This window comes from Schistocerca nitens, chromosome 2 (assembly GCF_023898315.1).
Source record: "Schistocerca nitens isolate TAMUIC-IGC-003100 chromosome 2, iqSchNite1.1, whole genome shotgun sequence".
Taxonomy (NCBI): Eukaryota; Metazoa; Arthropoda; class Insecta; order Orthoptera; family Acrididae; genus Schistocerca; species Schistocerca nitens.
This window is the reverse complement of record NC_064615.1, coordinates 486,172,134-486,460,491: the sequence shown is the minus strand read 5'-3', so window position 1 is coordinate 486,460,491 and position 288,358 is coordinate 486,172,134. Positions and strand designations below refer to the sequence as shown.

The 288,358-nt window shown below is 39.9% G+C and overlaps 2 protein-coding genes and 1 pseudogene across 4 annotated transcripts; 1 reads left to right on the top strand and 2 right to left on the bottom strand.

Annotated features, from left to right (window-relative positions):
* The first annotated feature begins 58,270 nt into the window (after positions 1-58,270).
* LOC126234458 (leucine-rich repeat protein soc-2 homolog) lies at positions 58,271-190,371 on the top strand. 3 transcript variants are annotated; one of them, XM_049943152.1, is made up of 12 exons: positions 58,287-58,401; positions 60,331-60,433; positions 101,427-101,660; positions 118,180-119,045; positions 128,381-128,681; positions 140,154-140,318; positions 140,498-140,606; positions 146,225-146,264; positions 164,842-164,894; positions 167,377-167,428; positions 168,320-168,393; positions 189,757-190,371. In XM_049943152.1, the coding sequence occupies exons 3-12, from the start codon at positions 101,463-101,465 to the stop codon at positions 189,927-189,929; spliced, it is 2,031 nt and encodes a 676-aa protein (XP_049799109.1). In that variant the 5' UTR covers positions 58,287-58,401; positions 60,331-60,433; positions 101,427-101,462; the 3' UTR covers positions 189,930-190,371. The 3 variants fall into 3 exon arrangements, with proteins under 3 accessions (XP_049799110.1, XP_049799109.1, XP_049799111.1); XM_049943153.1 differs by lacking the exon at positions 60,331-60,433 and having other exon boundaries at positions 58,271-58,401; XM_049943154.1 differs by lacking the exons at positions 164,842-164,894; positions 167,377-167,428; positions 168,320-168,393; positions 189,757-190,371 and adding an exon at positions 152,962-153,296.
* A 27,150-nt stretch (positions 190,372-217,521) lies between these two features.
* Positions 217,522-217,639, bottom strand: LOC126237959 (5S ribosomal RNA; annotated as a pseudogene).
* A 57,076-nt stretch (positions 217,640-274,715) lies between these two features.
* LOC126235116 (uncharacterized) lies at positions 274,716-277,723 on the bottom strand. The gene is made up of 4 exons (XM_049943850.1): positions 277,479-277,723; positions 277,246-277,393; positions 275,622-275,697; positions 274,716-275,455 (listed from the first exon to the last, which is right to left on the bottom strand). Exons 1-4 carry the CDS (start codon positions 277,625-277,627, stop codon positions 274,716-274,718), a joined length of 1,113 nt encoding a protein of 370 aa, XP_049799807.1. The 5' UTR covers positions 277,628-277,723.
* Positions 277,724-288,358: the final 10,635 nt, after the last annotated feature.

Sequence of the window (288,358 nt, the reverse complement as noted above, 5' to 3'; positions counted from 1 at the left end):
AATCATCGATGCAGTAACCGCTTTATGATCGCTGATTCCCTGTTCTACGTTAACTGTTTCAAATAGCTCGGGTCTGTTCGTTACCAGAAGGTCTAATATGTTATCGCTACGAGTGGCTTCTTATGTATATTCAGACAGCCAAGTCGGGGTTTGTGTCTGTGCACTCCAAGCGTAGCTATGTAGACCTACCTATTACCACCAAGAGCAAATAAATTTCCCCTTACTAAGAAGTCATTGCCAGTGCAATATATACTAGAGTGCGTCCATTCGGAGTTAATTTTCAGGTCCAAGCAAAAGGTTGGAGATACCGCAAACCTGTTCTGTATCGAGTCTAAGCATATTTGAAGTTCCTGTTGCTAAGCACAGTACCTGTTTAACACTTTGGAGCAGGACGAAGATCACCGCGAGACTGGTCTGTTGTTGCAGCTGGCAAAATTCAGTTTGTTACGAAAAAACAAAAGAGCCTGTTAGAGCTTCATACAAAGATTTCGTTTGTTGCGTATGCGAGTAACAGCGAGTTTATGATACACACCTGTTTAGGTCATATAACACGTGTGTGCGGGAGCTGAATTTTCAAAAAGAAATACGACGTTATGTATAAGCCTCCTGTAGGCTTGACGGCAAAGAATGCTCAATTCCAAGCGTACATGGAATTCTGGTCGTCCTTTTCAGTGCACCAGCTGTACGTAACTGAATAATTACTATGAATTCATCGTTATTTAGCTTCAAGTGTGTGCACGATATCTGTGAATAAGGTAATGCCATAACTCTAATAGTTAATTTGAGGGGTGGCAATGAGTGTATTGTGTCATTTGAGACATGCACATCCTTTACATGTACAGTGCAATAGGGGATAGGTTTTCTGCACATAAAAACAACAAAGATGTGTGGTAACGATTTTCATTTATTCAGCTGACTCAGTTACAACTCAGTTCTTGTAATCATAATTCAGTTCTTGAGATACAATATAATTCTTGAGGTGCTGTTTGACTCTGCTATTCTAATTGAAAGATATTTTTAACTTACAAGCTACAACTGTAACAATGACAGAGTTTTTTTTACAATTTTTTTTCCAGTATCACTGGATAAGAATGTTTACAACTTTTCCAGATATATAAATCTACGCTAAAAACTAACATGAAGATACTTTTTTTTACTACTACAACTAAATACCACAGTCCCAATAGCATAGCTTTCACAATAATTGTAATGGACGTTTTACACTTAGAAACTAATTTCCACAGCCCCAATAGCAAAGTGACAAAATAAAACACCTACAGCCGTCCTTATGATTTGATTTTATTTTGTTGCAACCAGTTTCAACGCTTCAGTGCGTCATCTTCAGGCTGTTGTTGATGTGGTACAGGTTGATTGATGGTTGGAGTGCTGACACATTATCTGCGTATCCAGTAATGCTGACAACTGATGTGATATCTATAGGAATCATATTAGCCTCTACCGCATCAACAACAGCCTGAAGATGACGCACTGAAGCGTTGAAACTGGTAGCAAAAAATAAAATAAAACCATAAGGACGGCTGTAGGTGTTTTATTTTGTCATAATAGTAAACGGCCGTCGTCCCAGAAACCTCGTGCCAAGAGGATGGAGATACAAAAACCAATAGCAAAGATTTTTACAATAATTCTGATGGACTGTGTGCATTTAAAATAATCTGACCTGGAGGGCTAGTGGCATGTGAAAAACTTAAAAACTATTCTACTTACAAGACACATGGGGCACAGATATATATATTTACACGGTACACATACATTGTGTATGAATAAATAAATATACAAAAAATTTTCGTTTTAATTTTTTAAAACCTGTTTTACACTATATATATATATATATATATTCTTGTTTTTATCTTTTTTTCACACATGACTTGTGAATATCCAAATGTACATAGCACACATACATAAATAAATATTTACACCACACACACAAACACACGCACACACACACACACACACACACACACACACACACACACACACAAACACACAAACACACACGAAATTACATACACTATGATTAAGGGGTCATAGTACTAATCGGCAGACATTCTCTCTCTATATCGCTCATTCTCTCCCTCTCATTCTAACTGACAGCCCCACCCCTTCTCTCACTAAAAGTGAGTAGTGTGATGTGAGTACAGGAGAGTTTCAATCCCCTCATCACCGATGACCCTTTGCCCAACTGGCCGATTTCAGACTGCAGCACAGTGTACACCTCGTGTCCTCTCTATCGAATATTTGTTTGCCATACCATACACATGCCACATACAGGCAACGCTAATAGTCATCGATAGAGAGGGTACTCGACGCTATACGACACACACCCTTAGCCCGACTCTGTGTAGTACCTTCCAACGTGCCATAAGGATACATTTTTGATCACAAACCTACAAACTCCACAATCGACAATTCATTCGCATCGTCTTTCATAAGGCCGATAAAAATTCCACAATCGACAATCGATTCGCCTCGTCTTCAGAAAGACCGATAACCTTCTTGTTCTGTGGAACAATACCACACGGATTATAGGCTGTGTGTGAGGACGTGTTGAATTCATAACTGTAGTATTTTATTAGTTCATATGAATCACAGTTGTTCACTCAATAGAGGAAGTTCTCCATATCCATATACAGTAATTTAGGAACTGCGATATTAGAAACAAAGTTCTTACTGAATATTGTGGCCCACTTGAAATTTGGCCTGGCGATGCATTTTCTTGCGCCTCAACGCCCATCCCATTCGATTCTAATCAAAATTTCACGTCATTCCCTCAAACTCTCCATTGTTTTGCCAAAGACTGAATTACTCATTAATTTATAAAAGTCTAAAAGAACTAATAGGATATGTGAGTTCTGCCTCCACCACATACCCTGCATCAGAATCAGTCACCATACCCCAGTGATTTTTCCAGCTAATCCCCTACATTCGTCTTCGGGCACCCATCAAAAATCATCAGTTGGCAGTGACTGTTACATGGCATGCCCGTATAAGTTATTTACATCCAAGTACATTATGTAACTCTAGTCAAGGGATGCATTGAACCTCTCACCCACCTGTGGGTCATTTGCCATGGCATGCCTAATGACACATCAGCAAAGTCCCCCACAGACCCTCTCTCAAAGAAAAGAAGCATCTCAGTGTCGGTCAATAATTCGATGCTGCATTTCGTTTTCTTGACCATTGCGTCCCAGGTACATTCCGTGTAACAAAAGGCGGGATCCACATAATAAGTGGTCATGCAGAGACTCCAGAATTTCTTGAAAACGTCCGCAAGCAAGCGCACATCTGTGACTATGTAAAATCGTGCACACTCTCCTTAAGTAGTGATGTTGAATTTCCGCCAGACATTCATAGCATGCTCATACTCTACATCCATTATGGTGTAGTCTGTTAGGTTGCTGGAGAATGCAGTTATTTCGGGTGGTCTGGTTTCGTTGAGTTTTGCCATACTATCCACATACTCGTATTGGAAAGCTCTTTCCTAGTCATAAGTTGAAACTTTTCCACGTCGGGAAATGCAGCTTCAGTGGTATACATATCCTCCTGAGGTAGAGTTTCAATGAGCTTCTGGAGTGGCGCCTGCATAAAACGTAGCATGTCAAGGAAGTGGAGAGTGATTCTCGGCGTCATCCATTTGGAGAAGGAAATGTGTTTCTTGGCTCTTTCAGGTAGGACACTGACCAGATTTTTCTCCCAACGGAAATCAGCCAAGTGCTCAACAAGTAAGTGAGCATCATACCCACTTAACTTACGCAAGAAAAGTGGTATGTGCCTTGGTACCTGGTACTTCATATTGCACATATTGTGAGCTGGGCCACAGAACTTTCCCGTAAGATGACAGTGGTTCCTACGAGGAGCTTTTTCTAAAAATCTGCATTATCCTTCGATTTGGTCATGGGAACGGTCTCACTGTAAAGCTTATCAACCTCCCATGAAAGTTTTTCGAGCTCAGTGAGCAGACAAAGTGCAGGATTATACAACATAAGATTTGTAGAGGTTAAGACTCGAATCATAGGACGATACAATTTGGTACACTGCTGCACATGGTAGATGTTTTTCTGTAATGGTGGTATGTGAAGCAGTAGGTTCACCTTTACAGTGGGTCACAGGAGCAATGAGGAATTCGAAGTCAGTGTACACTACAAACAGCCATCGCTCCTGATTCTCCACATTTTTAAACTTAATGAATATGTTTCCCTTGTAAGGTGTCAGGCAAATCCAACACCTTCCATGAAAACCCTGACATGACAAGCAAATCCAGTAGTATATCACATAGCTCCGAATAAATCGTGACATTAAATTAACCAAAGTAATACGAGTAACAAGTGAGCAAATGGAATACCACAGACTAACACAAGAATGCCTAAATGCATGTCATACCTTCCCACCGTGAGACAGACGCAGTTCCGAGGGGAGAAACGAGAACAGAAGCCGAGAGCAGAACCGTGTTAAGCTGGAAGGCCCTACATAAGGGACGGACACCCACGTCTCCAGCTAACCGCTAGGACCACCCGCCAGCCCATGTTAAAAGCTAGAGCCCTCCAGAAGAACAGTATAGATCTTACGATAACACAAAAAGGGCCACCCCAGCTGCAAGTTTTAGCGTGAGACTTTTTCGCGTCTCTGTTACGTCAGGACCACCCCCCAGCCCATGTTAAAAGATAGAACCCTCCAGAAGAACAGTATAGATCTTACGATAACACTAAAAGGACCACACCAGCTGCAAGTTTTAGCGTGAGACTTTTTCGCATCTCTGTTACGTTGCAAACTTTGCCCCACCACGAAAAGTATAACGTTTCTCATTGGATCGACAGAATTTTTGTAGGCGGAGCTTAAGGTTAACATTGAGACCCTCATTGGTCAGATGAAAACACAGCCAGATAGTTTTTTTTTAAAACCAACTTCGGTAAATTGTAGTAAGGAGAAGTTAGGAGAGAGTTGCTTCCGAGACGGCGAGGTGAGCGAAGCTGTGCTGTCCGCCGCCCCCTGACGAACACCGACAAGGTAATGAACGCACGCGATGCCGCAAAACAGCGCATAAAGCTTCACTCAGAACTGCAGAAGTCTCATCTGTTACACCCCATTTTTGCGTAATACTAGTGTCGATCGTCAATTAAAGCTCATGGTGTTCACATTTGCCACTTGAAGTAAAAATCTGAAACGCGATGATTTTTCTGTTATACAGTTATTGAGAAGCCACATCAGCCACTGTAATTTACGACAAGTTAGACAAGTAATTAAAGATAATTGAGGGTCACTGTAGACCATTTTGATAGTTTTCTCTTTTGTGAAACTTAATTTAAACCTAGATTATAGATGTGATATGGCATAGGTCATCCTTTGATCCATTGTAGAACTTGGAAACCCATTCAGGGAATATTCGTTCACATTTTTGTTGAACGCAGTTGGTTTTTACCATCCTGTATTAAAACATTTCCTTTTATCAATAGTGCAATTTATAAACAATGTTTTGTGAGTAGAATAAAATTTCCAATGGTAAACTTAACTGCTTTTTCGACGTTATTTTACCAGCTAACTAAAAATAGGAAAGCCTTGAACCCCTTCCACTAAATTTAGTTAGTGTTGAGATTCTTTTACAGGGAGTGCAGTGGAGATGACGCTGAAATCATTAAGTATTTGGTTATCACTGTTAGCATTCAACCGCGATTCTTATACATATATTTTAACAACGCGTTTCAAGAGACAATGCTCTCACCATCAGGTTGTAAAGTCTATGTCATGAAATTATACGGACTAAAAAGACAAAATACCATCACAAATAGTTGAGAAATCCATAGAGTAAAACAATTAAAAGTATATTGGACTGTGGGTCCTCGTCTTACATTGAAGTTGTTGACACAAGTCGATGGCCATCCCATAGCTACCAAATATGCTGTCGCACTGTGCCGGCTTGGGAGCTGTTGTGGACTGACGTGCCTAGGTGTTGAACAACTTCAATGTAAGACGAGGACCCACAGTCCAATATACTTTTAATTCTGTTTTACTCTATGGATTTCCCAACTATTTGTGATGGTATTTTGTCTTTTTAGTCCATATAATTTCATGACATAGACTTTACAACCTGATGATGAGAGCATTGTCTCTTGAAACGCGTTGTTGAAATATATGTATAAGAATCGCGGTTGAACGCTAACAGTGATAAGCAGTATAACGACAACTGCTACCTCGACTCCATAATGGATTATATTAAATTAAGTATTTGGTTATATCATCGCTAGTCTCACTGAGCTCTTCTGAACTCTACATGTCATGTGTGGTCTGACGTCTCCTTACCAGCAACAGGTCCCAGGTTCAAACTAGTCAATTCCCTAAAAAACACACTCAGAGCGTCGTTGCGCGCAAGTGGTAGGGAGACACGATATAGAAAAAACAGACACCACGCAGAATGTTAGATCCTCAGTTGGCATTATATCACGTACAGGGTCCTTGGAAGAGCCATCTACTAGATGCATTGCTAATAACTTGTCTGAGGAAAAGGCATTGAGGCACCTCAAGTAAATATGCTTTTACACTTGTGGTTACTCAATTGAGAGAACAGAAGTCGGGACATGTCTTTGATCCAAACATAATCATAATTTCCTTTCTCCTTATTTTTCTCATCAGAGAAAAAGAGCATGTTTACATGCATATTATGCTCACCATAAAATTTTGAGAAATGGAGGGGGCCGACGACTATATGCTTGTCCTGCTCATCTGGCTTGCTTTCTTTCTCCAGGCCATAAAAGTGAACTGATATTCAGGTATTCTGCGCCTCAAATTTAGATATGTTCTGGATCTTGACGGGGAACCAGATACCGTCAGTTATACCCTCTGGGGATAGTATGTTGAGATACATTGTATTTACCTGTACGCTGCGGATATTTCTCGTAATTTCTCTCACAGGCCAGATTGACCATGCAAAACAAGCCTGATTGTTTCTATTTTCGACATTAATGGGTGCCCTCTTATTAGCTTCATCCTTAAGAAGCTCTGTATAGCTAGACCCTCCATTTACTGGATCATAGACAAGCGCATAGCAGAAGAAGGGCACCAGCACTGCTGGTGCAAATTGTTAGTTTGGGTTGCCTACATCAGGGACACATATGCACTCAGGGGCAAACCTATTATTCTCCTTTTATTGACAGGTATTGTTCTGCTAAAAGGATCCTTCCTTTTGATTGACAGGTCCATAACCTATTGTTCCCCTGCCCCCTTCCCCCACCCCTCAGGAAACCTCCGACCCACCCCATCCCCCTCACTGCTACAGGTACACGTTCTGTTCTGAGTTATTGGAATAGCCCCTCTCTTATAAATTTGATGGACTACTTAATTAAATTGATCAATTAATTAACTCCTCCCCCTCTGTTAAACCATGCCCCTCCCAGAAATTGGCGGGAAAAACACTCAGTTGATCGGTCATTTGGAGGGAATTCTACACTCCTGGAATGGAAAAAATAACACATTGACACCGGTGTGTCAGACCCACCATACTTGCTCCGGACACTGCGAGAGGGCTGTACAAGCAATGATCACACGCACGGCACAGCGGACACACCAGGAACCGCGGTGTTGGCCGTCGAATGGCGCTAGCTGCGCAGCATTTGTGCACCGCCGCCGTCAGTGTCAGCCAGTTTGCCGTGGCATACGGAGCTCCATCGCAGTCTTTAACACTGGTAGCATGCCGCGACAGCGTGGACGTGAACCGTATGTGCAGTTGACGGACTTTGAGCGAGGGCGTATAGTGGGCATGCGGGAGGCCGGGTGGACGTACCGCCGAATTGCTCAACACGTGGGGCGTGAGGTCTCCACAGTACATCGATGTTGTCGCCAGTGGTCGGCGGAAGGTGCACGTGCCCGTCGACCTGGGACCGGACCGCAGCGACGCACGGATGCACGCCAAGACCGTAGGATCCTACGCAGTGCCGTAGGGGACCGCACCGCCACTTCCCAGCAAATTAGGGACACTGTTGCTCCTGGGGTATCGGCGAGGACCATTCGCAACCGTCTCCATGAAGCTGGGCTACGGTCCCGCACACCGTTAGGCCGTCTTCCGCTCACGCCCCAACATCGTGCAGCCCGCCTCCAGTGGTGTCGTGACAGGCGTGAATGGAGGGACGAATGGTGACGTGTCGTCTTCAGCGATGAGAGTCGCTTCTGCCTTGGTGCCAATGATGGTCGTATGCGTGTTTGGCGCCGTGCAGGTGAGCGCCACAATCAGGACTGCATACGACCGAGGCACACAGGGCCAACACCCGGCATCATGGTGTGGGGAGCGATCTCCTACACTGGCCGTACACCACTGGTGATCGTCGAGGGGACACTGAATAGTGCACGGTACATCCAAACCGTCATCGAACCCATCGTTCTACCATTCCTAGACCGGCAAGAGAACTTGCTGTTCCAACAGGACAATGCACGTCCGCATGTATCCCGTGTCACCCAACGTGCTCTAGAAGGTGTACGTCAACTACCCTGGCCAGCAAGATCTCCGGATCTGTCCCCCATTGAGCATGTTTGGGACTGGATGAAGCGTCGTCTCACGCGGTCTGCACGTCCAGCACGAACGCTGGTCCAACTGAGGCGCCAGGTGGAAATGGCATGGCAAGCCGTTCCACAGGACTACATCCAGCATCTCTACGATCGTCTCCATGGGAGAATAGCAGCCTGCATTGTTGCGAAAGGTGGATATACACTGTACTAGTGCCGACATTGTGCATGCTCTGTTGCCTGTGTCTATGTGCCTGTGGTTCTGTCAGTGTGATCATGTGATGTATCTGACCCCAGGAATGTGTCAATAAAGTTTCCCCTTCCTGGGACAATGAATTCACGGTGTTCTTATTTCAATTTCCAGGAGTGTATTACAATGTATGGAGTACTGTTTAAACAATTTAGACAATGTATGGAATATTGTTTAATTATTTGTGGTAGTGTGTGGAATATAGTTTATTTATTTGGTCAAGGAATTTGCCAGGAAATCGATTGTAGTGCATGTAATGTTGTTTTAACAATTTAGACAATGTTTGTAATATTGTTTATTTAAATGATGTAGGGCATTCAAGGCAGTGTAAGGAATATAGTTTATTTATTTTGTTAATGAATTTTTCATGAAATCGATCACCACCACCGCCCCCATCTCCCCTATCCCTCCCCCACCCCTTCTCTGCCTAGTATTTGGCAGCTTTGCGGTGGAGAGAAAGATCTCACGAAGGATAATTCAAGAATATATTGTTTATTTATAAATAATTGAATTTACTGGGGTTGGATTGCTCTTCCTCATCATTCTCTGCTGTTTGTAAAGATGCAGGTCTTGTAAAAAGTAATTAAATCGATCGCACTTCTTTTTATTCTGATCGCACAAGGAATGCCATCATAAAACACACATCACAGTTAATTTCACAGTTAAAAAAATTTCCAACACGAGGCACACACCACCCGCCATCGCCTGTCTACTGGACCGCACAGAACGCCACTGCACACACTGCCAGGAGTCGGTTTGTACGGGCGGCCCCCGTGAAGTGAAGACGCGGCCGTCGGCTGCCAAGCCACGCGCAGGTGTCCGTTTGGGTCCCGGAAGCATGAGACACCAGCATCCTTTTCATATTTGAGACCTGAGAAATTCTTGCCAAGACACGTGTTCACCTAGGCACAGTTGCTGGTGCGATGACACATAGCCTTTGTACCTGCGGTCCAGCAAGATGTTCACTTAGTGGCTCACCTTCAGCTGGGTGTTTGCATAGCGGCTTAATCTCACAGGCAAAGCTAAAAAGTTGTCAGTGTTATACTGACATCATATGTCTATGTAAATAACAGCCAAGTCTTCCTCAGGATGTGTGATAGAAATCTTTTTCAATGGTCCCGAGAATAACACGGGATGCATTCTTCCTAACGACCCTAATGGGGCAGCCCATCCATTACACATCAGTCCCTTCCCGGAAATCGCAAAATGTCGCAGACATAGTTAACGGTCGATTTTGTTGTTGTAGGAGCTTTCGTGATGTCTCAGCTTCTCTGCAAGGAAATTCTTGTCTTAACAGGACATGTTTGCGAAAATAGCCCAGAATAAAACCGAATGCATTCTTCCTGATTGTCCTAACGAGGCATCCTGCGCTACCCTTTCTGAAAATCGTAACGTCCTGCTTTCAACACACATCTCAGAAACAGTAAATGTTATCACCGACAAAAGCCTTCATCATGTATGTGCACACTAGTTAAAACACCGTTAATCATAAAAGTATTCCTGTTGTTTGGAAAGAGAGTACTGTCTAAGCACAGATGGGAAAAATCAGAACAATTAGGCAAACAGAATTCGAAGCACAGTCCTGCAGAAGCGAAAAATGGCTGGAATTTTTGGTGCCACAATGGCTGATGAGGGACAGCATACCGCCAGAGATGGATGGGCTGCTCAACTTGTCTTTGAGTACTTGAACATCACGCTACTCTCAGAACTTTCCATAGATACATTGCCCACATTTTGTTCAAACCAGTCCATAGAGGCTCCTATGTGCCAGCACAGAGGATATCTTGTGAATGAATGGGGCAGTCTGATTGGCTCTTACTGAATTTACCCACCAAATTACTGATGCTGCCGGTGTGGGAACCTTGTCTGCCTTTTTTTCTGCAGACGAGACTTTCTGCAGCAAAACTATTTTGTACTGGTCGTCATATTGCACTGACAGTTTAACCTAGCAAAAGTGGTCTACAGATCATGAAATATGGGAAGACACTTCCTCAATTACACTGCTCTGCCACCGACGACGGAAGCTTGAATATTCCAGAGTGAAACCCATATCCAACCCGGCTATATAACACCACATAGCGTATCAATGTAGTAAACACGTAATTCGTATCCTACACCAAACAAAATCATCACTTCTCCATCCTGCATAGAGCTGGCGACACTCGTACATATACCGCGAAGACAAATAAGATAAACACACCCACTGTATATTGTCCTCGCAGCATTAGATATTTGCCACGAAGTCAGTAGGTGATCCACAGCAACCGACGGTCACACATTGGCCCGACGCATGACCAGACCAACCTCAGTGAACCGAGGTCACACTCACAACTGTTGTACAAAGGCTGGGTCGATTTCCCTCGACACAAAGTTGTTGTTGTTTCTGGTCCCGACCTGCTTGCTTGCTTGCTTTCGGCACCCATCTCCAGACTCTGGGGTTACAAGAACACATGTATATTCAAAGTGTCTGCCTGAATATCATACCATATACGCGATACTTCTCGATATCAAGCAATTAGCAGTATGCTACCGATCGCTTGCACACTTTAATTCCGAATATACAGACTGGAAATTATTTTTCTAGAAACCTGAACCTTTAGCGAGATGCAGAGTGCTGTAAACCACTGACAATGGAACCTCCCCATCGCACCCCCCTCAGATTTAGTTATAAGTTGGCAGAATGGATAGGCCTTGAAAAACTGAACACAGATCAATCGAGAAAACAGGAAGAAGTTATGTGGAAGTATGAAAAAAATAAGCAAAATATACGAACTGAGTAGTCCACGAGCAATATATATAACTACAAGGGGTTATGCAGTCAGGAGCGCCGTGGTCCTGTGGTTACCGTGAGCAACTCTGCAGTGAGAGGTCCCTGTTTCAAGTCTTACCTTGCCCGAAAATTTTAATTTCTTGTTTTCAGACAATTATTATCTGTCCGTCTGTCCGTCCGATGCGATCACTTTTTTGGGAGTGATAATCAAATCCACAAGAAAACCTAAATCGGGCAAGGTAGAAGAATCTTTTTACCCATTCTCCAAGTGTACAAGTTAGGTGGGTCGACAACATATTACTGTCATGTGACGCACATGCCATCACCGGTGTCGTATAGAATATATCAGACGTGTTTTCCTGTGGAGGGATCGGTTGACCTATGACCTTGCGATCAAATGTTTTCAGTTCCCATTGGAGAGGCACGCCCTTTCGTCTACTCATTGCACGGTTTTACGGTGCGGTCGCAAAACACAGACACTAAACTTATTACAGTGAACTGAGACGTCAATGAACGAACGGACAGATCATAACTTTGCGAAAATAAAGAAAGTAAAAATTTTCTCTCGAGCGAAGGCTTGAACTAAGGTCCTTTCGCTTCGCAATTGCTCACGCTAACCACGGGACCACGGCGCTACTGAACCCAGCATATCCTTGATGTTGCATATGTTCCGCATGGACTACTCAGTTTGTATATTTTGCTTATTTTTTCATAGTTCCACACAACTTCTTCCTATTTTTTCGATTGATCTGTGTTAAGTTTTTCAAGGCCTATCTACTGTTCCAACTTATAGCTAAATCTGAGGGGGGTGCGATGGGGAGGTTCCCTTGTGAGTAAAAACTTATCCCGTCTGTGAAGATCTTTACGCGAAAATTCGAAGAAAATAGAGGAAACTGATATTTCCACCCGTGAATACCGATGTCGGTGATTTGACAGATTCCAAATTATCCCATAATTTACAAAGTCAACTAAGGTGCTTCTCATGTCTAGAGAACCAGCAAACGTGTCTTCCACTCATCTTTCACTTGCTATATGCACACACCACAATCGATGTTCTCTCAATCAAATAAAAATGGGAAATGTGCAGAAGCAGACAACTGGACAATCTTCTCACATTTCCATGAGCAACACAAGCGATCACGAAGACTGTCCGACACATACTGAGTAGTAGTTCGCTATTTAGCTGTCTAGACGACGACGCGGTTAGGTCAGGTACATTTCTGTACACCAACAGACCTTTCCATTCAGACGTCACCCGCCGTTAGCTGGAAATTTGAATCATTCCCGCCACAGGCCAATGCCGCCGCGCGCCACGCACCCCCGGACAGAATCATCCTAGGAAACCGACCACATATATTTTATCATTGTACTTACAATTAAATATTATGATCGGGGTCTCACTGGGAGGACATTCAACAATAAGCTAAGTGTCAGAAATACCCAATGCTGATGGCAGTGGATCTGAAAATAGAAATAACTGTATCATTCTTATGACTTGACATACGAAGTGAAAATAAAATCTTTCATTCCCTTTGCGGCTATCGCAGTATTCCAAGTCAAATCCATACCTGCTTTATGACTGAACATAGACATTTTCTTTGCACATGTCAGAACACACACACACATACTTTATAAGCCTGATGTCAAGGCGAACCTATCATGCATCCACTACTACTAAGTATAATACTTCGTCAATAGCTGATTGCTGGCGACAAAAAACAATATTGACAAGGGGAGGCCGCCAATTGTAAAATTCAGATTCGATTCATACTGCGCTTAATAAAAGCTCATGGCCAGAGGTGTAATGTGGCAAAGCACCAAGATGCACTTCTCAGCCGTTGTCGAGAAAATCGACAGTTAATAGAAACCGTTGCGGTGAAATACTCACTACGATGTAGAACTTCCTATAGCGTCGTGGCGCAGCGGTAAGTGCTTGGGTTCGTCAGTCAAAAGTCGCCGGATCGAATCCCGCGCCATGCAATTTTTTTTTTTTTAGTTTTTGTTTTTCGTAATTCATATATATATATATATATATATATATATATATATATATATATATATATATCATGGGGTCTCTAATTCGAGCGTATGACTTACAGTATACTTATTCGTTTCGGAATATCGTTTCTACGTCTTCCGTTAACTACACGTGTAAACATTATGAAGACAATTAATAACATTTGTGAAATACAACTTTGTTTGCAGAAAACATAATCATGTTCGAAGTCGCCAGTTTTTCCACGTCAAACGGCTTTCAACAACTTATTATATGCATAATTGTTGCAACTGATTGCCGTGAATTTTATATATATATATATATATATATATATATATATATATATATATATATATATATATAAAGTTGCATGGTACGAGATTCGATCCAGCGACCTTCGGATTGCGAACCCGGGCGCTTACCGCTGCGCCACGACGCTGTAGAAAGTTACAAATCGTAGAGAATATTTCACCTCAACGGCTTCTTTTAACTGTCGATTTTCTCGACAACGGCTGAGAAGTGCATCTTGGTGCTTTGCCACATTACACCTCTGGCTATGAGCTTTTATTATGCGCAATATGAATCGAATCTGAATTTCACAATTGGCGGCCTCCCCTTGTGAGCAAAAATCAGCGTTAGGTAGACTTGTTTCAATAAGTTTTTCTTGCAAGTGGTACCACAGTGTCTTAGAAGCCACAAGATGATAAATACACGATCGCAACGACCATGTTACTGTCACTAGCGATCTTCGTTCTACAGGTGCTCGCAAGTATCACTGACGATATCCATGTTAAAAGATATACAAGCCTTATAAATAGAGATGTGGCATTACTTCAGAAAGAAGTGGTTTTTCCTTACTAATACCACGACACTGAATATAGGCAGTGATCGCTGGAGTGTACATTAACACACCGAAAGTGCTGTTACACGTCACCGACGTGTAAGCTCGTAATAAAATCATCGAATTTAGAAAGTGATTCAGCTAAGGAACTTGGTATATGAAGCCGGTATTTGCAACTCTCTCATACCACCGCCAGATACTTCTCCCGCATTTGTAATGTATTCATTCTTGATGCCATTTCAGAGGTTCTGTGATACATCCACTGCGTTATAGGCGATGGTTGATTAAGAATGGTCACATACTGTAAATGGTGTGCTGATTGAACTCGTACACTAGCGTTTCAGATCTCTAGTGATACGCTTTCTGGTAGAAATGCTGTCGGCGATTTGGAACCAGGTCTTTCCATTCAACCACCTACCTGTGTCGGATCCTATGGACAAGTCCTTTAATGATTACATCCACTAGTGAATCATCTTTCTGGCACTCTTATATCTCGAAACGAGTTACCTTTTCCGAACCTGTATGTTACAGTAAAATTCCAAAGTGGATTGAGATAGTCCCTAGGCATCTTGCAACTGCTCTGCCATCCCTGCAGCTTTGCGCATTGATCATTCCAAATTAAGTCTGAACTGAGCAGAAGTCAGAGAGAGCTAAATCTACCACATTCTGCAACCCATGTAGAAACAGGCTGAGACAGTGCGACAGGATCGTGTTTTAACCATTCAGTGGAAATGGGAACATGCTGTCGTAGCTCCGCGTGTACGATGTGTAAGAGCAGCGCCAAAGGAAACCCGCTCCTGCAACAAAAGGTACTCCTAGTACAAAGACAGTACGAGCAGTTACAGTTTGTTTTCTTATGGGGAAAATTAGGAAGACTCAACATCGTATAGGTACTGCAGTCCGAGGCAGATCCGCGTCCCTTAGAGTCCATTCACGTCTGCCACCCCAACATTCTGTCATCGTTATTCCGTACCATCCAACAGAGAAAAATTATGAACTATAAAAGCTCTCATCTTGATGTTGAAGCTCTTTTGTCTGTGTTTTGCTTTAACAGTAACATATGTTTTTGAGTGGAGTCCGCCTTTAGCAAAACACGATTTTGTTTTTTGTCCCAGACATGTTCAACTGTAGTTGCAGCGTCATCAGTGGTTTTTTTTATTGTTATGGCTGTTAAACATAAGGAAGGTTGAAACTTCCTGGCAGATTAAAACTGTGTGCCCGACCGAGACGCGAACTCGGGACCTTTGCCTTCCGCGGGCAAGTGCTCTACCAACTGAGCTACCGAAGCACGACTCACGCCCGGTACTCACAGCTTTACTTCTGTGAGTACTGGGCGTGAGTCGTGCTTCGGTAGCTCAGTTGGTAGAGCACTTGCCCGCGAAAGGCAAAGGTCCCGAGTTCGAGTCACGGTCGGGCACACAGTTTTAATCTGCCAGGAAGTTTCATATCAGCGCACACTCCGCTGCAGAGTGAAAATCTCATTCTGGATAAGGAAGGTTCTTTACTGTTTAAATAAATACAAATATTAGTTTCTTAATCGTAATTACATTTTTTGAGGATCACATAAAATGTTGTACTCGTACCTTCTTACCACATGGTGTGGTTTTCCTGCTGTATTACGTTTATATATTGTCTGTTTTTCTTTACAGTTTTTCTTTACAGTATGTCACCTTCAACTACGGGTATATACAACTTAATGTAGGCAAAAATTACGATTTCCAAAATGTTGTGCCTATGCCTGAGATTAATAATTTATGAGAAAGGTTGTGTGTGTGTGTGTGTGTGTGTACCTATTTACATTATGTTTCACTTACGGTTTCTTTTTTCGTCGTCTTCTTCATTGTCAAGTTCAGTGTCTTGAGTTGTCACTGCCACTGTCACAGTCACTGTCTATCAGCTGTGATAACAAGCTGGCGGACAGTGGAACAATAGAAGGTGTGAAAATAAGACGACAGACAGTGGTTCAAAAATGACTCTGAGCACTATAGGACTTAACATCTGAGGTCATCAGTCCCCTAGAACTTAGAACTACTTAAACCTAACTAATCCAAAGACATCACGCACACATCCATGCCCGAGGCAGGATTCGAACCTGCGACCGTAGCGGTCACGCGGCTCCGGACTGAAGCGCCAGGAACCGCTCGGCCACACTGGCCGGAGCAGACAGTGGAACAGTTGAAGATGTCATTGGGGGTTGTTTTGAATTTCTCAGAGAGTGTGTATGTGTGTGTGTGTGTGTGTGTGTGTGTAAAGAAAGAGGGAGAGGGAGAGAGGGAGAGTGTGTCGTGTGTGTGTGTGTGTGTGTGTGTGTGTGTGTGTGTGTGTGTGTGTGTGTCAGAGAGAGAGAGAGAGAGAGAGAGAGAGAGGGAGGGAGAGAGTAGGTTGGGGGATTTATCATTGTTTTATGTGTGTGTATGGATGTACGTGCATTTGAGGGGGGGGGGGGGGGAGTTCTATAGGTTGGTATTATCTACTAATTCTTTGAGGGCAGAGAACATGAGTTCAATTGCAGAGAGCTGTGTATTCATTTATTACTTGCTTTCCTTCAAGTATGGTTTTTTTGTAATTGATAATTTTGTTCAATTATTAGTTTTTGTGGGGAGCTGTTGCTGCATTTCAGAATTTTCAAATCAGTGTTGATGTCTGTTGGGATAAGTTTATTGTCCATGAGGTGTTCAGAAAATGTGAAGTGACATCTGTTACTTTTTAATGCTCTCCTGTGTTCTGTGTCTCTGGTATTAAAGTTTCTGCTTGTCTGTCCTATATAAACTGAGTTGTAGTCCTGACACGTTAGTTGGTAAATACCAGATATGTTGTGTTTGTCTGTGCTTGTGTATGTTGTCCTTAGTTTCCTCTGTGTTGAGTTATCCGTCCTGTAGGCTATTTTTAGCCCTTGTTTTTTGAGAATGTTGCCTATTCCGTGGGCTGCTTTGTTGTTGTGGGTGTTTCTTGTTCATGTATGCTCGTTTGTGTGTTCTGTGTGTTTGTAAGTTGGTGAGAAGGCTTTTGTGTGTAGCGTGTCTTTTGTAATTTTGTTATAATTTTGTGGTTCAGTTTATCTACAGTGTTTGTGTCACATCCATTCTGTACAGCTATTTGTCTGATTGTCCGTAATTCATTCTTATAGTTGCTTTCAGTGAGTGGAGTTTTGTTCCGTCTGTGTAGCATATATTGGAAACCGGCTAGTTTGTGTGTAGTAAGATGATTGGAATGTTTGTGAATGGCTGTGCTGTGCTTTTCTGAATATGGAGAATTGCTGTTGGTTGTTGTCTCTGTATATTGTGAGGTCTAGGAATGTTTACATTTTGTTGTTTTCTGTTTCTAAGGTGAATTTTATTTTTGGATGGATTTTGTTCATATCACTATGGAGTTGTTGGATGCGACTTGGTGTTTTATCTAGAAGGTATATGACATCATCTACATAACGATACCGATATATTATCCCGTATTGTTTGGGTCCTACTATTGTTTCAAATATTTTATTTTGAATGTGATTAAGAAAAATGTTGGCTAGAAGTCCACTGACTAGTGATCCCATTGGAAGTCTGTCTTCTTGTGAGTGGAAATGATTTTCGTATGAGAAATAGTTTTGCTCTGTGATTAGTTTTAGAATGTTAGCTATTTCTTTTATGTGGGGTTTAGAAATTTCTACCTGCTCTCCTAATTGTTGTTTGTTGATGTTGATGGTTTGTGTGGTGGGGATATTGGTGTGCATGTGTGATGTCAAATAACGTGAGTGTGGCTGTTGTGGGTACATTCATGTCTTGGATTTTTTTTGTATCAGCTCTTCAGTGTTGTGTATGCTTCTGTTATTTGTGTATATGTAATGTTTCTGTAAGTATGCGTGCATTTCTCTGGCTGAGTGGTATGTGGGTGTACTTCTGAAGTTGATAACGGGGCGTATCAGAATTCCCTCCTTGTGGAGCTTTAGTAGGCTGTTCAGTGTGGGTGCTTGGGGGTACTTTTGTTTCAGCCATTTCGCTTTCCGTTTTGTGAATATGCGCGAGATATTTTTTAGAAGATTTTGTGTGTTTTTCTGGTATCTTTCTGTTGGGTCACTGGTTAGCTTTGTTGCGTTGTTGTATTCGAGAAATTTTAAGGTTTTATCTTTGTATTCATCCTGTTTTATAATTATCATGGTGCTGCCCTTGTCTGCTCTTGTAATGAGTGCCTCGTTGTTTTTAAGTTTGTTTTTATTTTCCTGCATGCTTTTTCTTCTTCGGTTTTTGTTTCTATCAATATGTTGTTCTTGTTTTCCTTTATTATGTGTCTTATTTCTTCTGCAACTAACTCTCTTGTCAGACCTACATTAAAGTTTGGGTTACTGTTTCTTTCTTGTTGTTTTATGATGTGGTCACTTACTGTGATGAGATTCTCCACTGTATTGTGCGTAATGTGTGTGTTGACATTGCATTTTGGGCCTTTTTCTAGAAAATTTATTTCTTGGTTAGATAGATGTATGTCAATAAGGTTGACCAGACATTTGTGGAATGTGTGGTTTGTTTGCTTTCTATATTTATGTGTAATGATTTCATTTTGTTTTAAGAGGGCATGTAGTTTTTGTTGTTGTTTAACAGGAAAGAAAGACTGTAAAGAAAACAGACACTATATAAATGTAATACAGCAGGAAAACTACACCATGTGGTAAGAAGGTATGAATAAACAATTTTATGTGATGTTCAAGTGTTCACAGACAAGTTGAGTAGCCTATCCATCTCTGGCAGGACGCTGGTATCGGGACTACAGGGGTATGGCCCCAAAGTACCATTATCCCAGATGGAGGCGATTACGTCATCCAAGATGGCGGCGACGATGTCATTCAATATGGCGGATTTTGGCTGGAAGTTTGAATTTTGGCGGGAAGTGCCATGCCCCCCTCCATCAGAAAAAATGGCGGACGTTCAGATTCCAAAGCGATAATGCACCACACCCCAGTTATCTCTACTAAACAAAGAAAATCGTGGGAAGATAGCTCACTTGGCCCACCTCCACTAACCTAAGTCACCGACTGCCACATCTTCCTATGAACTGGCTCCAAGTTTGAATTTTGGCGGTAAACAAAGGTCACTTGGGATTTCGCTGCTAAGGTAAGAAAATGGCGCGAAAGAAAGGACATTTGTACTAACCTCCCGACCGCCACCTCCTCTTAAGGATTTGTGGGAAAAAGGCCTTTGAGATAAATCTTTATTATTTAACCAATTTCATGCAGATGTGCTCCCCACGAGGTCCTGAGCCCAACTGCTTTACTGCACATCGCCACCAGCAGAGGGCGCTTTCATCTGTGACGTAATTCAAGATGGTGGCACCCAATGTGTTCATCATGAGGTCCAGAGCCCAATTGACTTTGTATATATCGCCCCCGCCAGAGGGCACTACCGTGGCATCAGGTGACGACACAAGTACCTTTATCCAAGATGGAGGCACACAATGTGTTCATCATGAGGCCTAGTACATATTGACACCATTAGAGTGTGCTACTGTGGGCTTGGAATGAATTTTCGCGAATACCATGCCCACCTGGACTTGGGAGGAAATACTTAAAGTCTCCACGACGGTCCTCAACCGAGCGCAACGTCCCCATATCAACCCATGTTGTTGGGATAATGTGCACTAACGTGCACTAAAGTGTACTAAATGCACAGTACATGACCTCATCCACGCGTTAAGTCTATGTTCGAAGTTTGGTCCACCAGAGGAAGGGGTTGGGTCCTGGGAGCCATCCATGAGGCGTGCATATACATAGGCATACAGAAAACAGTGCAAACACTCTCCGAATGTGGAGGTGACTGGGTACAGTCGAGTACACTGCTATATTATGCCTCCCGAACAGTGCGTTTGGGCTAGGTGTTGGTAGCTGTGCTGCATTTACAGGCAATTTTAGAACACAGAACGAGATGTTATGTCGTGATCGCATGGATAGATCTGACCTAAAATCGATAGAATTGAGAAAAATGAGAAGAGAATAGGTATAAATTGACACAATATACACAGAAATGCTGTGAAATTGAGGAAGTACTTGCTAATTTTCTGGTTCGCGCCGATCAATTTGTACATGGGAACAAGTATGCGGCAACAGGAAGAATCCAGGAAAACGTCACATCGAAACAAAGGGAATCAGGGAGGTAGTCAATTTTTTTCTGTCGAGGCATTATTATAATGTATGTCTGTTGAGGTACCAGTGATACACGCGAGTTGACTACTGTAATTGAAGCTTTTCAGGAGGACTGAGAACCATTCACCTCTAAACTTACTTGCATCTGCATTAAAGGATAACAGGGAGTGGACGGGGTGATCTATTGAGATAGAGCTCTAACGAAGTACGATTTAATGATTGACTGATTCATGCTAGAGAAGGAGAAATTGCTGCAGGTCGATTTTTTTCCAGTGTTCTGTCCGGATGCATCAGTTGTGTGACAAAGACTGTGTTCTACTCGTATACAGCCACATGTTCTGTATGCGGTTTAAAGCACTGTCTACTTGCGATCGTTAACGGTAAACTTGTCGGTCATCAGAGGACTTCCATCTCATGTGTGATGAAACTTGACACATTGCCCTAAGTGAACTTCGATTTATGTGATGTATTCCACCCCCCTAAAGCATCTTGTGTGTAAAATCGAGACTTCAGCGTCATAACTAAGTTAGCGATAGGAGCTTGTGAGGCGTTGCTATCCCCGTGTACACATTTGCTCGACAGATGTGCTGTTTACAGAGTTAGTGATGGAATGACTGGTAATTTTCACATGCCAGACGCTGCTGCTATGCGTTTATTTGTTTACTTGTAGGACGTATCCGCCGCTACTATCGATCATTTTATATAGGTCTGATGCAGGCATGGTATTATTTCTAAATGGTGTTCAGACGTGAACAGTGGACACTATACATCTCTGGAAGGCTATATTGTGCTTGTATCTTGCAGAGCAAGTGTTTTACGATTCGATAACATAGTTTTTTTGTAGAGAAACCGGGAAAGAGGATGTATGTCATGCGCTTGAAATATATTTCTCACAAAGGAATATTAAGAACGCTACAGTCCATACGTCTGATAGGTCGGAGACGCAGGTAATCTAACATTATAGACCCGTTTTAAGTGCAGAACGTTATAGCTTTAGGAGTGCGTGTGTTTATGTTCTCTCTTACCAGTACCTTCCAGGTACCGATCCTAGATTATAGAACAGCACTTTATAGTTGATAGCTTGGTTGATTTACATAAAAATGTGTCGAACTCCATCAGTCTGGAGCTCCATTGCCTATGAAAATGTTTCGTTTCTTGTTCTTCTTAACTGTCTACTATTACATCACGGCACTTTGAAATCTGTTACTATACATCGATAAGGAGTGCTAAGCACCTCGACATAGATGCATCTTGAGATGGGTGAGTACTCAGAAAGTTCCATTCATTCACGAGAGGGGAGTCTAGCGGTCTTCTGGGGTGTGGTGCATTATCCTGTTGTAATTTGAACTTCCCACCTTTTTTTTCTGGGGGAGGGAGGCGTGGCACTTTCCTGCCAAAATTCAAACTTCCCTCCTAAATCTGCCATCTTGAATGACGTCATCGCCGCCATCTTGGATGACGTCAACGCCGCCATCATGGATAATGGTACTTTGGGGCCGTTCCCCTGTTGTCCCAATACTGATGCCGTCCATCATCAGCCATTGCTGCACCGAAAATTCCTGCCATTTTTCTCTTCTGCAGGACTGTGCTTCGAATTCTGTTTGCATAATTGTTCTGATTTTCCAGTCTGTGCTTAGACAGTACTCTGTTTCCAAGCAACAAGAATGCTTTTATGATTAACGGTGTTTTCGCAAGTGTGCACATACATGATGAACGCTTTTAGCAGTGAGAGCATTTACCGTTTCTGAAACGTATGTTGAAAGCAGGACGTTACGATTTCTGGCAAGGATAGCTCGAGATGCCTCGTTATTACTATCAGGAAGAATGCATTCGGTGTTACTCTGGGCTATTTTCGCAAACAGGTCCTGTTAGTACAAGAGTTTCCTTGCAGAGAAGCTGAGGCGTCACGAAAGCTCCTACAACAACAAAAGCGTCCGTTAACTATTTCTGGAGACACTTTGCGCTTTTTCCGGGAAGGTAGGCAGCTGACGGCCGCGTCTCCACTTCGCGGGGGCCGCCGGTGCACCCCAACTTCTGGCTACGTGTGCGGTGGCGTTCTGTGCAGTCCAGTGGACAGGGGACGGCGGGCGGCGCGTGCTTCGCGATCGAAGGATTTTTAACTGTGTAATTACGTGTGATGTGTTTCATGATGATACTCCTTGTGTGTTCGGAATAAAAAGAAGGGCGACCAATTTAATTACTTCTTACAAGACCTGCATCTTTCCAAACAGCAGAGAATGATGAGCAAGAGAAATCCAACCCCCGCAAACTCAATTTTTTATAAATAAACAATATATCCTTGAATTTCCCTTCGTGAGAGCCTTCCTCTCCGCCATAGAGTCGCCAATTTCCATGTAGAGAAGAGGGAGAGGGGGCGGGAAAAGGGGGAGCGAGGGTGGTGTGATCGATTTTCTGATGAATTCTTTAACAAAATAAATAAACTATGTTCCATAAACTGCCTTGAATCCCCTAAATTGCTTAAATTAACAATATTCCACACATTATCTAAATTGTTTAAATAATATTCCGTACACTGCAATGGAATTCCCTCCAAATGCCCGAACAACTGAGTCTTTTTCCCGCCAATTTCCGGAAGAGGCGGGGTTGATCAATTTAATTAAGTAGACAGTCAAATTAATAAAAATGATAGGGCCTATTCCAAAAACTCAAATCTGAAAGTGTACCTATAGCAGCGACGGGAGCAGGTGGTTTGGAGGTTTCCTGAGGAGTGGAGGGGAGGCGGTGGGGGAACAATAGGACCTGTCAATCAAAAGGACGAATCCTTTTAGCAGAACAACAGGTTGAAGACCTCTCAATCAAAGGATAACAATAGGTTAATGACCTGTCAATCAAAGGAGAATACTAGTTTTGCCCCTGTGCACTTACCTGCCCCTGATATAGGCAACCAGCACTAACAAATACCGAGTGAGGTGGCGCAGTGGTATCACACTGGACTCTCATTCGGTAGCACGATGGTTCAAGCCCGCGTCCAGCCATTCAGATTTAGGTTTTCCGTGATTTCCCTAAATCATTTCAGACAAATGCTGGGATGGTTCCTTTCAAAGGACACATCCGATTTCCTTCTCCTTCCTTCCCTAACCTGAGCTTGTGCTCCATCTCTAATGAACTCATTGTTGACGGGACGTTAAACACTAATCTCTACCTCCTCCACCAAAAAATTGCACCAGCAGCGCTGGTGCCCTATTACTTATAACTTTCCATGTATACTAATCACCTGAGTGCTTTAGCTGACGCCCTAACTTCCATCTCGAAAAACCGGTCCATTACAGTACTCAAGGTGGATTCATGAAACCACTCAGTGATTGACGTACTCTGCGTTACCACGCCATTTTCCCCGAAATATAATAAAGGCTTGTCTGTTCAATTCAAGAATCAACTTTGGGAGGGGTGTGACCGTTTGATGCATAGCACCGCACCGCATTTAATGGCGGCCTACTGCCGATCAATGACTACCTTGAAGAGCTCTGTTTGCGTGACAGGAAGGCACACTCATAGAAACCTGACAGGGTCGCGATATTCTCAGCATTCATTTCATCCAAGAATTGTTGTCGGTGGATGTGCACCGAAACAGTAAGAAGAAATGTATTCAATACTATGAAATTCTTAGTGGAAGAGAAGAGTTACAGTTACCGATTTGAATCTGTTCTTACAATCCTGCTCTAACGGTCCCTGGCGCTTGCTGCCACTAGCACTACCCATGGTGCTTGATGCCAATGAACGCTTCATTTTTCACCTAAACTGATAACACGCACGCAAAAAAGGAGCAAACTGACGATTAGTGCACATGAGCGATAACAAGACCTCACACTACGGTCGTTGACGACAGAATGGAGGCTATTGAGAATAGGACGGCATTTATATTTCCTCTGTCCCCCCTCCACCCACTATTTTCCTCAGGGAGCCAATACGAACGCAGCATCACCACACTTGCAGGTGAGTGCTGGTCTGAGAGCACTGGACAGGTCGGTGCCGGTCTGTGAGCACTGCCTGTGGCCTGCTGGTTGTGTGTTTTTGCTATTCGACAAAACCGAACGTAAGATTAAATGTAGGTAATTCTGTCCTCATTCCGTGATAACTATAAGTTCAGCTTTCTATCTGTCTAGGGTTGCCATAGTTTCTGTCTAACAAACCGGAACATTTCTTTAAAACTGACTACAAATGGGCGTAATTTGGGAAGGAGAAATCGGGACAAAGTGGACTACTTCTCTTAAGCTTAAAAAAGTGAAACATTGGAGCAAATGCCGCTTTTAGTTGCGAGCAGCTGCACCTGTACCAAAAATAACGGAACTTTGGAAGATCGCTGTGTATTTGTTTGACAGTCTCGGGCGCTAATAATTATTTCACAATTGCTGCTGGTTTCGTTATGCCCAACGTCACATTTTTTGCGGCTTCGGAAACATTAAAAAGTTTGGAACTTAGCGTGTAAATATAGTTCAGTGATTTCAAAGACATGACGACGTTTAACGGTATGCCAGCACATTGCTAATTTCGCTCCGCTGTTACTAATTGAACCTGTTTGAATTACTTTGAAACAAAGTAACTGTCTATTTCTTTAAGAGCTTCCATAGTGCACGTTTGATTTGTTCATTATGTTATCTAAAAGATCCTTAGTATTTACTCTTCGCACGTTCGCAATAATATTATAACACTTATAAAGACACATTCTGCTTCCTAGTCACCCGTCCTTCGTTTTATGAAGAACTATTCATTTGAATATTTTTCTTGGAATGAACTCTACCTCTTCTGCATCTTGAGTTCACTTGAAACAGCCAATACCTTAACAACAAATTAGCCACGACACGGTTAAGAGAAACGGAGAATCACGTTGCTGCAAAGCTTAAACTAAAATGAAGTAAGAAACATTGATTGTGGTCATTCAATGTGGTATCGAGCATTCGAGTCATAGTGCTTAAAGCAGGGCTCATACTTTGAAATGAGTCCCCATCAAGTTTAAACACATCAAGTAGCCAATAAAATCTGTGTGGTATATATCACATAGTAATGGGACAATTTGTGTGTGGAACGTGTTTGAGTGGGTAAAATCAAGAACTGTGTGTATTTATGTGAAACTAATAAAGAGTCATCTCCACGTGAGCGAGAACTCAATACACACAGTTCTTGATTACACCCGCTCAAACACGTTTTAAGCAGTAACATTCTCTTTTACTCGCGAATCCATACTCCTCAAGGCTAACTGTTGTAACATATTGAGGAAGTAAGAGCTCTAGAATATTTTTTCTAATGTGTGGGTACGACTCTGTATGCTTAGACTCGATACAGCACAGGTCTGCGGTTTATCCACCCTTGTGTTTGCCCTCTGAAAATTAACTCCGAATGGACGCCCTCTAGTATATTTCTTAGTCAGGGACATTTGTGTGATCTTGGTGGTAGGTAGGTAGGTCTACGATAGCTATGCATGGAATGCACAGACACAAACCCCGATTTGGCTGTCCGAATATACACGAGACGCCTCTGTGTGGTGGCTGGATTTACAAGAATCAAAAATACGAAAAGGTTCCGTGAAAATTGTGAGATCGATAAAATACAAAAGACGCTATGACTTTTTAAAACTGGAATAACATCCTTTATTGCTCGACAAATATGTGATGGCAGGAGGCTCTTTTGCCACTGGGCAGTGCGAAAACGACACCCAGTTGGTGCGAGTGTGGACGAATCATAATTTTTTATACACCTATAAATGAAACAAATGTTATGCTGCTTGAACGTAAAGGTACTGTGGCTTATTTTCCGACATATCGTGGGGAGTAGACTACTATTCATGTAAAAAAATTATATATGTCTAGCAACAAGGGGTAGATACAGGGTGTTTCAAAAATGACCGGTATATTTGAAACGGCAATAAAACCTAAACGAGCAGCGATAGAAATACACCGTTTGTTGCAATATGCTTGGGACAACAGTACATTTTCAGGCGGACAAACTTTCGAAATCACAGTAGTTACAATTTTCAACAACAGATGACGCTGCAAGTGATGTGAAAGATATAGAAGACAACGCAGTCTGTGGGTGCGCCATTCTGTACGTCGTCTTTCTGCTGTAAGCGTGTGCTGTTCACAACGTGCACGTGTGCTGTAGACAACATGGTTTATTCCTTAGAACAGAGGATTTTTCTGGTGTTGGAATTCTACCGCCTAGAACACAGTGTTGTTGCAACAAGACGAAGTTTTCAACGGAGGTTTAATGTAACCAAAGTACCGAAAAGCGATACAATAAAGGATCTGTTTGCAAAATTTCAACGGACTGGGAACGTGACGGATGAACGTGCTGGAAAGGTAGGGCGACCGCGTACGGCAACCACAGAGGGCAACGCGCAGCTAGTGCAGCAGGTGATCCAACAGCGGCCTCGGGTTTCCGTTCGCCGTGTTGCAGCTGCGGCCCAAATGACGCCAACGTCCACGTATCGTCTCATGCGCCAGAGTTTACACCTCTATCGATACAAAATTCAAACGCGGCAACCCCTCAGCGCCGCTACCATTGCTGCACGAGAGACATTCGCTAACGATATAGTGCACAGGATTGATGACGGCTATATGCATGTGGGCAGCATTTGGTTTACTGACGAAGCTTATTTTTACCTGGACGGCTTCGTCAATAAACAGAACTGGCGCATATGGGGAACCGAAAAGCCCCATGTTGCAGTCCCATCGTCCCTGCATCCTCAAAAAGTACTGGTCTGGGCCGCCATTTCTTCCAAAGGAATCATTGGCCCATTTTTCAGATCCGAAACGATTACTGCATCACGCTATCTGGACATTCTTCGTGAATTTGTGGCGGTACAAACTGCCTTAGACGACACTGAGAACACCTCGTGGTTTATGCAAGATGGTGCCCGGCCACATCGCACGGCCGACGTCTTTAATTTCCTGAATGAATATTTCGATGATCGTGTGATTGCTTTGGGCTATCCGAAACATACAGGAGGCGGCGTGGATTGGCCTCCCTATTCGCCAGACATGAACCCCTGTGACTTCTTTCTGTGGGGAGACTTGAAAGACCAGGTGTACCGCCAGAATCCAGAAACAATTGAACAGCTGAAGCAGTACATCTCATCTGCATGTGAAGCCATTCCGCCAGACACGTTGTCAAAGGTTTCGGGTAATTTCATTCAGAGACTACGCCATATCATTGCTACGCATGGTGGATATGTGGAAAATATCGTACTATAGAGTTTCCCAGACAGCAGCGCCATCTGTTGTTGAAAATTGTAACTACTGTAATTTCGAAAGTTTGTCTGCCTGAAAATGTACTGTTGTCCCAAGCATATTGCAACAAACGGTGTATTTCTATCGCTGCTCGTTTAGTTTTTATTGCCGTTTCAAATATACCGGTCATTTTTGAAACACCCTGTAGATTTGACAAGGTGAAATGTGATAATGTGATTGCAACGCATTGAGGGCTATATCCGAATGAGAGAGATGATAGATTCATTTCATAAACAGCTGCACAATTTGGCATTGTGAAGGTTCAACTGGATCTGCTATAGTGTACAAACAGAACAGGAAATACGGCTGTAACAAAATGGCTACACAGAACGCCCACTCATCGGTCCCCTGAAGCAGATCCCCATGTTTTCCTTGTTGCATTATCCACTGCGATGTTGATTATAGTAGACCAACTCGTATCGATGAACTCTTTCCAACCTTTTCGTCCACGGGAGCGCTGTTGATTATAACATAGTGCCGGATGCTTGTGCTTAACAACACCTGTTTGGGAGAGTCTTGGCAGGATGCAACATATTCCGGAAACGCTGTCAAACATCTAGCAGGTGTGAGTGTGGGCATACCATAATGTTTTCCGGTGCTATACACATATAAACGATAACTGCACTGCTTGTCAGAAACGTGTATATATCCCAGAGCTATTGTCGCTTAAGTACCGGCATGTGCACTTGAAGCACAAACATATTACAGCTGAAGTTAAGAAGGTTTAAAACAATAAAAGACCTGCTGTATAGCTTAATGCTTTGCTTGGTAATAGTTCCAGTATGACGGACATATGGAAGAGAGGTAAAGCTTTTGGTCAGCTGTAAAAACCTGTGGAAACCTTTGACGATAAAATAGTGCAACCAACTGTGACAGGTAAACCTCATTCACTACTGGACAATAACACAAATAATTATTTTCTCCTCTTTCCTTTCACAGAAGAGGAAATGCAGGAAGCAGCTATTTAAATTCCTTTACATGTCGTAATATTGACAAGAGACTATTCAATGATCTAGCTCGGGAAGCCATAACTGGCTTGTAATAGCAAATACTCAATAAAAAAGTTGCCAGTATTAGCTAGTTAAAGACTGACCAAATATATTATTATTCTTATATTCAAGCTCAATCTACATTTACATATGTACTCCACAAACCACCGATGGTGCATGACGGAGGATACCTCGTCCCACTACCAACCATTTCCTTTCCTGTTCCACTCGCAATTAGAGTGAGGAAAAAGCCGGCAGCTGTGGACGAGCGGTTCTAGGCGCTTCAGTCCGGAACCACGCGACTGCTCCGGTCCCAGGTTCGAATCCTGCCTCGGGCATGGATGTGTGTGATGTCCTTAGGTTTCCACACAAGCCCTAATTTTTGTTATATAACTTTCTACTTACTCGACATGTACGTTGGCGTCAGAAGAATGGTTCTGTAGTCAGTTTCAAATGCCAGTTCTCTAAATTTTCTTAACAGTGTTTCGTGAAAAGAACGTCGTCTCCCCTCCGCGGATTTCCATTTGGGTTCATGAAGCATCTCCATAATACTTGTGTGTAAACAGGACTTACTGGTTACAAATCTAACAGCACCCCTCTGAATTCCTTCGATGTCTTTCTTTAATCTGACCTGTTGAGAATGCCAAACACTCGAGCACTACTCAGGAGTGGATAGCACTAGTGTTCTATACTAGTCCTCTATAGATGAGCTACACTTTCCTAAAATTCTCCCTATAAACCAATGTCGACCATTCGCCTTCCCTACTACTGTCATCGCAGTTTCATTCTATTTCATATCTCTCTGCAACGTTACACCTAGATATTTAATGGACATGACTGTGTAAGGCAGCTCACTTCTAATCTAGGAATATGCAGTCGGCTGTTGCCATTCATCTGTGGTCCACACGATATGTTAGAAAAAAGCAAGATGAGTTTCGCATGAGCGATACTTTCTAAATCTATGCTGATTTGTAAAGAAGAGGCTGAAGCAGTTGCCAAATCTTACAGATCAATTGCAGGGTTGTCTTTTATAGGGAATACTCTGGAAAGATTAATAAAGGGAGGCTAGTATGGCAGTTGGAGTCAAGGACTGCTCTACCAAAGTCTTAGTTTGTTTTCAGGAACGTTAAAGCAACAATGGATAATTCTATTACTAATGTACTCAAAAGATTTTAACGAAACGAAACATTACCTGCTTCATTTTTGGATATTCGTAAAGCAAATGACAAATGTCAGATGGAATGGCTCGGCATACCAAAAAAGTTCATACGAGAAATTTACAGTTTCATAGGACAAAAAAGACAAATAGTCAGATCGAAATAAATATTATTGGTCTGAAAAATGTTTCAAATGGCTCTAAGCACTATGGGACAACATCTGAGGTCATCAGTCCCCTAGACTTGGAACTAACCTAAGGACATCACACACATCCATGCCCGAGCCAGGATTCGAACGTGTGACCGTAGCAGCAGCGCGGTTCCGGACTGAAGGGCCTAGAACCGCTTGGCCACAGCGGCCGGCTATTAGTCTGAGATTGTAAAATATTGGTCTACCACAAGAACCAATTTTTAGTCCATCAATCTATACAATTTACACACTAGATCACGGAACTGTTATTCCTCCACACGCAAAAATACTACAACATACTGATGATATTTGTATATCAATACACTCTTCCACAATGAATTAAAGACATATACTGAAAAATCAACAGTAGTAATCTCTACAAGGCAGCATCTCAATGCAGTGAATGCGATCTTAGATTTGTAACATTTCCCAGTAAATTCTTATACTAAGTTTCTTGGACTATGAGCACTTTTTCATCTTCACTACTGTAACTCACATTTCTATTGCACAAGTATTCATAATTCTTAAGACTTTCTCTTTAGATCCCCTATTTACTTGATATTTTTCTTAACTTGGTCCATACTGCCTCCTCCTAAAATATGGAAAGCAGAGAGCTTGCACCAGAAGAGATTTGTTTCACAGTATCCAAGATGACGGAGTACTCATAGCTCTAAAGGTATGCATCGTAGAGTCCTTGCTTGCTAAGAACATTTTCGCTTGTAGTATTGTGTACTTTCAATGTAAGGGTTTACGATTATTATGATACATACTGTAGAACAGTGCATTCAGTGTAACTGAAAAAAGAAGCTCATAGATATGACTTGGGTGAAATAAGGCTGCAGAGTCAGTTACAATGAAAAAGTGAATGCGATAAATTTAAATATAAAACATCACCGACAGATTTTTATAACATTATCAAATTCAAAACGAATTTCATCTGGCAAGAAGACTGGAACTCATAGAAACAGTCATCACACGACAGTTCAAGAGAAGATCTTATTGACACCATGGTTCCACAAAACCATCTAAGCGGAAGTGCACCTCCATTTTAATGAGGATGAGGCTAAGCCACGCGAATTTTTCAATCCACTTATATCGCCTTGGTCTTTGTGAGGCACCCTATGATGAGTGTGGAAATGAAGCAGTTGCTGATGTGATCCACCTCCAGTTGGGATGCTCTCTGTTAAGGATTCAGCAGGAAGAACTAGTGAGAATACGATACAGAAAAAAGTACGTTTGCTTTGTCTTGTACCACTACCTTATTGTGTGAAATAGATAGAACCTATAATATAGTGATAAAATGTCCAAACAAAAGTAATTTATATATTTAGTGCATGCTCACAATAAGAGGAGTAGCTGTTCACATACGTGGAAGATAACGTAATAGATTCAGTGCGTATAGCACGCAGACACGTTGGTTGTAGGCCCCAACTGCCCTACTAGCCAACACGCGGTCATTATTGGCACTGAGGTAGAACCAGCTTTCATCAAAAAACAGAACAGACCACCACCCTGCCCTCCAATGAGCTCTCGTTTGACACCACTTAAGTTGCAAACGGCGGTTGTTTGGGATCAGTGGAATGAACGCTACAGGGCGTCTGGCTCAGAGATTTCGTTGAAGTTACCGATTTGTAACAGTTCGTTGTGTCACTGTGGTGCCAGCAGCTGCTTAAATTGCTGCTGCAGATGCAGTACGATATGTCAGAGCCATATGACAAACACGATGGTTTACCCTCTCGATAATGCCACGAGGCCACCTGGAGCCCGGTCATCTTGGGACTGTAAATTCTCGCGACCACCGCAGTCAGCAATCTGTACAATGGCCACATTCCTGCCGGGCCTTTCTGTAGTATCGCAGAAGGAACATCCAGCTTATCATAGTCCTATTACATGATCTCATTCTCAGTGAGGCGTTTATAATCGTGCTTTTGTTGCCTTAAAGCCGTTCTTGACTAATATCGTCTCACAACATCCAATCTCAAAGGTAACTAACGCTCACGACCGTTATAGCGTGTATTTAAAGCAAATCTGATTTGCATCCTAGCGCCATTCTTGTGTTACTGGTGCGATATCTGAATAGACATCATCTTTCAGACGTAGAAACATACCTGTCAACTTTCGTTTATGTGACACAACTTCTTTTTGCTGTTGCGGTTTTTTACCGTCACTGCATTTTAGACTTCGTAGTTTCAAACAGGCCTGACCTTTTCGATGGCGTCAGTAGCTGTAGATAAAGGGATTATTGATCCTGACGTCATCATAACGACGATGTTTTCTAAGGAAAATAAATCCATCAAGAAGGCTAGGAAAGTACTTTTGCTAGAAAGAGTAGATAAGCAGTTGTTATCATCACACTTAGAACGACTGGGCATAGATTAATTTCAGTGAGATGGCCGTAGAGCAATTATATGCAAAGTTTAATCAGATTGTAAATCGCGCCCTGGAGAAATATGCGCTGAATAAGTGAATTAAGGACCGAAGAGACCCACCGTGGTTTAGTAACAAAATTCGGAAATAGTCGAGGAAGCAGAGAGTGGCTGCAGGCAAAATTTAGTAGAAATTTGTGCGTCTGTAAGAAGATCTATGCAAAAAGCATACATACCAAGCTACCACCATCGTATCTTAACAAAAGGTCTTGCGGAGAACCTGAGAAAATTCATAAAATCGCAAAGCGAGTCGATCGCTTCTATCCAGTCACACATTGACAAATCTTGTGTGGGAATAGAGGACATCAAAATGAAAGGCCAAGTTTTAAATATCGTGTTTAAGATATCATTCACGAAGGAGGATCATACAAACATAACGACGTCTGACCGTTGCACAGCCTCTCGTACAGGGTGTTTCAAAAATGACCGGTATATTTGAAACGGCAATAAAAACTAAACGAGCAGCGATAGAAATACACCGTTTGTTGCAATATGCTTGGGACAACAGTACATTTTCAGGCGGACAAACTTTCGAAATTACAGTAGTTACAATTTTCAACAACAGATGGCGCTGCAAGTGATGTGAACGATATAGAAGACAACGCAGTCTGTGGGTGCGCCATTCTGTACGTCGTCTTTCTCCTGTAAGCGTGTGCTGTTCACAACGTGCAAGTGTGCTGTAGACAACATGGTTTATTCCTTAGAACAGAGGATTTTTCTGGTGTTGGAATTCCACCGCCTAGAATACAGTGTTGTTGCAACAAGACGAAGTTTTCAACGGAGGTTTAATGTAACCAAAGGACCGAAAAGCGATACAATAAAGGATCTGTTTGAAAAATTTCAACGGACTGGGAACGTGACGGATGAACGTGCTGGAAAGGTAGGGCGACCGCGTACGGCAAACACAGAGGGCAACGCGCAGCTAGTGCAGCAGGTGATCCAACAGCGGCCTCGGGTTTCCGTTCGCCGTGTTGCAGCTGCGGTCCAAATGACGCCAACGTCCACGTATCGTCTCATGCGCCAGAGTTTACACCTCTATCGATACAAAATTCAAACGCGGCAACCCCTCAGCGCCGCTACCATTGCTGCACGAGAGACATTCGCTAACGATATAGTGCACAGGATTGATGACGGCGATATGCATGTGGGCAGCATTTGGTTTACTGACGAAGCTTATTTTTACCTGGACGGCTTCGTCAATAAACAGAACTGGCGCATATGGGGAACCGAAAAGCCCCATTTTGCAGTCCCATCGTCCCTGCATCCTCAAAAAGTACTGGTCTGGGCCGCCATTTCTTCCAAAGGAATCATTGGCCCATTTTTCAGATCCGAAACGATTACTGCATCACGCTATCTGGACATTCTTCGTGAATTTGTGGCGGTACAAACTGCCTTAGACGACACTGCGAACACCTCGTGGTTTATGCAAGATGGTGCCCGGCCACATCGCACGGCCGACGTCTTTAATTTCCTCAATGAATATTTCGATGATCGTGTGATTGCTTTGGGCTATCCGAAACATACAGGAGGCGGCGTGGATTGGCCTCCCTATTCGCCAGACATGAACCCCTGTGACTTCTTTCTGTGGGGACACTTGAAAGACCAGGTGTACCGCCAGAATCCAGAAACAATTGAACAGCTGAAGCAGTACATCTCATCTGCATGTGAAGCCATTCCGCCAGACACGTTGTCAAAGGTTTCGGGTAATTTCATTCAGAGACTACGCCATATTATTGCTACGCATGGTGGATATGTGGAAAATATCGTACTATAGAGGTTCCCAGACAGCAGCGCCATCTGTTGTTGAAAATTGTAACTACTGTAATTTCGAAAGTTTGTCTGCCTGAAAATGTACTGTTGTCCCAAGCATATTGCAACAAACGGTGTATTTCTATCGCTGCTCGTTTAGTTTTTATTGCCGTTTCAAATATACCGGTCATTTTTGAAACACCCTGTATGAAGGCAATAGGCAAGTGAAAGAGTTGGAAACAAGTAAGTTATCAGGTTCGGATGGAACCCTAGTTCGGTTTTACAGAAAGTGCTCTACGACATTGGCCTCTTACTTAGCTTGCATTTATTGCCGATCTCTCGGCCAGCGCAGAGGTCCAAGTGACTGGAAAAAAGTGCAGGTGACTCTCATATATAAGAAGGATTAAAGAACAGACACACAAAATTACAGACCAAATTTCGGTTTGTTGCAGAATTCTTGAACATATTCTTAGTTCATATACAATAAATTTCCTTGAAACGGAAAACCTGCTGTTCACAAATCAGCATGGATTTAGGAACCATCACTCGTGAGAAACTTAGCTTACCATTTTCCCACGTGATATCCTAGCAACCATGGATGAAGAGCAACAGCTATATCCCATGTTATTAGATTTCTGGAAACCGTTTGACATGGTACCTCATTGCAAATTGTTATCAGAGGTCCAAGCATCGGGTTCGGTTCCTAGACATGTGGGTGGCCCAAAGACTTCTTAAGTAGCAGAACGCAGTACATTGTCATCAATTGCGGGTATTCATCGAGGTCAAGATTATCATCAGAAGTGCCCCAGGACAGTGTGATAGGGCCGCTCTAATTCTCTATATACATAAATGATCCGACGGACTGGGTAAGCAGCAATGTGCGGTTTTTTACTGATGATTCTATGGTGTACAGAAAGGTGTCGTCGTTCAGTGTCTGTAGGAGGATACAGGATGACTTAAACATAATTTCTAGATCTACATCCATATACACACTCCACAAGCCACAGTGTGGTGTGTGGCGGAGGGTACCCTGCACCACCACCTGTCATTTCATTTCCTGTTGCACTCGCGAACAGAGCGAGGGAGTAACTACTGTCTTTATGCCTTCGTATGAGCCCTAATTCTTATAATCTTATCTTCGTGGCCATTACGCGCAATGTATGTTGGCGCCAGTACAATTGTTCTGCAGTCAGTTTTAAATACCGTTCTCTAAATTTTCTCAGTAGCGTCTCTCGAAAATAACATCACCTTCCCTACAGGAAGTCCCATTTGAGTTCCTGAAGCATTTCTATAACACTTAGGTATTCGAAGCTACCGGTAGCAAACCTAGCAGCTGGCCTTTGATTCACTTTGATGTCTCCTTACAATCCGACCTGGCACGGATCCCTAACACTCGAGCAGTACTCAAGAATAGGTCGAACCAGCGTCCTATTGCAAACTGCCTACCATATTTGTTTCTGTATGAAATTTAGCTCAGATTTACTCTATAAAAGTGTACGTATTACCAAAATTGTGTACCCACAAACTGTTATCCAACTTAAACTCGTATGCTAATTTTTGACTAAACAGAACCTAATTTGAATTGAACTGTAACTGATCTGAATGCAAATTGTCTTCATATTAAATGCTTAACAGAAGTAAAACAATTACCTGGCCCTAATCAAAATTTCCACTTACCTCGCGTCTTGATAAAATTGTTACAGATTTCTCGAAATCACAACAGCAAACAGCAAGCAGGCAGTTGCTAAGCTAGATTTCTATTTCTAAATTAAATTTCCAACTGCTGCATCCTACATATGGTAATACGTAATAATAAACAATGGGGTGAGGAGAGCAGCTATTTCTATGAAATGACATTCCAAGGCAATGATTTTGGAACGAAGTATACATTCAAAAAGACAGAATAAAACTTCGCGTTATCTTCACATGTAACATAGGTCTGAACAACACTACCCTTAACAAAGTTAACAATGAGTTTTAAGAGGTTGCAATGTTAACGGAGAATTCCTATAAAAATCAAATAGCTTAATCAGTCAATATTTTAATGCATGACTCGTGGAAGTGGGGTGACCGTTCTCTCAGCTCTGAGCAAGTGAACAAAGTTAACTAGTTCCCAATAATCATTTCTAAAAATTAGGTGTGCAGTGCTACAGTCTTACCTCAAACTTCCTCTCTTCAAAAAATACTAACTTTATTCAAAATTTATATTCTCTTCGCTCTCCAGTATGTACGTCATATTCATCCTTGCTGTCCTTTACAATAAATTTTTCTTCATGTAAGTAACAGTCAAAATCACAAGTCACCACAGCACTACAGAAAACTTCCATCACCTACCACATGTTAACTAATAATGTATCAGACTGTCCAGAGACAAAGACTGCGCCACAACGAGACCAAAGACTGTTTAACAGTAACGTAACTTCCTCTCTGTCTCCCTCTCTCTCTCTCTCTTTCTCTCTCTCTCTCTCTGACATGCACATCAATAACACACAAAAATCAAAATGAAGTGAGCACATTACATATCTTTCACCTTCCCTCAGTACAATTCATTTCAGATAGGAATGGGACAAAAACAAAATTATAAACATTAAGAACAGGAACTTACAAAACATGTTATACCCACAAAGAGAAAAATAACTTGACAAGAACATGAGTTAAAGAACTACAAGTAAAACATATTTGCAAAATTCAAGAAATAAAATGAAGTACCGTAATCAATAGAATTCATTACAGCTAGGGTATCATGTTTCATTATGTTTATGAGAGAATTCTGCACAGGACTATTTTGAAATTTCATATATCACGTTTTGTATTGTAGTAGTATTGGTGATCACACTGTTTTTATGTAGCACACAGTTAGTAGGTTAGAGTTTCTGTGTCACACAAGGCCTACCTTTCTGAAGCACAGTCACATGTGGCAGTAATAATTTTCACGATGATACACGTGTGCAGAATGACCTACAGAAAATTCTAAATGTATTCAAATAAATACATACGTGTGGAGATCAGTGAAATACACAAAAGTATAGAGAGTAAGGTAAAACGAGACACACAAGGATAGTGATCACACACAATAAATACACTCATGAGACTAACGGTCATACACACAGATAAGGAGAACACAGATATATAATTAGGAAAACATGGATTAGGGAATAGCCAAGATAGCACACAGTTAGAATACCTTATTCCGTCAGTCAAATCTCAGTCTATTATTATACTTAATATGGTCAGTAATTTGCGTGCTATCTAGTTATATTTCATCCTTTAGTTTGTGCACCTTTTAATCCTTTTGCCCGTAATTTCATCAAACTTCAACAAATACCACTGTCTAATTTATCTCTTCACTTCTTCCTGTCATATGTTTCATACATTCTTAAAAGTTCATATTATTTACTTCCATTGCCCTACCTAACCATTTGCCGCGTTTGCCCTACCTAACAAATGGCTCTGAGCACTATGGGACTTAACATCTGAGGTCTTCAGTCCCTACCTAACAACCTCTCATATTTGCCCTTCCTAATCATTTCATCTCACATTCATCTTTGTAACTATTTCTTTGCACAAGTATATGTTGCACAACTTCCTTTTTCACCATCTTCTTTTTGCTTTCTCCTTACACATCATTCAAGCCTTCTTACACATCTTTCACGACTTATGAGAGCTCCCTACGGAACTACACTTCACATGATTGTTATGCTAGTGCCACCACATCGTACAGTAACAATTGATACAGTGAATATGCATTATAAAGAAATTAAATAAATGATGTAAGTGTAAGAGGCATATTCAACCTAAAAAATTCGTAAGCTAAAGCAGTGCATATTATTATGTTACACAATCTGTAAATACAAGAAGGTAATTAGTCTGCAATGACGCACATGTTAGTAGATAAATATTTATATAAAAGAATCTTACCATGTCAAAAAAATAATAAACCTGAAAAGCAAGAGAAACGTCATCATTAGTATCCCACATACCTCCTGCATATTGTCTGTCCACGTCAAACCTGGCTAGTGATGAATCTCAATATCTCTTCCAAAATTTTAAATTTCCCAAACACCTACACTGATGGACAATATTGTTATGATATCCTTTCACACATATGTAAAGTTTAGCAGTCAGGCAAAGAAAAGGCAGATTAATTCTACAGAATTCAGTACGAGTTAAATTTTGAGTGAAAGTAGCTATATACAAATCAGAAAAAAGTGTCATTCATCAGTTGTTGTTGTTGTGGTCTTCAGTCCAGAGACTGGTTTGATGCAGCTCTCCATGCCACTCTATTCTGTGCAAGATTCTTCATCTCCCAGTACCTACTGCAACCTACATCCTTCTGAATCTGTTTAGTGTATTCATCTCTTGGTCTGCCTCTACGATTTTTACCCTCCAATAATAAATTGGTGATCCCTTGATGCCCCAGAATATGTCCTACCAAACGATCCCTCCTTCTAGTCAAGTTGTGCCATAAATTACTCTTCTCCCCAATTCTATTCAATACCTCTTCATTAGTTACGTGTTCTACCCATCAAATCTTCAGCATTCTTCTGTAGCACCACATTTCGAAAGCTTCTATTCTCTTCTTGTCTAAACTATTTATTGTCCACTTTTCACTTCCATACATGGCTACATTCCATACAAATACTTTCAGACACGACTTCCTGACACTTAAATCTATACTCGATGTTAACAAATTTTTCTTCTTCAGAAACGCTTTCCTTGCCATTGCCAGTCTGCATTTTATATCCTCTCTACTTCGACCATCATCAGTTGTTTTGCTCCCCAAATAGCAAAACTCATTTACTACTTTAAGCGTCTCATCTCCTAATCTAATTCCTTCACCATCACCAGATTTAATGCGACTACATTCCATTATCCTCATTTTGCTTTTGTTGATGTTCATCTTATATCACAGAGCGAGGTGGCGCAGTGGTTAGACACTGGACTCGCATTCTGGAGGACGACGGTTCAATCCCGCGTCCGGCCATCCTGATTTGGGTTTTCCGTGATTTCCCTCAATCACTCCAGGCAAATGCCGGGATGGTTCCTCTGAAAGGGCACGGCCGACGTCCTTCCCCATCCTTCCCTAATCCGATGAGACCGATGACCACGCTGTCTGGTCTCCTTCCCCAAACGACCAACCAACCAACCAACCAACCATCTTATATCCTCCTTTCAAGACACTGTCCATTCTGTTCAGCTGCTCTTCCAGGTCCTTTGCTGTCTCTGACAGAATTACAATGTCATCGGCGAACCTCAAAGTTTTTATTTCTTTTCCATGGTTTTTACTACCTACTCCGAATTTTTCTTTTTTTTTTCCTTTACTGCTTGCTCAATATACAGATTGAATAACATCGGGGAGAGACCACAACCCTGTCTCACTCCCTTCCCAACCACTGCTTCCCTTTCATGCCCCTCCACTCTTATAACTGCCATCTGGTTTATGTACAAATTGTAAATAGCCTTTCGCTCCCTGTATTATACCCCTGCCACCCTCAGAATCTGAAAGAGAGTATTCCAATCAACATTGTCAAAAGCTTTCTCTAAGTCTACAAATACTAGAAACGTAGGGTCAGTATTGACTCACGTGTTACAACACATCTACGGAATCCAAACTGATCTTCCCCGAGGTCAGCTTTTACCAGTCTTTCCATTCGTCTGTAAAGAATTCGTGTTAGTATTTTGCAGCCATGGCTTATTAAACTGATAGTTCGGTCATTTTCACATCTGTCAACGCCTGCTTTCTTTGGGATTGGAATTATTATATTCTTCTTGAAGTCTGAGGGAATTTCGCCTGTCTCATACATCTTGCTCACCAGATGGTAGAGTTTTGTCAGGGCTGGCTCTCCCAAAGCTATCAGTAGTTCTAATGGAATGTTGTCTACTCCCGGGGCCTTGTTTCGACTTAGGTCTTTCAGTGCTCTGTCAAACTCTTCACACAGTATCATATCTCCCATTTCATTTTCATCTACATCCTCTTCCATTTCCATAATATTGTCCTCAAAAACATGGCCCTATATATACCCTCTATATACTCCTTCCATCTTTCGGCTTTCCCTTCTTTGCTTAGAACTGGGTTTCCATCTGAGCTCTTGATATTCATGGAAGTGGTTCTCTTTTCTCCAAAGGTCTCTTTAATTTTCCTGTAGGCAGTATCTATCTTACCCCGAGTGATATACGCTTCTACATCCTCACATTTGTCCTCTAGCCATCCCTGCTTAGCCATTTTGCACTTCCTGTCGATCTCATTTTTGAGACGTTTGTACTTCTTTTTGCCTGCTTCATTTACTGCATTTTTGTGTTTTCTCCTTTCATCAATTAAATTCAATATCTGTTCTGTTACCCAAGGATTTCTATTAGCCCTCGTCTTTTTACCTACTTGATCCTCTGCCGCCTTCACTATTTCGTCTCTTCAAGCTACCCATTCTTCTTCTACTGTATTTCTTTCCCCCATTCTTGTCAATCGGTCCCTAATGCTCTACATTAAACTCTCTACAACCTCTGGTTCTGGCAGTTTATCCAGACCCCATCTCCTTAAACTTCCACATTTTTGCAGTTTCTTCTGTTTTAATCTACAGTTCATAACCAATAGATTGTGGCCAGAGTCCACATCTGCCCCTGGAAATGTCTTATAATTTAAAATATGGTTCCTAAATATCTGTCTTACCATTATATAATCTATCTGAAACCATCCATTATCTCCAGGCTTGTTCCATTTATACAACCTTCTTTCCTGATTCTTGAACCAAGTGTTAGCTATGATTAAGTTATGCTCTGTGCAAAATTCTTCAAGGCGGCTTCCTCTTTCATTCCTTAGCCCCATTCCATATTCACCTACTACGTTTCCTTCTCTTCCTTTTCCTACTATCGAATTCCAGTCACCCATGACTATTAAATTTTCGTCTCCCTTCACGATCTGAATAATTTATTTTATCTCATCATACATTTCATCAATCTCTTCGTCGTCTGCGGAGGTAGTTGGCATATAAACTTGTACTACTGTGGGAGGCGTGGGCTGCGTATCTATCTTGGCCACAATAATGCGTTCATTATGCTGTTTGTAGTATCTTACCCGCATTCCTATTTTTTATTCATTATTAAACCTACTCCTGCATTACCCCTATTTGATTTTGTATTTATAACCCTGTATTCACCTGACCAGAAGTCTTGTTTCTCCTGCCACTGAACTTCACTAATTCCCACTATAACTAACTTTAATCTATCCATTTCCCTTTTTAAATTTTCTAACCTACCTGCCCGATCAAGGGATCTGACATTCCACGCTCCGATCCGTAGAACGCCAGTTTTCTTTCTCCTGATAACGACGTCCTCCTGAGTAGTCCCCGCCCTGAGATCCGAACGGGGGACTATTTTACCTCCAGAATATTTTACCCAAGAGGACGCCATCATCATTTAACCATTCAGTAAAGTTGCATGCCCTCGGGAAAAATACGGCTGTAATTTCCCCTTGCTTTCAGCCATTCGCAGTACCAGCACAGAAAGGCCTTTTTCGTTAGTGTTACAAAGCCAGATCAGTCAATCACCCTGCAACTACTGAAAAGGTTGCTACCCCTCTTCAGGAACCACACGTTGTCTGGCCTCTCAACAGATACCCCTCCGTTGTGGTTGCACCTACGGTACGGCTATCTGTATCTCTGAGGAACGCAAGACTCCCCACCAACGGCAAGGTCCATGGTTCATGGAGAGAAGGGCATTCATCAGTATAAACAAGAAAATAGACACTTCCACAAACACAAATCACAAAAAGTTCGATGAGGTACCTTATGGTAAAGGAATTTGTCACAGCTCAGATTATCCATCAACGCGGAGCCAAATACTTGTAAAACATTTTTCGTGCAGAAACGGAGACAGAAACGTACACTTCTCGAAATGCTGTAAAATTTCAAAACGGTACATGTTGCGTTGTTCCGAAAAAAAGACAGTGTACGTTTAGTAAAAAAGATAAATAACTTGCATCAGATAATCATAAACTACACATCAAAGAAATGATTGTATTGCAAGTCACGTTACCTTCATTCATATCGTCATCCAGCCACATCTTTTCAGAATTACCTTCTGCGCTTATAGACACGAAATGCATTCACATGACGTAAAAATTGACTGTAATAGGAAACTGGGCCCCTACGCCCTAATCACTTCTCACTCACTCTTTCACTGCACCAATCATCATAATCATTGTCTCATTCTATTACAGTATACATCACAAACCTCATAGTTATCATCTCTTGCACCTGACCAACATAAATCTCATTATCGAATTACAACATGAATCATATTTGCTGTCTTCGCCTCAGTATTCACTTCAAACAGCAATTCCTAGCTCTGTTTCCGTCCACTTATTTCCGCATAGCCAGAACACCTCATATCTATAACTGTAACTATTACAGTTCAGTAAACACAACTTCATTACCTCTCACAACAGATCCTGAAAAACTTCTGACATCAAAATACCTATCACTCTCCTTTCTCGATAAAGTAATTACCATCTTAACATCCTGTATATCTAATCGAAAGTGATAGAAAGTATTATATGTCTCTATATTATCATCACTGTGCACAGCAAAAATACACTCCTGGAAATGGAAAAAAGAACACATTGACACCGGTGTGTCAGACCCACCATACTTGCTCCGGACACTGCGAGAGGGCTGTACAAGCAATGATCACACGCACGGCACAGCGGACACACCAGGAACCGCGCTGTTGGCCGTCGAATGGCGCTAGCTGCGCAGCATTTGTGCACCGCCGCCGTCAGTGTCAGCCAGTTTGCCGTGGCATACGGAGCTCCATCGCAGTCTTTAACACTGGTAGCATGCCGCGACAGCGTGGACGTGAACCGTATGTGCAGTTGACGGACTTTGGGCGAGGGCGTATAGTGGGCATGCGGGAGGCCGGGTGGACGTACCGCCGAATTGCTCAACACGTGGGGCGTGAGGTCTCCACAGTACATCGATGTTGTCGCCAGTGGTCGGCGGAAGGTGTACGTGCCCGTCGACCTGGGACCGGACCGCAGCGACGCACGGATGCACGCCAAGACCGTAGGATCCTACGCAGTGCCGTAGGGGACCGCACCGCCACTTCCCAGCAAATTAGGGACACTGTTGCTCCTGGAGTATCGGCGAGGACCATTCGCAACCGTCTCCATGAAGCTGGGCTACGGTCCCGCACACCGTTAGGCCGTCTTCCGCTCACGCCCCAACATCGTGCAGCCCGCCTCCAGTGGTGTCGCGACAGGCGTGAATGGAGGGACGAATGGAGACATGTCGTCTTCAGCGATGAGAGTCGCTTCTGCCTTGGTGCCAATGATGGTCGTATGCGTGTTTGGCGCCGTGCAGGTGAGCGCCACAATCAGGACTGCATACGACCGAGGCACACAGGGCCAACACCCGGCATCATGGTGTGGGGAGCGATCTCCTACACTGGCCGTACACCACTGGTGATCGTCGAGGGGACACTGAATAGTGCACGGTACATCCAAACCGTCATCGAACCCATCGTTCTACCATTCCTAGACCGGCAAGGGAACTTGCTGTTCCAACAGGACAATGCACGTCCGCATGTATCCCGTGCCACCCAACGTGCTCTAGAAGGTGTAAGTCAACTACCCTGGCCAGCAAGATCTCCGGATCTGTCCCCCATTGAGCATGTTTGGGACTGGATGAAGCGTCGTCTCACGCGGTCTGCACGTCCAGCACGAACGCTGGTCCAACTGAGGCGCCAGGTGGAAATGGCATGGCAAGCCGTTCCACAGGACTACATCCAGCATCTCTACGATCGTCTCCATGGGAGAATAGCAGCCTGCATTGCTGCGAAAGGTGGATATACACTGTACTAGTGCCGACATTGTGCATGCTCTGTTGCCTGTGTCTATGTGCCTGTGGTTCTGTCAGTGTGATCATGTGATGTATCTGACCCCAGGAATGTGTCAATAAAGTTTCCCCTTCCTGGGACAATGAATTCACGGTGTTCTTATTTCAATTTCCAGGAGTGTATTTTTCAAGTGAACAACACATTGCCGATAACCTTCGTATCCTCTCAGAACTGGTTTTAAAAATATACTGTCGATGTTCATTTGATTATAAATGTTTTATTCTTATTCGGATTCTAGAAGAAATTGCGAAGTTCGTAGTAGTTTTTAAGAGTACGCGCCATGGCAGCAAATCGCTCGATTTGTTTCGCGATAAATGAAGTTTGCTGCGCGACAATAGTCGCCCGATTCTTGTCAAAAGCTGCCTGACCCGTGACTTGAGTCTCTCTGGCATGCGGTGCAATAGCATTGTTTATGCCTAGTTGTTGCTGTGCGCTGTAATGCAAGAAATATTTTCGAAATTGGTGGCATGTAGTTCTGTCACCTGGGTACAACTTTAGTAAATAAAATTATTCTATGTATAGTTTGATTTATGAAATATGATGAAGTGTGTCCGATCGTTTCAGTTTCGTCCCGTATAGCTTCCCCGTCGTTGATTATCTTGTAGATTCGGCGATATAACTTAATTATTTCTACCTGTCGCGCTCGGCTTGCCCTTCTAAAATTTTGCCACTGTGAATTATTACATTGATTACTGTGACTGTGTTTGTTGCTATTTGCGTAATTGTTGTTGTGCCACATATTTTGTCGATTCGATCAACCTGATATGTGCCCATCAAAATTTACATGATTACTGTTTGAGTTAGAGTATTGTCCGTGATTACATTGACTGTTACTATAATTGTGATAGCGCCTTTTTCCGACGCCATAATTCCTGATATGTCTGTTATTGTATTCGTAGTCAGAGCTCCGGAAATTATTTCTATCACAATAATCGTTATTCAAGCACGAGAATTGTGCGTCATACGCACGATGTCGGTTATCCCGTCTGTAATTGTTTCTGTGGCTGTGTTTGTTATGAGAGTTCCCATAATCTTTGTTTCCACGTGTAGAAACGTGTCTTGCGTGTCTTAGTTTCTGCTGTGATTGTTTTGTGTCTTTTCGTTAAACCGTTGTCACTGTTCAATTACAGTTCGCGAGGTAATGCATGAAATTCTTCTACATCATATTTACATATGCCGGCCAAAATTACGTGTCTCAAATGTGTAGGTAACTTTATTAAACAAATGTGAATTAGCTCTGATGGACTTTATGGATTTGATAAGTACTGATTTTGCGTATCACGTCTTTAAAATATTTTGCTGGGCTCAAGAGGTCAGGCTGTTCGAAGTTCCATAACATTGTAATGCTTTGTTTTACTCGATTTTGTGTGGCCTGTGAGCAGCAGGCTGGCAAAAACGCTCCGTAGAAATTTTTTACGCTTTGGCAGTCTCTCACTACTGAGTGCATTCTTACCGCAGGTTCATTTCCAAATAACCGCAGGGAAATTCTAATTTATGTTCAAGTGGCCAATTTGGTGGTAAAGAATATAGAAACTGACCAGTCCAAGCTAGGGGGTAAATTTCGTTACTGTAATTTCTGAAAAAACTTTGAATTTACGTGTTGTTAAAAAGGTGTTTGTGATCTAAGTTACCATTTCTGTGCGAACCAGATTATTCTCTATAGCACCACATCGGCTATACATTATCGCATCTGGATGTGTGGTACTATTGTGGAAAATCACCTAAACGCCATAGATTTGTGTGATCACGAAGTTTTCTGAATATGAATGTAAACGGTCAAATACGTCTTCTTCGTCCTCGCTATTAAGCTTTCTTTCAATACGCTCAACTTTTTCATTCACGGTGGTCCTATAACGTTTATTTTTCCCTGTTAACTTCCTCTTGGTTGTCTTTAAAATTTATTAATGACTGGTATTCTGCTGTGTCTGAAAATTGTACTGTCATTTGTGTCCCCACAAACTGTTATCAAACTTAAACTATCTGTACTAGTTGACAAATTTGCCATTTTCATTGCCATGTCATCAACTATTTCTTTAATTGTGCTTAACAGTTCTTTTTGGTCTTCAGAATTTAATGCCAAATTTTCCACCTCTTCGCTAATGCTTTTTACCGTTATGTTGAGATGTACGTTCTGTCCTTTTATCTGTGTAATTATCATCTTCGGAACTACACAGTTGATTTTAGCTAACAATTCGTCCTTCTCATTACGCTGACTTGTTTTCATGTATTCGTGTTCTGTTTCAACGTCACACAATCTGTACTCCGTTCTGCATTTCGCCATCGTTCGGCAGTGACGTGTCAAAAGCTTCGTTCATTAGTTGCAGTGAGTTTGGCAACTGAAATGTTTTGTTATTTCTCGCGACGTATCCCTTAACTTGGCTCACATCAATTTTATTGGTTTCAGATTGCAGTGTTAAGGTGACAGCTGTAAAAGTGCATCATTTGTACAGTGTGCTCGACGCCGTGAAAATTATTGCACCCCGTGTTTTTACGTCGCTTATCAGTCTGACTCGTGTGAGACCGACCACATCTGCCCTATAAAACGATGGGCATATTTAGACAAAGAGTATTTGATTTTTCATTTTTCTCCAAAAAATTTAACTGTGTATTGTTTTCTTAACTTCACAATCTTTAACCATCTTTTATAATATATCAGTAATTAAGAATGTGTATTTGCAATGAAAACCAGAGTCCTGCATGTGATATGCAGTTAGAAAATAGAAGACATGCATTTTTATTGAAAAAAATGATGGTCAATTATGAGTTAATTACCACATACTTGATAAATGTCATATTTAAATGATTTAGGTATTTAAACCGGATAAAACGAAATTGGGTTTGAATCGTCGTCGCCTACCAGCACGTTCCATTGTCAATCTACGACGCTATCGGTTACACATTTTCTCGAAAAACGTCGAGAAAGAAAGTTAAAGATACCTCACAGTCACTCCCACAATTTATTAGAATATGTGGAATTAAAAACAGGTCTAAACATGTAAAAATATTATATGTAGATTGTCTTCATGAAATCGTTCTATAGGGCAGTGTTTATACACTAATGAAACAAAACAATGAATGACGCCGGGAGGCATTGCGGTTACATGCCGTATTTAGGAAAGTATACAACTGGAGCAGAAACGAATAGGGATCCATTTCTAGCCACAATACGAGCCGAAAATACGGAAATCCACTGGCGTAAGCGACTTGAACAAGTGGCAGATTGACTGAGCAGCTACGGAATGTTGTTGACAAAAGGCAGAATTACGAAGAGGTGACAAAGTGTTGGGCGTCCTCGGCTCATCAGGGAATCTAGATTTCGGAAGCTGTTCCACTCTGTGAAACAGGATAGGCAGTAACCTGTGGCAGATATGGCAGCAGAGTACAATGCTGGGGAGGCGCTAGTGCCCTGGAGCGCACCATTCAGTACACCTTGTTAAAGATGGGACTCCACAGTAGACGACCCCTACGTGTTCCCGTGTAGACACAGCGACATCGTTAATCAGGATTGCAATGTGCAAAGCAAAACTGAGATTCGACTGTGAATCAATGGAAACGCGTCGCCTCGTCTGATGATTCACGTTTCTTGTTACACCAGGTCAATGTTCTTGTACGGATATGCCCTCATCTAAGCGAACGGCTTCTCGAAACATGCACCGCGCCATGGGTCCAGGCTGCTAGGGCAGTATTATTTTATGGATGACATTCACCTGGGCTTCCATGGGACCTGTGGCAGTAATCTAAGGTACAAAGACAGCTGCAGACGACGTGAATATTGTTGTGAATCACTGACATCCCTAAATCTTGATGGCCGGCCGTTGTGACCGAGCGGTTCTACGCGCTTCAGTCTGGAACCGCGCGACCTCTATGGTCGCAGGTTCGAATCCTTCCTCGGGCATGGATGTGTGTGATGTCCTTAGGTCAGTTAGGTTTAAGTAGTTCTAAGTTCTAGGGGACTGATGACCTCAGATGTTAAGTCCCATAGTGCTCAGAGCCATTTGAACCTAAATCTTGATGTCTTCTCCTGCAGTGAACGCATCATCCAGCAAAATAAATGTCTGTTTTCCATGGTCAGAATCGTGTTAGAGTGGTTTGAGGTGTATGATAGTGTGATGTCTTGGCCACAAAATACAACTGATCTGAAACAGATGGAATACGACAGGGACGCTATCGGGCACCAGCTCCCCGCCGATAACATACTGGCCCATAATTTATGACAATTGTATGACCTGCGCATTAACATCTGGTGCCACATATCTCCGGAATCCAACCACGGACTTGGTTGATTCATGCGAGGCAGGATCGCTGCTGTGTGGCGTTCCAAAGGTGGCCAACAAAGGTGGACCAGCACGATATTAGCTAGGTGGTCATAATGTTTTGGCTCATCAGTGACCCTTTGCTGTGTCAGGAATTATTTTGCTCAATCGTTGTTTAGATATTGTCAGGAATTCTAAGTCATTGTAATTTCTGATGTTGCCAGGAATCGCAGTGCCATTTTCTATGCAGAGTCGCGAGTGTTAGTAGCAGAACCATGGCCCAGGACAGTCTATCACGTAACGCAACGTGTTATACGTGTGGGAGAGAAGGCCATGTCCAAGCAATTTGTTTGCAACGACACGAAAACGCTAATTTTGCCCGCTCCCAGAAAAAAAACAGGCTCGTGCTCATGCAGTGAATACTGTGTTTTCAAAACCTAGAAACAGGTTCTGACAAAATTAGGATTAAGGTAGTGCATCCTTCTCCCTAGTGCTGTGGAACGACGTTCTAACAAACTATTTGTCTCATTACGAATTGCTGGCCGTCGTGTGAACTTTCAGTTAGACCAAGGTGCCTCAGTAACTTCGCTTAATCGTGCCTTTCTAAATTTAGTAAGCACCTCACTGCTTACAACGGACAGGAAATTCCAGTGCTTGGACAGTGTAGTTTACCTGCCACTTACAAATCTCACACTAGGGCAGTGTGTTGAAATCAAGAGACAGTGAGAACATATTCGACTTAGATGCCTTTGATTTGTTTGCACTTAGCATCCAAGACAAGGTACTTTCAGTGTCTGCTTTTGAACTACAAGACAGTGTAGTTAAAGTACTTCCTGAGCTATTTTCAGAAGGAATGGAAAAATCTAATGACTTTGTAGCGCATGTTACATTGAAAGACACGCATGTTACATTGAAAGATAATGCTCGGCCTAAGTTTTTCTGGGCCCGCCACGTTCCGATTGCTCTAAGAGAGAAACTAGCCAGTGAATTGAAAGAATTGCAAGATAATGGTGTTATTGGTCTCATTCCAGCTAGTCAATGGACAAGTTGTAACCTCCCCCTCACTTATCGACCTTAATGACAGTGAAAAATTAAACCGCTTTCACCTAATGGAAATTTGGGAAAAGCAATCGTCACCGAAGTTAATTTGTCGGTAAAGAGGGAGGAAAGGGTTACATCTAAATGAAAGGAAAAATGCAAATGAAATTGGTGGAAATTAATTTTGAGAAAAGGGTAAAATTAATAAAGAAAGTAAATGTACAGTCGTTACGTTAACAATTAATTGGCGTTAATTAGATATTTGAGATTTGGGGAAAATTACGGTCACCAGTCCCATGGACAACTACTATAATAACTGAAAATGAAAGATTAATGCACATGTATTTAGCACTCAAAGCGTGGCAACTGAAATTTGACATGTGTTGTGTGAAAACTGACTGTGTGTCAGAAGTAATAAATTTCCATACACTCTTATTAATTTAGCAAAAGAATTAATAAAACCGGAAAATTGAAAGTTAATTTAGTGACTGAAATTAATGGTGAACTTTGATTCTGAAGCACTACGAAATTCAATAAAATAAGGATAGTCTTGGGCTACCTCAACAATCATTTCAAAAGCTACTTGAATCTACACAATTTAGAAATAAGAGATTTAACTTTGAACTTAAATTAAGTGATTCTGAACAATTAACAATAGTAAAAGTTAGTACGTACCAAGATGAGCTGCAGTCACAGGTAAGCTAAAATATGGTAACACAACTCTCACTCTAAATTTCTGCTTGCGTAATCTAAATATTGTAGCCAGCTATGAATACTTTAACTGAACTTTGAAATTAAAGCAGTGAAATGGAATGATATTACTTTAATGCTGGCGTTTGAATTTCAACAACACTCGGGTTCATTCCAGAAAAGGAAGGGACCCTGCTTGGTAATGCAATTGGGACAATGAGGAACAAAGGTTCACACTATGTTGCTGTAATTTAAAGAGGCAAATTGAGCAGTTTGAAAAGCTGAGGTCTGTCATACAGTTCTAAAACTTTACGTGCTTTTAGTCTTCCTTGTTGGTTGATTGAAGGTTTGCAGTCGTCGATCGGGGAGGTGGCGACAGTCATTCATTGTCGGCCGTCGCTGTTGCAGAAGCTGGAGGTTGGCGCACCTTCTTCTCGACATGGTCACCAGGCGAAATGGGCTCTTGATGTGCGCCAGCTAACGCTTTCCGTCCGCGACACCGTGTCAGAAACCATCATAGCAATTAGATGCTGCCAAACCCCGAAAGCGCGGCAACTCGTGGGAGCGTCACCCCACACACACCTGCTCCACCGCCCTACTCCAACCAGACCTTGCTCTGCCCACGCTCCACGCGGCAGAGTTAACACTACCAAAGATCGTAAACACTTTTGTTCTCCACGCGACCTATCGATGTAATCGTCCGATAGCATACTTTTCCCTAGGCCAGACTCAGCGTAAAAATACAAATAATATTTACAAAACAAACCAATTATACATCGACATAAATGCATATATATATATATATATATATATATATATATATATATATATATATATATATATATATATACAAACAGTAAAACAATTACAATATACAAAGAGACAGAAACGTCATATCTTCAGGTAACAAAATAATAAAAACATTTATAGTACAATAGATGGAAATAGGAGGATATGCATTTCCAGCGTTACACGTGCCCCACATTGTCTGAGGATGTTCGTGTAACCTAAACAGACTCAGAAAAGTCCCAAAAAGAAAAAAAACAGCGGAAATGCATATGCTCAAAACATCAAGAAATTTTAGCACTAGGCTGATTAACCATAAACCAATTTTTAGACCATAATAATTGAGTGGAGACACTCCTAATATTATTCCACTCTGTCATCTTACACAAAAGAAAACAGGTTGACAACATATTAAAATTCATAGAAAAGATAGAAAATGGTTTAACTATTCTAAAATCGTCAAAATTCCTAACAGTATCAAGAAATGGAATTCTATTTGCAAATTTAACCAGAGCACATGGTCATAAAAACAGGTAGATCAAAATACACAAATTAATAATTAATTACATAGAATACATATTTTATATAACCTTTTCATAATTAATATTCTCGTCATGAGAGTCCACTTAACGCTAAACAAGAAAATAATATACAGCAGATCGACAAAAACATAAATATTGACAGCAGAATTCATTCACATCAGCTGTCCGGGAAGAAAAACAACTCCGCCTTCCGTACCCGCAAGCACAAAGAATGCCGACAGCGGCACAGGAGCTGACAGCGGCACAAGAGTCGACAGCGGCCTCTCTACATCCAGCTTCCTGCCTCCCCCACCCCCATTGTCGTTCGCATCTCCAGTACTGTCGTAAGCTGTCGCCAGCACACCGATCGGCAAAGCTGAAGCACGAAGCTCGAAAATCGATTCGTAGGCGATGGATCAAGCATGCCTGTCACGAGAGAGGCCAGAGACACGCCCACAAGCAACATGCCGCCAACGCCCTCTCGACAGCATGTATTTAGGCTACCGCCGCTGACTGGAGAGTCTCATTCAGTCATGCAGTTTGGCATCTGTCAGTTTACTTGCAGAGCGCATTTAGTTCGACACAGGCTACAACAGTACATAGAGACCAGCTTAGTGACTGTAGTGGGACTAGTTTACCTCAACCAGAATTGTAATTTACCAGCAGTAAGAAACTAAAGTTTGTAATAGCAAGATTACTGATATTGACATTACATCAGTCTGCAAGAAGACTATTACTGATGAGCTTGTACCATAAAACATGGACTCTATTCAAGTTAAGTAAATGTTTCCAGCTCATGTAAATAAAGAACCATATTCATCCATGTGTGCATTCGTATTGTAGAAAGAGGATACCAGCCGCCGACAACAACATCCTCTCCCTTGTTTCCTTGCAGTTCAAGACTCCACAGACTTATTAAGTAATTGTTCCATATGCTTTTGAAAACAGTTTAGTGTATTAATTCTTCCTCCATTTCATTTTTCCTCATTTCTTCAATTTTTTCGTAATTTGATTTAAAATTCATTTATCCGCCCTTTGCCACCTCTAAAATTCCGCCAGCTAGGTGGCCGCCTAGACATGCCTAAAAGTAGAAACGATCCCGCCTGTAAGTATCCAAATGTCTGTACATATGCATCATGTTATTTTTGCTGTTCTTAAATTGTACTACCAAGACACGTCCGATATCCTTGCAAAAGTGATCTACGGATGAAAAAACTACCACTACTGTTACTATTACTACTAATATTGACATACATGGGTAAGAATCCCTTTGTTTCTGACGCACTGCTGCAATATGTAGGCCTAACGTTATCAACTTTGCATAAAATATTGACTGCACTCTTACGTACAATAAAAACTTACTTTAGTTTAGCTACAGTGTCAGAAATGATTATGCCGTGGGACAGAACTGAGTGAAAGTATACTAGCATTCCCTTATTCTGTTCGCGTAATGAGTGAGATTAGATTAGATTAGTTTTTCGTTCCATAGATCCGTGTTGAGGAGATCATCGTGTATGTGGAACATGTCAATTAAATTTCCAAGCGCAAAGTAGGTAGAAATAAATATTTCAGTTAAGTCCACGACGATATTTTCTAACTATTACAGTTCTATGTTTGACCTAGGGTCAACTGCTCTTATTTTCTATATTAAAGAATTATGAGTATATGGCGGCAAGTGTACATGTAACTTTAAACCGCTCTGCAGTTTTTGAGGACTTAATTTCAATCAAGTGTATTGTTTGTGACGAAACAGTGCTAAATGGAGTTAGAATATGCGTGTTTAAACATAAATGGTGCCATTCACACTGTTATGCTCAAGAGGATTTACAAATACAGTGTAAATGTGACATAGAGTGTAACGGCCGCGAGATCGCGAGTGAAAAGTGCTACGCGGGAATAGAAGACAACGTGCATGACGAACTTCAAAAAGAACTTGACATTATAAAAAAATATATAAAAACAATGGAAAATTTGTTACTAACCATACGGGAACTGTCTGAATCGTCAAGGCAACAAGATCTCATTAATGCTAGCCATAAAATTCGTAGGTATGCACAACCAAATGTACAAAGTGTAAACAGTACGACTGTAACTAGAAATATGAACGAACTGATCACTCTAAAAGACACAAGTGAATTAAACGCAAGAAAAGAAAGTGTTAATAGTGCATCTATGGATAAAAATATGAACAAACTATCCACACAAAAATATACAAGTGGATTAAACGGAGAAAAACACAAGGTAAATATTCGTAAGGGAAAAAAAGTAAACAACCACGTTATGCATAAGCAAGGACACAAGCAACAGACATATATTTTTGCAGATAGTCATGGGAGAGGAGTTACGGAAATTATGAGAAGAAATCACCCAGACCTTAATGTAACAGGCATAATCAAATCAGGCGCGCCATTACGCGAAATTCTGAAAAACAGTGACAACATATTAACGACGGGTAACAACTGCATCATAATAGGAGGCGCAAATGATGTTTACTGTAATGAAACTTGGCGTGCAACGAGAATCCTAAAGGAAACAATCAAAAGGATGCCTCGAGTGCATTTCTACATTGTTAGTATCCCCAGGAGGCACGATCTGATGGAAAACTCGTGCGTAAACATCGAGATTGTTACAGCAAACAGGCTATTTGAGAAAATATGTAGAGGTTTCCAAAATACGACTTTCGTAGAGATAAACAGTGTTCAAAGAGAGCACTTCACAAGACATGGTCTCCACATGAACGTAAAAGGGAAAAAGATTATTAGTGCCGAAATACTTAAATTTATTAATGAGTCATCTGTAATGGAAGTGTCTCCAATCCCAATTCCGCCAAAACAAGAGTTGTCTGTAACAGTGGAACCATCATTATCTGCAGTAGAGCTACAACAAACACCAGTAGCAGCAGCAAAGGCTCAGATATCCTCAGCAGCAGTGTCAGAAAAACCAATAGCAGCAGAATCACCACAATCATCATCAGAGCTGTCGTCATCAGCAACAGCATCCAGAACAGCAGACCCCATAATACTACCTCAAGGCAATGAAAATGCATGTGAGGAAAACATACAAGGGTCATTAGCCGCAGCAGCTAACAAACAAGGGCAGTCACCAAGTCGGGGAGCACAGGAGCCATCAGCAACAGCAACCACACAGAAGAGGTACCTGAGGCCTGGGAGATCAACAGCAGAAGCAGCTTCCAATCAAGACAGATGCCTGAGAACTAGGAGACCTGCTACACTAAGTGAGGATTTTTTATGGTACCGAGTAAGCAGAAAGAGAACATGGAAAAAGATGTAAGTAAAACTGTCCATCTTAAATACCAGTGTGACAATAGTCAGAGGAATATAAACACCGGACAAAGATACGATCCAGGTTTAATGACACAAACTGAAAAAAATCACTGCATAGTACCAGAAGCAAAGGGAGCAAGTGAAGTGCTTAGTATATTACAGGAAGGGGAACTATTACATTTAAAGCCAACTGTTAGAATACTTCACCAAAATGTTCAATACATAAACAATAAAACAGAGGAACTAGAGGTAATATTACAGGAGCATAGGCCAAACATTCTAGTAGTTACAGAACATGGGCTAAAAGAAAATCACATAGGAATGTACAAATTGAAGAATTATGTGAAAGTAGCCAGTTTTTGCAGAACTTCCTATAAAGGTGGCGGGGTTGCCATTTTTTCTAACTATAAATCAACTAAAGCCATAAATATAACAAAATATGCTATAGAATTTAGCTTTGAAGCTGCAGCACTGGAAACTAAAATTGCTGGGAATTTATGTTGTGTATTAGGTTTGTATCGATCACCAAATGGTATAATTAAAACCTTCTTTGAACAGCTGGAAGATATAATCCAACACCTCTCAAAAACATATGCTTATTTGATCATTATAGGAGATCTGAACATAGACACGAGTAAAAATACAGACAATACTAAGACCCTACTGGACTTATTGTGCATATACAATCTAAAAATAAAAATAGATAAACCAACCAGAGTAACAAAGCATAGTGAAACTATTATTGATCATGTAATAACAAATATTCCTACATGCTATTGTGACACACAGGTAATAAACTCCACATTAGCAGACCATTTTGCAATCATGATAGACATAAATATAAAGACTAGTCATTCAGTGCAGAAGATATGGGAGATGAGAAGACAGAACTACCCACATAACATAAATCTGCTAAAAAAGATGTTAGAGGCAGAAAACTGGGAAACAATATATGCAGCTGAAGATGCAAACACCAAATGGAACCAATTTTATTCTTTATTCAATTATTATTATGATGTTACATGTCCTTTTAGTAAAAGGCTTGTCAAACAGCAACAAAAAAAGAAAAGCTGGGTGACTGGAGAAGTAATCCATGCCAGAAATAATCTGAGAGTGTATTATGACCTCTCCAAACAAAAAAATAATGAGGCCTACAACACACTGTATAAAATAAAAAAGAAAGAGTACTGTAGTTTTATCAGAGAAACTAAAGCATCATTCATCAGGATATCTGTAGATAAGGGAAAGAACTACTCAAAAGGTTTATGGTCTTTCATTAATGAAGACAGAGGAAAAGTAACAAATCGGGCAGAGGACATCTGCCCACTGATGAGTGGGAAAAGCAACGCAAACCCTCTAGAAGTAGCCAATACTTTTAACAGATATTATATTACTGTAGCAGACGAATTAATAAGTCAAAATAAAACAAATGCAGTAAGTAAATTGTTAAACCCCCCCACATACAAATCATACTATGGTTTTCATACCTACAACAGATGCAGAAGTGTCAAACCTAATAAAACAACTTAAAATTAAACATTCTTCTGGCTTGGATGGTGTCACATCACATCTCATAAAGGAATGCAGAGAATGTATATTAAAACCATTGACACACATGCTGAATGCTGCGATAGAAGAAGGTATATTTCCAGATTCACTGAAAGTAAGTAAAGTGAAGCCAATATTTAAGAAAGGGAACAGGGATGAATTAGGAAATTACAGGCCAATATCATTGATCTCAACATTTGCTAAAATCTATGAAATGATAATAAAGAATAGAATTGTAAGTTTTATAACAAAGTACAGTATACTGCATTCATCACAACATGGTTTCAGAGAAGGGAAGTCAACAAAAACAGCATCAACAGATATAATTGAGCACATTCTTAATTTACTTGACAGGCAACAAAAGACTTGTGGGATTTTTATGGACCTATCTAAGGCATTTGATTGTGTGAACCACTCAAAATTAATGATGAAATTATATCAGTATGGAATTAGAGGAAAATGCTATGACATACTTAAATCATACATTACAAATAGGAAACAATGCACAGAAATCAGACATACTAGTGGGGGAAATATAACAAACTACATATCAGAATTACAAATAGTTAAACACGGTGTGCCGCAAGGGTCTGTGCTTGGGCCAATACTATTTGTACTCTACGTAAATGACTTCCCTAGCTATATAAATCAGAAACTTATAATGTATGCTGATGACACAACAATCATTTGCACAGCTGACACAAAGGAGGAGCTTGAGAAGGAAGCACTCCTGACTATTGAAAATGCAAATAAATATTTCACACAAAACAACCTGTTTATGAATCAGTCTAAAACAATGAATGTAGTATTTCAGACCAAGCATAGTGAAAATTATAGTATAAATGTTAATATAAATCGAAAGACTATTAAAGAAGTAACCAGCACAAATTTTCTAGGAACTATAATAGACAAACATTTGGCATGGGGGGAGCACATAGATGCACTGTGTAAAAAGATAAACAAACAGATCTTCATCATGCATAAAACAGCTAAGACTGTGGATGATAAAGTCCTCAGATCAATGTATTACGGACTTGTCTTCCCACATTTGTCTTATTCAGTTCATATATGGGGAAATGCACAAGCTGGCTACCTAAAAAGAATATTCACAATTCAGAAAAGGGCAGTGAGATGCATTGCAAAAATACCACCAAGACAGACCTGTAGGCAAGCTTTTGTACACTATAATATAATGACAGTATATTCACTGTATATATACCAAAGCATAATGGTGGTAAGGTCAAGTGATAAACACCTCCTAAATAAAGATGTACACAAACACGGTACAAGAGGAAATGAAAATTACTACATGATAAACAGAAATCTAAAACTGTCTATGACTGCCCCAGAAGAAGCAGGCAAAAGGTTTTTTAATAAACTCCCCAAAATCATTAAAAAAGAAACAGATCTAAAATGTTTTAAAAATCATTTGAAACTATATCTCACAGAGAAATGTATATACAGTTTGAGTGAATACTAAGATGGTGTTTAAATATATCATTACTGAAATGTACCTGTAAAAATTATCATTTCTGTATGTTGTTTGGATTTGTGTGTACGTATAATGTGAAACATGTAAAACCTTTGTATGATTATGGACTATTTCTGTTTAATCATTTGTTTCATTTATATATATATTGAAATCAAGCTTGATGTTAATAGGCTATTGTATGACACACCCAATACTCTCAGCTGGATTTTCAGCTGGAGTCCATGGGCAAAGAATAAATAAATAAATAAATAAATAAATAAATCGTCGTATTCCTTGACCGTAACTTTCCACGGACATATTTCAATAACAGTTGTTTCAAATATGTTTAACGTGACTCATTGGTGGTGCTAGTCGGTCCACACCTTCCGATTTGTCTGTGTACATGAAAATCTATGCTCAAAAATTTGATTAATATTGCTCCAACTCCAACGCTGCAATTACTTTTGTGCATTGTAATACATGCGCAAACTTACAGTATGCGCAGACAAGCTTCTGGAGTTATTACCCATGGTGACTGCACCGTTGTGGCTACAATCTTTGACTAAGATTAAACACATATCAGATGTGTATTCATTTGTTACATTGTTTGAAAACGTTGTAAATGTGGATATTATTTTGTGTTTTATATCTGACGTGTAATTACGTTATTTGTGTTAACTTCATGTATTAGAAGTAAGTAGTTAATATAGATTATGTCGTAGTGTAAATGGTAGCTTTAGCGGCTTTTACAGTTTTCTGAATTGCATACAAACTGAAATCGAAGACCAACTTTTTTAATCGTCTGCTTATTTATAATACAACAGATCGCTCTCGTGCTCGCTTAATTAAATCATCATAAATTCCGGTGTTACAAATTTGAGTGCGGTGTTGCTGCACGCTAAGCATTTTCATATCCCATGTATGTTTTACTGGGTGAAAGAGGTCTTACCGAGAGAAATTCTAACAGTTAAAGATACTAATATCTACACATGAAGCATTTTAAATCTGGTCATTAAAACTTAACATTGATAACAAACATCTTTTATTTTTCGGTAGACGGCTTCTGAAATTACATATCACAGAAGAGTACTTTCGTCCGAACTGTAGGATGGTATATGGGCGACCATCATTATTCGAGGAAAAAATTTACCATTTTTTAAATACTCATTTGGTTGACAGCGCTATAAACATTGGGGCAGTTCACATTTGGAGGGAATTTGACATCAGTTAAGAGAGATGGAGGATTTTACATGTTTTCACACTGGAAAATCAAAAATTTTCTGTTTTCTGCATTTTTTTTCTTAAGTAAGCACAATAAAATTTTCCAGTGTGTACCACTCAACTTAGAAATGTATTGTTTATTCATATATTGTACTTTTAAGTAGTCCAGGAATTTGATGTCGTTACAATCATATTTGCATGTCATTGTAAACATCTTTAGCCTGCCTATGTCACTTTCCAAGACTATTTTCAATGCCATAGGCGCAAGTACAAGAACAGTGTAAAACTTGTTGAGGCAGTGCATACCTTTCACAGCAATAGGAGGTAATTAAAAATAAACTTTCAGTTGATAAGTAATCACAGCCAAAAAATGTGATCTGGTCTAAAATGCTAAATCATGGTTCCATCACTGTCCGCATTATTTAGTTTTGCAGTGTCACACTAATAAATCTATGGACGACTAGTTATTTTCAGTTTCTCTCAATTGTAAATGAAGACGTACATAAAACTAGGACTCAAAACTTTTATCTTCAGATGCCACGAAGTGAGGAGGATAACAAGAGGTCAGTATGTGACACAGCTGCAATAATCAAAACGGCCAAAAGTGTGTAGATGAGTGGCAAAACTTCAGCTTGGACAGTTTTCTTACATTCTAGCAAAATGCACTGTGGCCTATCAAGTAAAGAAGTTAGGAAACCTGCTTTTGAAATGGCCAAAGTAGCTTATCCCACATCCTCGGAAATAAACGCTCAAGCTGCTGAGCAGCGATACACAGACTTCATGAAGTGATATGAATCTGCTCTTAGTGTAAGCAATAAATCTGGCAAGAGCTACTATTTTTTTTTAATCTATTCTTTGGCAAATAGTGTGAAGTTATGGAGGAAAGGAAATTCCCTCCTGAGAGCTCATGTACAACATTGATGAACCATGCATTTCAATGGTTCACATTCTTGTGAAAGTGGTTGCTTGGAGAGAACCAAGCAAGTGAGGTGTGTGACATCGGTGGGGAGGGGGGCAGCTAGATATGACCATCATTTGTGGTATTCACACTGTTGGAAATTATATTCCACCCATGAAAAACTTTTGGAGGGTTCATTCTAAGCCCAACAGGTTGAAAGACTCTTCTACTCAGGATCAGTGGAAGTGGTTGATCCAAATCTGAAAAGTTTCTTTATTATTTAAGTCATTTTATTTGTCACATTCTGCCCAGCTTTGAGAAGAAAGTCTTGGTGGTGATAGCATATTGTGGTAGACTTGACCAAAAAAAAAAAAAAAAAGAGAGAGAGGGAGAGTAGTAGAAGAAGAAGCCTTGCATGCTGTTATATGAATATCTATTATTGCAGAAAACTTTGGCAAAGCTTACAGAAAGGTATTTACACCTTCTAATGTGTCTCATTTTAGAGCAACAGGCATCTGGCTGACTGGTAGAAACAGCTTCTGTGAAGAGGAGTTCTTAAGTTTGAGTGTTACTGACAGGCCATCTGGCGGCTCAGCTCACCAGAGAGTATGCATAACAAGTGGTGTAAATTTCTCAAATTTTAATATTGAATAAATTGTAAAATTATTACAGTAATTCTCAGTTTCAATTTTACTACGAGGTGCATTCAAGTTCTAAGGCCTCCGATTTTTTTTCTCTGGACTGGAAAGAGATAGAAACATGCGCATTGTTTTAAAATGAGGCCGCGTTCATTGTCAATACGTCCCGGAGATGGCAGCACCGTACGGCAGATGGAATTTTACCGCCAGCGGCGAGAATGAGAACTGTTTTAAATACTTAAAATGGCGACGTTTTCCTTAGTTGAACAGCGTGCAATCATTCGTTTTCTGAATTTGCATGGTGTGAAACCAATTGAAATTCATTGACAGTTGAAGGAGACATGTGGTGATGGAGTTATGGATGTGTCGAAAGTGCGTTCGTGGGTGCGACGGTTTAATGAAGGCAGAACATCGTGACAACAAACCGAAACAACCTTGGGCTCGCACAAGCCGGTCTGACGACATGGTCGAGAAAGTGGAGAGAATTGTTTTGGGGGATCGCCGAATGACTGTTGAACAGATCGGCTCCAGAGTTGGCAGTTGGCATTTCTGTGGGTTCTGTGCACACAATCCTGCATGACGACCTGAAAATGCGAAAAGTGTCATCTAGGTGGGTGCCACGAATGCTGACGGACGACCACATGGCTGCCCGTGTGGCATGTTGCCAAGCAATGTTGACGCGCAACGACAGCATGAATGGGGCTTTCTTTTCATCGGTTGTGACAATGGATGAGACGTGGATGCCATTTTTCAATCCAGAAACAAAGTGCCAGTCAGCTCAATGGAAGCACACAGATTCACCGCCACCAAAAAAATTTCGGGTAACCGCCAGTGCTGAAAAAATGATGGTGTCCATGTTGTGGGACAGCGAGGGCGTAATCCTTACCCATTGCGTTCCAAAGGGCACTACGGTAACAGGTGCATCCTACGAAAATGTTTTGAAGAACAAATTCCTTCCTGCACTGCAACAAAAACGTCCGGGAAGGGCTGCGCGTGTGCTGTTTCACCAAGACAACGCAAACGCACATCGAGCTAATGTTACGCAACAGTTTCTTCATGATAACAACTTTGAAGTTATTCCTCATGCTCCCTACTCACCTGACCTGTCTCCTAGTGACTTTTGGCTTTTTCCGACGATGAAAGACACTCCGTGGCCGCACATTCACCAGCCGTGCTGCTATTGCCTCAGCGATTTTCCAGTGGTCAAAACAGACTCCTAAAGAAGCCTTCACCACTGCCATGGAATCATGGCGTCAGTGTTGTGAAAAATGTGTACGTCTGCAGGGCGATTATGTCGATAAGTAACGCCAGTTACATCGATTTCGGGCGAGTAGTTAATTAGAAAAAAAATCGGAGGCCTTAGAACTTGAATGCACCTCGTACAGTATGAGGAGCATATTGTAAATTTATAGATACAAGGTACAACAAGGCACTAGTGAGATATATGAGAGTTCTTCTCCTCTTTTGCACTACAATAGTTTTAAGCTAACTTCTAGAAGCTGTAATAGAAAATTTTCTTTCAGTTGTGTGACTAGAAATCATCTTTGTTTGGAAAGTAACTTTGTTACATTTTATAAAATTCCTGGGAAGTGCAGTTTCAGTTGAGTATAAATTATTAAATTTAGTAACTGCAATGCTATTTATAAAAATGTTATGCTCTTTATTTTTATAACAGATCACAGAAAAGTGGTCATAGATACACTGGTGTCCCCCACATTGATCCCAGTAGATGTAATTATTTGGCTTCCCATTCTAATCATGCACATATTTAATCCAGTATTTATCGACCCAATGGTATAATGTGTGTGAGGAATGTCTATTTCTCAAATAACTTGGATTAGTAAATAATTAAAATTTTAGTTCTGATCGCCTTGCAATAACAAGGCGGTGGCAGCCTTCTCTCCTCCAGTGCTTCTAATATTCCATTTTACTATATCATTTTTGGTTGCCTTTGCCCTTTTTTTCTTCTGCACTTACCTTCACAAGGAATCTTTTGAAATTCATTGGTTGTATCCAAACCATTTCAGCTGTAGCTAGTTGATAGAAATTGATAACATTCTCTAGTGACTTTGCATTTTAATTGTTCCAAATAACTGTGTTTTGGATCCTGTAACCCCCTTCCCCCATTTTCTTCTGTTGTCTTGACTTTACTACAGGGTCCTGAGTTTGAGTAGAACATGATAGAACTCTCCCCCTCCACTCTCCTGTAGACTAGGTTAGAAACAGATAATTTGTTTGTGTTGGCAAAGTGCTTAGTAAAAGTTATATACTGGATCCCTCCCACCCTTGCATTATTATTATTATTATTATTTTCTGATCATGAGAGATAAGTAGGCCTTCTTGCATTACCTATACAAACCTGATCTAGTGGATTTCCTTAAACTGTAATGTTGTTCTATTCTTCCCTTTCATTTATACTGTAAATATGGTTTTGATTATTCCAACAATTTATGCTACAAATGCAAAGTACTAAAACAGCAAAGATAGAGCAAATAGAAATCTGTTGCCCATGTAAAGTTTGTGAAAGGAAAAACTGCTTTTCCTTGTTAGTGATAATTGCTCCACTGGACATCTGAGGCACTTCGCCCATTAATCTGACCAAAGGACACTTAATAATCATGTTCATGGTATTCTTCCCTTCTCAGTATATTAACAGATATATGCATACAGCTGTCATGTTGGGCACGTTACCAGTGGTATATTAAGGATAATAAAACAGTTCATTTTGTTAATATGCCCATGACAGACTAAGTGTGAACCGTATTTTCGCCACAGAACTCACTAGAACAAGTAGTAATGTATACAAATATGGTTAAATAAACTGTCTTACAGGTCTAACAAAAATGCACTGTAGGCCCTAGGTACACCCAACTGATTTAACTCCTATTTAGCAGATTACTTTTGTATAACTTAAAATGAAAGACTCTAAGGTAGAAAGCCACTCGTAATGATCATGACACATAATCAACTCTAAATTGATGGGATTGATAGATAATTGAAAACCAAGCAGATTTCTTCATCATTTGGTGTTGGCAAATGCATACTTTCCAAGATACAAGGAAAGAAGCTTTTACGATTGATGTATACATAACGTAAACTCTGTTCAATGATAATGGCACTGGCATAGTGAGCAAGGCATCTGACTGGAGAGGAGAGAACCAATGTTAGGTTCCCAAATGCGTTCTGTACTTCCTTTTTCCATACCCCAGTGTTGAAGTATCTAAAAATAAACGGATTAATAAGGTAAGAAATTCATTAACAATAATAAATTAGACAAATACATTTCTAAAATGATTTCGATTAGTAAAGAATTAAAATTTTTATCCACATTGGATTCAATTAGACTGCTACAAATTTGTCAAGAGGGACCACAGAACATACTGTGTATCAGTTGGGAAGAGTTGTTCTTCATCTGGTGTGAACTATGAGTGTACTCATAGTAAATGTTTATTGTGTATCAGCAGAATAAAATATGTTTTGTGAAACAATCCTGTGATCTTCATTCCACCTGTTTGCCAACTGTGTGATGCTTATTTTTAATCGCCAAGTTAAAAATTTTATTTCAAGACTTAAGAATTGCATTGTGCTTTCAAAACCAAATGGGAATTGCATGATCACAGGATTCAATAACAATTCATAGCATAATAGATTATAAGCTTTCAGCATTATCATATGCATGGTATGGATAAAATTTAATTCCTGAAAAAGAAAAATGTTAAATGTAAACAAAGTCTGTTTTTTACTGAATTCTTCTAAGAAATGCTACAGTTGTGTAAAGATCAGATACATTAGATGTTCTTGGTGCTGCAAATCTATTTGCTACAACTGTTTATACGGCATATTCTAGATGTCCATGTAGTTGTTTGAAGGAAAGTGAGGACATGTAGCAGATTGAGTGCAAGAGCTATTGCGAGGATTAAGATTTTAATTCTTTACAAAACTAAGTCATTTGAGAAATTGATTTGCCTATCTTGTTATTATTCCTTATTCTTTTACTTCCCTTAGTATTAACCACGATACGCCGCCCCCGGTAGCTGAGTGGTCAGCGCGACAGTCTGTCAATCCTAAGGGCCCGGGTTCGATTCCCGGCTGGGTAGGAGATTCTCTCCGCTCAGGGACTGGATGTTGTGTTGTCCTAATCATCATCATTTCATCCGCATCGACGCGCAAGTCGCCGAAGTGGCGTCAAATCGAAAGACTTGCACCAGGCGAACGGTCTACCCGACGGGAGGCCCTAGCCACACGACATTTCATTTCAAACACGATACAGAAAAAAATATAAAAAATAAAATGCAGAATGCATTTGGGAATCGAACAGAGGTTCTATACTCTCCAACCGTATGCTGTGCTCACTATGCCAATGACACTTTTGTTGAACAAGGTTTGCTGCAGGTACATAAGTGGCTGTTGTAAAAGTTTGTTTCCGCAATTTCTGGGAAAATGTACATTTGTGGGCCCCATGTATGACAATGAAAAATGCTCAGTTTTTAATTCGCTGTTGACCTCGTCAATTTTTAGTCGATTGTGCATCACAAATTTTAGGTGTGTTTTTCTCAAAAATGGGGGATATTGAGTCAAAATATTATATTCTTCCATTTTAGGTTGTACACAAGTGACATGCCAAATACAAGCTGAATCGGTTGGCCATGTATGAGGCCTTCTTCCTCTTGTTAGCAAGGTGCTGAATACAACTTAATTTTCCTGTAAAGCATAATAATTAAATTTAATTACAAAGTTTAAATTACTGTAAAAATTCCACACGACTTTTGTACATGAAACAGAAGTAACATTTCTTAAGATAAATTGCATCTATAATGTTTTAGTGGCTGTAATGACTTGGCCAATGTTACTGGCTGTAGGGACAAGTATGGAGTGATATTCTTTGATCACTATAATTTTTGTAGGCTGATATAACAAAAAAACAATGAAAGTACACAATTTAACCTAGTTTCCAGCCAGGAAAACGAAAAAAAAAAAAAATGCTCACAGTTACTCTTTTTCTTCATGTACAGGGTGAGTAAATCAGGCCTTACGTAATATAACCAGAACTAGAAAATGTATCGAGGTGCAGTTTTCACTTGATTATAGCTGACAATTTGGCAGATGTTATGACCTCTGCAAGTAATTTTTAATACCTACAGCTGTCAGATTGTGACACCAAACTACTAGTTCTCTCTCTCTCTCTCTCTCTCTCTCTCTCTCTCTCTCTCTCTCTCTGTCTCCCTCTCTCTGTCTCCCTTCCTGTGGCTTAGAGCCTTTGATGAGGACTTCAACAGAATATATGAAAGTCACTCAAGTAGCAACAGGATGGCAGCACTGTAAACCATTGTTGCATCATCATGAGACGAGGTCTTACAAACTTCTGCTTTACCCAACCAAAAGTAAACAGAAACATAACTCAGGTACAGTTTGTGTGATTAACTGTAAGTTTGAAACCCATCAGTTTGTGCTCTGCTGTTTCCACAATCAGATAACTAGCTTATGAAGTTATCCACACGTCCATAATGGATATGACAGTCGAGAAAATAGAAATGGTTTTCGTTGCTGGTGAATGTATCCAACTGTTAGGAGAGCAGTGATGCGGTAACGTGCTGAAACGTATCCTAATCATGCTAGACCCTCATGTTCTATCTCTGTAAACATTAAGAAAATTCAAGAAGCTAGAAATCTGAAAAATAAAATGTACCAATGAAAAAGAGCAGCAACTTATGTGAGAAACTTAACTAAAATTTTAACATCATTGTACCACCAGAGGGGCAGGATTTATATTGAGTAGCAGTTGAGGACGGGTCGAGGTAGTATGCTGTTGGACTACCACCCCAGGTCATGGTTGAGTAGTGGCTTGGTAAGTGGATGCTTGATTAGTAAAACAGCATTAAAGAACCAAACATTTATTGCTCAACAATACACAAATGATGCGATGCCATTCCAGCAGGACAGTAGCAGCGTACAACCCACCAGAAATGCATCAGAGCAAATCTGTGGCCTGTGTGTGTGTGTGTGTGTGTGTGTGTGTGTGTGTGTGTGTGTGTGTGTGTGTGTGTGTGTGTGTGTGTGTGGCGTTGACAACAGGGGTAGCACAAAGCTGTTGAGGTGGTGAGACAAATCATGACATCAGCTATGCTGGCAGCAGCAGCAGCCAGCTGCCCTTTGCGAAGATACTGGAGATGAGCTGAGTCATGCTGCAGCCTCTGAACAGGAGAGCGGCTAGCAGCAGTGGAGTCTGCCCACAGGAACCTGGGGTGACTGGGGAGACAGCACACCCCTGTGATGGCAGAAGAGCAGCCACACATCTGGGCCCGTAACATAGAATCTTGTAAGCAGCTGATGCGCAGATTGTAGACCAGTAGAGGTCCCTGCTCCAAGCTGGTTGGCTGCAGACTAAGTTATTTCCACTGAACAATGAACAATATTTGTAAGGGAGTTACCCAACCTTGTTATGTTACTGTGCTGGTTTTTTCAATTCAACTCATAACATCACTGCAGCCTGTACATAGAGAAATCAGGCGTTTCAAGTTGTGCGTAATTTGGCATCTTGGGCTGCCCAGCCTCACTATGGTGTGAAGAAAGGATTCAGTGGTGCGTCCATTATAATGCAATATCAGCATACTCTCCTTGATGAACTGCCACCTGGCTATTATTGCTTAATCAGCTTTTCTCTGCTTCTTGCATTGCCAGGGAAAGTGTCTGATTTTTTACTTGGCTGCACAAAGTACACTGTTTCGTGGTGCAACTGCATTTAATACACAATCTGCATGTCACTAAGAGACAGCGCGAATTTGCAAGCGGGATTAACAAAAGGAGTTATCTGTGTGTACTGCATATTTGGCACTGTCAACAATTGCATGGCAATGACTTTCAAAATTCTTACAGTTTTCTGAATGGTGTCTGCAGACTCAGCAAAGTTACATGGCATTGAGCAAATAAAGCTCCACAGTTTGCACTAATTGTCAAGTGAAAACCGCACTAGCTGAAAGAAATAAACAATTATCCTGGCCTATTAGTTTGTGGTGCAGGATTTTTGAGAATTTAAGTTTTGCTCCCTATTTTGGGGTAGAACTCTAAATAGCCAGTAATATCTGCCACTCCTAACAGATACACTGCTGCATTTATTGAAAGACTTCCCATTGGACACCCAGAAACCCATATGGTACCAATGTGCCAGCCAATTCCACACAAATAACAAGAGATCTACTTGGCATAACATTTGGAGTGCATTGACTCAAACATTTGAGAAGCACAAACTAGCTCACATGTTCACTACACATCTGGACTTTTTATTTGTATAGATATTAAAACCAGATGTTTACAAGCAAATGCTGAGTTCCAAAGACGTGGCATGCCATATTAACATGGGTCTATGCTGCAGTAAGTTCAGAAGAAATTCAGTGTGCTTTATTGACTGTCGGGAACCACGTTATAGCATTTGAAATCCTACCTTCAGGTGTAACAACTAGGTCAGTCTTTAATAGAGTAGCTTTATTCTTTTTTTCAGGTGTGAAGTAACATTTAAAGGCATCCAACACTAGCATAGTTCTCTCACTGAGCAGTACATCAATGTTTGTGTTTTCCCTTCATCTTGTACATATTGTACCTCAGATTCAATTTTCCAAGTAGTCTTTCAGCACAAAATAGTTTTAATAGGTCAATGCAAGGATAGTCATTGAATTTACCACTTTAGGATGTTCATCAGAGGATGCATTATTTCTTTAGTAATTTGAAAACCTAGCATTTTATTGTTGAATACCTTCTCATCCCATGCAGTAAGTCTCCCCTGACCTGCAGTACTGGGTGACATTCCTCGAAATGTCCCCCATTTCCTAGACCTCTCCAGTCCTTTTCCTTCACCCCTCTTCCTTCCCCTTCAACCATTCTGCCTGAAGAAGGAAGCTTGCCTAGTTACAACCTTCTTTTATGTGTGTATTCTGCCAGTGCTTGATAAGTAGATGTATGAAAAATCACAAAAAATATTTGTTAACTTACATGAACTTAGAAGAAAGATTAAGAAAAGGCAAACCTACGTTTCTAGCATTTGTAGACTTAGAGAAAGCTTTTGACAACGTTAACTGGAATACTCTCTTTCAAATTCTGAAGGTGGCAGGGGTAAAATACAGGGAGCGAAAGGCTATTTACAATTTGTACAGAAACCAGATGGCAGTTATAAGAGTCGAGGGGCATGAAAGGGAGGCAGTGGTTGGGAAAGGAGTGAGACAGGGTTGTAGCCTCTCCCCGATGTTATTCAATCTGTATATTGAGCAAGCAGTAAAGGAAACAAAAGAAAAATTCGGAGTAGGTATTAAAATTCATGGAGAAGAAGTAAAAACTTTGAGGTCCGCCGATGACATTGTAATTCTGTCAGAGACAACAAAGGACTTGGAAGAGCAGTTGAATGGAATGGACAGTGTCTTGAAAGGAGGATATAAGATGAACATCAACAAAAGCAAAACGAGGATAATGGAATGTAGTCAAATTAAATCGGGTGATGCTGAGGGGATTAGATTAGGAAATGAGACACTTAAAGTAGTAAAGGAGTTTTGCTATTTAGGGAGTAAAATAACTGATGATGGTCGAAGTAGAGAGGATATAAAATGTAGACTGACAATGGCAAGGAAATCGTTTCTGAAGAAGAGAAATTTGTTAACATCGAGTATAGATTTAAGTGTCAGGAAGTCGTTTCTGAAAGTATTTGTATGGGGTGTAGCCATGTATGGAAGTGAAACATGGACGATAACCAGTTTGGACAAGAAGAGAATAGAAGCTTTCGAAATGTGGTACTACAGAAGAATGCTGAAGATAAGGTGGGTAGATCACGTAACTAATGAGGAGGTATTGAATAGGATTGGGGAGAAGAGAAGTTTGTGGCACAACTTGACTAGAAGAAGGGATCGGTTGGTAGGACATGTTTTGAGGCATCAAGGGATCACAAATTTAGCATTGGAGGGCAGCGTGGAGGGTAAAAATCGTAGAGGGAGACCAAGAGATCAATACACTAAGCAGATTCAGAAGGATGTAGGTTGCAGTAGGTACTGGGAGATGAAGAAGCTTGCACAGGATAGAGTAGCATGGAGAGCTGCATCAAACCAGTCTCAGGACTGAAGACCACAACAACAACATGAATATATCACCAAGCGAGATGGCGCAGTGGTTAGCACACTGGACTCACATTCGCGAGCGACCGTCCAATCCCCCATCCGTCCATCCTGATTTAGGTTTTCTGTGATTTCCATAAATCAGTTCAGGAAAATGTCAGGATGGTTCCTTTGAAATGGCAGAGCCGACTTTCTTCTCTAATCCGATGGGACCGATGACTTAGCTGTTTGGTTCCCTCTCCCAAGTCAGCCAGATATGAATATATTTTTGCAGGTCAAATATAACTGCTTCACAGGTTTCCATATCAATTTTGATATTTGCGTTCGCTGATATTATACTATTAAACTTCAAGAATTCTTTGAACTGCCTGTTGCCAGGAATCTCAGTTTTACTACTAATCTCCTTTGAAAATGGCATGGCCGATTTGCTTCCCCATCCCTTTGTAATCCGAGCTTGTGCGCAGTCCCTAATAATATGCTGTCAGCAGGACATTAAACTATAATCTTCCTTTGACTATAGTTGCCTCTCTAATGTATGTTGCTTCTCTCATCATATAAAAATTAATCATTTGTTGTATGATGTGGGACTCACCCACATCCACGATTCTGATTTCTCTCAATAAGTTAACATGCATCAAATCACTAGCCATTCTCCGATCCATTTCCTCTTTTTTGTTGTTTCTTGTTAATATAATTTTGACAGATGCTTTCTGTTGGGTTTTCTTGATCTTACCCATATGTAAAATTTCATTGCCAACTGAAGTCTGACAATATTGACAGAATTATTTATGGTGCAAGAGTTATGTCAATATATTGAATGTTTGACATAGTAGTATTGTCAATAAAATATTGCTTATATACAGACACCATTAATGCTACTTGATACTGGTCTCAGAGTGATGAACAGTACTCAAGAATCAGACAGACAACTGTTTGTAAGCCACTTCTTTCGTGAATGACTTTATTTTCCTTCAAGTTTTTCCAGTGAATCTCAGCCTTGCATATCCCTTTCCTATTATTTGTTTTATTTAGACACTTCACTTCAGGTTGCTCCAGAAGGTTACTCCCAGTTATTTTATGGTTATTGTTTGCAGTGATTTTTCACCATTGTCATAATTGAACAGCAGTGGATTCCTTCACTTTGGCACGCATGTTATGTTAAGTATATTTTCATTCAGTATCAACTGTGATTCTGTGTATCAAACAGTGATCTATGGGTCATTCTACACTTCACTAGTTTTCTTATTATGCAGCCTCCCTGTAGACAACAGCATCATCTGGAAAAAGCCTCACAGACCATCCAACATTATCAGCTGGATCATTTACATATACTGTAAACAGTAAGGACCTTGTAACACTCCCTTGAGCCACTCCACAAATTACCTAGCTACATCTGTTGATTCATCCCATAAAAAAATAACAAAGTTCTGATCTTTAGGAAGTCCTAAATTCATCCATAAATCTGGTCTGACACTCAGTAAGCTGGTATTTTCTTCACTTAATGACAGTACGGAAGTGAACTTAATGCAGTATCAGTCTGGGCCAATTCGTCTACCGCACTCTGGCTTTCATGGGCAAATGTTGCTCAGCATGTCCCAAAAGATGGGTGAGTGGTCAGCATTGTTGGCCTAGTGTAGTGGGTAAAAGTCCTGCACCTACGTTTGGATTACATTCCCCTGGAAGCTTAAGAGTTTCTCTTTACATCTTTTGTCAGTCTCTGTTCTTGTGAAGAATGTCATAGAATAGAGGAGCCATTTCTGTGCATAAACCTGCGAACTGACCCATACTCCCACAGAATCCTGACTGTGGTATGGTTAATGTCTTCAAAATTTTCAATGTCTTTAAATGAATTAGTTGTTGAGAGGTATGTATCCCATCTTCCCTTTTTTTTCTTATGTGAAGGAAGGAACCCTAGCTTCAAATTAAAGAAACTTACCAGCTTTTGGCTCTCAGTAGGATTTCATTGATGAAGCTGCATTTTGTAGTTTATTCTCCAATGAGATCAAACACTGCACATCAGATTTGTCCAAGCCATGCTTTTTGTGAGTTTCTCATACAGATGTAGTATTCTTGTAATGAATATTCAAGTTTGAGTTCCAGAGTTAGTAGGTGATTTGTTTTTTAACATGATTACTCATTGATGAAAACAAAATTTTACTCTTTCGTCACGCAGAGAGAAACTACTGTACCTGCACAGTTGTGTAAAATAACAGAACTGTGAGCATAATGATAATCAGTACCTTAATGAAACATCAATATTCAAAAATGGTTCAATAACTACACCACATACAATGAAAATTTTCCAAGCTCTAGTGGTATTCTTGTTCCACTTCAGACTAAGAAATTGACACTTATAGTTTTTATGGTGCAAAAATTTTCTGGTATTTGTGGGGTTATGCAGATAAGTTGCACTCTAATTTTTCTTTCCTTATTTTGGTGAAAGAGTGCAGCATAATTCTTGGGTCAATATGCTAGTTGTTATAACTCAATGACTGGGCCTTTTTGAGGTAATTACCCATCTCGTTGTGGTCCATCTTTGTAGGATGCTCTGATGTGGAATGAGAACTTCACTTTTTTTTCAAAGAGAGTAGTGTACCACAAAGAAGAATTCCTTTGGTGTGCTGCAGTCATACTCCCAGACTATATCATTTCTCATACTTTGTATCTAGAACAGATTCCTTGCTCACAACCTAGGGTAGTTGCAAGATATTGGTTATTGCTTTCTGAATTTGTTTCTTTGTTTTACACCACCTATGTTGGTTACGTCATATTTGGTCCTCATATTTGGCTTCGACCTCCATCTTCCCAAAATTTTAGAGAAGTGTGTACCATTCCAGCATGGTAGATGGTCCACAGCAGGATGGCGATTCCTTGAAAACCAGGAATTCTCAGAGAATTAGATTTTACCTGGAAAATTGACGGAATTTCATAAAATCTCAGGGTGTTCTGTGTTTTGAATCAAGCATTGGAATTTTATTGAGCTGTATAAACCACAAATTTTAAAATACATAATATTTCCAAGTATCAATACAATGAAAGGGACAGTTGCTACTCACTGTATAGCATAGATGCTGTGCAGAAAGGCACAATAAAAAGACTATCGGAAAGTTAACTTTCATCCTACAAGGCCTTTGTCAAAAAATAGACCAAACACACACACACACACACACACACACACACACACACACACAAACACAAACAAAGAAACAACCACGAATGCAACTCACACACACATGACCACTCCCCCTGTGGGTTCGGGGGTTAGTAAAGGCCCGAGGTAGTCCTGCCTCTTGTAAGAGGTGGCTAAAAGGAGTCTCCCACTTTTTGGCCCAATAAGTTCAGGTCCTATTTTATGGTTTGACCTCCCACTTTCCAAATTCTACAGAAGTGTGGCCCATTTTGGAGAATGACACCTTACATGGTGCACCAGTTATCCACAGTGCGATTAGATTAGATCTACTGCTTTGCATCTCCACCTGCAATTCAACTACTTGGGCAAGGACACATACCTGGATACATTATCTCACCTATATTGTCTACTGTCCTCTTTCCCCACCATGGAACTATTGGATCTCTCCACACCCAATATTCAGCACGGTAGCCAGTCTGTTGTGGTGGGGCCATCATGTACCCATTTGGTGGTAGCCCCCTGACAACACAAAGATCGCATAGCTGATGCCTGAGCTGCAGACTCCCGATGTATGCCAAGGAGTAGATGCCCGTCATCTAGGGGCATCAGGACTCCTGGCAATGGCCATCATGCCAGATGGCCATTGCTGTGTCTGGGTGGCACCTGTGGGGAGAGCCCCTGATGGTGTGGTATCAGGGCAGATGACATGCAATGGAGCAGACCAAGTCATCTTTTGCTGGGGACCGAATGGCCCCAGCAGTCTCTAAGAAGGGAAAGGTTGATTACAATGCTGACAGGTATGACCCTAAATCATTTCCCTCCCTAGCAACACCATGGGAGAAACATAGGGCTACAGAATGAAGAGAGCCATATTCACCTCATTATTTAGTGTGCAGGAGCACTGATGGGAACTCCTTTCTGGAACGAAGCCTCTGTTTTTTGTTGAGCACCTGGAGGATAAGTTTGGGGAAGTGAGGGTGCTGTCCAAAATGTGCAATGGGTCGGTTTTGATTCAGGCGGCATCCCCAACCCAGTCCCAGCCATTACTCGCCTGTGACAAGGTGGGTGATATTCATGTTTCGGTGACTCCCCCATAAAAGTCTCAACATGGTCCAGGAAATTATTTTGCATGGTGACCTCCTGTCGCAGTCCGATGATGAGCTACGTGTCAATTTGGAACAACAGGGCATTCACTTTGTCCGGTGCATCTATAGGAGACCTAAAGACAATAGGGTTGCCACTAGTGTCTTCATCTTGGCGTTTGAGGGTGATTTGTTACCTGAAAAGGTCAAAGTGATTGTATAGCAATGTGACATCAAACCTATGTGATACTTTAAGTGCTGAAAATTCAGGCACATGTCTTCCCTGTGCAGTTCCAGCACCACATGTAGAGACTGTGGACGTTCACTGTGCATCTCCATCCACCTGTGTTAGCTCTGGAGAGCACCACTCCCCCTGCTCACCAGACTGCACAGTACTCCAAAAGGAGCAGAAAATTATGGAGTACAAGGCCCGGGGCAGGCTGTCTTACCACAAGTCTAAACTAAAATACGAAAGATTGAACCCTGTTCAAATGCTCTTATATATGCTGCCACTATCATGTTGTTGCCCGCCATGGCACGGTTACACTTCTCATCTAAGCTTACTCCAGTGGACCCTTAGGGCCGCCCATCTTCATCCGCCCTCCTGCTGGCTGGGAGCACGTCTTCTTCTGTTGCTCCCAAATCTTCTACTTTGGGAGTACCCCCCCTCCCCTTAAACGCTGGGGATATCGGTCCCCTCCTCCCACCCGAAGAAGCAACAGCCTTCTCCAGTTTCTCTTGCGCAGAAGGGGTCCCTTGCGACTCTACCTTCCACTGGTCCCCTTCCCCTCCCTCCCCTCCATGGTCAAGTGGAGCCACTAGCTGCTGGTTGAAGGGCTTCACGGTCTTCCTCTGCCCCTGAAGCTACTTCCAAGAAGCTCTCCCAGTATGCACCTAAGGAGCAGCTAGAGGGCAAACAAACAAACAAAGAAGAAGTCCATTAGGAAACGGGAGACTCTGGGGGCTCCCACACCACCACCACCACCACCACCACCTAACAGTTCTGCGTCTGAGGACGAGGTGGAGATTCTGGCATCCCCTGAGGACCCAGATCTCGCATATGCCTCGGATGCAATGATACTGGCTGTGAACGCTCAACCAGTGGTGGCAGGTGATCCTGAGGCGTAATCTTCTTCCTTGGTCACTTCATGCCATCCCAGGCAAGGGAGGTGTCATTCTCCAATGGAATTGCAGCAGTTTTTTCTCCCACCTGGCTGCATTACAACTCTTTAAGTGTTAGATCTGCTTTTTGCGTTGCCCTTCAGGAAACCTGGTTTCCTGCGATGCAGACCCCTGCCCTTCGTGGCTGTCAGAGGTACTACAAAAACGGTATTGACTGTGACAGAGTGTCAGGAGGCGTTTGTATCTATGTCCTTACTTCTTATCTCTAACGAACCTGTATCCCTTCAAACACCTGTAGAAGCTGTGGCTGTCAGGGTGAGGGCAACGCAGGAAATTACCATCTGTAACATCTACCTCCCTCCAGATGGTGAAGTGCCGCTCCATGTATTGGCTGCACTAGTCTCCCAACTCCCCCCACCTTTTCATTCTACTTCTGGGTGATTTTAATGCCCATAACACTTTATGGGGTGGAACCCTGATTACTGGCTGTGGTAAAGATGTCCAGAACCTGCTAACTCAACTGTACATGTACATCAATACTCTGCAAATCACATTTAAGTGTCTGGCAGAGGGTTCATCGAACCACCTTCATAATTCTCTATTATTCCAATCTCGTATAGAGTGCGGAAAGAATGAACACCTATATCTTTCCGTACAAGCTCTGATTTCCCTTATTTTATCGTGGTGATCATTACTCCTTATGCAGGTCGGTGTCAACAAAATATTTTTGCTATTCATGTGCCCCCACACTTTTCAGTGGCACATGGCACATACTCAGTCATTGATCTCTCGATCTGCAGTTCCGGCCTTCTCCCGTATATCCACTGGAGAGCTCATCACGACTTGTGTGGTAGTGACAACTTTCCACTCTTCCTGTTCCTCTCCCAGCGTCACTCATCTGAACACTTGCCCAGTCAGGCTCTTACAAAGACTGATTGGGCTGCTTTCACTGCCACCGCCACCACTGAATCTCCTTTGCATGCCAACATCGACAAAGTGATCCACAGCGTCTCTACTACCATTGTTGCCACAGCTGAATCGGCAATCCCTCATTCCTCAGGTTGCCTGCAGCGGAAGTCAGTGCCTTGGTGGTCATGAGAAATCGCTGTGGCCATTTAAGACCGTAGTGGGCCCTCCAGTGCCATAAATGCCACCAGTCTCTGGAGAACCTCATTGCCTTCAAACAGTTCCGTCCAGGTCTGCCTACTCATAAATGGAAGCAGGAGCATTGGGAATGATACATCTCTACCACTGGAACACGAACCACACCTTCCCAGGTTTGGACCAAGCTCCGACAACTTTATGGGTATCAAACCCCTACAGGTGTACCTGGAACTTCCACACATGGAGTTGTGTGTGCTGATCCAGATGCAATCGCAGAGTGTCTTGCCGAGCATTATGCTCGCACCTTTACATTTGAGAATTACTGACCTGTCTTTCGTTTCCTCAAACAGCAGGTAGAATGACAACACCCATCTTTTGCTCCTTGCCACCCTGAGGCATAAAATGCTCCCTTCAGTGAATGGGAATTTTTCAGTGCTGTTGCAGACTTCACTGATACATCCCCTGGCCCAGACCGTATCCATTCTCAAATGATTAAGCACCTGTGAGTGAATTACCTGCGCCACCTCCTTGCCGTCTTCAAATTGCATCTGGAGTGATGGCGAATTCCTGTAGCAAAGGTGGGAAAGTATCAGCGTTCCGTCCGCCACTTGTAGTGGAGTGGTCAGCGTGACAGAATGTCATACCTAATGGCCCAGGTTCGATTCCCGGCTGGGTCGGAGATTTTCTCCGCTCGGGGACTGGGTGTTGTGTTGTCCTTATCATCATCATTTCGTCCCCATCGACACACAAATCACCAAAGTGGCATCAATTTGAAAGACTTGCACCAGGTGAACGGTCTACCCGACGGGAGGCCCTAGCCACTCATGGTTCCAGTGCTAAAGCCTGGCAAGGACCCATTAGATGTGGATAGCTATCGTCCTATCAGCCTCACCAATGTTCTGTGCATGCTGCTCAGACATATGTTGAGCCGGCAGTTGTGTTGGTTTCTTGAGTTTCGCGGACTTCTGGCTCCGTCCCAGGGCAGTTTTCACCAAGGGTGCCCCACCACTGACAACTTGGTCCACCTGGAGTCTGCCATTCGATCACTGTTTTCCTAGCAACACCACCTTGTTGTCGTCCTTTTTGACCTGACAAAGGCCTACGATACCACTTGGCGACACAACATCCTGACTACTCTGCATGAGTGGCTCTCCGGGGCCCACTCCCGATTTTTATACGTAACTTCTTGTTGCTCTGCACTTTCTAAATCTGTGTCAGTGCTTCTCACAGTTTGCCCAAAAGAATGGGGTCCTGCAGGGCTCTGTCCTGAGTGCCCCCTCTTTTTAATTGCTGTTAACGATCTCACACTAGCAGAAGGGTCCTCAGTATTTCCCCTCCTATATGCTGGCCGTTTTTCTATTTCTTTCTGCTCCTCTTCTATTGGTGTGGGTGAATTCCGATTGCAGGGAGCCATATGAAAGGCACACTCACTCATAGCTTTCAGTATTCAGCCACCAAGACTTGCATCATGCACTTCTCTCATTGTCGTATTGTTCACCCCCATCCAGAACTGTACCTCAGTGACCAACTACTTGATGTAGTTGAGACTTACCACTTTTTGGAACTGGTGTGTGTTGCAGAGTGGCTGGGCTTTTTAGAACTGGTGTGTGTTACAGAGTGACCGGCTTTCACTTTTTATTCTCGTGGTTGGCCAGCCACTGTAATCTGCTTTCATGTTTTACTCTCTTCTGTTTCTAGTGTCTCTCTGGTGTTTTCTTGTCCTCCTTTGTTCCTTTTAGTGTTCGTTGCCTTCCCTTCGTTCTTGTGGCTTTTCCTTTCTTTCCTTTTTGTGTTATATGTTTCGTCCGTTTTGCTCTCACACTTGTGGCATTGTTTTATTAGGAACAAGGGACCGATGACCTTGTAGTTTGGTCCCTTCTCCCGCCTTTAAACTAACCAACCAACTGGTCTGTGATGCCTACTTAACTTGGCTTTTGCATTCTCTACATCGATGGATCAGTGACCGACAGTCTTGATGGTTTTGCTTATGCCCACATTGGATACACTGAATTGCGCTCCTTGCCTGATGGCTGCACTGTTTTCACTGCAGAGTTGGTAGCCATCTATCATGCTCTTAAGCATATCCACTCCTGAACTGGGGAGTCCTTCGTCATTTGTAGAGACTTCTTAAGCAGCCTACAAGCTCTTGACCAGTACTTCCCTTGCCCTCCTTTGGTATTGACTATCCAGGAGTCTCTTTATGCCCTCAGCGACAATGGACATTAAGTGACCTTCATTTGGACCCGAGGACATGCCGGGATCACGGGCAATGAACTTGCTGACCACCTGGCCTATCAGGCAACCAGGAAACTAACTCTGGAGATCGGCCTGCCAGAGACTGATCTTCAATCAGTCTTCTGCCACAGAGTTTTCGTGATCTGAGATACTGAGTGGTGCACCCTCATTACACCAAATAAGGTATGAGTTCTCAAGGAGACAACAAATGTGTGGCGGTCATCCATGCAAGCCACTTGCAGGGACTCCGTTGTCGTTTGCTGGCTCTGTATCAGCCATACTTGGCTAACACATGGTCACCTCTTCCATTGTGAGGACCCACATCAGTGTTGCTATGGCTCCCACATGACTGTCGTCCACATCTTGTTGGACTGTCCTGATTTAGCTGCTCTGTGACGGACTTTTAACTTTACAGGCACCTTGCCTCTGGTGTTGGGCGACAATGCTTCAATGGTTGGGGTTGTTTTACGTTTTATTCATAAGGGGCTTTCTATCACTCAATCTAAGGGTGGGAATGTGGCCTTCTCTCCCGGGCCTTCACCCTCCCTCCATTTTAAGTCTTCCTCACTCTTTCTTTGCATTTTGTTTGCCCTGGTGTTTGTCTTTTCCTTATGTATGTTCGTCTTTCCATGTCTTTTAGGCTGATGATTTTAATATGTTGCAGAGTGGCTGGCTCATCCTTTTTTATTCCTGTGCTCAGCCAGCACAAGCCTCTACTATTCCTTTTAGTTTACATTTTCGTCTTTGGTTCGCTTCTTTCATTTTCTCTTTATGTGTGGTTCTCCATTAGTTTTACGCTCTTCTACTTTCCCAACTTCTTTTTTTAAATTGTTTTACCTTGATACATGTTTGCTTTAGGAAAAAAGGGACTGATGACATTGTAGTTTAGTCCCTTTACACCCCAAACCAACCAACCAATCAACACATGACCATTGCAGTCTCTGGCAGCTGGAGCCAGCTGAGACTGTGGTCGAGTGTGTGTGTGTGTGTGTGTGTGTGTGTGTGTGTGTGTTTTTTGACAAAGGCCTTGGCCAAAAGCTAACTTTCAGAAAGCCTTTTTCTTTTGCCTTTCTGTGACTCAGCATCTCCGATATGTGGTAAGTAACAACTATCGTTTTTGTTGTATTGTTACATTCCATCCTGGATTTCCCTTTGTTTGATATTTCATAGTATGTTAATTATGTGAATAATATTCAATATAAATTGTCAGTGTTTAAAAACTGCAGTCAAACTACCTTGTCAAGAGGCAAGAAAAGTATTTATTGTGAAAGAGCCCCTCCCTACCATTAATTATCAGGAACTTCTTATAATGCCATCTTCCTCCCAAAATTTGAATTCTCAGGGATTTTTCCCCAAATTTAAGTAGTTGCCCTAATCAGGTACCCGTATTTGGCTGGAAGGCGTTCGTTTTGCCCTATACAGCATAGGTGTCTGTGGGGAGAGGTTGGGGGAACACAAGAGGGGTATTTGCCCCATTCTAGAATTATCACACAACATTCCGCCAGTGCGGACGGTATTTGCTTCGTGATACATTACCTGTGTTAAAATGGACCGTGATGTACGGCTATTATGATCAAAATGCCCAACGGGTGTGTGCTACGTATGCTGCTCGGTACCCTGGACATCATCGTCCTAGTGTCCGGACCATTCACCGTATAGTTACGTTATTTAAGGAAACAGGAAGTGTTCAGCCACGTGTGAAACGCCAACCACAACCTGCAACAAATGATGCCCAAGTAGGTGTTTCAGCTGCTGTCACGGCAGATCCGCACATCAGTAGCAGACAAATTGTGCGAGAATCGGGAATCTCAAAAACTTTGGTGTTGAGAATGCTACATCTACATCGATTGTATCCGTACCATATTTCTATGCACCAGGAATTGCATGGCGACGACTTTGAACTTCGTGTACAGTTCTGCCACTGGGCACAAGAGAAATTGCGGGATGATGACAGATGTTTTGCTCGCGTTCTATTTAGCGACGAAGTGTCATTCACCAACAGCGGTAATGTAAACTGGCATAATATGAACTATTGGACAACGGAAAATCCACGATGGCTGCGACAAGTGGAACATCAGCGACCTTGGCGGGTTAATGTATGGTGCGGCATTATGGGAGGAAGGATAATTGGCCCCCATTTTACCGATGGCAGTCTAAATGGTGCAATGTATGCTGATTTCCTACGTAATGTTCTACCAATGTTACTACAAGATGTTTCACTGCATGACAGAATGGCGATGTACTTTCAACATGATGGACGTCCGGCACATAGCTCGCGTGCGGTTGAAGTGGTATTGAAAAGCATATTTCATGACAGGTGGATTGGTCGTCGAAGCACCATACCATGGCCCGCACGTTCACCGGATCTGATGTCCCCGGATTTCTTTCTGTGGGGAAAGTTGAAGGATATTTGCTATTATGATCCACCGACAACGCCTGACGACATGCGTCAGCGCATTGTCAATGCATGTGCTAGCATTACGGAAGTCGAACTACTCACTGTTGAGAGGAATGTCGTTACACGTATTGCCCGATGCATTGAGGTTGATGGACATCATTTTGAGCATTTATTGCATTAATGTGGTATTTACAGGTAAGCACACTGTAACAGCATGCATTTTCAGAAATGATAAGTTCACAAAGGTACATGTATCGCATTGGAACAACCAAAATAAAATGTTCAAATGTACCTACGTTCTGTATTTTAATTTTAAAAACCTACCTGTTACCAACTGTTCGTCTAAAATTGTGAGCCATATGTTTGTGACTATTACAGTGTCATCTATCACAAAGCGAAAAACGTGCTCCAACTAAAACATTCACATTTCCTTACGTACTACACGAATATGTAATAAAAAATGGGGGTTCCTATTTTAAAAAATGCAGATGATATCCGCCATCTAGCGGGCCAACCATAGCACCATCTGGTTTCCCCCTTCAAGATAGACTAGTTTCGTTCTTTGTAGTTTTTCGTTTGACACTTATTTCGTGAGATATTTGCCCCGTCACGTTCATTGGACCAGTACTGCGGTGTTTCCAGCGCTGTTCTGCATCAAGATGGATGTGAAATTATTCAGAAGTCTGTTGAAATAGTGCCCTCAGTCTTTCTCTTTGTTATTTTCTCAAGGCACTTATAAAATTTCAGATTGCATGCTGGAATCACAACAGTAGTTTACAGTTTTTTGTGGACGAATAAGCCACATGACGACTTGCTGAATGCACATCAAATTTTACACAATGTACCTACTGTAGTGCTCTCTGAAGTTACTATGCTGTGCTGTAGGTGTGTACATTTATGAAACTACATACACATTCATAAGGGGAACAATCATGGGCACTATAACACCTCTCAGGACTGTAAACCACACACCACTTCAGAAACATATTCCTCCTGCAAACAACGTGCCACTTTGGAAACATACTCCTTCTGGAAATAAATATCCAAGGAGAATGGCAAAAAGCACAAGACAAAGATGCACAAGCACTTCTGAGAACAATAGACATTGAGAAAGTGGAAGCAAAATCAGTTGATATTCACCAAACTGAAATGCTAATAGACAATTTGTGTCTGGAGGAAGCAACAGAAGCGAAAGGAGAACTCCTAAGACAATCTGCCAATCCGAGGTACAAAAGATGAGCGAAAAAATGGTTTGACACAGAGTGTTACAGGCTAAGAAAAGATGCACTAGAACGCCTACACCAACTAAAAACGTGTGCAGAGAACCCTTGACATCTCATGACTTATGTCAAAAAACAATATATGTATAAGAAAAGGAGGGAGACACATGAGGCCCATATATTGCAATGCACCACAGAAAATGTGCAGAACACGTACTGAACTAGGACCAAAGACTAAAAGGCAGACCGGAGAAGAGACAGGAGACAATGCCACAAACATGAAATGGGTCCTGTTGGCCACAGGGGTCAAAATTGCCATTAATAGTACCAAGAACAAAAGGGCTACAGGTTCTGACAGACTATATAGCGAATAGTTAAAACACACTGCCAAATACTAATGCAAATTGGACAAACTCTACAATAAGTGCTTAGAAACATCCTCAATTCCAGAACAGTGGAGACAATCGATATTAAAAGTGCTATATAAAGGGAAAGTAGACCTCAAGACCCTATCAAAAACAGAGCCATGACACTAGAAAACTAACCTTTCAAAGTATTCACAAAAAGAATAAAGGAAACAATTGACTAACATCTTCCCAAAAGCCAAATGGGATTCAGGAAAGGAAGATCAGTTCTGGCCACGATAGACAGGGTGTATACGATCCGGGAGATCCAGGAAAAACCCGGGAATTTTTTCGTCCGGGAGAAAACCGGGAAAAACCCGGGAATTTTTTAGAATTCCGGTAATTTTTCATTGTTTTAGTTACCAGTTAAATTTTTGTGATTTTGACTGGTAAGAACCAATACTCTAACGAAGGATATTACTGTATCCTGCTTCTGCAGAATAATACTGCAGCAACAAAACATGAACGAGAGGGGGGGGGGGACGAAAATAAAACTTAAGTCGCAAAGGAAATGTGCCATATACAAAAACAAAACACAGTGCTCATACAAGCGTCTGCCAACCAAAGTGTGTCAAAGGCTTTAGGAAGAATATGCAGCGCTTCCTAATAACAAATTGCCTCTGATGAGCGTGACGTGACAGCTGTTTACATTAGATTCATTTGAGCCGTTGTGGGCTGGCTCTTGCGCATGTAAGTTACAGAAGTGTGGCTGGGCGCCACTACCTAAATTGCTCCGGTTCGGAAATATCGTAGATCCAGGGCTGATGCACAGAGCAGTCTGAGTTGTAGTGGGGAGGTGGATAGTCTCCATGTGACCTGTGCTTACGTTTAGAGATTTTGCTGTTTCCTCTTCGTTTATTGCTCTCACGTTAAATGATAACAAAACGGATTTTTGTGGCCGGGATCTATCAGATGAATTAAAATACGTTCGCGTTATTACGGAAGGCTAAAATATGTTATTAGTTTTATTTCCACCTTTCTGACAGTCAAACATTAATCGCCTTACAGAACAATGAAGTTATTTTGGCCGGTTTACTAAAGAGATTTGGCTTTTATTGATCTTTTCTGTTGAGGCAGTCAATTTATTTGAAACGAAGTGTTTAAATTTCACACTCTTGGCAAGTTTTACTGTTCGCTGCATTTCAAGTGCACGTTTTCCATCTTCTAGCTCGTATGGCATTATGCCATAGTAAAGAACCAAACATGAGATAATACAGTTCTGGTACTTAAGAAAAATTACATCCCACTCTGGAGATACGAATTATTACTCTGCATTTTAGTATGGTGCACGAAATTTCGATGCTCTTGAAGTATCCTCTGATGTCTTGTTTCTTTTATGACATAATGCAAGATGTTTTAATGTTTTACCTGTACGAACATGCGGGCTTCCTGCGTCATCGTAGCTGCGCAAGCGCGGTGACGGCTGTTACCTGGCGCTATCTGGTAATGCTAAAACGAACCAGTTTCTAACAGGTCACGGGAAAATATTGCGACAGGTGGTTCGAAAGGTGTTTCTTTCAAAGCAAATCTCCTTTTACTCAAGATGAACTATGTGCGAGAACGTACGATGAATTTCTTAAATCACAGAGCGTTTGATTCTCATTTAAAAATCATCTCTTTGAGGACGGTCATCCAGACGAATTTCGAGCCAAGAAGATCAGACATTTAGGTCGTTGCTAAAAACTTTACTAGCACATTTGTGTGATGTATCTTAAAGTGTTACACGCGCAAAAAGATCAGCATTATATGTGGAAAGCTATTCTCTTGCAGCTTATGGATCTTTGAGACCAATATCATTTGTAAGTCTTCGAGACCAATATTATTTGTAAAAGCTTTGTTTTTCTTGTAGCCACACTGTATATATTAGTTTAAACCATTGACTTTTCTTTTTTGTGTGTTCGCGCTACTTAAGAGTGATCTTGCTATTGGTTGAATACATCACGTGTCGTATGCTGTCATCAGCTGGCGAGATCACGTGACGTGAGCTATGACTGGGTTACAAAAGCGCGTCGCAATCTCGATTTCATTGCTTCGGAAAGTAACATGCAGTGTTTGGTGGAATTCGAATTTATACCTCCGTGACACAAAAAAATGCAACGTACATGTTGCACATCAAAGATCTTTCCAAAACGTGTTCCTCCCCCCCCCCCCCCCCTGGGTTTAGTTTTCTAAATTGCCGGCAAATTCTACGTCTGTGTAGAAAACCATAAACATTCTAAGGAGTGATAAGTTTTACGGTGCCGAGGAAAAGTATACTGTCACTTAACACGGAAAAAGTGTATTTTCAACCAGGAAATCCGGGGAATTTTTCTCCCTTGTCCATGTATACACCCTGATAGATCTCCTGCTAAAGAGTGTATGGGAAGCCCTTGAAGACAGCTCTAAGTTTTATGTAGTATTTATAGACTTCATAAAAGCCTTTGATTTTATAAACAGAAAGCTAGTGACAAAAACTAGAGGAAACCCTAAGTGAAAACAACACAGGCATTAATCGTAAGTGCGCCCCCAGGTGGCTCGCTGCTCTTTGGGGGCTTCATGCTTGGTTATCACAGGGCCTCAGCCTTTGCAGCATCTTTTCCCTTCCATACTGCATGTTCATCCTCTTTCTGTTCTTTTTACCCTCACTTGGTGAACACGTCAGGGATGTTGAAACTGTGGTCTGAATATTCAGTCACCGATATCAGAACAGTCTCTCCACTGTCTTTCTTTCCTTCTTTCTTTTTTTGTTCCCCTTCTCCTATTTTTTCTGTGCTTTGGAGTTTGAGAAGGTTTCTCTTTTGCTTCTTCCTCTTTGTGCACTCCTGAAGGCCAGCCCACGCATCTGACATGTAACAGGTGACTGGGTAACGCATAATTCCCAGCCCCAGGTTGACAGGTAGGTTTCGCGTGTATCCCCTGATAAATGCCAGGCCCAGGGAGGGGTGATTGCCTGAGCTGCTACATTCCTAAATTGCTGATTGGTCCCTCTGTTAGGTGTTTGGGAGGTATGACCTGAGGTGTGAAAAACCACCTAAGGCAGGTGTGCCCCCTTCTGAGAAGGGCCCCCAGTTGGAAAGAGCGCACCATCGGAGACACTGGCAATCATGGGGGGCTTTCTTGCATTGAGCCAATTATCTTTTTTACCATCAATGTCTACCAAAAATAAAGAGAATGAAGCTACTAATTCAAAGACCCTCCCAGCTGCACCACAGTTCCTCGTGGTTTCACATACTGAAGACAGTCATTGCTTTGCTATGGTACCTCTGTTTATTATTCAGAAAGGTGTTGATGCAATTACTGGCCCTGTGAAATCCTGTTGTCATGTCAAGGCCCATCGAATGCTGAATTCTTCCCTTGGAGTTATTTACACTGGGCTGCTTGATGGTTTGACTGAGGCAGAAATCCAAACTTACCTCTCTGATCAGGGTGTCGTTGCAGTCCATCAGGTGATGGAAAAAGTAGATGCATCCTCAGTGCCCAAAGACACTCTTTTTCTCACTTTTGATAGAAAGGTTCTTCGTCAGAGATCAAAGCAGGCTATCAAATTGTTATAGTATGACCATACATTCCAAACCAGATGCACTGCTACTAGTGTTATCACTACAACCACACTTGAGAGTCCTGTCAACACCCAGCCAAATGTGTAACTTGTGATAGGATGCTCACAAGGGCAATTAAGCACCTCCTTCTCCCCCCCTGTAGCAACAACAATGGTGACCACGCCACCTCCTCCCGGGATTGTCCCATGTATCTCAATGAGTGGACTGTCCAGGAGATCCAGGTGAAGAAAAAAGTGCCTTATCCAGTCGCTCTTAAGTTATTGATTAGTCGGAAACCCTGTATTCTACCATCTGTCACCTACAGTACTGTTCTTGCTACATCTCGCTCCACAAAGGACATGTCCACGCAGACATCGATTTCAGATTTAGCATTGCAGTTGTGAAATCGCCCACTGTCATGGTAGCATCGTCATCTCCTTGTCTAGCTGTGCAACAAGCACCAAACTTTCATCTCACAGGCGAAGTCACCTCTACACAACTGGCAGGCCAGAAAGGACAGAAAGAATACTCCAGTGAAGACTTCCTACAGCCCTTCAGCCAACAAACATCAGAGTCTATGTCTGCCAATCAGAAAGGCTCCAAGAGGGCAAGTCCTTTGCCGACTTGGAGATCCTCTTCGACGGTGTTACCACGTGATACCCTCCGTGTTGCCGGTGCGCACCACCAACTGTTTTTCTGCCCTGGACTCCACAGATCAACAGAGGGAGAATGCCAACACCTCTGTCGATCTCATAGAGCAGGATCCTCCAGCATCTGCACCATGTAGCAGTGGGTCTTTGAAGGCTGGCTTCTTGCAGCCACCGAGTTGACCAAACTTCATTTTTCCACTCCTCCCCTTTCCTTGTAATGACTCTTCTCCAAAGGAACATTTGCACCCTTTGACCCAAAAAGAGGACTTATGACTGCTCGTAGAATCGCAGCGTCCACTTGTTCTCTGCCTCCAGGAAACGAAATTGCAGCCTCGCGATGCTTTGAGCTCTCGCATTTCTTCCTGGTCCACTTTGACCTTTGTATGAAAATGAAATTTATTGGACTCGGATGGCTTGTGGCGCTAGTTTGCACGTTAGAGAACGAGGACAGAAGCATAAAACAATGCAAAAAAAGTGTCAGTCCTAAAAATGTGATTATGTGATACAGAAGGGGAATTTCACACACTGTACAAGGAACTCACAGAAGAAGACTGCATTTTATACCGTATGGAGTATAAGACGCACCTTAATTTTTAAGCAGTTTTTAAAAAAATAATGTTTTTACCCATTTTGTTATTAGACTGCAAAGCCAGACTTAAAATAAAAATAAAAATGTTGTTTATGAAACCGAATTGATCTTTAAAATCCCTGATAATCATCATCTGAACTTTCTACTCCTCCTCCTCCTCCTCCTCCTCCTCCTCCTCTTCCTCATTGTCCTCTTCATATATAAGATGGTCTTCACTGCCATTGAGAGTGTTCTTTATGTTGCACTTCTTGAAAGATTTAATAATAATATTTTCTCTCATTCCAGACCATGACTGTTTCATCCTCTGTCACACTTGTGTGATTGTTGGTCATTTTAAAGCTCCCTTCAGTCTGAATTCATGGTGGATTTCATCCATCATCCATTTGTTCCATATCTCTGTCATATACACTTGAAATGATTTATTTATCGAGACATTAAAAGATTGCAATTGTGAAGTCATTCCTCTCAGAATAACAGCAAGCTCTGTATTCCAATGCCTCAGTTTCTCTTTCACAGATTTTGTTCTAATGTCTACTAAACTGATCTAGCACAAGAAGAGAACTTTTCTTCAATAAAATATCTTTCCTTCTCTCCCACACTCTGCTGTTCCATAATTTCATGCCAGTCTCATCCACCCAACCCTCATCATGTACATGAACGACAACACATGGCAGTATTTCAGAAGGTATTGACATTCTTTTTGCACTTGAAAATCATCATTGGTTTAAGTTTAGTAATGTCAGCACAACATGAAAGGACAGTGGTGTAGTGCATTTTTTATTTCATGTCCACTTTTTTTTACAGTTGTAGCACCTTTCATGACAACAGTTCTGTTACTTGGTACATTAAATGTTGGAGGAGTTTAATCTATATTCACTATGTGGCTTAGTTCCACCTGGGTTTTCTTTCGATGTTGAATAATAAAACAGTGGAAAGATAAAATATTATCTTCATTCTCTTATGGAATTTTCTGAGATATTTTGGGTTTGGTTCGCATAATAAGGCAATGATGCTTCATAAACCTGTAGCACCAACCAACTCTACCCTTAAAGTCAATTAAGTTCCACTGTAGCATATAGCTTATGAGCATGTATTTGACTCATTTTTGTATTAATTCCAGTGCCATTTTGATGGTGTTCTTCAATACATTTCAGCACATCATCTTCTAGTTTTAGCCATTACGCATTCTGTCCTCTATTTGCACATTTTGTCTTTCTCATTTTTTTTTTCAGTTTTTCTTTACTAGCCCGCCAGTTGCAAATAGTTTTTTTCTGTTCGTGGAGGGCCGAAAGGCTCTCTGCTGCTCTGTTTCCATGCTCTTCTGCATATGCTATTACCTTCAATTCATAGCCCACATCATATGAATACCTTTTATTTTTTTCCATTACAAAACTAGCTACTAACAATAATATTGTACTGTTACTGATAACATACATCACTTTCAGTTCAAGTTCACTGGAACCGTAGACTGGAATGGTGTTCTGAGTTTGTGGATGGCGTGGTAGATGGGAGACAGTGTTAGCAAGCTTGTGAATCCTCACAACTTATGTTTGTCGCGTCAGTGCACTGCTGCTGCCAGTTAAAACTAGTGTCATCAGAAAGAGAGAGGTTTCCTAAGGCATCGAATATATGGCCATTTTAAGACTGGTAGGAATTTTAAATCAGACATAGGACATTTTTATATTAATTTTGAGTATAAGACACACCTGAATTTTGGAGGCAATTTTTCAAAGAAAAAATGTCACGTAGTCCATAAAATATGGTAGAAAATCAAAGAATCAGTTTTTGCATTTGTTACGTCAAATTGCATCCAGAATTAGTAAAAGGAACACTGTGTAATGAGCTCCCATCACATGCCATGAAAAATTGGTTTGTTTAAAGTTAAGTTTAGTGCCAGTTCAGTGCATGTTTTTATGCAATAGCCATATCTGCGTCAATACCTTTCCCTTCAAAATTTATAGGTTTTCTTTACATCTTGTATTTGACTTTTAATGGCTCAAGTGCTGTATTTGTTTTGGAGTTAATGAAACCACATAAATGTTGACCACTGACACTTGCAAAACTGTTTCACGCTCAATGAAGAGAGCTACTTAACAATAAATAAGCATGCCACAAACATATATTTAAACAAACAGCTCTAATACTTGATATATATACTTCACAAAAAAAAAAAAAAACATTGTACTTCTGTTGCATTGAAACATTACAAAGCCCTGACAGGTTACGAATAAATTCCTGTTTCTGATCAATCTGATTCTACCCACAGTAATTTTTTCACTTCAAGTTGCAGCCATATTGCAATCCATTTCATTGTAAAATATTAAATACTGTACCAGTACGTATAAAAATCCAGTTATAAATGTAGTAGATGCCAAGTAATGCAGTACGCGCATGAGTCAGACTGCTTCCTCTTTGCTTCAATTAATCTTTCATCATTTATTGTAAACTTACAAATGTTAACAAAGTGAATCAATTTAGAACAAATAACAAAAATAACAAACAACTAATATCAGCCAAAAAAACACTAAGAAATGAAATGTGGAAATGAGCACATAGCCGTGGATCAGGAGAAAATGAACTTGGTGGCCATATGATCAACAATGGTCAGACACTTGCCCACATCAACCTTCAAAATTTTCTTCGTGGGAAACTTTGGTGGAGATGCGATGGCGCTGGACAGGACAGCCAATGTGGGTGCCGCCATATGAAAATCATTGCAGAATATTTTTACGGGATGTGACGTGATGGCCAGTGTGAATTGGCCTTACTTCTGAGGGTATTGGTGGCTCACTCTTAAGGTATTAGTTTGAATGGGTTGGCTAAGGTATCCTTTGTGTCCTAACCTGTTGTTGGCAGTTCTTTTGCCTCCATGTCCAAAAATGGTAATGTATCATTGTTTTCGGCTTCTTGCATGAGTTGTTTGTAGGCTATTTAAATGCCAAAGGAAGTTTCCCGACTCTGTTTCCCATGTGGCCAGGTAACAAATGTGTCATGTACGTGCCATAGCCAACAATAGGGCATAATGGTACCGAATAATTATGACAACAACATTAAAAGAAAGGCAGCTAAGACCAAAAAGAATAAAACAAGAGAAGGAGGCGAGGAAGAGAAGCTTCCGCTACTGCACATATGTGAAGGGTGCCATTGAACAGCTAGGCCATGTCCTATGCCGACCAGGTATCAACAAATTTTCCGTAACTGCCACAGACCTTAATACTGCAGGAGAGTTTGAGCAACAATGCGAGTGTGGAGCTGCCTATATCGGGGAGACAAGGAGGCCAGTCAGCACACAAGTATCAGAACAACTCTACATATGATTAGCACAGCACAAATTTAGTGATAGCGGAACACCAACAGGGCTGTGGGCAACCCATAATGTTCCTGGAAGCCCTATACTCGCAAAAGAGTTGTGGATAAGCCAACACAAAATATGAGAGGTGACTGAAATTATTTAGTAGACTGACAACATTAAGAGAGAGGATGGCTACAAACCTCCAGCATCCTGGCTGCCAACTATCATAGGCCGACAGGCTGGGAGTGGTCGTGGGGTAGAAACTCACTGGGCACAGATGAACAGCCTAAAGAAACAGCTATATAGCAACTAACAGGTTATTTCCACACACAGCAGAAAGAAAACATGCCCATCAGAATCCAAGTGCAGATTTGCAGGCAGGTGCCTATCATCGACAAGCAAGATAGTCCACAAATGGCTTCCTCCTGCCCTCTCCCTCGTCATGACTAACCTGTTGTATTGTAAGGCCAATCAAGTTCCAGAAATTTGGTATATTAATACCGATTGTTAGCAATAAATCAGTAAAACCAGTCTTGCCCTGAAGAAAACACTTATAATGTGGCCAAAATGTCAGTTTTGTTGTAAAGTATTTTATTTTGTACAGTGATGTGGTAGAACACCCAGAAGAATTTTAATCATACTGAACATTTATGCTTAATTGAAGCAGGTAAATACATCAGCATGCATTTTACTCCCTTGAGAGGATGTGTGAAATATCTAGGCCTTCAAATAAACAGTATACTCTGATGAATCTGTCGTGAAGTCCATGTCAAAGATAAGTGTGAAAGCTATTTGAACATACTTTGTGCCAGAAAGTGAAACACATGGGATGTGGGTCAAAGATAAGTGTGAAAGCTCTCTGAACATACTTCGTGCCACAAAGTGAAACACATGGAATGTGGATCCTTACATATGTATCATGCACTGCTGCGACCTCATCTAGATTATGCCTGCATGTTTTACAGGATAGCCTCTAGAAAGCTGCTGCAGGTGCTTCATAGATACCAATACAAACCTCTATGATTACGCATAGTAGTTCCGGGATACACCCCAATGAACACACTGTTATTCAAAACAGTGGAAGCACTCTTATCACTACATAGACAATATCTCAGTTGAAAATTTATTCAGAAACAGCTACAACACTTTGGGGATGTGCTGACAAACAAAGTCTGTGACCTTATAGAGCAACACTGCACTAACTGTTACTGGATATGCAAATCAATATGACCACTTGTGGAGGCACTTTCATCACTGAGCATTACCAACACCTCGTTCAAAGAACGCGACTGCTACCAAGAGTATGAACTTATCAACCAGGTACTAGACATACACAGCAATCTAAACTACTCAGAGGACCCAATAATGAATAACAGCAATTTAGAAAGCCTTCATCATGTGTGTGTGTACTGACAGATCTAAAGGCAAGGACTGCGTCGGCTGCGCCTATGTTGATATTAAAAATAACAAGAGTGAACTACTTCGTCTACAAAAGAAGTTTCAATTTTCACAGCTGAACTCTTAGCAATTGACAGACCAATAATTTATGGCATGATCATAATGGCTGACCATTTTGTCGTACTGAAGGACAGCTGTTCTTAGAGAAAACACTTAATTTATTTGGTAAGTAGAAGGGGAAGTGTTACCTTACATACAGAAGAGCTGCTGCTGTATCAGAGCCGTTGTTGTTGTTGTGGTCTTCAGTCCTGAGACTGGTTTGATGCAGCTCTCCATGCTACTCTATCCTGTGCAAGCTTCTTCATCTCCCAGTACCTACTGCAACCTACATCCTTCTGAATCTGCTTGGTGTATTCATCTCTTGGTCTCCCTCTATGATTTTTACCCTCCACGCTGCCCTCCAATGCTAAATTGCTGATCCCTTGATGCCTCAGAACATGTCCTACCAATCGATCCCTTCTTCTAGTCAAGTTGTGCCACAAACTCCTCTTCTCCCCAATTCTATTCAATACCTCCTCATTAGTTATGTGATCTACCCATCTAATCTTCAGCATTCTTCTGTAGCACCACATTTCGAAAGCTTCTATTCTCTTCTTGTCCAAACTATTTATCGTCCATGTTTCACTTCCATACATGGCTACACTCCATACAAATACTTTCAGAAACGACTTCCTGACACTTAAATCTATACTCGATGTTAACAAATTTCTCTTCTTCAGAAACGATTTCCTTGCCATTGCCAGTCTACATTTGATATCCTCTCTACTTCGACCATCATCAGTTATCTTGCTCCCCAAATAGCAAAACTCCTTTACTACTTTAAGTGTCTCATTTCCTAATCTAATACCCTCAGCATCTCCCGACTTAATTCGACTACATTCCATTATCCTCATTTTGCTTTTGTTGATGTTCATCTTATATCCTCCTTTCAAGACACTATCCATTCCGTTCAACTGCTCTTCCAAGTCCTTTGCTGTCTCTGACAGAATTACAATGTTATCGGCGAACCTCAAGGTTTTTATTTCTTCTCCATGGATTTTAATACCTACTCCGAATTTTTCTTTTGTTTCCTTCACTGCTTGCTCAATATACAGATTGAATAACATCGGGGAGAGGCTACAACCCTGTCTCGCTCCCTTCCCAACCACTGCTTCCCTTTCATGCCCCTCAACTCTTATAATTGCCATTTGGTTTCTGTACAAATTGTAAATAGCTTTTCGTTCCCTTAATTTTACCCCTGCCACCTTCAGAATCTGAAAGAGAGTATTCCAGTCAACATTGTCAAAAGCTTTCTCTAAGTCTACAAATGCTAGAAACGTAGGTTTGCCTTTCCTTAATCTAGCTTCCAAGATAAGTTGTAGGGTCAGTATTGCCTCATGTGTTCCAATATTTCTACGGAATCCAAACTGATCTTCCCCGAGGTCGGCTTCTACTAGTTTTTCCATTCGTCTGTAAAGAATTTGTGTTAGTATTTTGCAGCCGTGACTTATTAAACTGATAGTTCTGTAATTTTCACATCTGTCAACACCTGCTTTCTTTGGGATTGGAATTATTATATTCTTCTTGAAGTCTGAGGGTATTTCACCTGTCTCATACATATTGCTCACCAGATGGTAGAGTTTTGTCAGGACTGGCTCTCCCAAGGCTGTCAGTAGTTCTAATGGAATGTTATCTACTCCCGGGGCCTTGTTTCGACTTAGGTCCTTCAGTGCTCTGTCAAACTCGTCATGCAGTATCATATCTCCCATTTCATCTTTGTCTACGTCATCTTCCATTTCCATAATATTGTCCTCAGAGCTGTATGAAACTGGTAAGAGTGTCTCATTTGTGTGGATCAGGGGCCATGATGGGATTGTGGGACATCAAAAAGCTGACCAGTTGGCTAAGGCTGCAACGACAACTGGCATACAAGAGCAATGCATCCCTGTGGAAAATCTCATGGCTGTGGTTAGAGGCTTGACCAAAAGCAACAGAAACAATGATTGGGAAACTGAAGATTACTCAAAGGCACCTGGTACATGCGAATATATCTGCATTTACCAAAGGCCCAATAGTATGCTGTGAATGGGGCTCTGAACTGCAGTTTATCTGGTATAGGAACCGTGAGATAGTTTGTGAGGATCATTGACAGGTTGAAATTCATCATAGCTACCGTCAACAACATTTTTATATTTAGGAAAAAGTACATTTGTTACATCAGCTGTACAGTTGTATGTTTTGTTCTTACCAGTTCCAGTCATTAAAACCATCTTCACAGGAGAAAAGCAGTGTGGTGATGAGGCATTGAAGTCCATGAAGTCCTTCTTGTCAGTCAAACATACCAGAATGATGTCTGTTACTGCCCAGGACAGCTTTTGACCTGAACATCGTGACCCTTCCCCTGCTTCCTTTACTTTCAATTACGATGGGGAAAGGGGCCGTTGAAAGGCCCTCTGCTTTTGGAGGCCCTTCTCAACACTCACTGCAAAATGTTGCTGGTCTCTTCTGTAATAGCTTCTGTGTTTTCATAGCTGCTATGTCTTCACTCATTTTGCTTTGGCATCTACAGGTGCTGGTTAGGGATAGTAATATGCTAGATATTGTTTGTTTCAACCTTGGGAACAGGTTTCTGCACCAAGGAAGCTAAGAATGGCAAAGACGAGTGTTTTGTTGTCTTATATTCATTTTTGGCACCTGCTTATGGGATCTGCTTGGTCACTTTGATTTCCTGCATGTTGCATTCCTCAGCAAGAACAGGACAGTCTCGGCTCCAGACTGGGTGACTGCCAGAGCATTCGAAGTGTCAGCCAGAGCATTTGATGCACATTGCTGGAAATGGGTAATTGGTCCCAGCTTCATGGGCTGCCTTTCCACACTTCAGACTTCTCAATTTCTTCATTATTCCTTCACATCCTATCCACTATCTCCTGTGATGCCCATTCTTGTTTAAGTCCTGCAATGTCAATGTCCATATCGTCACGGCATGTGACCTACTCTTGCTTGAGCTGAGGAAGTTAAGCAACTCAATAATTATGTCATAAGTCACACAATTTTTTGTGACTTCCTAAAAAGTTCTACCTGCTTTGCCCTGTTAGTCTCAACAGATAAAGGAGAATTAGTAACTGCTTAACAGATTTAATGGATGAGTGGGTGTGGGTACTCCCAGATAGTACACCTATCATGCTGGAAGTTGATAAGTTTGAATTTCATCTCAGTCCCATGAGCAGCATGGGTCATTCCACGCCAAGTGCTGTAGAGGTTCCCACATCACCATCACAGATTTTGTGTGAACATTCATATATGTTCCCAATAAATATTGATAAAGTTTCACAATTACGAGTTTAGTACTTCCAGAGATATAGTAATTTTTTTGGCCCCATGGTGCAGCTATCATCAGTGCACCCATGAGTTTTCGTCAACTTTGAGACATAATATATCTTGAAAGAAACAAAACTAGGCCATCTTGTACAACTTTTTGTGCTCTGTTAAGTGAAATAATGAAAAAAGTTTTCCTGAACAATTTTAATATGCAAACTTTGAAAGCAAAGTCTGCCAAAAAATAGGCACTCAAAAAAATGTGAAGTTTAGCTTGTTATATCTCCAGAAGTAATTATGGGATGAATTTGGATGCATGCATGTAATAACTTACCAATACAAGGTCTTAGAATATAAAATTTCATTCTCCTACTCCATTTCAGTGATTTACAAATTAAGGGCAAAGTTCACGATTTTTCTAAAAATGCCAGAAATGGTTACTTTTGGCCCACTTTTACAAACAAGTCTCCTGAAAATTTTTAAATCGTTTTTATTAAATTATGTTCTAAATCATGAAAAACTAGATTTTGTTTTGCAGTGTGAGTATCTAAGGCCCTAAAAAATGACGACAAGATGGAGGTGCATTGAAGACGGGCCAGTATTGTACTGGTACTGAAATTAAATCTGATGTCGTTCACTAGGTTCTTCAGTCATTCAGTACTTTTTGGGGAAGGCAGTATCAAAACTATTGAGGACTAGGAAGTGAGATAAAGTCTGAATAATTCGAGTAACTTGATAAGAGGAGTGTCTTTTGTCATGACTTGTTGGGATATATTTCTGCCTGTTTTTCTGCTGTAACTGGTTACAAATCTTACAGTTTAACTGTGCATTACCAAGGCAGTGGGAATCATGGTAGGAAAACTATTGCGTGAGAGCTGCAGCACACATCGTATAAATAGCCTTCAGGTTTTAGACCATTGTCACATTGTGTAAATTTGTTTGAAGTTCACAGCAGTCTGCCTGACATTTTTGGAATATTTTCATATTACAGAAAATTATTTATATGTCATTTTATTGTTTAATGCTATTGATGTACTAGTTGAATTACAGCTTAAGGTATAGCATACTGTGTGTTAGTAGTTTATGTGCAATATAAATGTACTGGTGAAAAATTTGTTTTACTTTAAGCTTAGTACTCCTTTGAAGGCCATAAGGATACTTTATTTTTGATACTGGCTGTTGACAAAAGAACAGTTGAACAGGTTTATGCTTTCTCTGTGAGAGTGTGTTCTGTTCCAAACTTCAAATCTTTGACTATAACAGATTGGAGGTGGGACGGTTCAGGAGACAGCCTCTTGCTGACCTGACTATTTCTCACCTTATTCCTACTGATATTCATTACAGTTTTGGTCTTTTCATCTTTACTATTGCAATTGTTCCAGCTAGAAGGCATTATTTATTTCACTACAATCTTAGCCCTTCATGGGGTTGAAAGAGGGACAGATGACACTGCCCCCTCTCTCTCTCTCCCTCCCCTTACCACACTGCCCTTCCCCCCCCCCCCTCCCCCTTCCAACCAATCAAAATTTATCCAGTTAGATGTGACTCATTTATCTCACAAATACAACTTCTTGGTACATGCTCTAATAATTAAATTTTATACAGTAATCCATATTAGTGCTTGAATCTTTGTGATATGCCGTCAGGTATAAGAATGTCACATCCGGAAGAAATGTGAAGAAAGCACAGGTGTGTAGCCAGCCTCCTTTCTGTGAAGAGAACATCTCTCTTTCTTATTATACCACTTCATTTTCAGCATGTTTTTGTAACACCACATCTCACTTTCCCATTTCCAGTTTCCCCATAATCTGTGATGTGAATGCATACAGTGCTATAGTGCAGATGTACATTATTAGAGATTTCTTCCTCAAATTCAGGCGTATGTTAAATGTTGTTAGATTTCTTTTGGCAATAAATTCTTTCTTTGCCTGTCGCATTCCCACTCCCTTCCGCCCCCATATTGTTGCTTAATACAGTACATTGAAAATAAAGGGAAAAAAAATGAGACTGAGTTACATGTGGCACAAGAAAAGGTGTTTTGGCTCAGTCCAGAACACTTCATGGCAACTGCCTCATTTTTCCATTACCGCTGCTACCTAGCAGTAGTTGTATCATAATTAAGTGGTGAAGCTAAATGTTGCAAGTTGTGTTGGCAACACCGATCCTGGATTATGTCAGCATTTCCTCTCCCACGTCTCCCCTCTCCACAATGGCCTAGAATACTCCATTAATTCTGCCACCACCTATGGTACAAACCATCTGTCTGTTAAGCCACTTATAACTTGTTTAGTCACATCAAGTGTCAATAGGAAGAAAACGGGACAAAGTCAAGTGAGATGTCGAGTAAGAACTTAGAATTGAGGTAAACCTTAATAGGAAGAAATATAAAATAGGGGAATTTTGAGCATTGATCTTACGGGCTTTTTCACAGGGGCTACAAATTTATGGTGCAGAATCATGAAAAATATAAAATCGGAGAATGTAAAATTGAAGTTCCACTATATATAACAAAAACTATGAACTGAAATGTAAGTTGTTGAAGTATGTTCGCACCATAAACAACAGCACCCTTTTCTTGAGTATACTGGAGAACGTTGAACACACTTGTAATGCCATATAACAATTAAAACAAAGAAAAAGAAGCAAAAATGCTTACAGGCCAGCGAATATACTTAAAACACCCCATAAAAGCATAAACACACACATCAATTCTGCCATGTCTTGTAAATCTCACAGGTACTAAATTTAATCATGAAGAAACACAGCTACTATGGAAAGGTTTAAAACAGAATTTAAACACAGAAGTAAATGAACATTGTATAGAAAATTTGATCTTACAATCTGAGAACATACAGTGTCAATAGCACAGGAAGGACACAAGCACCATGAAAGTAGATCTAGCAGCAGAATTAATAGGCAAAGAAATGAAAAACATCATAGATACCAGACATGAACACGATGTAACAACAGAGACAGCCACAGAGTGTAAGAAACTGAAAACCCTTAGAGTAAAAGCACTTAGAGAAAACATAATCACGACGAAGATGGGCTAGGAGAATACAGTAGTTCTCATGTATAAACAAGAGTACATCAAGAATTCACTACACATGGTAAAATCACAAAAGTAAAGTCAAATCTTACACAAAAATTAAAAATGCACTGAAGACTCTAATAGGCCACAACTAGAAGATATACAAGAAGCTTATATGGCACATATGTAACCAAATACTTCAAAACTCAGGCGCCAACAAAAAATCCTTAAAGTAAACAAGCCCTCTAAGCCAGTTGTACATTACAAAAAAAGCATCTACATACCCCTCACCATTGCTATGTTTAACACATTCACATGACAGTGCAGAACACAAGATGGTAATACAGTGGAAAACAGAAGAACCAATGAAAGACATTTATTCCTTATGATACACCTGTGTTGACATCCTTTGTTGTATAAAATAAGCACACCATAATTCCAGTCAAGGAAACACTCAAGTAATAGAACAAGACTTAGATCCTTAAAGTCAATTACCACAGGAACATGTCTTCGAGATAAGCACACTCCTACACCTTATTACTGCCCAAAACTTCTTTGAACCTAATAAAGCATTACTCTTATAAGAGGAATGATTGCCAAAGGCGTTCCCCATTTCTGGACAGTTAGCAAATATTTTCATAGAGCAAAACAGAGGAAAGAATATTTCAGCAAATAGTACCAGGCAAATACGTACAATCTGCTATACATGGATGTCATTGTGTGCCTACTAGATGAACCAGAAATGAAGGTTCATTCAGTATTCACAGAACATCTCAGACAATAAAGGCCCCACCCTGCCACAATATAAAAATACCAGATTCAGTACCTAAAGACATCTAACACTAAACAAAAACTTTCAAATTTGAAAGGCAGAAACACCGAGTGACCAAAGAAATATTAGCAACCAAATGCTATTTAAGCCAATAAAACATGGAAGATAAATAACAAACCCTGTAGCCAGCAGTGAAACTGTATCACATAAATCAACATACCCACTTATGATCCCTCACCACAGTACCGTAAAAGTAAAACAAGCACTCTCTCTGTCTCCCTCCCTCCGTCCCTCCCTCCCTCCCTCCCTCCCTCCCTCCCTCTCCCCCTGTAATAAAAAAGTAATTGTTTACAGTCTTGGCAAAAATAACTGTAAGAAGAGCCACAGTGTTATAGTTACCACTGAAAGTACTTTAAAATAAGGCGAAAGATGCTGCTCTAATAAGTCTTGTATTACAGTTGCAGAAGACCATATGGTGGTTGGATATGGGTGTGTGTGCGAGTGTATACCTGTCCTTTTTTCCCCCTAAGGTAAGTTTTTCCGCTCCCGGGATTGGAATGACTCCTTACCCTCTCCCTTAAAACCCACATCCTTTTGTCTTTCCCTCTCCTTCCCTCTTTCCTGATGAAGCAACCGTTTGTTGCGAAAGCTAGAATTTTGTGTGTATGATTGTGTTTGTTTTTGTGTCTATCGATCTGCCAGCGCTTTCGTATGGTAAGTCACATCATCTTTGTTTTTAGATATATTTTTCCTGCGTGCAATGTTTCCCTCTATTATATATATATATATATATATATATATATATATATATATATATATATATATATATATATATATATATAACAAAGATGATATGAATATAACAGAGGGAAACATTCCACGTGGAAAAAATATATCTAAAAAGAAAGATGATGAGACTTACCAAACAAAAGCGCTGGCAGGTCGATAGACACACAAACAAACACAAATATACACACAAAATTCAAGCTTTCGCAACAAACTGTTGCCTCATCAGGAAAGAGGGGAGGAGAGGGAAAGACGAAAGGATGTGGGTTTTAAGGGAGAGGGTAAGGAGTCATTCCAATCCCAGGAGCGGAAAGACTTACCTTAGGGGGAAAAAAGGACAGGTATACACTCGCACACACACACATATCCATCCACACATACATGTGTGGATGGATATGTGTTTGTGTGCGAGTGTATACCTGTCCTTTTTTCCCCCTAAGGTAAGTCTTACACATACATGTGTGGATGGATATGTGTGTGTGTGCGTGAGTGTATACCTGTCCTTTTTTCCCCCTAAGGTAAGTCTTTCCGCTCCCGGGATTGGAATGACTCCTTACCCTCTCCCTTAAAACCCACATCCTTTCGTCTTGCCCTCTCCTTCCCTCTTTCCTGATGAGGCAACAGTTTGTTGCGAAAGCTTGAATTTTGTGTGTATATTTGTGTTTGTTTGTGTGTCTATCGACCTGCCAGTGCTTTTGTTTGGTAAGTCTCATCATCTTTCTTTTTAGATATAAAAACAAAGATGATGTGACTTACCGAACGAAAGCGCTGGCAGGTCGATAGACACACAAACAAACACAAACACACACACACAAAATTCTATATATATATATATATATATATATATCATATTACATGTAAAACTGCAGCTGTGGAACCGAGGCCCGAAATACAATATGTTCTGACATTCTATGCTCTGGCTCATTGAATGTTACCCCTTCATTGGTTATGCAATATTTTTCTTACGGCTACCTCCTGTTTGGCAACCTCTTCCCGTAGATCATAACGGGAGACTAATATGACATCTTTATCTGTGTAATTACAAGCCACATTTCGTGTGAATACAATTTATGTGTCTGTGTTGTAGAGGTTTTTCAATGCCTTTGGTATCATGCTATTGATCATTTCCAATTCTTGCATTTGCTCCTCTGCTGTTTCGACAAGACTGTTGGTAGTGTGAATCAATAACCAAATCTAATCACTGGCTGGGATTGAATTTGGGCTCAAAGACCTTTGAATTAGTACTCCTACATAGTCATTGACATAGCACGTAAGTGGAGGGGTTTACCTGTGTGTGTTTTTTGGTGTGTACGGGGGAGGGGAAGTAGGGAGGTTTCTGCATGAGAAGTCAAAGTCCGGTTGTAACAGTGGTTCAGATACTTCCACAAGTATTTAAAGCTGGTTAGTTTGGTCATTTTTAATTATGTTTGTATAGAGATTAATTGTGTAGCATAGTGCTTAAGTGTAAGACCACAAATATTTAACCCTCAATCTTCAAATTTTTTCCCATTTTTTGCTTCTTTCACTCCTGCTAGTGATATTTATAAGTGAAAAGTCACAAGTTGCACCATGGTTTGGAGATCATACAAAAGTGTAGGTCCTCCTGGAACTACCTTGATTAGCCACTTCAAAAGTATGAGGAAGACCACACCCAGTGAAGTTCAGTGAATGGAGCTGTTAATATTAAATTCATTAGTTTCATAATATAATGTTTTTATTGCAGAACTATTTTGTCAGCAGTGCACTCCTAATTAATAATTTATCTTTGTATTATCTTCCTTCTACAGGTGATTGATGTGACAGTTTGGGATATACGAGGCGTAATGGGTCCATCAGAAGATAGTGTTCACAGGATACATGAAGATAATGAAGTTGAAAATGACACACTATCAACAGATTGTTCTGTGAACTGCGTTCTCACACTTGACCCTAAATATTCAGATATTATTTCCGATAATTTTTTTGAATCCTCATCTCTTGAGAATGCCAAAGAAGTCAGCATTATTGATACAGAACTTGAAGTAAGTTATCCTTTTGTTAACGTGGCTCTTCAATAGATTGTACTGTGTTAAGAGATGGTTGTGCTACAGGCCTTTGTACCATTTTCATATCTGGATGAAAATTAATACATAAGTATTTGTTGCTCACAGTGTAGCAACAGGTACTTACTTGTGTGTTCCATCAAGTGTTTACCGAGCGAGGTGGCGCAGTGGTTAGACACTGGACTCGCATTCGGGAGGACGACGGTTCAATCCCGCGTCCGGCCATCCTGATTTAGGTTTTCCGTGATTTCCCTAAATCGCTCCAGGCAAATGCCGGGATGGTTCCTTTCAAAGGGCACGGCCGACTTCCTTCCCCATCCTTCCCTAATCCGATGAGACCGATGACCTCGCTGTCTGGTCTCCTTCCCCAAACCAACCAACCGTCAAGTGTTCAGTACATATTCAAAACCAGTGGGTGTTTTCCTGCATGTGCCCCATTTTAAAACATATAGAAATTTAATAAAACACTAATAAATTGACGGTCGCAGGTTCAAATCCTGCCTCGGGCATGGATGTGTGTGATGTCCTTAGGTTAGTTAGGTTTAAGTAGTTCTAAGTTGTAGAGGACTGGTGACCTCCGAAGTTAAGTCCCATAGTGCTCAGAGCCATTTGAACCACTAATAAATTTGCTAATTGTATTAACATAAGCTTCACAAAAAGGAACCTTTCAGCAAGTATTTGCTAATAGATATTTTTATTTTCAAGCTTAGCTGAACTATAATATTCTGATTTCCATTTGGCTAGAAATAGATCAGATTTTTATCAGTGATGGAATTAAATGTTAGTACAACTACATCTGGTATCTGTCATTAACACGTGAAGTGAGATGTGGAGTTAAAGAAGGGGATGTCAAATCTATTGCTAAAGACATATACAGGGTGTACATAAAGTCTGGGAACACTTTCAGTTATTTATTGCACAAGAACCAAACATGTACAGATATCATACAAACATCATTTTGAAGAGAAGCCTGAAAGGTGTGTTTTGTGTGTATACTGCCACATTGTAGTTTGGTAATTGCCAATAGTCAGCGCCAGTCACAAACATGGTGAGTTCTGGTGTTGAGCGAGCTTTCTGTGTGTTGGAGTTCAACAAAAACAAGTGCGCTAAAGCTGTTCAATGGATGTTCAGAACCAAGTAGGGTAAGATGCAACCAACAAGGCAGGCCATTTACCACTGGCACAACAAATTTGTTACGACAGGTTGCTTGTGCCTGGCAAAGAGAAGCAGGCGTCCCAGTGTGAGTGAAGTGAATGTGGTGCGCGTTGGAGAGACATTCATAAGGAGCCCAGAGAAATTGGTGCGTCGGTTATTCCTTGAATTTGAAATGGCTCCAGTGACGTTGTGGAAAGGCCTGCGGCAGAAGCTGTCTATGAAACCATTCAAATTGGAGCTAGTGCAGAAGCTCAATGACGGCAACAAAGACAAGCATTTTTAGTTTTGTTCGCAGTTGCGACAATTGAATGAGGATGGAAATGGCATTGTTGATCGCTTAATTGTTAATGACGAAGCTGCTTTTCACACTAATGGGAAAGTGAACAGGCACAATTGTCGAATCTGGGGTACAAAGCATCCACACGAATGCATTGAATTTGAGCGTGATTCCCGAAAGCTAAATTTTTTTGTGCCTTGTCACATTGAAAACTGTACAGGCCATTCTTCTTTACTGAGAGCTCTTGTCACTGGATATTCCTACTTGGACATGTTGCAGCAATGGCTGATGCCTCAAATGCAATTGGCCTCTGCGCTCATCTTTCAGCAGGATGGGGCTCCACCCCATTTTCATTGTGAAGTTCATGGGCACCTGAAATCAGCGCTGCCGCATCGATGGATCGGCCGTGCTACAGAAGGGGCAGTTGTTTCATGAAATTGCCTCCCTGATCACCAGATTTCATTTCATGTGACTTTTTTTCCGTAGGGACACACTAAAGATCTGGTGTATGTACTGCCTCTACCACGTGATGTAGCAGAGCTCCGGGAGAGAATACGGGAAGTGACTGCCACAGTCGATGATTCCACGCTGGGACGGGTGTGTCTAGAATTCGATTACCATATTGACGTCTGCTGGGTCACTCATGGTTCGCACATTGAATGTTTGTAAAAAAAAAAAAACTTTCCGAGTTTCTCTTCAAAATGTAATATGTATGACATCTGTACAATGCTTAGTTCTTGTGCAATAAATAATTAAAAGTGTTCCCAGACTTTATGTACACCCTGTATAATAGGGCAGAAACCATTTACATGTTATCTTGGATAATAAACTAGGCAAAAGATGAGATTAATTCCTACCTGTTTCAAAACATAGCACATCTTCGAAGAATGCCCTGTATTCCATTACATTCTTTAAATTCTGAATATGTGGTCACTACAGCAAAGATATTTTAAGCCTGGTTAACATTTAGTGAATCAGCATCAGTGACAATACTTGAGTGACAATGCGTAACTGAAAATGGTGGTAGAGTGTAAGCGAACAGCTGTCATTTATTGCTGACGTGCATGTCTCAAAGAACAGACGCTATTGATGATCCAACGCTGGATGAAGTACTTCAAAATTAATTTGCTGACTGTAAATTTCTTGACATTAGCTGTATTAGGTATAGATCCACTACTTAGTAGCGACATATGAAAACTTCTGCTTTATGGGAACTCTTACCTGGATTTCCCATTTATGGTGAGGTGGTCGCCTTAACCACTTAAGCTATCCGTGTGTGCTACCCAGACCCAAACTTTTGCGTGTCACGCTGTCTGCATCCTTGTCTCATAGTCCACTAACTTCCGTAGTATACAGTCACTGTAAAGAAACTTCTAAAAAAACAGAGATTACTGCCTAATACATGTAAAACAAAGCATAGAGCTATAGACAGAGAGATGGTAAATGAAATTCATGTGGTTGCTTAGAGAGCAATGCATGATGCCTTCAGTGATTTACCATAGCAGAATATTGTCAAATGATATTTCACAAAACCCAAAGAAATTCTGGTCATATTTTAAGGCTGTTTGGAAGCAAATCTAGTACTAATACAGCTGATGTTGAGGAATTCGCAGTAAATGAATTTTAAAAAATTCATTTATTAGTTTCTCCGTGTTATGAGTGTGTCCTTGATTGTGCAACTGTTCATTTAATTAATGAAAACTGCTTCAGTTGCTGTTAGCTTTGTGTCCACTACAGGTTTTGGCCATTACATTGGGCCATTTTCAAGATGTTCTGCAAACTGCCATAAATACGATAAATACATAAATATTGTACTTGTATATAATAGGATAGGATAAAACAAGGCCTACGTACTTACAGCATAAGTGCATATAGAATATAGAAACTTACATTGTGCTGTACAAGAGCAATGTCAAGTGATAAAAAAAGTTACAAGCCTGGTGACTTTAAAAAGTTATATGCCCAATAACATCATAAGAAAAATTAGTGTGTCAGCATCATAAAGGAATCCATTATATTACATTGAAAGTATGGGCATACTATATTGTTAAGAGTATTTGTGTCCAGACATATTCAAAAATATCAAGTTGCAGATTTTACCAATAGAAGCTTCAAAATAATTTTAGAGTTAATAAAAATGTAAAATAATTGCAGTGGACTGGGGATACAGTAGAGTGTAAGGTTATGTCCTCTGGCACGCAAAAATTGATCCGCAGGGAAGTTTCAAGGGTGTTAATGAATGTAGCTTACCTGCATTGTGGGCTGCTTCGAAGCATGTTTAAAAACATCTGGATACAATTACAAACTTGCAGAGTAAGATTGAAGGAAGTTATCATTAATAGTGTGGTAGATGTCCAAGAAACTGGTGTTTCTAGTTGTGCATTGATCATTAATTGTTGTTTTCTTGGATTTTTTCAGGTGGGTGTGGATTTCTAATTCTACATAAATGTCCATAAGGTTCCCTTCTTCATCAGAATACTGAGATTGTTTTCAATGCTGTGCACAAGAGAGGCACATAGTGTACAGTATCAAAAACATTCTTAATTCATCAGTCCTTCCTTCATACAGTGAAGAAGAGATACTTTATAGACATATACAAAGAAATAGAAATCTATGTCTACCTGAAAAATTCCAAGGAAAAGACACATAGCAAGCAATGCACACTTAAAGGAACAGTTTCTTGGACATCTGCTGCCCCATTTTTGGTAACTTCCTATAAAGTTCCTCCACAAGTCCATAACTATCCAGATGTTTGTAAAAATGCTTTGTAAGCAGTCCAAACTATGCTAGTGCCCCTATGGTTCCCTCTGGTTTTACTTTTGTGCTTGACTTGAGTGCCCTGCAACTGCAACTGTTTTAGACTTCTATTAAATCTAAAATTATTTAATTATTTTCAGCCTTTTATTGGTAAAACAAGCAATTTGGAATTTTTGAATACCTCTGGACACAAACCCTCTTAAAATTAAAGCATGTCAATAATTTTAAAGTAATCAAATCGGGTGCTTTGTGATGCTGACACACTAATTTTTCTCACGATGTTATTGGGCACATAACTTTTTAAAGCCACCAGACAAGCATAATGACTCTAACCCAGATTTCCCACTTATTGTGAATGGTCGCCTCACCATTAGGCTATCTGTGCACGCCTCCTGGACTGACCCCAAACTCCCACGTGACACACTGTCTTGATAGCTTAATGGTAAGGTGATGGCTTGTAATAAGTGAGAAATCCATATTCGAGTCCTGGTCCGGTGCCAGTTTTCACATGTCAGCAACAGGTAGAACATCTGTACCTAATACAGCTGATGCCACGTTGTTCGCATTCAGTGAATTTATTTCAATCTAAATTAAGCAGCTGTCAATCATCATCAGTGTAAATATCTAGAATAAGTCCCACAATTAGGCTGGATGTGTCTGGTTATATAAGGTGTGGTCTCTTGCCAATGCGGATACTAGTTTTTTACTATCTTATTAACTAGTATTGGTAGAAGCCAACACAGGCTAACACAAGTTGTTAATGACATTGTGAGGGAAGGAAAGTTGTCACTCACCATATAGCAAAGATGCTGAGTTGCGATAGGCACAACAAAAAGATTGTGGTTTCAGTTGTCTGAGACTGCAGACGTGTGTGCAAGTTGTGTGCGTGCGTGTGTGTGGGGGGTGTGTATGTTGCTGACAAAGGCCTTAATGGCCGAAAGCTATAATTGAGTGAATCTTTTTGTTGTGCCTATCGCGACTCAACATCTCCACTATATTGTGAGTGGCAGCTTTCCTTCTCTAATATTGTTACATTCGATCCTGGATTTTCCATTGTTTAATGACATTGTGAATGAGAAACATGTTAAAAATCTAATGTTTTGTGGTGCTTGTTAACACTGAATTGAATGACAAACTTTAATGAACAATAGTAAACATGGTATCCCTTCTGAGATACCAGGGTTAAAAAATAACCTATTTTAGCAACAAATTTTTTTCTGACAAACTTCACCCTCATCTACTTCAAAAACTATTAACTAAAAAGCTATAAAATTTGCAGGTTTTATATACAAGCTACTAGGCAACTAGCTCAGAAAACGGAGTACTTCATAAACTAAAAACAAGAGATGTAGCTTCTTCGGCAAGGGAGAAATGCTGTTGAGACAATATGTATTTTACACTTAAAGTGTCCTTGGGGCAAAAAGAGTGAGCTAAAATAACATAAATCCTATATAACACACACACTGCAAATTCTTCAACTATTTTGCAAAGTTCTGCAACTTTATCCCAGTTCTTCGCTGAATTACTACCCTTCAAATGCTATGACATTGTGCTCCCTTCACTTAAAGACTCTACTCTTCATGAAGTATACAAATTTATATATAGGCTATAACACATGCTACAGAAAAAAAACCAACTGATCAGCCTGTTGCTCTATCAGGCAACAGCATTTACCAATAACCACTAGGTGTTGACTGCATCACATCCTTACTTGTGTCAATAACCACTAGATGCCACTCATTTTTGTTAAATGTGTAGCAGCTTTGCCCAAGCACAAACAGCCCAAAATGGCTTTTCATTGTTTGGCACCTGAAGTACAGTTGTTTCTGTGATAAGTGTCACAAGTAAATTGAGTCATCATGCTGAATGTCTGACTAAAACTATTGAAGAAGGGGATGGAAAAGTTGAACTAAATTCATGAGATTTTCTGTCAAAGATAAAGAAAAGTAACATAAATGAATCTTCAATTCAGGGGAATGAATACTTCAGTTACTAATAAGAACTAAAAAGAGCTTGAAGCACTTGTACTTGTCCAGTTCCTGTTGATCTTACAGACTGACATTGTGGCATCTGCGCGTTCTCTGAACGAACCGTATAATTTCATTTCCATGTTTTAAAGTCTGGCCAATAAAAGTGTGAACTTAAGTTAACAAGAGTGAACAAAAACATGTGAACAATTTGTTAGGGCTATCCTCAATTCATTTATATTACTTTGTGCCTGTTCCATGAGCATTTTCACCTAGCTAATGGAAGGAAACATTGAGATTATGTGTTCAATTCTATACTGTTACTATGAAACTGCTAAGCACTAAAGAGCAGATATAAGGCATTATGAGGTTCGTATCCTTGGCTGAATGTCTCCCTTGGTATTTGTCAGGATTATTGTGGGCATTGTGTCCAAGAAGTACAGAAATACACGAACTACGAGTTATTAGCCAACACCACTTTTTTTCTATGAATACATTTATAATAACGTCCTTGCTATGCCTACCCATCATAACTGTGTCTGATGTTCTGCCACGAACAAATACGGATTTGTCAATGCTCCATTGTGAGTTGAAAAAGATATAAATCTGCATCGGAACCATGGGTGTTGGAAACTGTTCTGCCTGTGCAGGCGGCTAGCAACATGATGCAACTACTTTGTGTGTGAGGCGCTGTGGGTCTGTCGTATACTGACACCGCAGGTTGTCAGCATTCCATGATAATGTCAGCTTGCACTCATACCCACATGTGACAGCTGCATCCAAGTCTGTGACCCTTACACAGACAACATTAATGTGTATAGACAGATTTGTTTCACTTACGAAACAATGCCTGAGCATGTCTGTGTTATGTAGTTTTTGGTCGAAATTCAACAATTCGGAACAAACTTTGCTGCTAAATGTATTTGTTTCACTTATGAAACAAGTACTCATGCTGAGTAAGAGGGTAAATGAATCTTGTATGTGCCCTGCTGTTGAAACATCACAGAAACGATGGGAACAAGTGAGCAACCTGTGAACCAAATGTGACTGAATGCAATTTAATTAATGAAAACTGCTCCAGTCGCTGTTGAGAAATTTGTTGTGTCCACTGTCAATTTCAGCCTTCACGTTAGGTTATTTTCAACTGGCTGAGAAAGTTGCCATAAATGTAATATATAAATCTTTGTATGAAAATGGATGTTGGTACATCTGTTTGAAATTAATAGCCTTTGACACCAGTGAAAGTGGGCACATACAAGGTGTGATCAAAAAGTAACGGGGGAGTTTTTTAATTTTTTGGGCTCTATAAATCCAATTTTCAATTTTTTTTACCTTATTGTTACACCTGTTCGTGATGGACATTTGAATTTTCAGCTGTTTTGAATATGTAGTTCATAGTTGAAAGTTGAAAAGGTTATATGTGTTTTCAGCAGTGGGTTTTTCCTTTTGAAAAAGATAAAAAATGTGCATTACATTTTGTGTGAAAAATAGAATAAAGTGTAGCCCTGCATTTGAAATGTTAACTGTGGCTTTTGGAAAATATACTATGAGCTATGAGTAAGGCAAGAGTTAACAAGTAATATAAACATTTCAAAGAGGGCCGAGAAGACACTGAAGATAACAGCTCTGGACACTCCGGCACATCAGCTACTGACGACAATGTGGAAAACATAAAGAAAATGATTTTGGAAAATGCCAGATCACTATCAGAAGGATTGCTGATGATTTTGGCATATTCTTTTGCTCATGCCAGGTTCTCCCCCCTCCCCCTCTCCCCCTCCCCTCCCCCCAGATGTTTTGGACATGAAACATGTAGCAGTGAAGTTTGTTCCGAAATTGTTGAATTTTGATCAAAATTATATCACATAGACATGCTCAGGCTTTGCTGAATGAAGTTAAAAATGATCAAGAACTTCTAAAGAAGGTTATTAACAGATGACAGACCATGAGTGTACGCGTATGACGTCAAAACCAAGGCCCAGTTATCCCAGTGCAAAACTACCTGAAGAGCCAAGACAGAAAAAAATTCAACAAATTCTTTTCACTGTTTTCTTTGATTACAATGGGATAGTGCATCACGAGTCCCTACTTTATAGCCGTACAGTCAGTAAGGAATACTACCTGGAAGTTACGTGCTGTCTTCATGAAGCAATCTGAGGAAAACAACCAGAACTGTGGCAAAACCGCTCATGGCATGTTACTTTTTGACCACACCTCATACACTTTTTTTAGACAGGTTTTATGTTATCTACTTTGCTGTAACTTGCCACTGGATGCTACTGGAGCATATCAACACCACCACACAAGCTGAATGCATGCCTGAAGAATTCGGCTCCCTGGAAGTGTGAAGAAAATAACGCTGTTGGCTAATATGAATGCGCATTTACTTGGAGATGTTTCTGCAAAAACATTTGCCAAGCAACTTATGGATACGGGCAATAACAAACTTCCAGTTCTTTGTGAAACACAGGAAATATCATTTCCACTGAACTTCTGTCAACTTCAGTCACCATCTTGAAAAGGAAGTTTTTCCAAACTCCTGGAACGACAATTGCCTATGCGAGCAACCATCTAAGCTCCAAAGAATGACACAAAGTCGAATAGACTTCCCTTGAAAAAACAAATGCTGGATGTGATTACGGCAACAGTAGTTAATGGCGAATGTAAAGCAGAAGATATCCTGGATCCGCACATTCCAATGAATCGTACCGATTTGCCCTCCACTTTCAGTTGACGACAGTTTCCTGTGTGTCTTGCTTTTACAATGACAATGTACCAAGCTCAAGGGAAGTCACTGTGCATTGCTGGATTAAATTTAGAAAATCCATGTTCATATATGATGCTTCAATGCTTCACCAAAACCATAAGTTACTACTTAACTCCAGATAGTATTTCATAGACTCTGTGTAACAACCCCCACTGGCCAGTCCAAGTTACGCATTCATTGTCATTTTCTGTGTTGTGCCCATGTTATTATTTTTCATATCTGCACATAAATTCCAACAAACTTGGTCACAGTAGATGCTCTTTACTCTGCTGCTAATTAAAGTCACGTTTTTCATACACACATCTTTTGTTGGTCTTGTAAAAGGAAACATGCACCACTACAGTACGTAGACAGTTATTTTTTCCTTGCTTAATGCATGAATGATATAAGACAGAAGATCACTGTTATTGATGCAAAGTATCCTGCCAACATGCCCTGTATAGTGGCTTGTAGTTGTAGATGTAAAAACTTCCATGTTCAGTCACATACAAAATCAACACATCCTTCCCCCAACTTTCTCCCACCTGAGATAATGTAGTATTTCTTATAATTTCTTTCAAGCAAGATTATTTCTGCTTTTCCAGGAAATTGCCTAGTTTTAAGGGTTTTTTTTTTCATTGTTTGAGGATATAATTTTTAATATGGCTATGGACAAGAAGAAACTCACATATTATCAACAGAACAAATTGAATTGGTTTGTTTGACAGAATGGATTAATTATATTGCTGTCAAAATGCTCTCTGAAGAGCAGGGAAATAGTGCCACAGCATTTAAAATCTCTAGCCTGACAGGTTTTATGCCTTCAGATACACCTTTAGCTGACTATTTCAGCTTGCATGTGTAAACTGTAGAGTAGCCATGTCTCATTGTAATCAGTACACATTTTTAAATGAATTCAGGCAGGCAGACACCACCCGAATAGGCCTTGAAGACCCAACGGTACCGACCAGCTGCTGCGTCATCCTCAACCCTTAAGTGTCACAGAAATTAAAATTTATGTTCAGTAACACAGGCTACACGTTGCAGACTATTGAGTTTCCTGTAAAACTTGGGAAACTCTATGACTGGCTGAACTACATCATCAGTGTGATCCTTACCATGATTAATACATCGATACTACTGTATAGATTTGTGGAATTAGTGCAAAAATGTTGCAGAAACCTTCACCCCTGTATAGCAGAACATGGAATAGGAAAGATATTACCCATCATGGAATGACTTACTCTCAAAATTCTAAGATTAGTCAAACATTTTGCATTCTTACATATTATGTAATAAAGATGATTGTAAAATTAGATACGTTTCATCTTATATAAAATTATGCAGAAGTTGTTCTTCCAGCAGATCATCTAAAGTGGAAGAGAGAGGAGAAATAGTGTTGATACTTCACACAACCGTCACCACAATACACACTATTTAGGAATGGAATAAAACTCAGATGTAAATTTCGGCCATAAATAACAGTTCAAGTTTTCCACCCTCCTGCCATCATCTCATTGTAAGACAGAAGGCTCATGTACCAGTGGGAACATGAGTGGTTTAATGTGCTTAACAACAAACTACTACAGGAAGTCAAATGTACCACTAAATGTCAGCCAGTCCAATGGAAGGGAGTGATGCCCACCAGGTTAAGGATGGAAAATTGTCCAGTACCATACAGTTTCCTTCAGTGGCAGGGTAACCCATGAATATAGGAAGGTGTGGACTACCACATTCAGTGCAACACATTTTAACTACATATATTTCATATAGTCAGCCATCCGTATAACAGGCTATGTGTCTTTGATACAATTTTCCAAATGACTGGAGGATTTTAATACATACGATCCACTATTTGTGACTATAACAACGAAAGCAATCGATTTTTGACAAAATAATGTAATTGGATACATAAAAAACCTACTCACCAAGCGGCGGCAGAACACACACATAAAAGAAGGTTATAATTAGGCAAGCTTTCGGAGCCAGTCACTCCTTCTTCACGCAGAAGGGTTGAAGGAAAAGGAAGAGGGGAGAAGGAAAAGAACTGGAGAGGTCTAGGAGAAGGAGTAGATTTTGGAAAAGTCACACAGAATGAGTCAGGCAAGACTTACCAAATGGGATGAGAAGGAAAGACTGATTGCTGGGAGCTGCATCATATGAGATTTGAAAACCTGAGAATTTAAAGGTTGGAAGACAGGGTAACATGCACAAGTTAATAAGAGTGAGAAGCTAAGTGTATTATACATAACTGAAGTGGGAGGGGAACAGTGAAAACTAGACAGGTAAGAAAATGAAAAGAAAACTAAAATGGAGAGAAGATAGCAGTAGTTACTGTGAAGAAATGCTGACTGGGAAGAAATTAATGTAAATTAAGGCCAGATGGGTGGGCGAGAAGCAATGACATGTTATAGCGGTAGTTCCCACCTGCATAGTTCTGAGAAACTGGTGTCGGGGGAAGAATCCAGATGGCACGTGTGGTGAAGCAGGCACTGTGGTCACGATTGTCATGTTGTAGAGCGTACTCTGCAAAAAGATACTGCGTGTTGCCAGTCATCACCTTCTGCCTATACCCATTCATCCTAACTGAAAATTTGGTGGTAGTCATGCTGGTGTAAAAGGTTGAACAGTGTTTACATAACAGCTGGTATATGACATGTCGTTTCACATGTGGCTCTCCTTTTGACAACGAAAATATATTCTAGGTGTGGTGGGCAAAATCTGAGACAGAATAGATCTCATTTTGGGGCATGATTTTAAGAAGCCATGGTTTTGACAAAGTAGCTGATTAATGTATTCCAAAGCTTGCCTAATTGTAAAATTCTTTTATGTGTGTGTTCTGCTGCTGCATGGTGAATAGATTTTTTTATCTATACAATTACATTATTTTGTCAAAAATTTATAGTTTTCGTTGTATATTAACCCATGTGGCCATTGCTCTTTCTTATGAAACCTTCTTGTCAGTCCTCATTGGTGTCTGTTTTCTACCTTATGTGCTAATCCATTTGTTTATTTACCTGTATCACCAGGATTAATCAACTCTTTGCCCCTGCATCTTTTCTAGTACCGATATCAACGTGTTGTAGGTGGGTGCATTTTTATTTACATATACCAGTTCCATTGTTGTTTATGAATTTGTATATTACAATTTACAGTTCACTTCACTGTAGGGCCTCCTCCCGATCATCTTTCGACGATTTATTCGCATATTTGACCTTTTTTCCCCCCCCTACCCTCCACTTATTTATTTTATACATAATTCTTTCATGTTTTTGTGTGTTTGTTTTTTGACAAACTGCTCTAATTGACTTCTACTGCCATTTCCCACATTAATTTAATTGCCAAGCAAAGTATTTTACGTTTTCTTGTATGACTCTTATCTTTCTGTTACCCAGTTTTTAAAATTTTATTTCTCTCCATGACTTTCCCAGTCGATCTTTTTTTTCTTCTTTCCTTCTTTTTCAGTCTTTATTTTTCCGTATCATATAGACCACTTTTCTGACAGGAAATAGTCACCAACTCATTACCTCTTGTTAACCATTGTCTGTTCGCACAATTTTCACATGAATTTTTCTAATTTTTTCCGAATTTTTTTCCTTGCTGTTCTTCTATTTTTCTATCTTGTATCCACCCTCTGCTTATCTTTTTTTGCCACTCCCACAATTTCTAATACTCCAAACTGTCCTCTCTTGCCATGAAGAATCCCACCTCATATTACATCCATTCTTTTCGAAAACATGCCTTTGTGCTTTCAAAACTAAGGTCCCACACTCTATTTCTTGAAACTTGCTTGTCCCTTGGAGTTACTCCAAAAGGCCTGACATTGAAAATCCCTGTTTCTGAATGTAATCCTGCTCTACACCAGGCTCTTTTACAGTTTCAAATATTGTAATCTCTCTCTGTTACCCGGCTAATCTGTGACCTGTATGCCTCCTCAGCGAATTTCCTCTCCACTCCTACAAAATCCTGCAGTTATGTGCCCCTCATGTTTCCTTGGATGGTATCGTCCACCAAGCCAACTTCAAACTGCAACAACATGCCAGATTTCACCTCAAAAATGCGATCTCGCTTTCTCCCAAACTACCTGAACAGTGGTGTTTCCATTCCTGTCCCACTGCAGCTCCCTAGACAGCCACACCATCAACCACCACTCCTCTCCTACAAACTGAACTTGGCCAGCCTCCTTAATATCCCACAGTCCTCACCAGTGTTTCCCAGACCAAGAATAACTCATAATCACAAGAACCAGTCAACACAGTACAGTGTCATCAACATATCATCTAAAGCACTCTTCCTTTTTAAATTATCTTTATTATGTGAGGGTCTCACTACCAGCCCTAAACCTGCATTTGATCTTGTTGCTTTGGTGAAGGCCATACTTTCCTTCACACATAACATCAACTGGAAATATCACTTTGCAACACAATCCTAAAACCTTTCCAACAGCAAATGTGACATTGAACCCTGCCTTGAACAGTTCCAATGACGATCCCAATTTGATCAACCACTACTATCACAAAATCATTCCTTACAAGCCTTCCAAGAATTCCTCACATCCATCATTGCTTCACAGCCTTTCCTCAGGTCACTACAACATGACCCTAACTTGTCCTCTGCAAAACTCCAGGCTTCACATTGTCTAAAAGCTTATGACCCCATCATTATCCTTCCAGCAGACAAAGGATCTACCACTGTGGGACTTGATCGAAAGGTGTATGTTAATGAAGGTCTACACCAGCTGTCTGACACCTCTACATACATTGTCTGCCATCAAGACCCCATTCCTGTGATTCAAATTGATCTACAGTCCCTCCTTAAAACCTCAGACCCCTTACGAGGAGTACTACCTCAATCCATAGAACTTCTCACCACACCCAAACTACGCATCCCCACCTTTTACCTTCTTCCTAAGATCCCCAAACCCAATCATCCTGGCCTTCCTTATAGTTGCTGGCTTCAAAGCACCACCAAACATATATCTACCTTAGTTGATCAGCACCTGTAACCCATAATACAAAGACTACCCTCCTATATCAAAGGTACCAACCATTTGGTCTGGAATCCATGCCTATCCCACTCACACCACACACTTTACTCGTCACATTGATGCCACCTCATTCTTTACCAACATTCCCCACGTATATGGTCTGTCTGCTGCTGAACATTTCCTCAGTCAGCACTCACCTAGTTCCAACACATCAGGGTACGGCCATGGGAGCCAGGATGGCTCATTCCTATGCCAATCATTTCATGGGTCACTTGGAGAGGGGGCTTTCCTGGGTTCCATAAGCCTTCAGCCCCTGGTTTGGTTTAGATAACATTGATGACATCTTTATCATATAGACCTTTAATATTCCTGGAATCTCTGAATACCTTCTCCCAATTAAATGTCACATCGTCCTATTCTGAATCCTATGCAGCTTTCCATGTTGTTGATCTCGTCCTCACTGATCACCAGCTACACGCTTCTGTCCACATTAAACGTTCTAGCTAACAACAGTACTTACATTTTGATAGTTGACATCCTTTCCATGTCAAACATGCCCTCCCATACAGCCTTGGCATTCAAGGCAAACATATTTGTTCAGATACAGACTCTTTACAGCAATTCACCATCATTCTGTCCGCCCCTGGTAGCTGAGTGGTCAGTGCGACAGAATGTCAATCCTACGGGTCCGGGTTTGATTCCCGGCTGGGTCGGAGATTTTCTCTGCTCAGGGACTAGGTGTTGTGTTATTCTTATCATCATCATTTCATCCCCATCGACACACAAGTCGCCGAAGTGGCGTCAAATCGAAAGCCTTGCACCCGGCGAACGGTCTACCCCACGGGAGGTCCTAGTCACACGACATTAACATTAACCATCATTATGACCTCAGCCTTTACTGGATGTAATTACCTCACCAGCCTGGTTCAAAAGCAGATTTCACAGGCCATCACATTCAATCCTGGTACTGCTGATCCCTCCAAAAAACTTCTTCAGACCACACCGCTGGTCACTCAGTATTATCCTGGTCTGGAATGTCTTAATCAGCTACTTTGACAAGGCCATGGCTTCTTAAATCATGCCCTGAAATGAGATTTATTCTTCCTGAGATTTTGCTCACCACACCTATAATAGCTTTTCATTGCTCTCCCAATCTGCAATAGTCTTGTCAGACCCTGTGCTGCTTCTGCACCCATCTCCCTGCCCTGTGGCTCCTACCCCTGCGACTGTCCCTGCTGCAAGACTTGCCGTATGCACCCTCCTAACACCACCTATACCAGTCCTGTAATTGGCAAAACATATAGTGTCAAAGAGGGAGCCACCTGTGAAATGACATGTCTTATACCAGCTGTTGTGTAAACACTGTTCAGCCTACCACCAAATTATCAGTTAGGATGAATGGGTATAGGCAGAGGGTGTATACTGGCAACAAATAATATCCTGTTGCAGAGCATTCTCTACAACATTACAATCATGACCTCGGTGCCAGTTGCACCACACGTGCCATCTGGATTCTTCCCCAGACACCAGTTTCACAGAACTTCACAGGTGGGAACTATCGTTACTACATGTCCTTGGTTCTCGCCACCCACATGGCCTTAATTTACATTAATTGCTCCTGTCTCAGAATTTCTTCACAGTAGTTACTTCTTTCTTCTCTGCATTTTAGTTTTCTACATCTTTCATTTTCTTACCTGTCTATTTTTGCTGCTCCTCTCCCACCTCTGTTACTTACAATGCACTTGCCTTTTCACTCTTATTACACTCTTATTAACTTGTGCAAAATGTTTAAGCAGTAACTCTGTCATGCATATTACCCTGTCTTCCACCTTTAAACTCTCAGGTTTTCAAATCTCATCCGGTGCAGTTCCCAACAATCAGTCTCTCCTTCTCATCTCATCTGGTAAGTCTCCCCTGACCTGCGGTTCTGTGCAACTTTCCCAAAATCTACCCCTTTTCTTAGAGCCACTGGCTCCAAAAGCTTGCCTAATTATAACCTCCTTTTATGCTTGTGTGCTGCCGCTGCTTGGTCAGTGGATTTTTTATCTGTCCAATTACATTATTTGTGTCTGCGTAGCCAAGTCTGAGAAAATGTCCAATTACATTATTTGTGTCTGCGTAGCCAAGTCTGAGAAAATCTGTTAATGTGTGTTCCTGTGGAAATGTTGCAGCAATTTTGCTTGTAAGAACAGATGTCATTCAAACCATGAGAGATGTACTTTGATATCCATTAAGAGCAGTGATGATTGTGCTGTCGAGGCCCTAATTACACCACCACCGCCACCACTACCCTTTCCTTTGTAAAAATATGAACAGGGCCATGGTTATGAATATGCAACCATTGCATTTATAGAGAATAAATAATTATCTGAGGTGAATATCAAATGATTTAAACTTGGAATGGCACAACGGAATAAAGTTATGTCTACATTTGTGTTTAGTTACAGCACTCCAAAAGGAACCGTTTCACATCAAATAATTTTTCTGTGTGTTCCTTATAAAATATGTGTGTGTATGGTCTCTTATTCATACATAATGTAAACGTAACTGTTATAAGATGTTCAAAGATTGCCTCTAATGTAGAAAGTAATATTTTGTATTGTTTACAGGAGCTGCCTGCATGTTTTACAGTACATCTTGTGAATGTGACTGCTCTCAAATTGAAGAGGAATAAATTCAAGAAATTTCCTCAGAACCTAGGCAAATTAGTCAGAGTTGAAAACTTGGATGTATCGCATAATTGCATAGAAAAGCTACCTCATGATCTGGACGTTGTCCCATCTCTCAAGTGCCTTAATGTAGCTTCAAACAGTATTAAATTTATTCCTTCTAGCGTATGCCGACTACAATATCTTCAAAGTTTAAATATATCTATGAATGGCTTGAAATCTCTTCCAGATAATATAGGGCTGCTAAAGAGTCTTATATATCTAAATGTGTCAGGGAACTGCTTGGAGACTTTACCGGAATCTCTGTGTAAACTTGTGAAGTTAGATGACCTAAATGTGTCAAGAAACAGATTAAAAACCATTCCAGATAGCCTTTCGCAAATTATAAGTTTGAGATCATTGAATGTTTCAGGCAATTACATAACAGAGTTACCCACGTGTATCACCACTGGACTACCACAACTTTCGTATTTAGATGTATCTCACAATGAACTGATCTTATTGGACCGCCCACCTCGCTGTGCACATTCACTCATTTCTTTTAATTGTAGCCACAATAATTTGCAAGAAACTCCTCGCTGGGTATTTGAAGACAGTTGCAGGAAGTTACAAAGTGTTGATCTAAGTTTTAATTATGAAATGAGAGGCATGGCAAGCCAGCCAGTCAGTGCTCTCCATGGAAGTTCTCCTATAGCATGTCTCAACTTGTCAAACTGTTGCCTAAAGCTCAACACAGTTTCCATGTTGTTTGGTTTGGGCAGTTTGGATACATTACACATGGGCAATCAGAGAGATGCATCTAAAAGGTATGTCCTGTGTGTGTTCAGTACTGTTAAATGCTAAGTTACATTGCTAGATAATTAGATGCAACTGTTACATGCAAATATTATTATTTTTCCGAATTTAAATGTTGATAGTGGTCAATGTGTTCCGTGTTGTAGTTATCGCATAAAACTGTAAATATCAACTACAGTTGTACAGTTTATTATACATATATATATTTTCAAAATAAATTTTATTTAATTCAGTACTCAGTCCCATATATCAACAGACACTTTAAATACATTATTGAAACTGTGGTGCCCCCAGGGGCTCGGCATTCAGGTGCCGGGTACAGGCTTGGCGACCCCGGGGTTCCTGAGCTGGGGACTGGTAAGCGCCGCCAGTCCTCTGTCACCGTAAGCTCTGGGCATACTTCAGTGACCACCGTGCGGTGTAATGTTGTGTGTCTCAGGGAATGGGGATTTGGCTTGACCGCCCGGATCGTGAGGATGGAATAAACCTCTATAAACAACCCCTCAATCTTAAGGTGTGCTGCGCGCTGATGAGATGCATGGCTGTTGAGGTGGAACAGTCTGGGGAACCTGCCGCACCTCAGTTGTATAAGGCTTTCCTAGGCACGCGAGGCTCTGTCTAGGTGGACTTCTAGTTCCCTAGCTGCTCGTGAGACCGAGATGGATCCTTCGAAATCCTCTTTTCTTCCTCCCAGCGGAAAGGGTGGGCCGCTGGAAGGTTCTAACACCCAATCTCTTAAGAGGGCTCGCGCAGTCATTCCCACTGACTCCAGTCTTAGGTAACAGAATGCATTCTGGTAATCAGAATGTGTTTCTCATTGTGAAACGGAAGGAGGGTAGTTTCGAGAAGGTTTTGGCCTTTTATATACGAAAGGTTTATTGATTGGCGACTCCATAGTGTCCTGTGCGCTACGACCAGATAATGGGTATACTTGGAAGGAGAGACAGCATTGGTCGTATATTTTTGTTTATTATCGCAAAATCGATTTTCGGTCACGTAGTGACCATCTTCAGTGCTGTAATATATAACTTAAATAAGCCGTAAGCTTATTGACACCAGTGCTTACTAATTTAAGTTATATATTATAGCACTGAAGATGGTCACTACGTGACCGAAAATCGATTTTGCGATAATAAACAAAAATATACGACCAATGCTGTCTCTCCTTCCAAGTATATACAAAAGGGTTTGGAGGGAATCTGTGGCTCCTTAAAATCGGTGAAGCGCTTACATAATAGGACCTTGCTAGTGGAAACTTCTACTTCCCATCAAGCCTCCCATCTGCTAAATGCCTTGGAGAATATGCCATAGACACTGAACTGCGCAGCACCTTGAACTACAGAAAAGGTGTTGCGACATGCCGGGATCTAGTTGACATTCCCAAGGAAGAACTGCAATGTGAGTGGGCTCCGGAAGGTATTGTTGATGTCCAACATATCATGAAGAGGTTGATGGCAATCTTGTCAAATCTGACTCGTTTATTCTGACTTTCAATAGCACTAAACTTCCTGAACATGTTAAAGCTGGCTTCCTTTCTTCTTAGTGCGAGACCTTATTTCCCACCCCAATGCGCTGTTTTAAATGCCAGCAACTTGGGCTTTTTAGGGTGTAAAGGCGAAGCGACTTGTGGCAACTGTGGTAAGGCTGCTCATGAAGGAGTTGGTTGCTCGTATCCGGCCAACTGTATCAATTGCTCTGGAAACCACCCTGTTTGGAGTATGGACTGCCGCATATTTTTAGAGGAACGCAAAGTCCAGGAAATAAAAACAACCAAGTGTATCCCCTATGGTGAGGCCAAGAAGATCTATAGGTCGATGCAACCTCCCACATTTGCTACATCTTTTGCATCCATGGTTCAAAAGCCTACTCCAAAAGCCGATGCCTCAACGCAGACAGAGGTGGTGAGTGTTGGCACTAATACCTGCAGCTGTCAGTGCACTTGCAACACAGCCAGTGTTTCAGAGCCGGTAGCCCCCATACTCGAACGGCAGACAAAGGTACAGTGGCGAACTTGGGCCAGCCCCTGGCACCTCCAACAGCTGAGGCTGTTCCGAAGCCCAGTACGCCCATTACCACTCCCACGTCGGCTCCCCCAAAGCCCACCAAACCACAGAAAGCTGCTGTACAGCAGCAACAGCGGGTCAAATCCCGTGGTAAACCGTCCGAAAATGCGGATGTTGTTTTACGTGAGGCTTCATCTGACTCTTCCCCAGAGTTGATGGAATACGATGTATGTTCTCTGCAATCATCTTGCCCCACGCCTGCCCCTCCACCTGCTGCGGTCTCCCCGCCCCGTCGGAGAGACAGGATGAAGGTAACCCCATCATAGATGGCTCCCATACTTCAGTGGAACTTGCAAGGGTTCAGGACGCATGTGGAGGAACTTCGTCTACTCTCTCAGGGTAGACCACTGTGTCTATGTCTCCAGGAGACTTATTTCCATCCCTCATACTCCCCTGAGCTATGAGGCTATAAACTCCACAAAAAGGACGACCTGCGTGGAGAGAGAGTTAGAGGAGGCGTAGGTATTTTCGTCAGGACGGACTACCACTCCTCGCCTCTCTCACTTATGACGACTTTACAGGTCGTCGCTGTGTCCATGCACGTGCGTCATCCATTGACTGTATGTTCGCTTTACTTGCCCCCACATGATGCACTTGATGAAGTGGCCCTCACCGACCTTCTTACCCAGCTCCCCCAGCCATTCTTTATTTGTGGTGATTTTAATGCCCACAATGTGCTTTGGGGCTCTGCAATTACCTGTCCCAGGGGTAGAGCAATTGAGAGGCTTCTCCTGTCATCCTGTGCCTACTTGCTCAATGGAGGACAGAGCACTCATTTCTGCACAGCGACTGGGTCGTTCTCTGCCATTGATCTCTCGCTTTGCTCTCCAGCTCTTGCCGCGAGTGCTCATTGGGAAGTGGTCGCTGACTTGCATGGCAGTGATCATTTCCCAATCTGATTCACCTGCCAGATGGCGTGGACCCCTAAAGGAGACCACCACGATGGGTGCTCAGTGGAGCCGACTGGACACTTTATAGCCAGTTGGCCCAGTTCGAACACTGTGCGAATGTTGAGGCGTGGGTGGATCATATTACCAAAACGGTCCACCATGCCGCTGCAGCATCCATTCCACAGTCCACAGGCCACCGGAAGAGGCCACCTGTCCCTTGGTGGAGTGCCGAATGCCGCTCTGCAATCAGGACCAGGCGTGCGGCTTTGCGTCGGTTCCAGTATAGGCCAACTGCTGAGAATCTTGCAGCCTTTCGGGTGGCGAGGGAAAGATGTCGCCGCATTATTCGTGAGAGCAAGAAGAGGTCGTGGCAAAAGTTCCTGAACACCAATAATCATTCCACCAGAAGTTCCATTGTGTGGGAGACCATCAGGAGAATTTCTGGCAGAGGAGGGAGGTGCCCCCATAGCTGCTGTAATGAATAACGGCACTCTCCACACGAATCCGCGAGACATTGCCCAGACTATGGCAGCGTATTTTGCCACAGTTACTGCAACAACCAGTCAGGATCCAGGTTTCCAGCGCCATAGAGCGGTTGCTGAGAGATGTAGTCTGGACTTCCAGTCCACCTCTCATGAAGTTTACAACTGCCCATTTTCTATTTGGGAGCTGGATTCTGCATTGTCTGCAGCTTGTGACACACCCCCTGGTCACGACATTATCCATTACAGTATGCTATGGCACCTCACAATGCGCAACAAAGAAATCCTCCTCACACTTTTTAATACCATTTGGGCGCCGGGTCACTTTCCTGACGCGTGGCGTGAGGCAGTTTAATTCCTGTTTTAAAACCTGGGAAAGACCGCATGAGCCCAAGTAGCTACCGCGGATGGTCAACCGCCGCCTTGTCTGGATGTTGGAATCCCGGCAACTCCTTAGTCGCTTTCAGTGTGGGTTCCGGAGGCTTCGTTCCACATTCGATAACCTTGCCCTCCTGGAGGCGGCTATACAACAAGCTTTCCTACGCCGTCATCACCTTCTAGGTGTATTTTTCGTCATCGAGAAGGCCTACGATACCACTTGGAGGCGTCTCATCCTGGAGCAGCTTCACGACTGGGGTTTTCGTGGTTGTCTTCCTCTTTTTATTCAGTCTTTCCTCTTGCCACGATATTTTAGATACTGAATTGGTGACGTCCTGTCTGATCGCTTTGAGCAGGAGAACGGTGTTCCTCAGGGTAGCGTTTTAAGTGTGACTCTCTTTGCCATCGCTATTAATAGCATTACGTACATAGTGAAAAGTCCTGTCCTGTGTTCCTTGTTTGTGGATGATTTCTCTTTGTTTTGCTCTTCTTCAAGCCTTGCAACGACAACGCATCAGTTGCAACTTAACTCTTAGACGTTTGGATAACTGGGTGCAGAAGAGTGGTTTTAAGTTTTCCACCGAGAAGTCTGTATGTGTTCTTCTTCACCGTTCTCCTTCGATTTCAACCTTTCTTGAGTTGAGGATGAGGGACACTATTCTTACTTTTAAAGACACGGTGAGATTTCTGGGGCTCATTTTTTACTCGAAGCTTACGTGGTTACTTCATCTTAAAGACCTGAAACGACGGTCACTTAGGCTTTAAGTATTATAAAATGTCTTAGCCACAGTACATGGGGAGCTGACAGGACTTGTCTGCTCTAGTTTTACAGGGCGTTTGTGTGATCTTGGCTCGATTATGGATGCACGGTGTATGGGTCTGCGAGGCCTTCTTACTTAAAGATGTTGGACGTTGTGCACCATGAAGGGCTTTGGTTGGCCACTGGGGCATTCCAAACTAGCCCCATACCAAGCCTCTGTGCGGAGGCTGGTGAACCGCCACTTCATCTGTGGCGACGGCTACTTACAGTGCGCCAGGCCTATAAAACTTTGTCCACGCCATGCACACCTGCATACCATACTGTTGCTCAGCCTCCTCTGTCACGGTTATTTCATCACCGTCAACGTGCGACGCAGCCCTATGGGATTTGCTCACAGGATTGCCTCGCTGCGATGTCTATGGCTGGTCTTCGTGTTTTACGTCGCGGTTGGAGCAGATTTCTACCTTGGCTCCTCCGGAGACCCAAACTTATTTTAGATTTGACTACTTTTAATAAAGATAGTACACCAGATTTTAGATTCCAATCTCTGTTTTTTAACATTTTAGATGTGCATCACGGTTTCACCGTCGTTTACACTGATGGATCCAAACAGGAGACTTTCCTTGGCTGTTCTGTGGTGTTCCCTGATCATGTTACCCGGCTTCGCCTCCCTGATGAATATACCGTTTTCGCAGCGGAGCTCCACACGATCCTGGAGGCACTGGAGCAGATGATCGTGTTCGGGGCAATCGATTTCTCCTCTGCTCCTATTTTCATAGTGCCTTACAATCACTGCAGAATCTGTACCCAACTGAGGAGATGGTCCAGCTGATATATGACCAACTGTACTTGCTCCAACGGCGGGGTAAGGAGGTATCCTTCTGCTCGGTGCCTGGTCATGTAGGCATATGGGGCAATGAACAGACCGATCGGGCTGCCAAGGAGGCCTGCAGAGAGCAGGATGTGGTCCAGTGTCCTATTCCCTTGCAGTCTGTCATCTCTGCACTCCACAGGAAGTGCATGGAGCTGTGGGAGGAAGAATGGCTGGCGGTGACGGCCAATAAACTGCGGTTGGTGAAGTCAACAACTCGGCCGTGGCGTTCCTCCTGCTTGTTGCTCAAACGGGAAGAAGTGACCCTCACACGTCTTCGGATCGGGCACTGTCCTCTCACACATGGCTTTTTATTACGGCGGGAAGATCCTCCGTTTTGTGATGCTTGTGGTGTGCACATCTCTGTGCGCACATTTTAACAGACTGCATTTTATACTGTGATGCAAGGGCAGAAGCGCAAGTTGATTGGGGATCTGCCTTGTGTTTTAGCTAACAATGAGACGTGTGTGTCTAGGGTTTTAAAGTTTTGTGATGTGTCTGGACTCTGGCCTAAACTTTTAGGCTGGAGGTTTTAGTGTATTGCAGAGTGGCTGACTCCTCCCTTTTTCCTTGCGGTCAGCCAGCCACTTCCATCTGCTTCATTGTTTTAGCTCCCTCTACCACTTTCTTCCTGTGTTGTCCATGTTTTACTGCTGACGCCCTGCTTCATCCCACGCTTCAGTGTGGGTAGGCACATATTTTTCAAAGCTTGTTACCTGTGTTTTATGTTCTGTTTTATACTACTGTTCTGAGTTTTTTTCTTGACACCCGTCTCCCTATGTTACTGAGCGGGCGCTGAAGAACTTGCTGTCGTGTGCCCAAAAAACCCCTCTACTACTACTACTACTACTACTACTACTACTACTGAAACTGTGGTCTCCACAGCAACAGTCTTCTGCCGTCCCGATCTGGCGAGTTTGAAGGCCTGCCAGAAGGTGCAGAACTCGATGACAGCAAATGGACCTGCCCTGCTGTGGGCACATGCCCACCATGCCAGGCTATCAGTATCTATGGCCTCCATGTAAAACCAGCTGAACAGCAGCTCTGTAATCAGTTGTGATTTCACTGCGCTCTTGTATTAATCAAGCTACACATCGTTGTTTGGTTCTGAATTCACTACCTCTTTGGTTTTTGACCTTGGTTTACTCATTGGATTTGTTATTCCACTGTGCCATCTCCATTGTCAGTCCTTCTCTTGTTGTTTTGTCATCTGCCTGTTTGCTCTCAGGCGGCTTGCTGTGGCGCCCTCAGGTGCTCAGACAGTTCTGCTGGTATTCGAGCCTTAAAACTTAGTGCAAATATCTATACACTGAAAGAGAATGCTTCAGCTATACGATTAGTCTGTTTTAGAAACACTGGGAGCATTTGTGTGTAATTTTTTTGCATGGATGCTCAGATTTTCTGCTTTGTGCATGTTAGTCAAACAGACAGAAATTATTTTGATAATATTATGGGAGTCAACTCCTACAGTCATCAGGATAGATCTGGGCAGGATGCAGTGATAAGGGCCTAAATGCACTCAAAAGCATTATCAATTACACATTTATTCAGCAGCAATACAGGATTGTCTTCCAATGTGCTGCACGACAGCCCAGCCGGCAGAGTTGTGGTCTCGTCATTGGAAGAAGCCCAGTATATGCTCGACTTACGGTTCCACCAGCTCTATGTATCGATCTCCAAAGTGTTCTTGTTGACATAGAAGATTTGCCCTAAGAAGTCATGGCTGAGGTCCACTTGAAGTACTTGCTGACTCACAGAGATCAGCTCTCATCCTCCTTTTTGGTGACATGCTCCAGCAGCATCGGTGTCAGACTCAGATACAGGATGCAGCAGCAGCAGCAGTGCCCACCCTCTAAAAGGTGACTGACAGACAGCGTCCTGGTCACGCAGGTCAAGTCTCCAGCAGGACTGCAGGGTGGTGGTGCCCTCCACGCCCCATCAGCATTGACTCAGAAGTTGGCAGTGTAGCTAGCAGCAGCAGTGTCCTTCTAGCCGAACTCGTGGCCCACAGATGATTGGAGACAGTCAGGTATGCCCACAGTTGACCTCCACAGCCTCCCATCTCACTGGATAGCTGCAACTGATGCAAGAGCTGAGAGTACACACGGGGCAGTCAGCAGTCTGTACTCGGCAGTCAGCAGTCCACACTTAGTAATCAGAGGGTGTTAAGGAGGGTGGGGTGTTTATGTTGCAATTCCCTTGTGCTCTGTGTGACAGGGTGGCAATGAAATCGTGTGTCCTGGTTTTCCCTTGATGTCAGTTCTCCTAGGACTTCAAACTTCTGCACTTCACCTTTCAGAGGCTCTTTTCTGCTGGTTCAGCATGTAAATAATTACTGTTGCATTGTACTGAGGCCAGTTTACGACACTCTGCTTTGTCATTAGTATGACGGTACCTCTCGACTTCTATGATGTCATTATGCTTCGCTTGCAGACTTGGGTGCTCAGTCATTTTCCCATTGTGTCTACCAATGACTAGATGGGATGAAATCAAGTACATATTTCCCATCCTTCTTTTGGATCCAGTTTTGGACTTGTGTGAGCTATGTTATTAGTACGTAATTCTGTTGACTGTTATGTGTTAACTTACAAATTGTAAGGTGAGTACTTGTCACTATGTGACCATTCTGAAAAGCAACATCCATCTATGCTCAACAACAAAACAATGATTGTATTATTTGATGGGTGGTTGAGTTATTATGTTTCTCTGTATATACTGTGGCACTGTTGTATGATCTGTTGTAGCTATAATTTTGTTTTATTTTATTATCATTTGACAGTTTAGTAATCAGTAAAAATAATAGAACTATGACCAGAACTGACCATTTCAATAAAGGTGCATTTGTATATTACTTCAATCAAAACATGTCATCAGAAAATGAAGAAAGAAAAGAAGAAAGGAATTTCAGCTTTGATTGGCTAGGTTCGCATTTCATAACTATACCTTGATAATACTGAATAGATTAAAAATTTCATTTCATTTTGTAGTGAATACACACACTTCATTGGTCTGTCCTGTGGTAGACCTCAGCCAAGTAATTGGGGAGTAACTGATTAATATTATTTTACACCATTTTGTGAAATATATTTTCTTTTCAATCAAATTGAATACTGTTACCAGGGCATAGTAATTAATTTATTCTTAATAAAAAGTTTATCATTTTTGTTCAGCATTTTAATCCCATTGTAAATATTTTTCTTAAATCCAAAAAATCAGTAGAGGTTATGGTGTTGTAAATGGTGTTTCATATTTTCCATTAAATTTGTAAACATTCTTGTTTTAACAGTGATGTACAGACAAATCCTATGGTGTTGCTTCAAAGTGACTTACCTGTGAAGTTCAAATTGCATTATCTACCCTATCCTAAGAATTGCTATTATTCTCTCCATTATGTCTGCATGTGCCAAAAAAAAAAAAAAAAAAAAACAGTCTCAGCAATGAAAATTATGCAGATTATTAAAAATCCAGTATGGAATACAACAATATTATGAAAAGGATAGTTGCTACTCACCATATAGCAGAGATGCTGAGTCGCAGATAGGCAAAACAACAAGACTGTCACAAAATAAGCTCTCGGCCAACAAGGCCTTTATCAAAAATAGATGACACACACACACACACAACTCACTCACACTTGTGATCACAGTCTCTGGCAGCTGAAGCCGCACTTGTGACAGGCTTTTTGTTGTGCCTATCCACGATGCAGCATCTCCGCTATATGGTGAGTAGCAACTGTCCTTTTCATAATATTGCAGATTATTAAAATTTTTATTTCCCGAAAATTTTCATTTCTTGGAGATACTTACTTCACTTTAGAAATAAACTTTCCAATTGTTTTAATTGTATATTACATAAATGTAGATAATCATGTAGATATTTATTTGATGCTTTTTATTCTGCAGGCACGTTCTATACAATATGTTCCTGGTGCTCCCTATCAATGTATTGAGCACATGTTCTTCACTGCGGGAGCTTCATCTTCCTGATGTTGGGTTGACTGACCTACCCAACACTATTGAACAGTTAGCAACCCATCTTGAGGTGCTGGATGTATCATACAATGAGTTACACTGGCTACCAGAGACTTTTTGCCAACTGAAGCATTTGACACGTTGTCGGCTGTCACATAATCGTTTAGCATTGCTTCCATCTGAAATAGGTCAACTGACTCAGCTGATTCATCTAGAAATCAATTCAAATATGGTATTATGCAATCTTAATCACATACTTTTTAATGTTCATATTGTCAAATTTAGTAACTGCAGGAGACCCACTATTAATATTTAGTGTAAAATTTAGCCCCATCAGTTCACGTTTTGTAATTGTTCTTGACAAATGTTTAATTGAAGCTGTGTTCTATACTGTCAGGTTTTTCAACTCATTTGACTAAATTCTTCTGTGTCTAATTTAGGTTTCATTGTAAAAATTAATTATTTGCCTACCCCCTTCGCCCCAGTGACATTCATTTACTGAATCTATAACATATTTGCAGCTTAGAACAGAAATTACATTGAAATATTTCTTTCAAGTGGTAAAATCATACCCCACAAATACAATTTAATCTTTACCATTGAATCGTATATGTACCACTTATTTTGTGTCTTCCTATTTATAATACTCTACCTCTAGAATGTAGCCAGGATTTTGTCAAGGGGTGGGGTGGGGGTCCGATTTGTTAAAGTGGACATTAAAAAGGCTCTTGCTTTTCACTTTATGCTGAAAACATATTCATTTATTTATTAATTTTACAGGCTTAATTTGCTGTCAGGACGCCTTCACACAAATAGTATTAATTTTATAAAATTATGCAAGAGAAGTTTTCTAAAATTTGAATACAGTATAATGTATTATTTCTTTCCTAACAAAATGCAGCTCAGCCTTTTTCCTATTCTTTCTTGTTACAAACTTTTCTGTAATTAGAAACTATCAGAACAGCAAACAGCGCACAAACAGGAAACAGTAGCACTTAACATTAAATTCAACTGTAAGTGAGAACTGAATTGATTTAAAAAAACAACAACTGAACTCCAATAAAGGTAACAGTGTACAATAGTAGGTCTTTGCTAAAGTGATAGCTAGGCAACAGTCAAGTGTGCTGTCGACATATTGATAGTTTAAATCTCTCGATGGCCTTGTAGCCTATCAATAGAGTGTGACTTTTTCATCATGTGATTGAAAATCAAAATATTAGAGGTGATGAAAAAGTTTCCATTTGACTGCCATGTAGTCCAGAATTGGTATATGCCAGTCAGGCAAAATTGCCATGGGCATTGAGGCAATCATCCTATCCACACACCAGGTTGAAGATATCTGTTTGCTGCGCGTCCTTGGCTGACAAGAATCATCGACATTTCAGGGGCTCTTTTAAGAGACCGAAGGTGTGATGATCGCATGGAGAGAGATCAGAACTGTAGGACAGGTGCTCAAGTGTCTCCTACTTGAGTTAACATAAGTTCTGTATTACAACATTTGCAATGTGGGGACATGTGCTATTGTGAAGCAACAGTATCCCTTGTTGTCCCATGCTTTTCGACAGACATTCCAGCCCGTATTCATTCGTCATTTTCTGATAGATACCTGTCAGTGTTTGTCCTTCGACTTTCCTTCGTCCTGTTTTGGATGCATGTGGTAATAATGTCACCATAGCTCACATTCCCACATTTACCGAAAGGACTTCGGAAGGACACAAACACCACATTAATCCCTTGTCCTCATTCTGCTGCCAATATACCAATATCGGAGCCACACTACATTTCATATGCTGCAACAATGCTCTCAAACGGATGCTTTTTGATCGCCTTTTATACCTTTCCATTTCACTACATGGCAACTGGGTTGTATGTAATTTCATTTGGGCGATAGGGGAGTCCAGATTCCTACCCCCCTTCCCCCTACATTTGGCTACATACTTGTCTACTGCACATTTCTTTTGACAGATAACAGCAGTTTGTCATCTTGCAGTGGAGTGAAAATTGCTTCCATTTTCAATGGAATGTTTTTTACCACAATTTTTTCCAACTGCTGTACTGTGGTGTGCACCAAAACCTGTCGGCGTGTTAATTTTTTGGCAAAGCATGACAGTTTTTTATTTTATTAAATCAAGAATTGCCATGGCTAAGATGCTTGACTCATATGTATGGATGAAACAGAAGAAAGGATGGTTAAGTTTCAACATTATGTTGACATCGTTAAAGATGAAGCCCAAGCTTGAATTGGGGAAAGAAATTCCCGTCGTCCTTTGCAAAGTGATCATCCTGGCATTTATTTTAAGTGCTTTTTTTATGCATAGAAAATCTAAATGTTGACAGCTGTATGGAGATTTTGCACCCCACTTCATCAGAAAACTCATTCACTGTCTGTACCATTACAGCACCTGTATTGGTTGCATCCAGAAAAAGTAGGGGGAATGTGTAGAGAGAGAGAGAGAGTGTGTGTGTGTGTGTGTGTGTGTGTGTGTGTGTGTGTGCGCGCGCACATGTTCCTTCCGGTTATAGTTATTTGAATTCTCCGTTCCTTCTGTAAATCGCTTCATGTTAAGTACCAGGATGGTTCATTCGATGAAGCCTCGGATATTTCGTTCTTCTTATCTTCCTTCGCTTATGATATCTTTCAGGGAATGGTGTCCTTTGACTTTGAACATCACACCCATAAATTTGTTACAAAGCATTCTCTACCATATCCAAATCACATTCTTGAGTACTTTGACACAGGTACTACTCTCATTTCCACAACCTTTTGAAAAGGTAAGCAAGTTCTTTGAAGTTACTCATTCTAAAACCCAGCTTTCTCAATGTTAAATTAGACTGTTACTGTACTCTAGTATCAGAATTTAAAATTACTATATTGAAAAGCAAATCATCAATTTTCATACTCCCCCCAAAAGTCTTGAAAAACTTGTCCTGTCTGAAATTGTAAAGAAATGGTACTGTTAGATTTGTTCTGGTATCTGTATAATATTTATCTTATTTGTTAAACAATGGAAAATCCAGAATGGAACAATGACAGTATTATGAAAAGGATAGATTGCTACTCACCATGTAGTGGAGATGTTGAGTCATAGACGGGGACAATGAAAAGACTGCTAAGCAAGTAATCTTTGACCAAAAGGTGTTCTTCTGAAAACATTCACGCAAACACCTCACACACATGTGACTATTGTGTGTAGTTATTGAGGCCCGACTGCAAGGAACAGCAAATGATGGGAGAAGCAGTGTGGGTGGTGGGGATAAAGAGGAGACTGGGGTGGGTGGGAGGAGGGATAGCAGGGTGGTTGTGGGGAATGATAAAGTGCTGCTTGTGGGAGCATAGGGTAGGGCACCTAGGAGCAGTCGGGAGGTTAGACGGACAAAGGGGGGAGGGAGCAGGAAAGGAGAGACGTAAAAAGACTGTGGATGTGTTGGTGGAATAGAAGGCTATGTTGTGCTGGAGTGGGAACAGGAAAAATGATATATGGTGAAGGATAGTGCCTAACAAAAGTTTGACTCAACATCTCCACTATACGGTGAATAGCAAACTGTCCTTTTCATAACTTTGTCATCTTATTTATTCTTTGTTTTGCTTTGAATAATATGCTTGTTAAGGTCAGGTACTCCCTCTTCCAAGCTTCCATTCTTTCCTCAGTGTTATATTCTTCATCTGTGAGTAAAACTGTATTGCCATAAAACTGCAGATGATGTTTTAAAAGTGCTGATGGTTCCATTTTCACATGACATATGGATGAGGAAGGAATCATCATTTTAAAATATGGTTTGTGTAGGACAGTGGTTTGTATGTGTTATAATCATTTAACTGTAGAAACTGGAAATAGAGTTTTTGATGACTGCATCCCATCTGCCCACAATTTCTGCAATCACATTTTGTAACAATCAGTTTTGTGACATAGTTTTTTTGTGGTAGACTCCTTAGTTAGAGAGATCTGTGTTGCTAAGCCACATCAGTTCAGTAATTGAACTGTAGCTTTCAGTGACTTTCATCATCATCATATGGGTAAAAAACTAAGTGCCAGGGGGCATTGATGACCTCTGTGTTGTGTGCCTATAAACCCCATGTACACGTACATGTGTACACACACACACACACACACACACACACACACACACACACACACACACACCCTGATTGCCAGGAAGTAATAGCATTGCTCATAAATATATTAGTTATTAGTAGTGCATGGGAAGCATTCTCTTAGTTTTTGCCACAAAGTTGATTTCTGCTGCTTGTTTTATAAAGGAGTTCCAGTGGGATGCTATGTGTGTAAGATATTCATTTTTGAATCTTATTTTTTTCAGGCTGTCCGACAATGGAAACTCCAGTTTGGAATATCAACAATGTAGGAAAAGATAATTGCTAATTGCTGTAAAGATGACACGTTAAAAGACATTAACACACAAGCTTTCAGCGAAAGCCTACATCAGAAAAAGAAAAAGAAACACACACCACTAATTCACCAAACAAGCACACCTCATGCACAAGACCGCCAACTCTAACAGCTCAGACCAGAATGCCATTCTGGCTTTGTGTTTCCAAATGGTTTTCTGCTTCTGTAATAAGTGTTGTTGTTGTTCCACAAATTGTTCATCTACGGACTGATATACTTTTGACACACTGACACCAAAGGTGTTTCACAAGCCATATTATTTGTTTGATCTCAGTTGGGAGCCAGAATACTAGTTTCAGTCCATGGTTTCGCAGTATGCAAGAGTTTGCTGGATCTTGTGGTACAGTAGGACAGTATTGTGGATGGTATCTCTATTTCTCTGTGTGTGTCAGGAGTTTTTCTGTGTCTTTAATGTGAAAGCAAATCCTATGTCACACATACTGCAGCTGTTTTTCCTAATGAGTTGTTAAGGTGTTCTAATTCAAACTCCTCCTAATGATCATTGTCAGAAATACTTCTTGTTTTGTAAATTAATGTACTTAAGGTCATTCTGTTCTGTGCAGGATGATGAAATTTTCTCAAATTTCAGATGGGTGTTACTCAGAAGTATGTACAAAATTAACCTTTAGTTCAAAAATACACAGTTTCCACTTGCTATGCTGTATAAAATACCTTTATGTGTCAAGTAGTTTGTTGTTATTTTCTCCTCTCCAGCACAGTCATCATTTCCACTGCATATTTAGAAACAACAATTTGTGTTTTATTCTGTGCGTATATTTTGTTCCTCTTTTTTCACATCCTCTAATCATCTTAATGATAAGCTCCTTTTTACCTGTGTCAGTCATTTCTTCGCTGTCAAAGCCAATAGGGATTCGTGACATGTATTTGGTATCACATTGTGCTCCCAGGGATGTACATAAGCTTAAAAGTCCAATTCCTGCAGCACTAACATCCAGCAAATTAGCTAGATGCCTTTATTTCCTTATAATAGGAACGTTAATGCTTGGTAATCTATCAGTACTCTGGTTCTCCTTCTTGCAAACCAATTGCATAAACCTTCTTTCTCAGTGGCCTCAGTACCTCTTTCCCACTTCAGTGTCATGCTAGAGAGAGGCTGGAGATTTCTTTTTCCTGACTGTTCCCTTTCGATTAAATAACTATGCAACTAAACCATTTGTCCGAGTTGTAAGATACATATGTATCTAATATCTCTTTTTTATGTTAGTTTATTGCAAAATGTACATACAGATGTAAACTTTCGAACAGTTTGCTACATTAGACTGAGGTGACAAGTCATGGGATAGCGACACGCACATATACAGATGGCAGCAGTATTGCATACACAAGGTACAAAGGGTGATTCAAATTAAACCTTAAAAGTGCTAATAATATTTTTAATTGTAACAGTGAATGTTTTTAATTGTAACAGTGAATGAAAAACTTACATGTCACTTTTTGACATATTCTCCCTGAAGTTGAGTGCACATATTCCACTGCTTCGGAAGTGCAAGGATACTACGATGAAAGAATCCGTTTGGTTGTGTTTGCAGCCAGTCATACATCACGGTTTTCACCTCTTCGTCACTTCTGAAATGCCTGCTTCTCATTGCTTCTTGCACCAGACAGGTGAAAGTCAATAGAAGCAAGGTCTGGTAAATAAGGAGGATGTACAGACATTCAGATTCAGTTTCCTGAATAGTCTGCGCTGTCCTACTCACTTTATGCAGTCGGGCAGTGTCATGCTGTTGCAATACTCCTGGAGTCAGAAATCGTCATCGTTTACTCCTGATTGCAGGGCAGAGTTAATTTTTCAGCATGTATGAATAAGAAATAATGGTTACTGTCATTCTCCTATCCACATAATGCTCCAGAATTACTCCATTTGCATCCCATAACAGAATGAGCAAGAATTTTCCAGCAAACAGTTGAGTGCAGAATTTTTTTTGGTTTCAGCAGTGACTGTTGATGTCATTCCTTGCTTGACCTGTTCATTTCTAGTTGGTGACAGTGGACCCAAGTCTCATCAACTGTAACAGTGTTCTGCACTGAACCAGTACTAATCTTCAAACTTGGGGCTATTTCGTTCAGAGTTAAGCGCCTGTTCTCCTTTACAAGCTCCTCCATTAATGCAGTGTTCTCGTCCGTCACTATGTGGTGAGCCTGCCCTGGTCTTCAGGCATCCTCCACAGTAGTTACACCACTTTTAAACTTCTTAAACCACTTGCTTCAATGATGAACACGAATCACCGTACTTGCGCTGTCATTCTGCAATGAATTTCGATTGGTTTGGCACCTACCCTACACAAAAAACGCATCACAGGTCACTGCTCTGTTGTGGTACCTGTTGACAATGGGTGGCCATCGTATTGCGAAAGCTGCTGTCTTGTCCTGTGTTGTAGCATCACTCTACCACCTGTTGCTCACTTTCTGAACTTCAAGAAACACTACTGCCACCTACCAACTCCATCTCACAACTTTTCGAAATTTTATTGAACTTTTAAGGTTTTCATTTGAATCTCCCTTGCATAAAAGGGCAGTGCATTGGCGGAGCTGTCATTTGCTCACAGGTGATTCATGTGAAAAGGTTTCCAATATGATTATGCGCGCACGGCAGAAATGAACGTGGAATGGTAGTTGGAGCTATATGCATAGGACCTTCCATTTCAGAAGTCATTACAGAATTCAATATTCTGAGATCTACAGTGTCAAGAGTGTGCCAAGAATACCAAATTTCAAGCATTACATCTCATTATGGACAATGTAGTGAGTGACGGTGCTCAGTTAATGACTGAAGGCAGCAGCGTTTGTGAAGAGTTATCAATGCTGACAGACAAACAACACTGCATGAAATAAAGCAGAAATCAATGTGGGACCTATGTTGAATGTATACATATGAATAGTGTAGTGAAATTCGGCATTAATGGGCTGTGAAATTCGGCATTAATGGGCTGTGGCATCAGACCACCGAGAGAGTGCCTTTGCTGATAGCATGACATTGCCTGCAGCACTTCTTCTAGGTTCATGACCATAACAGTTGGACCCTAGATGACAGGAAAACTGTCGCCTGATTAAATGAGCCCCGATTTCAGTTGGTAAGAGCTGATGGCAGAGTTATTGTGGCACAGGCCCCACGAAACCATGGAACCACGTTGTCACAAGGCACTATGCAAGCTGGTGGTGGCTCCATAATGGTGGGTGCTGTGTTTACATGGAGTGGACTAGGTCCTCTAGTCTAACTGAACTGACCATTGACTGGAAATGGTTATGTTCGGCTACTCTGAGACCATTTTCAGCCATTCATGGACATCATGTTCCCAAATTATGGAATTTTTATAGGTGACAAAACACGCTTTTACCAGGACCCAATTGTTCATGATTGGTTTGAAGAACATTCTGGGCAATTTGAGCAAATGATTTGACCACCAATGCTGCCCAACATGAATCCCATCAACATTTGTAGCACATAATCAAGAGGTCAATTCCTGCACAAAATTCTGCACAGCAACAATTTCAAAATTATGGACAGCTGTAGAGGCATGGCTTAATATTTCTTCAAGGGACTTCCAACGACTTGTTGAGTCCATGCCACATAGAGTTGCTATATGGGAAAGGAGGTCTTACAATATTTGGAGGTATCACATGACTTTCTTCACCTCAGTGTATATATTGTTGCATAAATTCAAGAGTCCATTATTATTTGTTTCTGGTCTCAGCAATGGACCTGGTTTGGCATGCAACAGCTGTTGTGGAAGGGGGAGGGGAGGGCGAGAGGGAGAGAGTGTCATTCAATCAGTCATGTAGTGGTTAAGTGAGTCTGAGTGGTTAAGTGATGATTTGTATTATTTGTAAGGCTGCCAGTTTATTAGTTGCATGTGATCTATAAAAAAGTTAATGTCTGTCACAGTAGATGTTTTGTGCAAAGGAGGTGGAACTGTCAAAATAAATGTAGTCTTTATTACATATTTGATGGCTTTTGGTTATTCTGCTACCATCACAAACTTTTCCTGAACTTAGCAGAAAAAGCTCTGAAAATCAGTTAAAGTTTTTGAACCCATACATCAGGAGGTGGTTTAGAATCATGTCCAGCGAGAGACTAAAGGGGAGGAGCTTGCAAAGAGTCAAAGCCTAAATAAAACTCCTTGTATAAGTTGTAATGTTATGCCATCTCAGTTTTGTTCAAGGTGACTTCGGTCTGTTGAAGTAAGTTTTTCATTCTTCTGTCTACTTACTTATAATATTTTTCCCCAACTGACATGTGGCACCTGATTATACCATGTTTGTTCTCTTACGGATCATAAGTAATGCTCTCAAGATCCCTGAGAATGCACATGTAGCTAATTTTGCAATTCAGCTTAATCAATATTAGCTAGTCTAGATCAGGTATGTTGTTCAGAATTGCTGCCCTTATGTACTTCTGATTAAATTGGAAGAAACACATTGATGATCTGCTGAAACGTTTGAGTTCAGCTACTTATACAATAAGGATCATTGCAAATTTTTGTGATAAACATCTTAGTAAATTAGCTTACTACGCCTATTTTCACTCATTGCTTGCATATGGCATCATATTTTGGGATAATTCATCACTGAGGAATAAATATTTATTGCACAAAAGCGTGTAATCAGAATAATAGCTGGAGTCCACCCAAGATCATCGTGCAGACATTTATTTAAGGATCTAGGGATATTCACAGTAGCTTCTCAGTATATGTACTCTCTTATGAAATTTGTTATTAACAACCAAACCCAATTCAAAAGTAATAGCGGTGTGCATAACTACAATACTAGGAGAAAGGATGATCTTCACTATTCAAGATTAAATCTAACTTTGGCACAGAAAGGGGTGAATTATACTGCCACTAAAGTCTTTGGTCACTTACCAAATAGTATCAAAAGTCTGACAGATAACCAACAAGTATTTAAGAAGAAATTAAAAGAATTTCTGAATGACAACTCCTTCTATTTCATAGAGGAATTTTTAGATATAAATTAAGAAAAAAAGTAAAAAAAAAACCAAACCAAAAAAATAATAAAAAAAATTAAAAAAAATAATAAATAAAAAAGTTGTTATATTAACGTAATTATGTTGTTAAATTAACTTAAGTATGTCATGTATTGGAAAATTTGACTCGTTCCACATCATTACAAAATATCGTATTCATGATCCATGGAACTAGTATTAATCTAATCTAATCTAATCTGATCCTTATTGTTTGTCTATAAAGATTTCTTACAAAGTGACTTCTCATTTTTCAGAATTCTTTAACAAATATTTAGGTCTTTAGCATGGTAGCCAACAGTATACCTGCAATGTGATTTACTGATTATATATTCACAGAATTGGCATAGGGGCTGTCCGGATGGCGATGCTTAATTTGTGTTTGCTTTGACATTAAATGACCTTGTGATCCTACCCCATGACATACTTAGTATTGATTGCAGTTTAAGTGCTGGTTTTTGTACAAAGATTTCATGTATTGCTGTTCTTGTGCAAGTCACTCTTAATGATTGATACACAATCCCACCCTTAAATTTATCACAGTTTCCTTTCATTATGGAAAAAGCTACATTGCTGGCTGACAATTTACAAATTCAAGATTCAAGTTTTGATACCATTCTCGTGATACTAACAGTTTTAAACATTTTACTGTCTGCTCTGTAACGCATAACAAAATGCATTACTTTGGCTGTTGATAATGTCTTCAGTAGTTGTCTTGTACTTTACCAACAGGTGAGTCTATTTCCTTGTGGAGATGAACAACTGCAGCATTTTAAGTTCTCTTCGTATTACTATTTTTCAAGTTTTAACCATTTGTATTGAAAAACTGTCATGTCCAGATTCATTTATTCATTTCTTGAATGGTTTTATATGCGCGTTCAGATATTAGTTTGGGAATGTCACTATTTTTATTATTTACTTTGTGTTTTTAATTCATCTCTTGACATATTTAACATTTAAAGCATTGTACAAATCTACATCTATACTCTGCAAACCAGTGTGAGGTACATGGCAGAGGATGTGTCCCATTGTACCAGTTATTAGGATTTCTTCCTGTTCCATTCACATATGGAGCACAGGAAGAATGATTGTTTGAATGTCTTTGTGCGTGTAGTAATTATTCTAATCTTATCTTCACAATCCCTATGTGAGCGATACATAGGGTTTGTGGTTGTAGTATACTTGTAGAGTAATCATTTAAAGCCAGTTCTTAAAACTTTGTTAATAGACTCTTTCAGGATAGTTTACTTTTGTCTTCAAGAGTCTTCCTATTCAGTTCCTTCAGTTGTCAGTTACTGTGCTATGTACCATCTCTTGTAGATGAAATGTGGCAATAACCAAACATAAGTTCCTATTTTGTTTGTGTTTTCATTTGTTTCTCTAATCAAATTTTCAAGGCACCTCCCATCCCTTCAAAGACATTTGTGAATAGTTTTGTTTAATTTTACTTTTTTTGTCTTTTTGGCATTATTTTTTGCTTGAAACTCCCACCATACCTTTAATAGTGACCTTGTTGCATTAAGTTTCTGCTTTGCTTTTGCTTTCTGTATACCTGCAATCTCTTTTACTGTTACTCAAGTATCTACGTTAAATAATTTTCTTTTCCATCCTTGTCCATTAATCTTCATTATCTAAGTAATTGAACTTGTTGCTGATTTTCCAGTATACCACCATGTTCTTGCATAAATTTTAATGATCAGTGTTTCTGTCATACTACTCATTGAGCCTTTTTCTTTTTATCTGTTTATCCAATTTTAGTCTTCATGTTATAAATCTATAATCATTTATAACTAGAAAGGGCTTTAAAATTGTCAAATCCTGTACAATGTAAATAAACAGACTGCTTGCGGTTTACTTTCATTTTGTATTGGTAGCGGTTGAAAACATGTGATCCGTTTTCAGTAAGAGGCAGCTACAACCAGTAAATCTATTACCTCTCAGGTTTTCTTGAAATGACCGATTAATGATCTGCTTCTGGATGTTCTGCTGACTTGTTGTTTGCATTTTATGTATAAAATAGAAACAACAACTTGGTAGAACACCTGGAAGCGCATCATTAGTAAATCTGTTTCTTTAACATCTTCAGTTTACTATGGAGTTGAAAAATAAGGCCAGGAGTATATGTTTATAAGTCTGTTTAGAGAAAGAAAATAAAATATATCAGAAATTGTGTGTTGTAGGTACAGGCTCAGTAGAAAGGAAACACTGTTTGACATATTATTCTTTATTATTCTTTAACAATAGATTCGCCACCTTATTTTCGTCATTTCTTGATAATAACTATATACTTTTTTAATAGTTGGAATCGTTGCCTGACAGCATGGAACAACTGGCTAGCTTAATGCTCCTGGATCTGTATGATAATCAGCTCGAGTGCTTTCCAAATTTATTGATGAAATTGCCAGCCTTAGAAGCCTTTGATGTAGATAACAACTGTTTCAGTGCTCACAGCAGTTTTGAGAAGGTAAAGGAAATCTGAGTTTCAATATTTCTTCTTGAATTTCAAGTTAATTGCTAATTTATTTCAGTAATTTGTTATTTCAGTAATTACGTATGACAGTTTTCTTTCATATCTGAGCTTCCTGTTTACATGTAATCACCTGGGTTTGTGCTTTTCTGTCTGATGAGTAAATTTGTTTTCAGGTGACTGGTGAAGCAAGTGCTAAATATGAACAAATGAAAACCAGGTTAAGGAATAAAATTCATTCCGTAGAGCGGATAGACGTTTGTAAACCTCCTCCAGATTTGTTTGGTTAGTTTACATTTACATTTTACTAGAGCTATTTAAGCATTATTTCCTACACACACAGTTTTACTTACACAATAACAGGGTTAAGTTATTGAAAGGCTTAACTGTCAAAAGAGAAAACATTCAAAATGTATGTGAAAGGCTGAATTCATTAAATTTATTTTGATAAAATGTATACATTTAATACCATGCTCAACAGAGAAATAAAGCTAAAGAAATTAAATTTAGTATCTTACTAAAGAAAAAATTGTTGCATGTGGAGGAACGTGATGAGAATGGCTGTAATCATTTATATAGATTGCCAGGATGTATGTGTGTGTGAGCTACTGCACTCTAAAAGAGAACATTGTGGAGAAAATCTGAACTAATGAGTCTGTCTTAATGACCTCTAATCAGTAGTCATTAAATGCCAATCCATGTTGTTCCAGAAATGACACTTTTTGCAGTGTCATACAATGAGCATTGAAGAGATTGATTGTCCTCAGTATCACCCTCAAACAAAAATGGTATACTTTCTTAGGTGCATCCATTTCTGCTTTACTGAATAGTGGGATAACATGTGATATACTTTATACGAAGTCTGTTCAAAAGATCCCAGAAAATTTTTAATTTCGTGTGTATGCTGTGTTGGAGTGAAACACAGTTGGCATCCTTGCACACTCCTGTGTGAGAAGCAATGCATGTGCATTAAATTTCTCATGCAAGAAAACCTTTACTGATACACACCAAATGATGTAGGAAGCCTGTGGTGATGAATGCTCGAGCCGTACTCAGTGTTACGAATGGTTCACATGATTTAAAAATGGCTGGACAAAAGTTAAAGATGTCCCTTGTTCAGGACACCCTTCAACGTCTATCGACAATGCTCAAGTCAGGAGTATCAACAAAATTGTGCTTGCCAACTGAAGGTTGACTCTCCAAGAGATTGCAGAAGAATGTAACATTTCACTTGGATAATGTCACAAAATCCTGACACAGCATCTTGGAATGCATCTTGTTGCCGCCAAGTTCGTCTCTCAACTCGTGAGTCAAGATCAGAAAGACCTTCGCCTCACAGTCTGTGAAGAGCTTTAGAATCGTACAAATGAAAAAGAGGTGTTCCTTAAGGGAATCATTACTGGTGATGAGATGTGGGTCTAGATGATATTGAGACAAAGGTATAATCTCCACAATGGTTCAGGAAAGGTTCTCCGAGACCCAAAAAAGCTGCCAGGTCAGGTCAGGTCAGGTCAGGTCAACTGTCAAAGCCATGCTGATAGTTTTCTTTGACTTTCAAGGATTGCTTCATCACGAATTCCTGCCACAGAGACAAACTGTTAATCAATGATATTATCGGGACATGTTGCAACACCTGCAAGAAAATGTGAGAAGGAAATGACCTGAAAAATGGTGAGACAATTCATTGCTCTTGCATCAAGATAGTGCACCCACACACTCATCCATATTGGTGTGTGATTATTGCACAGAAAAGGAAATCGCTATGCTTTCTCATCTTCCATACTCTCAAGGTCTGGCTCTGTTAACTCTTTTTATTTCTGAAGTGAAAAACCCCGTTGAAAGGATGAAGACTTGCAACAATAAATGATATAAAAGAAAATTCACAGACGGCACTTCACACGATCCAGCAAAATTACTAAGACTTCTTCTGGAAGTAGGAATCGTGTTGAGAGCAGTGTATCAATTGTGGAGGAGAGTATTTGGAAGGAGACCATGCACAATAAGCAAAAGGTAAGCGTAGGAAAATTTTGTGGACATAGTTCCAGAATTTTCTGAACAGACCTCATATGTTAAAAGTGTCAAGAACACCGTCAGCTGTAATTTCATCTCCAATTTATTGGCTGCCAGTTTCAGCATTACAGTTTTCCCTCATCAGGCCTTCCGTACCAGCTCACAGCTGAATTTTCTCAATGACAACAGTATGTATGCCATATATGAAATAACTGGACTTGGCACCAGTTCTCTCACACACTGCATTTGCACAGGAGAACAACTCGGACGCAACTGCTGCTCAGCAACAAGTGTTTTGAAGGTGGTGGTGTATGCAAATGCAGTGTGAACAAGAGCTGATGCGAAATCTGTTTATTTCAGATATGACGTATATACTGTTGTCACTGAGAAAATTCAGCCACTATCTGGATTAGAGGGCCTGAGATGATGTATTGTAATGTTGAAACCAGTAGCTAATAAATTGGAGATGAAATTACAGCTGACTGTGTTCTTGACATTTGTAACAGGGTATACTTTCTTCTGATGATGCTCAATGTTGAACATAGACTTTTAATGTTAATATGAGGATATGTGGTCCTTTGTGATCAATATATCTTACAGCTATTAAACATTAAGCTGCTAGTAAAGACAAATCATACAAAACCACTGTGTAAGATTGAACTATTTTCAAGAATAAGTGCTCTTCGATATCCAGATGAAATGCACACATTGAATTTTTTGTCAGTTACCTGACACTTGATAGAGAGCGAAAAGTGGAAAATTATTGATTGGCGACTCCGTGGAGTGCTGTGTGCACAACGACCATATATGTTAAATTGAAAGGAAGGTCAGCGTTGGCCGTAATACTGATGTTTTATTGATAGCAGAATCGATTTTCGATCACAGAGTGATCATCTACAGTGCTGTGGTGTACAAATTAAACTCAGACACTGGTATCTAGTTATCAATAACCAAAACTGATAAACGATCACAATAACTGACTGTTCAGTTATTATGATTGCTTCTCAGTTTTGGTTATTGATAACTTGATACCAGTGTCTGAGTTTAAATTATACACCACAGCACTGAAGATGATCACTCTGTGATCGAAAATGATCCTACTATCAATAAAACATCAGTATTACGGCCAACGCTGACCTTCCTTTTAATTTAAAAGTGAAAAAGTTACATTTTGCATGTCTTCATATCAGTAGCAAGGCATCAGTTAGTATCATGTTTAATTAAATTTGATGCAAGTTACATTGTTTCATACCTGAAGATTAAATTTGGTATTGTGAACAGGGTTGCCACAGATTCTGGAAATCAGGGAATATCAAGGAATCTCAAACATGTCGGGAAATCGAGGACATTTGAGAAAACACTAGAAAAATCTCGTTTTTGTCTTAGTAGATGAAATGGTTTTTTTACTGAGGTATCATGCATCGCCGCTGGCTGGGTGCAGCATGCACAGTTTCCCTACTCCCTCATTACTAGTGCTTCTCTCCTTCCTGCCACTCCCCTCAGCTTGCAGTCAGTGTTGCCACCACGTCTCGCTGCTAACCTAGCAGCTGTCGATGAGAGGCAGGGAGATAAGAGGGGTGGTTTGTTTGGATCTGATTCTCAGAGACTGTAGATGCAGCAGCCGGGACAGCGATCATGTGTGCATGAGTTGTGTGTGAGTGATTGTATGAATGTGTGTGTGCTCTCATTTTCTGACAAAAGCTATGGCTGAAAATTTGGTTGTGAGAGTGTGATTATCTTTCCTATGTGTCTGTCTGCTGCTCAGCAACTATCTTTACGGTGAGTTGCTACCTATCCTCATTATTATTGATTCTCAGCGTATTTGACCAATTTACCTGTTGCATGGACTGATCACTGTGGTCTCATGTCATCAACATGTTGTCTATGACTCATGAATAGCTGACCGAGTGGATTCCCGCGATGTGCCAAAACTGCAGGCCGTATCTGTAATGGATTGGGCCTGCCGATCTGAAGCCATTCGGTTCCCACTAATGTGCAGGCCCTGCCCATCGGATCTACTCTTAATGATCTACCCGCAGGCTGGGTGTGTTTGTGTGTGGTGTAATGCAGTGGTTTTGGTGGTTTATCCTTTGACTCAGGACTGCAGTGCTCCTCAGCAGGCCAAAGGCCATGAGCGATGGATTTCAGGAATTGTGACTGTCTCACCGCAAGTATGTTATACAGTGTGACATTTTATAGCCATTTTATTTGTTGTAGTACATTTTGGCACTTCAAGAGTAGTTTATATGTTAGAAAGTATTGATGATAAGAAGAAAAAAAAATTGTGTCACTGACAGTTTGTATGCTATGTATTCATATATTTATCAAAAGAATGATCACAAAGTACGTGTAAAATAATAAACATACCACAGTCGGTAATAGCTGACAGTAACGAACATAGCAGAGCCAACATTTTATTGGTGTTCACCTACAGTGTTGGTTTACACAATTCTTTCCTGCTTTATACACTCCTTTCAAGAGGCCTACTTTTTTCTGAGGGTATTTCTGAAATCAGGAAAGTTATTTTAAATCTGTCTTGCGACTCCAAGGAAATGTATATTTTTGTCACCAAATGTGTTTCGTTTTATTGAAATGAAATAACATCAGCGGTCATAATGGATCTTGCTTTTTCCATCTAAAAACAGTTCATTACAAAAGATGTTGATGTTAGTACTTAAGATTTTTTCTCACATCTGGAAATGCCATCTGGTTCCAAGATTTTTTTTTTAGATATTCCTCATTTTCACAATTGTTTATCGTGTACCGTAGCTGCAAAGAGAGATTGTCAACTTACATCTTAACTTCCCCCTGAGATCTCAGAATTTGTCAGGGAAAAATACTAAAACTTTTCATGAAATCAGGGAATTTCACATGGGGAAACTTGTGAAAACCCTGGTGAATTACATTTGGGGGATTAAAACTGAAATATTTTTCTTTATATGAGGCCAAGACACTGATCAGAAACAGTCTGAGAAGCTTTATGGGTGTTGTGGGGTAAGTTGTGCTGAGGAATAATTGTTTGAAAAAAATTCGATATGTTTTATTGTTTTCAAGGTAATTAGCATTGAAGTTAGCCAATTGGGCTGCTGCATGCGCAGATTCAAGAAGCCCACCAGATAAAATTAGTGTCAGTTGTTCTCATAGCGTAGGTGATAGCACATGAAACTGCTCAGCCTTTGGCTTAGATTTGATCCTTGCTACTGTCCCATGTCCAATTTTGTACCTCCCTCTTGTTCAGTTTTAGGAAACCAAACAAAAAGCACATCTGACGACTGTGTCCCTGGCTGGCTGCTTGTGTGTACAATGGCCTGATGGGCAAACTTCCATGGTAATTGACTCAGCAATGAGCAAAGCGTCAAAGTTTTTTTCTAAACAGTAAATTCTCAGTACAACCTACCCCTACAAGCTTTTAATACTGATTCTGACCAACATTTATGTTTTGGGACAAGAGTTGTACACTATATTATGATACAGTGGATGGTAAAGTAAACTGAATATTCCCTTTGAATGTCAAATCTCAAGACTCCAGTTCTGTGGTCTTTTTGGAAAATAGTGTAGAAGACTCAAAAGATGAACCTGACAACCTAAAAAATCAGTCCAACTTTTAAAAATACTGTTTATTAGATAAGTATAAAGCTCAAATATGGTAGATAATAGTTGGAGATTAAAGGAATGAAGACAAATTTTCAGCCATTGAGTTCTTTATTATGTAAACATTTAGCAAAGGTGAATATATTTCTGTTTTAATTTCTTAAAGATGGCACTTTGGTTTTTATGTGTCCAGTTTTTTCATTGTAATTTAGTCTCATATATTGAGGATGCTCAGAATAATAACGAACTAATATCTTTGTAAACTTTGAAATAGTCAATACTTATTTGCTTTTCTTTTTCAGATCATTGTGAAGATGAGTCATCTTGCAGTGAATTAAATACGTAAGTATCATGTTTAAATTGCTTAAAATCTTTCCTTGTAAATAAGATTGATTTGTCATAATAATTGTATATAATTTCTATTCTTATCATGTAACATTAAATTAACATAAGTTAATCAAAGAGTAACTGCATACTCTTCAGTACTAGTAAACGGAAGTAGTTTTATTGTGTTATTATTATGCCAGTAACAAAAGAACATCTGAATTAAATAATAAAAATGGAGACCATCGAATTCCTGAATGATGTGAAAGATAAATGCCAGATGTTTCCCACACATGATCCCAGTCTGTGGCTGCCGCGGCCAGACTGCAAGCAGCAGTGCGTGATTGGAGAAGCAGTCTGGGTGATGGGGGTTAAGGAGGAGGATTTAGCGGGGAGGGGGGTGGGGGGAGCTATAGCAGGGTAGTTGTGGGGGCTGGTAAAGTGCTGCTGGTAAAGTGCTGCTTGTAGGATCATACACTACGAGATGGAGAGAAGCTATGTGCAGTCTGGATGTTCGACAGATGGCAGAAGACTCTGCGTGCATTGGTGGATTAGGGGGCTATGCAGTGCTGGAATGGGAACAGGAAAGCGGATAGGTAGGTAGAGGACAAAGACTAACACGTTGAGGCAAGGAGTGTTATGGGAACGTAGGATATATTGCAACGAGAGTTCCCACCTGTGCAATTCAGAAAAGCTGGTGTTGATAGAAATGATGCAGATGGCACAGGCTGTTAAACAGTCGTTGAAATGAGAAATGTTAAGTTGGGCAGTGTGCTCACCAGCTGGGAGGTCCAGCTGTTTCTTGGCCACAGTTTGTTCGTGACCATTCATGCGGACAGGTAGCTTGTTGGTTGTCATGCCTACATAGAACGCAACACATTGGTTGCAGCTTAGGTTGTAGACCACATGACTGGTTTCACAGGTAGCCCTGCCTTTGAGCCACGCGAGGTAGCTGTGCGGACTGAGGCACTTTGCCATGGTTCCTGCAGCTCTCCCCATCAGAGGTTCGAATCCTCCTTCGGGCATGGGTGTGGCCGGCCGAAGCGGCCGTGCGGTTAAAGGCGCTGCAGTCTGGAACCGCAAGACCGCTACGGTCGCAGGTTCGAATCCTGCCTCGGGCATGGATGTTTGTGATGTCCTTAGGTTAGTTAGGTTTAACTAGTTCTAGGGGACTAATGACCTCAGCAGTTTGGTCCCATAGGAACTTATCACCACCCTGCCTTTGATGGAATTGGTGATGCTTGTGATTGGACAGGAGTAGGGCTTGTGATCGGACAGGAGTAGGTGGTGGCAGCAGGATGTATGGGACAAGTCTTGCATTTAGGTCTGTTATGGAGATATGAGACAAGGGATTGGGAGCAAGGGCTGTGTAGGGATGGAAGGAGGATATCGTATGGTTTTGGTGCCAGTGGAATTCCACTGTGGCCACTGTGGGAGGAATGGGAAGGATAGTGGGTATGACATTCCTCATTGCAAAGCACAATGAAAAGTAATCAAAACCCTGGCGGAGAATGTGATTCAGTTGCTCCAATCCTATGCGGCACTGAGTCACAAGGTGAATACTCCTCTGTGGTTGGAGGGTGTGACTTGTGGAGGTGGTGCCTTATCTCTCCAGCCATCCACCACCTCCCAAAGTCCTACTGTTCAGTCACAGAGGAGCATTCCTCTCATGACTCACTACCATCCGTGACTGGTGCAATTAAATCACATTCTCTGCCACGGTTCCAACTACGTCCTCATGAAATGAGGAATGTCTTATCCCTATCATTCCCACCTCTCCCTCAATGGTATTCCACTGCCCACCAAACCTACACAGTATCCTCTTTCGTCCCTACACAACCCCCTCTCCCAACACCTAGCCTCATGGATCATATCCTTGTAATAGACTGGGTGCGAGACCTGTTCCATACATCATCTCAACACCACCTACTCCATTCTGGTCACAAGCATCACCTATCCCCCATGAAACCAGCCATGTGAACTACAACCTAAGCTGCAACCACTATTCTGCATTCTACATGAGCATGATAACCAACAAGCTGTCCGTTCACATAATGGTCACTGACAAACTCTGACTAAGACACAGCTGGACCACCCAGTAGCTGAGCACACTGCCAAACACAAAATTCCTCATTTCAGTAATTGCTTAACAACCTGTGCCATCTGGATTCTTCCTACCAACACCAGCTTTTGCGAACCGCACATGTGAGAACCCTCCCTGCAGTATATCCGATGTTTCCGTAACCCTTCTTCTGGCCTCAAGCTTCATTAGTCATTTTCTTCACCCACCTATTTTCTTCCCTCTTCCCATTCCAGCTCTATACAGCCCCCTATTCTAGCAACATACCCACAGTCTTATCACTTCTCTCCATTCCCCTACCCCCTTCTGTCCTGCGTTCCACCTAACTTCCTGACTGCACCTAGCTACCCCACCCTCTCTCCATCTCATACATGTATGCTCCCACAAGCAGCACTTCGCAGTCTGCCAGCCTCCTCCTTACCTCGCCACCCATATTGCTTCTCCCATCGAGTGATCTTGCTCGCAGTCTGGCCTTGCAGCCGACACATTGGTCATGTGTGTGTGAGTTTCGTTTGCATGAATGAATGTGTGTACATTCTCTATTTCAGAAGAAGGCCCTTTGGCCGAAAGCTTACTTGTTTAATAGTCTTTTTGTTGTGCCTATCTGCAACTCAGCATTTCCACTATATAGTGAGTAACAATCTATTCTTTTCATAATATTGTCATTATTCCATCTAGATATTCCATTGTTTAAATCATAGCATAAATGTATGTATACAATATCTGTACATGTTTGAGAACTTGTATTGCAAACCTGTTCAATTACAACAGAAATCTGTAAGTTGATGGAATTTAAAGTTATTTCCATCCGTGTTTCACAAAATTGTTGATTTTTAAGTAGAACATTAGATTGTTGTTGTACCTAGTTCACAGTTTCTTCCTTATCCCTAGCACTAACACCGTGAGTCAAATGTCACATGATTGTTCGAGTAAGGTTGGTGCTGTATCAAGTGCTTTGGTGTATCAGAAAATCTCGAGCCTGTTCAAACAAAAGCATTGTTTGCTAAGCCCTAGTCTTTGGAATTGTTCAAAATAAATTTGTATGGACCCTAAATAGCTAAAGCTTCATCTGCAAATGTAAGACAACCGCTATATAAATACGTTAATGTAAAAATATTGACTTCAGCAGCAGTAGCTTAATCTGTGAATATAAGATGACCTCGTATTTTTTTAATGATGAATTTGGGAAAAAATCTCTTCTTATAATCAGGTCAATACTGTAATTATTGATATGGTTTGAACAACAACAACAACAACCGTGCTTTCTTCTGGACCAGCATTTCCCATGTGCACAGTTTGTTTGCTGGCTGTGGAGGACTTTCTGATCCAGCTCTTAGCTGAAAGCAAGCCTGTGATAGTCTTCATTCTTACTACATCAATGTCATACTTTCCAGTAGCTGTTACACCTTTCAGTAGATCGCATACAAGGATATGGTAACTTTGTGCCAATTGTTCTCTATGTGCTCACAAGCAACATATATTCTGAGCATCTTCTTACAGATAATCTGCTCCACCTCAGTCGTCTCAGAGGGTACGCAACCTGTGCAAGTAGTTTATTTTGGCATGATGACTACTAATTTGTTGCATACTGATCACTAAATTGTTAAGGAGGATAAAACACGGTCCCAGTGAGTCTGCAGTGGTGTCATAAAATGCACTGTCTCAAAGCGTGCTTTGCAACACTAAAGCTACCCATGACCATGGTATTTCACCACAAAGGCAAATTCTAATATTCCTCCAAACATTGGAATTCAGAACTTCAAGATGGAAACTTCCTTCATCCCAAATTCTTTTTTCCCACCACCCTAATAACTGAGACTGATTTTTATTTAACGTTTTCATTCATTATGTGATCCGAGGAATGTTGACTGTTAATTAAAGTTATAAAAATGTGTATTTGTAGGTCAGTCACAGAGTCATTATTTCATCCACTACACATTTCAGTGGTTATACCATCATCATAAAGAGAAAGACATCTTTTACATAGTTGTCTCTAGTGGCTAGCATCACATTTAGTGTTGTACCATGTGAGATTGCAATGAGGTTAGGTAATGGGTTGCAAGTGCAAGGAGAAAAGTATATGTGTTGCATTGTTATGCAGAGAGTAGCATATGCCACATTAATCACACAGTGTTTTCCTGTTTCACAAAGATGCTGGCCACTAAAAACAGCTGTGTAAATAGATGCCACCTGAAGATGCTGCAACCTTCAAAATATGTAGTGGATGAAATGAGTACTGCTGTCAACAATGCAGAATTTTATTATTTTCATTTTGGGTTTTTCTTTGATCATTTTCAACCTCTTTTCAATTTTTTCAAGCCTGCAAGATCTTTTTTGTTTGCTTTTATCTCTGGAAAATTCTCATCTTTCCCTTCCAGATTACATCTTTCCCACTGCTGTATTATCTTTTTTTGTGTTGCCCATTCTTGGTCTTTATGTGCTTCTATTTTCAGTTTGTCCTCACCATATGTAAGGTTTGTTGATTCACACCAAATTTATGGTTTATTGGTTCTTCTAACTTTTGTGGTTTCTAGTTCTTAAGTGCTGATCTAACTTATTTATTTATGTACCTATTGAGAATAAAATGGAGTATGAAAAATGTAACATTACTGCTGGGAATGTGAGTAAATATAATTATTTAATACTGCTAAATAGCAATGTTCACTTTGAAATCTTATTGAGCAGTCTCGCCAAAAAAGAATAATAAAAAAGGCACCTCCATCAGGTACAGAACATGATGCTTGTACAGAAAATTTAGACTGAAACTATTGTATTTACCTGATTATAAGATGAGGTTTTTCCCAAATTCGTCATTGGGAATTTACAGGATAGTCTTATATTCACAGATTAAGGTATTGCTGCTGAGGTCTATGTGTTTACATTGTTTAATGGATCATTATAAGGGTCATCTTACTTATAGAGATAAAGCTTTGCCCATTGAGGTTTCATATAAATTTATTGTGAAGAATTCCAAAGGGTTGGGCTTAGCAAACAATGCATGTGTTCAAATAGGTTTGAGATTTCTCAATACACTGAAGTGCTCAAAACAATATCAATCTTTCTCGAACAATCACGTGACATCTGACTCGCAGGGCTAGAGCAAGGATCGTCAAGAAACTGTTAACTAGCCACTACAACAATTTTGTGCTCTACTTAAAAATTTTTGTGAAACAGAAGTGGAAATAGCATTAAATTCTATCACTTACAAACTTTTGTTGTATTTGAACAGGGTTGCAATAGAAGTTCTCATGCATTTGTGCTCCTTTTTAAGTAAAGGTAACATTTAAAGGCGAAAATGTTGTCCCTCAAAATCCGTTACTTGATTCTGAACCAAAGACAATATTTTATTTAATCACGACAAACTGCAATGATTTACCGAGTGGGTTGCAAATGAAAAATTCTGTTGCTCTTCACATCTTACGGGCAAAAACATTACCAGCTTTAGAACAAGATGGTGACATTCAGATGAAATGAGAAAAAAAAAAAAAATGAATCCAGAATCAAATGTCTAACAACTAAAATCACACTTAACTTACAGCAACTGTAATCGCAAGAATAAATTACTGTGGGGAGACCTGTTCTGATGACAGTAAAAAAAAAAAAAAAAAAAAAAAATCATTAAATCGCAGGACGAGCAAAAGTTGGAGAATTGGACTGAATCGTGATTGTGTTCTTTTATTTACATATTAGTTGCTGTTGTTACATATGATCTGAACCCTAGAAGATATTGTCATCTGTGTTTCACTGTTGCTCAAGCACAACGCTATGGTGTGGTTTGGGGGGGGGGGGGGGAGGTGAGATGACACCAACTTGGCTGAGAAGTGAGAACTATGACAAGTGTAAGAGTGAAGGAGTTGCATAGGCATCAAATTTTGCCATACTGCCAACTGTGGGAATCTACACTGCATACTTTGGCTTTTTATGAACATCTACCATGTTTAAATTGCAGTTTGCCCGAATCCACTTGTACTCTGAGTCAAACTGACTTTAAAATTAGACAAATACTTAATAATAGCACACATTTCTGCAGGAGATGGTAAAAGTTAAGATTGAAGCTAGTGTTTTGTGCAGCAGTGTTGTCGACACTCATCATGAGATATGACAGGAATGATAGGAGGTGTGTCAGTTACTGGTTCTATACAGCCAGAGAGAGAATGGCGGTAAGGTGGTATGTTGGAAGCAAGAGACATTATAACATTCTCAAGTCGGTGTAGAAGTGGTGATGATGAAGAATGAATGAAAACCGTGATACTGCGGAGAACAGATTAACTAAACAAACAAGAGCAGTATAGATAAAAATTAATGAACAATTAATGTAAACAATTCCTTTGTGTTTATTTCTCCTTCTATTATCAAAATATAGGTAATCAATAAATGGCAAAGTTTAGTAAATGTGTAATGTAAATATTTTTGGCACTTACCTTAGGTCAACAAATGTAGTCATTTTGATTAGTCAGAATCTATTTTTCCCAAGGAACCTCTGAAAGGGGAGGTGGGGGGGGGGGGGGGGGGGGGTGGCAGGCTCGCATCTTATATTCAGGGTCGTCTCATACTCTGGTAAATACAGTAATAAGAATGAAATTATCAAGCAAGTTCTTGAGTGATGTAAATTCATCAGTAGAATTTAATGCTCAGCTTTCAGATCTTCATATCTGCTTTCCTGCTGATGTCCTGTTGTCCATAACATGTTGCTGTAAGTAATGGTAGCAGTCTTGCCACATCATGGAGACCATCAGTGAAAGTTGAGGAGTTGCAGTGAATTCTTTTATTAGTGCATGGGTGGTGTGCAACAATGAACAACTGGTGACACAAACTGATGACATCATTGCTCCCTGAAAACTGGCTACAATCTGCACGACAACAGTGTTGTTGCACATCTATTTACACTTTTAGTAACAGTCAATTGTATTGTTTAAGATATAAACTTCCAAAATTAAAACGGAAAATTAATATATAGGGAGAAACTGTGCACACCCTAATTTAGGTACATTATTTCCTGACAAGTCTGTACGTGTAGTTTGTGAAATAAACAATTTAGAAATGTGAAACAAGATAATATATGGAAATTAACAGTGCAAATTATATTTGATAATTTATAAGCAGAATATAAGTTGCGTCATTTTCCTAACATAAATTGGAGTTACAAATTAAATATGCTTTCATTTAATAGTAGCTACACAGCTCAAAATGATTGCTAGGGCTGAAATTGGTATATGTTTACATCTGTAAAAAAGACTGCACAATGTTGCAAGTATTTTACATTGCTGGCCTATTATACTGAAAACTTTGATGAAATAATGCATACAGTTCCAACAGAATATAAGGCAAGTATAAGTTCTAGTGAACATTGGTAGCCATTCAAGAAGTTAGCTAATAATTAGGGTCTTCTTTGATAACAAAAAATATTCCTTCCAATTACAGAGTCTGGGTATTAAGTATACGTGGATCTGATGGTCATGAGTTTTCTGTTTGCCTTCTAACCAGAACTTCCTTATTAACTGCAGTGTAATTCACATAGTAATTAGTATTGAATTGCAATATTTGAATGTTTGAAAATATTTTAGATGCATATCTGAGGTTCAAATGGCTCTTCGAAGGGTGTTCTGTAACAAAAACAAATTGACATTTGTGACTAATCACAAACTGTTTTATTAATAATGTGCCCTGTATTTTTAGATTTACATCTTCGCATCCGATACGTGCATTGTAGCTTTAAATATATTTTACAGCACCTAGGTTGGTGTCTGTCTTGGTAATACTGTTGTGATGTAACAGCAGAATGCAGTTTTTTCGTTGTTAGATACACCTAGACCCAAAAACGTTGAAAGTTCCACTTGCACAGTTCCTATATAGGTTATGTAAATCTTATGTAAGATGAGATATTCTTCAAAATATGTAGTACATTGTTAATAAAATAATTTGTTATTGATTCCAGCTGTCTTTTTGTATTTCATTTCACTTTTTATTTCACTTTCATTCTCTGCCACTCTTATCTCTTGACCAGGGTGTTATTTGCCTAGTGCTTGTAGGGAGACGTCAAACCTACCAGTTCCATGTGCCCTCCCCTAATGGCACATTACCTTTAGAGATTTGATTTGTTTTCTAATATCTTTCGGATTCTGCAGTCACCTATAAACTTATCTTGTATAGCTGGTCTTTCTATTCATTCCCAGCTAATAATCTTCTTTAATGTGCTCGGATCCTCTTTCCCTAAGATTTGGTAAATTAGCTGGAAAAGGAGCTCATTTCTCTCGTCAAACAATGTAAAGCATTTGTAACCAAAGTTCCATCATTTCAACCATATATTGTCAAATTAACCATTAATACAATGTACTTTACAGTGAGCACCAGGCTCGATAGAGTAAGCCAGATACATTACATTTTACGTAATGTTCATTTCTAATACAGGCTCTTAGCTTATTCCTTGGCAGACCGCCATAACACCTTCCATCAGCGGCTGCACAGAGTGACATGTCCACTACAGCAAGTAACAACACCCATTCACCACCGTGCCCATGGGACATGCAGCTCCTACATATACTCTTGGCTCTGCATAAGTGAAAGCCCAGCAACCGTGTTTTGCTCCACTCTTCCTCATTTTATATAAAATAATAGTTTTTATCTCTATATTCGCAAGAATATCGTCAATTTCTTGAAGAGCCTAAGAGTTTATCACAGGATTTGGTAACAAAATGTCATTTTAACTACAAGGGTTGCATGTTACTTTCCTTATTAATTAGTCATTGCTTAATTTTCATTTCTTATGCGATAGATCCTCCGGTTTTAAATTCTAATAGTTATGTGACATTGTGTTTATTGCATCCATCTACTGTCACTTACTCAGTAGAATAAGTTTTGCAGTCTGTAATCTGACTATAGTTTCATTGAGATTTCTTCAATAAACAAATAACTGAAAGAAGAGCTAGCCACTGCAACAAATAATAGACAACTCATATGATACCTCTCACTGAGGTCGTAGAAAAGAGTGTCTATCGTTATTTCTTAACAACTGAAGATACAGCGGATAATGTTTGTTGTAGTGCATTACAGTTTTGCCATTCAACTAATGAGTGGTATACATGAACATCTGAAGCCCAAAACTAAATTTGCTGTTCAGATGGCTATTCATTCTGTACGAAAACATGTGCTTATAAAGGTAAAATCATTTATTTACTGCGTAAGTCAGGCAATAGGAAGTTAGATAACATTGTATTTTTTGGGACTTCATCTGTTGTCTGGCTTGCAGACCAGACCCATGTACTTTCCTCTCTCAAGCAGTTCTCAGCTGTGGCATCAATACTGCTTTTGCTGCCTCGATTTACCCCTTCTATATACTATCGCAATGCAGATTTCTGGCTGGTTTCACAAACTCCATTTGGACTATCCCTTAAATGTCATAAAATAAGGTTGTTGTGAGCTTGGTTCACTACATCTCCGAAAACAGATTCTTCCAGGAATTTCACCCTAGCATACACCTTTCTCGCAGTAGTATTTACTCAGTTATTCCATTTCAAATTGCATTGGTTGGATAAACTTTGAATTTGACCTTTGTACCCAATTTCAGTGATTGCTTAACAATAGTGTAATCAAATGTACCAGATCTTCATAATGCACATTTTCTTAAATTAATTATGGCCAGTCGAATGAAGATGAGACAGATGGAAAAAAGTAAGTAAACTTGAAACATTCCTTCTCATCTGATATCTTGAAGATTCTGTACTGTCTGGTGGAGTTCCCCCACAGCCAGTGGCCACAAACTTTTAGCACCATACAGTGCGCAAGACTGATCATGGATAGTATTGTTCCATAGACTCCTTGTTGGTGAACCTGGATAATTTCCATGGCCTACACATGTTCTATCAAACTGTAAGGATCAACAGACTCACTTTGACCTATGAGACACAGTTAAATTAGTCACTGTACTAGTACTTAGGGTTGCCATAAGTTTTGGAAATCAGGGAATACCAGGGAATTTCAAACGTGTCAGGGTAATCAGGGAAATTTGAAGAAAAAAAAAAGATACTGGAGAAATCTCGTTTTTGTCTCAGTGGATGAAATGGTTTGTTTATGAGGTGTCATACATCATCGCTGGCTTCCCTACTCCCTCATTCTTACTTCTTCTCCCCTTCTTACCTCTCCCCTCAGCTTGCAATTGGTGCTGCCACCATTTCTTGCCACTAGCCTAGCAGCTGTCGATGAGAGGTGTGAGGGAGGCATGAGGAGTGGTTTGTCTGGAACTGATTCTTAGATATTGTTGACGCATTGGTCGAAGACAGCGGTCAAGTGTGCATGAGTTGTGTCTGATAGATTGTGTGAGTGTGTATGTGCTCTAATTTTGTGACAAAGGCTATGGCCAAAAATTTAGTTGTGAGAGTGTGGTTGTCTTTCCTACATATCTGTCTGTGGCTCAGTGATCATCTTTATGGTAAGGTGCTACCTACCCTCATTAGTACTGAGTATTTGCACAAGTTATCTGTTGCATGAATTGATCACTGCAGTCTCATTTCTTCAACATGGTGTCTGTGACACTTAATAGCTGGCCACATGGTTGGACTTCCATGACGGGCCAAAAATGTGGGCTATTACTGCCAATCTGAAGCCCATCATTTCCCACTAATGTACAAGCCCTGCCCATAAGATCTAGTCTCACTGATCTAGCTGCAGGCCGGATCTGGTTGTGTGTGGCATAAGGCGATGGATTTTCATGATTTATCCATGGACCTGGGACTGCAGTGCTCCTTGGTAGGCCAGAGGCCATGGGCGATGGATTCCAGGAATTGTGACTGTCTCACCAGAAGTGCATCTACAGTGTGGTATTTTATAGACACTTTAATTATTCTAGTACATTAGTAGTTTATATATTAGAAAGTATGGATGATAAGAAGAAGAAAATTGCGGCAGTCACTGTCAGTTTTTCCACTGTGCACTCATATACTTCTTGAAAGAAAAACCACACAATACCTGTAAAATAATAGACATAACGCAGTGGGTAATAATTGACAATAACGAACGTAGTAGAACCAACATTTTTCTGGTGGCCACCTATAGTGTTGGTTTAAACAACTCGTCTCCGCCTTATACACTTCTTTCAAGACACTTACATTTTTCTGAGGTTATTTCTGAAATCAGTGAAGATATTTTAAATCTGTCTTGCAACTCCAAGGAAATGTGTATTTTTGTCACCAAAAGTGTTTCATTTTATTGATAGAAAATAACAACAGTGGTCTTAATGAAATTCATATACCATTTGGCTTGCTTTGTCCATCTAAAAACAGCAGTTCATTACAAAAGATGTTGATATTAGTACTTAAGATTTTTGCTCACACAGGAGAGAAATAAAAAAGACCTTACTTTTTTTTCCAGCTTATGTCTTTACTTAGCCTTGAGATTTCAATACTTATCGGGGAAAAATGCTAAAACTTGTCTGGAAATCAGGGAAATATCAGGGAATTTCACTTGGGGAAACTTGTGGCAACCCTGGTACTCCATGCCCTGCAACAGTCTGACTACTCTCTAGACTCCCAAGTCCGACCACTGGATCAGACAACAAACACTGCAACAGTCGGTGCACCCTCACCAACTGGTTTGTATCGTCCTCTTTGTAAACTATACAGGATCACAATTGAAAGTTTAAGAACGTACACAGGAACACCACAGTTCAAATTCTCATTGAAGCAAAATGCATTTTATTATCCCTCTCCAAGTCCACTTCATCTGTTAAACTACATGTCCAGCAAGCCAATTGCTCCACACACTGTCAGGCGGCCTTTTTCTAAACAGTCCACATAGGCTAAACAGCAACACCCACCTCAAAAACAGGCAATAGATAAAGAGGTATTCACGCACATGAAAGGGAACGCACCTCCAAACAGTTTCTGAACTTTCCAAACATAGAGAACAACCTGACAGATCCCTGAGTACAAACGTCCGAAGCACGTCCACATCACCTCCATCCCAGAGGGCTCCCACTAACCTCTTGCGTCCTACGAAGGCCACTGATATGTTCCTCAATTGTGCTAGCTGCTTGCAGCTCCACAACATTCTTTCCATGTGCAGACATTTTGGTGAATCAGCCTCCAGAGTAGAAAGCAGCCACTGTAATTAATGCTTGTAGTAGTACTACTGTAAAGTGCTGCTGCCTACTAACACTTTCAGTAGTTTGTTCCCAAAGGATACTTTGAAGTGCTGGCCATTCTGTGGAAAACACTTGCCTCTGAAAACCTCCAGGTCGGGCTGGATTAAGAAAAGACTGCCAACTTCGCTCCAGGAGAGAGAGAACGTTTCCCTGTCCCTGGTGGTCAGGAAACAGACAATTTTGTACACAATAGCAGTCAGCATTCGCCAATGGTTGCAGCGCAGAAATAATCCATTAAAAACTGTTTATTATTTCAAAAGTAATTGCCATAACTGTTAATACATATATCATGCCACGTGAAAAGACTGTCAATGCCTTCATGGAAAAATTAATGACAATAGGTGAAGGTTAGTAGAAATTTGTGCATCTGTGAAAAGGTCAATGCCCAAAGCATACAACTACTACCACTGTCATATCTTAGTGAAAGATCTTGCCAAGACTCCGAGAAAATACTGGTCTTACATAAAATCGCTGAGTGGCTCAAAGGCTTCTATACAGTCACTTGTTACCAGTCTTGTGTGGCAATAGAAGATAGCTAGAGGAAAGCTAAAGTTTTAAATTTCGTCTGTAAGAAATAGTTCACACAGTAGGATGAAACAAACATACTGTCATTTGACCATTGCACAGACTCTTTAATGGACATATTAATAGGCACTATGGCGTAGATAAGCAACTGAAAGAGCTGAAAATATAAATAAGTCACTAGGTCCGGACAGAGTCCCTGTTTGGTTTTACAGAGAGTACTCTGTGTGTCATTGGCCCCCTGTGTAGCTGCATTTACTGCAAATCTCTCACACAGCACAAAGTCCCAAGCCAGTGGAAAAAAGGGCAGGTGACACTTATACACAAGATGGATAAGAGAATGGGCCCACAAAGTTACAGACCAATATCCTTAACATCAGTTTGCTGCAGAATTCTTGAATATATTCAGAGTTTGGACATAGTAAAGTTCCTTGGTTTTAGAAATCATCACTTGTGTGAAACTCAGCTTGTCCTTTTAGCACATGATATCCTACAAACTATGGATGAAGGTGGTCAGACAAATTCCATATTCCTAGATTTCTGAAAAGTGTTTGACATGGTGCCCCACTGTAGACTACTAATGAAGGTGTGAGCATACAGAATAGGTTCCCAGATGTATGAGTGGCTCAAACCCAATACATTGTTCTCAGTGGTGAGCATTCATCAGAGACAAGGATATTGTCATGAGTGCCACATGGAAGTCTGATAGGACTTCTGTTATTCTCTGTATACATAAATGATCTTATACACAACCTGAGCTGCAATTTGCGGCTGTTTGCTGCTGACGTTGTGGTGTACAGGAAGTGGCTGTAGAAGGATAAATGATTTAGGCAAAATTTCTAGGGTGTTTGATGACTGGCATCTGGCTCTAAATGTATAAAAATGTATATAAATGGAAGTGAGTCAGAAAAACAATCCCGCAGTAAGAGTGCAGCATTAGAAGTGTATTGCTTTACACAGTCACGTTGGTTGGTTAAATATCTAGACGTAATGTTGCAAAACAATATGAAATGGAATGAGCATGTAAGGACTGTGTTAGTGAAAGCAAATAGTTGACTTGGTTTATTTGCAGAATTTTAGGAAAGAGTGGGGTACCTGTAAAGGAGTGTATGTAGAACACTAGTGCGACACATTATCTTGAGTATTGTTCGAGTGTTTAGGATCCCCATCAGCTCAGATTAAAGGAAGATATCGAAGCAATTTGGAACTAGTTTGCTAGATTTGTTACAGGTAGGTTTGATTAATGCACAAGTATTATAGAGACGTTTCATGAAGTTAAATCCCTGAAGGGAAGGCTGTGTTCTTTTTGAGGAACACTATTGAGAAAATTATAAAACCAGCATTTGAAGCTGGCAGCTGAACAATTCTGCAGCCAGCAACGTACATGTTGTGTAAGAACCACAAAGTTACGATAAGAGAAATTAGGGCTCATACGGAAGTCTATAGAGAGTTGTTTTTCCTTCACTTTATTTGCAAATGGAACAGGAAAGGATATTACTAGTAGTGGTATGAGGTATCCTCTGCCATGCACCACACATTGGATTGTGAAGTGTGTGTGTGTGTGTGTGTGTGTGTGTGTTTGTAAACAAATAATTACCCTTATTTTTGCAGTTCATTCAATGCTACTTTTTCATATGTCTAACCAAACTTCTTTTTGGTAACGTGTCTTCAGCCCAATCACATACCTGGTCATATCTGTCATAAGCCTGTAGTTTGTTACTAGGTTGCTTTCTTGAATTCAAGGCACATAGTATCAGCATGAGTAATGCTCTATAGTATTGGCTAACGAATGAACAGAATGAGTTGATCATTTGCGTAACCCATGTTGATTCTCTAAAATGTTTTTATGCCTCTAAAAAGGGGTAATACACAAGCGGAATGCACTTAGCAATTCTTCACCAAACTGATAAAAGTTATGTTGACTTTTAATTCCATGAATCTGTCCTTTTGCCTTCTGGACAAAAAAAAATGAATAGCTACTGCTTTCTTCATGCAACACTAGACCTACCATTGCTTGGAGAGTTATTGCTGGACAGGGCTCCAGTTCTTTCATGTAATCAGCATTGAATTGAATTAGATTGATCTCTCTCTGTGTGTGTGTGTGGGGGGGGGGGGGGGGGGCTCTGAATGACGTTCCTCTCCCCTACCCAACCTATCCCTCTTTCTTCACTGAGGAAGAAACTAACAGTTCCAAAATCTAGCAATAGTTCACACTGCTTTTAAATGTATTAATAGTACGGGAACTTTGTTCCTTGAAGACAGGCAAGGCATTCTGCCTTTATATCAGTTTAAAATGTTTGCTAATGATTTTTTTCCTTTGATTCAATACAGAATACAGGTATTTGCTCTGTCCAGCAGTTTTTTTTCCCCCTATGATTCAACTTTATTTTCAGTTGCACAGTTATTGATCACCATTGAAAGATCTGTAGTGCAATAATTTTCAAAGAAATAACAACAGTCTAAACAAATAATTTAGAGAAGACTTCCTAAAACATTTATATTTGTTAATATGTTGCTCTTTCTCAGGCAAGCTCGTTATTGCCACACTAATTTTATATTCGTCTTTTACTCCTCCACAAACTGTGGACCGTGATGATGTGCAGTGGTTACCATGTATCAACAATACAGATAAACGTTCTGTAGAAGCAACCATAATAGATGTGTTTATGGAGAAACCAGAGTAACCTATGTTTTCTGAAGAGGTACAGAAGCAGTTTCAGTAGTTTGAGGGACAACAATCTGAATAATTGACTAGTCTGGCTTTGTAACATTAGCCAACATTACTTTAGTTCTTCAGATGGCTGAAAACAAGGAGAAACTATATCCTTTATGTTTCCTGAAGGCATGCAGCTCTTCTGTAAGGCTTAACAGTGACAGTATCATCCTAGGTAAAATGTTCTTGAGCTAATAGTCCCTCATTTGGATCTTTATGTGGGGACCATTCAGGATGATGTCATCACCAGGAAAAACAAAGCTAGCATTCTACAGATTGGAATGTGAGATGTTAGATGTTACGTCCCTTAGAGGTAGGTAGGTTAGAGAATTTAAAAACGGAAATGGATTGATTGAACTTATGTATAATGGGAGTTGTGGAGTGCAGTCTTCAGATGAGTACATGGTTCAAAATACTAAATCAAATAGTGATATTGCAGGAACAGGCAGGTTTAATAATGAATAAGAAAATAGAGATGATGGTAAACTGCTATGATCAATATGGTGAACACATTATCATATACAATGTGGACACAGAGCCAACACCCACCACAATAGTACAAGTATATATGCAATAGTTCCACAGATGATAAAGAGATGGAAAGAATGTATGATGGGATAAAAGAAATTATTCACATAGTTATAGGAAGATGAAAGTTCAGTTGTCCGCCTACAGAAATTCAATGATGGGAAAAGAAAAAGAACGAAAAACAATGAGAGAATGTGGTGTGGGGGGGAAAGGAGTGAAAGGGGGAGCCACCTGGTCAAATTTTGCACAGAGCATAACATAGCTAATAGTAGGTTTAAGAATCATGAAAAAATATTGTATACACTAAAGAGACCTGGAGTTGAGGTGTTTGATAGTGTGTATAATGTTAAGACAAAGATTTTGAAACGAAATATGAAACTGCAAACCATTTACAGGGGCAGAAAGGCAATGAACAACATATTGAATCTCAATAAATTAGAGTAGGGTAGGAAACCAGGGAGGTGGGATCTGGATAAATTAAAAAATTAGGAGTTGAGAGTTTCAAAGGGACATAAGGCAACTATCATGTGAAACAGAGGAAAGAAATACAATTGAAGACCAAAGGGTAGTTTTTGAGAGATGAAATAGTGAAAGCTGCAGAGGTTCAAATAGGCATAACACTCTGCCCAATAGAAATTCTTTACGACACAGCAGATATTGGATTTAATTGATAAAGGAGAAAATATAAAAATCCAACAAATGAAGCAGGTGCAAGAGAAAACAAGATTGATGGAAATGGAAGAATATCTAAGCAGGAATGATTTGAGTACAATTCAGTGCTTTAGAAGTAGATGTGTAAAGATATATACCTGTAGGAAAATTAGAGAGACTTTAGAGAAGTAGCTGTATAAACATCAAGAGCTCAAATGACAAGCAAATACTGAGCAAAGAAGGGGATGCTGAAAGGTGGATAAATATGTTTCAGGGATAGGTAAGAGAAATTGACTTGAAGACACTACTGTAAAGAGATCTGAAGTAGAGGAAGGTGGGATAGGAGGTATGATACAGAGTGAGAAAATTGAGAGAGCACTAAAAGACCTAACTCAAAACCAGGCCCCTGAAGTAGCTAACATTCTCTCAGAATTATTGGAAACCTTGGTAGAAACAGTAAAGATACAACCATTCTACCTGCTGTACAAAATGTATGAGACTGTCAGAATATCCTCAGAGCTCAAGTCCTAATTTCAAAGAACACACATTATGACCTGTGAATTTGCCAAATTATCAGTTTAATTAGTCATAATTTCAAAGTAGTGATGAAAATTGTGTTCAAAATAATCGAAAAACTTGTAGAAGCCAACATCAGGGAGTTTGAGTTTTGTTGAAATTAAGGAACACATGAAGCAGCACTGACATTTTGACCTTTTTTATCTTAGAAGGTAGTCTGGGAAAAGGCAAACCTGTGTCTACAACATTTGTACAGAAAGTTTTTGACCATGTCAACTGAAATACTCTTAGATATTCTGAAGGCAATGGGCATGAAATAAAGGGCATGAAAAATTGTCTACAACTTACATATAACTGACATTGTAGTTATAGGGGTCAAAGTACATGAAAGGAAAGCAGTAGTGGTCAGTGTTTGTGCTCTTCAATTAATAAAGTAAACTGAGGAGAAATTTGGAAAGGGAGCTAAGATTAAATGACAAGATATTAAGACTGTGAGGTTTGCTGATGACACTGTAATTCTGTCAGAGGAAAAGGGCATGGAATAGCAGCTGAAAGCAGTGGTTATTGTCTGGAAAAGAGGTTAGAAGATCAACATAAACAAAAGTAAAGCAATGTTAATTTAGTGTTGCCTAATTAAATGGTGAGGGAATTAGATAGGAAATGACACTAAAAGTAAAAGATTAGTTTTGCTGTTTGGGCAGCAGAGAAACTGATGATGGCTGTGATAGAGAAAATATGAAGTACAGACTGGTTAAAGCAAGAAAAGTACTTCTGAAAAAGAGAAATTTACAAACATTCAATATAAATTTAAAGTGTTAGTAAGTCTCTTCTGAAGGTATTCGTTTGGTGTCACTCTTGTACAGTAGTGAAACATGGATGGCAGAAGCTTTAAACAAAATTATATCATCAATAAGCCTTAGTGTTAATCTTATCTTCCTGAACTTGAATATTTTTTCAAATCTCTCTGTAGATTAATTTACTACTTGCTCTGCATACAAATTTAATAACTTTGAATAGGACAGTTTACACAAGTCAGAACTTGGCATCTCGTGATGATCTGCAGGAGTGTAACATGTCCTCATCTTCAGGTTCAATTCTCTGTCTGTGGATCCAATGTTCTCCCTAAATCATTCAAGATAAAAAACAATATGGTAATAATCCCCAGCCATGTTCAATCTGAGCTAGTACTCTGTCTCAAATTGCCTCATCATTGATTGGATGTTTAACCCTTCTTTCCTAGGAATTACACCTTCCTCTGTACTCAAGGTTACTTAGTTAGTGGTTCTTGTGTGATGACTGTGATATCAGTGTGAAATCAAATCCAGAAAAATAAAAAATAAAAAAATCTACTTCCTGTTTCTGGTTTTGTATTTTCACTACTTTTGTACCAGCATTCTTTCAATTTTTATGTTTGTACATATATTAATATTTTAATAAATTCTATTTTCAGGAGTATTGAGCTAGATGATGCTTGTGAATCAACTGACAAAAACAGCTTTTCAGGTAAGTGTAATACCCAAATTATTTTCTTGCTGTTTGGCAATATTAGTCAGGATTGTTTCTTCCATAATTGATTAATATTGATTTAACGAATTTCTATTTTTGCATAAGTCAACAAATTTAAATTTTTATCGACACCATCATTTTTCTATCTGAAGCCTCGTCTAGATTTGAAAGCAATTTCTTTTGTTCACAAGCTGACTCGCTAGGCCTATCACTTCCGAAGATTTGTCTGCTGAGCTTTGGAATTGTCATTCCACCACAAGGCATTGGTTCCCTCCACATTTAATCCCCAGAAAGGATGGTTGCCTCATCTTTTAACTTTGCCATACCGAAGTCTCCTCCTCTACTGCTGCCACTGCCACTACCACTACCACTACAGTCTTTGTCAATAACATTGGAATGGCTTCTGCGCTATATGCCATGAGATTGGGTTAATTTGAAACTCAAAAATAAAAGATCCCGGTACCTAACGACGTATTCATTGTGCTTTTGTGATCTTGGCAACTATCTTGATTCTTTAAAAATAGCCTTCAATAATTACGTAATACACTATGTTTCATCTTTGTACTTTGATTATGAGCAATGTTAAGTTTTTAAAAAAAGTAATTTGAAACATTTGCATTCCGTAAATTAGCCTTGAAGTGAATATCTTATGTCAGACTGAACATTTCCATGAGTTTTTTAGCCGTGAGTGGTTTATCAAAATTCATTATCTTACAATTTGTATCCTGCATGATAGATACTGTTTCAAACCTACTCTAATATTTCATGTGAAGGGGGGGGGGGGGGGGGGGAGATTACAAAGTGATGTAAATCCAAGAATGTGCCACTGTAACACTTGGGAATGGAAACTCTTCACTACTTTATCATCACAACTATTTTTTGCCCCTTTCCTTTTAAGAATATAGTGTATTGAAATCTCTCTTCACAAGGAAAGTATTTTTTCTACAATTTAATTCTTATTTGGTAAGTAGAAGATTGTGGAGTGAAAACAGTCTAGAAGTACATTTTAATAATTAATAAATAATCACATTTGGTTAAAAGGGATTCATAAATCATTGTAAACTGCATAATGGAAAGTATTGCCCACCAATATTGGCCGTTCCCTTTCGTATTTCATTTGTGTATCAAGGGAGAAATATTGCATTTCCTTCTGTGTACGTTCTAATTCTTCTGTGTCATTGTCATGGTGCTTATGCGATTAAAGCAGCATGATTATTACACAGTCTATCTCAAACACCAGTTGTCTTAATTTACTCAACAGTTTCATGAAAAATCAGCACCTTTCTCCCGTCAGTTCCCACTAATTTTCCCGGAGCAACTCTTTCATACTTTTTTGTGGCTATATTGAATCACGAGCAGTGCACCTTGGAATTTCATTGATATATATTAGGCCTACTTGACAAGGTCTCCAGTATTGGAGCCATACTCAGAGATTGATCACACTAGATTCATATGAACTGTTTTCTTAACAATTGCACCACACTTTCCCAGAATCTTCCCAATGAAAATAAGTGTTTCATTTATTTCCTTACCAGTGACTTTATGAGGTATTGAAATGACGGGTTCAAGTACACCTACTGCTTGCATAGTGCTGGAGACAGACAACATAATCTGTTAAATATTCTGTTATGAAGAATAAAGGTTATTCTCTTACTATTTTTTCACCACTTACCTGTGTTCGTTGCCTTTTATTTATTTGTTATTGGTTTTAAAACAACTGTGGCTTCATCTCCATGCACTTTAGCAATGTGATTGATGTGATATGCCATGGCAGATATATCTGGTTAGTGTAACAAAAATCCTCTGTTGTGGTAACTATAAGCAGACAAGTTCTTTATGTTCCAGTAAATTAACGAAGATACTGAAATCTGATGCTATTGCATTCTCTGTCTTGTTTATTGACATTATCGTGCATGTGTAAATTTTGTGTGTCTTAGTAGTTCATGTAAATGTCAGAAACAGAAAATGCCAAGTGCTACTTCACAAAAGTACAAAGTGTGGAACAGATATTTCATGTTATCAGTGTTTCTGTACTGTTTAAATAATTTGCAATAGCATCCTCTTCTTCTTTTCACAGCTTGGCTTATTTGACAAAAGAATTGATATGGAAGACTGGTTTTGTGTCACATGCAGTACTGCTCCAAATCAAATCACTATTCAAATGCTGCTAAACTGACACACAATGTTGCCCATTCAAATTATTGGTTTCTGGATATAAAGAAGTCATTGTTTGTATAGACTTGTCAAAACTGTACAAGAAAAGAGGATATGTTACTGAAGTTTGAATAAAGACATGAAATAAAACATCATTTACTCGATAAAAATGTAGCAGAATAATTTCTCTTAAGCAAATTGTCCTTCCGCTTGTGTGGTGCAGATAAGCTCATTCCTTTCACTTACATAGATAACATATATTTGTCTTTTCCCATTGTAAGTGGAGTTGTTCTTTTAAATGTTAAATATTTTCTTTCTCTTTCAGCAAAAGATACACCAACTAATGGCCCTAGTTTTCCATGTGCAGATTTAAACAGGTAGGAATATCTAAATATATTGTTTATGATGGGGAGGGGATAATTTTCTAGCTGCAATATATGTGTTGTAATATGCCCCAAACCCCCATACTTTCTTTCCTGTTTTAAATTGGGTATAGTGACATTTAAGTTTGGTATAGGGAAGTTCTATTTAAGAGGCTCTACTCAAATTGAGTGTACTGGTATTACATTTTTTGCACCCTCATGTGTGTGTAGGAGTACTATCTATTTTCAGTTGTCTGTGCAAATTGTACAGTGAAGTATTTTAAAAGGTACAAGATTCCTTATACATCCGACATATATTGATCATTTTATAGTTTTTATACAGAATATGAATTGACACGAAGAACATTATTGTAGCCCAGCTATCAAACTCGTGTTAGTGTTCTTCACTGCAGTGTTCTGGTTGATGTGAGTAGTCATTAATATACACATATATATTCATTTGGCTTTACTTTTAAATACTGTGTTCAACCAGTTAACTGCATATCAATAACAATTGTGAATTTAGAGTCTTCACTGTTGAGTTACATTATCTTTCTTTACGCTTCCAGTTTTATTGTTCACTGTGTTTCTTTTACATTTTGTTTGTATGACTTAGTCTCGTGCCTCAACTTTTAATAGTAAGTCCCTTTGTTTTGTGTTTAAATGTGTGTTACTGTTTTATATTGCTATCACTGTTCTCTTGCCCCTTCCATGCATACTTCCTCTCTGTTCATCTAGTGTCTGTAGTTATTTGAGGGCAGAGTGCTTGCTCTTAATTATATTTAACTAATTTTTTTCAAAGTTTTTACATATATGTATTTGAAAGTATTGTAGAAGTATATCTAAGTTATATTTTATGCTGTCATGAAACATGTACCAATTTTTTAAAATACTAAATTTTTGCAGTGACTGTTTAAAATATGAGGAGGAAGAGGAGTGGGATTCAATTGATGATCCTGATGGTTATTTTGATCCACATGGTAAGTTCATTTCAAGCCTGAAGGCGAGTCTGTGTGGTTCACATACTTCCCATTATCTCAGTCCAAACATATTAGAATACCCAAAATACATTTCTGTTGCTTGTTTTTCACCATTTTGCTGTTGTTTTGCACTGGCACCACAAATATTTTTTTAATGCTAGAATGGTCACTGTTGCATGTATAAATTTGACAGTGGGAAAAGGTGCTTGTGGAAAGAAGAAAGATTACACACAACAGAGACATTGTGAATTTTGGCTGTACTGACTATGTTTGGGAGCTATGACTGTACAGAGTAATTACAGGGTGCGGCAGAACCGACTAACTAGTTTCTATCGATTACTGCTGGGGCTGTGGTGGGGGTAGGCAGTTGCACGTGGTCTGCCTTTGTTCAGTCGTTGACCCCATTTCAGTAGCCAATAGTCTGGATCGGTGCACATCGTGGTTTTGCCGTTCGCGTTTATTATGAAAACAACAGATCTGTGATCACTACAAAACGAGCTTTTTGGCAACAGTTCAACATTCCACGCAACAATGCCATTCCTAATGCAAACACAATTCGGTCCTGGGTGCAGCAGTGGGAGGTGGTAGCACACTAAGAATAAATAACACATGGCCAATGCAGATGTGTCAGAATGCCAGAAAATGTGCAGCGGTTGAGAACAGCAGTTAACGATCGCCACAACAATTCTGCTTGACTACATGCTGTTGCATTGGGATTTCAAACCACAGTTTTGGAAGGATTAAGGAATGCAATTTGAAGTTCCATCCTTTCAAAATAATCATTGCTCAAGAATTACACCCAGCAGACTACGCCAACCGTCAAAATCTGTGTGAGCAAATGCTTGCTCACATCCCTGTGAATGCAGCTTTCTTCAGTAATGACAAAGCACGTTTTCACTTTAGTGAGTGCGTGAATAAGCAAAACTTTCACTACTGGGCTGAAAATAACCCCTGAATTATTCATGAAAGACCGCAACGTTCTCCCAAAGTGACAAGTGTGGTGTGCCATATCACTATTTGGTGTGGTAGGCCCTTACTTTTTTGAGAAGGAAGGAGTGACTGTGGCAGTGAATTCCACGTGTTATGTTTCAATGTTACAAAATTTTCTGCAACCCAGAATGGATGAGATTGTTGAAGAACATGGACTGGGAGACTTGTGGTTCCAACAGGGTGGAGCTACTGCTCACACATCTCGAATTTCGCTAGATGTTTTGAGAGAAATGTTTCACACCTTGTCTCTTCGAGGGGTGATATCGGGTGGCCTGCATGGTCACCCGATTTGAGCATTAGTGACTACTTCTGTTGGGGATATCTGAAGGAAAAGGTTTTCAAAAGCTGCCCTCACACCCTTCCAGAGTTAAAAGAGCGGATTATTGACGAAGAGAATGCCATACCCTGCAAGAGGTGCTCGAAACTTCGGGGATTGTCCACAACAATGTATTGATGCTAACGGCCGCCATCTTGAGGACATTATTTTCGAAACTAAATGGATGTAAAATGGTATATTGTACTAATTTAGAAAATAAAAACATTTTTTTCTCTATACGTCCAGATTTACTTTTTATTGCTCCTTAAAACTGCTTAGTTGGTTCTGCCGCACCCTGTATATGTTTTTTCTGCTACCAGTCACTTTTATTTGTTTTATGTTTAAATTAACATTAAGCAGAGTGTTTTGAGCCAGTTCTGTCCATCTTCAGGCATTTATGCATACAGAACATTGTTGCTTAAAAATAAATTCTCTTAAACCAGATTAACATAAAACTGTTTAGTGTTCCCTGCTGGAGTGGCTGTCAGGGTATTTTGTGTAAGGGATAGGTGGGTGGCAGGGGGGGGGGGGGGGGGGGGTTGGCCAGGAATTGATGTCCAGTGATGTAAACTGGTGGTGTGCAGCCATGTCTCGTTGTTTATTGTGATTGATACCACAGCCTTTGTGGGTGCAGATAGTTTAACATCAGTTATAATGTTGCAAAATTCGTGTGATACACTTTCTATATGATTGTTGTTCATTTACAAATTTGGCATCCTGAAGCTTCATTTTTCGCAGTTGATACACTAAAGGTAGCCGCTGATTTTGGAAAACAACAAAACTGAACAAAGAGTATTGGGCCACAAGGCTAATAAAACTACACAAAAACACACAGCTATGAGGTTCATTCAAATGAAACCTGGTCAGTGCGTCTATCTTTGCCTTACACATAAGGTGGCACCACGTAACTGTGGGTATGATGGCACCATGTATTGGTACAGAGACTGACACGTGCAAGCCATTTGATGTTGCATAGCGCCAGTGTGGTTTCACGGCGAAGAGAAGGTGGTCACACAAGCTATCGTCCACTACCGAACACGCAGGTGAGTAAGCAGGAACATCGAGGAGTGATTCGATTTTTGGAGGTGGAGGAAGTTGGAGGCTGTGAAATGTATCGACAGATGAAGGCTGTGTGCGATGATTATAGTCTGAGTCATTCAAGTGTTGTGGAATGGTGCAAACGATTCCTTGAGGGATGCGAGTCACAAAGACAATCCTCATGCTGGACAGGCTCTTTGTGTCATCACACTGGAAATGGTTGCGGAAGTGAATGCTTTAGTCTTGGACAACCGCAGAATCACCGTGGATGAGATCCATCAGTTACTGGGTATTAGCATTGGCACTGCCCACACCATAATTCGTCAACACTTGAACTTTTGAGAAATCTGTGTGCAGTGTGTTTCCCACCTGCTGGCTGCCGAACAGCGCAGTACTCAAATGGCGCTGTCTTTTAGCCAGCTGCAACATTATTATGAGGAGGAATACGACTTTCTGTTATGTATTGTCACAGGTGACAAAATGTGGTGTCACCATTTTGAACCAGAAAGCAAGCATCAGAGCGAGCAGTGGAAACATGCGACTTCACCATCTCCAAAGAAATCAAAGGCCATGCACACCAGTTCTGATAAGGTCATGATGTCCTTCTTTTTTAACCACAAGGGCCCACTGCTTGTCGAGTTTCTGGATAAAGGAACCACAGTCAATTCCCAGCATTACTAAGCCACTTTACAGAACCTTAGATAAGCCATCAAGTCGAAACGCCGAGGCATGTTGTCCAATGGCATTATCCTCCTTCATGATAATGCCCACCCACACACAGCCAATACGGTGAAGACGACACTGCAGCAGTTTCAGTGGGAAACACTGGAACATCCACCGTACAGTCCCGACCTTTCACCATGTGACTTTCATGTGGTTGTACCTCTAAAACACGCTATTTGTTGATCTCAATTTGCAATGGATGACAAAGTGTGTGTGACTGGGTCCAGGCCTGGATCCAAGAGCAGCCTACTAGCTTTTTCAAGCATGGAATCAACCGGCTAGTGTCACAATGGGATAAACATGCCAACAGTTTTGGTGACTATTTTTGAGTATTTGTACTGTGTATAACTACATTTTTGAGTTAGTAAAATTGTTACCCTTACTTTACACTTGTGACCAGGCTTCATTTGAATGCTCCTTACACAAAGGCAACAAAAACAAATAATATCAAAATAAATATATTTAAATCTAGCAATAAAAAACTGCAGAACCATAATGCCCTGGCAGTAATATCTCGTAAAGGTTCCACAAGGCTATTAGGTTTATTGATGATTATATAATGAAACACTTGACTTTGCAAACAACCATATAGTTGAAGTACAGGTTGACACGACATCAAAGTTCCAGTCTAAAATAAGAAAATGGCTCAACCACAATAAGTTCCTCTTCAGTAAAAATGAAGTACGATCCCTTATTGTAGTGAATCCCACAGCCCCTAGAGTGAGAGCACAGCCAAAAACTCGTTACACCACCACACCAGTCAGGCCTCTTGTGAATTCAGTTAATAGCCCAGCCTACAAATTAATGAGAGATCTAAATGATGCATGTGTTAAAAAGTACGCATTTGAAAAATCATATTCCATAAAGAATAATTATGAACTTATTAATGGTATGAATAACCTGACTGTACCACTTCAGTCTAAGTTTTTATTCTTAGGAGTGTGGAAAAATGACATACAGATGTATGACACAAGTGACACCCAACACCTGACCTCATTTGAAGTCCGTGAGTTCCGCAGAGTGCCCCATTCTGCTCTCTCATGATGTCTAATGACAACTGAGGTCACTGATATGGAGTATGGAGTACCTGGCAGTAGGTGGCAGCACAATGCACCTAATATGAAAAATGTATGTTTTGGGGTGTCCAGATACTTTTGATCGCATAGTGTATGTGGCTGACACCCTTATTCAGTTTGATGATACAGATTAGAGCATTGCACAGCTCTGTTAGACCAGTTAGGGCTCGCCTGCTGAAGGAGGGACAGAGCCACTCTTGCCTGGCCCCGCATGACTGCTTAATCACATACTCACTCCATGTCTGCTATCTTGACTCCGGATATGCAAATAACTGAGCATGACCAGTCATCGTGATGTTTCACTTCACTTCACCTCACCTCGCTGCACTGCATAATTCAAATACCTCAGTCTGTCTTGCTTCCTCTCTCTCTCTCTCTCTCTCTCTCTCTCTCTCTCTCTCTCTCTCTCTCTCCCCCCCCCCCCCTCTCCCCTCTCTCCCTCTCTCTAAAACACAAAAGTAACATTTCCAAAAGCTCTTAGGTGACACAGTTAATTTCATGCAGCGTGTGGAAAATAATTTGACATTCACTACAAGCACAGAAAGAGACTCATTTTCAAATGTACAAATTAAATAAATAAATGTACAAATTAAATAAATACTATCCCTCAAATCTAAGAGAGAACTTTGTCTGTAAAGAAAGTATGTGAAAAGTAGTATTCACAGCTGTACTATTCACACTTTTCACTTGAAGTAAATTTATAATTATTGTTAATCACCAGTAGGTAACCGATGCCGTCTGGGTTCAATTCGTTGTGCGAGTTTGTTAATAACATGCCAGCTTTACGAGTACTAAAGTACTGTTCACTATATCCGTTTGTTTTATTTTTTTTATTTATTGTTCTGTGGGACCAAATTAAGGAGAAGTCTCCGTGGTCATGGAACGAGTCAATACATGGAATTATAACACGATAGTAGAAACAGATAAAATGAAATATAAAAAACATATTCAGGCGATAAGCCTTAAGTTTAAATAAAGAAAATCAACAATGTAACACAGTTCTTGTGGTAGCTTATTGAAAATGGATGCAGCAAAATACTGCACTCCTTTCTGCACAAGAGTCAAGGAAGTGCATTCCACATGCAGATTTGATTTCTGCCTAGTATTAACTGAGTGAAAGCTGCTAACTCTTGGGAATAGGCTAATATTGCTAACAACAAACGACATTAAAGAAAATATATACTGTGAGGGCAATGTCAGAATTCCCAGACTATTGAATAGGGGTCGACAAGAGGTTCTCGAACTTACACCACATACAGCTCGAACAGCCCGTTTTTGAGCCAAAAATACCCTTTTTGAATCAGAAGAATTACCCCAAAAAATAATACCATACAACATAAGTGTATGAAAATATGCGAAGTAGACTACTTTTCGTGTTGAACTGTCACTTATTTCAGATACTGTTCTAATGGTAAATAAAGCAGCATTTAGTTTCTGAACAAGATCCTGGACGTGGGCTTTCCACATCAGCTTACTATCTATCCGAACCCTAGGAACTTGAACTGTTCCGTCTCACTTATAATATGCCCATTCTGTCTGATCAAAATATCGGTTCTTGTTGAATTGTGAGTTAGAAACTGTAAAAACTGAGTCTTACTGTGATTTAGCATCAAATTATGTTCCGCAAGCCACGAACTTATTTTATGAACTACGTTATTTGATACTGTTTCAGTATTACACACAAGATCCTTCACTACCAAGCTGGTGTCATCAACAAACAGAAATATTTTTGAATCACCTGTAATACTAGAAGGCATATCATTTACATAAATAAGAAACACCAGTGGCCCCAGCACCGACCCTTGGGGAACGCCCCACTTAACAGTGCCCCATTGGGACTGAACATCACTACCACTCTCAATATTGCGGAGAATTACCGTCTGCTTTCTGTTCTTAAAGTAAGAGGCAAACCAATTGTAAGCTACTCCCCTTACTCTATAATGGTCCAACTTCTGCAGTAATATTTTGTGGTCAACACAGTCAAAAGCCTTCGTTAAATCAAAGAAAACACTTAGCGTTCGCAACCTTTTATTTAATCCGTCCAAAACCTCACAGAGAAAAGAGGATATAGCATTTTCAGTTGTTAAACCATTTCTAAAACCAAACTGTACATTTGACAGCAAATTATGTGAATTTAAATGCTCCAGTAACCTTGTATATACAACCTTCTCGATAACTTTAGCAAACACCGGTGGCATAGAAATAGGTCTAAAATTGTCAACATTATCCCTGTCTCCCTTTTTATAAAGTGGCTCACTACCAAGTACTTTAATCGGTCAGGAAACCGGCCACTCCTAAAGGAAAAGTTACAGATATGGCTAAGTACTGGGCTAACATACATAGAACAATACTTCAGTATTCTGCTAGATACGCTGTCATATCCATGAGAGTTCTTGGTCTTTAGTGATTTCATTATTAACTCAATCTCCCTCTTGTCAGTATCATGGAGGAGCATTTCAGGTAACAGTCTCGGAACACTTTTTTCTAAGAGCGCTATGTGATTCCCTGTTGGGACTAGGTTTCTATTTAGTTCACCTGCTATATTTAGAAAGTGATTATTACATACTGTACATATACGCGACTTATCAGTAACACGGACATTCCCACTACGCACTGACTCTATATCTTCGACCTGTCTCTGCAGACCAGCCACTTCCTTTACGACTGACCATATGGTTTTAATTTTATCCTGAGACTTAGCTATTCTATCTGCATACCACATACTTTTTGCCTTCCTAATAACATTTTTAAGCACCTTACAATACTGTTTGTAATGGGCTGCTGCATTTAGATTTTGCCTGTTTCTAATGTTTTGATATAACTGCCACTTTGTTCTACAAGATATTCTTATCCCTCTAGTCAGCCACCCAGGCTACCTGTTTGTGCTAGTACCCTGTTTTGAACATTCTAACGGAAAGCAACTTTCAAAGAGCACGAGAAAAGTCTTGAGAAAAGCATTATATTTATCATCTACTGTATCAGCGCTATAAACATCTTGCCACTCTTGTTGCTTGATAAGGTTTACAAAGGTCTCTACAGCAACTGGATAAGCTTTCCTAAACAGTTGATAACTATATTTAACATGTGTTGCAGCACAAAAATATTTTAGAGTTAAAATTTGTGCATCATGATCTGAAAGACCGTTCACCTTTTTGCTAGTAATGAGGAATGAACAAAAATGTTGTCTATGGTTGTTCTACTGTTCCCTTGCACTCTTGTTGGAAATAATATGTTTTGCATAAGATTATATGAATTAAGGAGGTCTACCAGCATCCTTTTCCTTGCACAATCACTTATACAATTAATGTTGAAGTCACCACATATATCTAACTTTTTGTATTTCCTATAAAGTGAACCAAGAACCTCCTCTAGCTTTAGCAAAAATGTTGTGAAGTCGGAGAGTGGGGGTCTATAAATAACAACAGTTAGAAGTTTAGCTCCATTAAATTTAACCACACCTGCACAACATTCAAACACCTTTTCAGTGCAGTACTTTAAAACATCAATTGACTCAAATGGGATGCTGTTTTTCGCATACATGACTACTCCCCCACACCGCAGAGAGCTCCTAGAAAAGCTGCCAGCCAACCTGTATCCTGGTTGAGGAAGCCTCTGAATTATCTCCTTATTTAAGAAGTGTTCAGATATACCAATAATTTCAGTGTCAACATCTATAAGCAGTTCACCAACTTTATCTCTAATACCTTGTATATTTTGATGAAATATACTAATTCCCTCATTACTCGGATACCTAAGCTTTGTCAAAAGTGGTTCCTTTGTTAGAGAGACTTCCCTTAAGCAGGAATACCTATCAGCTGATTTCAATCTAAAAATCGTGCAGCTCTAACACCCACTACTGCAGGAATTTTCCCATGAGTGATCCCACCACCCCCACCTATGCTGTCACCTATAAGCTTTGCCAACCTCCCCTTGCCATACCAGTTGAGGTGCAGGCCATTTCTAGTGAAACCCGTCCTGCTGATAGACTCCACCGACACCACTGAAATGTGCCCCATGCTTTCTGTCGTCAACGCACCGCCAAGTCTCATGTTATTATGCCTGATGGCTGTATTAAGATGAGGCCGATCGTGACGCTGAAACAGTTCCATTCCTATCAATACTATTACCAGCCCCACCCACAATCACTACCTGATCCTCTTTAGTAAAATCCCTACATAACCCCCATATGTTAAAAGTCACCTGAGCCAATCCTGCACTAGGCTTCACAATGCTGGTGACCTGGTACTCACTCCCAACACTTCTTGCAACTGCTGGCCTACACCTCTTCCATGAGAACTACCTAACAGCAGAACCTTCTTCCTCTTTGACTTTGCAACTGTCCTAGCCACCGTAACTGCTGAGGTCTGCTGCATACTTCCTACATCAGCTACTAGAGATTCCTCTCCACTAGGCTCTGACAGTTGGTCATATCTATTGCAAACACCAATAGTAAAACTATTTCAAATCTTCTTCTCCTAGCAGATTTCTTGCCAACAGCCAGCTCCCATTCCCCAACCCCCTTCTCCCTCCTCATCCTATCTAGCTCCTCCTGTGCGTTCTTCAACTGCCCATGAAGGGCACAGATCTTACTCTCCTGCTCCTCTATCAACTTACTCTTGCTACATAACCTGCAGTTCCAGGAGAGGATCTCACCAGAATGTCCACTGGCTTCCCCACTGCATCCCCCCCCCCCCCCACCCCAGTGAAAATACTTTGAACAAGTCTCACACCGCAATCCACTACTCACGAACCTACGGCAAAGCCCACACTTCTCACTCATGGTAAAATTTTACACTTATTGAAACAAGAAAACTACTTATCTAAGTTCCGCTACTACAATAAGAAGATGTTAAAAACCTGACTACAATAATCACAGACTTACTCTACAAGGGAAGTAACTACTATTATTAACAGTATTAATCAACAACAAATGAGAATATAACAAAAGACTAATACAGAAAGAGAATCAAACGTCTAATGACACAGTAACGAAACTGAAAACAGTTCCCAAAAGGTTCTTCTGAAATTATTTCACCAGAAAAAACCAAGAACACCGGTTGAAGACTACTAAAGTTCCTAAATAAAACCACTATACACACACAATTAATTAGTACTTAGCTTTTGATGCGCCGCTACAGCTGCAACTGGTCAGCGTGGGATATGTAAAATAAGTTTTATAACTGCCCTGACACAGCTCCAGGGCCAGACTGCATCCACAGCCAAATGCTCAAGCACCTATTGGTGGATCGCCAGTGTCCTGTCCTTGCCATTTTGAAATGTATGTGGAGCGAGGGTGATCATCCTGGTACTGAAACTGTGTAAACGCTCCTTTCAGATGGCGCCTTTTGCCCAATTAGTCTAACTAATGTTCTTTGCAACTTATTTGAGCATATGATGAAATGGCAGCTGTGTTGGTACCTTGAGTCTCATTCTGCTGCTGTCAACTTGATATGTGTGCAGCTTGTACCTGGTCAGCTTTTACCTGGCTCCAACACTTTATCACTGTCTTCTTCAACTAGCAAAAGGCTTATGACATCACAAGGCATCATCACATTCTCTTTACCCTACAAGATTGGGGTCTCGAGCACCTGCTCCCATTTTTTGCCTGGACCTTCTTGACCCACCAGACTTCCCTGGTTTAAGTTGGTGCTTCCCACAGTACTCCCCATATTCAAGATAATAGGATCCTGCAGGGCTCTGTATTGAGTGTGCCCCCTTTTTTAATGGTTATAAATGAGCTAGCTGCAATTGTAAGGACTGCAGTGTTACCCTTCCTATATGCTGAAGACTTTTGCATTTACTGTTGCTCCTCCATCATGGGTGTTGCTGAACACTGGCTACAGGAAGCCATACGAAAGGTGCAGTCCAGGGCTCTCACCCATGGCTTCCAGTTTTCAGCAGCAAAGACATACATTACGCATTTCTTTCGCCGTCGTATTGTCCATCCACACTAGAACTCTACCTCAGTGAGCAATTGCTCAGTGTGATGGAGTCTTATCGCTTTTTAGGACTGGTCTTCAGTGTCCGATTGATGTGGCTTTCCCATCTTTGGAAACTTAAGAAAACATATTTGTCATACCTTAATACTCTGCACTGCCACAAGTTGGGGTGCAGACTGCTCTGTACTTTTGCAGCTTTACAAATCTCTGTCCTGACTCTTCTTAATTGTAGTAATGTGGGGTATGTGTCTTAGAATTGCCTTCAGCATTGTGGATGCTGGGCCTGATAAACTTTTGTGAGTTCTCACTTGCAACAGGTGCCTTTCAGGCCAGCCCTGTGAACAGCCTACTCGTGGAGGCTGGCATCCCTCAACTACAGGTTAAATGCCAACAACTGCTGCTCAACTATGCAGTATATATATGCTGCTCCCCTGAGCATCCAAACTACCGTGTTCTTTTTCCTGATATGGAGATCCACGCCCAATCCCCCTCCCCCTGCAACAAACTCCCAGGACTGAAGTCAGGCTCTGGCCTGAGGAGCTCAGCATACATTTGCTGAATATAGGCTTGGCAACCTCTTGAGAACCTGCTGCACCTCAGTTGTATAAGGCTTACTCAGGCACACAGGGCTCTGTCTGAGTGGACCCATATTTCTGTAGCTGGTCTTGGGACCAAGATGGAATCCTTGCAGTCTTCTCCTTCGCCTCTTCCTCCTCCTCCTCCTCCTCCTCCTCCTCCTCCTCCTCCTCCTCCCAGCAGGAACAGTGTACTACCTGAGAGTACTCACACCCCATCCTCCAAACGAATGAGCGAGGCTAGCCCTCCTGATAATCGAAATCAGTTTAATTATAACAACAGAGCTTCAGGAGTTGTAAATTAAATGGTGATAAAGAGAAAGGAGGAGATGTTTGAAAAAGCGTCTCCCTTCTGTACCTTTAAAGGCGTGGAAGGACTTGCTGGAAGCCTGAAGTCTATAAAGTGGCTGAGGAATGCTTCCCTACTGGTCAAGGCTAACAGGAAAAAGCAGGTGGAACTACTTAGGAAGTCTGAAAAAGTGGATGAATATGATGTAATTCTTGCATTGCATAATTCCCTTAACCCCAGCAAGGGCATGGTCACATGCCGTGACATTATGTACATCGATTTAGTTGAACGTAAACAGGAGTGGTCGTTACAGGGGATTGTGGATGAAGAGCGAAGGATGCATAGGAATAATGGAGAAATTGGGAAGACAGCCACCTTCATTGTGACCTTCAATTCTCAAACACTGCCTGACCACATCCTGGCCAAGTTTCTTCCAACTTAAGGTTAGGCCTTATTTACCTAATTCCACCATTTTGGTCACACAGTGCTGAGTTATGGGGGTGAAGCAACTTGTGTGAATTGTGGAAAGGCAGCCCATGGATCTGAGACTGACTGTCCATCTCCAGCAGCCTGCGTTAACTGCTGTGAGAGCCACTAAGTCTGGAGCCAAGGCTGCCCTGTTTTTGCAGAGAAACAAAAAAATTCAGAAACTAAAAATCACCAAGTGGATCTCCTGTGCAGAAGCCAAAAAAGAAATATAAGGCGATGAAATCGCCTGTCTTTACCACTTCTTATGCTTCTGTAGTACAGAAACCTGTTCCTAAGGTTGATGTTTCAACACAGATGACGTCCACTGTACAACCATCCACCACCAGCATCTGTACTTGCATGTGTACATGCCTAGGCAAAGCGAGTAAGGATAAAGCAATCCAAGGAGTTGCCACAGAAAAAAAGCAGCAGCAGTTCTGTAGTGAGTGTCAAGAAGGCACACGACAAACAGAGTGCCTCTAAACACCCTCTTTCCCCCATCCTCAAAGGGTCAGGTGCAGGGAAAGGTTCATGATGTTCCGTCAAAAGCTGTCCCGCGCACCGTCAGATGTCATTCTTTCACATCTGACTGTTGAGGACATCATGGAGTTAGATGCCTTGGATCCAGGCAGCCCCTCCACTCCCCCTTGCTCTACAAGTGCTTCACCTCCATGGTGAAAAGACAGGGATAAATTAATACTACATCAATGAAATGGCTGCCATACTACAGGTGGACCTTGGAGGGGTTCAGGACGCATGTGGGGGAACTCCGTCTCTTATCTCAGGGGAGACCACTGTGTTTGTGTCTCCAGGAGACTAACTTCCATCACTCGCACACCCCTGAGCTATGAGGCTATGTACTTGACAAAAAGGGCAACCTGAATAGAGAGAGAGCTAGAGGAGGTGTAGGTGTTTTCATCAGTACTGATTATCACTGCTCACCTCTCTAACTTACAATGACTTTACAAGCAGTTGCCATATCAATGCACGTGCGTCATCCGTTGACAATATGTTCCCTTTACTTGCCCACACATGATGTGCTTGATGAAGAGGCCCTAACTGACCTTATTACATAACTCCCCCCCAACCTTTCATCGTCTGTTGTGATTTTAATGCACACAATGTGCTTTGGGGCTCTGCAACTTCCTGCCCCAGGTGTAGAGCAATTGAGAGGCTTCTCATGTTGCCATGTGCGTACTTGCTAAATATGGGACAGAGCATGCATTTCTGCACAGCAGCTGTGTTCTTCTCTGCTATTGATCTCTCACTTTGCTCTCCAGCTTTTGCTCACACTGCTCAGTGGGAAGTGGTTGACAACTTGCACAGAAGTGATCACTTCCCATTCTGGATTCACCTGCCAGATGGAGTGGAACCCAAAAGGAAGTCACCGCGATGGGTGCTCGGTAGAGCAGACTGGACAATTTATAGCCAGTTGGCCCAGTTTGAACATTGTGCCAATGTCGAGGCATAGGTGAATCATATGACCAAAATGGTCCACTGCGCCACTGCAGCATCCATTCCACAGTCCACGGTATACCAGAAGAGGGAACCTGTCCTTCGGTGGAGTGACGGATGCCGCTATGCTAACAGGACTAATTGTGCGGCTCTGCATAGGTTCAAATGTCAGCAAACTGCAGAGACTCTAGCAGCCATTCGCGTGGCAAGGGCAAAGTGCCGCCGGGTTATTCGAGAGAGCAAGAAGAGATCGTGACAACAGTTCCTGAACACCATTAATTGTTCCACGAAGAGTTTCGTTGTATGGGAGACCATCAGGAGAATTTCTGAGAGAGGAGGGAGGTGCCGCATGACTGCTGTAATGGGGAACGCCACTCTCTAAACCAATCTGCAAGAGTCAGTCAGGTCCCAGATTTCCAGTGCCATAGATCAGTTGCTGAGAGGTGCAGTTTAGACTTCCGACCCACCTGTGATGAAGATTACAATTGCCTATTTTCCATGTGGGATCTGGATTCTGCATTGTCTGCAGCTGGTCACGAAAGACTCCATTATAGTATGCTGTGGTACCTCACCAGGTAAAACAAAGATATCCTCGTCACACTTTTTAGTGCCTTTTGAGCGTTGGGTCACTTTCCCGACTCATGGCATGAGGCAATCTTAATTCATCTTTTGAAACCTGGGAGAACCTGTACATGCCCAAGTAGCTGCTGTAGTGTTACCCTCACTAGCTGCATGGGAAAGACATTGGAGCAGATGGTCACCTGCCACCTTGTCTGTATCTTAGAATCCAGGCAACTCCTTAGTCACTTTCCGTGAGAGTTCAGGAGGTATTGCTCCACCTGTGATAACCTGGCCTTGCGGGAGGAAGCTATACAACAGGCTTTCCTACGAAGGCATCACCTTCTTGGTACATTTTTTGACATCAAGAAGGCCTACAATACTACCTGGAGGCATCTTATCCTCAAGCAGCTTCATGAATGAGGTCTTTGTGGAAGTCTTCCCATTTTTATCTGGTCCTTTCTCTTGCAACGGTATTGTCAATACCAAGTCAGTGACACCCTGTCTTATCACTTTGAGCAGGAGAACATTGTCCTTCAGGGTAGTGTTTTAAGTGTGACTGTCTTTGCCATAGCTATTAATAGTATTACATCAGTAGTGAAAAGTCCTCTCCAGTGTTCTTTGTGGATGACTTCACTGTGTCTTGCTGTTCTTCAGGCCTTGCAATGACAACACATCAGTTGCAACTAACTCTGCAACGTTTGGATGAATGGGCGCAGATGAGTGAGTGGTTTCAAGTTTTCAACCGAGAAATCTGTGTGTGTTCTTTTTAACCATTCTCGTTCCATTTTGAACTTTCCCAAGCTGAGGAAGAGGGATACTGTTCTCACTTTTGAAGACACAGTGAGGTTTCTGGGCCTCATATTTGACTACAATCTTACATGGTTGCCACATCTTAAGGACCGGGCGGGGGGGTCCCTTTTAAAATGCCGTAGCCACAGTACACAGGGAGCAGACAGGACCCATCTGCTGTGGTTTTACAGAGCATTTGTATGATCTCTCGGCTATATTGTGGGTGCAAGGTGTATGGGTCTGTGAGACCCTCTTATTTAAAGATGTTGGATGTGGTGCACCATGAAGGGATTCAGTTGGCCACTGGGGTATTCAGAACAAGTGCCGTATCAAGCCTCTGTGCAGAGGCTGGTGAATAGTCACTTCACATCAGGCGACGGCTATTTACAGTACACCAGGCGTATAAAACGCTGTCCACACCATACACACCCACACACCATACTGTTGCTGGGCCTCTATTGGAAAGGCTTTTTTGTAACCAGCAACAGGTAATGAGGCCCCATGGGATTCATGAACAGGATTGCCTTCTAGAGATGTGTGTGGCTGGTCCTCGTGTTTTACATCATGGTTAGAGCAGATTTCCACCTTGGTTCCTCCAGAGGCCCTGACCTATTTTAGGCTTGACCAATTTTTAGAAAGATCGTACATCAGATTTTACATTTCAATATCTGTTTTTTTAACATTTTAGATATACATCACAGTTTCACAGTAGTTTACATGATGGCTCCAAGCAAGGGAACTCCCTTGGCTGCTCTCTCATGTTGCCTGATCATGACACTAGGATTCGCCTTCCTGATGAGTATACCATTTTCTCAGTGGAGCTCCACATGATCCAGAAGGGCCTGGACCAGATGCACCATATTCAAGGCAAATTGTTCCTCATCTGCTCCAATGCCCTCAGTGCCCTACAATCTTACAGAATCTGTATCCAGCTGAGGAGTTGGCCTAGCTGATTTATGACCAACTATACTTGCTCTAACAACAGGGGAAGCAGGTGTCATTCTGCTCAGTGCCAAGGCGTGTAGGGATATGGGGAAATGAACAGGCCGGTTGGGCTGCCAAGGAGGCATGCAGAGGACAATATGTGGCAAATTGTCCTGTTCCCTTTCAAGCTGTAATTTCTGCATTACAAAGCATGCTGGTGTGAGGTGAGGAATGACTGGCAGTGACATACAGTAAGCTGCAATTGGTGAAGTCAACTATCTGGCTGTGGCGTTCCTCCTGCCAGTTGCTCAGGCAGGTTGAAGTGACTCTTACTTGTCTTCACATCAGACACTTCTCTCTTACACATGGTTTCTTACTACAAGGAAAGGAGCCCCCGTTTTGCAGTGCGTGTGGTGTGCAAAACACTGTACTCCATTTCTTAATGGAGTGCACTTTATACCATGATGCAAAGGCAGAGGCAAATATCGGTGGGGATCAGCCCTCTATTTTAGTTGATGATGAGACAAGTGAGACAGAAAGTTATCTACATCTACATTTATACTCCGCAAGCCACCCAACAGTGTGTGTCGGAGGGCACTTTATGTGCCACTGTCATTACCTCCCTTTTCTGATCCAGTCGCATATGCTTCGCGGGAACAACAGGTAATGAGTTGTGATGTGTGTGGACTCTGACCTAAACTTTTAGGCTGGAGGTTTTAGCGTGTTGCAGAGTTGCTGTCTCCTGCTTTTTTATTCTTGCAGTCAGCCAGCAACATCCATCTGATATATTGTTTTAACTCCTTGTTCCCCTTTCTTCCATTTTATTAAAGTTTTAATATCGGCATGATACTTTGTTTCATTCTTCTGTGTGGGGGACACACACTGTTTCTGACTTGTGTTCTTTTAGTTTAAGTGCTGTTTCACACTCTTGTTTTGAATCATTTTCTGACACTTGTCTCAAACTGTTTTTGGGTGGGTGCTGAAGACCTTGCTGTCTGTACCCATCTCAACATCTCCACCTCCTCCCATCTGAAGTCAGGATCACAATTCACATAGTGTCTCTGCTCTCAACTCCAACTTCCCACACCGTCACCTCTTATTAGGGAGCAATTGCATAGACCACCATGGTGTGTACCCCGTCCTTGAATCTGTTTCAGTGTATCCTTTGGACTGAAAGACTGTTGATCCAATGGTTTTTTGCCACGTGCTCCTGCCATCCTTGATGCATTTCTGGGTTCAGAAGTTGTATACATTGACAACTCTTCAGTTGATGGACAAACCAATTTTGCCTACACACATGCAAGGTGCAATAGACTATGCTCCCTACCAACCAGAAGCAATGTATTCACTGCAGAATTGGTGCTCATCACTGGAGCCCTCAGTCACGTTTGTTAGTGAACTGGTGTGACATACCTAACTGGCAGTGGCTCCCTGAGCAGTCATCAGACTATCCTCTGTACCCATTGATTTTGACTATCCAGTAACCCCACTCTGACCTCCTTCAAGCTGTATGTTCAGTCATCAGACTATCCTCTGTACCCATTGATTTTGACTATCCAGTAACCCCACTCTGACCTCCTTCAAGCTGTATGTTCAGTCATCTTTGGACCCCGGGTCACGTTGGGATCCCAGGGAACGAACTTGTCGGCTGAGTTAGGTTACAGAGTGCTGACTCTGGAGATGGAGGTACTGGAACCGGACATTCAGTCAACTCTACACTGTCAGTTGTTGAAGATGAGTAACATGGATTGGTGTGCCCTGGTTTCTCCAAACTAACTACAAGCAGTAAAGGGGACCATGTCGCAGGCTTCCTCTTGTGCTTCTTGCAGAGAATCTACCGTTCTCAGTTGGCTTTGCATTGAGCATACTTGGCTGACAGCCACATCCTATGATGTAAGGATCCAACCCACTGTCGGTGATCCACATCCTACGACACTGCTCAGTTTCGCCATCTTAGGCTGAAATCTTAAACTTTTTGACACATTGCATCTGTTCCTAGTGGAAGACACCACGGCAGGTGATCTGGTTTTAGGTTTTACCTGTGAAAGTGCTTAGTACTGCTCTTGTGAGGTAGGGCACATTGACCTCCATGGGCTGTTAAGGGATTGGAGGGGTGCCCCATCACCTGCTCTGACCCAGGTGTCGACAGCTGCCCTTGATCAGTAGTCTGGTCTGGCTCCTTTTCGGTGGCCCTTCATGCGGACAGACAGCTTGTTGCTCCAGTCCTAGGTGGTACTGAGTCACGAGGGAATGCTCCTCTGTGGCCAGATGGTGGGACTTTGGGAGATGGCAGGTGACTGGAGAGATAAGGCACAGGAGATCTGATTTGTACAAGCTTGGTAGGTTAATTATGGTATATTTTAAGAGAGACCTCTCGTCACAGTGTTGGCCAGACGGCCGGGCTGTGTGGAAGGCACTTCTTGGTGTGGAATGGGTGGCAGCAGTCAAAGTGGAGGCATTGCTGGTGGTTGGTAGGTTTGATATGGACACAGGCACTGATGTAGCCATCTTTGAGGCAGAGGTAAACATAGAGGAAGGCAGTTTGTTGAGTTAAGTAGGACCAGGTGGTGTCTATTTTTGATGAAGGCCTTGTCAGCCAAAAACTCAATTTCTGGCAGTCTTTTTGTTGTGCTTATCTGCGACTCGGCATCTCAGCTCTATGGTGAGTAGCAGCTTTCGTGGGGGGTAGTCTTCACTTGACCCATGTTTATGTTTTGTAATTTTGCTGTTTCCTCTTTGTATTCAGCTTGTACGCCAATTGGAAACAAAAGTGATTCCTGGGACTTGGACCTGTCAGGTGAATTTAAATACATTCACATAATTACTTTGTTTTTTGATTTTCTTTTATTTCCACATATTTTGGCAATCGAGCATTAATCGTACTGCAGAACACTGAAGTTATTTTTGTCGGTTTGGTAAAGAAATTTGGCTTTCATTAATGTTCTCCACAGACAGTCAATTTATTTAAAACAAAGTGTTTCATTCCTCACTGTCGGTCTGGTTCCACCGTCCACTGAATTTCAAGTGAACATTTTCATCTCCTGGCACATATGGTATTATGCTATAATAAAGCACCAACACGAGATAATACAGTACTGGTACTTCAAGAAAATTTGCATCCCAAAAACCACACCTAAAAGCTTAATACCAAGTATGGGCGTAACTTCATTGTGAAGCAGGACATATGAATGAGCATGTTGAGCCGAATTGTGAATTTCAGTATGGTTTATGAAACTCCGATGCCCTTGGAGTATTCTTTGATCTCTTATTTCTTGTTGTCATAACGTAAGATACTATATAGGTGCAACCATTTGTAAATGTTCTCTGGAAGATGACTAAGCAGGCAAATTTCACCAGTAGTATTGAAAATCTGTTTTCCATGAAACACTGTGTTTTTCGGTCACAAGACATGTTTCAGCACTTGCCTTGTACCACCTCTAGGCTTGATGTTATTTCTTAATTTCTGTTGTTTACACCTTAAATTTACAGAATGCCATTCGCCAGCAATATAGACTGGCAGCACACCACGTTTTATCATTGAAACTCCTCACAAGGCTTTATATTTACTCCTGAAGTCAAATAGAAACTGCTTCACAGATAACCTTGTTAATTTTTATACAGTTTGAAAAGGTTATCAAATACTTGTTATCCTTAGTTTTGATGTACACAAACAAGTCCCCCCCCCCCCCTCTTAAGAAATTTGTATTCCTTCTTACGAGCTTTTTGCAGTGTTGTGTGGATGTAAACCTGATAGTAAATTCTACAAGGGGTGAATGAAAAGTAATACCTCCACTTTTGTTAATTGGATTTGGATGGGAATATTTTAATAAATCAAACCCAGAAATAATCCTTTGAATGTGATCTTTAACTACCAATATTCACTTTTCCACATAATCATCAGCCAACTGGATACATTTCTGCCAACGATGAACAAGTTTTCTGAAGCCAGCACGGAAGAAATCAACACTCTGTTTCCACAATCACAGTTCTCTCAGCGTCTTCATCAGAAGCATAATGATGTCTCGCATCAACACTATCACCATAAACTGCTTTCATTCTCTGATGAATCTCCTTTGGGGTGACACCATCTGCTATCAAGAATTCAATGACTGCACTTTGCTTAAATCGCATTGACTGACCATCTGCGCAGGGTTCCATACTTTACACTGTAACAACACAACCATTCAATGCTAGGGCTTCCTGCCAACTAGAGCTGTAAAGAAGAGGCTATGGAACAATCCAGTACATGCCGCATACCAATGCTGCCAACTGTTGAAGAGTTATGAAGGTGGAGGCATTACTTTTCAGTCAACCCTCTTACATAACAGTATTGCAGTGTATGAATATAAAACAGTCTATGTTAATCGCAACATAGCAAAATATTAGAGTACTTTGAGGTGTAGAGTCTAGTTTTTAAATGAGTGGATGGCATATAGTAAAGATTGTCAACTCCATATGTTCCCTCCGCATAACACGCTGCAGTGCTGCACGTGGTCACATGATGCCCCAGAACACATGAAATTCTAAACAGAAATACAATCAAGTGCAATATGAGCAGATAATGTCATCGTTGGCTGTGCATATGCAGTAACAACTGTTTCGTGCCTCTCTCTGGCAACTCCCTCAAACGAACCTGTTTCTAACAGGCCATGGGAAAATATTGTGGATGGTGGTTTGAGAAGCTTTACTTTCAAAGTAAATATGCTTTTATGCAAGATGAATTATGTTACATGTGAGAATGTGTTACGAATTTCTTAAATCGTGGAGCATCTGACTCTCATTCAAAACTTAGCACTTTGAGAACCAGCCATTTTGAAAAACTTCAGGCCCAGAAGACCAGCCACTTTTGTCATTATTTTATATTTTGCTGGCAAATTTGTGTTTTAACATATACTAAAAGGTAAAACACACAAAAAGGCCAATATTATAGATTAGATTAATACTTGTTCCATAGATCATGAATATGACACTTCATAATGATGTGGAACGTATCAGGTTAATAAAAGATGTCTGTACAAGATATTACATTACACAAAATATTGCATGACACTAATATGTGAAAGCTTAGCTTTTCTTGTAGCTATAGTATATGTATATTACTTTAATCCATGATCTTTTCCTATTTGTTTGTTCACACAACTTAGCAGTGAAGTTGTTGGCTGACTACGTCACATGTTCTGTGATGACCTGCTGTCATTGGCTTGCAAGACCACATGATGTGAACTATGATTGGCCGACAAAAGTACATCGCAAGTGTGTAAAACCTGTACCATTCAAAGGATTGATAAGTTTTACAGGTCCGAGGAAAAGTATACTGTCACTTAACACGGAAAAGTGTATTTTCACTCAGGAAAAATTGTATTGTCACCCGGGAAAAACCCAGGAATTTTTTTTCCTTCTTCTCCGCATATACACCCCAATTAAACACAAATTGTGGATATCATGACTGCATCTGTGATCTACCATATGGCGTTAAGTTAGAGAGGATACATAATGTACCATGGTGAGTAGGAAGAAATATTGTTAGTGCCCTTCAATACAACCCTAAACTTTCTAATTTTATTGCTGTACTATTAAGCAATGTGTTTGTTTAATTTTGGTGTAAGGCTATGAATGAGAAACATTACCCCTGCACCTCATGCTATAATTTGTTGAGCACTTTGTTAAATTTTGTGACACATTTCAACCAGATTAAATGAAAACTGTGACAAAGTGCATGGGTCTTCATTGAATCTCCTCATCTCATGCATTAATCTAAGTAGGTAGTGGTTCCAAACTATCAAACAATATTCAAGAATTAGAAAGAGGATTTTCTAATATGTCAGTTCAGCATGAATTAATTTTTGTAGGAATCTTCCAGTATATTTTACCCTTCCTACTACCTTCCCACAACTAGATTTATGTAATCTGTTCATTTTGTATCACTTCTGACAGATACTTTTAGATACTTGATGATTGTGGCTAATTCCATTGACAAATCGCCAATTGTATAGGTGTACAGTATTTGACCCATTCATCTACTTATTCGCACTAGTTATATTTATGTTGAGGGTCAGTTGGCCAATTTTGCCTTGGGTATTACAGGAGACGTAATGGCTAGGAGGTAAAATTGCAATACTGCCAATAGATACAATTAAAAGTGAAAACCTAGTCCCAATTCATGCGAAAGATTACTAAAGTTTGGGTAGTATAATTTTTTGTATATCTTTTTCATTTTCAGCGATCGCTCCAAGCATACCACCACCCCCGCAGCCTGTGCTTCACATGAAAGAAGTATTTAGCAGTCAGCTTGATAATTTCTGTCCGAAAGACCTTCATCCTCCTACAATAGGGAAACGAAGACCTTTGCGTGGTGTAACTGCAGAAACAGGACAGTTTGATGATGCTGACTGATATTTGGGAAGTTCAGTTTTTCGTAAATGTGCATAACGTCTGGTTGTTTCAACCCCGATTTGAAAGGGTCATCTTAAATTTACAAAATGACTGATGTTTTTACTTCTGTCCACCCATTTTAAAGTTGTAGTAATTTATCGTGCAGTTCAATTATGGATTACTTTGTGAAGAGTGTGACATTATGTTCAGTATGTTTATTTAGAACCCATTAACTTCGTGGAATTATATCAAGAAAAATGTGGTAAAGCTGTGCTGTTACTGCAGAGAAAATGGTGTGCATGCAGTTTGTAACAGATACTGCATGTTAATTTTAACATATCACATTTTCTAGTCACTGTCTGTGTTTATTACCTACATCATTATTTAAATGTTGAGTTTGTTATTGTACAAAATATTTGTTTTTCATGAAGTGTTCTTACAAATCTCATATGAATTGCTCATTATAGTCATTTAGCATATGTGTTTCTGCATATGGTCTGTTACTTTTTAATTTGAATCATTGTCTGAAAACACATAATTTTCCTTGAGTTTCTCTGATAATGTGTAATTATATTAATGTATGTTATGTGAGTTGCTTGATTTAATTTGTAACATGTACCTGGCTTTGAGGAAACGAAATATTTTCTTTTTGAAAGCTAATTTAATTTTACTTAGATCTTCCGGACCTACCACTCACAATTGTGTGGTTGTGTTTTATTTACTCATCCGCATTGTAGCCATTATTTGTTGCTGTATGTTTTAGTATGTACAACTCTGGTAATTTTGTTTTGTTTTATATAGATACAACATAGTCATGCTTTTTCAGCTGTTAGTATTTTATTTAGAATAGCAATTTCAGCATTAAACCATTTTCAAACATCTACAAAACATGATACAACTTAGTGACAACAGTGTAAAGTGGGATTAACAGTATGTACAGCCAGTTTTGTTGTTTAACATTCATTTACTTCTAATATTTTGACGTATAGGTTTACATTAAGCAGAGATACCAAAGATGTTGAAGAACAACTAGTCAGCAATATTAGTCAATAATCCGTTTTACATTCTGCAGTTTTAAGTGGAATGTGTGTATCACATACCTAAAAGTGTGCACTTAATACATTAGAATAAATGTTGCGGACAATCGTATGTATGTTTTACTATATACAACATATCTAAAAAGAAAGATGATGAGACTTACCAAACAAAAGCGCTGGCAGGTCGATAGACACACAAACAAACACAAATATACACACAAAATTCAAGCTTTCGCAACAAACTGTTGCCTCATCAGGAAAGAGGGAAGGAGAGGGAAAGACGAAAGGATGTGGGTTTTAAGGGAGAGGGTAAGGAGTCATTCCAATCCCGGGAGCGGAAAGACTTACCTTAGGGGGAAAAAAGGACAGGTATACACTCGCACACACACACATATCCATCCACACATACAGACACAAGCAGTGTCTGTATGTGTGGATGGATATGTGTGTGTGTGCGAGTGTATACCTGTCCTTTTTTCCCCCTAAGGTAAGTCTTTCCGCTCCCGGGATTGGAATGACTCCTTACCCTCTCCCTTAAAACCCACATCCTTTCGTCTTTCCCTCTCCTTCCCTCTTTCCTGATGAGGCAACAGTTTGTTGCGAAAGCTTGAATTTTGTGTGTATATTTGTGTTTGTTTGTGTGTCTATCGACCTGCCAGCGCTTTTGTTTGGTAAGTCTCATCATCTTTCTTTTTAGATATATTTTTTCCACGTGGAATGTTTCCCTCTGTTATATTACTATATACAACTCTTTAGTAATTTTGTTCTGTTATAATATTGCTAACTAGTTGCTCTTTGAGGTCTGTTGGTTCATTCAGTATGTGGTGTGGTTGTTCTTTGAAGTCACTATAAACTGCAGTTTCTTGTAGTATTTCCATTAATCAACCTTTTTCGCCTTATGTAATTACGCCATTAAAGATTCCCAATGCTGCTGGTGTTATGACTGCAGTTTCATAGAAGTGCATTAAATGAAGGCTTGTAATTTTGGCTTATGTTTATGTGAGCTCTGAATCTGGTGAACAAACATTTATCCATTTGTCGCACTTAGAAATATTCACATTAACCCTATTTGATTTTATAAATCTTTATGGTGTAAATTGTTTGGTTTTGTGGCTAGTGTGTCTGACTATCATGTGAAACCTGATTCATACAGTATTTTTACAAAAATATGGAACAGTAATATGGTAAAGCAATGTATTTCATTTTTCCTGGTTCCACTTCTCGTGATTCTGTTATTTCCTTATCTATATTGGCACTTTTGCTATATAATTTTATAGTATACTTTTTGTCAATCATATTCACATTGTAGCCATTACTTGTTGCTGTATGTTTTAGTATATACAACTCTTTGGTAATTTTGTTCTATTATAATATTGCTAACTAGTTGCTATTTGATGTGCATGTTATGTTGTAATTTCTGCCTAATGTAAACCTATACATCAAAATCTTGTAAGTATATGAAAGTCAACAAAACATGAAAGATATATCCGACTAAGACAACACACTAAGCCAGCTGTGGCAGAACACCAGGATCAGTGCAGCAAACAGATACGATTTCGAGAAGCTTGCGTACTGGTGAAACAGCCACTTAAAAAAAAGTTGCAGCTGCAGACCCAGAAGAATTTTGTTGGCTACTTTACATTGTTGCTACTAGAGACCGGATTACATGCATTTGCATGTTGCATATGCATTCGCATTATTGGCTCCTTTTCACCAGTTATTGCATATTTTAACTAAAAACTAGTGACAATGCATATTTTTGCTCTATGTTTACAATATTTTAAAAATTTTGACAGGCGGTTTCTAGCTCAATCTAGCTTTGATGTCCCACAGATTGACCATGACCTAGAGCTGCTTGCAATCACTAACCAAGAGGCCACTGCCTAGCAAAATCACTACAGAAGAGGAACAGGAACAGGCAGACAGAGTCAGTGCTCCTGCACCCATGCCCCCAGTTAATCCCCTCCCCTGTCATACTCTAAGCGTCGGCAGCAATTAAATTAAACTATGCAAGCTTTTAGTCGCACGTCCATTGCTTCAGTTTAGCTTTCTGTTTACTTGTACACAGTTGAACATGTTTTTGACATGCAGTGTGTAACATGTTGTGCACCATGCTGCCTAAAAAACGTCGTTTCATGGATAGCTGATCATCCACGAACATTTACATATGACAGAATTGTTTTATATTGTTGAATTTGTGAGAAAAAGTTTCGTGCGAAAAAAAGTTTCAAATAGACCAGCATATCAAGACAAGTCTTCATATCACAGGAAAGCAGAAGAAAGGACCACAACGACAACTTCTGACAACAGCAAGTTGCAGCAGCAAGGATTTTTCTGAAGTTAAACAAAAAAGTCAGTTTAATATGGATCTACATGAAGCATTCATTGCAAGCAATATTCCACTTACAAACCCTATCCTCAGAGGCTTCCTGGACAAATATTGCTTAAATCAAAATATACCAGGTGAATCAACATTGTGTAAAAATTACATACCAACAATTTATGTAAACGTTCTGGAAGAAATACGCAATGAACTCAAGGACAGCATCATCTGGATTTCAGTTGACAAAACTACAGACACTTGTCACCGTTATGTTGCAAATTTAATTGTGGGTGCTTTAAAAGAAGAGCCTTCTTCTTTGTATTTCATGACCTGCAAAGAACTTGAAAAAGTAAATCATTGTACGGTTGCCAGATTTGTGAATGAGGGTATTGGAAAAATATTTCCAGAATCTTCTGCAGATGAAAGGGTGTTTGTGTTTATTTCAGATGCTGCTCCTTATATGATCAAAACAGGAAAAGCTCTCCTAGTATTTTATCCCAATTTGATTCATGTGACGTGCTTTGCTCATGGATTACACCGCCTTGCTGAAGAAGTACATTCTGCATTTGTGAATGTAAATAAACTGATTTCATTCAGAAAGAAAGTGTTTCTAAAGGCTCCTGCTCCATTAAGACCTACAAAGAAAAACTACCAAATGTGTCATTACCTCCCGAACCAGTGGTAACTCGTTGGGATACGTGGGTTGAAGCTGTGTTGCATTACAATGAATGTTTCAAGGCCATTAGAGGGGTAGTAATCGACTTCGACAGTGCAGAGGCTTTGGCAGTTTGCCAGTGCAAGGAAGCTTTTAATGATTGTGGTATTAAAAAAAGACATTGCTGTGATTAGAACTAATTTTTCCCACATACCTGCAAGTATTAAAAAGCCTGAAACTTGAAGTTTGGCGTGACTAAAGTTATTCTAGTGAACTCTTCATTGCCGGAGGCATTCCCAAGAAAACTTGAAGAAAAATTTGAAAACATTTTAAACAATAACCCAGGCTTTGAACCCTTGTGCCATATTGATAGTTTTATTAATAGGATGGGTGAACTTTTACCAGAAACAATAATTGCCAAGGTAGCATACAAATTGAAATACTGCCCAGTTACTTCAGTTGATGTAGAATGGTCCTTTTTTGCTTATAAAAATATTTTTATTGACCGAAGACAAAATCGCACTACCGACAATTGGAACAGTACTTGGCCGTTTACATTTACAATAGTAGAAAAAATGTAAAATAAATTGTAAATGATGCTTTGGTCCAATAGTATTAATTAAAAGTTAATGCTATTCAAAAAAATTCATGATTGTATGTTTTTTTTTAATAAAATATTATGGAGCTTATGAGCGTGCCCCTTTGCATGTGGTATATCTCCAAGTTGGACATGTACATATCGATTGTTTCGCTGCAACTCACTTGTGTCGCATCCGCTTGTTACAGATAACAATAACAAAGAAGAAACAATTCTTGAAATGCTGTATATGACTCTATTTTGCAAATTTTTATAAAATAATCCCAGAAAAGCCCCCGTCCTAATTTCTACCAGAAAGTGTTCAGAAAATATCAGCATTCTAAATGTATCAATTTTTCGCGTGGTTGGCACTCTTCCTCGTAACTGGTATGCACAGGTTTGACTTTGAGATATAATGCACACAGTAACTATCATGTTTTTTATTATTTGATCTTGCATACTTCAACACTTTCCTTTCATTTTTAAGCATTTTTCATACATATTTTGAGGTTTTTATTATGCATATAGTCCAGTCTCTAGTTATTATGTTGTTTTATGTATTGTAGGTGCTTGAAAATGGTTTAATGCCGAAATTGCAATTATAAAATAAAACACTGCCAGCTGAAAGCAAGATGACACCATTTTAGAAAAAAATTATAGAAGCTATGGATCCATATCACAAGAAAGTAATAGTGATATCTTGTTAGATACATGAGATATCGTGTCATAAACTTGGGAAATTTTCAAGGTTAAGATTTTTAAATTACTCATTTGACAAATTTTAAATACCGGGTGATCAAAAAATCAGTATAAATTTGAAAACTTAATAAACCACGGAATAATGTAGATACAGAGGTAAAAATTGACACACATGCTTGGAATGACATATGGTTTGATTGGGGGGGGGGGGGGAGTATTGCTGAACACGTGAAAGTTCTCATTTGGTGATGATCATGTGCTCAACCGCCACTTTCGTCATGCTTGGCCTCCCAGGTCCCCAGACCTCAGTCCGTGCAATTATTGGCTTTGGAGTACCTGAAGTCACAAGTGTATCGTGATCAACCGACATCTCTAGGGATGCTGAAAGACAACATCCGACGTCAATGCCTCACCATAACTCCAGTCATGCTTTACAGTGCTGTTCACATCATTCCTTGACTACAGCTATTGTTGAGGAATGATGGTGGACATATTGTGCATTTCCTGTATAGAACATCACCTTTGCTTTGTCTTACTTTGTTACGCTAATTATTGCTATTCTGATCAGATGAAGCGCCATCTGTCGGGCATTTTTTGAACGTTTGTATTTTTTTGGTTCTAATAAAACCCCATGTCATTCCAAGCATGTGTGTCAATTTGTACCTCTCTATCTACATTATTCCGTGATTTATTCAGTTTTCAAATTTATACTGACTTTTTGATCACCCAGTATATTCATAGCTATAATGGGTGTAACTCCATATGCACAATTGTAGATATTGGGCCTATGTCACCGGTACATGCTGTTTTTAATTGATGTCAGAGGTTAGGCTTCAGAGTAGATTATGGAAAAATCATATTGCCTTGGCTTTAAACATTATTGTTACAATATGGGAAACTAACATCGAGGAAATTTTAACATTATTAGATGAATCCAAAGTGGAAAACTTCAGTGAAGATGACAAATTGTCAAATGCTACCTGAGTGTGAGAAAGCCCTAAATCTTCATCAGAAGAGGAAAATTTCAATGTGAGCATCTGTAACAATACCAGCTGCTACAGGAATTCAGGACAACTTTCCCAGTCAACACAGTGAGAAGAATCCTACAAATACCTTTAGTAAATTGGAAATCTATTTGGAGGAAAAGGCTCTTCACTTCCTGTTCTCATGCAGATTGGTACTGTAGTACTTGTTTGAGATTTCCTTTGATGAGCAAGTGATAGCTTTCACTGGGTGCTGTACACTATCCCAGTATGCCCCCAGCAAATCATGTCCTTTGGAAATTAAGAGCTTTGTTTTGGCAACAAGCAAATCTTTAGAAGATCAGAATGAAGGAAGTGGCTGTGACAAATACCACCATACAATGTACATAAATCAGCAAATACAACATATGATAAGGGGCTAGATGGATATCTGTATTGGCCCATTGTTGGTGATTTGGATTATGCTTGTAGCTGCAGGGAGAAGAATGGCAACAAGAAGAAAAGAACAAGATGATGAAATGTAATATTTAATTGTGTTTTGTCACAAAAAATAATTGTAAGATATGATCTAAAATCATGAGGGTCCAAAATTTTTTGTAACAATTAGTACACCATTCAATGAATACAGGGTGATTCAAAAAGAATACCACAACTTTAGGAATTTAAAACTCTGCAACGACAAAAGGCAGAGCTAAGCACTATCTGTCGGCGAATTAAGGGAGCTATAAAGTTTCATTTAGTTGTACATTTGTTCGCTTGAGGCGCTGTTGACTAGGCGTCAGCGTCAGTTGATGCTAAGATGGCGACCGCTCAACAGAAAGCTTTTTGTGTTATTGAGTACGGCAGAAGTGAATCGACGACAGTTGTTCAGCGTGCATTTCGAACGAAGTATGGTGTTAAACCTCCTGATAGGTGGTGTATTAAACGTTGGTATAAACAGTTTACAGAGAATGGGTGTTTGTGCAAAGGGAAAAGTTCTGGATGGCCGAGAACGAGTGATGAAAATGTAGCACGCATCCAGCAAGCATTTGTTCGCAGCCCAGGAAAATCGACTCGCAGAGCTAGCAGAGAGCTGCAAATTCCACAATCAACTGTATGGAGAGTCCTACGAAAAAGGTTAGTTAAGAAACCTTATCGTCAACTACCCGAGGCGATGGATCGGTCGCCAGGCAGCCCGTGACAGAGCACTTCATCACTGGCCTCCAAGAAGCCCTGATCTTACCCCCTGCGATTTTTTCTTATGGGGGTATGTTAAGGATTTGGTGTTTCGGCCACCTCTCCCAGCCACCATTGATGATTTGAAACGAGAAATAACAGCAGCTATCCAAACTGTTACGCCTGATATGCTACAGAGAGTGTGGAACGAGTTGGAGTATCGGGTTGATATTGCTCGAGTGTCTGGAGGGGGCCATATTGAACATCTCTGAACTTGTTTTTGAGTGAAAAAAAAACCTTTTTAAATACTCTTTGTAATGATGTATAACAGAAGGTTATATTATGTTTCTTTCATTAAATACACATTTTTAAAGTTGTGGTATTCTTTCTGAATCACCCTGTATTTTAGCTACAAAACCACACTGATGTCCAATCCAAGTTCAAGGAGGTGATGTGGGGTGGGGGGACAAAGAAAGTGGAAAAACAAAATTTGTAGTTGCTAAATAATCTGTAGCTGTGCTATGTATCATTCTTGTAATTGAGGAGTCATGAAATGCTTCAGAAGTGGAGTGAAGGAGGAAAAAAGTGGTCATGCTTTGGAAAGAAAACAAGTGGGCTACGGTACTCAGATCTCTGAGATTAATAAAGACTAATTCATGCAAAGAAAATGAAGATATTAAAACAGAATAATGGTGATTGAGACAGTCAAGGTATGAGTATGCAATATTAAGCAGCTGATACTTGAAGAGAACATAATATCTATAGTAGTTTACATTTCCCAACTATTAATTGTCCTTACCTCTAATGCACAGTTTGAGTGATACATAGGTAACTTTAACAGAGGCTATAACTGATAAGGCTTGAGGACCTGATAATATAAACATCTAGAAGTTTTGTGCCATTTTGGGAAAAATGACAAACACTGGCTGACTTGCTTCTCCTCTATTATTTTGAAGACAAGAAACTGAAAAACACAAACATTGTGACAATCTTAAACCTAACAAATCAAAAGAGCTGCCCCAGAACTTTCAGCGTATTTCACTGCTTAGTTGCACGTATAAGCTCTCGGAGAGACTTACGTACAATAGAATTAGTGGGTGTATTTTAGAACACATTCCAATAAAACAAGCGAGTACTGACTCTTGACAACTTTCATAGAGACCATCATATAAAAGAGAATAAGGAACTACCCAGTCATCATGATGAACCTGTCTTGCAAAGGAATAGGCTTCGTTCAAGACATCTGCCATTACAGTACAGCTACAAATAACACCAAAGAGAGCTGAAATGCGAACTTCCAACGCATCAGAAATTCCCAAAATGGGAATGATTCAAAATTATAGCTGTGATACTGTGGGTGTTGAACTGGACTGGCTTCTAAAGACAAGGATGCTGGGACAGTTCACATGCCCCTGGGTCAAATGACATTAGTATTGAGGTGAGGTACCAGGAGCTTTCCCACATCCTGGATGGGAACTTTATTGCCAGATGGAAGATAACCACAGCTAAGACACTATCACGTAAAGAACTCCTATCAATTTGGGCTACAGTGCAAGAGGGGCTTGTTGTCGGGGTAGAGAATGTGAAAAAAATTTCAAAAATGTATGCCTCAGTGGCAGCAACAATTATCTTGTGATCTCAGACCATGTAGGAAAATAGAGAAAAAGCAAGTGAGTATGCAAGGCAAGACAGTATTTCTCAAAAGTTGTGTATCCAGAGAAAGGGAAATTAAAAATAAACAGTGTTTGTTCATCTAAGAACATCTTAATAGTGTAGTAGGTCGCAAAAAATTAATCAAATAAGAGAAATTGGAAACAGGTCTATTGTGAGCCACCAAAAAATAAACACCCATTTTTTTTTTCTCATCAGCATGCCAAAGAGCTCATGACAAACATCTACAAGAAAAACCTTGACAGAGAAATAGTCAAGAAGATTTTAGTAAGGACTTTGCTCATAAATTTAAGAAAGGACCCAGGGGAAAAGCCATGTTACATCATGTGGCAGACGTGTCTCCTTCCATAAGAAGGAAACTGGTAGAACAGCTATGGAGGCAGTACCTACATTGGATTCTCGGCAGTATCTGTTGAAGATTATCCAATACCAACTAAATGTCCCAAGTGCTTTGATTATGAACACATGTATAAGTTCTGTGATTCAGATAAGGTAATATTTGAGCATTGTGGGGAAAAAGTTTATGAAAGAATAAGTCCCAGGAAAATGAGTCCAGCAGTTTGTATATCCTGCAAGAAGTGAGGAAAATGCATCTCAAAAGGGAGGGATTGTTCTACTTATCAAATTCTATTGAAAGGACAGATTTTGGATAAGTGCAAAACTCACTACTTCAAACCTATAAATAACCTAGCAGATACTGAAATCACTCCTCTGAAACCTAGAAAGCACAAATCTCCTTCAAAACAATTAACAGAGGAATTGTGTGCTGTAAAATTTAAAATGACCTTTTGCTTGCTTAGCAAAAGATAAATGTTTAGTGTTGCCACTCAGACAGACAACTCGGTTGAAGCACCAACCATTTTGCTGTCTACAGAAAGCAGATGCAGGATGTTAGTACTCAATATGATGATAGTGTTCTATTCCATAAGTAGGAAACACCTGTAGACCCTCGAAAGTTGTATAACAGCTATGAGGATATGCTCAGGTTGTCTCGACTATAGTTGATTACTCTAAACACAGCCTTTGACATACAACACATGTGGAACATCCCTTGGCAAATTTAATTATGTACCCTTTTTCCGAATTAGTAGACAGAATTCAGATAAAAGCAGTGAACCTTCCAACATGTGCAAATAAGCAGCAGTGAACCTTCCGACATGTGCAAATAAGCATACTGACTTAATTAAAATAGTATGCAAAAGAAGAGAAGAAGAGTTTGATTTACAACAATTTTACAAGCAATTCGTAATGACACGTGTGTGCTGTTTGATCGTACAAAGTCATGCCCATATTGTTACTTTCATACCCATTATACATCATTCAGTCATTACGAATAGCACAGTTGAATGCAATGCGCAGTGAGATGTTGCTATATGAATTACATAAGCTGTCGGAAGAACAGAAATTCAATGTAATCTGTGTGCAGGAACCACATACTCAATACAAGGAAGACTCTCTAACACGCCTATGGAAGTGCAAGTCATAACAGAATGACGATGCCCGGTGGTGGCAGTAACTGTACTCAACAGTAGATTAAAATCACTCAACTATGTGATGAGCATGCCACATTCATTGAAGGTATTACCATGGATATCAGTTCGTTTATTGTCAGTATGTACTTCCAGTGCAGTGATGAAATATACATAAACAACAAAAATTTACTGCACATTTGTTCTACTTTATGGCAAGCTTGTTGTAATTAGTATCGACACAAACACTAAATCTGTTTTGTGGCACATTGAAGCAATACATGTAATGAATTGGAAGAAGCGATTCTGGAGTTGCAGTTTTATGTGCGTAATCTTCCTGGTCACCCTCCTACCTACCTAAACGGCGTAGGAGCAAGCTGCAATATAGATGTTACACTTATAAGAACATCAGCTTGGAGATACATTCAACACTCAAGAAATTGTGGAACAGCCAGAAAAATCAACTGGATCACATGGCAGGTGTTATATATGTGGAAGAGCACGAAATAAAACAATTTCTAGATGGTGTACCACTTGCAACAACTGGACATGTGTAGATCATCATAAAGACATATGTGTAAACTAGGAATTTGTAATTCACATATACAAGAAGTCTCTTACGGGTGATGCAATTGGCAATATATGGTACAGTACTTCATAATGCAACATACAGTTGTTACATAGAGTAGGTATTTGAATTTACAGCATGTTGTTACAAAAATAACATATATTACAGTCACCTCAGAATTGTATATCGTATATACATGATGCATTTTGGACCCTGTGAGTCCATCATCAGGTGTAATTTGTCTTAATACATGTTTTATTTCTTCTCCTGAATGAGGTGAAATGCATGTTCCACATAATGCAAGAAAATCATTTTTAACATTTTAGTGCCAGCAGTTAGGCCTAAATTTAAGAGTAGCTACATTTTAATATCAGTATTCATTCAGTGAGTACAAACATTTGAGAGTTAAGAATGATTTTAATTCCCTTTTGAATACTTTACCTCTGTGGCATCTTATAGTACTTGGCAGTTTGTTAAACCATTTCTGGCCATTAATCCAAGGACTATGATCTGTTGTCTTTAGTTTAGTTCTGTTTCTGAAGAAGCAATCTTTTTGTCTTGTGTTGTGGGTATGCACATCAGAGCACTTAGTTTCATTATTTTTATGATCCACAAAGAATGTTATTAATTTGTACAGATACAAGGAACATACTCTTAGATATTTATGTTGTACAAAGGTTTCCCTTCATGAATCTCTGTATCCTAGTCAATGCATGGTCCTGATTGCTCTTTTCTGCAGTGTTAGGATCCTGTTCATGTGTCTATTAGCAGCACATCCCCATACCTCTATTCCATGATTAATATATGCAAATATTGTCCCATAATAAAGTTTTTAATGTTTGTTAAGAGACTAATATTGATAGTTTGCTAATTAAGTGCAGTGAACTGCTGATTTTATTGCATACAAAATTGATATGTCTACCCATCTAAGATTTTCGTCTAGGTATATCCCCAAAAATTTACATTTGTCAGTGTCTACTTTTTTTATCCCACTTATATATTATGAATACAGGTTTAAATGGTAATAGCTGGGATTTGCTAATATTGATGTTTAGACCTTGATCATGGAAGTAAGTAGTTACTTGACTTAAGCCATCAGTTGCAGCCAATGTCAAGTCATTTGTTTGTTTGCAAAAGAACCGAAATGAGGTATCATGTGCATAACTTACTAATTGGGAGTACACAGGTGCCTCTATATCATTCATGTAGACCAGGAAAAGGAATGGTCCCAATACGGAGCCCTGAGGTACACCTAGTTTTACTGTTTCATAGCTGGATTGGAAATGCTTGATCTGACCATTAATTTCAAAACTCAACTTTGTACACTGCTTACGATTGGTTATATAAGTGATCAAGTAGTTGTATGGATGTGGCATTTATATTGTAAGTTTCCAGTTTGCTTAGTAGTAGCTCATGGTTCACTGAGTCAAATGCTGTAGCAAGGTCTAGAAATATCCCTGCTGGCTGGATTCCCTCATCCAGGGCATCATACATCTTGTGGAGAAGTTCAGTAATTGCCATAATGGTACTGTGATGCTTTCTGAAGCCATGCTGTGTTTCTTCTAGTAAATTATTCTTTGTGATATAATCAATAAGTTGTGTCAACAAAACAATTTCAAATATTTTACCAAAAATTGGTATTAGTGATATGTGATATGGGCCTGATGTTTGATAGCTTTTCTTTCGATCCTTTTTTATGCACAGGTTTAACTGTACTTTTCTTCAATATATTTGGAAATGTGTGCTCCCTGATACTACTGTTGATCATATGGGTAATTATTCCAACTAATTTCTTATTTCATTTTTTAATTATAATACCACTCAGTCCATCCCAGCCAGATGAGGTCTAATTCTTTAAGTTATTTATTATTTTCCCTATTTTCTCCATACTCACTTCCTTAAATTCAAAAACAAGTTTCCAGCCTAGGGTAAGGCTTTACCATCCAAGTCAGACCTGTGTTATTAACTGGATTCACAGCTGAAGATATAAAATATTCATTAAATATATTGAAGATTTTATCTGGATCATTAATAAGGTTTCCTTCATGTTGGATTCTGTCAATTTGAGCATCTAACTTATGGGTGGCCTGTGATATCTATTTATTGTATTCCATGAAGTCTTTCCTGTATTTGTTGACTGAGCTATTTCCTTGTCTATGATCTGTTTTCTTAAATTTGAGAGCCGTTCCTGAAGTTGTTTTTTAGCTTGATTGTACTTATTCTTAAATATTTGCAATTTAGTTGACTTTTTTAAGCTTGATTGTACTTATTCTTAAATATTTGCAATTTAGTTGACTTGTGTAGCACACTTAGATCTTTGATATTTTGCCTGAGTTTAATCATGTAAGCTGGAAGAGTCAGTCTGGTGTTTTTTCATTTTGGTTGTGAGTTACTACTTTCTTAATTTCTTTCACTGGGCAGCAAAAATTAAGATATTGTAAAATAATATCATAAAATTTAGCCCATTTTTATTCGGACCCTTTTTGCTGAAGAACTTGTTGCCATTCCTCAGATGCTAGTTTACTTTTAAAAGCATTAATGGTTTTCTCTTTTAGTATTCTTTTATGTTCTACAACCTGAGTCCTTTCTTGGGTGCTTGTGTGTTCATAGTCTACAAATTGACATTTGTGGTCTGAGTAGTGGAAGTCCACATTCCAGCATCTAATACTATCTTTTACGTCTTTACTTAGTGTTATGTACTCTATTCTACTAGTAGTAGACTGAGTTACTCTTGTATCTGAATTTACTGCATTCATAAGATTATAGGAGATAAGGGTATCTATTAGCCTGCTGTTATGGTTATTGCAAGATGTTGCCTCTATATTCAAGTCACCAAGTATTGTTACCTCGTTTGGGTCACAGTGTGCCACTATTCTACTAAAAATATCTATGAAATGCCCTACCTCTGATTTTGGTGGACAATAAATCCCGATAATTTTCTGTTTCACCTTCCCCTTTCTGCAACCTCTGATATGGAGTTCAATGCCCGTCCCTTCAGTCAAGCCTTCATTATTATACAGATCTAGATGGTTTAAATTATTTACTTGAGCTGCTCTTTAACTAATACTGCTACACCTCCACCTTTATGATGCTGTTTACAGTAGCTATTTCCTAGGAAATAGCCATCTAGTTTAAAGTAAATAATGTCCTCAGATTTCAGTCCATGCTCTGTTAACACAACTACATGAGGTGAATGATCATTTACAAAAGTTTGAAGAACATTGAGCTTATTTCTAAGATTCTGTATATTTAAGTGCATGAGCCTTAATGATATTTTTAGTTTGTCACTTTGAATTTCCTCCTGTTCTGGATTGTTTGTATTGGGCCAAATCCGGTTGGAGTTGACCCTTTCCACTAGTTTCCCTGCATGTTGGGATTTATGGCAGTAGCCCATCTGTTTTCACAGCTGTTTTCACGAATTATTACATCAACAGCTTTGTTTAAGTTTGATGCAAGTCTCTTTTTACCAGATAGATTTAAATGTTGACCATGCGTTGTGAAACTAGTGTTTTTGTAGCTGTTGATGTCAAGAAGTCTTATGTTTCTAAACTTGGAGCAGAAATGTAATTTTTGATTTGTTTGTCGAATTTCACTATTTACACAAGACCAGTCCGCCGGATCAAATCTCAGAGGTAAATTCGCTACTATCACATTTGTAGTCGATGTCAAAGAATGTGTTCTTTATTTCAATTTTCTTTGGACTTTGTCACTAAATTACTATTTGTATATGCTTATTAGTTAGATCATTGTTTTGAAATAAACATTTTCATGTTTCTTTGATAAGTAGTTGCACTGTTACATACACCTGTTTCAAACGTTAGAATATATTATACTGTGTACAAATACTAAATGTGTTATATATAGATTTAATAAGAAAATCATCAAATTAGTCATAAAGACAGTTCAAAGTATATAAATAGACTGATTGTATTGTGTATGACACCTGTCATCCGCGCGTGACCATGTCACGAATTTTTGCACAAGTAACGGAGGGTTAAGGGAAGACTTATCAGGGATCTATCGATTAAAATAAATCAGGAGGAGATTCAAAGGCATACCTTCAACCAGTATTTAGATGTACACTTGGACAAACACAGAACATTCAATGCCCCTGCAGGAATCGTAGCAAGGAAAGAGAATTCATAAAGAATAAAATGATGTGGGACAGAGTAGGTTCCATTTGCCCCTGAGTGTAATTAGACTTTACCATGAGTCTATATTAACTACAGTTGTGGGCTAGTTTGCCAGTGTTTGGGCACAGAGGTCATGACTGTTCAGATCTACTACAGCAGTTAGAAAAGTACAGCGAAAAATTCTGCTGTGACATTGCAGTGCCTTCAGCACCACATCTTCAGATTTCCTGTACTCTGATTAAAATTACTTTGTGATCGACATTTCAGTGAGTTGAGTGGTAGAGGTGGCTGCTGTTTCTTGGGCTCACGTGCTTGGTATGTTGCCTGTCCTGCGGGCACAGGCCTTGCTTGCTAGGTGACATGGACGTGCTGGATTTGGAAGGGGGCCAGGTGTAGCCAGCCACAAGGGAGGGGGTGAGATGGGAAGGAGTACCCAATATGCAGTGCTTTCCATATTGCACCTTTGTAAAAATATTTTTATGGAAATAGGCAAAAATATATATGCTGCTGAGGTTAGTCTGGTAAAGTTTTAATTTCTGCACAAAGATGTTGAAAAGAAAAATGTCAGATTCACAATCTTCATTACACGATCATAAATAAACTATTTGGTTAAAAGCATTAATTCTTTCACATCTTATAGCCTGACACTATAGCTTGCATTCAATGGGCATAGTTATTAAGATGTTTCAAAATTAAGAAATGTACAGCACTTAATACAGAGAGCATGCAGTGAAAAATATGGTCACTTTACATTCAGTGCCCTTTTGATCAAGTGTTACTATATACCAAATGTGTCCATCATACCAGAATTGGTTTCAAGGGTGGAAGGAGGGACATATATGTCACTTCACTGTGGAGAAAATATAATTTATATACTCGCAATATACCACTATGCACCTCAGTCGAAGTTGCCCCCATGTACCATGTCAAATTCATGTTGTTTCATGTTTCTGTTTCTTATGCACTTTGTCATATCAGTCATACCTACAATCTAAGCTGGCATTACAGTTACAGTGTACTGTGACAGGATTAAAGGAAATTAAATTTTCTCTCTGGCACATTATCATGAAAGCAAAGTATTGGAAAAAAGATCCTGTGTTCTAGTAATGCAGTGATAAAGTTAATAACTCTTAGTTTAGTTCGTCTAGTGCTTTTATTAATGTAACAAACTGTTCTGTTATTTTATTTCTATATCCACAAAAGCTGAGAATTTATACAAGGCATTATTCCTTGGTTTTAGTAGTTGATCATTGTGTTAGAACTCAATGAAAATTTGTCTTGGCTAAAGGCCTACAGAATTGGAATCACAATTTTTCTGTAGCTCTTGTTGAAATCAAAAAGACATCAAAATTTGGGCAAACCTTCAGTAATAGTTACCATTTGACTATCCCTGATTATAACTTTCAGAAAACAACAAAAGAACATTTCCATACCAGACAGCTGTAGAAAGGGTGAATAGTGGATTTCATAGACTCAGAATAAACCACTTTTACCTACATATGTCGTAGACGAACTGGAAAAAAAAAAAAAAATAACCAAAGGGTCCTCAAGCTACCATCATATTACTACTATTTCAATTCTGTTAAACTCATATGGGCCCAACTTAATATGGCAAAACACAAGAAAGAAATGTGCATTGGCAAAAGTGGGAATATTGACAAAAATATTGTACAAACTGAACATTGTCACAGACTGATATCATGTTGTCGAAGCATGAAGGAGGTAATAATGAAAGTGAACATGATTCATATTTAACTGGTCTGCATATATTAGTAGCATAGTGTGTTACCAAGAATTCAGTTGTGTTCACCTTTTACAATTTTCTCCAATTATTTGGAAATTTTTTACTTTGCTACATGTGTGTGACTGAATACTCAGCTTATTACTGTTAGCCGCCTGTAATGTGATTACAACATCTTAACACATTGCTGTACCTACAGAAGCGGCCCCCAACTCTGTCCTCCCCCTTATGTATAAATAAGAGCTGAGTTGCTGATTTGTACACAACATACCATGCACTCTGGGGATCGATAGTTGCGCATACACAAAAAAGAAGCAAGTTGTTTACTGGCCGAGCGTTGCCAAACAGTCGGTCGGTAAACAACTTGTTTCTCTTTTGTGCATACGCAACTGTCAATCCCATGAGTGTGTGGTATGTTGTGTACAAGTCAGCAGTTCTTCTCCCCACCACTACCATCTGTCAATCACAAATTACAGTCAATCAGAGTATAACTGTGTTACTGGGCATAAGACCTCTGAACCTACAGATAATAATAGAGACTGTCATCTATTAGTTGAAGAAAAAGCAATATAAAAACATACGTGGAATTCTCTGAGAACTAGCAATAAATCCAGTAGGAATAAAGAATTTAATATTTGCAGAATGGCAACAGAGATCATCAGACACAGGAAGGAGAATGTTCCAATTACTTCCTGATGCAACTGAAAGGCTTCAGATGACTCATTTTAACCCAATTAGGTGATTACTCCTTTACCTGGATGTGGACCGTATCTGCATATGTGAATAGAACTGGTAAAAGGGCAACGACCAGCAGTGACTAGTGAAATCAGCACACCTGATAAAGTCCTATGTGAATATCCCTCAGTTGAACATACAGCAAGGACTTCTAGGCAGGCTTTGTAGAGGTAAAACTATTTATGACATATTAGAGTAAAAGAAGACTTTGATACCTTAAATCTTGTAGCTGATGCTGTCTTGGAAAAAGCAATGTGTAACTGCAGCCAGCAGACACTACGGCTGAGATGAGTAAGAAATGTGTACGATTCTAGGGAATGTGAATTTAGCATGAATGCTTTCGAGTCACATGACTCTGTAATGGGATACACAAGAAGGCAGAGAGTAATCAGTGAAATACAAATTATTTGCTTTGTTCCATTACCAGCCATCTGCTGGCAGAAAAATATTGTGGACCCGACAGGGTGGCCGATTTTGTACAGAATGTAGAGAGAAATTGGATATATTTCCATAGTACTAAATTGTATATGTCTCCATCTCAGACTATGCTAAAGACAAATAGTGTTCATTTGTAATTGTAGTAAAAATATTGAATTATTAGTATTAATAACATAATTGTCATTAGTACAGTAGAACTCCAATTATCCAAACTCTGGCTATCTGAATCGTGAAATAATGATTCTGTCTACGTGTGCTATTGTCCTTCCCTCCATGAAGCTAGTGTAGGTGCAGTGTGAACATTATTGGGATGATGAGTCACCATCACCAGGTGGCCGGCGTAGCCCATTACTTTTCCTTTTGATTACAGGCACTAGTCAGTTTGTGTGTTGTGGAGCTGCTGACCATATGCGTTGTTTTGTTTGTGGGTGTGTTTCTTTGTTCACCATGGCTTCCAAAAGAAACATGTTGTGTCATCATTAGTGGATAAGCTAAAAATTATAGAGCAATCAGGTAAAGGAGTTACAGATAAATAGTTGGCAGAGATATTCAGTGTTGGACAAGAAACAATTTCAGACTTTAAGAAGAGCAAACCTACACTGTTAAACATTATGTCAGTACTTGAAAATGAAGATGGAAGTTCTTCAAGAAAAACAATGAAGGCAGCAACAAACAAAAATTTAGAAGATTCCATTCTCAAGTGGGTTTTGCAGCATTGTTCTATGGGAAACCCAGTTTCGGGTCCGATTCTGTGTTAAAAAAGCTAAGATCTTAGCTCAGAAGCTTCGTTATTCATCCTTTAAAGCAAGTAACCAGTGGCTAAGAAATTTTAAGTGTCTTGAGAAATTTTAAGTGTCTTGCATGGTGTCTGGAAATTAGATTTATGTGCCGAAAAGTTATCAGCAGACTCCGAAGCTACAGAAGTTTCTATTGAAAAATTTAAATTTGTAGCAGACTCCTACCATACTGAGTTTTTGTACAACACTGATGAAACCAGTACTGTTTGGAAAGCTCTGCCTAAAACTACTTTAGCATCTACTGGACACCATAAAATATCTCTTCTGTTGATAGGAAAGTCCAAAAGCTGAAGAGCATTTCAAATTGTGAAAAATCTTCCCCTTTTTTCTAAAAACCACCACAAGCTTTTTGCAACTACTGGGCCAATCTGTTATCGAAACTGTGAAATGCCATTACAGAAGGCAATTTAAAAGGAAACTTTTGGTAGAGAGCAAAGACAAAGAAAGTGCTTTGGGTAACCACAAAGAAATAAATTTGAAAGATTGTGCTTACATGGTGTCAGAAGCTCGGAGCCTGATTAAGGCAGTCACATTAAAATGTGCATGGAACCAGTTGGAAGCTGTATCATCTGAAAAAGAGAAGGAAATGGAAAAAGAAGCTCAAGAAAAGGAAATGGAAGAGAAAGGAGAAGATGAGGATGACTTGTCACTTTAGGAATTAAGAAATATTATTTTGAAAATTCCTGGATGTTCAGAAGTTAGTGCTGAAGATACAGCAGAAAGGATGATGTGTGATTCGTCAGACCCTCAGTTTCAAATTCTAAATGATGGTGAACTTACTTAAAGTGTGAAAGAAGAAAGTGTTGAGCAAGAAGATGACCTTAATGTCCAAACTGAAGCAGATATGGGACCATCAGCTAGTGAAGTGAAGTGTCTGGCAGTCTTGAAACTACATTGAAGTGGATGGAGAGTCAGCCCAAGTGTGACCCCATGCAACTTCTCACTGTCAAGCACATGCCTAACATGGCTGACCAAAAGTGGATGAATAGTCAGATAGCTTACTTTGACCGAGATGCTCAGCAATCAATGACTTTTAACATATGTACCATACAGTTTATTATATAACGTGTGTAAAAGCGCTGCATTTTCTTTTTCTTTAAAAATGGTTTTTTTTTTCTCCCATTTCCAATATACAGTACGTAATTACTGTAATAAATGCATAGACCCATTTTCTTTTTGAAAAAACACCCAGTTACCCGAATTTTTGATTATACAAAGGATCCAGTCTCAATTAATTCAGATAATTGGAATTCTACTGTACTAGTAGCATTTGCTCAAAAATCTAGGCAGTGGTAGTAGTACTAGTAGCTTTTTTTGTCTTTGTAATAGTTATATGTTATTGCAGAAGTAGTATATGGTGTGGTAACAATAGTACTAGCAGTAGATTTAATGATAACTGTAAATTAGTTAAGATAATTTGAAATAACAAAAACCTATGGCTCTGTTCCTGTCACAGTAAAGGAGGAGGGTGGACAGAGGTGCCATAGGGAAACAATTGGTAACCATGTAAATGTTAGAGTGACAGCAGTAGAAAAAAAATAAAGACGAGGAAAAATAGTATTATAGATAATTGATGTTCAAAACAAACAAAAAAAAGATGAGAAAATAGTAGATTATAGTGAAAATTCAAGCACATGTATTCTGTATGTAATGATCCATTGTTGTAATCAATAAAGTGAACTGTGATAAATAAATAAAAATAATTACTGTGGTGGGTGAAGAGTAATTTTTACTCAACAAGAACATTCTTCTTTATGTGATGCCTTCCATATAGTATTTCACTGATAGCAACACAAGAGCCGGTCACAGCTAGTGGGCAGCGCACAACCTAAGCCAAGACAGTGGTGGCCTGTGGTGAGCAGAGACCTTGCCGATCCAATTGTGTGTCCTCTGCTATGAAGGAAGGCTAGATCTGACCCAGTTCAAAGCTCAGTGATGGCTCGTAGATCAGCGGTTTCACCTATGTTGGCACTACTAAATGATACAAGAGTGAACTAGCCGCACACTCAACCATTGATTGAAGGAGTGCTGCTACCAGCTGAACTGTGGAGGCATTTATCCTCCATCTGGCTGAGTGCATTGGTGGGGGGTTGGCTCCCATTATGTAGCCAACTGTGGAAATGTTGTGTTGTGTAACATCACCAACAGCATTGCGGAGTGCTGCATCAGCATTGTTCCAAAGTCCAGCTGGTGGCTGGCCCACAGATTCTGTGGCTGGTTTCAAAGGCTGCCTGAAGCTTATGCCGGAACAGGATATGACTCAGGTCTAAGGCATATCCTTTCTTCCAATAACTCCAAATGTCTCTTATGAATATTTATTTACAGTTTGGACATGTGGGTAGTTGTTGTGTTGTTTATATATAAGGTATTGCAGTTAATCTGCCTTTAGTCAAGAAATAAAGTTGCTCCAGTTTCTCCTCCTTGCATTACAGAGTGATTGGTCTGGAATAATGAACTGATTCAACCCTTGTCTTTTTAAAGTGTTTGTTCCCCGTTGACCTGCAGACTTTCTAGCATCTACTTTTATGTAATGTTTCACTGTTTGTGTCATCCTTCCTGCAGTTTCTCCACCACACAGCTAACAAAATGATGAATTTCCAAGCGGTGGGAGGGGCTCAGTGGCAAAGTGCCAGACTAAGGATCCAAAGGTCTCTGGTTCGATCCTTGGTCCGTCCATAAATTTTTCTCCGAGTTATAACTTCTTTCACCTCTGACAATGTTTGTTAATGTGAAAAATGCAAAGTTGCACCATGGTCTGGAGTTTGCGTTAAACTGTAGGTCCCCCTAGATAAGTTAGTTTGAAGATTGGAAGAAGCCAATAGCATAACACCACCAATAGTACCATGTGTAATAAAGCACAGTGGTGTTCAAACCATCCTTCAAATTGGTGGCAGCTGTACTTATTGTAATGAGAAAGATTCTGCTGGGTGGTGGTGGTGGTGGTGGTGGTGGTGGTGGTGGTGGTGGTGGTCTTCAGTCGGAAGACAGGTCTGATGCAGCTCTCCGCACTAATCTATCCTGTTCTAGTCTCGTCTCTGCATAACCGTTTTAACTTTCATCCCTTTCAACCTCTATAATTTTCATCTTTTTCTTCTTTCTTGGCTCTACAGCTCATGATGAGGCTTGGCCTCTTCTAGAATTTCCTTCTATTTCTCTTGGTTCTTTGCCAATACTCTCCCATCTCCCTAAGATCTTCGATTACTCCATCTTCCCATCTGGCTCTTGGTCGACCATGTCCTCTCTGCCCTCTTGGCTTTCCTTGTGATATTCTTTTTGGTACTTCTGTATCATGCATGCAAGTCACATGTCCCGCCACCTCAGTCTGGATGATTGCACTATCCTTCTGATGGGTTGGTCTTTGTATATGGTATACAACTCATGGTTGTATCTCCTCCTCCATCTTCCTCTCTCACAGATTGGGCCGATAATTCGCCTAAGTACCTTTCTTTCAAATGCATCCAGTATTTCAATATCTTTAATTGTTAATGTCCAGACTTCAGAGGCATATGTAAGCACTGGTCGATTAAGTGATTTATACATAGTTAATTTCGTGGTATGTGTCAGGAGCCTTGAGGATAGAAGTCTTGTTAGGGCAGTATAGGCTCTATTGGCTAGTATTAATCTCTGCTTAATGTCATAGGAGGTATCATTTAGATGCGTAACTGTCGAGCCCTAAGTACTTGGAAAGTTCAAGTCTCTCAAACGTATAATTGCCCATTGTTATTGCATTTGGCATATTTTCTCTATGTGCTTTTCCAGCTGCCATATATTTTGTTTTTTGTTAATTAATAATTAACCCCATGTTCCTACTAGCCTGTTCAAGAGCTGTAAATGTCTCTTCCACTGCTTTTTGGGTTCTTGCTATTATATCTATGTCATCTGCTTAGGCCAGTATCTGCACTGATTTATAGAAGATCGTTCCCCTATTCAGAAGGTTTGCGTTACAAAGCGGGCTGTCAACCCTGCGTCCAACCCCTACCGGGGGACGCTATAATTTTCATCACTCGCACTTTTTTTGTGTTCTGTTTATTTCTGCCTGGCAGCAAATTGGATTTGTCTCCCACTGTATTTGTTCTTGAATACATCCTTAAAGTGGCTGAGCTCCCTTGGCAGGCTTTCTTCATCTGTAGCAGAGCCTCATATTGCAAAGGATTATGGCAGCTGGAGGCATTTCTTGGTGCTTCAGGGTGTATCCTATCAACTCTTCTTTTAGTCAAATTGTGCCTTAAAGATATTTTATGCCTAATTCACTTTAGTACCTCTTCATTAGATTAGAGCTTAGGCCTGTTCCAGCTGGCAGACTACAGCCTCCAAGGCAGTATGAGTAGTGATCTGTTATCGTGGGATGTTAGAACCTCTCCCCAGTTTTCCATCGAACTTTATTATTCACATACGCTGAAGATGAAGTTTTATATTTAATTTAGCATAATCAGTAATAGCTCCTTTGCATCAAACTGATTTGTTGTGCCCTTTGGTTATTGTGAAATTTAATGAAAACTACTAAATGATAACATGTCCTTTCTTAAATATTGCTTTTTATTAATTAAAACACCATTTTGTAAACCAACATTTATAAACACTGAACAGAAATGAAATACTGTGTGCCATTACGCCTATATTGTGCTGCTAATATCCAGCCTCGCTACCAAGCAACCGTCTCTAGCCTATCGCACACGCGACTCCCACTTACCCACTTGCACACTGTTGACTGCCCTGCAGTCTGCTTTAGTTTATGATTGCTGCATAGAATGTATGATCGGTACTATGTAAGGGTACAGCTATGTAAGGGTACTGTACCCTTACATATCCCCACCAAAATAACACATTAATATTATAAAATATAATGGCAATATTAGATTTGAATATTCAAGTTTAAAAATACACACATCAAAAAAAGTTTTGCATCACGTTGGTTCTGAGAGTTCCGGAACTTGTACAGAAAATTGGAATGGAGATCAACATAAACATCATTTCTGCCCTTTTTCTTGCTGATGAAAACCACACATTGCATGTTGTACCACCATACAGAGAGGCCTTCAGAGGTGGTGGTCCAGATTGCTGTACACACCGGTACCTCTAATACCTAGTAGCACATCCTCTTGCACTGATGCGTGCCTGTATTCGTCGTGGCATACTATCCATAAGTTCATCAAGGCACTGTTGGTCCAGATTGTCCTATTCCTCAATGGCGATTCAGTGTAGATCCCTCAGAGTGGATGGTGGGTAACGTCATCCATAAACAGCCCTTTTCAATCTATCCCAGGCATGTTCGATAGGGTTCATGACTGGAGAACATGCTGGCCAGTCTAGTTGAGCAATGTCGTTATCCTGAAGGAAGTCAGTCACAAGATGTGCAAGATGGGGGTGCGAATAGTTGTCCATGAAGACGAACGCCTCACCAATATGCTGCCAATATGATTTCACTATGTCACAGGATGTATGTTACAGCTGTTACGGCGCCGTCCATGACTACCAGCGGTGTACGTCGGCCCCACATAATGGCAACCCAAAACAGCAGGGAACCTCCACCTTGCTACACTCGCTGGACAGTGTGTCTGAAGCGTTCAGCCTGACCGGGTTGCCTCCAAACGCGTCTCCGACTATTGTCTGGTTGAAGGCATATGCAACAATCATCGGTGAAGAAAATGTGATGCCAATCCTGAGCAGTCCATCTGGCATGTTGGTGGGCCCATCTGTACCACGCTGCATGGTGTCGTGGTTGCAAAGATGGACCTCGCCATGGACGTCGGGAGTGAAGTTGCACAGTTTGAATCATAACATAACGTCCTGTGGCTGCATGAAAAGCATTATTCAACATGGTGGTGTTGCTGTCAGGGCTCCTCCGAGCCATAATCAGCTGGTTGCAGTCATCGACTGCAGTAGTAGCCCTTGGGCGGCCTGAGCGAGGCATGTCATCGACAGTTCCTGCCTCTCTCTATCTCCTCCATGTCCGAACAACATCGCTTTGGTTCACTCCGTGACGGCTGGACACTTCCCTTGTTGAGAACCCTTCCTGGCACAAAATAACGATGTGGATGCGACCGAACCACGGTATTGACCATCTAGGCATGGTTGAACTGCAGACAACATGAGCCATGTACCTCCTTCCTGGTGGAATGAGTGGAGCTGATCGGCTGTCGGACCCCCTCCGTCTAATAGGCGCTGCTCACGCATGGTTGTTTACGCCTTTGGGCAGGTTTAGTGACACCTGTGAACAGTCAAAGGGACTGTGTCTGTGATACAATATCCACAGTCAATGTCTATCTTCAAGGGTTCTGGGAACCGGGGTGATGCAAAACTTTTTTTGATGTGTGTTTATATAGAAAGACAAAAAGGAGAAAAAATTAAAATTTAGAAATTGCAGTAATTAGTCAAAACTATTCGCTTATTAATGCAGAACCTCAGTTCATTAAGAATAATTCTCTTTTGAATCACTATTTACAATATATGTTTATATTTGTATATGACAAATGGCATTTAAGAAATGGAAGTTAGTATGACTTAATTACACTGCATTAAAGTTGAAGCAGATCATTAGCTCATTCAGTCAATCACTAATTACCAACAAGATAAGTCAGGTTAATCACAAGTGCTTGTGCATACTGCATGATCTTATTGAAATAACATGGCAACATGAAACCCAATGCTGTAACGCCCCATTGAAATAGCAGGGCTAAATATGACACATTAATAACAATTGTCTATTAGCGTTTATTGTTCATGTAATTTGTCATAATGAATTGAATACTGTATTGAATGAATAGAAACACAGGCCTAACCAAACAAATGTGATTCAAAAATAAACAAAATGATAAACAGACAGGCATAACTACTACACAATATTGACATGAAAATGTTCTGTTACTACCCCACAGAAATCTACATTCATAATGGCAGCATGTTTTGAAAATATGATACTGTTAGATTTTGGCACATAGTTTACAGGGTTATAAATACAAGAAATTTGACAAAAAGCACAGACCTTGGAAAGTAATCCATAAACAAATCACCATTTTGGAAAACACTTTTTTTATGGGGAGCACTTCATATTCTTGTTGTTAATCATTTATCTAATACTCTGCTTTAGGTCCCTGCCTATATGTCAAGTTGTAAATCACATGCAAACACACAGGTTCATGATGCACCGGGCCATGGCATTGCCGCCGCCGGGGATACACCACCGCAATAACAACAACACTTTCACTGGTTACTCTGCTTTTTCCTGTCCTATATGATGCAATGCAAAACACATATTCATACCTATCAATGAATTATATGGCTGTGGCATTGAAGCTGTAGACTCATCTCTGTAAATTGGTGGGATTGTCATAACAGCGATTCCTGCGCCATGAAGCTAGTTGATCAGCTGGCCACTGATGTCAGCATCCCATGGTTCCACACTCCACACAACCTGACAAGCTAGCGCAGCACTGAAACAAGTGACAGCCATGCTGCGTGCTAGGTCCTTGGAGGTGTTGGCAGTTCCACTGCTGCAGCAGGGACAAGTGACAACCGCGCTGCGTGTACATCGTTTCATACCAGTGGCTCCACAACAGCTTGCCAACATACAAACACAAAAGGGAATTACGGCAGTGGAGAAATAAAACACACACAGCACACGCACATCAATCTGTAAATACAACATTCACGCCACACGTCCCTGTCATTGTTTATGTATGTGTCTCTGACTCAAGCACTTTACAATGTTTATTTAACGGCACAGAATGTTTAAAACTGATTGCGCCTAGCTCACAGTAGCTACCTACTATTGTTCACTATAACTAACTCACAATAGCTACTGACTATTGTCCAATTACTTTCAAACAGGCAAAATAATATGTTCACAAATAACACAACGTTCATTTTTTCACAGAGCATCTCATGTCTTGCAACACTTCATACAGATGACACATTTTAATGTTTTCTACATGTTGTAGGCTATGATACTGACCAGACTACACAATTTCAATTTCATCCGAATAAGGGTGAACAAGTTTTCTAAATGACCGCAGTAGTAGTGATGAAATTATTTTATATCTTCATTTACACTTGATGATTTTGTTTCAGTTCGAATGAGTACTAAATCACCGACTTTGTACATAATGGGCTTTACTATCTTGTCATGTGCTTGTTTCTTCATCATTTCCAGTGTGATTTTAAAGCGCTCCCCTTGCATAATTTCATCTTCTTGCAGAAAGGAAACATATTCATGAAAGATACTGTCAGGTTTCTTTCCAAAGAGAACTTTACATGGTGGCAGTCCTTCTGAATCATGCAACAAATTATTAATTACTGTTTCAAAATATGTAAATCATTCTATCCGTCTTCTATGTTTCTTCCCACCATGTGCATGAAATAGATGTCTGAGTTCATGCATCTGGCATTCAGTCGCGTTGGACGCGGGCCTAAAAGATGAAATTATGTATATGTGCACTCCGTCTTCAGGCCACAAGTGGCCCATCGGGACCATCCGACCGCTGTGTCATCCTCAGCTGAGGATGCGGATAGGAGGGGCATGTGGTCAGCACACCGCTCTCCCAGTCGTTATGATGGTTTTCTTTGACCAGAGCCATTACTATTCGGTCGGGTAGGTCCACAATTGGCATCATGAGGCTGAGTGTACCCCGAAAAATGGCAACAGCGCATGGCGGCCCAGATGATCACCCATCCAAGTTCCGGCCACGCCCGACAGCGCTTAACTTAGGTGATCTGACGGGAACCAGTGTACCCACTAAGGCAAGGCCGTTGCCTAAAAGATGAAATTGCAATGTGCCAAATACCTTCATCATTAACAAAATCTTCCCATAGGTGTGACCAAAATTGTGGACCAATATTCGATAAAATGCACTCTGGCTGGACAGTATTTATGAAGTATTCTTCCCTGAGTTTCTTGATTATTATCTTACTGTTGGCTTTCCTGAGTGGGTAAAGGCGTACAGATATCAGAAAGACATCCATCACAACCAAAATCTGAGTAAAATTTCCTTTTGATCTGGGTAGCGGTCCATAGAGATCAAGAGCTACCTTGGATGCTTCAGCTGTTTTCATGGCTTTTGTAATGGCATAGCGTGTCAGATAATCAGTGCAAACAATACTCCATCTACTGCCACTAGTAGACATTGGAAATCGTCTGAGAAGGTCAATTCCAAGATGCTGGAAAGCCATTTCGGCTGGTGGAATTGGTATGAGTTGGCCAGGTGGTTTCTGAGAACTGCCTTTTTCCTCTGGAACACTCTACAGTGTGACACATAGTGACAGCCAGTGACTTGGCCAGAAAAATCTCTTGCGGATTCTATCATAGGTCTCAATAAATCCTAAATGTCCTGCCTCAGGTGTGTCATGGAATGTATGTAGAACATCTAAGCGCATCTGTTTAGGAATCAGTGGTAGCCACCTCTTTCCAAATGGATCAAAGTTTTCTTGCAAAGTAAATTGTCCTTTCATGTCCTCTGACCGATTTAAGGCAAGCATAATTTGATATATCTTGGCGTCGTTCTGCTCAGCAGAGAGATCATGGAGTGCAGTGAGACAGTCACTATCTTCATCAAAGTCTTGATGGTATTGCACAGGGTTTCTTGAGCGACAGTCAGCATCTTGGTGTTTTCTATCACTTTTGTACATTAGTAGTAGTAGTAGTAGTAGTAGTAGTTTATTCATCCAGAGACAATTTACATTGCATGGATTTCGTCAAAAAATACATAGAGGGAAACATTCCACGTGGGAAAAATATATCTAAAAACAAAGATGATGTGACTTACCAAACGAAAGTGCTGGCAGGTCGATAGACACACAAACAAACAAACAAACATACACACAAAATTCAAGCTTTCGCAACAAACTGTTGCCTCATCAGGAAAGAGGGAAGGAGAGGGAAAGACGAAAGGATGTGGGTTTTAAGGGAGAGGGTAAGGAGTCATTCCAATCCCGGGAGCAGAAAGATTTACCTTAGGAGGGGAAAAGGATGGGTATACACTCGCACACACACACATATCCATCCACACATATACAGACACAAGCAGACATATTTAAAGACAAAGAGTTTGGGCAGAGATGTCAGTCAAGGCGGAAGTGCAGAGGCAAAGATGTTGTTGAATGACAGGTGAGGTATGAGTGGCGGCAACTTGAAATTAGCGGAGATTGAGGCCTGGTGGGTAACGGGAAGAGAGGATATATTGAAGAGCAAGTTCCCATCTCTGGAGTTCGGATAGGTTGGTGTTGGTGGGAAGTATCCAGATAACCCGGATGGTGTAACACTGTGCCAAGATGTGCTGGCCGTGCACCAAGGCATGTTTAGCCACAGGGTGATCCTCATTACAACAAACACTGTCTGCCTATGTCCATTCATGCGAATGGACAGTTTGTTGCTGGTCATTCCCACATAGAATGCATCACAGTGTAGGCAGGTCAGTTGGTAAATCACGTGGGTGCTTTCACACGTGGCTCTGCCTTTGATCGTGTACACCTTCCGGGTTACAGGACTGGAGTAGGTGGTGGTGTGAGGGTGCATGGTACAGGTTTTACACCGGGGGCGGTTACAAGAATAGGAGCCAGAGGGTAGGGAAGGTGGTTTGGGGATTTCATAGGGATGAACTAACAGGTTACGAAGGTTAAGTGGAAAGACACTCTTGGTGGAGTGGGGAGGATTTCATGAAGGATGGATCTCATTTCATGGCAGGATATGAGGAAGTCGTATCCCTGCTGGAGAGCCACATTCAGAGTCTGGCCCAGTCCCAGAAAGTATCCTGTCACAAGTGGGGCACTTTTGTGGGTCTTCTGTGGGAGGTTCTGGGTTTGAGGGGATGAGGAAGTGGCTCTGGTTATTTGCTTCCGTACCAGGTCGGGAGGGTAGTTACGGGATGCGAAAGCTGTTATCAGGTTGTTAGTTCATCCCTATGAAATCCCCAAACCACCTTCCCTACCCTCTGGCTCCTATCCTTGTAACCGCCCCCGGTGTAAAACCTGTCCCATGCACCCTCCCACCACCACCTACTCCAGTCCTGTAACCCGGAAGGTGTACACGATCAAAGGCAGAGCCACGTGTGAAAGCACCCACGTGATTTATCAACTGACCTGCCTACACTGTGGTGCATTCTATGTGGGAATGACCAGCAACAAACTGTCCATTCACATGAATGGACATAGGCAGACAGTGTTTGTTGGTAATGAGGATCACCCTGTGGCTAAACATGCCTTGGTGCACGGCCAGCACATCTTGGCACAGTGTTACACCATCCGGGTTATCTGGATACTTCCCACCAACACCAACCTATCCGAACTCCGGAGATGGGAACTTGCTCTTCAATATATCCTCTCTTCCCGTTACCCACCAGGCCTCAATCTCCGCTAATTTCAAGTTGCCGCCACTCATACCTCACCTGTCATTCAACAACATCTTTGCCTCTGCACTTCTGCCTTGACTGACATCTCTGCCCAAACTCTTTGTCTTTAAATATGTCTGCTTGTGTCTGTATATGTGTGGATGGATATGTGTGTGTGTGCGCGAGTGTATACCCGTCCTTTTTTCCCCCTAAGGTAAGTCTTTCCGCTCCCGGGATTGGAATGACTCCTTACCCTCTCCCTTAAAACCCACATCCTTTCGTCTTTCCCTCTCCTTCCCTCTTTCCTGATGAGGCAACAGTTTGTTGCGAAAGCTTGAATTTTGTGTGTATGTTTGTGTTTGTTTGTGTGTCTATCGACCTACCAGCGCTTTCGTTTGGTAAGTCACATCATCTTTGTTTTTAGATATAGTATATATATACACACATATAGGGTGAACAATACTATACAAAGTACAGATGTGCATAGTAGACTACATAACATCAGACCACATTGAAATAGCATGTACAACTTTGATTATTTACATTGATGTATGAGAAAGACTTTTTACATGGAATACACAGTTGATATTTAGATATAACACATACAATTCTAGCACTTTTGTACATATTATTTATTTAGATCATAGCAACAGTCAGATAAAAATTACTAATGGCACAGAGTACATAAATATAATTGTTTAGTATGAAGCTATTCCAGGTATTATTTTACACTATAATAGTAGTTGGTCATTAAAAATTTGAATACTGCTTCTTTAAATGAAGACAATTTTTTTATTTCTTTTATCTTTACCGGTAGTTTGTTATACAATCTGCTTCCTTGTATGTTTGTTTGTTTCTGCGCCAAAGCCTTGTTAACTCTTTTTATATGAATGTCATTGCACTTTCTTGTGTTGTAAGTATGTAGATCCGAGTTGGATTGGAAATTGTTAATATTTCGTTTTACATTAATTACGCTTTTCTGTATATAGAGGCATGGTAGGGGTAGAATATTCAGCTGTTTAAATAATTGCTTTGAAGGAGTTAGCCTTGAACTGTTGGTAATTATTCTAACAGCTCGTTTTTGTAGAGTGAAGATGGTTTTGAGATTTTTCTTACTATGACCCCAGAAGATGAGGCCATAGGTAATAGCAGAATGTATATAAGCAAAGTAAACAGCTCTGCTACATTCCCTACTACATACAAAGCTAATAACGTGTAAAGCAAAGCAAGCAGAGCTTAACTTATGTGAGAGATACAGGATATGGGATTTCCAGTCTAAATTTTCGTCTATATGTACACCTAAGAATTTTGTGGTAGCAACTCTCACAATTTCTTTATTTTGTATTCTGAGATCTAGATCAGAGTGTGACTTTGCTTTCCTGTAATGGATATAATTAGTTTTAGAGATATTTATGGTTAATTTGTTCACTTCAAACCAATTTTGCAAATATTCTATAACTCTGGTTGCAGATGTTGGCAATACCCGGTTTATGTCAGTTACTACAATGTTTGTGTCATCCGCAAACAGGGTTATATGAGTACCATTTACTGGAATCTTGATATCATTTATGTAAAGAAGAAATATGAGAGGTCCTAGAACACTCCCCTGCGGTACCCCAATTGGCACAGTCTGAATATCCGATCTGTAAACAATACTTTGGTTTTTACTGTTTGTTGTTGCAATTTCTACTACCTGTTTCCTATTATGGAGATATGACTGAAACCACTTTTTAGCTACTCCTCGTATACCGACATATTCTAATTTGTCTAGCAGGATATCATGTTGGACAGTATCAAATGCCTTTGAGAGGTCCAAATTTATTCCTATTGTACTGTTGTTCTTATCTAGCCCCGTTACAATATTTTCAATGAATTGGGTGATGGCTGACTCTGTGCTCATTCCTTTGCGAAAGCCATGTTGGTTTACAGACAATAGATTGAATTTCTCGAGGTAATTTGTAATTCTGTTTTTCATGACTGTCTCTATTACTTTTGAAAATACTGATAATAAAGCTATTGGTCTATAGTTTCCCACTTCATGTATATTGCCCTTTTTATACAATGGTTTTATTTTGCAATTTTTAATCGTTGTGGAAAGACACCTTCTGAAAATGATATGTTTATGATGTGTGAGAGTGGGTCTGATATGACACTAGCACATCTCATCATGACTGAGCAAGGTATCTCGTCAATCCCTGAGGACATTTTATTCTTCATTGTTTTTGTTATTCGATTAACTTCCAATTTGTTCGTGGGAGGTAGCAATAATGAATTAATACTTTGTTCTTCTGGGATTGATGTTCTACTAATCTTAGAACAATTTTTACTCAGATTGATTGGACTATTTATGAAGTAGTCATTAATGTAATTTGCTAAAGTAAGATTTCTGACTAGCACACCTTGATCATCTTTTAAAACAAAGTCATCTGGATTTCTAACATTTTTGCTTGGGCCTATTTCTTTTTTTGCTACATTCCATATCGCTTTCGATTTATTTGCTGACCCAGTAATTACACTGTCATTGCGCATTGTCTTGGCTTTTTTTATCACCTTCCTGTAAATTTTCTTGTATGTCTTAACATAATCTGTGAAGTGTTCATCTTTGTTATCTTTTTTGAGTTGACTGATATGTTTTAGTGTTTGACTAGATACTCTAATAGCAGGTGTTATCCACTGGCTTGTGTTCCTAGGTATGACATTGATCTTTGCGAGCTTTTTTGGGTACTCTTGGAGATGAAGTACCCACCTGGCGAGTCATCCTGTTGGATCCTTAAGACCTGTCAGCCAACAAAGTGAATGATGGTCTGTAACAAATGTGGATTGCCTTCCATAGAGATACTGTCGAAATTTGCACATGGACCAGATCACAGCAAGACACTCTCTTTATGTAGTTGAGTGGTTTCTCTCGGCATTTGTAAGTATCCTTGAAGCACAGGCAATAACCTTCTCTTTTCCATCTGAAATTTGCATCAGAACAGCACCGATCCCATACCCACTGGCATCTGTGTAGGTGCTCTCTCATCATACAGACCAAGTACAGGGTCAGTCATCAGAGCTTTTCGCAGCACATCGAAAGAATCTTGTTGAGCACCACCCCAGATAAATTTAGCATCAGCTTTTAATGACTCTTAGAGCAGCCTGGCTTTGATACAAAAGTCTTTGATAAAATGTCAGTAATAAGAACATAATCCGAGGAAGCTTCTCACATCTCTAATACTTTTAGGAATAGGGAATTCCGTTATAGATCTCACCTTTTCTGGGTCTGGCCGCACACCTTTGTTTGACACAATGTGTCCAAGTATTTTGATTTCTTTTGCTCCAAAGAGACACTTTCTTAGATTAAGTTTCAGTCCGCCTTGTTGGAGACACTTAAGAACAGCCCTCAGTCTTTTTATATATTCATCAAATGTCTCTGAGAACACTACAATGACACCTAAATAACAAAGACACATCGTCCACTTCAGGTGACGTAGAAGATTATCCATCATCCGTTCAAAAGTTGCTGGCGCATTACACAAACCAAACAGCATTACCTTAAACTCATACAGGCCCTCAGGGGTGATGAATGCAGTTTTCTCACGATCAGCCTCATGTACTTCAATTTGCCAGTATCCCGAGTACATGTCCATGGTTGAGAAAAACTTAGCCCTCTTCAGACAATCTAGGGTATCGTCAATTTGTGGAAGAGGGTAAACATCCTTTTTAGTTATCTCATTAAGCTTCCTGAAATCAGCTCAAAAGTGCCAACTGCCATCCTCCTTCCTGACAAGAACCACTGGTGATGACCATGGGCTCTGCAAAGTCTGAATAATGTCATTCTTCATCATTTTCTCTACCTTGTCGCGAATTATTCGACGTTCCGTTGCTGACACATGGTATTCTCTCTGGCTTATTGGTTGATGGTCTCCAATGCTAATCGAGTGCTTCACCATCGATTTGTCTAATTTGCTCTTCATCTGTGAGTTGAAGCATTCAAAGAACTCTTGAAGAATGGCAAGTAGTTTCTTCTGTTGTTCCTTAGTGATGTCCGGTGATAGTCGAGCTAGAAGATCTTGCCTCATAGTAGTAGCGCCACTTTTGCCCACAGACTCGGCACAGGAGGTTTCTATTTCACTCAGCTGTTCTTCAATTAATGGCTCAGTTTTTGCTACACACATGCATCTTGGGAGGGTCTGCAGTTCTTGGTGACAGTTAACCATCCACAATTCACCAAATCCATTCTTAAATGAAACGAGAGAGGCTGGGATGACCAAGTTATTCTCCAGTGGTATGCTTCTCTTACATTCCACTACATAATCCATGGGTGGACACATGGCATGACATGTGACAGTTACCTTTTTAGTGCTGACTGCAGGAATGACCACTTCATCCAGAACACATAGTCTCCACACAGTGAGATGTGCATCTTCCTGTCCACAGTATCTCATCACGTCTAGCATAATCTTTGAGCGACCATAATGTATAATTGCCTGAGAAGCTTTCAAGAAGTCCCATCCGAGAAGGACGTCATGTCTACACTCTTGTAAGATGATGAATTCTAAGGGCTGTGTATGGCCACTTATACCCACATGAATGACACATCTTCATGTAGGTTTTACATATTTCGCATTAGCCACTTTCAGTAGAGATGTTTTGCTGTCAACGAATATGGTTTTCTGCAACTGGTGACAGTAACTACTTCTCCGAAAGAACTGAATATGAGGTTCCAGAGTCCACAAGAGCTTTGGCTGGTCAGCCATCCATGAGGATATCGACGTAGTTTCCTATCATTTTTGTAGTGATCGACGGCGGAGGATTTTTCTCTTCAGCAGCCTCACCTCCTAGGATGGTCGCGCCCTAAGTTTTCCAGGTTGCGGTGGCTAGGTGATAGGCTGGAGCTTCTAAACGGCGATGGAGACCTCTATCGGCATGTTGGAGAGTGTCCTCTCCAGCAGCTAGCTTGCAGCGATGGTGACCTATATCGTCCTGCACTCACATCTTCTTGTTCGTCTTTGTTGTCCCATAGTTGGCGTTGGCTAAGATCAGTCTGCTGTCTTCTGGCATGGGCGTCATCAAATATCCTCTGCCTTTCTTGACAATAGCACACTACATGTCTCGTTCGTCCGCAGTGGAAACCTTCTGTTTGGTTATCCTGGGTCCTCCAGACAGTCTTCCTTGGTGCACAAACAGGTTTGTCATGCAGCATTTTAGGAATGTAACTCTGCCTGGGTCTCGACTTTTTCACCGTTTTAAAGGGAAATGAAGGACGAGAGATTGGGTTCAATGTCTGTTGCACTTTCTCCCATATGAGTTCTTGAAGCGTCTCGGTTTTTTGCTTGCCGTGCTATTCAAGTACCTTCCTCCCTCACTATTTGACAAAGAACACTAGTGAAATCAGTTGCTTCCTCCATCACAGACATCAACACGACTTTTGGAAGCCGTTCAAACTTCTTGTGTGTAATTCTTTTTTTGATGCATTGTCTCAATATACTGACACCACTTTATGAAGTTGTCTGCTGTCAAAACCTCCTTAAGAAGTAGGGCTTGATACATGTCCTCAGCAACACCCTTCATGAGATGTACAACCTTATCTTCCTCCTTCATTCTAGGATCCACTATTTTACACAGCTCCAAGATGTCTTGAATGTAGGATGCTGTAGTTTCTCCTGGACACTGTGCCCTGCACTTTAATTTATCTTCAGCCTTGCACTTCTGTCATGTGTCACTGAAATACTTGCGCAGTTCCGCCTGGAACACTTCTCAGCTTGTGAACTTCTCCTTTTTGTTCTCATACAATTGCTTGGCAGTGCCCTCCAAGTAGAAAAATAAGTTAGCCGAACGCACGATGTCATCTCCTTTGTTAAATTTGGCTATACGCTCATATACCGTCAGCCACTTGTTTGAATCTTGGCCATCATCACCAGAGAACTTGGAAGGATGTCTCATGTGGTGGCACACAGTTGCTGTTATTGTAATGTCCTCTTCTTCTTCTGTCTCTGGTAGATCGCAATTTGTTGAATTTGGCTCAAACTCGGGTTTCTTGCCACGTAAACAGCGGCTCTGTGGCTGATGGGAGCCACTGTGTCGTCGGTAATGTGCGCTGTCACAAGTTCTGATACCCAGCGTCTCCACCAGAATAATGTCATGTGGAAAAAGGCGTAATTAGATGAATGACAAACACTAACTTCACTTAACAAAGGTTTATTAAGCACTTGCACATACGAGAGTGTGGAGCGAACTGCCTCCGGCCAACACACATACAGTATATATACTGCTACCGCACATTCCAGTACAATGATTCTTGACATTTATAGATACTTCTAGAATGTACTCAAACCAAATACAGAAATTAAAATTGTACAGTCTAGGTGAGTTTTGAACTCACAACCCTCCATGCAACAGTTTACTATCATAACCACTACACCACAGTGCTACTCAGTTTCCTCTGCGACAATATTTTTCTGTAACCATCCTCACTATTTCGTCTGCGTCCTGTTCCTGTTTGATGTTCTGCATAATCTTGTGTATATGACACTCACCTTTGACACCTCACATAAAATGAATCCTTATATCTTTCTGACGTGATGTGCAACATTAAATGAATCTTGTCCTTCTGATGGCCTTGACAGCGCATCTGCCACGACATTCTGCTTTCCTGGTACATAGTGAATCTCAAAACTGTATTGCTGAAGCATTAATGACTACCAGGTTAATCTGTCGTGCATCAATTTGCAACTCATCAAGAACGATAATGCTTTGTGATCCATCACTATGACCGTATACATTCCAGCAAATAAAAACCTAACTTTTTGCACCTCCAAATGATGGCAAGTGCTTCTCTTTTGGTGACAGTATATTTTTGCTCCCCACTCATGAGTGTGCAGCTAGCAAATGCCTAGTATGATGTTCAATAACTCCATTAACTTCAATTAACTGATATAATTCTGTGCCAAGAGCATAATCACTTGAATTGGTCCCAAGACTTTTTGTTTAAATCAGGGTGGTGAAGGATAGGTTCATCACACAGTTGATTTTTTATTAAATCAAATGCTTCTTGATGTTCCGGAGTCCATTTCCATATAGTATTCTTTTTCAGCAATTCCATTAAGACAGGAGAAGATAAGCAGCATCCAGAAAGAAAAGGAGGATAAAAATTACAGAAGCCTAAAAAGACTTAAGTTGCTTACGGCAGTTAGGTGGGGAAAATTTCTTACTGTGTCTGTTTTTGTTGGATCCGCTTCAGTCCCTCATGATGAAATAATATGCCCAAGAAATTTAATTTGCAAATGGAATAATATGCCCAAGGAATTTAATTTGCGATTTGGCGAATTCCAATTTTTCCAAGTTAACAGTCACTCCAGCTCTCCTAAATGTTTCAAGTACCCAATGAATAATTTCCAGATTTTCTTCCCATGAAGCAGTGCTAATCAAAATATCATCCGCATAAAGCATTACATGTTTCAACAAATCTTTGCCCAAAACTTTATTCAGTGCTCTCATAAAAGCCACTGAAGAAATCGACAGACCAAAAGGCATTCTCTGAAATTGGTAAATTCTCCCATTATAAAGAAATTTCTACTATTCTCCTCTAGCAGTAATTGGCAGTAACTATTAGTCAAATCAAGGCTACTTAGATGTTTGACTCCTTTGAATCTTTGTAACAAAAACACCAGATTTTCTGGCTGATCACGCTGTGGGAAAATTATGCGATTCATTGCAAGGGCACCAAGAACAATGCGAACTGTGCCATCCTTCTTTGCTACAGCATGTATTGGGTTTGAATATTTGCTATCTGAGCACTCAGTTATTTGATTATTCAACATCCTCTGTATTTGCTTATTAACAGCTCCCCTTTTTGCCAATGGTATCGCGTATGACTTACAAACACATCCTTTAAGTAGCCCCAGTATCTTTGAAAATATGTCGACATAGCATCTCAGTACTTCCCTCAATTCTTCTCATTCTGCTTCAGGCAAGTTTACTAACGCTCGAATCTTGGCTTCAATACACTTTAGAGTACCCTCCTCATTCCTCTCTTGCAGCTTAGCATAGTTCTCTGAATTGTTTAAAAGTTACAGTTTCATCTTCTCCTCCATAGTGTATCATCCTTATCTTCATGCTAATCTTAGTAATGCTTGTCCTTTAATTGGTTTGCTTCGGTTTCTAACTCCACTGACAATGCGTACACCATTAACAAGAAATGTGGGAATGGCTACAAGATTGTTTAATTGCGCAGATAGATTTTCAGAAGTAGCACTTGCCTCGCTAGCTGAATCAATTAATGCATCCATTACAATACCACATACTTCTACAAATGGCATCAGAATTTCTTTATTAGTTTCTTCATCTTCTCAGCACAAATACTCTGACGTCATTTACATGTTCACACTTTATGGCATTTGTCATAATGTCTGACCCTTATCCCTCTGACAGAGTTTTAGAGCTGGTCGCCTCTGAAACTTTGCTTAGTTTAACTGTTCAGAATATCGCTGATAGTGATCGCGGCGTCTTGCACATTCTGGAAATCGATACTGTCCTCTGTCTCTGTCATTGTGTAGTCAGTTCGGCGGATGATTTGACTTGAATCCGTCTTGTACATTGCATCAGTTTCTTCTGTGTCTATCATCGTCTTGGTGATCAAATACATTTAGTCATCTGCAACTTGGAATTTTTTTCCACAATGGGCCATTAGGACGATTTGGTTAATTATTATTACTGTTCGGTATTGAGCACTTCCATTCAGTCAATTAGCAAACACACTTGCTCCATAGTTAACTGTAGTGTGAGTGCTAACTTCTCACGCGCCAAAAATGGCAATTTCTGGATTAATATAAGCATCAGCTCTTCTTTAACTGGATCGTCCAAGTACGCATTGTCATTCCAGTACCTTTACATAAATTCATGTATTTTACTGTGATGTCTTGCATGATTCGGCAGTGTGAGAATGTTTGATTTTACATCCCATTGTTTTTCTTTTGACCAAAATTTGTTCAAAAATGCTGTTTCAAATTCTTCATACTTGGTGTAAATGTCAGATACACTTTTACCCCAAATATGTACCTCACCCTTCATGTGGCTGATGCAAATATCTATTTTAGTACATTCCATATAATGCCTCGGAAACACATGTTTGAACTGTTTAATGAACACAACTGTGTGGATGCCTTGTTCCAGTTCATAGTCATGAAGTTTTCGACCACCCAGTCCATTGTCAATAATTACTTGTGTCAAACCAACTATATTGCTATCTGGTTCACATAATACTGCATTAATTTCATCACTCAAAATTTCTTTACTTATTCCTTTTGACAGTGTGTCGTCATTTGTTACCTTTTGTCGTATCTCATCTACCTCATCACTTCGTTCATCACATCGCATTTGTACACCATTAACCATCTTAATTATCAACTCTTTGTTGGCTTTAAAAGAACTTATAATTTTGAGCCTTAACTTTGAAATTAACTGTGCTAACAGAATCTTTCATTTCACTACACTGTACATTAACTTGTATTTTAAGATCTGTAATTTCGCTGCCAATGGGTTCATGTTTGTCTTGACATTCTTTTTGGAGCTGCTCATGCTTTTGTTCAAATGGGCTGGTCAGTTCCATTCGCAAATTACTAATCACATTAGTTAGTGTCTGATAATCAGTTTTGGTTTCCTGATGGAACTTTTTTGTTTCCTCATAAAATTCTGTTGTTTCCTCACACGCCTTTTTATTTTCCTCATTTCTACACTCATCTCTCTGTTTTTCTCATGAACATTTTTGATTGCTTCTAACAATTGAGACATCCAGTCCTTATTGACAATATAAGTTTCTGTTTGTTGGATAACCACTGGTGTTGAACTTGGTTTAGGTAAATCAAAACTAACAATACCACTGTCCTCTGTCAAATTAACTGCAGTATTTTCCATCACATTAATTTGTTCTCCATCAACCATGTTATTAAAATGTCATCTGTTTTGTTCTGAATTAGCCACATTAACACTGTTCGTAACAATCATAGTTCGTTACAACTTATTCCTGCTCTTAACTGAAAAGTTCACTCACAATTTAAAAGTCAGTAACACTATTGTTTGTTCCTACTCCTGCTCATTCCTACACAATGTTGAATTCAATTATTTTTGAAGTGCTGCTGTGCTGAAATGCTTCTGACCGACTGTTTTCTGTGTTGTCTTCTCCGTCGGCTCCGAAGATTGCAATGTATGCGCACTTTAATGAATAAAAAGTGTTACTTATGTGTTTATTTTACATTTAATAATTGATCACACATGTTGTACAACTTTAAACGTTCAAAATATTCACTATTGGTGGTTATACACACACAGAACGACGAGTGGTTGCTGCAGCTATGTCAGTCAGTGTTACACTGGAGTTTGCTGCACGTCAGTGTAATCTCCTGGTGAAGTTCATCCAGTGTGTGTTGCTTAAATCGATAGACGCTATCTTTCACAGTTCCCCACAAGTAAAAGTCCATAGGTGTTGGATCTGGTGACCGTGGAGGGAACTCAATGGACCCTCTTCGTCCAATCCTATGCCCCGGAAAATTTTCACCCAGGTAAGCTCTTATAGCTAGGTGGTAGTGTGATGGCACCCCGTCCTGTTAGTAGGAGACCTCTTCATCAGCTCCATAAAGTGCACGTATACCTGGCAAAATTGATGTGCATAACATTTCCAGATACACTTCTCCAGTGACAATAGCATCAAAGAAAAACGGTCCTACTGAGCCCCTAGATCATAGTCCACATCACACATGAACCCCTGGTAGATTTACCACTTTATCCACATAAATATGCAGATTTTCTGGTACCCAGTACACACTGTTATGCCGATTCACAGTTCCATTAAGTTTAAATTGTGCCTCGTCACTCCACACTACCTTCATCACAAATTGTTTGTCATCAGTTACCATTTGCTGTCACCATTCACAAAATTGCATTCGGCTATCAGGATCATCATAATTAATTGCCTGCACTTATCATGGAATGTAAACTTCCAGTCTGCAGTGTTCAGAATTCTTCGTACACTTGTACTGCTAACACTTCACAGGCACATTGTGTAGCAGACTTCTGTGGAGAATTAACAAACGTTTCCAACATGAGAGCCGACAAAGCAGGACTTGTAGCTGTACAATGTCTTCCTGATCTTCCTTTGTGAATATCACAAATTGTCCCATGCAATTCAAACTTGTCAATGATATGTTTAATTGTTAGGTGGGTTGGCAGTTCTGTTTCAAACTCCCGCCTCCACTGATATTGAACTTCAGCGGCATTATCAAACTTGAAAAACCACTTCACAATACATTTTCATTGTTCGAATATCAAGTGTGCTCCAGCCATCTTTTTTTCTCAATACCGAAATGAAAGTACTAACATCTGTTGAGCCAAAGATCATACTACAACACACTTGTAACTCAAATCGAATGACAATATCAGTATCTTGATAGAGCCTGACAAAGAGTGTATACATTTTTCTGGTGGTCTCTGTAGAACCTCTTCCCAGTTTGCACCAAACTTAATTATTCGCATATGCTGAAGATGAAGTTTTATATTTAATTAATTTGGCATAATCAGTAATAGCTCCTTTGCATCAAACTCATTGTCGTGCCCTTTGGTTATTGTGAAATCTAATTAAAACTACTAAATGATAACATGTCCTTTCTCAGATACTGGATTTTATTAATTAAAATACCCTTTTGTAAACCAACATTTATAAACACTCAATAGAAATCAAATACTGTGTGCCATTACACCCATATTCTGCCAGTAACCTCCGGCTTCGCTACCGAGCAACCGTCTCTAGCCTCTTGCACACCCGACTTTCACTCACAGACTCTAACACATGACTCCTGGTCACCCACTCGCACACTGTTGACTGCCCTGCAGTCTTTTCTTTAGTTTATGATTGCTGCATAGAGTGTATGATTGATACTAAGTAAGGGTACAGCTATGTAAGGGTACTGCACCCTTACAATGTGTGACCGACATGTCACCAATCCCTTCTAGCAATTATAGCCAATAGATGAATCCTGATGCTGCTGCTCCCTTGTTCAAGCAGCATCTCGTTTGGCTTCACTAGACTGTGTGGATCCCGTTGCAGACATCCCTACCTCAGAAAACTTTGAGGAGATTCCAGCAGTCAAACCCAAGTCCCATACCATGTGGAGGTGATCAGAAAAGTATTTAATTTTACATTGAGCCAAAATTTTGCTGATTTTGTTTGATACTTTGCCGTCATACAGTAGGTATGCCATAGTTGTATCCTTTTCATTATGTTCTATTTGTTGCTGTCTGAAAATGTGTCAGATTTGTCTCCCACTGTGTCTGTGCTTGAGTATGTCCTAAAAGTGGTTGAGCTCCCTGTGTAGGCTTTCATCATCTGGTATTGTACAGACCATATTGACCAGTATGCTGATTTACAAATCACTTGTCAATGTGGACGGCACTCTTGGTGCTTCGACATCTTCTGCAAAGGGTAAAAAGAACGAAGTAAGAGGAGTTGGTAAAACTACTCAATTTGTTCTTATTAATGGACCTACTTTATTTTGTGGTGCGAAGTTAAATTTTTCTTTAATGAAAGTATCTTCTTCCTCTAGTTTGGGTAACGGTGGCTCTCCCGGGAGTGTACTATTCTCCTCCACCTCCATAGTGAATTTGATAGTGTTAAAAGGGTTCAGATGTTGGAGGAATTCTTGAGGCCTTGCACTCCCTTGTGACTGCACTACAAATGTGTCATCAACATGTCTGAAAAAGCATGTGGGCTTCAGTGCAGCTTTTTCAAGAGCTTTCTCTTCAGAATCCTCCCTGAATAAGTTTGCCACAACCAGTGACAGAAGGCACCTGTAAAAATGCCATCTGTTTACTCATAATCATTACCACTGAAGAGAAATAATGTAAATGTGAGGACAGATTCAAAGATTTTGGTCATTGTGGGCTTGAATTTCTCCCTAATCAGCTTGAGGGAATCGGAAAGCAGCACTCAATTGAAGACAGAGACCTCATCAAAGTTCACCATACGAACCTGGTTACAAAGTCATAGTTTTTCCTCCCATTGAATGAAATATACACAGTTCCTCATGCAGTGCTGTAATTTATTGACATAAAGACTTCATACTCCTTTTAGGTGCCTGACTATCTGGTTTGTAGATGTACCAATGCTGCTTATGAAAAGCTGTAGAAAAATATCTAGTTTGTGGATTTCTGGTAAGCTGTACAGCCTTGGTGGTGCAGCAGGTTGTGATCAAAGTTTTTTGATAATTTCCTTATGCAGGGACTGGTGTAGAAGCTTGATGGCCCACAACACACCACTTCTTCATTGCCAGTTCTCCATGCAGGATATTACACACACTCTCAACTGAGATGCATACTGTCTCACAAATTTTTATTCAGTGGTCTTGCATTACCATGTCATGAATTTTGTCTATGGTTTCCTTTGTGGTAGCTCATGGTGTAGTGGCTAGTGTAGTTGCCTCTGTATCACAGGGTCCTGGATTCGATTCCTGGCCAGGTTGGGGATTTTCTCTTCCCGGGGACTGGCTATTTGTGTTGTCCTCATCAATTCGCCATCATCATCATTCATGATGGTGGCTGGATTGGATGGTGTAAAAAAACTGGACTGTGAAAAAATTGGGACTTTGACTGTGCAGTTGAGTGCCCCACAAACCAAACATCATCGTTGTCCTTTGTGGTGACCTTGATTGGATGGCCAGACTCCATCACTTCTTTGGTGCTTGTTCAACAACATTTAAATTCATTGATCCAAAAGTAAATGGTCTTCAATGATGGCCCAGAGTCCATGTGAACTTCATCCAATTCTGTTTTTAACTGTGCGGCAACCCCCCAAATGAAAATGTTTAGGAACACTATGAAACTTGGTTTTCTCAATTTTCATTCGCAGTTGACTCACTGACAAGTTCAGGGGGCTGTCAACAATGAACTGCATGCTGTACATTGTTGAAATTCTTTACATGATACTTGGAAAAATCAAGCTCACCAACCATGGAGGTGCGAAAAAAAAAGTTCCATTCTTTCATGGAAATTTACCAGACTCATCAAGCCACCCTTGTATAAAACCTGTCAACACTGTGTACCACAAGATCCACAAGACTATTGTGCTCAGCTACCACTATACTTCAAACAATGAATTCAGTTTAATGAACCAATTGGGAAGCCCATAGTTACAGAAATTTTGCTGTCACCACATGGCACTTTGGCTACTGTTTGTTGCAAAATACACATCTACACTGTTTGGAGGAAATGAGGGGCACAATTAAATAAATATACTAGGTTGTCCCATGCCATTTTGTCAACAAATAGTAAGAGGATTCTGCAGCTGAGTATGAAAGAATTGGAACCATATTAACATATTGACTACAAATATGTAGCATAATGCAATATAGCTGTTAGCAAAGAGCAGGGTGAACACCTGCAGCATGACATTCTCACCACCCTGAGACATCCTACAAAAAAGAAGAACCTCGTCCCATTTCTCTAAATGAACTGACGTTATCCCATTTGCAGTGGCTGTGTGTAGGTGTACATCCTGGGTGTTCACAAATTTTTAAATACAGATAAATATCAGAGTGTGAAATTAATAGCATCTGCTGTGTAACAGGTAAGCTTATCAAAATATTTATACAACTTCAGTTGCTGTCAATAATAATAATAATAATAATAATAATAGTAATAAACCTACATTATGGACAGGTAGACAATTTAAGAAAATTCTTTCTAGAACGCACAGAAACTAGCAAAATACACAAAGCAATCACTCATATAAATACATCGGCTACACCACTGCTTGATCAAGACGCATCCAACACATGGCTAAGAAAAGGCAATATATACAGTGAGACGGAAGGATTCTTGATTGCAATACAGGATCAAACAATAAACACCAGATATTACAGCAAGCATATTATTAAAGCTCCCAATACCACAACAGATAAATGCAGACTTTGCAAACAACAAATAGAAACAGTAGATCACACCACAAGTGGATGTACAATACTAGCAAATACAGAATACCCCAGAAGACATGACAATGTAGCAAAAATAATACATCAACAGCTTGCCTTACAACATAAACTTATAAAACAACACGTTCCCACATACAAGTATGCACCACAAAATGTACTGGAGAATGATGAATACAAATTATACTGGAACAGAACCATTATAACAGATAAAACAACGCCACATAACAAACCTGACATCATACTCACCAATAAAAAGAAGAAATTAACACAGCTAATCGAAATATCCATACCCAATACAACAAATATACAAAAGAAAACAGGAGAAAAAATTGAAAAATACATCCAACTGGCTGAGGAAGTCAAGGACATGTGGCATCAGGATGAAGTTGACATTATACCAATTATACTATCAACTACAGGAGTCATACCACACAATATCCACCAGTACGTCAATGCAATACAGCTACATCCAAACTTATATATACAACTACAGAAATCTGTAATTATTGATACATGTTCAATTACCCGAAAGTTCCTAAATGCAATATAACACATACAGTACAGTTAAAAGGAAGTGACACTTGATCAAGGTCCGCGTCACTTTCCATTTTTAACCAGACTTAACGTCTGAGAAAGTAAAGAAATAATAATAATGTGCATAACTTGTCTGAAAAGAGGAGGAATTGTTTTTGTGGAATTTTGTACATAATTAGGTACAGTTTATGACAAGAAAGAAACAATGCTTAAGCTTTTACTACTCTCCATTTCACATTTTTGTGTAAGCGGGAGTTTTTTGCGCTTTTTATTTTTTCGAACAAATGTACAAGATCCCTGATTCACGTATTAAGAAACAAATTAATTTCTGGGCTGAAAATCAGACATTCTTACATTGCTGTTACTCTTGTTATACACTTTTTTGTTAAATGCTCACTTGTAGTCACACTTATTTGATTCTGTCACTTTCTCAAACAGCGGATCTGGTTTGGGACACCCTCCTTTCTTTGCAGCTATTTTTTCCTGGTAATTTTCTTTTCTGTTAGCACTTAATACAGGTTCAACAGAGTTCATGTTGACACTGCACAGGAAAGCCAATTTCTGCAGAGCAAACAACTAATTCCAAACACAAACTGACAGTTGCAGAAATTATTAAATTCAAGAAGTACTCTCTACCAACAAGGTCATTTAACTAGAATATAAATGAGAAACTGAGAGCCGTAAGGATCAAAAGCACCCCCCACCCTCCCCCACTGAGACAGCCTTTCATGAATGTTGAGATATACATACAATGTGGGCCTGACCCACCATAAGATCAACAGCTGTCAGAAGCATCAATAAATGCTACAGTCTCACAGTCGACAATGATGTGCTTTATGGTTCTCAGTGGATTACTGTATGATAAAATCAAAAACTTGATGTACTATATATCACTCAGAACCCCACAAAAAGATTTTTGTATCAATTTGACTGTAACATAGACTGATGACTGATATAGTTATATTATACAGTGGGTGAATTGGCATATTTGTGGAGTGTGCTATCACCTAGCAGGATTTATACCAAGCAGATGTGGATAGAAATCTGCTGTCATGTGCTGCCACCTGGTGGCATTGACATAAACTTGTAAGTGAGAGGTAAGGGCTAGCGGTGCACGCCATGAACCATGCACATTGTTTATCAGATCCATATGTATTTGGCCCATAAGGCAATTACATCACACCAATTGCACATACATTGAGCTCATTAAAATGTGCACAAGTGGAGGTGTGCTCAAGATCCTGATGCTATGTTTCACTGAGTCTAAAGGAGCCGTGTTGCACAGTGTGGTAGATTTAGTGCTGCGTATTTCAGATTAGTGCATCAACAGCATTCACTGAAAAAGACCAATAAATCTGCAATGTGTCAAAAGTTAGGCTGTTTACGTGCTCTTGTGCTCTTACACAACAGCCGCCACTGCCCATTTGTGCTCAGTGGTGCATTTATGCACCATGCAGCATTGTTTCTGATGTTTACTCCTTAGAAACAAGTGACTGTAGGTACTAATTCATACTCTTGACTCAGTACAGCAAAGATATGCCACTATGCATTCAGAATAGTAATACTGGTGAACTGTTGTAGTGTGCAACTGTTTTTGGGGATCAAACTGTTAGTTCGTTTCAGAGAGCAAAATGGCTGCACATCATTACAACAAAAGGTAAGTGTGTTGCAAAAATCTTACATGTTTAGTAAACTATTTTTTGAATTGTCTTTGGTTAACTATATCCCATACATGTGTAAGATAGCGTGAGGTTATGCACAATGCTCCAGCTGTAAATGCTCCTGAAATTTAGTCAGTGTGCTAATGCACTGGCCATAAGAATATACATGTTGCTGAAATGGCAATTCTACTTTCCACCTTCAATTTTATGAATTACTAGCTGGCTCAGGGAATTGATATGAGATTGTGTGGTACTTGGGTATTGTCTGATATATAAATCAAATCACCTTTTTATTAACAAATACACTAAGTATGCTTTATTTTCGGTTTGTATTCAGTCACTGTAGCACTTCAACTACTCACACTTCACTGTTTGTTTTTATTCACTCACTGCACTAGTTTTTCAGTTCCTCCCTTTGTCACTGACTAGAAACTGAAGTCAGAACCCACAACATTCTGGAATCTTCTCAAATGTTCCAGAGTACTCCTGAACATTTCAGAACATCTGGATCATTGTGGAATATTTTGGAATGCTGTGGAATGCCCTTAAATACTCTCGAATGTTCTGAAATGTTCTTCAATACTCTCGAATGTTCTGGAATGTTCTAGAAATTTCTAGAGGGTGAAACTTCCCACCCCTTATATCTTCAAAAGCACATCCTTTACTTAAAAAAAGGGAACCTTCTTGATGGTTGGAGGATAGAGGGCTACCACTCCATATAACACCTTTAATCATATGGACTTGCTTCTGAATTTTATCAGCATGCACATTGTACACTTACTTTTATAATGTATATTGATTATACTCATAATATAATTTGTGAGTTGTTTTTTATATCATTAAGAGCTTATTGTTCTTGTTGCAGAGATCTTAAGTGTGAAACAGGTCTTGACTTTGGTAAGTCAGATTTTGAAGATCTTGAAATGGCAATTTTGTTGGATCTCTGCATTGCTCCCCCTAGTGTCAGGGATGACAAAGACAGTACAGAGAAGGATTTTGGTGGCAAGATCAATAATTTGAATTGCCGTCAACTGAAAGCAGAATGTGAAGCAATTGTTATGATGACTAATGAAGATAAAATAATTGGTTTCTGTGATATTGAATCTGTAAATCAAGGGATGGACACCTGTAAATTGACTGCAGAAGCTGAAGTAACTGTAAGAGATACCAATGAAGATAAAAATAGTTGGTCCCAGTGAAACAGAACAAATTAATGTTGGAACTGCCTCATTTCACATAAGCAAAGGACAAAAACATCTGGCAGAAGATGGTTGGCTTCTGAGTTGCCAGAATGAAATGAAAAAGAAGATGGCTGAACTTTGTTACTTCTTTCAGGGACCTAACCATGTTCAAAGCCTCCTGACTCTATTGAATATATTTGAATTGGTTTTCATTGTTGATTTTATCACATACATTGTGAAACAAGTAGTTCATATGCAGTGCAAAAAAGTAGGATGAACTTTGAGTTTCTGTTGAAGACCTGAAGGCTTTCCTTGCTATATTGTTGGTTAGTGGGTATGCTGTCCTACCTCAGAAACAAATGTACTGGGAGGAAAGTGATACTACATGGAACTATGCAATATCAGAGCCAGTGAGAAGAAACCATTTAGAAGACATCAGCATAATGTGAATCTAAATGACAATACTAAGCTAGATAAGAATGACAAACTCAAAAATTCAGTCCTACTTGATCACCTCAGAAACTTTTTTATTGAGTATGTTGTCTGGAAAAAGGGAGTGTAGATGAATCTATACACCGTACTTTGGATGGCATGATGTCAAGCAATTCATTAGGGACAAATATATACATTTTGGATACTAGGTATAGTCTATAAATTCAGATCAGGTTATCTTGTAAATTTTGAGATTTATGAAGGATCAAAGGGACCACAAAGAAAATACAAAGATTATTATGATTTGGGAGCAGGAATCCTTTTACAGTTTACAGAATCTCTGCCTAAGGATGGTTGTAGTGACACTTTGCCCCAGCATCTGTTTGCGGACAACTATTTCACATCCTTGAAAATAGATGATAAATTTACTGAAATTGGTGTTGGTATAGATGGACCCATTAGACGAAACAGAACTGAAAACTGCCCACTAAAAAGTGTAGCTGCAGCGAAGGAGGAACACAGATGCTCTTACGAAATGAAATGATTTGTGATAAAAATTCACAGTTGTTTGTGCCTGAATGGCAACTCTGTAGTCACAGCAGTGTCAAACTGTAAATTCCATTTGCAAAGTTCAAGGATATTCTGCTGCAATAAAAAAGAAAACTGTTGTTCCTCAACCTCATGTAATCAAGTCTTACAATTATAATGTGGATGGAACAGATATAATGGACCAAAATGTGAGGTATTACAGATCAAACATCAGATCCAGGAAATGGTAATGTCCAATTGTTTGTGGGGTTTAGATGTAGCAATGTGGCAATTCTACTGTACAGACATTCTGAGAATGAATGAAATGGATCTTCCCATGTTTAGAAGTAGCGCAGCAAGAGATACCTTACAAAAATTTGGGAAACAGAAATGTAATGCAGGACCAAGAGTCACTATAGTTGTTACTTAAGTCTCCTTGGTGGTTTGTTTCAATGAAAAAAGTCATTTTATTGCTCCTCAAACAAAAAAAGGAAGTGTGCTCTCTATAAACCACACATAAATCACAGGTGCACTAAATGTAATGTAGCATTAAATGGAAAATGTTTCTATTCTTTTCATTCTAGAAAAGAGAAAGTATGATATTCCATATGCTTGGTGGTGCATTTGTGCACCAGCTCATATTTTGTTATTTGTATATAGAAAGCAATAAAAATCAGAGTACCCATATGTCCTAGCAATATGAGTAATTTTTCTGATGAAAAAATTTCTGAGCAGTAATGGGTTAAACTTTGTAATCTATGGATACAGGATGACTCACCTAAAACATACACCACAGATATTGTGGAAATGGAAGGTGCTGTGGATGTGCAGTTTTCGCAGAATAGATTGATAGCCAGGGGCTTGTATTGTTAGCCAATACACAGATAGTAATTACACTTAGAAACTGTACTTTTTGTACAAACACACAATGCATATTGACATCAGCAACTAAAAGTAGGGTAAATTAAAATGTCAGTGGTGTTTGTTGCAGGAGTGTAGTGCAAGTCATTTACAGGATATCATATTTTAAAATGTTCACACACCAACACTTGTTGGTGCCATTCAACCTGTGTAGTTGCTAAGTGTGATGTTTTTATGTGTGTTCCTTGAGTGCACTACGACTTGCTAGTTAGCTATAGTGTGACAGTCTAAGCAATAGGTCGTAAGTGAATGATGGGATTTACCACTGCAGAAAAAGTCAACATGCTCATGGTGTATGGAGAGAGTAGGAAGAATGCAGTTCATTCCTGTATGGTGTATGCACCTCCCAGGGGACACCACCTTGAAGTAGCACTATCCGTGTGGGTGGGGAGGCTTGTGTTTTTGCGGGAAACTGAGGGCTATGATGACTGTGGGACCAGACTAAGTGGTGCCCACAACAACCTGTCATCCCACATCCATTCCTTGTCCTTTCCCAACTCATCAAAACCCAATCCAAGGTGTGATGCAATCTGTGCCAAGTGGTGCGTGACACATGGGAAGATGTGTCGTGAGTGCAGCATCAGGGCAACCTCCCTGAGTAATTAGCGTGGCGTTTCCGTGGTGTGGACCGATTTGATCCCCAACTCTCATGGAACCCAAATGGACATGAAAGAAAATAGTAATACCGAGGGCCAAGTTGAGACCTCAGACACCCAAACATCGGGGCTGGAACCGATGGAAAACATCCCCTCAACTGAACAGGGGACAGACCTGTTCAAGAAGTGGGAATGGTTACTAAGAAGTTGGACCATACTAAGATCAAAGACTTGTCTGGGGCTCAGAGAAGGAAACTTCTTAGAGAACAAAGGCTAAAGGAAGGAAAAGAGTGGCTCCCTAAATAAAAGTGGAGGGAACTAAAAGACCTCCAAGAAAAGACTGTGCCAGGGTGACGGGGGAGTACAAACCCCTTCTACATCAAGGGTAGGTAGTAAGAGAACAAGGGAGGAATCTAAGACTCCCACTTCTCAGGATAAGCATATCCAGAAAAAACAGAGGCAAGAAATAGGTAAACAGACCTATACTACTGCAGTCTCGGTTTTTAGGATGGCGGTTATCCAGCAAGGCTATCCACTGATAAAGATCACCTTGCAGCAGGAGGAGCTCGTGCAGATAGCCCTCTTTGAGAAGATTGGGTGGGACGCTGGTCCAGGACCCAAATTCAGGAGAGTCTATCTGGATCACAGTGCTTTTATCTTTGTCTGTGAGGGGGTACGTATAGTGGACTGGCTTAAGGAAAAGGTGCCCCTAATATCAACATGGGAGGATGCAAAGCTGCTGGTAAAAACAGCAGCTGAGCTGTTCAAGACCGCAAAGATATTAATCTGGGTGCCAAAACTTCTTAAGGATACCTTTCCAGAGACTCTGATTGAGAAAATAGGTTCTCAAAACCCAAAGGTCTTGACAGAGGATTGGAGGGTAACCAACCGGAAGGTTGCACCAAACGACCAAACCCTTGTGGTGGAACTCAGAGAGAAGTCCCTGAGGGCAATGCAGGAACAAGACCTGAGACTATTCTTGGGCTTCTCATAGATTGCTTTCATGGTAATCAAAGACATGAGAAGCAACAATGGCAGCAAGATGGAGACTAACTGGGCTGCAGATAAATCTGCAACACAGTAAAGGGGCCACAGCTGCCCTGAGTCGTCTTCTGGGTAGACAGGAAGTGGACATGGCCCTGATTCAGGAACCCTATTTATATAAATGGAGTGTACTGGGATTCGGTGGCACTGGAGGCAAGCTGGTTTATGCTAGAAATATAAGAAACTCCAGAATGTGCATTTATTTAAAAAATGGAATCCCCTTCATGCCAATGGTGGACTTTTGTTCTAGGGACTTAGTGACCATCAGGATGCGGCAATGTTGGGAAGGTATCACAAGAGAGTTTGTAATGGTCTCGGCATACCTTCCTTATGAGGACAGTGCTCCTCCTTCTCAGGAGGTTAGTACACTGATGGAAGCCTGTGCACAACAGGGCGACCAACCACTGGTTGGACGTGATGCTAATGCCTACAACTTAGTGTGGGGCAGCACCAGCACCAACAGTAGAGGTGAAACCTTCTAGAATTTATTCTAGCTAATAACTTACAGATCCTCAATAGGGGCAAGGAACCTACATTTACGAATGTAAGAAGGGAAGAGGTAATTTACATAACCTTTGGTTCCACTTTAATGGGTAGTTATGTCAAACAATGGCATGTGGCTTTAGAGCCATCCTCGTCAGACCACACGTATATTAAGTTTGAGGTTGAAATGGGCATTAGACAGACCATGTCCTATAGGAACCCCACGAGAACAGTTCAATGTATTTTTTCTCAGATAATACTTAGAACTGTCCAAGCTGATGTTTTTAGTTTTATATCAGACCTGGAGAAAAAAGGTATATGTCATGTTTCTGTGTTAAGAAGAGCATGTGTAGAAGAATTTACTTCACTGTTACAAAGAAGATACAGAGAAAGACTTTGAAGAGACTTCCACAGTCACAGTCCAGAACTTCATCAAACCAAATACTGTTCAGTAACAGTAGATCAGTTGTAAATTGAAACTGTGAAAAGTCCATATTCTCAACACCTTAGGGAACATTGCACTGTGGCTCTCTGGTGACAGGACCCAGAACAATGAATGCTAGAACTGAATCAACGTCCTGAAGAACATTAATGATACGAGAAACTGAGCATTATTCAAGAATGATTTGGAATTTTAATCAAAGGTTATGAATGTGTTCATGTGCAGATGACATCCCACAACCTGTAGACATGAACTAGATGAATAAAAAATAAAATTAGAAACCTCATATTGTTCTTTGACAAAAATGGAGGAATGTGTGGAAATTTTCTTGAAAACAAAAATTTAGCAAAAAATCTAGTTCATAGTTACAATTGAACTGATAGGAGACATATAAAGGAATCTGATCGATGATTCACAACTATCAGCAATATATTTGATTGTCCGGTAGTGCTGAATGTTGATTTAGCTGAAATGATGGATTTAGTAACAACATTATTTACTAAAACTTGGTAGTAACATTAAGTGAGGTGATTGCTAATGAAAGTAAAAGGATAAGGTTGTGAGTTAGTAAAATGATGCCTGCAAGAGCCCTAGTTGATCACTGAATTTCTTCATGTTTCATTTTCTGTGCCATGAGTCTCCTCTCATAAAGTTGTATGTACTTCAAATTACACTTGGACACAGAGGGGGGAGGGGGGGAGGATGCACAGAGAGAGGGGTAGAAGGAGGAGGAGGTGGACAGAGAAATCAGGGAGGAGGATATGGACAGAGGGGGTAGAGGAGCAATTTAGGATGTATATCCATACAGATTTAGAAATTGAGAAGAATTGCTGAGTTCGTTAGTTTGTTACAGAGAAGCCCTGCTTTACACTCAGCACGAGCAAATCACATTTTCTCTCACAGGCATTATAGCCCTTCTTGAGATACAAAAAGGTCCAGCCAGATCAGTAATGTTTGTTCTTTTTAAAATAGTTTAATGCCAGCCATTAATGCCCTCTGAGAAGAAATATTTACATTATTTTCATATGCCCCTAAAATTCATGTTTAACCTTCAATATATTAGTGTGTGTACCACAATATGCATATGTTAGCTACGCCATGGTGGTAAGGGGATAGTTATGAATGCTGAGAAGTATTTAATTTAGAACATGCTTAATGTTTTGCAAACTTCCAGGCTAGATGAAAAAGGTATTGTGACACCCTTAACTACATAAGTTGACACTATCTTTGGATAACCTAATATAAAGATCCTAATGTGTTACTCAGTGGTAATAAATACTAACTACAATATGATACTGGTAAGTCAGCTATAACCAATGCTGGTTAAGGTAATGAAAAGGAGTACTTAAAATGTAGACAAATGGGTAAACCAGGTGTTTGTTATAATGTAGGAGGAAGTTTGTCTCAAAGTAATAAGTGTAGAGCAGAGATCATAAACAGTCTAAAAAGCTTGTAAGGGTGTTGCAGGGTAGATTATGCTGAAAAGTATGTGTTAAGAAAAAAATATGATACAGTGTGCGATTGTTGAGTTAGTTAGCCAGTCAGGTCATGGTACACACAAATTCAAATGGCCCATCAGATAAAATTAGTGTCAGTTGTTCTCATAGCTTAGATGATAATGCATGAGCCTGCTCAGCCTTTGGCTCATGTTCAATCCTTAATACCATCCCATGTCCAATTTTTATATCACTATCTTATTATGTTTTAGGATACCAGACAAGGAACAGTTTGGCAACACTGTACCTGGCAGGTCACTTGAATTTACACATGCAATGGTCTGATTGGGTAATTTCAATGCCAGTTAACTTAGAGAATGCACAATGTATCAATTTGAATGGATAAATATAGGTACTGTATAATCTACATCTACATCTACATGGATGCTCTGCAAATCACATTTAAGTGCCTGTCAGAGGGTTCATCGAACCACCTTCACAATTCTCTATTATTCCAATCTTGTATAGTGTGTACAAAGAATGAACACCTATATTTTTCCGTACGAGCTCTGATTTCCCTTATTTTATCATGGTGATCGTTCCTCCCTATGTAGGTCGGTGTCAACAAAATATTTTTGCATTCAGAGGAGAAAGTTGGTGATTGGAATTTCGTGAGAAGATTCCGTCGCAACGAAAAATGCCTTTCTTTTAATGATGTTGAGCCCAAATCCTGTATCATTTCTGTGACACTCTGTCCCATATTTTGCGATAATACAAAATGTGGTACCTTTCTTTGAACTTTTTCGATGTACTCCGTCAGTCCTATCTGGTGGGGTCCCACACTGTGCAGCAGTATTCTAAAAGAGGATGGATAAGCGTAGTGTAGGCAGTCTCCTTAGTAGATCTGTTACATTTTCTAAGTATCCTGCCAATAAAATGCAGTCTTTGGTTAGCCTTCCCCACAACATTTTCTGTGTGTTCCTTCCAATTTAAGTTGTTCATAATTGTAATGCCTAGGTATCTAGTTGAATTTACAACTTTTAGATTAGACTGATTTATCGTGTGACCGAAGTTTAACGAGTTCTTTTTAACACTCATGTGGATGACCTCACACTTTTCGTTATTTAGGGTCAACTTCCACTTTTTGCACCAATCAGATATTTTTTCTAAATCGTTTTGCAGTCTGTTTTGATCTTCTGATGACTTTATTAGTCAATAAACGACAGCGTCATCTGCAAACAACTAAAGACAGCTGCTCAGATTGTCTCCCAAATCGTTTATACAGATAAGGAACAGCAAAGGGCCTGTAACACTACCTTGGGGAATGCCAGAAATCACTTCTGTTTTACTCGATGACTTTCAGTCAATTACTACGAACTGTGACCTCTCTAACAAGAAATCACAAATCCAGTCACATAACTGAGACGATATTCCATAAGCATGCAATTTCAATACGAGCCGCTTGTGTGGTACAGTGTCAAAAGCCTTCCGGAAATCCATAAATACGGAATTGATCTGAATAAAGAGCTAGTTGTGTTTCACACATGTTGACTGTGTGTTAGTAGAGCGTTTTCTTTGTGGTAATTCATAATGTTCGAACACAATATATGTTCCAAAATCCTGCTGCATATTGATGTTAACAATATGGGCTTGTAATTTGGTAGATTACTCCTACTACCTTTCTTGAATATTGGTGTGACCCGTGCAACTTTCCTGTCTTTGGGTACAGATCTTTTGTCAAGCAAACGGTTGTATATTATTGTTAAGTATGGAGCAAATGCACCAACATACTCTGAAAGGAACCTAATTGGTATACAGTCAGTTTTCAAGAGGATGTTATATCGCTCTTCCTGCAAAGTAGTGGCAAGTTTTGATAATGACGATAGAGGAGCGTAGTGATTGCACATCCTTCTCTCCAAACTAGACTCAATGGCTCAATATTATTGAGACCTGGTGACTGTGGTGACGATGGGAGATGCAACAATTCATTGTCTTGCTCACGCACCTGTCCTGGAGAACTGTGCATGCAATGGCCCTGCCATCTTGGAGCACAGCATCGCCATTGGGAAACATATGTCATACCATCGGATGGACCTTGTAATCTTACCCTCCCATGCATCACCATTAAAGTTCTCATTTTTTGCACAAATTTTGAAAACTCTGAAAGGAGTAAGATTACAAAAGAAGAACTTTTTTACTTATCTCGATTATCTTGTTGTTGCTGTTGCTGGCTCAAAATCTTTTTGCGTCTAGGAGTACATTCTTGCTGCTGAACTTTTTGATTTGACATTGAGGGTTCTAGAAGGCAAAATACCTGATGAAGAGCTGCCAGTTGATATGAATATCTTTTTATTTTATCCCATTCTTCTAAATCACACTGACTTTATAATTTACACATTCAAAAAACCGATAATTACATTGTTGATGGCAAATTTATAAAAACGTCTACTTCCAACTGAGGCATGCCCACTACTACTTACATTCTGCAGTACTCACAATTTCCAAACAGTTTACAAAGCAAAAGAGTTTACAAACTTTCTCGACAGGAGAAGAATCTTTACCAAATTATATCATTGTTTTATAAATAAATCCAGAAACAAATTTAATAATTAGAATTTGATTGCACTATTAATAATATGAATTCTAAGTGTGCCAAAAATTTTGTAATTTCAATTATTCTTAAAAGAAGAGCAATTTTAACTGTTAGTACATATTGATTGTAACACATCAATTTCTTTTTTATACATTTCAGCCTGAAACATAATACATCATATACAAATCATATGAATTCTTTTAGTGAAACAGCTGAGATAATTTTAACCTATGCAAGAATCGATAGTATACATGGTATCGGTTCTCTCTACAAAAAAAAAAAAAAAAAAAAAAAAAAAAAAAAAAAAAAAAAAAAAGGTAATTTTGGAGGAGGATGATTCACTATAACCTGATCAGCCAAAATGGTCACACAATCCTTGGTGGTAAAGCAACCTTGAAGAGTAGCCATTGGTTCACATAGCTGCCCAAATTGTCACCAAACACCATGCCATTTTCACTCTCGGGAAATAAACTTGGCCAGAAGCTGGAGACAGTGTGAAACAAGTCTCATCCAACGAAATGACTGCCTTCCATTGCTCCATATGGCAGGTTTTGTGGCTTTGGCAGCACATTTTCCTGTTACTGTGTTTGCATTACTGATGTGTGGTTTTGGAATTCCAGGTCATCCGGCAGTTCTCATCTTATGGCACTCATTTTGTGTTGGTTTGGTGCTGACAGGGTTTGCAAATGTGATATTCAGTTCTGCAGTGACTTCTGCATCTGCCATCCTCTTACTTTTCATCACAATCCTCTTCGATGATAGTCTTCTCCTGTATGCAGTATAAATCTTCAATATGTTGCCTCTTGAAACACCAAATACTTCAGCTCTCTTGATTACAGAAGCACACACCATACAAGCACCAACAGCTTGCTCATGTTCGAATTCACTTAGCTCCAGCATAATGCACTCAACTACTCTGAACACTGTTCTGGAGTGACACTTACAACATATTGAGGACATCGTGCAGGTGTGTGTGTGTGTATGTGTGTGTTCTTTTTTCTTTTTTCTTTTTTTGTAAGATGTTAGTGCACTGCTAAGACTAGTGAAATAGGGAGTTAAGGAAAACAAAAATGTGCCTAAATTTGTTGTTTAAAATAATGGGTTAAGGAGAGAAAAGAAAACATGGTATACAAAATTGAAAGATTACTAGGTATTCAAAATGAAACTCCACCTATGTGGTTAAAGTGATCAAAAGGGATAAAATTAATATATAATACATATAGCAGTTGAAACCAGTTGTGTTACAGTGGACTGAAGAGAAAGGCTATGGAAAAGATATGGTACAAAGCACTGTACACAAACAAAACAAAATAAGTACATGAACAAGCGTAAAATTGAAATATAAATTTTTAAAGAACATGCTGTGTGTCTATGTAGTTGCATTATGAAGAAGAAGGTACAAAACTTTTACACACAGATAAAAGAAAATAGGTATTTGGACACAGGGTAAAATGTAAATTGAACTTACAAGGGGAGGCCACAATGTTGTTTGGATCACTGATTTACTTCAGACTTTGTGTGTGTTTTAATAATCCTTTAGGACAACATAATGTGCAAGTAGTGTGTTGTACTGCTTAGGCAATTTCAAGAACATTGCAAGAGAGATTTTAAACATCGAATATATACCATTGTGTTGCAGCTCTCAGCATGAGACAGCAGCAGTCAAGTGGTTGGTGTTCAAGCATCGTAATCACCTGACTGCTAGATCCAGTCCTACTCATTTTTTGCTCATTCTTAAATGTTTACTTTTCAACACTGGTCATAGTATTTTACCTATATGACATCTGAAAATTAATATAATGAAAAAATATGTGTATTTGCATGAACTTTTATACTATACACTATGATCGTGATTTTAGAAAAATTTGCTCTTACACTATTCATTCATTACATTAGTAAGATGTCACTGCCACACAAGTTAAATGCCGAGTGGAGCCTGTCGCTGAGTCTGCAGGTCGAAGCAGCCACATGCAAAGCAGCTCTGGGTACCTTAGCTGATTGCAGGCATATGGGATTTCATAAATCATGACAGACATACATGTACAGGAAAACTTTAAGCATTTGGCCATTGTCAACAGTTAAGAAATGCACATGTGTTGATGTATCTGTATTAAATCTTGTGTTGAAGAATTTACTGTACCATTAGCAAAGTATACAATGACAATATCTTTGAAGAAACTCTCTGAATTTATTTCCAAGAATTTGATGTTGCATTAAAGCATCTTACTTTCAGCAGTATTCCAGACTGCAAAAGAGTAGTAGTCCGAGAGATCTGCACACTCAAGAAGTTCATAAAACCAGATATTCAGTAAATATAGATCAGTTTCAAATCAAAACTTCCAAAATTCAATATTTTTAATGTTGTAGGGAACACAGCAGCTGTAATAACTTATACAGCCAAACCTTCCTCATGAATCAATCTGTATCTGTTGGTGAAAACTGCATTAACCAGTAGTTCCTGAGATTAGCCTTCATGTACAGAACAAAAACTGTGGTGGACACTTTATTTTAGTAATATACGTAGATGATAATGGTTTTGATGTTTTACAGAAGTGTTTTAATAATACAAAAATATTTATCATACTTTGGTTTTACTAATGTTCACCGATTGCTGTTGTGATCTATCCTACACACACACACACACACACTGGCTCACTCACTCACTTCCCTCCAACACTAGATTAGTGATCCCTTGATGTCTCATAATGTGTCCTATCAACAGATTCCTTCATTTAGTCAAGTTGTGCTACAAATTTCATGCCTCCTCAACTCTATTCAGTACCTCCTCATTAGTTAAATAATTTAGCAATCTAATCTTTAGCATTCTTCTGTGGCAAAACGTATCAAAAACCTCTATTCTGTTCTCATCTAAATTGTTTGTCGTCCGTATTTCTCTTCCATAAATGGCTACACTCCAGACATATATCTTCGGAAAAGACTTCCTAACACTTAAGTGTATATTTGATGCTAATAAATTTTTCTTCCTCAGAAAAGCCTTTCTTGGCATTGCCAGGCTATGTTTATGTCTTCTCTACTTTGGCCATCATCAGTTGCTTTGGTGTCCAAATAGCAAAACTCATCCACTACTTTTAGTGTCTCATTTCCTAATCTAATTCCCTCAGTATTGTCTGATTTAATTCACTAGATTCCTTTAGCCTTGTTTTGTTTTTGTTGATGTTCATCTTATATCTGTTTTTCAATCCACTGTGCATCCATTCAACTGCTCTTCCAACTGCTTTGCTGTCTTTGATAGAATTGCAATGTCACCAGCAAATCTCAAAGTTTTTATTTCTTCTCCCTAGACTTTAATTCCTACTCCAAATTTTTCTCTGATCTTCTCTACTGCTTGCTCAAAGTACAGATAGAATAATATCGGGGGTGGGCTACAACTCTGTCTCATACCCATCTCAACCACTGCTTCTCTTTCATATCTCTCGCCTCTTATAACTGCCATCTGGTTTCTGTGCAGGCTGCAATCAGCCTTAACCTTTCACTCCCTGCTTTTCATACCTGTTACCTTCAGAATTTCAAAGAGTGTATTCCAGTCAATACTGGCAAAAGCTTTCTCTGTGCCTACACATGCTTTAAACATAAGGTTGCCTTTCCTCAACCTACCTTCTGCGAGAAGATGTAGGGACAGTATTGCCTTGCGTGTTCCTACATTTCTCCAGAATCCAAACTGATCTTCTCCATTGTTGGCTTTTACCAGATTTTTCATCCTTCTGTAAAGGATTCGTGCTAGTATTTCGCAACCATGACTTATTACACTGATAGTTCAGTAATATTCCCACATGTCAGCACTTGCTTTCTTTGAAACTGGAATTATTACATTCTTCTTGAAACTACCTGTCTCATAAATCTTGTATAGCAGGTGGAATAGTTTTGACATGGCTGGCTCTCCTAAGGCTATCAGTAGTTCCGAAGGACTCTCGTCTACTCCAGGGGCCTTGTTTCAACTTAGTGGTGTGTCAAATTCTTCTTGCAGTATCACATCTCCCATTTCATCTTCATCCATGTCCTCTTCCCTTTCTACAGTATTGCCTTCAAGTTCATATCCCTTGTATATGCTCTCTATATACTCCTTCCACCTTTCAGATTTCTCTTCTTTGCTTAATACGGGATTTCCATCCTTTTTTTTTTTTTTTTTTTCCAAAAGATTCTATAATTTTTCTGTAGGTCGTATCTATTTCTGCCCTAGTGATATATGCTTCTAGAACCTCATATTTGTCCTCTAGCCATTCGTGCTTATTCATTCTGAAGTTCCTGTTAATCTATTTTTATGTTTGTGTTCCTTTTCACTTGCTTCCTTTACTGCATTTTTATATTTTCACCTTTCATTAATTAAATTGAATATCTCCTGTGTTATCCAAGGATTTCTACTACACATTGTCTTTTTACCCATTGGATCCTCTGCTGCCTATAGTATTTCAGCTCTCAAAGTTACCCATTCATCTTTTCCCGTACTCGTTTCCCCTCTTCATGTCAATCACTTCCTAATGCTCTCTCTGAAACTCTCAACAACCTTTGGTTCTTTCAATTTATCCATTTCCTACCTTTTTGCATTTTTTTCTCTTTTAATCTACAGTTCATAACCAATAAATCGTGGTCAGAGTCCACATCTGCCCCTGGAAAAGTCTTACAATTTAAAATTTGGTTCTGAAACCTCTACCTTATCATTATACAATCAATCAGAAATCTTTTGATATATCGAGATGTCTTCCACGTATACATCCTTATTTCACGATTCTTAAACCAAGCGTTAGTGATGATTAAGTTATGCCCTGTGCAAAATTGTACCAGGTGGATTCCTCTTTCATTCCTTTTCCCCAGTTTGTATTCACCTACTGTTTTTCCTTCTCTTGCTATCCTATCATCCAATTCCTGTCCACCATCACAAATTTTCATCTCTGTCAATTTTCTAAATAGTTCTTTTTATCTCATCATACATTCTGTCAACCTCTTCATCCTTTGCAGACCTAGTAGGAGTCGTGGGTGTGGGCTTAGTGTGTGTCTTGGTTACAATAAAGCATTCACTATGCTCTTCGTAATAGCTTACCCAAATTTCTGTTTCTTTTTTGCTCATTATTAAACCTACTCCTGGTCTGGTCCTGAGGGGCCTCTGTATCTCCGAGGCTCAAGAGTTGGAGGCCTTCCAGGACCAGACCATTTTTAATTCCAAAAATTCTCTTGGTCCATTACAGCCAAGGGACATCAGGTGGTCAGCTGGTACGTACTTTGGTCAGCTGGTACGTACTTTTCAATTCAATAAACTTTACCAACATCCTTACCAACTGTCACGCTTTCATATGAATCAGCTGCACAACATTTGGAATTCACAATATCCAGTTTTATGGTGTCATATGATAAGTTTGTTGATTTGAAAAAAAGTGTACAGGACCTGGAGATGGCAAAATGAAATGCCAAAACTGGTTGCTTTCAGAATAAAATAAAATATCTTAAAGTGTATGGCTGTTGGTAAAGTTTATTGAATTGAAAAGGCCAACAAATTTTCAGTAAATAAGAGCCAGTTTGGAGTTGGAGACTTAACAATTATGCAAAAAACAAAAACAAAACAAAAACGTGAAGGAATTATCCGAAAGGAACAGAAATTGGTAGATTTTATATAGATGTAGAGAAAAACAAATGATTACAATTTCAGAAATTCAGGAGAAAGAGCTTCACAGATTGAACAAGCCAATAATGCATTGACCCACATCTAGTTCTTATCCAAGCAGTTATCTAGTTATCAATCTTGGCATTGATTGGCATTGACGGATACTCCGCCCAATTCTGTCCAATTGGCATGTTATATTGTCAAAATCCTGAGCTGGTAGTAGGGCCCTGCCCATAATGCTCCAAACATTCCCAGCTGGGGACAGATCCGGTGATCTTGCTGACCAAGGTAGGATATGGCTAGCATGAAGAGGAGCAATATCAATATGAACTCTCACCGTGTGTAGGTGGCCATTATCGTGCTGAAATGTAAGCACTGGATGGCTTGCCATGAAAGACAACAAAATGGGGTATAGAATACTGTTGAGTGCTGTTGTGCTGTAAGCATGTATGATGACAACCAAAGGTGTCTTCTACAAAAAGATATGGCACCTCAGACCACAACTCTGTGTTGGTAGGTCACATGATGGTGACAGTCAAGTTGGTATCCCACTGCTGTCTGAGGCATCTCCAGATAAGTCTCCAGTCTGGAATCCCATTGAACTGAGGCTCAATAAACAATGAAGACATGTCTGGAGTTGCCCTGGACACTAGTGGGATATAAATCTGTCACCCGCCATGTGGCTCGACAACAAGAAGTGACGGTCTGAAGTGCCATTTCTTTTCATGGCAGGACCCCTTTGGTTGTCATCAGTGACACCCTTACATCACAGTGACACACTGATGATATTCTACACCCCATTGTGTTACCCTTCATGGCAAACAATCATGGGCCTACCTTTAATCAAGATAATACCCACACGCACATGGTGAGAGTTTCTACTGCTTTTATTCATACTTACCAAACCCTAACTTGGTCAACAGTGTCCCCATATCTCTCCCCAGCTGAGAATGTTTGGAACATTATGGGCAGGGCACTCCAACCAGCTAGGAATTTCGATAATCTAATGTATCAATTGGACAGAATTGGGCATGGTATCCCTCAGAATGACATCCAATAACTCTATGTCAGTGCCAAGCCAACTATATGCTTGCATAAGGACCAGAGGACTTCTTGCATAAGGGCCAGAGGTGGACCAATGCATTATTTACATGCTCAATTTGTGAAGCTCTTTCTCTTGAATAAATGATCCAGTTTTTCTGTAGATGTAATCTTTTTCTGTCGGTTGGAAAGAGGGATGTACAAGGGTAATGAGTTCATACAGGAACAATGGTAAACTTGTTGTTGCTTTAGTATATATGTAATTGTGTGTCTTCAGAAACTGGAGATGTTATCTGGTTCTTTGATATAATGTGGCAGATTCTTCCATGGTCAGGTTCCTGCTACTGAGGAGGACTTCAAGAGGGTGACTGAGTGATGGAGTGAGACAGAAAGGATTTTGTTCTGATGGGCATGGACGATTCTGCCATGTTGTTCAGACAAGAGCATCAAGGTCAAGGAGACATATGAGGAACAGTGTTCATTGATAAGACAGTAGAGAAAACAGATGGTATGGAAATCTCTGCACTTCCCTGCACACAGCCACGATAGCTGTGCATATAATGGTGAAACATGATCAGATAGTCAAACATTACAGATATAATGTACACAGGCATTCGTAACAAGTTCCAGGTGCCAAGAGCTTTCCTGAGAAAGGCCTTAATTTCAGGGGAGGCCTACAATTTTTCTGTAGTTTTCAACCATACAGGGAAATCCAGGACATCATAGCTGAGCATAGCCGAGCATATCACAGAATCTTCAAAGTCTCTGGTTTAATCCTTTCATTCAACTTAAAACTAGGGCCCATGATCAGTTCTGGGGACAATGAAACACATTGTGAGCATTGTTGAAACTCCACGCACAAGGCTGGTCTTCTCAACATTCTATGCCAGTCAGTGGATGACATCAGAGCCCAGATGACAGGCATTGTTTGTTCCAACATTTGTTGGCAGTTCCCCCCAATGGCTGCCAAATGGCCTCTTCAGAGTGATGAATAAGGCCAGGCCCGATGAGAGGAGGGAGGGGGGAGGGGAAGTGGGGACCCAAGTCTCTCAAGGTTCGGATCCCCCAGGGTGCTAAATTGGTGAATATCAGAGTGCTATTGCAAAACAAGTTTTTTATTGTACAATAAATACAAGAGCATTACTCCAGGCTTCAGGACTTTGTAACTAAACCTTGCCTAGGGTATTGGACAGGTCACAGGTGGCAGATAGTGAACATTCCATCAGATGTGGTGGACAGCTGTGAATACAGAATAATCAGTCCCAGAGCAAGGCAAAATTAAACAGTATCCATTTTGCATCTGTCTTGTAGCAAGTGGCAAAGTGGTCAGTGTTCACCAGTGGTGCAGCTGAAATTTATTGGAAATAACCCTTCCGGTCTTAACACACTGAATTTACTCAATGAGTCTACTCAACCCCACCTAATTGCAAGTACAACCATTATGGAGCATTTTGATAATCACAGTATTACCCCAGGTGGTCAATCCACTGCCAGTATTACTGGCGCAACAGGTCATTCGGATTCTGGGGCGGCCAGGTTAAATGCAGTGTGATTCAAAAGATGAAGTCGGAGTCCTCAGGCCAACTTAAAACCAAAACAAATACATTGTTTTGCAACACTTAACATACAAACACTTTTGCAACCAAGTGAACTTCATAAATTGAGAGACACATTAGAAGAACAGAAGATTCAAATTTTGGCACTTCAAGAAACATGAATGATGGCCAATAACACCATGGATTTCAGCAATTATTGTCTTTTTAAAAGCAAAACTGACAAAAGAATAGTTAATAATACACCCCATCTAGGGGATGCTTTTGTAGTCTTCAAAAATATTTTAAACCCAAAAATGGAGGTAAACCCCATTAATAATAGTCTAAAGACAGTTTCTCTTCAATGCACAAATAAAGCATACACTTTAATTAATGTCCATATGCCATTCAGTGAGGAAACCTTAAAAGATCTGAAGAAGTTAATGAAGTTCAGGAAACATTAGAAAGCATCATCTCAAAAATTCCCTCAAACCATGTTAAAATTTCAATAGGTGATTTTAATTCTCAATTAGGTTAAAACAAAAAAAATTAAAAAAAAAAGGGACGAATCAAAATGGCCAAAGACTTTTTGAAACATGCAAAAATTTTAACCTTAAAATCATGTCAACACATTTTGAAAAGAACCCTTCTAAACAAAAAGCTTGGTGGGCACCCAATACATTTATTGGGGAATTTCAAATTGATCATGTAGCAGTTTCATACATTAACTACAAAAAGATTTAAATGTCAAAGTTAGGGGGCTAATATTGGTTCTGACCATTATTAAACGTGAATAAAAGTAAAACTTCAATCTCAAAAACTCTTCAAAACAAAAAATGTTATCCCAAAATTTGACAAAGCTAAAATAACCCCAACTCTAACAAGCAAAATTGACAAAAAAAATCCAATAATTGGCAAAGCCTAAAAGAAAAGTTTATTAAAACAGCCCAAAATTAAATTCCACTTCAAAATAAACAAAAACACCTTTGGTGGAACGCAGATTGTGAAACAGCAGTTAAATCTAGGCATGAGGCATTCAAAAACTGGAATAGTAACAAAACTGAAAATACATACAATACCTTTCTAACTGTAAGAAAAGAAACATCTAAATTAATCTGACAGACTAAAAGAAACTGCAAAAATGCCCAACTTTTAGAAATCAAAAAAGGCTTCCAAAGGAAAATTTAAGAAACTTTCATAAAACATTCAAAACAAAACTAACCGGTTACCAACGTCAAAGTTTTTGCTTCAAAAATGAAAATGGCAGTTTGGCTCTTAACAACCAGGAAGACTGTAAGACACCTTCAAATTATTTTGAAAAACTGTCCAGAACCAGCAAATAAATTCCAACCACAGAAAACTAATAATACCAGCCCTCACTCTAAAGAACATGACAATATCGAAGTAATTAAATGAATTAAGAGGCTTAAAAACAATATAATCCAGAGAAGATGATATAATTGCAGAACTACTAAAATCAGCTGGCCCTAACATTATAAAAGAATCACTCAACTAATAAGACATATCTGGCAAACTGAGAAAATACCTGAGTACTGGGAAACTGCACTAATTCATCCATTGCATAAGAAAGGGGACAAAACCAATGTTCATAATTACCAAGGAATCTCTCTTCTCCCGGTCAAACACAAAATTTTCAAGCAGTGTTTACTTGATCGAGCCCAAGTACAGTTAGAACCTAAAATTGGTGAATACCAAGCAGGCTTTAGACCAAACAGATCCCGTCCAGAACAAATTCTTAATTCAAAACTAATTCAGAGGCACCAAAGGATTTCTGGTAACAATATTGTGTGTACATTTGTGGATTTTAAAAGGCCTACCACTCAGTTGATCGTGAATCTCTTTTCTAAATTTTAAAGGAACAAGGGCTAGATAATAAAACTCTAACACTGAGTAAGGAAACATTAACTGACACTAATTCTAAAGTTAAATTCATGGGAGAAACTTCTGAACCATTTGATATAAAGACTGGTGTTAGACAGGGAGACGGACTCTCCCCATTATTGTTTAACTGTGTTTCGGGAATGGTAGTTACAGAATGGTGAGAGCAAAAGTTGAGTTAAAATACAGATCAATCAATCAAGTTAGGTAGAAGTAATAATTTGCAGATTATGTGGCAATTTTAACTAGGGATATTATCAAAGCTAAAAAAAATTGAAATTCTTGAAGAAGTTGTGGAAAAAGGACTGCAAATATCATTCGAAAAAACAAAATATATGACATGCAACAAACAAGCACCAAAGTTTTTGAACATGAAATAAGGAAAAATAAAAACGGTTTCTTAGTTTGAATACTTGGGGAAATCATAAAGAAAACAGTCTGGAAAAGCAGCAAATGAAGATTGCCATCAAAAAACGGCAACTGCATTGAGATTAACACAAAATATTTATTTAAAAAAATCACTTCCTAAATTAAGTAAACTTAGGTATTGTAGTACTGTAGTCAAACCTGAATGTCTTTATGGAGCATAAACTTTAATATTTTAAATAGAAAGGGGAATATTGAAGAAATTCAAAAGAAAGAAAAAAAGATTATTAGGAAAATATTAGGCCCCAAAATTACTGATGGATTTGAGATGTTTGTGGGGCACTCAGTTGCGTGGTTATCAGCACCCGTACAAAGTCCCAATTTTTACACAGTCCCAATTTTTACACAGTCCCATTTTTTTTACACAGTCTAGTAACAGTCACAAATGATAATGATGATGATGAAATACGGAGGACAACACAAACACCCAGTCCCCAGGCAGAGGAAATCTCCAACCCAGCCGGGAATCGAACCTGGGACCCCAGGATCCAGAGGCAGCAGCTGTGGACATTTCTGATGGAGAAACTTACAGGCTAAGAAGTAATAAGGAATATATGGTGACATGAGTAAATGAAGACTTAAATTTTATGGGTACATTAAAAGAATGGCACCCACTAGGTTGACAAAACAAATAGTAGAATTCTATGAAAATGGAAGTAATGCCAAAACTGAGCCAATTAAATGAATTGCTGCAATTAAGCAATTAAGGAGGATCTTGAAGTAGCCAGTATAACTCAGGCAGATGTTACAGATAGAAAAACATTCAGACAAAAAATATTTGGTTGGATAGTTGGTCAAAGGGAAGTTATAAAATGGTCTGGAACACCATGGTCTGATGAACGAAAGAGACTTCATTCTGAAAGAATAGCAACAATAACAACAACAAGTGCATTACCCTAGCACCAGTGTAACCAAAGTAGCTCTTCCTGTCCATTTCAGTTTTATGAGTCAACAGGACAAATACAAAGTCTCACAGTTTCAGGGACCTGGGCAACTGAATATAATTTGGTGAGGCATCTAGGGTTTGATCCTGTGATTTATTTTATTTATTTATTTATTTATCTCTTGTTCCAGCGATCCATGTTGTGACACTATCACAGGATATGGAACGTGCCAATTTTACAATCTTTTGGCCAGAATTTAAACAGTAAAAACAGTTACAACAGTAAACAGTAAACAGTAACTTAGGTCCCATAACAAAAAATACATTTTAAAGAGAGATAGAGATTACAAAACAAAAACAGTAAACAGTAACTTAGGTCCCACTACAAAAAATACATTTTAGAGATAGATAAAGATTACAAAATAATAACTGTTACAGAGAAATGAATATTGTAAAATATATGTTTACAATAAAAATATTTGGTATTACAAATACAAATTTGGGCATACATTTGCAATTTCCAATACAAGAAATGTTAAACACTGTAGTTCAGGAACTCTTCTATTGTATAAAATGATCCTTGCAATAGGAACTGCCTTAAGGTTTTTTAAAATTAGAGATCATCATCTACCAAACACTTAATTCTTGAAGGGATGGCATTAAAAATCTTGGCTCTTCATAGTGGATATCATGTTTCCTTCTAGTATTGTGACTGTGATATGCACTATTCAGCTTAAAGATGGATTTTTCTTTCCTTATGAAGCATATCAAAGAGAATATATATTGCACAGTGGATGTAAGTATTTCAAGCTTCTTAAAAAGGTTCCTGCATGTGGCTCTAGGATGGACTCCACACATGATCCTTATGGCTCTTTTTTGTACACACACTACTTTTTTAGCCAGTGGCTGATTTCCCCAAAATATATTCCCAAATGCCATGAAAGTAACCATAATACGCTGACTTCGTGGTTTCCATATTTCTATAAGAAGAAACAATGCACAATGCATATGTTGCTGAACTTAGTCTTTTGCGTAGATCCAGGATGTGGTTTGACCAATTCAGTTTGCTATCAATATGCAAGCCTAGGTATTTTGAGGAATCTACCCTGGTTATTGTCTGCTCACCTATTTTTACTACTATTTCCTCATCTTTGGATGTTGTGTAGAACTGAATGTAGTTTGTTTTACAGTAATTTCAAGAAAGACCATTAATGTTAAACCAGTTCACCATGTCATTTAAAACCTTATTTGCTGTTACCTCAAGTTTATCTACTGAATTATCAATAATTAGTGTAGTGTCATCAGCAAAAATGGTGAATCTACAATATTTCGTACAGAGAGGGAGATCATTTATAAATATAATAAAAAGTAGGGGGCCCAGAACTGAGCCCTGCAACTCTCCACATGTGATGGTACCCCATTCTGAAGACAATGGGACACCATCATGACTCTCTACTACAACTTTTTGTTTCCTGTTTGACAGATATGAGTCAAGCTATTTACCTGCTGCACCACTTATACTGAGATGTGCAGCTTTTTGTAAAAGAATTTGGTGATTTACACAGTCAAATGCTTTTGTTAGGTCACAAAATATGCCAATCACTTTCAGTTTTTTGTTGATAGATTCCAAGAGTTTGCCAGTAAATGCAAATACTGCATCTTCTGTTGACAAACCTTTCTGAAATCCAAACTGACTTTTCCTGAAGATATTGTGTTCACTGAGATGCTTAACTATCCTGGCATGCACTAGTTTTACAACTGCATACTTAAGCCTCTCAGGAACTATTACTTGCTTAAGTGACACATCAAAAATATGGCAAAGGACTTTACTTACATGGCTGGAGCAGTATTTTAATAATTTGTTAGAAATGTTGTCAATTCCAGCAGAGTTTTTACTTTTCAGGGATTTAATAACTCTTTCAATTTCTTGAACAGTGACTGTTTTTACCTTCATGTGTTGTACTGAACCAGGTACTCTAGTTTTCAAAAGATTGATGGCTTGCTTCATGGATCCCTGTAAACCTATTTTTTCTGTTACTGTTAAAAAATTGTTGTTGAATGTGTCTGCAACTGTTTTTGGATCACTAACAAGATTACCCTCACTTTTGATTTGGATATTTTCACTACAAACTACATTTTTCCCCGTTTCCTTCTTTACAAATTTCCAGACAGTTTTTACTTTATTGCTTGAGTTGTTAATTTCTGCCTTCAAGCACATGTTCTTTGCTGCCTGAATGGTCTTATTCAGAACTTTATTGTAGATTTTATCGTGTGTAATCCTACTGTTATCATTTGAACTCCTGGTTGCAGCATATAGTTTTCTTCTTGTTTTACAAGAGATTTTGATGCCTTTAGCAATCCAAGGCTTGTTTCCAGATATGAACAGGTTTTCTCTCACTGATTTTTTAGGAAATGCTTGTTCAAAAAGGCTTGTAACTTCATTGATAAATATATTAAATTTTGAATTAACATCAACTATAGCATATACAGGAGACCAGTCCTCAAGCTGTAATTGCTGATTAAAAGTTTCAGTGGTCTGTCTGTTTATAATCCTAAATGTTTTCCAAATGAAATTTTCTTTTCTTTGTACATTCATTTGGTTTAGAGTGAGGAATTGCCCTTCATGATCAGAGAGACAATTTATAATATTTTTCATGGTTAAATTATTGCAAATATCCTTATCTACAAATACATTATCTAGTAAAGTGCTAGAGCTGACAGTTACTCTAGTTGGAGTGTCCACCACTGGTACTAAATTGTAACAGTGCATTAAATGTTCAAAGTCTGTTTTGTTTCTATTTTCTGTTAAAAGGTCCACATTGAAGTCACCCATAACAATGATAGATTTAGCTTTCCTACATAGGTGGTACAGAAGTGATTCAGTTTGTCTTAGAAATACATTTAGATTTCCAGCAGGTGCCCTGTAAACAGCCAGAACAATAACAGTTGCACTGTCTGCTGTTAACTCGATGCCACACACCTCAAAATATTGTTCATCACATTATTTACTTAAATCTAGGGATTTATACACTATATTACTTTTTATAAATATTGCAACACCACCTTTTTCCATAACAGATTTACAGTAATGAGTAGCTAAACTAAAGTTCTCAATCTGTAGCATGTGGATTCCACTCATAACATGATGTTCTGAGAAACACAGTATATCAGGATCACTTTCACACTCGTCTTTTAAATTTATTATCAACTGGTCTATTTTATTCTTGAGGTGACATATATTTTGGTGGAATAAAGTCGAAGTTTGATTTTTCAAACATTTGCTGAATGAATGGCCTACAAAGCTCCATTGACAGTGCTATAGGCAAGGCTCTTGCATGACTCACTGCTGTTTACATATGAAAATGCTGATACCACTGCAGCGTTACTGGCACCAGATATTTTATCAATGTACAAATTCTTATAATACTTCACTTTGGTCTGTAAGTAAATTAAACCAGTTTAAAAACTAAAACTAAATGGAATGTAATTACAATTTACAATAATTCATTACTGAGTAGCATCCAAAGATGAAATTATGAGTTTGTCAGTTGTATCTGTCTCCTCTCTTACCGTTAACTCATGTTTGAGCTGTCATCCAGTTGTGTAGCTGTCATGGTCTTGGGCTCCTAATAAGTGTCTTTGTCACTACTTTTCAAACCAATTTATTACTATTCTTTTAGTCTCCTACTCCATGAAAGTATAATAATGCTGGTATTCTTTCACAGTATATTAAACCTTTGCACATTCATTCATGATTCATACGATTCACATCTTAGTTCTTTCAAAGGTATAGTAGAAAACAGGAGGCATGGATTACCGCTATTTTTTGTTTTATTTTTTCTTTTTCTTTTTTATTTTTTTATTTTTTTTTATTTTATTTTATTTTTTTTTTGTTTTTGTTTTACTACATTCAAGATAATGTTGACTGTACTACGACATTATAGAAGGTGTGTCACAATAGCTGTTACTAGTTTTCTGAAATAACAGAAGGTATGAACTTAAACATTTTTCTTAATAAAGCAATATTCATAATGTTTCATTTTGAACTTGCTCTGGGATAAAGGAAGCTGTAAATTGTAATAAAAATGCTGACAGGATTGCATTGCAAAATGAGTGTGAAATTTGGAGCATGATCTTAGAAAAGGCAGATCACACAGGTGGGTTCCCAACTGTTTTCTTTCTAGGAAATTGTTATAATTTATATACAATGAAAATTGTAAATATATTTACATATGTTATTTAAATTCATAGCTACCGCAGTCGAATTCTCATTGAAAGTGTGTGTGGAAATCAGAAATAAGAACGCAGAGAGAATGCTCAGAAAAAAAATTATGTTCTGGAGGCAGCAAATTTAATTTTCAATGTCAGTTCTGTAATTAAGCCACTGTCCTTGCCACAGTGGAAACACTGGTTCCCATCAAATCGGAAGTTAAACACCGTCAGGCTAGGCTAGCAGTTGGATGGTCACTGTCCGGGTCTGCCGAGTGCTGTTGGCAGGCGGTGTACACTCTGCCCTTTTGAGGTCAGCTGAGGAGCTACTTAACAGAGAAGTAGCGGCACCAGTCACAAAAACTGACAATGGCTGGGAGAGCAGTGTGCTGATCACATGCCCCTCCGTATCAGCATCTGGTGACAGCTATGGGCTGAGGATGATATGGTGGCCGGTCAGTACCATTGGGCCTTCACTGCCTAATTGGACAGTTTTGTTTGTTTTTTGTCAGTTCTGCAATTAGGAAGCCTGTATTTCCCTACTTCAGAAGAAAAATAATGTTACATATTTTTTACCAGAAAACTAAACAAATTTCATAGAATTTTTCCACGGCTCATTAAAACTAATTATTAGGATAGTGTATAAGTTCCTATCGATTTTCCAGAAGTTTAATAAGCACAGCAGATACACATAACAGAGACTTTAGTCATTAATAATATATTATCCTTCTATATTTGCAACAGTCTGCCAATGCTGGGATAAATTTTTGATTCTGCAGCTATAGAAAGCACATAGTTTTCAAGCGAAGAACTCATCGAGCCATGTTCGGAACACAATTTCATTCAAAAAAGAAGTTCCTTGAAGGTTGTTCGATAGGGAGCAATAAAGGTGAAAATCTGGGGGTGCAAGATCAGGTGAATAAGGTGTGTGCGGAGTGACTTCCCAAGCCAAGTCCTGCATAGTTTTTTGTCAGTCCAGCAGAATGCAGACGGGCATTATCCAGGAATTGCAGTCACTGTTTTTGTACTGGATATGCAAGATGTCTCAGCTGTTGATAATAAATGTCAGCAGTGATGGCTACATGTTGGTGAAGCAGCTTGTAGTACAGTACACCATCACTGTTCCACCATATGCATAACATTATCTTACGTGGATGCATGCAGATCTTTTTATGGGGTGTAGCCGCTTTTATTGGTCTCAATCAATGGTTTCTTTTCCTCACCTAAGCATAAGGACAGCATTTTTTGTCACCATTAATGATACAAGATAGGAATTGTCAGTGTTGCTCATGAGCCAGTTGGTGATGAGCAAGCAGAGATGCACATCTGGACACCTGCTGATTTTTGTGATTTTGGCTTAGAGCATGCGGTACCCATTCACCGAATTTTTGAATCTCCCTCATTGTATGCAAATGTTGCACGATGGTGGAATAATTGCAGTTCATCAAATTTGCCAGTTCTCGAGTACTCTGATGTGGACCGAAACGTTCCCATTTCTCCACTTGGCATTCCATTTTCTAGCATCCACAGCTCCACTCACCACCTCCAAAAGGCAAAATGACAATATGTTAACTCAAATAGCAAAACTTAACCACAAAGAAAACACAACAATTAATAAATAAACCCATAGCAACTGGAATACCAACATACTTTCACATCATTCTACAATATGGAATCATGTTCTGTGGGAACTCACCCTGCAGCAGAGATATCTTTAAAATGCTAAAAAAAGCAACATGTATAATATGCAATCTGACATATAATGAATCATGCAGGCAACATTACAAGAAACTTGGCATTATGACACTGCCATATTTTAACATTTATAGTATTACATCATTTGTTAAAACCTACATATTAAGCAAAGACAGCTCATTAATATCAAATCAACATATTTGTAGCTATGAAAGAAGACAACACTCTGACCTAAATATGTTTCAGTACAGAAGAACTTGTTACCAAAAAAGTGTCCTACATTTTGGGATATGGATGTAAACATACCAGCTGAAACTAAAAAAACAGAAGTACCAAGAGATTCCACATACAAATTAAAAAAATTCTTTTCAAGCAAAACTTTTACACAGTAACTGATTTTTGAAGAAGGTAATAAACGTTAATAAACATCTTAATAATTGATCACTTAGGCCTGATTATAGCACATGTTTCCTTCAAGTATGAACAAGTGAAAGTACAATGTAATGTCTATTACTTTCTTATAAAATTCAACAAATTTTCATGAAACAACGAAAATTGTAATAAGATAATTGTAAAAGTTACTTGTAAAATGTATGCTGACTTGCCCAAAAAATAAATCATATGTGCAAACTGTACAATACTGTGATTACTTGGATCAATAAAATACAGTACAGTACAATACAATACAAAAGAGCTATGAACTTATTCATCAACCTAATAACTTCAATAGCTCATTGTTTCCATGGTAAGAATAACAACTGAACTAATAGCATTTAAAATCTGAGTGACAAGCACTGGCTTTTATAAAGAAAACAATAATTTGCAAACCCTGTATTAGTGATCAGTAATGTTTATATTCTTGTCCTCTACGACATCAGAAAATTAGCAACAGTTACTCTGATATGCCTGTATATAAACTTTTTGTTCTGCATCAGAGCATTTCACTCTATTTCTTTGTGGAGCATCCATTTCCTAAATACAGTGTGTGATGAAGCAAGCTAGAATCTCTTTACTTCCTCTCCTGATTTGCCATCTGCCTTCTTAAACTCATTTTATTTTCATTTTTGCCTAATTACCATTAACATGCATGAGTATAATCTGCATTTCCATAAAGAGAAAGGTTGGCCACTGTCTTAAGGAATATAGCACCAGGCCTAATTCTGTGCTTAGTTTTGTGTATTTAATTAATTTCCTAATTTATTTTGACCATTCCTAGTTAATATCTTTTGCTACATATCATTACAGGGTTGTTGTTGCTGTTGTTGTGGTCTTCAGTCCTGAGACTGGTTTGATGCAGCTTTCCATGCTACTCTGTCCTGTGCAAGCTTATTCATCTCTGAGTAACTACTGCAACCTACATCCTTCTGAGTCTGCTTAGTGTATTCATCTCTTGGTCTTCCTCTATGATTTTTACCCTCCATGCTGCCCTCCAATACTAAATTGGTGATCCCTTGATGCCTCAGAACATGTCCTACCAACCAATCCCTTCTTCTTGTCAAGTTGTGCCACAAACTCCTCTTCTCCCCAATTCTATTCAATACCTCCTCATTAGTTATGTGATCTACCCATCTAATCTTCAGCATTCTTTTGTAGCACCACATTTCGAAAGCTTCTATTCTCTTCTTGTCCAAACTATTTATCGTCCATGTTTCACTTCCATACATGGCTACACTCCATACAAATACTTTCAGAAACGACTTCCTCACACTTAAATCTATACTCGATGTTAACAAATTTCTCTTCTTCAGAAACGCTTTCCTTGCCATTGCCAGTCTACATTTTATATCCTCTCTACTCTGACTATCATCTGTTATTTTGCTCCACAAATAGCAAAACTACTTTACTACTTTAAGCGTCTCATTTCCTAATCCAATTCCCTCAGCATCACACGTGGCAACTCAACTACATTCCATTATCCTCGTTTTTCTTTTGTTGATGCTCATCTTATATCCTCCTTTCAAGACACTGTCCATTCCATTCAATTGCTCTTCCAAGTCCTTTGCTATCTCTGAAAGAATTACAATGTCATCGGCGAACCTCAAAGTTTTTATTTCTTCTCCATGGATTTTAATACCTACTCTGAATTTTTCTTTTGTTTTTATTTACTGCTTGCTCAATATACAGATTGAATAATGTCGGGGAGAGGCTACAACCCTATCTCACTCCCTTCCCAACCACTGCTTCCCTTTCGTGCCCCTCGACTCTTATAACTGCCATCTGTTTTCTGCACAAATTGTAAATAGCCTTTTGCTCCCTATATTTTACCCCTGCCACCTTCAGAATTTGAAAGAGAGTATTCCAATCAACATTGTCAAAAGCTTTCTCTAAGCCTACAAACACTAGGAATTTAGGTTTGCCTTTCCTTAATCTTTCTTCTAAGATAAGTCGTAGGGTCAGTATTGCCTCATGTGTTCCAATATTTCTACGGAATCCAATCTGATCTTCCCCGAGGTTGGCTTCTACCAGTTTTTCCATTCATCTGTAAAGAATTCAGGTTAGTATTTTGCAGCTGTGACTTATTAAACTGATAGTTCAGTAATTTTCACATGTGTCAACACCTGCATTCTTTGGGATTGGAATTATTATATTCTTCTTGAAGTCTGAGGGTATTTTGCCTGTCTCATACATCTTGCTCACCAGATGGTAGAGTTTAGTCAGGACTGGCTGTCCCAAGGCTGTCAGTAGTTCTAATGGAATATTGTCTACTCCCGGGGCCTTGTTTCGACTCCGATCTTTCAGTGCTCTGTCAAACTCTTCACACAGTATCATATCTCCCATTTCATCTTCATCTACATCCTTTTCACAATATTGTCCTCAAGTACATCACCCTTGTATGGACCCTCTATATACTCCTTCCACATTTCTGCTTTCTCTTCTTTGCTTAGAACTGGGTTTCCATCTGAGCTCTTGATCTTCATATCAGGGGCTCTCTTTTCTCCAAAGGTCTCCTTAATTTTCCTGTAGGCAGTATCTATCTTACCCCTAGTGAGAGAAGCCTCTACATCCTTACATTTGTCCTCTAGCCATCCCTGCTTAGTCATTTTGCACTTACTGTCGATCTCGTTTTTGAGACGTTTGTATTCCTTTTTGCCTGCTTCATTTACTGCATTTTTATATTTTCTCCTTTCATCAATTAAATTCAATATTTCTTCTGTTACCCAAGGATTGCTACTAGCCCTTGTCTTTTTACCTACTTGATCATCTGCTGCCTTCGCTACTTCATCCCTCAGAGCTACCCATTCTTCTTCTACTGTATTTCTTTCCCCCATTCCTGTCAATTGTTCCCTTATGCTCTTCCTGAAACTCTGTACAACCTCTGGTTTAGTCAGTTTATCCAGGTCCCATCTCCTTAAATTCCCACCTTTTTGCTGTTTCTTCAGTTTTAATCTACAGTTCATAACCAATAGATTGTGGTCAGAGTCCACATCTGCCCCTGGAAATGTCTTACAATTTAAAACCTGGTTACTAAATCTCTGTCTTACCATTATATAATCTATCTGATGCCTTCTAGTATCTCCAGGATTCTTCCATGTATACAGCCTTCTTTTATGATTCTTGAACCAAGCTATAATTAAGTTATGCTCTGTGCAATATTCTACTAGGCAGCTTCCTCTTTCATTTCTTAGCCCCAATCCATATTCACCTACCATGTTTCCTTCTCTCCCTTTTCCTACTGACGAATTCCAGTCACCCATGACTATTAAATTTTCATCTCCTTTCACTACCTGAATAATTTCTTTTATCTCATCATACATTTCATCAATTTCTTCATAGTCTGCAGAGCTAGTTGGCATATAAACTTGTACTACTGTGGTAGGCATGGGCTTCGTGTCTATCTTGACCAGAATAATGTGTTCACTATGCTGTTTGTAGTAGCTTACCCGCACTCCTATTTTTTTATTAATTATTAAACCTACTCCTGCATTACCCCTATTTGATTTTGTATTTATAACCCTGTATTCACCTTAGCAAAAGTCTTGTTCCTCCTGCCACCGAACTTCACTAATTCCCACTATATCTAACTTTAACCTATCCATTTCACTTTTTAAATTTTCTAACCAACCTGCCCGATTACGGGATCTAACATTCCACGCTCCGATCCGCAGAACGCCAGTTTTCTTTCTCCTAATAACAACATCCTCCTGAGCAGTCCCCGCCCGGAGATCCAAATGAGGGACTATTTTACCTCTGGAATATTTTGCCGAAGAGGACTCCATCATCATTTGATCGTAATGCCCTCAGGGAAAAATTACGGCTTTAGTTTCCCCTTGCTTTGAGGCATTCACAGTACCAGCACAGCAAGGCTGATTTGGTTAGTGTTACAAGGCCAGATCAGTCAATCATCCAGACTGTTGCCCCTGCAACTACTGAAAAGGCTGCTGCCCCTCTTCAGGAACCACACGTTTGTCTGGCCTCTCAACAGAGACCCCTCTGCTGTGGTTGCACCTACGGTACGGCCATCTGTATCACTGAGGCATGCAAGCCTCCCCACCAATGGCAAGGTCCATGGTTCATGAGGAGGGAGGGGGCATTATAGGGTGAAATCAGTACCTGTTTTGTGACTTAGATTCTGTTGTTGACTTATAAACAAATATAAATTCTGTACTAATTATAAATATTTGGAAGAAGAACTACCAGGATTCTTAAAGTACACTCCTGGAACTTGAAATAAGAACACCGTGAATTCATTGTCCCAGGAAGGGGAAACTTTATTGACACATTCCTGGGGTCAGATACATCACATGATCACACTGACAGAACCACAGGCACATAGACACAGGCAACAGAGCATGCACAATGTCGGCACTAGTACAGTGTATATCCACCTTTCGCAGCAATGCAGGCTGCTATTCTCCCATGGAGACGATCGTAGAGATGCTGGATGTAGTCCTGTGGAACGGCTTGCCATGCCATTTCCACCTGGCGCCTCAGTTGGACCAGCGTTTGTGCTGGACGTGCAGACCGCGTGAGACGACGCTTCATCCAGTCCCAAACATGCTCAATGGGGGACAGATCCGGAGATCTTGCTGGCCAGGGTAGTTGACGTACGCCTTCTAGAGCAGGTTGGGTGGCACGGGATACATGCGGACGTGCATTGTCCTGTTGGAACAGCAAGTTCCCTTGCCGGTCTAGGAATGGTAGAACGATGGGTTCGATGACGGTTTGGATGTACCGTGCACTATTCAGTGTCCCCTCGACGATCACCAGTGGTGTACGGCCAGTGTAGGAGATCGCTCCCCACACCATGATGCTGGGTGTTGGCCCTGTGTGCCTCGGTCGTATGCAGTCCTGATTGTGGCGCTCACCTGCACGGCGCCAAACACGCATACGACCATCATTGGCACCAAGGCAGAAGCGACTCTCATCGCTGAAGACGACACGTCTCCATTCGTCCCTCCATTCACGCCTGTCGCGACACCACTGGAGGCGGGCTGCACGATGTTGGGGCGTGAGCGGAAGACGGCCTAACGGTGTGCGGGACCGTAGCCCAGCTTCATGGAGACGGTTGCGAATGGTCCTCACCGATACCCCAGGAGCAACAGTGTCCCTAATTTGCTGGGAAGTGGCGGTGCGGTCCCCTACGGCACTGCGTAGGATCCTACGGTCTTGGCGTGCATCCGTGCGTCGCTGCGGTCCGGTCCCAGGTCGACGGGCACGTGCACCTTCCGCCGACCACTGGCGACAACATCGATGTACTGTGGAGACCTCACGCCCCACGTGTTGAGCAATTCGGCGGTACGTCCACCTGGCCTCCCGCATGCCCACTATACGCCCTCGCTCAAAGTCCGTCAACTGCACATACGGTTCACGTCCACGCTGTCGCGGCATGCTACCAGTGTTAAAGACTGCGATGGAGCTCCGTATGCCACGGCAAACTGGCTGACACTGACGGCGGCGGTGCACAAATGCTGCGCAGCTAGCGCCATTCGACGGCCAACACCGCTGTTCCTGGTGTGTCCGCTTTGCCGTGCGTGTGATCATTGCTTGTACAGCCCTCTCGCAGTGTCCGGAGCAAGTATGGTGGGTCTGACACACCCTTGTCAATGTGTTCTTTTTTCCATTTCCAGGAGTGTATTTAGTTGGCTCTATTCGAAAACATATTAGCAAAGCCAGCTCTTAATAATTTTAAAATAATTACCAGGTTTGTCAGAAGTATTGTTTGTATAACTATACCCATTAATTTCATTATTTAAATAAATAATTTGGCCTAACCTTTGTGGTGGAAGGAATTGGTAAAAAGGAGTTTTGCAATGTATTCAGTTACTTGAATGAGTTATGCTTTAATTGTAATTTCTGTAACTTAAACATCTAACCCTGTACAGTTTCAGTGCCTGTTATTGTGAGGATACGTAAAGGACAGATTTTTTGTCCCAAGACAATAAGTCCATGGCCAATTTTCAGACATTAAACATATATTGGTTACATTAATAACAATGCATCAACTTAATGGTGGAATAAAAGTGACACAAATAGGCCAAGTCTTAGAACAATTTATGACAATGTCTGTTTAATTTATTTAATAAAAACTGTGTCATGCATACTGTATTGTTAGGCAAGAACTGTGAACTCTGTGGTTAGGTTTTTACTGCTTATAGATGTTCAACAGCAAACTATTGTAGCAGTATGCTGATGTTGCCTGCAACCTCTTAATGAGGCTTATCAACATTTACCAATAGTGAACAGGTCTTATAATTGTGTAATATTATGGAGGGGAGGCGGGGGGGGGGGGGAGGTTGTGAACAGTGGAAGTAAAGAACTGTGAAATGCAGTTGTGCAACTGTCAGCTACATCATTTACAGTAGTCAGTATTGAACTTCCAGCCCCCATTTTTCAGCTAATGTAACACTGCAGTATGTTGACATGGAGGACCATCAATGAAGAAATAACGCCAACAAACGTCCCAATTGCAACGAATTTAAAATTTAGGTCAAAAATGCACCCTCCCTTATTCCTAAGCATTAAAGGGTCCAGACATCTCAAGCCTCTGGGTGGTGTCCACTCATCTCTCATGTTCATTTCCACTTTCTCATCTCTCTTTTCCTCCCACTGCTTCAACTGTCATTGGCACTGTCTCTCACTGACCATCTACATCCCCTCTATCTTTGGCTGTCACTGCTGTATCTTCATCCATCTCTCGCTCCCTTTCACTGACACTTTCTCTTTTTCAGCTCCACTCTCCCTCTATCCTACCATCACCGTCTTGGTGCCATTCTCTTTCAGCACAAAAAAGGCACTAACATGTTTCAATGCCAAAATCTTTGGAGAGAATGGCGGAAAGACGATTGACGCAGCTGCTTCCCAACTTCGGTCACACTCGTTCAAAGGAGAACATATTTGCCTTTATTGTGTTCGAACATGAGCATTTTTCCACTGGTCCCCTTCTTTACCCCGTAACTACAGCATATGCAGCTTATATAAAACGAATCCTAAAGGTCAATAACATTTTACAGTTTGTACACTACGACACATTTATATACTTTGACACATATAAATAACAAATAAGTACGCATAATATAAGGTTAATACAAATTGCGTTATGTTTTTTCTCAAGACCTTGATCATCAATTGCACTTCATTGAAAATGTCGAGCTTATGATTTGTATCACAGAAGAGTAAAAATGTTATTGAAATATTATACTGATTCTGCCGTCTTTCCAGTTTTACATAATTTTTTACAGACATTTTCAGTTCGTTTCAGTCACGTTATGACCCTTTTTAGCCCGTTATTTGTTACTGCAGTATCACTTGCGACATATTTGTATAGGCGTGAAGTGCCCATCATACAGAGGCAGTGTGCTATAGAGTATTACTGGAGAACAAATGCTGACTAAAAACATAGTTTAGTGACCAAAGAACCCTTGCAATGAACCTGCAATGTCACAACGTTAGTTAAAACAATTACGCGCACATTTTACTGTATAAGAAAGACGACGTTGAACACCGGATCATGATAACGGATAACGGTATCGAAAAAAGTTTCGAAATTCCACGAGAATATCATCTTAACGTACCGTACCCTACAAATGGTTCAAATGGCTCTGAGCACTATGGGACTTAACTGCTGAGGTCATCAGTCCCCTAGAACTTAGAACTACTTATACCTAACTAACCTAAGGACATCACACACATCCACGCCCGAGGCAGGATTCGAACCTGCGACCGAAGCGGTCGCGTGGTTCCAGACTGTAGCGCCTAAAACCGCTCGGCCACTCCGGCCGGCCCGTACCCTACAGATTGAGGATCTGCCGTCAATAGAAATTATCAAAGTGGCCGTATCCACAATTGGTACGTCTCATGCCCAAAAAGTCGTGATTTTTTGGGGTATTCTCAGGAATCGCTGAAGAACAAATGTGGCTTTTATAAGTCACGTAACAACCGCCATTAACCACGCCTAAGGCAGAAGAAACAACCAATTTGCTCAATTTGTCTAACCTGGAGAAAGTGTGTATTGTTGAAATTTTGGCCTTGTACTGTAGGTCAGCTACAGTGTATGTTCTCCCGATAGATACAAAAACAGTCGCTAGGTATTGCCGTCAATTCGCGTATGCGCACTAGGCTGCGAAACTTGCGCATGCGCAGAAGTGGTTACTGCAGTGCTTTCTGCTTGTTATTTGTTTATGGTTGGGTGCATAGAGGCAAATTACAGTTTATGTTGTTGGAGATTTTCCGCATTTTTTTTTCAGTAAGTAGGTTTTCATAAATGCAGTAAAAAACAGTTTTTTTTGCCAGTAGACTTTCTTTTATACTAGTTGTTTGTGAAAGAATATTGTTCTATTTATTGCTTCATATTCTAGAAATGGAATGGAACAAACAGGCTTTAAGCATCCTAATTCAGGCGTACAGCGAAGAGAAGTGTATGTACAACCCGCAGGACCCGCTATACCAAAATAAGCCCGCTATATCATAGTAAGTTACATCGGCATCGTTTATTTCTGAGTAATATGCATATTATGTTACACGATGATTCTCGACTGGTATGTCAATGCCTTAGCTTACGAAAGTTCATGTTTCATTTTATTGCATCTCTTGCTTTATCTCAGCATTCCAGGAAAGAGAAACTGGCAGTGATAGGCGGTAAAGTTCGCACAGTTTTGTCCAACGCAACAGATGAGGACTGCAAAACTCGCTTCATGTCACTGCGGTCGCACTTTTGTGGAGAGCTAAAAAAAATTAGAGTCAGTGAGCATAGTGGTGCAGGGGCAAGCGAAGTTTACGAGCCTGCTGTGTGGTAGTTCAGTGCTTTAAAATTTTTAAAGGACTACGTGACACCGAGGAAAACAGCGACAAATGTCCCAAGGCGTATGGTAAGTACGAAAATTTTGTTGTCTTCCTTTGTAGGATTTCTGCTTTGTGTAAGACAGCTTATTCTGATTTCAGATTGTAGATGGATATTCCAACCCAAGTAGTATATATGCTTATATTAGTGAATGGTAGCTATTTTGGAAAACAAATCACGCTTTAATACTATCATGTGTATTTGTATTTTTCAGTGTTATGAGCGGTTCACAATCTGCTATAGACTAACATGGGCCTTTAATATTTCAGATACCACAGTCACTCTCCTCAAATCCATGTAGCACGACCACTGTCAATGACTCTTGTGTAAGTATTTACCTACATTTAAATAAAAGTTGTAAACAGTAATTGCAACAAGTGAATAACACATCAACTTTTTCAGAATACTGAGGTGACCACAGTTAGTGAAGAGACCATAGTAAATGAGGGATATAGTGAAGATGACAACAGCAATGGAAGTGCATAAACAGTATTCTCATGTATGTCAATGGCAGTTCATTAGCCATGAAGCTCTCTTGACCAAAAGAATGTAACATTTTGCTTATATTGTATATATTTGCTCCAACAAAATAGTACTTCACTTTCATATAAGTTACTTACATTAATTATATTTTCCACAGAGAACTTTAGACAGGCCACTGTAGTTCACATAACCACTTTAATGTTAGATATTGTAATATGTATGTAGCACAATCAGTTTTCTATTTCCAGTACTCCTAAGACATATTTACTGTGGAATGGTCAGAAGGAAGTACACCAGTATCAACACCCTCACCTCTAAGCGAGCAGCCTTATGCTTCAGCAAGAAAGAGGCATAGGAGGGACACTGAGGATGAATTAGCCACCTCAACATTCTCAGTCTTAAGAGACATTAAAGTTTCAATTAGTGGCAGCAATGAAGATGACACGTTTGGGCAGTGTGTTGCTGCTGAATTGAAGAAATTGAAAATTCCAGCAATTAAGGCTGATGTGAAATTGAATGTCATGAAGTCTATCACGGATGGCATACGTAAAGAAATCTGTAACTGATTTTAAAGTTAATGCATTGCATTTCATTGATGAGTTATTTTTAAATAAAAGATTGCCTTTTGTACATTATTACTGTTAAAAGTTGTACTTCTTAACAGCTTCCCACTGCCATGACGCATAACGTGTTGTACTAAAGAATTTACAAAATTTTTCGCGCACTACCCTGGCACACAGTGACGAGCGATTTCCACTCTTCTGGGGTATGATAGAGAGAGATTTCTCTCCTCGCCAGGAACCATTGTTTATGTTGCACAAGTCTGTGTTTTCTGTATCAGCAGCTGTCAGATATGTGGTGCCTGCCTCTTCAATCAAGTAGTTGTGCAGTATGCATAAAGTCTGAACAGTTAATTCCACTTTACCAACAGATACTGGAATTGTACTGAGAAGAACTCTGAAGCAGTTGGCCAAAATTCCGAAAGTGTTTTCCACTACTCGCCTCCCTCTTGACAGTCTGTAGTTAAAAATCTGTTTGGACTTCTGGTTCTGGCAGTCTCTATAGGGTTTAATGATATATGGCTCCAGGTGAAAGGCATCACCAGCAAGAATCACATATGGCACTTCAATGTTTGCGCCAGGAAGTGATTTTTGCTGTGGTACGTTCAACCAGTTTTCCAGAAGTGCACTGTTGATCAGGCTGTGTGCATACACCCCGCCATCACTCACTCTTCCATTGCACCCAATGTCAATTAAAGAGAATTGGTACCTAGCATCCACAATAGCTAGTAAAACAACGCTGTGGAATTTTTTATAACTGAAGTATGCTGATCCAGCAGTTCGTGGTGGAGCAAATGCTATGCGTTTCCCATCCATTGCTCCTGAAAATAAAAGTAAGCAGTTTTATGTAGCAGTACATAGACTTGCAGTGTGGGAGATAAAAAACTGCCTAAAGCTGAGTCTGATGTACTTCATTAAAAGCATTTTAATTACATTTCATTATTGTCAGATTTTCTCCATATTATGTAACTTAATTTTGTGGCTTACCAATGCAGTTTGGGAACTGCCACAGCTCATCAAATTCTTTGGTAATTTTATTCCACTCTTCTTCTGTTGATGGTGCCTGTAATGATATATACTTAATTACTGCCTGAATAGCACATATAAATACATACATACAGGGTGTTACAAAAAGGTATGGCCAAACTTTCAGGAAATATTCCTCACACACAAATAAAGAAAAGATGTTATGTGGACATGTGCCCAGAAACGCTTAATTTCCATTTTAGTTTCGTCAGTATGTACTGTACTTCCTCGATTCACTGCCAGTTGGCCCAATTGAAGGAAGGTAATGTTGACTTTGGTGCTTGTGTTGACATGCGACTCGTTGCTCTACAGTACTAGCACCAAGCACATCAGTATGCAGTATCAACAGGTTAGTTTGCATCAAGACAGATTTCCAGAATGAAGGTGCCCCGACAGGAAGACGTTCGAAGCAATTGATCGGCGTCTTAGGGAGCACGGAACATTCCAGCCTATGACTCGCGACTGGGGAAGACCTAGAACGACAAGGACACCGGCAATGGACGAGGCAATTCTTCGTGCAGTTGACAATAACCCTAATGTCAGCGTCAGAGAAGTTACTGCTGTACAAGGTAACGTTGACCACGTTACTCTATGGAAAGTGCTACAGGAGAACCAGTTGTTTCCGTACCATGTACAGCATGTGCAGGCACTATCAGCAGCTGATTGGCCTCCACGGATACACTTCTACAAATGGTTCATCCAACTATGTGTCAATCCTCATTTCAGTGCAAATGTTCTCTTTACAGATGAGGCTTCATTCCAACGTGATCAAATCGTAAATTTTCACAATCAACATGTGTGGGCTGACGAGAAACCGCACACTATTGTGCAATCACGTCATCAACACAGATTTTCTGTGAACGTTTGGGCAGGCATTGTTGGTGATGTCTTGATTGGGCCCCATGTTCTTCCACCTACGCTCAATGGAGCACGTTATCATTATTTCATACGGGATACTCTACCTGTGCTGCTAGAACAGGTGCCTTTACAAGTACGACACAACATGTGGTTCATGCACGATGGAGCTCCTGCACATTTCAGTCGAAGTGTTCGTACGCTTCTCAACAACGGATTCAGTGACCGATGGATTGGTAGAGGCGGACCAACTCCATGGCCTCCACGCTCTCCTGACCTCAACCCTCTTGACTTTCATTTATGGGGGCATTTGAAAGCTCTTGTCAACGCAACCCTGGTACCAGATGTAGAGACTTCATGCTCGTATTGTGGACGGCTGTGATACAATACGCAATTTTCCAGGGCTGCATCAGCGCATCAGGGATTCCATGCGACGGAGGGTGAATGCATGTATCCTCGCTAACGGAGGACATTTTGAACATTTCCTGTAACAAAGTGTTTGAAGTCGCGCTGGTACGTTCTGTTACTGTGTGTTTCCATTCCATGATTAATGTGATTTGAAGAGAAGTAATAAAATGAGCTCTAACATGGAAAGTAAGCATTTCCGGATACATGTCCACATAACATATTTTCTTTCTTTGTGTGTGAGGAATGTTTCCTGAAAGTTTGGCCGTACCTTTTTGTAACACCCTGTATATATTCCAAACTCGAAAAAATAATACAACTGTACCTTTAAGTATTGGTCCTTTAAAGTGTCGCAAATTGCAGTGCATATATCCACAACAACTTTTGAAATGATGGGCTGTGCAATTCTGTGGCTGAAAGCCAGACTCTTAAAAGATTCTCCAGTCGCCAGGAACTGTAATGTTACAACCAGCCTGCAACATAACAGGGCATGTAACCAAATTGTATGAGACATCTTGGTTGGTATGATCACAAAACGCATAAACATATAATTCTTACCATCTAGAAGGTGAGATAGCCTCCCTGATGACTATGTCACACTTTTTGATTCTATTTTCTATCATAGACAGCAGCTTCTCGAAACAGGTCATGTCCATCCTAACGAAGTTCTGAAATTCTTGTGGATCTTTGGGTCTCAGTTCTTTCATTAAAAGTGAATATATTCCCCTGCCTTCGTCCCTTCTTTTCAGCCAGGGTCAAACCCAACAACGTCTGGCTTTTCGTTTTCGTCGTCGTTCTGCCCTAATCTGAAATTTACTGCCACTGACGGGGCAATAGCTTCAAAAACAAGTGGATTTCCATGTGTAATATGCTGTATAAATGTAAATTTCGATATACATATACCAGTGTAACCAAGTGTCGTAATGTAAAAATATTGAGTCTGTAATTCAGAACATTCCTAACCTACATAAGAGAAAAAAAATTACTTAATAAATAATGGTAAAAAAAACAATTTCTTCTTAAATACGAACCTTGAGCTCATCGATGTTTCCCTGTTATAACGTGTTAAATAGGGAAAGTTTAATTATGCAATAGAATGATTTGCATTATACTAAAAACATTGATCAGACTTTATGACAACAAATTTAGACTGCAAGGTTCGATTATTTATATGGTGCAAATCTGCACATAACAGTGATCAGATTGACACGTCATTAAACCAATCATTTTCCAACATAATTAAAACATAGAAAAAAGTCTGGACATATCATTAGTGACAGCAAGTCTATCACCTAGAATAATATAAATTCTAAAATCTCTCTAAATACAATGCTTATCATTTGTAATAGCAAGAGTACCCCCCCATGAACCATAGACCTTGCCGTTGGTGGGGAGGCTTGCATGCCTCAGTGATACAGATAGCCGTACCGTAGGTGCAACCACACCGGAGGGGTATCTATTGAGAGGTCAGACAAACGTGTGGTTCCTGAAGAGGGGCAGCAGCCTTTTCAGTAATTGTAGAGGCAACAGTCTAGATGATTGACTGATCTGGCCTTGTAACACTAAACAAAACGGCCTTGCTGTACTGGTACTGCAAACTGCTGAAAGCAAGGGGAAACTAAAGCCTTAATTTTTCCCGAGGGCATGCAGCTTTACTGTATGGTTAAATGATGACTGTGTCCTCTTGGATAAAATATTCCGGAGGTAAAATAGTCCCCCATTTGGATCTCCAGGTGGGGACTACTCAACAGGACGTTGTTATCAGGAGAAAGAAAAGTGGCATTCTACGGATCGGAGCGTGGAATGTCAGTTCCCTTAACCAGGCTGGTAGTTTAGAAAATTTTAAAAGGGAAATAGATAGGCTAAAGTTAGATATAGTGGGAATTAGCGAAGTTCAGTGGCAGGAGGAACAAGACTTCTGGTCAGGTGAATACAGGGTTATAAATACAGAATCAAATTGGGATAATGCAGGAGAAGGTTTAATAATGAATAAAGAAATAGGAGTGCGGGTAAGCTACTACAAACATCATAGTGAACGCCTTATTGTGGCCAAGATAGGCACGAAGCCCATGCCTACTACAGTAGTACAAGTTTATATGCCAACTAGCTCTGCAGATGATGAAGAAATTGATGAAATGTATGATGAGATAAAAGAAATTATTCAGGTAGTGAAGGGAGACGAAAATTTAATAGTCATGGGTGACTGGAAGTCGATAGTAGGAAAAGGAAGAGAAGGAAACATAGTAGGTGAATATGGATTGGGGGTAAGAAATGAAAGAGGAAGCCATCTGGTAGAATTTTGCACAGAGCATAACTTAATCATAGCTAACACTTGGTTCAAGAATCATAAAAGAAGGCTGTATACATGGAAGAAATCTGGAGATACTGACAGGTTTCAGATAGATTATATAATGGTAAGACAGAGAATTAAGAACCAGGTTTTAAATTGTAAGACATTTCCAGGGGCGGATGTGGACTCTGACAACAATCTATTGGTTATGAACTGTAGATTAAATTGAAGAAACTGCAAAAAGGTGGGAATTTAAGGAGATGGGACCTGGATAAACTGACTAAACCAGAGGTTGTACAGAGTTTCAGGGAGAGCATGAGGGAACAATTGACAAGAATGGTGGAAAGAAATGCAGTAGAAGAAGAGTGGGTAGATTTGAGGGATGAAGTAGTGAAGGCGGCAGAGGATCAAGTAGGTAAAAAGACAAGAGCTAGTAGAAATCCTTGGGAAACAGAAGAAGTATTACATTTAATTGATGAAAGGAGAAAATATAAAAATGCAGTAAATGAAGCAAGCAAAAAGGAATACAAACATCTCAAAAATGATATCGACAGGAAGTGCAAAATGGGTAAGCAGGCACGGCTAGAGGACAAATGTAAGGATGTAGAGGCTTATCTCTCTAGGGGTAAGATAGATACTGCCTACAGAAAAATTAAAGAGACCTCTGGAGAAAAGAGAACCACTTGTATGAATATCAAGAGCTCAGATGGAAACCCAGTTCTAAGCAAACGAGGGAAAGCAGAAAGGTGGATGGAGTATATAGAGGGTGTATACAATGGCGATGTACTTAAGGGCAATATTATGGAAATGGAAAAGGATGTAGATGAAGATGAAATGAGAGATATGATACTGCGTGAAGAGTTTGACAGAGCACTGAAAGACCTAAGTCGAAACAAGGCCCCGGGAGTAGACAACTTTCCATTAGAACTACTGACACCCTTGGTAGAGTGAGTCCTGACAAAACTCTACCACCTGGTGAGCAAGATGTATGAGACAGGCGAAATACCCTCAGACTTCAAGAAGAATATAATAACCCCAATCCCAAAGAAAGCAGGTGTTAACAGATGTGAAAATTACCGAACTATCAGTTTAATAAGTCACAGCTGCAAAATACTAATGCGAACTCTTTACAGATGGAAGAACTGGTAGAAGTCAACCTCGGGGAAGATCAGTTTGGATTCCGTAGACTTGTTGGAACATGTGAGGCAATACTGACCCTACGGCTTATCTTAGACGCTAGATTAAGAAAAGGCAAATCTACATTTCTAACATTTGTAGACTTAGAGAAAGCTTTTGACAGTGTAGACTGGAATACTCTCTTTCAAATTCTGAAGGAGGCAGGGGTAAAATATAGGGAGCAAAAGGCTATTTACAATTTGTACAGAAACCAGATGGCAGTTATAAGAGTCAAGGGACATGAAAGAGAAGCAGTGGTTGGGAACGGAGTGAGATAGGGTTGTAGCCTCTCCCCGATCTTATTCAATCTGTGTATTGAGCAAGCAGTAAAGGAAACAAAAGAAAAATTTGGAGTAGGTATTAAAATCCATGGAGAAGAAATAAAAACTTTGAGGTTCGCCAATGACTTTGTAATTCTGTCAGAGACAGCAAAGGACTTGGAATCGCAGTTGAGCAGAATGGACAGTGTCTTGAAAGGAGGATATAAGATGAACATCAACAAAAGCAAAACGAGGATAATGGAATGTAGTTGAGTTGCCACGTGTGATGCTGAGGGAATTGGATTAGGAAATGAGACGCTTAAAGTAGTAAAGTAGTTTTGCTATGTGTGGAGCAAAATAACAGATGATAGTCGGAGTAGAGAGGATATAAAATGTAGACTGGCAATGGCAAGGAAAGCGTTTCTGAAGAAGAGAAATTTGTTAACATCGAGTATAGATTTAAGTGTCAGGAAGTCGTTTCTGAAAGTATTTGTATGGAGTGTAGCCATGTATGGAAGTGAAACATGGACGATAAATAGTTTAGACAAGAAGAGAATAGAAGGTTTCTAAATGTGGTGCTACAAAAGAATGCTGAAGATTAGATGGGTAGATCACATAACTAATGAGGAGGTATTGAATAAGTTTGGGGAGAAGAGGAGTTTGTGGCACAACTTGACAAGAAGAAGGGATTGGTTGGTAGGACATGTTCCGAGTCATCAAGGGATCGCCAATTGCTATTGGAGGGCAGCGTGGAGGGTAAAAATCGTAGAGGGAGATAAAGAGATGAATACACTAAGCAAATGCAGAAGGATGTAGTCTGCAGCACGTACTGGGACATGAAGCAGCTTGCACAGGATAGAGTAACATGGAGAGCTGCATCAAACTAGTCTAGGACTGAAGACCATAACAACAACAGCAAGAGTACAGAAAAATGTGGTTGTATTCAGGCAGATTGAAAGAGGAAGACAAATGTCAACAGGCGATACATGCTTCTTAAAACTGACAGTCGAGGCCCATTCACACTGGCAAGTCATAGCACCATCATGTCATGGCACTGTCACATCAATGAGTATTCACAATGTCTGCCACGTCATAGCGTGTCAAGTCAATTCATGTCAAATGATCTCAACTCGCTCGGCTGGCCTCAACTTTTTTTAATTTTTTTGGGAGGAGGGGGAGATGTGATCTTCGCAGGATGATTTTCAACTGTTTCTGTGCATGAAGTACACAAGCACAATGCAGTAGCTCGAGGAAGAATCTGAATTTTATACTTTAGAAAGTTGAAGCATCATTTTTTTCATTGATTACCTCTAATTGCATCTAAAATTACTAAACGAAACGAGTTGCTATCACAGCCTGTGAAAAGTGGTTTTTTGAAAGTTAAGTTTAGTTGCTAGTCCAGTGCAAATTTTTGTCCAACAGTCATTATCTCCCTCAATACCATTCCCTGCAAGATTTATAGATTTCTTTACATCTCGTATTTGGCTTGTAATAGTGAAAGTGCCTTATTTGTACTGGAGTCTGCTAGTGAAACCACATAAATATTGCCCACTGATGCTGGCAAAACAGTTTCACACACAATTCAAAGAGCTAGTTAACAATAAATAAGCCTGCCACAACCACATATTTAAACAAAGAACTTGCACTGTCTGAAGGCTTCAGTCCATTTATTTATGAAACACTACGAATGCCTGACTACATTAAATAAATTCCACTCACTAATAAATTTGATTGTACCCACAATACTTGTTTCACTCATATTGTAATCTGTTTCATAGTAAAATATTAAATACAGTACTGGTATGAATAAAAGTAAACTTTATAAATGTAGTAGATAGCAAGTAATTCAATACCCTCATGTGGTACAAGTCAGACGGCGCTTCAGTACTTCTATTAATATCTCGTCATTTATTACAAATTTTAACAAAATAAATGACGAAACGAAACAATTTATAACAAATAATGATCAACAAACAGCTGGTATCAACCGTGAAAACCATGACTAAACGAAGTATAGAGATTTGTACTTGGCCATGTATTGTAAGCAAATGCGCTTTTGGGGTTACGTGATCAACAACAGACGGATAAAGTGATCAGTCCTTGACAGTGCTGTGACGTAATGTGGCACAATGGGATGGCCAGTGTGGATGCTGTCATTTGAAACGTATTTCAGAATGATTTGACGGTAGGTGATGGGATGTGATGTGATGTGACTTAACAGCCAGCGTGAATTGGCCTTTAACTTACTGTAGAAGGGAAGACTAGGTGTAAAACGATATGTTGGTTATCATGTTTGCTCAAATAACTTAAGCACGAACTCCAGTTTACTACAAAATATCTTTTGCGCTCGACAATGGTATCTTCCGAAAAATTTTCAAAAATGTACAGTAGGTGACAGAATTCGCGAGACCTCTCGCCTATTCGTTATGCTCAACTGCAAAACTTTGCTCTTTGGTAACAACACAATAGCTAGGAGTCACACTGCTACCAACATACAGTCACTTGTGTAACTAATAAAGCTTACATGAAATGAAAACTGAGAAGAAAACACTTATCTACGACAATCACAGCCAGATGGACATCGCAAACGGATTTTCAGACTGCTTTGCTTGTTTTTTGATGGTGTTATTCACTAAGCTATTCGCGAAGGGCACATTCTTTTATCGCTCCATTTGTCGTAGATTGAATTAAGACCGTAATAAAAGTTGAGATGCAACACTTTGTGCAACATTATTCTGACACTTTAGAATGGAAAAGGTGCTTGCATACCACATTACATCGCAAATTAGACGACGGAAAGGAATTACGTATTACTTAAAGTAGCCTTGCTTACACCAGATCGAGTCGACAGGCGTTTAGTGGGAGCTACATGGGTACACATGCTTGAGCCATGTTAACGACACTTATTCGTTGATGGATAGACAAAAGAGATCTTTCTCTATACGCTTTGTAACGAATCACTAGGAACCACACTGCACCATGATGTTCCGGCAGGCCTTGTGACAGTTTCCGCCCGCTAGCTTCGGTAATCAATATACTGGTAAAAGTTGTTTGGCGTGTCGGATCGCTGGTGGTTTTCTAGAGAGAATAGATTTCATTTAATGGTCTCATCCAATGGTTTCAGTATATCCTACTGACGTTGCAACTAAAATATTAGTGTAAATTTAGCAAATATATGCAAGCTGTGTTAGCGCAAGCGACAGCTCTCTCTATAGAAACACAGTTAATATAATAAGCTATCAGGTGTCACGGTTCGATCTCGAAACAAGCATTCGAACGATACCCAAAGAAAATTAAATCATCAACTTGCAGGGTAGAGTGGTTATAAATATTATGAATAGCGTGTCTAAAGTGCACATATTATAGAAGATTACTCGAAATACAGTGTCAAATGTTAGCGCACATGTTTATAATTCCTAAATGTCTACAATAGATTGTTAACCTTTAAAGCTCCAGCCAATTTATTCAAAGTCGGCGTCTTATAAAAATAATCAACGATCTTCTATTGGGGTCTAATGTTAACACACACGATTATTTCAAACATATACTCCAAGCACCGAGTTTTGCTAAAAGATAAGGATACTTATTAAGCCCAATCAGCTGACATACCACATGTCAGCAAACCCTCTTTGCCAGATTTTTCTTGCATTTTTGCACAGACATACATTCAGTGTTTCCAATTGGGGGGTAGTTACCCGATTGTCGGGAAAAACATCGGTCGAAGTGTATTTTAGAGGATAATATGAATTGGCGGGTATTTTACGAGTTATTTGATAATTTTGACACCAAACGTTTTTGTTTGCATTCAAATCGTTCTTTAACTTTTTAAAAGCTGAGTACAGACTCGGTATGAAAATAGCAGAATTGTGATACATGTTATATTGTGCAACGAGCTAAAGAATTCTCCACTTGCTCTGCTCTTGTTTCCACTGTTGGTTTCAACTGGTATGTATCCGAACGCGTAATCCTACTAGTCAGTTTGTTGTTCTTGTAATAGCAGTATCTCACAGTTTTATGGGACTAATAGATTGAATGTTCTGGTACAGTTATTAAACCGTAGTACTTTTATTTCACTAAAATGGATAAATGGTTGCGTAAAGCAAGTGCCAGTGTGAAACCTGTAAACAATTTGCATGCTCCTCCTGAATTTCCTGTCACACCTAATTTACCTGATACTCTTAATTTAGAAAGTGAGGTTATTGAAAAGGACCATAATGCTACCTCTACATCAACATCGTGTTCCAATGGGAAATCAAAGAAATCCAAAATAAATAGAGTTTGTGATTCCTGGCTAAGCTTGACTGAGTGTACTGGTTGGTGACAGAAGAGCAACAAACGGAGGAACAGGCATGATTTGGCATACTGCAATGAATGCGACAGTGTTTCAACAAGCTTAAATCTGAAATTTTGAAGTACACAAAGTCTTCCAAACACACTGATCAAATCAAAACAGTTGTAACTATTTCTAATACATCTTCAATGCTAAATAGCAATACCGACGATGTAAGAATAGCAGAAATGAAATTAACAGCACTTGTCGCTGATAATAATTTACCATTCAGTACCTTGTATACGTTATTCCTCCTCATAAGAATGTATTTTCTGATCCAACAATCACTCAGAATATTGCTTTAATGAGTACGAAATCTTGAAGTGTTATTAAGCCTGTGTTAGGAATTCATTTTGAGAGTCCTTGTATGATGAACAGAGACATCCAGGTACGTTTGTTTTTCACGGATCATGGATGAAACTACTGGTCTAACAGCGTGTATTTTGATATGGATGCAGGCCAGATTAAAACTAGTTTCTTTGATATGTTTGAAGTTTCATTGGGTACTGCTGACATCTTAATCAAGGCAATGATAGATTCTTTAGAATAAAAGAGCATTTATCGTGATTTAGCTCATACACAGCAAATGTTATGCTTGGAGAGCAACATTCATTTTTTTCGAGCCTAGAAAGAGACTTCCCACATGTAGCATATATTGAATGCTCTGTCGTATGACTCATCTTTGTGTTTCAAAAGCATGCTTCGAGGCTCAAAGAGGCGTCGACGATCTGCTGAGAAACTTAGGTTCTCATTTCAGTAGAAGTTTTGGTTGGTTGGTTGGTTGGTTGTTTTGGGGAAGGAGACCAGACAGCGAGGTCATCGGTCTCATCAAATTAGGGAAGGACGGGGAAGGAAGTCGGCCGTGCCCTTTGAAAGGAACCATCCCGGCATTTGCCTGGAGCGATTTAGGGAAATCACGGAAAACCTAAATCAGGATGGCCGGACGCGGGATTGAACCGTCGTCCTCCCGAATGCGAGTCCAGTGTCTAACCACTGCGCCACCTCGCTCGGTAGAAGTTTTAGTATCAGAGAGACATTTGAAGAATTGCTAGTGTTTTATCCGTTCTGAAATACACAATAATCTATATCCTTGTGCAACCCGATGGTTTTCTGTCAGATAATGTATGGGTAGGTTACTGGAACAGTATAACGCACTTGGAAGATCCATCTTCAACTAAAACCTGTGCTTTCAGCTGCGGGTAACGCATTTACTTTGGTATATTTGGTATTCATGTCGTCTGCCCTATCTTCCCTTTCCCAAGACCTCGGTGAACGAGTGTTTTGAACCCTTTAAAACTGGAAAACGGCTCATAGGAACAGACTGAAAACTGAAACAATAGTAACACTGGTGGCTGCAAGAGAGGGGATAGAAGGCGAAGGACATTATGTTTCTTTCTAGCCAAGGAGAGACATGATGAGAAACAGTGTATGGCATCACTCAGCGCCAGGAGACATTTCTGCAACTATTTTTGAAACAGAGGATATTTTGAGGTAAAATTAGGTAATTTGACGATCTGGGTGGGTCATTTAATTGAAAGGTTTTGGGGACACTGCATACATTACATGACTGGCAAAGACGTAGCTTTTACTGAAGCCTGACGTTTGGTGACAGAAGATGGCGCCGTTAGGAGCTTATTGTGTGGCACTAACACGATTTTCTGAGAAGGAATGACGTTGTAAGTTTCACAAGGTAGTATAAAGAATTTCTAGAGATGCGCAAATATTTGCGTAGTAGTTCAGTTTAAAACTTACAATGTAGAATCGTGTTAAGAGAAGAGCATCTGTTTACATATAAGCATGTTTAAAGCAGACTGTAGTTTTTCTAACAATATTCAAATGAATAAAGACACTTGTTTTCAATGACAAATAGAACGTTCTACTTACAGGAGCACTTTTATAATGAGCCTACTATTCGAAGAAAAGCCGGCGTTGATCAAAACTGGTTAAAAGCACATAACTAAGATGCGTCTGTTAATACTAGCTCATTAAATCCCCTAAAATATATATAAACTATTTAAATACTGCTGTTATTTAGGATGAGACAAACTGTAATGTAATTATTTACGCTTATATACAGTACAAAAGCAAAAATACGTAAGATGATTCTAGTTATGTTTGCAATGAGACGTGTTCCTTTCCTTGTTATTTCCCGTCTCCTGTACGAAAAATTACACCCAAATGCGACGCATGTACTGACCGTTATGTCAAAACTCTAAAGGTAAAATAGTTGTATCAGTTTATTCCCATTTCTTATGGATGTTTTATCAGCAAATAAACAGCTGTTTACAAGTCCTTTGCAATTGCTGCCATACCGCTATTCTAAACTGCTGGCTTAGGTGTTAATGTTTAGGTTCACACTGTATTTGACGTATTTTGGTATATTTGACGAACCTGTCATCATAAAAACCGAAATTGCGGGGTAAATGCTAAGTAACTATATTAGATTATGGACATATCATAGGTGAGTGTTCTGATGCATATTATGTACATATATGTTATACGAAAGATGCAAGGGGGGCAGGTGATAGTTGTAGAGTCCTTCCCACACGTCTCTTGTAGGGTGCCTAAAGGATGCTGCTTTCTCGGTTAGCTATACAACAATTCAAGCAAATCACATTAATTGTTTTTATTACTGGCAGGAGCACCGCTTATATTCTCTTCGGATAGGGGCCGCTCCTGTCGGGGTGCCGTCTTCGTCAGCGGATTATTAGCTGACGTCTCACAGCCTTCTCTGCTCTTGGGTTCTTCAACTTCGTGCCGTCCCCTGTCATTAAGCCGGAACAATAGTGCCTGCCAATATGTTTTGCAGTTTGTAATAGGAGATTGTTTTGAGAATGTAGCTTTTATTTGTTTCGAGATTGTGTATGCTACTTCGTAACTTGATATCTGACTAAAAGTAATTCAGATTTTATTCTGATCCAAACGTCCCAATGATGATTTGTGTGCCTTCAAATATTTTAAAATCATAAATAATTGTTGGCGATATCCCGCTGTGTTCAATCTTCTTCCTCCTGGGAATTTTGTTTCGGTATTTTATATTGATGCCTTTCACATGCAGCTTGAATAAATACGTCTTTGTAATTGTCACATATTAAATGTTTTTCATTTCGCTAGGTTAACTGCAGCGTCTGGAAAAGCGGATATAAACAACTCATCAGACACAACCTAAAAAATTCTAATGATGCAAAACAAATGTCAGTATACTGTTCCTTCTGTTATGGAAGTCTATCATATGCCACAGCTTAATTATGTCACGGGTTCAAGATTACACCATTATGAGTATTTTCAATTGCTCTGTCTCGCAGTTTTTCCTTAGGTGTAATTTCATTCATTTCATTGTCAACATAAAATGTGTGTCATGAGACACATGGAAGTGATACTA

Bases quoted from the DNA above. Each gene is read 5' to 3' on its own strand.
- LOC126234458 (XM_049943153.1), top strand. From the start codon at position 101,463: ATGGGTCCATCAGAAGATAGTGTTCACAGGATACATGAAGATAATGAA. The intron at 101,661-118,179 runs GTAAGTTATCCT...TATTGTTTACAG, and splicing joins TTATTGATACAGAACTTGAA to GAGCTGCCTGCATGTTTTAC. The intron at 167,429-168,319 runs GTAGGAATATCT...AAATTTTTGCAG, and splicing joins CCATGTGCAGATTTAAACAG to TGACTGTTTAAAATATGAGG.
- LOC126235116 (XM_049943850.1), bottom strand. From the start codon at position 277,627: ATGAAAGAACTGAGACCCAAAGATCCACAAGAATTTCAGAACTTCGTT. The intron at 277,394-277,478 runs GTAAGAATTATA...GTTATGTTGCAG, and splicing joins GCTATCTCACCTTCTAGATG to GCTGGTTGTAACATTACAGT. The intron at 275,456-275,621 runs GTAAGCCACAAA...TTTTATTTTCAG, and splicing joins GCAGTTCCCAAACTGCATTG to GAGCAATGGATGGGAAACGC.